General features: G+C 53.4%; 9 protein-coding genes and 2 long non-coding RNA genes across 25 annotated transcripts; 5 read left to right on the forward strand and 6 right to left on the reverse strand.

Moving 5' to 3' along the window:
• Nucleotides 1-6,146: 6,146 nt before the first annotated feature.
• SKAP1 (src kinase associated phosphoprotein 1) lies at nt 6,147-162,202 on the forward strand. 2 transcript variants are annotated; one of them, XM_074892335.1, is made up of 13 exons: nt 6,147-6,236; nt 12,443-12,548; nt 23,830-23,855; nt 37,667-37,783; nt 133,180-133,260; nt 134,155-134,238; nt 135,708-135,832; nt 136,588-136,651; nt 137,436-137,600; nt 142,894-142,956; nt 148,719-148,831; nt 161,299-161,417; nt 161,995-162,202. In XM_074892335.1, the coding sequence occupies exons 1-12, from the start codon at nt 6,203-6,205 to the stop codon at nt 161,395-161,397; spliced, it is 1,077 nt and encodes a 358-aa protein (XP_074748436.1). In that variant the 5' UTR covers nt 6,147-6,202; the 3' UTR covers nt 161,398-161,417; nt 161,995-162,202. The 2 variants fall into 2 exon arrangements, with proteins under 2 accessions (XP_074748436.1, XP_074748437.1); XM_074892336.1 differs by having other exon boundaries at nt 6,149-6,236; nt 23,830-23,880.
• On the reverse strand, nt 152,502-157,184 carry LOC141953635 (uncharacterized). 2 transcript variants are annotated; one of them, XR_012631937.1, is made up of 3 exons: nt 157,099-157,184; nt 153,447-153,877; nt 152,502-152,788 (listed from the first exon to the last, which is right to left on the reverse strand). It is a non-coding gene; the product is annotated as an uncharacterized LOC141953635 (long non-coding RNA). The 2 variants fall into 2 exon arrangements; XR_012631936.1 differs by lacking the exon at nt 152,502-152,788 and having other exon boundaries at nt 153,409-153,877.
• A 2,372-nt stretch (nt 162,203-164,574) lies between the features above and the next one.
• On the reverse strand, nt 164,575-172,740 carry SNX11 (sorting nexin 11). Of its 3 annotated transcripts, XR_012631914.1 has the most exons (8): nt 172,653-172,740; nt 168,645-168,693; nt 168,247-168,333; nt 167,768-167,868; nt 167,456-167,554; nt 167,066-167,278; nt 165,916-166,020; nt 165,560-165,683 (listed from the first exon to the last, which is right to left on the reverse strand). XR_012631914.1 is itself a non-coding variant. In XM_074891941.1 (7 exons), exons 2-7 carry the CDS (start codon nt 168,663-168,665, stop codon nt 165,542-165,544), a joined length of 663 nt encoding a protein of 220 aa, XP_074748042.1. In that variant the 5' UTR covers nt 168,666-168,693; nt 172,653-172,740; the 3' UTR covers nt 164,575-165,541. The 3 variants fall into 3 exon arrangements, 2 of the variants coding, with proteins under 2 accessions (XP_074748042.1, XP_074748043.1); XM_074891941.1 differs by lacking the exon at nt 165,916-166,020 and having other exon boundaries at nt 164,575-165,683; XM_074891942.1 differs by lacking the exons at nt 165,916-166,020; nt 172,653-172,740 and having other exon boundaries at nt 164,575-165,683; nt 168,645-171,829.
• A 312-nt stretch (nt 172,741-173,052) lies between these two features.
• On the forward strand, nt 173,053-184,695 carry CBX1 (chromobox 1). Of its 2 annotated transcripts, none has more exons than XM_074892239.1 (5): nt 173,053-173,207; nt 181,341-181,516; nt 182,038-182,215; nt 182,965-183,059; nt 183,748-184,695. In XM_074892239.1, the coding sequence occupies exons 2-5, from the start codon at nt 181,377-181,379 to the stop codon at nt 183,890-183,892; spliced, it is 558 nt and encodes a 185-aa protein (XP_074748340.1). In that variant the 5' UTR covers nt 173,053-173,207; nt 181,341-181,376; the 3' UTR covers nt 183,893-184,695. The 2 variants fall into 2 exon arrangements, with proteins under 2 accessions (XP_074748340.1, XP_074748341.1); XM_074892240.1 differs by having other exon boundaries at nt 173,069-173,207; nt 181,344-181,516.
• A 5,354-nt stretch (nt 184,696-190,049) lies between these two features.
• NFE2L1 (NFE2 like bZIP transcription factor 1) lies at nt 190,050-200,528 on the reverse strand. Of its 4 annotated transcripts, none has more exons than XM_074891867.1 (7): nt 200,469-200,528; nt 199,500-199,704; nt 198,546-199,057; nt 193,675-193,890; nt 192,991-193,080; nt 192,431-192,592; nt 190,050-192,078 (listed from the first exon to the last, which is right to left on the reverse strand). In XM_074891867.1, exons 3-7 carry the CDS (start codon nt 199,053-199,055, stop codon nt 190,753-190,755), a joined length of 2,304 nt encoding a protein of 767 aa, XP_074747968.1. In that variant the 5' UTR covers nt 199,056-199,057; nt 199,500-199,704; nt 200,469-200,528; the 3' UTR covers nt 190,050-190,752. The 4 variants fall into 4 exon arrangements, with proteins under 4 accessions (XP_074747968.1, XP_074747970.1, XP_074747969.1 ...); XM_074891869.1 differs by having other exon boundaries at nt 199,500-199,701; nt 200,469-200,487; XM_074891868.1 differs by lacking the exon at nt 200,469-200,528 and adding an exon at nt 199,899-200,117.
• A 3,684-nt stretch (nt 200,529-204,212) lies between these two features.
• On the forward strand, nt 204,213-207,224 carry COPZ2 (COPI coat complex subunit zeta 2). Of its 2 annotated transcripts, XM_074891831.1 has the most exons (10): nt 204,213-204,243; nt 204,813-204,881; nt 205,088-205,169; nt 205,298-205,389; nt 205,461-205,516; nt 205,750-205,827; nt 206,131-206,182; nt 206,273-206,373; nt 206,582-206,620; nt 206,866-207,224. In XM_074891831.1, the coding sequence occupies exons 1-8, from the start codon at nt 204,226-204,228 to the stop codon at nt 206,357-206,359; spliced, it is 534 nt and encodes a 177-aa protein (XP_074747932.1). In that variant the 5' UTR covers nt 204,213-204,225; the 3' UTR covers nt 206,360-206,373; nt 206,582-206,620; nt 206,866-207,224. The 2 variants fall into 2 exon arrangements, with proteins under 2 accessions (XP_074747932.1, XP_074747933.1); XM_074891832.1 differs by lacking the exon at nt 205,750-205,827.
• A 6,154-nt stretch (nt 207,225-213,378) lies between these two features.
• CDK5RAP3 (CDK5 regulatory subunit associated protein 3) lies at nt 213,379-217,858 on the reverse strand. 4 transcript variants are annotated; one of them, XM_074892268.1, is made up of 14 exons: nt 217,823-217,858; nt 217,559-217,604; nt 217,086-217,217; nt 216,754-216,854; nt 216,619-216,667; nt 216,201-216,379; nt 215,762-215,898; nt 215,440-215,584; nt 215,193-215,309; nt 215,003-215,078; nt 214,674-214,762; nt 214,380-214,585; nt 213,718-213,889; nt 213,379-213,616 (listed from the first exon to the last, which is right to left on the reverse strand). In XM_074892268.1, exons 1-14 carry the CDS (start codon nt 217,826-217,828, stop codon nt 213,551-213,553), a joined length of 1,521 nt encoding a protein of 506 aa, XP_074748369.1. In that variant the 5' UTR covers nt 217,829-217,858; the 3' UTR covers nt 213,379-213,550. The 4 variants fall into 4 exon arrangements, with proteins under 4 accessions (XP_074748369.1, XP_074748368.1, XP_074748367.1 ...); XM_074892267.1 differs by having other exon boundaries at nt 215,003-215,075; nt 217,559-217,616; nt 217,823-217,856; XM_074892266.1 differs by having other exon boundaries at nt 217,559-217,616; nt 217,823-217,856.
• Nucleotides 217,859-218,997: 1,139 nt separating this feature from the next.
• On the forward strand, nt 218,998-221,161 carry PRR15L (proline rich 15 like). Its single transcript, XM_074892271.1, has 2 exons — nt 218,998-219,134; nt 220,099-221,161. The coding sequence occupies exon 2, from the start codon at nt 220,111-220,113 to the stop codon at nt 220,408-220,410; it is 300 nt and encodes a 99-aa protein (XP_074748372.1). The 5' UTR covers nt 218,998-219,134; nt 220,099-220,110; the 3' UTR covers nt 220,411-221,161.
• A 1,496-nt stretch (nt 221,162-222,657) lies between these two features.
• Nucleotides 222,658-225,459, reverse strand: PNPO (pyridoxamine 5'-phosphate oxidase). The gene is made up of 7 exons (XM_074892270.1): nt 225,370-225,459; nt 224,511-224,635; nt 224,324-224,423; nt 224,007-224,060; nt 223,263-223,391; nt 223,092-223,162; nt 222,658-223,014 (listed from the first exon to the last, which is right to left on the reverse strand). Exons 1-7 carry the CDS (start codon nt 225,412-225,414, stop codon nt 222,849-222,851), a joined length of 690 nt encoding a protein of 229 aa, XP_074748371.1. The 5' UTR covers nt 225,415-225,459; the 3' UTR covers nt 222,658-222,848.
• Nucleotides 225,460-227,505: 2,046 nt separating this feature from the next.
• LOC141953295 (uncharacterized) lies at nt 227,506-227,679 on the forward strand. Its single transcript, XR_012631900.1, has 2 exons — nt 227,506-227,597; nt 227,638-227,679. It is a non-coding gene; the product is annotated as an uncharacterized LOC141953295 (long non-coding RNA).
• A 1,269-nt stretch (nt 227,680-228,948) lies between these two features.
• On the reverse strand, nt 228,949-241,985 carry SP2 (Sp2 transcription factor). 3 transcript variants are annotated; one of them, XM_074891763.1, is made up of 8 exons: nt 241,892-241,976; nt 239,759-239,924; nt 236,018-236,093; nt 234,462-235,415; nt 233,568-233,889; nt 231,370-231,544; nt 231,095-231,288; nt 228,949-229,958 (listed from the first exon to the last, which is right to left on the reverse strand). In XM_074891763.1, the coding sequence occupies exons 3-8, from the start codon at nt 236,078-236,080 to the stop codon at nt 229,858-229,860; spliced, it is 1,809 nt and encodes a 602-aa protein (XP_074747864.1). In that variant the 5' UTR covers nt 236,081-236,093; nt 239,759-239,924; nt 241,892-241,976; the 3' UTR covers nt 228,949-229,857. The 3 variants fall into 3 exon arrangements, with proteins under 3 accessions (XP_074747864.1, XP_074747861.1, XP_074747865.1); XM_074891760.1 differs by lacking the exon at nt 239,759-239,924 and having other exon boundaries at nt 241,892-241,985; XM_074891764.1 differs by lacking the exons at nt 239,759-239,924; nt 241,892-241,976 and adding an exon at nt 238,867-239,738.
• Between the last annotated feature and the right edge of the window lie 2,139 nt (nt 241,986-244,124).

Below are 244,124 nucleotides of genomic sequence, written 5' to 3' on the forward strand. Positions count from 1 at the left end.
ATCCTGGCCAGCTTTTGCCAGAGGCTGTAGAAATGCTGTCTCAGAGCTGTGTCCTGTTTAGGATTCCAGTGGTGTTATCCATGCCCTGCATCGACCTTCAGGACCACAAGTGTCTGAGAACAGGCTGTTGGGAGATGCCTCCTCCACGTTGTCACCTTACAGACCACCTCCACCCCGCGGATCACTGGGGGTACTCCCAGAGACAGACCTCCTTGCCACAGACCGCCTCCTCACGGGAGATGTAGGAGTGGAAGGACCAGTGGAGTCCATTCACTCTGAAGGGGAGAGGATGTTTTTGCCATATGAAAAATAAATGGGTGCCTGGTCTTCACTGGCTCATGTCCATAGGATTTCCACCCATGTGACGAGGGTATGTGAATCTGGACTCTGGACTGAGGCCTGTACTTGAACTTGAGCTTGACATACTGTCAAGTGTTACACAGGAAGAATGAAGCAGGGGAGGAAACCTGGGCCTCTCCACTCCCGGGTTAAGACTCCGAGCTTCCTTCCTCCCTCTCAGCGAAGAACTGCTGACTCTGCCTTTCTGTTTCTGGGGTGCTGTGCACAAAGCGCTACTGTTGACAACGGCAGCGTGGACCTGGATAACCTGAACACTGGCCCAGGCACCAACATTCCTCTTCGTTTTCCCAGGGTCTTCTTTTGAGATGTTGTGTTTCTCTTCTATACTTCATCTTGCCCGGTCATTCTATAAACTCTTGCAGGGGTTTATGTGTGCTAGTGGAACGTTTCAGTGGGCTCCTACTGTAACTAATGTGTTGGTGTGATGAAAAACAGTTACTATACATTCACAGATCCTCTAATAAATACATCTCAACACACCTGCTTGCTTCCGAGAAGCCTTCACAGCAGAGAAAATGCAGCATGTCGGGAAGGTAAATGAATCCAGAGCCTGGCAGTCTAAGCCAGGAGCAAGGTCCAGTCATTTAGTTTGGCTTTGGGACCAGATCTGTTTACCATAACTCAGAGCTGCTGACATATTTTTGTTTCTCTTTGGCTCCAGAAACCGATGAACAGTAACGTGCAAGCTCTTGTGAAGCAGAGGTGCAGAATCAAATTATGAAGACAACCAAAGACCACTTAGCTTTAAAAAATGAAAGAGGCTTTATGAGGATTGTAACCACCCTTTAACTGAATGACTTAGTCACACGAAAAGATACATGAGCTGTTGGACAATGAAAATGACATAAGCATGTAAACTCTGGGATTACAGCAGAGCATTAGCATGGCGTAGCTGATTAGTAAACCAGGAGACATCATTCAAGCAGTCAGGTGCATTACCAGATTGGAAAGTTGCCTTTTTTCTGAGTTGTTGGTCACTGTGAGAGGCAGCAAATGATACCCAGTGGCCCAACAATTTGCCCTGGAATGGCAGGAGCTGTGATACAGAAATGGATGGACTAGCATCTGCTCTGAAAAAGCAAGAATTAGAGTCTGCTCTGAATTGGCAGGAGCTACAGTACCGGGAAGAGAGGACAAAAGGGCAAGTCAGTGCACTATCCAGGGATATTGAGCAAGATGAATAAAGGGGCTGGAAATGTACTTTCAGTGCTGCAGCACCAGACTACGGGAACAAATAACCTGATCCAGTTTAATGAAGCCTGTGATCCTCCACCTCCTTTGTGGAATGGGTGTCCCAGGGTCAGCGTGTGCCCGCACAAGCATGCACACATCCTTATCTTATCTAATTACTCGAAGTTTCAGATTAATTTCAGTGCAGCTGCTTGAAAGGGCTGTTATCAGCCAGGGCTTTGTGGTTTAACCTTGTTACCCTTTTGTTGTTAACCTTTCCGAATGGCAGCGAGGGGAAGGCTGAGATCCTGATGTGCTGGAGGAGCAGGGAGGGGGCAGACGGGAACTGGTGAGTCTGCACCCCCCCGTTTTTTTGTGCGTTCAGCTCCACTTCAGGCTGGGTGACAGGATAGCTGGCTGCTTACCTCCACTGACAGGCGCTGGTACCCAGCCACACAGAACAGCCCATAACAGGGACACGTCTCCTGCCAACCTCTCCAGATCCTTTGATATTTCCGACAGCGCAGTAAAGGACTCTGACTCTCACATTTTACCTTGCATCCCTCAGCTCCTCTAAGGCTGCCCTGCTTTGTTTCCATAGCTACACCCAATCGCATCTGGCTTCCTGTGAAATTGGATTTCAGAGCAAGACAAGCCTTCAAAGGAATTTGTCCATTTAACAGAATATCATTAGGAGAGAGTCTGTCTGCTGAACTTGGGACCTAAAATGATTAAGGTGGGGCTTTTATCATGTAGGGAGGCAGCTTTACATCTACAGCCCGTAAAGCTTGATGCTACATAACAATGATGCAGTGGAAGTTGCCAGTCACTGCCAGAATCCCCCATCTCCTTCCACCTGACCACGAAACTAAATTTGTAACCTATTCACACACTCAAAAATGAAAGTGGCAAAAAAAAAAAAAAAAAAAGAAAAGGAAAAAAAAGGTCATTTGCCTGAAAATCAGTCTGCCTGGCTTTATCTGCAGCTGCATAAGGTTGAGTGGAAGGCTTGGCTTTGGGTAATAGCACCTATGTCTCCATGGCAGCTGAGGCTCTATGCCTCAGTATTCCTCAGTAAAATGGATTTAATAATAACAACAGCTGCTGCACGGTCAGCCTGGTCTTAAAATCTTCCTGTAGGGCCTGAGGGAAACATTCTAGGTGCTGGGTCCTGTTTCCAGCTGCCAGGACCATGGGATGGATGTGTGGTCCAAGAGCATCCAGGGTGCATCAGCCTCCACACATGAAAGCAGTTTCAGTGCTGTATGATAACCTTAAGATCTGCAGCAAAAGACCAAAAATCACATCTGCAGTACATCTCAGAAGTTGAGCAGAAAAGATCTGGAGCTTTACTGACGCTGTAAACACTGCAAGAGCAGGAAATTTGTTGGGTGAAATCCCCATATGCTCTTAAGCAGTGATCACACCCAAGGCAGAAAAGGAAGGCAAACCCACAAAACACACCTGCAAAACAAGTCACTGCTATCTTGACATGAGGAAAAATTTCCTCCAGACCCTAAATGTGGTAAATCAGTTTAACTCTTGAGCAAGACTTATTGACCAGGTATCTTCTAGTTCACTCTTTACAATACTATGCTTTCGGGTTATTGTATGAGCTACAGAAATGTAGAGAACACGTGAGATGACCCTTTTCTTTGCAGTTGCATGAACATTTCTTCCTCTGAGATTTGCATTGATCAGGTTTTATTGATCTTTCTGGCATATCTGAAGGCAGTTTCTTCTGTCTAAGTGACTTAGTTCATTCCTTTATAAACTCATTTTTAAAGTTAGTCAGTCTCAGCAAGCAGCGGCTTTTATTTGTAGTCTGTAATGAACTGACTAGGATTTCTACACAGACGTGTTTAAATATTTATCCCTAAACACCTCTAGGTGAGAACACATATACAGATCCATCTACCATACACATCCACCTACACGCGCTACCAATTCTTGCGTGCAATCAGAACCACTCAAATGTGTCAGGAGCCTCAGGCAGCTAACAGAGATCCATGTTTTGCTCCCATAGGAGACTCTCAATTTTCTAAATCCTGGCTCATGAAACCCTACCTGACTAGGAGATGTAATAGGGAAGACTACTGCGATGTATATGCTTTCTAGCAAGGCAACCTCCCCTCTGACCTGCAGTGACATTTTCTGTGCTTTAAGGCCTCTGTGTCTGCTGAAGAGCAATTTCTTGTACATGTCGTCCTAAAATCAAGAACTCGCTGCGGTGGTGTTGTCAGTGTGGGCGAGCCCACGCAGAGGAGCACGAGGTAAAGAGGCAAAGACAGAAACTCAGAGTAGAAAACCTGTAAGGACGTGGTCTGTCTCCAGGTTGTTCTGAAATTACGTGTGCGTGCAGAGCAGAGCCAAGTGACAAATCAGAAGTGGTGGTGTGTTTCTTTTCCCAGATCTGGAAAGCAATTGAGCCTCCCTAAGCAAGAGAGAAAACACACTGTCTTCTCTTCTTTGTGACTAAACCCCAAACGGCAGCTGCCACTTCAGCGTTGCCACGCGGAGAGACTCTACACAGAAGACAGTGCAACGTCACTTCTCTGGTAAAGCAGCTGTACACACTAAACATGGTCGTGGTCATTGTATCTTCACTTCTCCTTTAAAGCCATCCCTTTTGACAACGGTTATTTATATGTGAGTTATTGAGGTGTTGTCCCCATGCATAAAAATACATATTTCAACCAAAACGTCGCAAAAGAACTTTGCAGCGTTTCCCCTTTCACTCCACTGTCTACAATGGAGACAACGCACTAGAATTACAGGCACACACCCCAAACCAAAAAACACAAAGCACGGTGCTTCATTTTATACCTGTTCTTTATCTGTTTCGTACCGATAACTAAAAGCATAACAGTCTTTCCCCTTGTTTCACCCACTTGTCTCAGAAAGGGGGTCACAAAGCATGTTAGCAGCAGAGAGCATATGGAGGAGAATCTCTCTCATGTATTTCCATCTCTTCCATATCAGCCTTTGCCCGTATAGCTCTTATATCACATGCGTGAGATGAGCCTGAAACACACAGATTGCCTTGACTAAACCGAGCAAGAAGCTTGAGGCAAATCTGGAATGTGCTCCAGTTTCCTTCATCCAAGGCCTGCCGCCCAACAACTTTATTCCATCCAGGTGATGCATCCAGAGAGCTGTAAGAATCTGATTCTGCAATTATTTGGAAATATGCTCAGCCTCATGACATGGCGTTGTCCCTCTGGCTTCAGTGGGGCTGTAATGAAGTGTTTGTGTATCTCGGTCTTTGCAGGCTGGGAGCCCAAGGCACACTTTTTTTTTCCTTTTTCCCTCCAGATTGTGCTTTGCCAGCTTGTGATAATTACTGTGGCAGGCTGGCTTGCCCAGAGTGGGAGGACAGCAAAGCAGCAAGAGAAGCAGTTTTAGGGGGCCTCCTTGGAGAGTTCAGAGTGGCCCTGCTTCATCACATTATGATACACTTTAGTCCACAGGCCTGGCTCTCCACTGTCAGGAGCTGTGCTGTGCCGCTGCTGACAGCAGCAAGCACTAATTCTTGTGAAGCTCTGTGGTTTTCTATCTGTGGCCAACACAGCTGGATTGCATCCTTGCATGCTATCTCCAACATTTGCTATGTTGGGAAAATATAATTAAAGATTACATGTCAGGCATAAAACACCAGAAAAGTAAAAGTGGCAAGCATGTTCAGAATAATCTTTTCTGTGGGCTATAATAATAAATATTTGTTTGATACTGGGATATTGCAAAGAAAGGACTGGATCCTGTACACTTAACCTATGGGAAATCTTAAACTGGTCCTTGGAATCATTGATGAGCTTCAGATAAAGATGACTGTCTTTAAGTTTGTCAATATTGAGCCTAAAATTTGGGAAAGCAAGAATGAAAAATAATAGCTGTATCCTCACAGTCAGCTTGTGCTAATTCATTTATATAGAAGAGGAGCAGATGCAGGGCTGTGGGTTAATCTAATGCGATGCCATTTTTGTTTTGTAGAGTGCAGTTTGCATTTATTGCCTGTCATAAAGCAAGTTAAAGTGCGCAACCCTGTTATTTCTCTGGGCAAGACATAGAAATATGAATGGCTATTACAATCTAGCCCCCTTCCTATGCAGGATGCAGGAAGAGGGGAAGTTTTATTGCAGAACAGCCAAGCACCATTCCCTTCCCCTGCACATTAGAGAAGGGAGCCTGCCTTTGCCTGGAACAAATCCAATCCCCAACTCCCCTTGTGCTAGGAACAGGCACAGGAGGTGAAATCAATGGCCAGGCAGAGCTCAGGGGTCTGCTCTGGCAGCAGGTGCCCTGAGTTGGGTGATAATGAAGAAGGCTCATGCCTAAGTGCCACCTGATTAAAATGCTGATGCAGGAGCCCAGGTTCAGCTGGGCTGTTTCTGGGGTGGGGTCAGATATTTTATAGCTTGTTGGCTAGAGCTTGGGCTCTCAGGAGTGTGGAGGTGCTCAGTGTCCAGAGGAGCTGGGCATCTTGGTTGCCTACAAGGCGATAGATTGAGCTGGCTGGAGCTGGAGGAGGAGGAGGTATCTGAGCAGAGCTCAGTGGTTCCTCCTACCTCTTTTGGGGTGTCTCCGCCCTCCTTGCTTTCTTCCTCCCTGCCCCCGAGGGACAGGAGCAGTAGCAGCAGGTTTGACTCTTGTGGAAAGGAAGGTGGCAGGTATCATGATCCCAGAGGAGATTCAGAGGCTCCTGGAAGGTAATCACAAATTCCTCCTTGCTCATCTTCTGCTTCGTGGGAGAAATCTGTTGTGGTTGCAGGGGATGAAGTTGAAAAGCTTTTTGCACCTCACTGTGCTGAGCCAGAGAGATGAGTGGAAGGATGGTGGGAGCTACTTCTCTAAGGCTGATGGTTTTGAGCTTTATGTAAGCCTTCCCTGTCTCTAAACCCAGTGAGAGTGCAGGGGATGTGGCTGCCTGCCCTGGTGTTTTGGGGGCTGTTCTCCTGTTGTTCCGGAGTTGGCAGGTGGGTCCATGCCTGCATTAGGGGTGGGGAAGCTCTTTGGTGGTTCCAGAGCCTGTGTAAGGGAAAGAGAGTGTATGTAAGATTGAGGGATTTCTTCTGGGGTGGTCAGAAGATGTCCCCACTGAGTGCTTTCTGTTAAGTATTGAGGCTCCACTGGTGAGCATCACTAGGGTGAGACAAGGGAGAGGATACAAGAAGCTTGTGTGTTACAGTGAGCCCTCTCACAAGGCTTTTGTTGTGGCTGTGATAGTTGGTGTCTCCTGGCTTTAGAGGTTACGCAGGTGTTGTATGTCGTGCTGGAGATGTGGTGAGCAAGCTTGTTTGGTTGGGGCTGCATCCTCAGGAAAGCTTCAACCCCCCTGAAAATGGGGGTACAGCTGAGAGAGCAGTGCTGGCTTCGAGCCCCATCCTGCTTGGTACTTTGAATGTGACCTCCTGAGGTCTCTGCTTTGGAGTGAATGAGCTGTGTTGAGAGCTGATAGCATTTACTTCTGTGTGTGAGATGGCGGGTGTGAGGCTTCTGAAGCTCTTTTTCATGGATTTCTTCACAAACGTGAGCTGTAACATCTCCACTCATTGAAGTGGTGGGTCAGGCAAGTAGAAACCATGCTAAACTCTTCTATTGAAATATGCTTCATAAGAAAGTTCTGTACGGACCTTTGCAGCCGTTGCTGACCCCGTGGTGTGGTAAGCAAAGGCTTGGCGAGAGAAGTGCCACGTAGAGGTAACCACACTACAACCTGCCCCTAAATAAAGCTGCAGCAGCACCGCGGGCTGGAGCAGTGCTGTCAGCCCCGTGATGAACAACACGTGCATGTGGTACTGGCACATCCTGCTACTGCAGGTGTGGGTTGGGTGGTGGGGAAGGCGTTGTCGGCATCTTGCTGCTCCCCACTCGGAGCAGTTGTGTTTGGGGCTGGCCCTGGCTGCTGCAAGGCTTTGTGACCTTTTGTTTCCTGTTGCGATGGCTCCTGGCAGCCCAGAGCACTCGCCCCTTCCCCGCTGAGACGCGGGATAACTTCCAGCCCTGGGATCTGTCAGTCAGAGAGAGCGACCGTGTGCAGCCTCCAAGCCCGTCAAAGCTTTCTTCCAAATGCTTTGTGTCTTCCTCCAGATGTAGGTGTAAATTTTCTCCTCTGTTTTTTAATCATGGGGGCTTCAGTGGAGTTCACCCTTTCACGTTTTTGATATGCAGCACTTTATTGTTCAGTGCTGACACTTTTGTAAACAACTCATTTCTGCACCTGCCACCTTCCTTTAACTTAGATTATTTTCTTGTTAGCTGACTGTTTTTAATTGAAGGCTTCAGATCTCCTTCTAAAGCACAGCCTTTATTTGCTGACAGGTATAGCAGGCTATGAATGGAGATTAATTGCATGTCACATACCTCTGTATCAAACTTGCTGTGTCTTAACAATCTATAAGGTCTCGAGGCCTTCCAGTGGCTGCGGAGGTTTCTAGCTACACAGGCTGGAAATGAAGGAGCTTAAGCTTTTACAGTGTTGGCAAACTGTGTTACTGTAAGAATTCTTGTATTTAAAATAAAAATCACAAGTAGAGGAGGAAACGTACTGATGTACAGGCAATATCATCTGCTTCCTTATATTAAAGTTTGGTCTGTAGTGCAGGACTGCTTACATAACGCACAAAAGCAGGTAGTCAATGGCTTGCTAGTCACAGTTATCACGTGTTCTTATCACGTAAGACATCTCTGAGGTTGCCGTGGTTGAAAGCCAGCACAATATGGCTATTCTCTCTACATTGCAATCCTGCAGCACTAATGAGTACTTATTATTTTCTGTTTATGAGTGGCTGTGGTTGCAACAATTAAGTTCCACCTTGCAAATCAGCAACCCAAGTTTCATTAACGCTTTGTTGCCAGTTAATTGCACAGGGTTTCACTTCTGGCTCAGGTCCCTTTTACAGCTATTTTTGCTTAAGGGTATTTCATGTTTATTTTTCACAAATTCGTTCTGAAGGCTGAAACAGTGGTTTTAAAAAATGTGATACATCTCTGACAAACCCAGGGGTTCTGTTTTTGTTTGTAGAAGCAAAGGCAGGCTGGCAGCCTGATTATCTTCCCTTCACCTGCCTTGCTTGATCCTCTTCGTTTCAGATGGTAGGTCTGGAAAGCCATTTTGTTGCTGGAGTTTGGGCAAGAGGAAGGACAGAGCAGGTGCTGCACTGGGAGACTGTGACTGCACCTGCACAGCATAACAAAGCTGGTAGCTGCTAATTGCAAAGCAAGCAGCCTCAATGCTGTTTTAAAAATAAACAATAAAATGCTCTGTCTTGTGAGGGCTCCTAAGCCACAGTCAACATTGATGTAGCATCATGAGTAGCTCTGGAATCTAAATATCAGGAAATTTGGGGTGGAGACTTAGAAGCTGAAAATTTGGGAAACTGTTCTCAGTTCCCCCATTGTCCATTGCCTAGGGGAGAACATCCCGCTCAGCCCATTGCAGGAGGATGGATGAAGATTGCTTCAATTCTCAAGGCTTTCTCTGACTCAGCCCTGCAGAAGCAGGAAGGGACATCTGAAAAATATTTCACAATTAAACCATCCTTTCCTTGAGCCCGCAGAAAAGTTGAGGAGCACTGGGTGTGATAGTTCATGGCTTTTATTTTGACAGGTGGGACAGGGGATGATACAACTAACCTTCCAAATCCCTGGCTGTCTTGGGATGTATCCTGGAAATATATTACTATAGTCTCAGGGAAGCTCAAGGTACCTGCACTCTCTGTGTTGATAGGTGTCCTAAACTTTTAAAATTAATTTTCCCAGCCAGCTGGGGTGATAAACTGCAGGACAGATTGTGTGAAGCATCAAATAAGTGTTCGAGCAGACTGGTTGGCTCAGTGTTATCTTGCATAACTAAAATGTTGTGATTCTGTGGGATTAATTCCTCTGTATGTGGAGTGTAGGATTTCTGCTGGCCGCCTTCTGATGGCAGAGGAGTAGAAAAGAGAAAAAAAGTGAGCGTGTATGTGCATGGAGAGAATACACATGGCATCTTAATACCTTTCAGCTCTGCTCATTGAGCGCTGATTAACTCCTAGAATTTAGTGCTGCCATTAAAAGGTTATTTACTACCCGGACTTCAGTGGTTGTGACACAATTCTTATGATGCTGCGCATCTCCTGCAGGATTAAAGTGGATAACTGCAATTGCCTCTAGAAACTCCCCTGAAACACTTGATGAAATCTCAACTATTTTTTTTCCCCTCTTACCTTTTTAGCTGCAGGAAATGAAAAGGAGAGTCCTGTAAACTCTCAGAGTGGATCGCAGAGAGCAATCTATAAACATCAAGAATATAATGTTACTGACAAGCAGTAAAACTAACATTAGGGTGATTTACTCTAGAGCTGCTTACATATTGCTCTTCCTGATCCACTTTGAGAGTTTATGGTTAGGCTTTCTTTTTCATTTCCTGGTGCTATAAACACAGTGACTGGCTCTGAAAGGGGCTCTGCCTGGTTTGCAGAAGTGACCCTAGTTCTACTATAACTTATCCAGCAGCTGATCTGTGCTGACATCCCAGTAAGTAAATACCATATTAGAGCTAATCACATACTCATGGAGCTAATCTGTGCTTAAAAATGACAGAGATGCAACTGATATTTGCACAAGTTCTGGGAGCAGTTTGTTTTTCTTGTTCTTTCACTGTGGAAATACAGCCTCTACGTGGTTTCTCTTGCTGACCCATTTCTACTGTGCTGTTTTTATGCTGGTTTGTATATAATAAATTGTCCCCTTAGCCTCATCTGTTCTTAAGCAGTAAGCTCCTCAGAGCAAGATATATCCTTTGGGCTTAGATATATGTACTTGGGTAATTTCTGTGTAATTTGTAAGTGATGTAAGCCTCAGCATCATTAGGGCTGTCATAAGCTGGTACTGTATCTTGGATGTACAATTAAAATTGCATGGAGATGTACAGAAAATGAAACTTAGTTTAAGGATTAGAAGATCGGCCTGGGATTTAAAAAGCTTCACTCAGCTGCTCCAGCAAAGCCTTTGTCTTATCCCAGGCAGGCCACCTAGGGCTAAATTACTAGCAGTGAACTTGATATCAATAGGCCTTTTGGCCTGACACCTCTGTGCTCCTGGAGCTCCCAGAACCACTGCTGGAGGTAGGTGGGGGTTTGAGAGCGATGCTGTGGATTGGCATTACTGCCCGTCTGCTGAGATGTGGCAACTGTGCATCTCCACATCAGAGGGGTTGTGCTAGGATGTTTCGATACCTCGGAGCTGTGTTCTGGCTTTAAGCTCCGTTTCTCAGCTGTGAAGCGGTGGCTGCGGTGTGGGGCTGCAGGTTGTGTGGCACAGCTGGCTCAGACCCGGTTCCTCTTTGGGTCAGGAGCCCTCCTGGCAGGAGGAAAGGCAGGGAGACAGAGGAAGGGGCTAGAGAGGACCTGGAGGAGTCTGCATTTGGATGAAATGTGCTTATTAGTAGGTGCTCCCATGGGAACTGATGCTTTCAGCTGGATAAATCCAGAAAGGAGAACTGGACTGTTATGGAGACAGGTGTTATGATCTGCAGCCACTTCTCCTTCCCAGGCTGCTGTGGTGAGAGTTGCATCTCCCTGGTTCTGTCACTCTGAAGAGGAGGTGGGAAGAGGGCCCTGGGGGATGCCCAAGCATCAGCCTTGTTCCCCTCCATATCTTTCCTTATGCTCTTTGCTTTGAGCTCCTTTTTGTGTGTGTTTTTTTTTCCTCCACACACTCCCCCCCCCCCCCCCGCCCCAAGCTCTAAGCCTGTCTTGAGTGTCTCATGAGCAGGCAACAAAAAGAAATGAGGGCTCATGACTTTAACAGAAAAAGGTATTAATTTCTCTTGTGGCATTTTGATCTTGAGATGTGCTTGCAGGTGGAGGAGCTGTTTTTAAGGAGCTGTGCAGATTCCTGGGGTGTGCTAAACAGTGCTGGCTGTTGTACTGGCAGCTGAAGCATAAGGAGCTGAAAGTCTTGCAAGCAGGATATTAAACTGACACTAGTGTCACAGTATGGGGTGTGAGTTAAAGGTTGGAGAGGCCTGTGGATGTACAACACCATAGGTTTGAAGCCAATCTTTTCTCTGCTAGGGGAAACTAGCAGTAATGCTGAAGTGCAAGGGTGATATTCTCCTATACAGAGCAGGTGTGATTAGAACTGTTTTGTTTTCTGTGATATTTTTAAGGTTTCTGTAAAGAACATAAATATTTATGCAAATACAAGACACTTAATCCTTTTCCAGTTCAAGTTAAATTTCTGCATATAGATGTGGTTTCCAGGTGAGAGAATACCGTATTTACTTCTTTCTAGCTGCCTCTGTTGAGCAAGCACAGGGTGTAGTATTTCAGCGACCACCTTGCAGGAGAACTCATGTTGTGATACAAGTACACGTAGGCTAGTGCACAACCAACCTGTTTTTCAGTTCTTGTCCTTTATGAAGATCATTCTTGTGAAAACCACAGTTAGGGTTTCCTTGAAGTGTCAGTGAGTATCTTGCACTGGCACTTTAGAACTGCTTTGGCTCCTGCTCTGAATGGGATGACCACTTCTGTGTCCTTAATGCCAAAAGCCTTTCACAGCAGCAGATCTTTAGGGTTTGAGGCAGCAAAGAGGCAGGTGGAATTGCACTTGGTCCAACAGACTTATCCACATTTTACTCCACCTTCCCCTTCCTTCTGCTTGGTGGTTTCCTCGCAGTTGCTTGTCTTACACCATTGCAATTAGAGAGAAGCTCTGTAATCTCACGCAATATTTAGATCCTCTTCTATCCGCAATCACTTCAATGTCTTAACTTCTCCAAATTAAGTCTTCAAGCTGACTTGTGTCCTAGATCAAACTGCTTGGTACGCTGCCTCGAGGATGTCCCAGTGCACAGCCAGGTCCAGGTTTCTTAGCCAAGGATGGGTATCTCTGCCTGTGAGTTTTAACCTGTAATTCTCTTTCCCAGATGCTGAAGGCTACCTGGCGGACGGACTGCAGAATGAGAACTTGAGTGCTAAAGCAAGGGAGCAGAGGGATGCAATTCTCTTTGGCTTCCAGCAAGTCAAAGCCAGGTTTGTGTTGTCTGCATTACTCTAATGAAAATGCTTCAGACTAGTGTCACGCCTTGGGGTACCACATGCTGTATTTAGCTGGACATTGACCCGGACTTTAGAAGTTAGTGGCCATTCAGAGCTTGGTATAATGTGAGAGTGCTCTGCACGCTGGTTTATACACTCACCTATTTAACCAGTTTTATTCTTGTCTGCCAAATCGTCATTTGTTTGGAATTTGTTTTGCATTGCAAACTAAAAAACTATGCTCTGGGCTGCATCCGTACAGCTCTTTACATGTGGATCTCTGATCCTGTCCTGTTCTTCCTTGTGCTAGAGAGCATTTTGTGGAAAAAATTCATCACTTGATACTTAAGCTTGTGGATAAATCAATACAGTGAGCAAAGATTCATGCTGCTGGCTTCATGCTGAAGGTATCTATTTCACAAGTGGCTCCTGAACTCAGATATGTATTGCCTGGACCTTGATACAGTAAAAAGGAATGAAGAGGACTTCTTGAATTAAAGCTCAAGTCTGACCCAGGTTCAGAAATCTCATGTCCTCAGGACTGTTCAAATCCTGCATGAGAACATGAGCTGCATCATTTGGATAAGTGAGTGAAGCAAACAAAGGTTGCTCTGCTGTGCCAGGGGAAAATCGAGGAACGTAAATAGAAAACAGGTTGCTGGAGGCTTACATAAAACTTTCAGCCTCGGCTGCATTATATTTTTGGCTAGAAACGTGATCCAGAGCTTGCTGTTAATGCTCTAGTTATAAGATATGAGTTGTGTCACTTGACGTTAAGACCTGACAATAAAACTCAGGGTGGCTGACTGATCTAAGCATCCAGTTTAAATAAAACTGCTGTCGAGTCCCTGAGAAGTGGAGAATTTTATCCTTCGGAAGGGCACAGCCAGACTCTATTCCCCGCAGTCCCACTGAAGAACTTTGCAAGATGCCCTGCTGTATCTTAATCGATCTTTCCTGCTGGCTAATTAAGCATCAGTTTTACTCAGCAATTCGGGACTGTGTAATTATCAGCCTGGGTTGCCCTGAATAATTGAAACAAGCTGAATGCAGAAGATGGAAGCCTTTGGAAAATGGGGCTGCAGCATATCTAATGGAAGAATGGTGTGTGTGTGGCAGTGTCCTGTAATATTGTAGAAGAAAGGGCTTGATTCGATGTTTGTAACAGATTAGCATGGTTTCTCTGAAAAATTCCCACTCATTGGCAGGTGTTGATCTTGGATGGAGAGAGTTAAGTAAGCACAATTCTGAACCTGAAGTATTCAGTCATCAACTCAAGCGTTTTTAAAACTGTCCTGAGAACATGCAACTTTAAAAGCGACAACTCTTTATCTTCATATAATCCAACTCTAGGTCTGATTTAATGAGTTAAAAATCGCCTGGAACTTGATAAATGTGTGAGGCACTTGGCAAACTTGGAAATACTGATCTTGCTTCTGGAAGTAAGTGGTCTGTCTGCGTGCTGTTGTGGACAGTGCTTGAGCAGCAGGAAAAAAGTGCTGCTGTGACCATTGTCCTGTGGACCTCTGGCTTCCCAGAGGTTCTGTGTGGTTTTGGTGACTTGCTCAAGAAAGAGCTGCCTTTAGGGTCCTGGGGTAAACACTGATGCTGTGATGCAGAACTCAACCTTGGTCCTTAGCTCTTTCTCAGCCAAAGAATACAATTTAGGATAAACCTTTTAGAACAAAGTCTCTCAAAGTAGGAGATTTGATGAAGCAGCCTTTGTGTCAGGAGGAGAGGTGATCTGCAAATTCCTCCTGCATGCTCCGGTTAAGACATGGGCCTCCATCCTGTTGTTTATTGAAATAAATTGCAGGGATTTCTGGAGGGGAAAGTGAGACCTTTGAGCAAAGACTACAGGGCACTGGTGACTTCCTATTTGTGCTTTATTGCCTGGTGGCATTTGGAAAGGGTGAGAAGAACAGTATACAAATGTCCGTGCTCTGACCTGAGCCATTAATGCAATGATTTGTGGTGGGAGATTACTGTAACGATGACTGTATCTTTTTATTTGAAAGGATCTAAGCAGGTCTTGCTCTTGGGGATGAGGCGCGGGTTTGTCTCTTTGGGGAGCTTCCTGTGGCTTTTGTGGCGGGTGTTCAGGAAATCATCCGCCGTCGTCGTCAGGAAGCGCCTGCCTCCCCCGAGCAGCCCTGCTCTCCGTGTTTCACCTCTGCGGGGTGAAACACAACACGGCGTGTAGGGTTTCGTTATTTGGGTTCATAATGGACATAAGTAAACTGCTCAACTACTGGGGAGAGACACATGCGTCTCTGAAAGGGAAGAGCTTCATCTAGTATGATTATCCTGAGCCAGTCTCAATAACTGTTCCTGTAACTTGGCCGTCAGGTCTTTATATCGCTGCTCTCCCCGTGGCCTCATAACATTCCCCCACCAGGAGGTTTGCTGATGACTATAATGTGAACAAGTGGTTGGGTTTTATGTCTACATGTGCTACCTGTGAGGATATATTGTTCCCGTCTCGCCGCAAGAAGTGCGGTAGGTAGGGAGTGGATTGTGTTTGCAGGTTATAATTTTTTCCAAGGCAGTCTGGGGTATTTTTGCTCGAGGAGCCGTGTCAGAGGCGTTGCAGGCGGTGGCTGTGGGGAGGCTGTCACCATACGGCTGAGTTATGAGTCCCTGTACCGTTTTACTTTCAGAATTCATTTGGTTATTTAAAGTGCACTGTTGTGTTGAAACAGTTCTCTTTTCTTTCTCTCTTTTTTTTTTCCTCTCCTTACTAACTCAGATCCTATCCCACTTTCTAATACCTTATAAGTAAATCCTGGCCTGGCATTTTTTTTCCTAATAATCTCTTTGGCTTTGTTGATAGCATCTTTTTTTTTTAATTGCTTTCCCTGATTGCTTTGCATGGCATCCAGGAAAACAAGCCACAGAACACAACCGGAGCCTCAGTCCCCAGGAATTATCTGTGTGAGGGATGAGGATCTCACAGCACAGTAGCATGTACAGTTACCTGTGTCCTGACTGTAGGCTGGAGACTCTGCTCCACTCCTGAACAGAAAAACAAAGTGTTTGTATTGGGTAAAACTTGCTTAAAAAGCAGCTTTGGTTTGGGGGAGGGTAGGGGGAGGATGTGGTGCCGAGACAGTTTTGCTTGTCTCCCAGAAACCCCGAAGGTTGTCAGTTGCTTCTGTTTTAGTTCCGTTGGTGCTGAGGGTTTGTTTCAAGTTGTTTCTTGGGAACATCACTGCTGTTTCTTGTGTCCTAACAAAGCCGGCTGCAGAGCTAGCAGCAGATGTCCGACACCTGGGATGAATCGGATACATGACTCCGCTCAGGAACACAAGCCCATTCTTGTCCTTTGGCAAGATCAGTAACCAAAAAAAAAGTCTTCTTGCTGTTAAATGACCTCACCTCAGCATTTCGACATTTCTAGAGCAGTTACAATGGCAGGGGGTGAGATGGGGAGAATGGGATTTATTTAAAAATATGGAGATAAATAGTTCCTTCATCTCCTTGGAGTCAGCTAGTCATTTAAACTCCCTGTTGGAAGGCAAGTTTGCATTGATGGAAACAAATTCTTAGTATTTTTTTTTTCCCCCTGAGGTGAAATGTAATAGTGCTAAAAGGAGAGCGAGGCAGATCTGCTGTATATCAAAGCAGAAATGAAGAGAAAGGGGTTTAATTAATGTTGAGTTTCTCACATACACCCACTAGGAAATCCAAAATAGACACAGAAACTACCTTTAATTTGCTCCGCTGTGACGAAACCAATGGCGTAACCAGAGGCCCAGTCCTGCTACTCAGAACTAATACACAGGCCTGTTTTCTGACATTCCTACCAGCAGCAGGAGCTCCAGCGTAGACCAGGCTCTTCACCCCTGGATAACGAGCGCCAAACCTCATCTTACTGCCTCGTCTAACGCTCCTTAAAGTTTATGGCAATATTCCCAACGCTAATACTGTGCTATCAGTGAGGAAAACTGCATGTGGTCTTTCAACTCTGCAGTGAAACTTCTCACATATTGGACATCTCCAGGTGATGTCCTGGCCTGCTAAGGAGAGCCTGCAGAAGTCAAGGTCTTTCTCAGACCTCCACAATTTCCGTGTTTCACGCTGATATCTGTGTGCAGCGTCACAGATGCAAGAGTGCTGTGGCTGGCAGCGTGTTTGGACTCCCAGCCTGGACAGCAGATGTGTGGTCCTTGCCTGGTCAAGTGATTTAGGTCTCTAAGTCCGGGGTGAGGTTTAAATGTCTAATTCTGTAGTGAAACACCATGGCTGTCCTGCCTCTTCAACCAGAGCCTGGGCTCTGCCACCCCGAGCCTTGTTCATAACACTGAAGTTCAGAAAAATTAAATACAGCCTCTGAGCTTAGAAATTGCTCACCCTTAGTGCAAAATACAGAGGGGGTCAGAGATGCTCCCAGTGCCGGGGTGTGTGTTTCCATACTCTGTTTCAATCAGAGTTGCAGAAATACTTATTTTTGGGGAGCAAACTTGGGTAACACCATCACCCAGTTCCTGCTGGGTGCTTTGCCACTTCTGGCCCCAACAGTGTTAATGTCAATAAGAAATCCTGCACTTGCTACTTGAGCTGAAACAGGATGGTTTGACCCCAAATGGAAGTGTAAGGGTAAAGACAACACAGCATGACTGCCTCTGGTTTGGGCATCCTTGAGGTTGTGCTACAAATCTCAGCGAGCTGTTGTAGCGTGTGGTTCATGCAGGCTGTCACAAACCAATAAGCTACTGGTTTTTATTGGTTTACAGGTGTAGAGGCTTCAACACCAGGGGAACTTCAGCCTCATTATTGGGTTGAACTCAATCCTTTCTGTGGCAAGGTATTACAGTAGGATTGTAAAAGATTCATTAATGAAAATACATCCAAAATTTTGTCTAAAGCAGTGTGTTTGGCCTGTTTTAATAACCTCCTAACTGTATTAACTACATTTATTACTTCAATTTTCAACCTTATTTTAAAGTTTTAAGATTGAAATTAAAGAAAATGCAATTTCAGGGTAATTTTGCTTCATTAGTGTAAATGCACTGCCTGTAATTCCTACTGATATTAAACTCATTATGCTGAATAACATGTGATACAGAGATAAAAAGGAATTTAAGAGTGTGACCTGATGGGCAGATAATTGAGCTCAGCACATTAATGCCAGGGCTGGACTATAGCCCCACCACATTGTCCTTAATTAGGCGAAGTGCTGTTCTCCTCCTTCATGTTCTTCAGAGAGCTGAAATTTATTTGCTCAGCAAGGAAACGATCTTGCTGAGCAGGATTTCATTCACACTTACTTTGGCCATTAAATACAGATTTGTTCTGCAAAAAATAAAAGCGAGTCCCTGTCACTTCAGAACTACTTAGCGGTTTTGGGATTTGCATTTTCTATCCTAAAAATGAGCTCCTCAAGTTGTGTTTTTTTTTTTTTTCCTTCGTACAGAGGGGATGGGGTCCTGCCCAGGGTGGGGACACAAGTGTGTGCTGGACCAGCTGGTGTTAATGGAGATCTGAAGCCTCTCACCACCCTGCACCAGTACATCTGCGCCTGGGTGTGTGTGAGCACAGGCATTCCTTTAGTTTTCAACAGTCAAGTTTAATACTGACTGTGGTGATTATTTCTTTTTAAAGTCTGGTAAAGTTTCTGTTAGGATGTTCCCAATTTATTTTGTAATCTTGGTAGGGGATTTTTTTTTCTCCGCTCCCCCCTTCTTTTGGGGAGTGCTGAGGAAGGAATTCTCCTGTGTTAATACATGGCATGGCAGGGGCACAAATTCAATTCAGCTGTTATCATATTCTACCTGCTTTTATACCTGGGGAGAATGTGGCCATTCACTCTGCCAGTAATGCAGTTTGGTGCCTTCTGGGTTCGTCTCCTTTCAGTAATTTGCATCATTTTCCATTCCAGCTGATAAAATTACCCCTGTTTCCCCATCCATTTCCTTGTGAATGCATTGTTAAACTGAAACCTGAGGACTGTAAATGATTGAAATTGTGTAACCAGAGTCTTTGCATAGCTGCTGCTGCTGCTTCTGTAACATTTAACCGAGAAATGCATTTGAAGTGGTTTGTAACCGACTTTGCTAATGGTGAGCTCCCCAATCCCATTTTCATCCTTTTTTCTGCTTGAAATCTTGTACAGCATTGATTTAAATTTTTTTTTTTGCCAGCATTAAAAACCAATGAATGCTGTGCACCGAACAAATTAGACTGTCTTGAAATATCTAATTTAATAACATCTGTGGTGATATTAGTGTTCTTAATTGGACAGGAAAATACAGGAAATTTGATTGAAACCTGACTTTATTTTATGGTTCCTGCTGAAATTGAGTCTGAGAGGAAAGTGGGGTTTAGACTTTTACAGACTTTAGAGCTGCAAAGAGACCATTATAACCATCAAGGTTGACCCCCTGCATAACACAGACCATAAGATTTCAGACAACAATTTTTGCTTCTAGCCCCAAATGGATCTGGTTAGACTCCTTCAGCTCTGGGATTTGCTGTGAGCAGTGGATGCTGCTCAGAAACTCAAATTGTGGATGGGAGGAGGGGGTGTGTTAATCACGTATTTTCCTGGATTTCTGTGCGCTGATGGAATTTGTGACTCACCCCCCCCCATGAAACAGAGAACTAGAGGCCTGGGGTAGATCTGATGCTTGAGTTTTGTGTAAAGGTTGGAAATGTAGGAATAAAACCAAATTATCTTGGTGCTCCAAGAAAACACAACTCCTGCGCTCATACCAAAGGGCAAATCAAAGCCCAACTGTGTGCTGGGCTGCATCCAGAGCAGTGTCGGCAGCAGGGTGAGGGGGGGATTATCCCCCTCTGCTCTCAGGAGACCCCCTTGCAGTGCTGGGTCCAGCTCTGGGGGCACCCAGACACAGACCCACGTGTCCCCATGGACACGGACCTGCTCGAGCGGGGCCAGAGGAGGCCACGAAGATGCTCGGGGGGCTGGAGCACCCCCCTGTGAGGACAGGCTGAGAGAGTTGGGGGGGTTCAGCTGGAGAAGAGAAGGCTCCGGGGAGACCTTAGAGCGGCCTCCCAGGACTGAAAGGGGCTACAGGAAAGGGGGGAGGGACTCTTGATCAGGGGGTGTAGGGATAGGATGAGGTGTAACAGGTTTAAACTGAAAGAGGGGAGATTTAGATTAGATCTAAGGAAGAAATTCTTCTCTGTGAGGGTGGGGAGGCCCCGGCACAGGTTGCCCAGAGGAGCTGTGGCTGCCCCCTCCCTGGGAGGGTTCAAGGCCAGGTTGGACGGGGCTTTAGGCAACCTGGGCTAGTGGAAGGTGTCCCTGCCTGTGGCAGGGGGGTGGGACTGGATGATCTTTAAGGTCCCTTCCCACCCAAACCATTCTATGACTCTGATCTAGTGCAGCAGGAATAATACTGACCCGGGGGGAATTTCATCCTTGCGTATTTCAGGGCTTATTCTGTCCTTCCTTTTGGAACAAGAGGGGATATTTCTGGGTTTTCCTGGCTTAAACACTGCTGCTGAGGTGATAAGAGTGCTGAAGTAACTTCTTTACTGGCAGTCCTGCTTGGTCAGACCTGGAAGCATCACTGTCCTCAGGTGACTGCATTTGAGTAAGAGAGCTATGGAAACCAAACTCTCCTCTCTTGAAGGTGAATCCATCATAGCACAGCTGGGAAGGGTAGGATTTGCAGAACTTATTTTCAAGCCTCACAAGTGCCTAACTGATAGTCTTGGGTTGCTTCCAATCTTGCTTCTGCTATAAATCAGTACAAGCATAAGATCTGTGATCAAGGTCCTGGTGTGTCCTGGAAGCATCTTTCACTTCTGAAGACCAAGTCCTGGCTCTGTGGGAGCCAGCAGAAGGCTCTGGTCCTTACAGACTGTTAGTTCTGGCTCAAGACTGTAGGGACAGTGGGTTCCCATTGGGAACAAGGCTTTCTGACAAACCCGCCTGCTCTGTGACTCAGTTTCCCCTTTCAGTGTGACAACAGCATTTTCTTCTACTCTTTCTCATGGTAATTCACCCTTTGAGGTCTGCTAACACAGTTGAGTTGCAGATTTGATTTGGTCCGGCTGGAAACATTGCTATTAGGAGGCTGATGAATTAGAACTGGGATCTGTATGTTTTTCAGGAGCAAAGAACATAAACATTTCCAGAAAAGCGAGCCCCTCTGATGTTTGCTTGTTGAGTGCTTAACTTCAAAGGCTATACGATCATGAGAAACAGTTTGTGTGTTGAACAGAACAAATCTGTGGCTTCTTCCTGTCTGGCCTGAAAAATGCACCGATGAGGTGAGAGAGGTGGGTGGTTCGTTGCAAACCCTGTGGAGGAAATGCTTATAGGATGTCTTTTGTTACACTATTGGCAGTGCAACACTCGTTCTCTGGCTTTGTAATGGAAATCAGATATTTTTGGGTTAGTTCCTCACTTTATTGCATCAAAAATCTCGATAGATTCCTTTGAGTTCGTTTTGCTGAAGCTTAGTTAATGATTTGACAAGAGTGTTCCTTGTCTCCCTCCACTTTCTTAAGGTCTGATGTAAATTGGACCTTCCTATTTGGTTGAAAACTTTTCTATGCTTTGCCTTAACTGCTTCTCTTCTTGGGGGATTCCACCCGCAGCTGGTGGATGGGAGCTTTTTAAATCAAGTGCTTAACAGGAACAGTTAAGATATAACCAAATATATCACCTATTCCCAAACTTTCCGGTTAAAGAAATGAATGAGAAGCTTTTACTCTCAGGGTTTGTGAGATCTAAGAATTGTTTATTAAGGGTGAAAATGTCAAACTGATCCCAAGGAAAATAACCTCCAAAATAAAGACGCAGGTTCTGGTTTCTGACTTATACTGTCTGGCTCAAGGGGGGATGTGTATGGAGCAATTACTTTTTCTTATAATTATTCGCCGTGAGAAATTATTGAACTATAACTTTCAGGGTAAACCTCCAGCAAAGCTAGAGAATGAAACGTTGTGTAACTGCCTGTTACCCACAGTGTTAAAAGCATAACGTGCTTGTCAGTACTGTCTTAATTGGGAACAAAAATCAGAATTGGCCTCAAGCTCTGTACGTTGGAGAATGGCCCAAGCTGACTAACCTGCTTCTGCCAGCTGAGTTCCTCCTCCTCTGCTTTCTTCTGAATCTGTAAGCACGCATGTGACTTAGGGCTATAGATACACTTGAACTAGCCCTATTTGCTACCTAGGTTATTGGGGTAAAAATGGGCATTTTGCCCAAATAATTGTGTTTCTTGGGTAATGCAGGAACAGAAAAAGAATATTCTGGCCGTCTCTGAAAATGGTGAAAACATAACTCGCTGATTAACTGAGGTTGAAGTTACCTGCAGGAAGCATTGGGGGAAACAGATGCTGAAAGTCATCCCTTCCCCCACCCTCTCAGACATGTACAAAACATCGGGGGGAAGAAAGAAATCCTATAACTGAACATACTGAAAATACCGTGGCATCGTATGTGGGTGCCTCTTAAACTCTCAAGATAAGTAATTTATTCAAGATTTTCATGCAGTCGGTGGCAGATGAAGGAATTAGATCATTACTCTTTCATCTTCCCTAAAGAACAAGACCATCTTCCCCCCACTCCCGATTAAATTTTAAACTTTCATTCTCTGCTTAAGCCTTTCCAGAGTGAAAATGATCAAAGCATGAGATTAAAGACACATCCTGATCTGATGAGATTAGAATTTTTGACTGTTTCCTTATGCTAAAAAAAAAAAGAAAAAGCAAAGCATCTTTTTGGTATTTCCCCCCCACCTTAAATTTGATCAGGGTGAAGCTAACATGGGCTTGCTGGTCCAGTAGGAAATGGAACTCAATTTTACATTTTTTTTAAACCATTTTACTGTATTAAAAATGACAGAGGTTAGAAACAAAGCTCTTATACTTTTATTGAACTGGAATTAGAAGTGACAGAAAATCATTTTGGTCCTGGTGCAGTAAATGTTATCACTAAAACATGTTCAGGGGAGATTAGGACAGTCTCTCAAGCACAAGAGACAAAAGTTCACAAAACAAGAAGTGATTTTGCTGTCCTTGTCTCGCAGGCGTTGTCTGTTCAGGAGACAAAAGTATTTCAACTCTGAGGGATGCTGGACTTGGGGGGTCGGGAGAACACAGGTCCCTCTCGCAGAGCAGAGGCTGAGCCCAGGGAAGAGACGTTTCTCACATCGAATGTTGAATAATATTGAATAATGTTTGGATTCTCAAAGCAAATGTGGAGGAACAGTTAATGCTGACTGGAGACAAAAGGATGGGGGTGCTGTTACGGTTCTGCTGACCTTGGGCAGGTGGTGTCACTTCTCTGGGCTTGAGAGATAAGATGTAGCTGCTGCAGGATGGATAGGAAAGAGCTCGTTGTAAAAATGGGGGACCACTGCCAAGAGCGACCAAAGGCCCAGAGAAATTTGCAGCCCTTTCTTGCTACAAAGCACAGTGGTGTGGCTCTTTCCAATATAATACAACTGTTATTTATCACTGAGCCCATTCTCCCAGGAAAGTTTCTTCTGTCTGTGCACATTTTTTATTTTTTTTGTCCAAAGCAAACAAATAAATATTATGGCCCTAATCAGAATTCTGTTGTTGTTTGCTAATTAATCTGTGTCAGTAGCTTGAATGTTTGTGTTAAATCATTTTCTTCATGAAAGCTTTTAATGAGGAAACAAATTGATTGGATTTTTACACACTGGATTCTTGCCACTAATGCCTATAGACCAACCCTTTGTTACCTGTGAATGGGTCACTTTGTGGTTTATCCCCAATCCTTGATCTGTTTCCAGTGCTGTTCCCTTATTAAAATGACTCGGATATCAACCCAAGATGCACTCAAGGTGTAAGAGATGAAGAAATCGTGGAGGATTTCTTTTTTGCCACAGCCAGAAGTGGGCAGTGTGCATATTGCCCTCTGCAATGCTGCTGTTGGAAGGGAAAGTGTGAGATGAGGTTAAGAGTCCTAGAACAGAATTGTAGAATAGTTTGGGGTGGAAGGGACCTTTAAAGGCCTTTAATTAAGGCTGCAAAGCAAAAGTCGTGTAAACTTTTGCGTTTGGAGAGAGACGTGTTCTAATGGAAGGAAGTTGGGAGCCTTTGGAACTTTTCAAGAGGAGGAGATGTGAAGGAGGTTTGTCTGTAGGACTCGCAATTCCTCCTGAAGCTTCTTGCACAAAACGTGCGTTGACCATTCGCTGGGTTCCTGGCAGCACTCTGGCATAATTTTCCCATCTGTCACTTACTCATCAGGCTGGAACAAATCATTAAGAAAATAATATATGCTTATGTCTGTTTTTTTTCTTTTTTTTTTATTGTCTTTTAGGTACCACTTGGAATTTCTGCCCCGGGGTGAGTACAAGCCGGGGAAGGAGGGGTGAGTTCTTGCTGCTATGAGCTTTGGGAATAGGGAAGGGCTGGATGTGTGTGGCGTTTTCTATGCAAAGTCAACAAAGAGAAGAGCTTAAACTGAATATATAGCTCTGTGTGGCAGTTCTTAGGGGTGGAGAGGGGCAAAGCTGTGGTGAGGGCTATAGGAGGAGTTGGGGTTAGTATTCTTAGCAGCAGAAGTCCATTTCTCCTTACCCTTGAGAGCAAATAACACAAAACTGTATGGTGCTGACGTAAGCGTATTGTCTTGGACAAGCCCAGGAAATTTTTCTGCAAAACTTCTGTCTCCAGAAAGGCTTGAAGTTCAGAAAGGCAGTATATTCCCATGGGCCATTGACGCGGGAGCAAAGACTGTTGGGTAACCTTCAGCAAGTTTCCTCCAGTCTCATTGCTTCACGTTAACCCGAACTTGAAACTGAACCAACCTTCAGGTGTAGAAAACGGTCAGGCTGTAAATTTTTCAGGACCGTGACCATCTCTTGTTATGTCTGTTAACAAGCTGGGAGATTCTGATTGTGACATGGATCTTCATTTGTGCAATAATGGGAGGGATGATTTAAACTTTCCAGGGTGCCGGCAGGTCACAAGCCGTGTCAGTGGATACTTCTGCGTATTTGGAGCAATTGATGGATATGTATTTGCTCGGAGCTGACCTGGAGCTCCTCTGACTCCGTATCGGATCGGTGGAGCTCGGCTCTGATTCCTCATTTGGAGCACTGGGTGCAACCGGGCTGCAGCCAAGGCACATGGTTCGGTGGGTTCGTCCTTCTCCCTTAAACGATGGTTGTGATACGTGAGCACGGACAGAAGGATCTGCCACTGTTCAAACAAGATGGGAGCTGGGGCCATAATAAAAATCCTTGTGAGTGTTCCAACTCAGCTAATCCTTCATTTACTCCAGGAATAAATTCCAGTATGTTACCTCCTCGATCAGGGCCCACTTCCAGCACATCCTGTCTGTCTGGCAGCACAGAAATGTCAGAAATGCAGCAGCATTGCAATTCCCACTAGAACAGTGTTATCACATTTTAATATGAGCCTCGGTGCAGCCTCGGTGCTTCTAATTGCTTTCAAACCATTGTTTTCATGCGTTTGGTTGATGAACCCAGCATCTGGCATCATTTGAGAAAGTACAACAGACAGCTGTGTTCAAAATTAAAAAAAAAAGAGCGAGAGAGGATTAGAACACATAAAAGGGCTCAAAATTAGATTTTTTTTTTTTAAATTTTGAAAGTTCATACAATTTAAAGGGCGGAGGAGGGATGCTTTTGTTCTTTTGAAATAATCTTTATTCTTTTATAGAGTTGGAAGCCTAAGTAATATTAAGAAGATTGGTTTGTAGAACTGTGTAGAGATTTGTAAATGAATTGCTGAGCTTGCTTAAATGTCTGCTAGGAATTACTGTGCAAGTGTTTGGGTCCTCAGGTATGTAGGTATCTCTAAATGTGTCCTTATGTGGGAACTAATGCTACTTGGGGGAAAAAAAGTGCTAAGGAAGCAGGACAACTTGGGAGTGAAAACATGGGCTTGAGAGCCTCAACTCCAGCTTATGACACCTTGCTGGGGGAAGGAGAGGTGGTGATGAGAACCTGGTGCGTGTTGAATGGAAAAGAACCAGAGAACTAGGATGTGGGTCTTGGTTTTAAAGAAAAAAAAAAAATCTCATGTGCCTGGACGTATTGATAAGAGGACTGAAAAAAACAGGTACAAATTAGCCGCTTAGTGGCACTGCCAATGCTTTTAAATAACAAGTGGCAAAGGAAAAGGTGGCTTCTAAGAAGGGTTGGGGTTTTCCCTGTAATTCCTAGAAAACAGCTTTTCTAGAGGGGGTAAGCACAACTTGTGACCACATCTTGAACTCGGAGCCATGCTGAAATCCCTCTGAAGCCCAAAACCTCAGTGATTCCAGCTATTCCAACCTGTTGGTTTCCAGTATTGGCTGAAGCTAATAGAATTGGTCTTGATATTTCCCAGCAAGCAGAAATTTGTATGAAACAGGAGCGCAGGTCTTGAGGACAAGTTGGGTAGATGAGTGTAGCTTCAGAAAGATGTAAGTGAAGAGAGCGTAAGATTTGCAGGATGAGTTGCTGTGCCCAATTCGTACGCACCAAGCAATGTTGTTGACTGTAGCGTGTAGTTGCAAATTATTTTTGCCTTTTTCTTCAGGTGCTCTTTGAACAGAGCCCCAGGGTGACTCATTTCCTCTTGGAAGAGGGCTGACTTGCCTATGTGAAGCATTTTATACACTTAATATATTTTACGCATGCATGCCCTTTCTGTCTTGCAGCAACCTCCCCTTTGCGGAAAGAGAGTTAAGGAAAGTTGGCAAAGAAAATCTAGAGAAGACCTGGGTCAGTTGTAGCCCTCCCCCAAGTTCCTTTCTGCTGTTTCTGTCTCTTCTCACAATTCAGCACAGGGAAAATGGTCTGCAACAGCTTTGGTTTAGAAGAAACGAATGGTCTGAGGGAGCGGCGACAGGCCATTCTGGGGTACTGCAAGGAAATCCAGCATTAAATAGGAGGAGAGGGAAACGGGAGGAAAGAGATGAACATTTGGGAAGAGAATGGAAGGACAGGAAGGAATGCGAGAGGAGGGATTAAAGAAGAAAAAGGTGCATGTGTGGCTAAATAAGAGCTGTGGGTCAGGGCTGGATGTTTGGCTTTGCTGGAATGGGACTTTGCACTAAATTATTGTCACTGGTGTGTTCTGGCTTCTCCGTTCCCAAACGGCATGCAAAGATGGGCAAGTGTAAAAAGGCATATGGCCACTGGTAGCAGCGAGTTAGATGAAGTTATTGATGGCTATACAGTACTTTGAGATACTCAGGAGCACAAGTTGCTCTGTAACACTCTGTTTGACGACACGGACCTTTGCAGATGGAGAAAATGGGGCTCTGCCCCAGAACTGGCCCTCCAAATGCTCCTGGGGGGTTCCTGGGCCTTCCCATTGGGTGGGTGTCTCCTTAGCATGGCATTGCACGGAGAACTCTTAACTTCCACGTACTCGTTCACACTAAAAAACCTCAGAGTGGATGCAGTTGTAGGCATGAACTTTTTACTTTATTTTGAAGGAAACAACCCCAACTAGGTGAATAAAACCAGATTTATTTTAATTGAGCTTATGATAACACTTTTGTTTTTCCATCAAAAATTCATCCCAAATGATTTTCTCTGAAGTGCTGCATGCATATTTGCTGAATAGTAGAGTTCCTTAAAATATTCATGAGTAGTCAAAACATATGACAGAGAGGATAGCTGATCCCATTTATGGAATCTGGGAAAACTGAGGCTCAAGAAATGAACTTAACTTTCCAGAGCATCGACAGATACATCCAGGGGTCCAGATCTACTGCTGCTCCCAGCTGCGTGCCAGAGAATGTCGCCTCCCTAAAGTTGGGAGCAATAAATATAAATGTGTGGCAGGGAGGTGGGGTAAGGGACAAGCTGGGATAAAATGTGACTTAAATTTGGAGCCTTCATATTCTGTAAAAGGATTAAGCAGGTAACAGCGTGGAAAGTCTTAGTAGGCCACTTCTCTCATAGTATATACTATTTAGATGAAGTGCATATCGTTTTACCTCTATCGTCCCTGCTCACTTTGGCTCGGATGCCAAGTGCTTCATGGGTCGCCAGTTATTCTTGGGGTTGGATGTGGTAGCAGTGCATGAGGTATGTATATACCCGAGGCACGTGTGTAGTTTTCTTTCATTAACTGGCATTATACAAAGGCCTCAAGTGTTAGATTTATGAAGTAGTTTTTCTATATAAAACCTCAAATCTATTGAATTGAACTGAAGCAGAGCTGGATGGGAGACGGAACTGTGCATTTCCCTAAACCGCTGCTCCCTCGTATTGCATATTTGGTTCATGTAGTTATGACAAGTACAAGTAGCAAATCATTAAAGCAGCAAAAACACCATCTTTACTGTAAAGATCCGCTTTGAAGCTGAGGCAGAGTGTTCCTGAATTAATGGAGTGCACAGTGATTTTACTAAGTTTTATTTATAAAAACCCCTCTTTGCGTTCATGCCAAGAGTCTCCAGCTCAGTGGTAAGCAGGGTTCATAGACAGAAACCTAGTCGAGATTTATGATGTGTTTGAAAACGCAAGGGAAAAAATATCGAATTGACAATATTTGTAACATATTGTTAAAATATCTATTCTATCGCCATGCTTGGAATTCCCCTGCTTTATAAACATGAGTGCCAGCTACAACCCTTGAAATGTCATAACATGTAGAGACAAAAAGAAAACAAAAAAACTTTTGTTAGAATGCCTTCTAAAGTCCAAGATGTGTTTGGGTGGTGTGTGGGACAGAGTTAATTAATGAAAAATAAAATATACACAAAGGCATATGTTCTTTAACTTAAAAAAGAAAAGTTCTAATATCAACAATTCTGACAGCTCCCTTTATCAGCGCTGAAGCTTTGCTTCCTGCAACTCCGAGCGTGCAGTTCTTTGCCTCTGTGTATGTATTATTTTAGGCAAACTAATCTGTGTAGAGACAGTATTTTTTGCATTGAAATCCCTCCTGTTTCATAGTTTCGCAAACTCTGAGCAGCTGCACAGCTTTGCTTTTACACGGACTTATAAATTATTCTGCTACCTAAGGTATTGTGCACAAATTTTGGAGGCGAGTAACGATTATAGGAGAAAACAGAATGCTCTGCTTGGAAAAATGTCATAGGGAGGAGGCGTCTGTGCTCTGGGAAGGGCTGTGTGGCGGTGTATTTGCATTTTTATTTACATATATACATAGAAAAATCAAGAGGTATATGTAACTTTGAAACTGTTGCTATTGCATTTTGAGTGTTCAGACCAGAAATCAAGTCCCACTTCCCCCTCCCTGCTTATCATGAAGCTTTAAAATCTTTTAAAAACCTGGGAGTCCAGGCCAAGGGCTGCGACAGACCCTTCAGCTGGAGAGAGAACTTGGCGGAGCACTGGGGTGTGCTGACATCCAGCCTCAGCCCAGGATGGGGCTGGGGTGGAATCTCGACCCAGACTGCCCCCGTGAGCACCCCTGAGTGCGGTTCCGTAGCGGTGAGAAATGGGTTTAGCTGGTTGTAAGCGCAGAGTAATTAAGGGGGAGATGTTTATCCCTGATTGAAATTCATATTGCTGTAGCACAAGGAAATGCAAAAGATGTTTTCAGCATTTCTTGAAAACGTTAGACGCTTCTTTTTGGGTGTGTTCATTGCATGAAACGAGGGGAGGAGAAGGGAAAAGCCTCCAAGAATAAACGTGTCAATTGATTTTAAAAAAAATCAGGTTTGCTGTTATCAATCTTTACTTGGAGCCAGCAAATGAAGAGCTTGCAGAATTTCTAATAGGATTGAAAGCAGGTAACAGCTACTAGCAGTTTGGCTCAGTTATTCTGCAGTTAATGTCAAAACTTCCATGACCTTTATTGAGAAGAATCAGGTTAATGAGGAGGGCTTTTTGAACTCTTTTTAAACCAGCCCATTGATTTAAAACTTCTTACAAACTTGAGGAAGGTTTCCTGGTTTGGATTACTAGATGCTTCTTGGAGATCTCTACTTCATTAATCAAAGTGTTCAAGTTACTGAGTCACCCATAGCCCTTTGAAACCCATCCGAATTGTAACACCGTGGGGCAGAGCTTGCCCTCTTTGTTCACATTTAGCAGTGTCCCTGCTTCCCTCCCCGGGGAAGTTCAGAGCACGCCAGACTCCTACGAATAAAGCAATGTACCATAAAGAAGAAGGTATAAAAATGTCAGTAAAGATGCTAAATATACAGCAGTTTGGGGAGCCCCAGTAAGTTAAATATTAACAAGTTCTATTGCTCTCACTTTGGTCAGTTAATAAAATACTCTAATTATTAGATTGTCTAAATTGCCTGATGTGCAGCTTTGGAGATAGAGAGCCTTCTCAAATGAACCCTCAGTGTTTTCTGAACTTGTTTGAGTAATAGGAATGTGCTGCAGCTTTCTTTTTTTTATAAAGAAATCTCAGGGGTTACTGTAATGTGCTTAGATGGACGCGCAGCCCCAGCGCTGCCCTGTGTTCATGCAGAACAGAAGAAGGTTCAAGAAATTGTCCCACTGAGGATAGAGCATGAGAGTGTTCATGTATACGTCACCTGAGCTTTCTCACAGTGGGAAATAGACCCTCCTGCTCCACAAAAATGGGGAAAAACAATGTAAATTCTCTGTTCTGGCCATTAAGATGGTTTGGAGCCCTTAGGAAAAGGAGTGTCCTGTTGTGTGTCTTTGAGCCCTTGCCCGGCAGGGCTGGGAGTGCAGCGCCGGGTCCCGACCCCTGGGTCTGCCAGGCCTTCAGCTGGTTCAGCTCTGGAGCTCTGAGCCTGTCTCCCCCCTCTCCCCACAACGACTTCTGCATTGCTTTGGTTTGTAGAGCAGTAACCCCATGCAAATCATCTGCGAAATAGTGATTCTGCCCTTTAGTCGACTCCATCCTGAAAACACAACTGTAAAATCATCTTTTGCATCATCATAAATGCTTAATGGGCATCTCCTGCAGTCCCCAGAGCCTATCGCTCTGCTGTATGCTCCTGTCTTTGCATTCACTGTCTGCACTTATTTTAACAGTGAAAATTGCTACAGATACGGGCAAGACAGCCTCCTTGTGTCTTGTCATTGGAATATGCTCGCTAAACCCCAGCTCCCTTGTGGGTTGGTTCTGTCTATTCCTCGCTCACTTGGAAGGGTTTCAGCTAAGAAAATACGCTGAACCTACTGATGCTGCAACGGACATTACTCAAAACTATTTGGCCTGTAGCTTCCTTTTTGGTACCAATGACATTGACATTTTTTTTTTTTTAGATCCCAGACTGTGTTTGCAGAACTGCTTGTTAATTATTGCACTGCACAAGCGTGGAGTCTGGCTTTACAGACACTTTTTGCTGCGTTCTTAGCAGAGCTGGTACCTCAGAAGATGAACCAAAGTACAGACTTGTACTTTCCCTCAGTACCCCCAATCCTTTAAACGAAGACCTTCTCTCTTCAGAAGAGGCTCACAAGGAATAATTTATTAGCGGACAGAAATACAAACTGTTGGTAGCTTTAGGCTGGTTTTGCTCACATTAGATGGGCTTTGTATTTCACTGGTGTGTTACTGGGTCATGAAAGAAAGAATAAATCTTGTTTACTTGTTTACATCCCGTGGGAATCTTCTGCTGCGCTGGGTTTCAGGCTTGTTCCTAGCAAGACTGAACTGTGCTGGGCTTCCCCTGTCAGGCAGCTGGTCTGTGTAGCTGCTGCCCACTTGAGAGGCAGAATATGTGGAGCCTTTACTGAAAGGGTGCCAAGGATTGCAGGAGAGGAGCTGGAGGGAGGAAGTTAGAGGGGGAGGGAGAGAGCAAACACACAGCGAGAAAAGGAAGAGAAAAGTGGAGAGGAGAGCTCAGCTGGGGAATGGCACAAGGGGCTGGCAGGGGATTAGAAAATAGAGTGATGGGAGAGAGGCGCTGTGAGCTCAGCAGCTTGTTTTCATGAGTTTGGGGGGATATCAAAGCCCCCCCCCATCAGCTATTTGGCTTCGTGAGAATGAGCTTTGCTGTCTTACAGAGCAGCCCTGGCAAAGTTGTCTTTTGGGCAGCGCTTACAAGTCGCAAACTTCTTGAATGTCATTTGTGGGGTGGCCTTTTTGGTGTGTGAATAGGACTTGGTTTTTATATTATTGGCTCTTCTTCCTTTTTAGAAATAAACCCATCATCGGCCGTGGGAAGGCTTTGGTTTGAATATCTGCATGTCAGATTAAAAGATTGACAAATTAATATCTTCCAGGTTATTTTTTGTTTTGTGAAATCATTAAGTTTCTTTGACATATGATAGAGAAAATAATTTAACCCCAGCCTGCTGTGACCTTTTCAGCCTCCTTTGGGGTTATTCTCTTGATGCTGAGAGTTGCAAAACTCGAATTGCTTTTGGCGTAAGAAAACACTTGGACCCGTTGTAGCGTTTTGATTTTTTTTTTTTTTTTTTTTTTGGTGTCCCCCGACGACAGGAGTAGGCTTTGCACTCCAGAAAGCTTTAGCAAATCTACCCGCTGGCCGTCCCCGAGGGTGGGAGGGCTGTGGCCCCGCTCCCCCGCGCAGCGGTGCGGAGGTTCCGCGCGTCTGGCGGCGGCCGCGCAGCCCCGGCTGAAGCTGCGCGCTGCAGCCCGACCTGCTGGGCACCCGGCAGCATTGCAGCCGCTCGGCCTTTCGCAGGCGGCGCTGTGAGTGGCCCATTAATTTGCTTTACTACGTATAATTAGCAAAAACTGGAGCCTGAGTGGGCAAAATTAGGCTTGGACTGGATTCACTTGTCAGCCAGCCAAGACCTGTTTGGGTCGACGTTTCTAAACCCGTGATAAATCGGCTCCCGCTTCGTGCGAGGAAGCCCCTCGCTTTGCTCTTGACCCCGTTGCCGTGAGGTGGGACCCGTCCCACTGATAAAACACGGCGGAGGCAGAGAGGGGTCCTGCTCCCACCACGGCCTTGTTTGCCTCGTGAGCCAGGGACGAAGTTATTTTCCTTCAGTGCATGATCTCCGCATCCAAGAAAATACTTATGAAGTGGGATAAACACTTTGAGATCTCTGGATAAAGACATTTCTCTTGTAGTTTCTGAATAAAACCACTGTTCCTAGTACAGCCCAGGAGGGGAGGACGGACATGTGTGCGTATCACAGTGACGTGCAATAGAAAACATGGGATTTTCAGGCAAATATCACGTTCCCCAGGCACTGGCGCTATAAGGAAGTTGCTAAGTCTGTATGAAGAAGGTGCAGAAAATCTACATCCACCAAAACCTCAGTTATTCACGTATTAATCACGGGGGGCTAACCACACAGATCCAAATGGGCGCTTAGGAGCTGATGAAGCCTTTAAGGCATGCAAAAAAAGAAACATCGTACATTTTCTAGCCCATAAATGTGTTTAAAAAGGTACGTAATTTATAATAGCAATGTTGACAGAGCTTTAACTACATTACAAAAGCTAAACTATAATATATTTACATGTGAGCAGTACTTACTGTGTGGGTGCGTCTCTGTTGATGTGTTTCCATCTGATTCTCCATAATTTCTGCGAGTGATTGTAGTAGGGGATATTAAACCATAGTATTGATAATACTTTTACAGCTCTGCTTTGGGAAATGCATTACTGCTAAATTAGTCCCTGAAAATCTAGAGATATTAACACTGTCGAGCATGAAGGCAGATGGGATTTGGATCAGAGACCTTTATTTGTAGTATGATACTAAGGACTCATTACTTTAAAGCAGGAACTTTGTTTCCTTGAATATTAACTCGAGTTGGGGATTTTACTTCCGCTTTGGCATGAACAAGCTTATCATAAAAGCGTAAATGGAACTTGCTTGGTATTGATTTTTCTTATGCTCTAAAAAGATGCTTAATGAAACTCTAGGTACCTAGATAAAGACCTTCACTGAATGCAAAGTAAGCTTAATTGCAGTTCCCTTAACAAGCTACTGGAGATGAGGGTTTTTTTCTACTACAAAGCCCTTTCACCTATTCAGATTGTTTCTCTTCCTGTGTGTGCCAGGATGCATTAATACAGCTTTTATATTCCACACCCCCCTCCATGAGAGGCAAAGTGCAGCTTAAAGAAAGGAAAACTTCTTTGCCAGTTCACGTGTGAAAAAAAATTTGGTCTTGGGGAGCTTGATTTTTGAGGCCTCAATAAGAGGTTTTAGTCTTAAAAGAGAGTAACTGTCCCTCTCTCACCTCTGCAGAGGGGGAGACGGGCATGGAGGCGTGTGCTGACACCGTGCAACAGAATTTGTAGCAAAACCAGAACGTGAACTGAGGTTTTTCTAGCGTTTGTCGTAAGACCTGTCATCTGCCAGGTCCTGCAACGATGCCAGAGCAGAGGTCGGGCTTTTATTTTTACCTCCAGCATTGCAAGCCCCAAAGCAAATAGGATGGGTAGGTTCAGGTTATTCCCTTCCTTGCAGAGAGCAGCGTTTGTGCTCTTGAGGTTGCAGAGAAGGAAGCAACAGTGTGTTCCCTCAGCGTGGTGACTCCTCCTGCAGGTCCTGCTCATGCTTCTTGCTCAGAGCCCTGTTAAGGCTTCATTTGGTTCTTTCCATTCTCATCTTGGTAATTTTTTTTCTCCTTTGATGCAGGGGCTTCGCCAGAGGCTGCGTCTCTGCCTGATGCCAGCTCTGTGCGATGTCCATGGGTCCTGCAGGGACCTGCTGTGACTGATGCGACCTGATGCTGCTGTTCAAAGTCGCTGCGCTTGGAGCTGCCGCCCCCTCTTCTGCTGGGGACACCCCTGTCACCAGACACACAATCTGTCCCCTCTGTAATTTGCTGAGTCGATACGTATAAAGCACAGTATCTGTGTTAATGACACAGAATGCTTTCAAGCCCCTCTTTCTGCTGCTGTACGAGAAACTCTTTCTGCAGAAAATCACAGACTGCTCAAAAATGGCGTAATTTTTTTTTTTTTCTCATGCCACAACTATCATGAAGCAAGCAAGCTGGGTATTTAGCACACTTGAGGGTAGCCAAACAGTGCCAGGGGAGCCCCTGGATGAGGTCTAAGCCCGAGAAACCTCTTGCTCTTTCCCTTAGAGTCAGTCTTGCTTTTGTTCATGCTCCAAAGAGCGATAAGTTGGGGAATTTTGCTGAGAATTTGAGTAGGAAGATAGAGCAGCTTTGCGTCAGGTGCAGAGTAATTATTTGCTGGGGTTCTGTGCTATTTGGTTTTTATTCCCTGTGTTTTCATTAAAAGCTAATGAGTTTTTTCTTCATTCAGAACAATAGCTTGGCCCCTGACAAGTTGTTGGTTATTTTTTCTGCTTGGACTCAACTAGCTGTTGCTGCTCCATAAACTTTATGGAGAAGTGGATTAAAGCACTAGAAGTTCTCGTAATGCAAATCCAAATGGAAAGGCAATAGGATTTGTTTTAAGTAGCTACATCTGCAGAGTTTTTGTTGGGGTTTTTTTTTGGTTACTGAAACTACAGGTGGTGTTTGAAAATATTCCTAATACTAAACCAAACAAAATGCCTTTGTTTGTATTGATTTGTGTTGCAGCAGCTCATGCAATTCCAAGTCCCACTGTGCTTGGCATGATACATGTATGTATGTGTGGCAGCGGGGTATATTTGAGGGGGTTGTGGTAGCCTGCATGAACACGGGAAGCCCCGGTTTCCACTCCTGCGTGGGGACAGCAAGAAAGAGCACATTTGTGGTGACACCCCCCCCCCCACGATATTTCATACTTGGGAATTATTCTGCCAAAACAGGGACCTGTGGCTCGATTCTACCCCGTGGTTGATGTGTGTAACAGCTTCTCCTGCTGTTAAAGCCAGTGACTTATTCTTGCAAGTAACTTTCTTGATTGGGCCCTTGTTCTTGTTCCAAATGGTTTACTGCAGCCATGCAGCGACGCGTGAGCCGTGCCTCCCCGGCGCGGCGGCTGCACCGCGCCACGCTGCCTCCTGCTCGTCAGAAACCAGAAGCAGTTTGCTCGTTATCGCAATAATCCTGCACCTGTATCTCGTTATAGGGGACCACCTGTTACCTTGGTGTTTGTTTGAAAAGCTGGGTTTAATATGGTGCAGTTTGGTTGAAAGAAAATGTTCTTTTTAAGGGGCTGAACGGGCTTATGGAAAGTGTCTTATAATGCTGGCATCTTCACATCGCTGCAGATAGTCGAGCCCGCAACGCTGCAGCACGGCACGGAGGAAGGCTCCTCATTAGAATGAACACCGTGTTTTCCTACAACGCTGTTTGGTAGCAGCTTTTTATACAGGCTTTTTAGAGCTTTGTTTATTTGAGGATCTCAAAGTGCTACAGTAAAACAGGGAAGAACCATCCCCTTGTCACACACAACTGAGCAAAGCACTGAAATGACTTCTCCAAGGTCAGGCGGTCGGTGGGGCGCTCACGGATGCGCTCTGCTTCCCAGAGTCTGGCCAGCGGAGCGGGGGATTTCAGTCTTTGCTTTTTAACCCCTAATTGTTTTTTTTTTTTTTCTTCATGGAGGTGCATGCATGAATTTCAGTTTGTTGTAGCATAGAGGAACGTGCTTTGCTTACTCTTCACGGCTGCGAAGTAGTCCGTGGATGAAAGACTGCTGCAGTACCACCTCTGCCGATGCCTGATCTCGCAGGAGGGATCAGAGCCTGCCCTTTTGGGCCAGGGACCTGCAGTTTGTTTCTTGGCATGAGAGATTAACAGTGCAGATGCCGAATGATGCACCTCTCAAAAGGAGAAAAGTTATTTTCTGAATTTCCTTTTTCTCCGGAATCTGATGTTCCGCACACTGCGTGCTGGGATGGCGGCTGGAAGCAAGTGAGCATAGGATTGGGAAAAGATTTGATTACTTCTTGGGCTCTTCCCCTGTTAGGAAAGTTGTAATGGCTTAAAAGGTGGACTGCCAGGGACCCCTCTGTTCTGTCACTGACCCCCGCAGGCCTTTGGTAAATCTTAAAGTCAAATCTTCAATCAATTTTCCAAGACCTTTTAGTTTACAATATCAGCAAGACTATCATGGTGTCTGGCACCCAGTGTGATTCGTTTTTTAGATTTGTTTTTTAAGGATTACCCTATGGGAGGACAATCTTGTGTGCGTTAGGCTCTTCACAGCCAGATTGTTCCTTTTGGTGAAGAATTGAAGTTTTCTCGAAAATGGGCCCTTGAACGCAGGAGCCTGGCGTCTCTGAGAGCTTCACGCTCAGAGCAAGCAAGGGAAGGTTGCAACCTGGGATGCTGAAAATAAAACACATCCAAAATATTGTGTCACGTCTTTGTGCAGCTGGAGACTTAATGGCGTCTCCACTGTGTTTCTTGGTGGGAGGAAGAGCGTTGTAACCCTCCGTTCCAGGCCTTGGTACCCTTTCATCAGCGCTTGATTTAAACCACGGGGCACCGTTCCTCTGTTTGCTGAGATAAAACTTGGTTTTAGTGTTTGAACACAATTAACATCAGCTGAAAACTCACCTTTCTTGCTGTTTGTTGTGTGTTGAATGAGTAAGCAGCTGTCTTTGCCTCTGTTATCAGCAGTCTGGGCTGTGTGTATTCAGGAAATGTAAGGCAAAAGCTTGAAAGACCACTTTTTGGCTTTGTATAGGGTGAGTAGTATTTTCTTCTACAGGTAGGCTAGCTGCACTCCATTTATATTAAAATTTGATATTAACATCTGTCACTGTAGTATCTCAGGTACCTTCTGCTTGAGATCCAATATCAGTAGCAAATTCCCTAGCGAAATGTCTGCTTACAGAAAAATTCAATGCAACATCAAGTATGGGGAGGTAGTAGCTCACACAGACATGTTGCTTTCTTAATTTGTATGTGCCTGCCTGTCACAGGGAGTCAATCTTTTTTCCCCTACCACTCTTCAATTAAGGATCTCAAAGCTTTTTCCTACAATATAGGAAGATTCTTCACTCTAGTGAAGCAGGTAGCGTGGTCCTCCATTTTACAGATGGATGATTTACGCAGAGGTCGTGTGCTGAGAGCAAGAACAAGGAATTGGACATAGCTCTAGTAGTTTGGCCCCAAGGCTGGTGTTTTCAGCCTCCTCCTCGTGTGCCTTCCAGGTGTGAAGTCTGTACATATCCAGCATGAGTGTTCTTGCAGCAGGAATATGCTGCCTTGGCTCTAAACGATGAATCTGGCCTTAAACCCACAGAAGTAGTTCTGGGTTTTGTAGAGGACTTCAGTGGAAGGTGGGAACCAAAAGAAAACGTGTCTCATGGTGTAGGCAATACTATTTAGGTTTAGAAATGTGTCCTCTTCACTAAAATCAGGCTCTCCCTCTCTTTCTAGGAGAGGATCAGCATGATGCTGGCTTTGGACAGGACAGTTCTGATGAAAATCAGAGCTGGAGTTTGGCCCCTTCCATGACATCTGATGCTTCACTTCCATCAGACTTCCAGGATGATGGTAAGTCACTGATGCTTTTTGAAGTTCTTAAGAAGATCGAAAGGTAAGCGTAATCTAGCATGGCTGCCTTGTCTTTCATCCATGTCATAATGCAGGAGGTGTGCTCTGGTTTTTTTGGTTGACTGGTACCTGTTTTGTCAATGACCATAAAATGCTATGGTGAGCCTGAATTTAATTTAGTATTGCTGGTTAAAGGTATGTATTGATCATCTTGGTGCAAACTGGAGTTGGTTGTTCTATTTTGGATTGACAACGGTGTTGGAAAAGAGCAGAATTTGACCCGGTGACTAGCGTTTCCCAAAGTTAACGTGTGACTTTTGGGTGTGTTTCTTCTTGGGTGCTCAGTCTCGCACTTCAGAGGGGCTGTGTCTTCTCAAACCTTGTCTCCCCCCACCCTTGGAAAACGAGACCTCTTAAAAGTGCTTTGCTTTGGAGAGCCCTTTTTTTGGACCTTCTAGTGCTTGGGAATTTGGGGCCGCTTCTTCCTGCGAGCGTGGAAGCGCTCCCAGCCGAGCGGTGGATGGGAGCTGGCATCCGAGGCCAAGGGCACTTTCCAAAGCAATCGGTGTCCAACGGGGGGTTTTCTGGGCAAAGAGTTGCTGCGATGCTCACGTCTGCTTGTGGTGGCAGTTTAGGAGTGATGGATTTGCGATGCGCTATTAAAATTGAAGCCTACGGAGGTGAGATTGTTCTGATCTTCTCAGGGGTTATCTCTGGGCCCTAGTGAAAGCTTGACTGCTTTGGTCTCAGATTCTCAATCTCCCACTTCCCACAGATCTTGTTTCCTCCTCCCCTTTTCCTTCCCTTGCACTTTCCCCCCATGCTTTCTTATCCCCCCCCGCCTTTGTCCTTCCTCTTGCATTTTCTCTGCTTCCATCCCTCCTCTTCTCCACCTTTCTCTACTCAATGTACTCTTTCATGTCTACTCCCACTCTTGTTAGTGAATCGGTAGTCATTAGTCAAGGATACAAAGAAATGAGGATTTATTTCGGATGAGGCCATAAGATCTGATGGGCACCAAAGTTAGCTGCTTCGCGCAGCGCAAAACACCCGGCGTATCTGCTGTGTGTGTTGATTCAGGCTATAAAATGAACGGCTTTGTTTAGACTGATTAGAGACAAGGTTAGTCTGATAGTTAGCTAGTAACTGCAGCATGAAAGGAGGTGTGGAGGCCGGGATTGGTTGTTTTAAATAATCTGTGTGCTCAGATATGATGCACTTACGCAGAGTGCGGGTGGAGAACGTGTGACAAGGATAATGGATGTTGGCCTAAATGGGACATGAAAGCGTGCTGAAGACCTCAAGCTTGGCCTCGTCAGGCGAGCAATGTCTTTATGAAGTCTAGGGTTTCTCCTGGCGTGTTTATTAAGCTTGTCTAAGGAGGTATTTGCTTTGCTGACTTTGAGTGGTGGTTTTTGGCAGCTCTAAGGGGCAGAGTTTGACATAACACTTGCAAGGTATGCAAACACTTGGCACCACTGGAAGTTTTCAGACACAGATGAAATGCCAGGCTCGATGGAAGGTTGCCCAAATGGGTGAATGGCGAGGAGATTGATAACACAGAAAAATTACATACTACAAAAAGGAGGGGAAAAAGCTGGCATCGAGAGCAGTTACATTAAAATGAGGTGTTAGTTCTTGGAAACTGGTAGGAGTGCTGAATAACAGCAAATCATGGGCTTGACTTTGTGTGTGTTCGCTCTGGATGAAAGTTGAGCAATTCTGGCTGACTAGATGCAGGCTGTTAGTAGTCTGAAACAGTAATATTAAAGGGAAAAAAGGCTGAACACAGGATTTTTGGAACTTTTTCTTTGGCCTGCCATGATCTGTAGAGGCATCATCAGAATGAATTTTTCTAGATATCTGCCAGTGGGATGGATATGGATCAGGGTTGTGATTTCCTCCGGGTTTTTGAATTTCGATGATGACTTACTATCAGATTTTTTTGTTTACTTAGGGAATTTTTTGTGTTTGCTTGTTTTCTTTGCTTACTTTTTTCCCTATAGAGGGTGAAGGCACAATGATTTTTTTTTTATAGACAGCATCATGATTTTTTTGCTTTTTTTTGTAGAAGGCACCATGACGTGTTTTTTTTTGTAGAAGGCACCATGACGTGTTGGTTTTTTTTTTGTAGAAGGCACCATGACGTGTTGGTTTTTTTTTTGTAGAAGGCACCATGACGTGTTGGTTTTTTTTTTGTAGAAGGCACCATGACGTGTTTTTGGTGAATATGAAGTCAGTCACCTGAGAGAGTTTAAATCAGTAGTTCTGAGAAGTGGATTAAGCTAAAGGGTGTGTCAAACAGCCTCGGTTTCTGAATTAGAGCATCCTTGTGGGAGAAGTAGGAAGTTTTAAGATTGCATGAACTGATTTTCATGTTTTCAGTTTGCCTTGTCTTCTCCAGGTGGGCACACTGCACTTTTGCTGTGCCCCTTTTCGCTTCCACGCTCTCCTGTCTGTTCAGCCAGCGAGGTCCCTGGAGCAGGCACCCTGCTCCCATGTGCTGCTATGGAGCCTGGGCCACCACGGCCCCTCGGGGTGCTGCTGTCACCCAGATGAGTGACCGAGAGCTGCTCCTGTCAGGCAGCACAGGTGGCTGATGCGTGGGGGTAATCCATCTAGCTACGGCCAGAAGAATAAATTGGCCAGTTGTAGGAACACACTTATCATTCCTGTGGCTTTTTTCCGTCCCTCCTTAGCCCTGTTTTGAAACAAGAGGTTGTGTCCTCGGGTGCAAGCCCACAGCGCTGTTAAAGGCTGCTATCTCCCGCCTTCCTGAATTTCCCAACTTTATTAATTCCAGGTTTTAATGGAAGCAGGTCTCTGACTGGGATGATGCTCGCTTCTGTCTCTTGCTACAAAAAACGGGGCAGTTTGGAGGCAGGGGAACGCCACCACTGTTTGTTTTGAACAGACTTTGCCTTGCTTGCTCTGCACTTCTCGTGGGAATCGGAGAACCTTCCAAGTTGTCTCTGGAGGGAGCGAGAGGGACTGAGCGAGTTGGGGATGACTTTACTCAATGAGGCATGGCCCAGCTCTATAGGATCGTCCCTAATGAGTGATTAAGAAGCTAATGTTTGTACAGTGCTGGGAGGCTGGGAAGCGCTGTGGAAGTACTAAGCACTGTTATAATGATAAGTATTTCTTAGGAGACACTTCCCACGTAATGTACCCGGCTCAGACCACTTGAAGACTTTTCAAAACTGTTTTGCCTTTTAAACTGGTAGATCACTTAATTTGCCAGTGTTCCTGCATTTAGTTTTACTGAAGCATGAGGTCGGTACCACGGCATCCTGAGGGGTAGGAGGTGCACATCTTTGATATCTAACACCTCTAGATATTGCTTTATCGGTTGGGGTTTCCCTGGGGCTCCATCACGGCGCTTCTGCGATCATTGCCAAGTGATCTCCTGCCGGAGGGGTGCTGAGCCGGGATCCAAATGATTCACTGGGCGTCACGGCGAGATCACGCAGAGCTGAGGGGCTGAGGGCCACTGCGGCTTGTGCCCCCCACGCGTGGCTATCGGCTGTGCTGCCGTGTCACAACAACATAAGCGACAATATATTTTCTTTTATATTACACAGGTATCGGTTAGCAGGTGGAAGGGAGCATAACTCACAGTGACAGGAATGTACTTTACGGGTTCTGTTAGGCATGGTAAGAAATCTTGCCTCTGACTTCCAAGATTTTTCCATCATGTCAGCAGAGAACTTTGGCCAAATATACAGCTCATTCAGTTCTGTGTTTTTTGGTTTTTTGTTGGTTTTTTTTTAAATACATAAGTTCTGAGTATCTTCAAATCAAATCCTTTAGCAAAAATTCCCTTTGCTTTATAAAAATGTGCTAAAAATGGCTTTTATCTTTAAAGCTGTGGAGGGTGGTAGATGAGATGGTACTTCACAGTTGCCCCAGTGGCTTGGGGATGGGAGGGGGCAGATACAAATGCAACGTGATGCTAAAACTTTTTTTGGGGGATTAGAGACTGTAAAGAGGTGGCACGTCTTAAATCCATCTCCAGGTACTTCTTGAACTCGTTTGGTCCTGGAGAAGGCCCCATTTGCTCATGTTTGACCTTCTAGTCCATAGAAATGGGTAGGGAGACGATAAAATGCCAAAATGAGTTTTGTATGTAACTCTTCAGAAGGAAGATGTTGCCGAGCCAACTTGCAAATCCAGGGGAGATGGGCTGTGAATTTCTTTTAGAAGTTTCTTGCCTGGGCCGTGGCAGCCTCTCCATGTGTTTCCTGCCTTTCAAGGTGTCCTGTGTTCTCTCTCGGTTGTGATTTCCTCCGGGTTTTTGAATTTCGATGATGACTTACTCTCAGATTTTTTTTGTTTACTTGGGGGATTTTTTTTGTGTTTGCTTGTTTTCTTTGCTTACTTTTTTCCCTATAGAGGGTGAAGGCACCTGGTGGTTTGGAGCCCCAGATCCTTTCTCCCTGAAGTGTGTCATCTTCTGAACGACACGTGCTTCCCTGCAAAATTTTAGGTAGTCCTGGCACCTCCAACTACAGCTTCTGCTTTTATTTCCCCTGCGCTTCTTACACGCTTCTGAACTCTCAGGAATGGCTTCCTAAAAGTGGAATTAATTGCTTTAAAAATCCAGCCTGCAGGAATGTTTTCAGTGGCACCTGGAGGAGCTGGGGGTGCGGGGGGGGGCATGCAGGGTGCAGCGTGTTGGGTGTGCGGAGTGCGAGGGGGGTGGGCAGGGTGCGTGGGGTGCTGTGCAGGTGGGTGCTCGGGACGGGTGGCCAGGGTGTGTGAGGTGTGCGTGGGTGCACCTTGGAGGTGCCAGCAGGGTGCTAAGGGATGGGTGTCTGTGGGGTCTTTGGGGGGGCGTGTCCGTTGGGTGCTGGCAGTGTTCGTGGGGTGCTGGAGGGGTGTCAGTGGTGTGTCCGTGGGGTGCTGGCAGTGTCCATGGGTGTTCATAGGGTGCTGGGGGTGTGTGTGTCAGTGGGGTGCTGGGGAGGGTGTCCATGGGGTGCTGGAGGGGTGTCAGTGGTGTGTCTGTGGGGCTCTGGCGGTGTCCATGGGTGTTTGTGGGGTGCTGGGGGGGGTGGGCGTGTCCCTGGGGTGCTGGCGGTGTCCATGGGTGTTCATAGGGTGCTGGGGGGGGTGGGGTGGGTGTCATTGGTGTGCTGGGGAGGGTGTTTGTGAGGTATTGGGGGTGTCTGTGGGTGTTCATGGGGTGCTGGAGGGGTGTCAGTGGTGGGTCCGTGGAGTGCTGGTGGGGGGGTGTCCGTGGGGTGCTGGCAGTGTCCATGGGTGTTTGTAGGGTGCTGGGTGTGTGTGTGTGTCTGTCAGTGGAGTGCTAGAGGGGTGTCAGTGTCGTGTCCGTGGGGTTTTGGCGGTGTTCGTGGGGTGCTGGGGGGGGGCATGGGGGTGTCCGTGGGTGTTCATAGGTTGCTGGGGAGGAGTGTGTGTCAGTGGGGTGCTGGGGAGGGTGTCCGTGGGGTTCTGGTGCTGTCCGTGGGTGTTTGTGGGGTGCTGGAGGGGTGTCAGTGGCGTGTCCTTGGGATGATGGGGGTGGTGGTGTCCGTGGGGTGCTGGAGGGATGTCAGTGGGGTGCTGGGGAGGGGGTGGGGGTGTCCGGGGGGTGCTGGGGGTGCCGGAGGGGGGGGGGGGGGGGCGCGGCGGCAGCGGAGTTCTGCAGCGCCCCCGTGTGGCGCAGGGCGGCGCCGCTCCCGCGGGGCTGCGTGGGCGCCTTGTGCTTTCTGGGTCCTTTTAGTTAAAAAACGCCGCCAACAAACAAAACAAAAATCCCGACCCCCCCTCCAAACCCCAACCTCCAAAGCAGGCGTTTCTGCAATTTTCTTCTCCCGGCTGCGGGAGCTCTGACAGCTCGGCGGGGGCTTGAATTAAGCCCTTGTGCCGATGGAGTAATAGCGGATCTCTGCTTTTCCAAACCAAAAGTGGAAATTGTGGTTTTCTTCCCCAATGACAGCCTGATGCCTGCCGCACTGGGATGAACAGCGGTGGTGAGGGGCTGGGTGACCGATGCAGGCGTGGCCTGGGGCTCTCAGCCTGCGCCGTGGCCCGAAGGAGCCGCTGGCCCAAATGCTGCTGAATTTTAGGTGTAATAACAAAGTGTGTGAAATAAAACGCAGACTAAGAACCTGTTTCAGAAATGCTGAGCATCTGCAAGTTCGGCAGTCTGTATAGATCCTGCAGATGAGTGGAAATGCCTCTTATGCTGGAGCTGAAAGCTTTAACATTTTTCTTTTCAAATACCATTAGAAGCAATTATCTCTGCCTCCCTGATGTCCCGAAATGTCTGTTGTTGCTTTTGACCAGGTGATTACAGACTTGCTGTTGATGTGCTTTTAAGCCTTATGAAACAGCGTAAGAGAACGTTTGGGGAACAGGTTTGTGACAAGTGCGATTGTCACTGAAGGTTTCTCCCGGCTTCTTTCTTTTCTGATCTCAGGCATCGTCCAAACGAGCTCAGGGAGTGAGAGGTTAAAACACAGAGCAGTTATTTCTCCTGATTCCTTACCAGGGCTTCGAGCAGGTTTGACCAGTTCAATGTGAGTTTTGCCAAGGGGAGGAGAACAGGCACGAATCCATGCATAAGCAAACAACATGTTTTCTAAAAAATATCTACTTATACTGCATGACATTTTGTAAAGAAATCAGACTCCCTTAAAGCTACAGAGCTCACGTTCTTTGATTTATCGTTTTCTGAATGGAAATGCACCATAACATTAGTGCTTTCAAGCCCAGTGTGATAATCTCTCTGGCATTGTGCAAATAAGTTCCTGGAACGGTACTCTAGCTGGTCAAAAGGTTTGGCTATATTTTATACAGAGCAACTTGGTTCACCTCTATATTAAGGATTATTTGTTTGGCGTGGAGAGGAGGAGGGTGGGTTGCTTGCAGGCTGCCAGCAATAGATGCATAAATTACATTGGAGAACTCAGACCTTTGTAGGGAACAAGCGGTGGTGAGGGTAATGCTACCAAGATTTCCAGCTTTCCTTTAAAACAAACAAGCAAACAAACCCCCAACCCAAAGTGGCTTCATGTTCTCATTTGGGATTTTACAGCTGCGGCAAATTGTAGCACAAGTAATTGCCGCAGAAATCTTGTCTGACTTGTGGCTGCAGCTCCCGTCAGCCGGGCAGGTCAGGCTGCAGATGCTGGTCTTGAGCCCACAGTTTTGTGGGTGCCCGTTTTGAGCTCAAAGTCATTTTTCCTCAAGCTGAAGACATTTGGAAGCTGGTCTGAGAGGCTGTTTTTGTGCTGAGGGTGTCTGTGGAAGAGCGGGCGGTTGCAAGCACCTTCTGTCTTGTTTAATCTCCCCCCTTATCTTCCCCTGCACCCCGTAAAAGCAGTTCTTCATAAAGTGTTGAAACGTAACACATCGGCACTGGCTGACGGGAGGACCGAGGGGCGAGTCGCTGCTGATGCTCAGCCCTGTGCGGAGTGGGCAGCGGGGCTCTCTTGGGGGCGGCCGGGGCTCTCTTAGGATGGGCCTGTCTGGTGGTTCCTTAGCACTTTTTTGGGACATAATCCTGACACAAACCAGACCGGGCCTCGAAATGTTTTGGTCCAGCCTATCCCTTAAGCTCCCACATCTAAAGCAGATGCAATTTCATGGTGGTTATTTGCAGTTGAGGACTGTCAACCTCAGGATTCAAGCGCTGGCGTTAAAAGCATGGGTTGCTTTTACACAAAATAATGTGTTTGTGATTTGGTCTTTGGGTGCTGCATGCCTTGGTTTGTGGTTTGGAAGGGGGTTTCTGCCCAACCATTGGGATGTTTGTTTGTTTTTTAAGCTGAGATTCTCAAGTAATTCCTTGATGGCAAGAGCTTTTAAGAAAAACAAAAATATTATGAAACATGTGGTGTAAAATCTCAGCAGCTTGGTGGGTCTGTGGGGCCCCAGACAGGAGTTATAATTCAAGTTGCTTAGAAGTCAGTGAAATGCCGATAACTTATTAATGCAGCTTTTCTAAAGCAAAAATCCTGCCGCCTTTGCTGCTTGCCGACAGGGAGAAAGCATAATTAAAGTTTCTTTGTATGGCTTTATAAGTGCAGGATCAGATTAATAGATTTATTTTCCGTACCTAGAGGACAGTCTTTAATGACAAGGTGTTATTTGGATTTTTTTTAGTAAGCGGCTTAACAGTAAGCTTGCGTGAAAACGGGGAGCGTTGGCTTATGATCGCAGCTTAAAATTAATTGCAGCGGAGGATGCCCTCAGCCCGTAGATTATTTCAGCGGGAGCAGGGGCTCGGAGCGTGGGCGCCTTTGAGCCGATGCTGTCGGGTGCGTGGTCCCGGGTGGTGTGGCAGCTGTCAGGAGTCGGGATGGAGCTTCCTCTGGTGGCAAATTGCATGTTCCTCATGTCAAACACACGTGAATTATCAATGCGCAAGTTACTGTTGCGTGGGGGGCTGGGATAACTTACACACCCGCCTCCTAAAGGCCTTTTTATTCATGAGTATGTAAATCCAAGGCATAAACGCTTTGTGTCTCTGTATTCTCCCCAGCAGAGGGATCAATATGCAGGAAATGTAAGTTAACAAAGTGTTGGGGTGGAACTTCATTACAGCTTCTCTTCTGCCCTTTTCCAAAAGGCAGTGGTTCTAGTTTCCTAAACTGGAGTTTCTCATCACTGACCTACACAGGGTTTCTCTGCAGGAGGGATGCTCGGAGGGGGGGATGCTGAGGGGCGGTGGTCAGGCAGTGTGGCAGAGGAGGTGCCAGTTTTGGATCAGCTGCTCGGTGTCCCGTGGCCGTGTGGAAGCAGCCTCGGGGATGCCCAGAGCCCCCGGCTGACCCCAAGGACCTCGCTTGGGCTTGGGAAATGGGGTTTTGCCCTTGCAGAAGCGCCAGGGGTTGAGCGTGCTTGGGACTGGTAGGGATGGGGTTACAGCAAGTCTGGACTTGACATTCTTTCACCAAATATAGTGAAGATATATAGTAAGATAAAATATTTGGTGGATTCTATGTGCATACTTCAACAGGAACATGGGTAAGAGATGCTCTAGATTATGCACTTGAAATGAATTGAGGTTATAGCAAAGATATGGACTTTGATTTTTTTTTTTTATTAGAATTTTGAGCATAACGAGGTCGTTAGTGGGGGAAGTGAAGGAGACTCTTCCTCTGCTCGAATGACAAGAGGACTTGTCTGCAACCAGGGTAAACTTCCCTTTGTTCACCTGTGGGACACATGCAGGACGGTTCAAGGACAAAAAGGCAAACAAACACGTGCCTTCCCCATGTTCCTGGTACATGTGCACACAGAGCCTTGGGGCCCTTCTCCCTGGGGGGGGAAAGCAAGATATGTTCTGAGTAGGGATGACCTCATCCCACAAACATGTTCAGAGAATTGTCTGCTCACCTGGGTGGAACTGCCTGTGGGAATAATGATGCTGGTACCCGTATCTTGCAGGATCAATCTCGAAACACTAACAAGTCCTGAAATACAAAATTCCCAGCTGAGAGAAATGGTCTGGACAGCAATAAAAACCCCTGCTATATATAAGTTAACACATGCTAAACTACTACTGACTTCATTCCGACTTAAGCATGTGCTTAAATGTGTGGTTCAATGTGAGCCACAGGGAATACATTAAATTATTACTCAGGTTATGTAGTGCTGAAAATCACTATGTGCAAAAATAAAGCCACTGTCCTGAAGAATTTAATTTAAAGACTGGTTATAATAAATTCTGAAGTGAAATGCATTAAAGGACAACTGGAGGGAAGAAAAGGCCTTTTTTTTGTTTGTTTTTTTTTTTTTCCTCTTTTCTTTCATTTCTCCTTCCAATGTAAGGAGTTGAGTATAACTTTATTCAGCATGCTTCTCCCTAGAGCTGTTGTACCTGTCGGTGAGTTTACTCAAGCAAAGAGGCTCCGCTGGATGTTCTGTCACTGTCATTTTCCATGAAGGCGTTTTGTGTGTGTGTGCACATGTGTATTTTAAGGAGTAGCTTTGTTTAAGACCTACGGTGATGAACTACTTCTTAAAACAAGTTAAACTTTTATTGTTTAACCCTCAGAGAGATGTGGCAGTTGAAAGAGATTGGGTGTCCAGATTGATTTTTGGTCTGTGTTGAAGGGTGGCTGGGAGCGTGCGGACGCGTACCTGTGTGCGGCGGGGGCAGAGCCGGTGGGGCATTGAGCAGACGCTGGGATGACTTCTTCTAATCCAGTGTCACGGGAAGAGCAGCCGAAACAATCGGCATCATCCTTCACCCTGATAATGCTTTCTAGCCAACTAATAGCTCCTTGTTCATCAAGGAAACGAATGTGTGTGGAGGTGACACGCTCTTCACCCACTGCTCTTTGTTCTAGGGTCCTCCAGACTGATTGTATCAGCTCCAGCACTGACAAATAGCCCCCCAAACTTTAACACTATGTAAAATTGAGTTATGGGGTTTTAAGGTTAGACTCCTCTGGCTGAAGGTTGATTGTCTCCGAGAGATAAAGGAATCAGTACTCAACAATAACAAAATCTTTGCCATAGGATAATGCCTGTTATTGAGCTCACAGCTCTCTTTATTTGGTTACAAAGCTTCACCCCTATTTTTTTTCCTGCACTCATAGGTTAAAGTGGGAGCTGCTGTTTGAAATTGGTGAATTGCTGCTGTTCCTCTATCCACCCTCACCCTGTGCTTGAACAAATGCTCTGGCAGATCAATTCCTTGAAACATGCTATCACCCAGGGCTGTGTCTCTGAAGCTGCAGTTTTTAACCAAGTTGCCCTCACAATGGCACCTTCCCAGCAGCGAAGAAGTGCAAAGGTGCTGCTGACACTTGGGTAGCCTTTGGAGAAAGAAGCCTTGCCCGAACTATCCCAAAGAGCTTACTAGACAAATCAAAGACTAACAGGAGGAGAGCATTAGCTTGGTTCTACAGTAAGATTCATCCATTGGAGCGGAGGAAATAATTCTCATTTTACTGGGGTTGACGTGAAGTGCAAGTGGCTTGACCCAGGTCCGATGAAGAGCCAGTGGTGTAGGTGGCAATTGCATCTTAAAGCCTTGGAGCCCCAAAACACCTTGCTCAGATTCTCTGGCCAAAGACCTATTTTGCATTTAGTAATGAGACTTGGCCATCTGCTGTAAATGGAAATGGTCTGGCATCGCTCTGCAGAGGATCAAAGCATTAACAAAAATGATGGAATTCGGGGGCAGAAATGGGAAGTTTATTTTAACCTTAAACTGATGGTATCTGGGGCAAAGGCACTCAGTCCTGAGACAGTCTTGTGTTGGGGGCAGTGGGAGCTTGCCAAAAGAGATGCCTAGGAGGGGCTGTGCTAGCAGTGGGCAAAGAAGTCACAAAACCCAAGGGAGGACAAAATTTAGTGGAGTGAAGCTCCCTGTACTCTCTGAACTCCTTCCAAATCCTAGAAGCACTCTCCCTTTCCTGATAAACACCTGATGCATGAGGTGTGTGGAGAGGACATGCATGATAGGACATGCAATCTTCCCTTGAAGAGTTGGAGCAGGCAGGCAGTTGGTGTCAATCTTTGGACATATATATAGGGTGGTGCTCTCCACCCCCCATAACTTGTATCTTTGTTTTAGCCACTTTTAGTTACCTTAAAAGACAGAACTCTGCTGTCCCCCAAAGGCCGTGAGCATCTGCAGGAGAGGTCTTTGGCTCGGTGGAGCTTTCAAGTCTACTCTGATTTCTGCTTCCTTAAACTTCATTCCCATCCTTATGCTTCAAAGCAAACCTGATTATTCCAGGGAGCTGTGGACTACAGGATGAGTTCCGAGATCCCCTGCCTCGGACTGTGGAGGGAAACGGTTTCCATCCTGTTCCCCTGTGCACCCTTCATGTGGTCAGTGTATTAGGCACAAGTTCCCAAGACTTCAGGCCAGATCCAGTGTTGGGGTTTAGCCTGTGTTGATGGTGCATCATTGCTGGAAGAAGCCTATGATTACCCTGACCGCCCTCCTCTCTCCGTGGCAGAGGTCCCTCACCTCAGTGCACCGTGCCACGTTCACCAGGTAACACTCACCTGCACAGACCAGGCGATCTGAGGGAGCAGCTTGTATCTCAGCGACCCACCTTACAGTGCTGCTTTTTCAGTGGCCCTGCCCATTTTATTTTTGAGATCCTCAATGACATTGCAAATTCTTATTTTCTCTCTTTTTACTCTGTAACATTCCCTGGTGCTGGATGTGCTCTGGATTACTTGTTTTGGTACCCTGGTTTATTCCTTAGTAGGATGAATCTCATTTTATTATTCTATCCATATTCCTAACCTCTCTGTGTCCCTTACTATTATTTCCTCTGCTTTCACTTGGTATTTGCATTACCACCTAATTTAGTATCTTCCTGCTCATTGAATTAATGGACTGTTTACTTGCCTTAGATAAAACGGGGACTAATACCCTGCAGTACCCCAACACAGACGCTTCTCCCCCACGTGACAGAAAGCCATTTATCACCAGCTTTTGTCTGTGGCCCTTGGGCCAATTTTCAGTCTGTGACGATTGCTTCTATCCAAGCTGAGGTAAATTAATTTTTTCAGCGAGATTTGCTGTGGCACCACATCAAACGCTCAGTAAAGTCTCTAGATATATTGCATCTTCCACATTACCCTTCGTCTGCTAATTTTGTAGCTTGATCAGAAAGGCTGACCGTATGTGCCTAAGGTCATTCGCTCTTTACAAACCCAAAGGTTGCTTGTTGCTAAGAAGGCAATTACAGCCTAGGTGCTCATAAAGTAATTTAGTCCCTTTTTGATTTTTTTTTTTTTAAATCTGTTCCATTATTTTGTGAGTGTGACATTAGATTTGCCAGAGTATTTTTCAGCTTCACCTTGGTATTGTATTTTTAAACTTTGGTGATACCTTTGATTATTTCCTTCTCAGTATTTCTTAGTCCTCTGCTGTGGTTAGAAGGAAAGGCCATTGGCTTGGTGAGTTTGGGAACTTTATTGTCATTCTGGTAAGACTGCATGCAAATGGAGATTGGTGGGAAGGAAAGCAAAACCTTAGAAGTACAAAACAATAAATGGGTACATTTGTCTACCCTTTTCCATGCTCATACCCCTGTCCTAGTTCTAGTCTAGGAAGCCCATGGCTGCCGGAGTAATCTCTGTGGCCATCAGGGAGCAGAACGTGACTTTGGCTCCCCCGAGTTGTGATGACATCTCCCAAGTAGGTGAGAAATCTTCGCTGCCAACTCTTAGCTATGTTTGTCATCTGGCAGATGTCGGGGTGGTGACACAGCTCTGAAGATGGGTTTCCAGTTTGCTTTCTGCCAAGGCTGATTTGAAGTTGCTCTATTTTCATCAGTAGGTGGAAATGCCACGTCTGCTTTGAGTGCCTCCCTGGATCGGCCAGCTCTGCTGGACCAGATCCATCAGCTTCAGTTATTTTGTTGGGGGAAAAAATGCAACTTATTTTGAGTCAAGTCTGTATCCCTCCTCCCTCCCAGCGTAGGAGAAATCTAGTTGGAAAAAAAACCCCCAAGCATAACCTTTTCTTTTCAAATGTTATTGGAATAAGCTGATCAGAAATGCTTCAATTTTATATTTAAGGTCTTGCAAAGATACTGTTAAATTGTTGTTTTTTTTAAAAAAAACCTCCCAACCAACAGAAAAGCAAAGCAAGAAGACTGAAAAATACACAAACTTTTATGATGGAGAATGAACCAGCCCCACCAAGGGAAAGTAAGGCCAGACAATATTGGTATTTGAATATTCTCTTTTCCTTCTTTTCTTTGATATGCAAACTTGCTGCTGATCAAAGAACTCTGGGAGGAGGAGGACAATAGTGCGGATCATGGTGACTTTGGGTTTTGGTTCCTCGGTTTGATCCCATGATGGCTGGGGTGGGCTTGGGGACGAGCATCACTTTCCTCCCCTCCCCCTTGGTCTTCCCGTTCAACCCCTGAATTCACGGATCAGCGGGGGAGCTGAGCTGTCTGAGCCAGGGGCACAGGCACAAGCCCTGAGGTTGCAGAAACTGCCATAAAATGGCTATAGCTCCGCTGTCTACAAAGCCTCCATCCCTCTTGGGTACCCCAGTATGCTAAATCTGTGGGTTCAGGCTTGGGGCAGGTGGTAGGATTTGCTCCTTTAATCTTCAGTGTCTATTTATTACAGTGGAGCTCCAGGGCATCTGAGCATGGCCTTTCTCGCCAAGAGACCATAACAAATGGATGCACTACCTCTTTGACACACAACCGAGCTTTGCGCACCACCTATCTGTGCAATTCGGTGCTGGCTCTTTCTGTCTCTGCTTCTTCTTTTGTTGTGGTGCCTATAAAACTAAAAGGGAGCAGGAAGGGGTTTGAATGCAAAGAGCAGCTTGGGTTGACCGTCCACACCTGCCCTCCCCTTCGCTTCCTGGCCAGTCCTTGGCTAATTTGTCATGGGGGGTGGGGGGGAGGATGCTCACCTTGTGGATGAGGAAATGCTTTGCCCCAGGCCATGGGACCATGACTTAAAGTAACCCTTTTCCCTTTGTTTACTCTTAGGTATTGAACCCTTTCGCAATTGCTAATTATTTTTCAATTGCCCAAGACAAATGAGAAGGTTAGGGAGGTGCCATTTCTCAGTGACCCTGCCTGTCAATTGTTGTGACTCTTTATTAATGTTGGAGCTGGTTTTGTTAGATTTTTCTTGTTGGTTTTAAAGAATAATAGGGAAATATCTTGAATTACAGAGGTAATTTAAGCCTTTCACTGTCTCAGTGCCATCAGAAATTAGCAGGCTAATGACACTGGTGGGAAGTTCCATCCTCTCATTGCAACTTCATTTTATTTTTGAGGGAAAAACTGTCCTCCAAGAAGGTGGGGATCCACAGGAGGCCTCAACATTGTACGAGAAGATGCAACAGTCTTGTCCTAGTCTTCTGGAAGATAATTTAATTCTTATTGCAGTGATATTTTGTGGTACCACCCCAGTATCAAAGCTGTTTTGCACCAAGTTACAGCTCTGAAGAGCTTGCAGTTTGAACAGGCAAGCAGACACGGTAAAGGATGACAAGGTGATGTTAGAGGAGTGAGAAGTGATTTGACTCCCAACACACCAGCTGTTAGGGGTCATGTTGGACTAGGATCAGTGCAGCACCCTCAAACTTTCCATTGTAGTTTGAGAGGGTGAATTAGGGGATGAAAAAAACAGCAGTGTGATGTGCATGTGAGTCCTGGGTTTGCCATACTGACACTATTGAAGCTGAAAAATACCATTTAGCTGGAAATGTTGATTCTTGGCAGTTGAGTGACCTTGGCTTGCAGGCGAGGTGCTCTTTGCTTGGATTTGGAGGGAGAGGGAGGGGACTGCAGGGCCACCCAGACCCCAATTCTTTGTGCTTCTATTCTCAATGCAATCACCTTGTTCTGGAGTTACAGGAAACATTGGCTTCAATTCCCAGGTCAGAATTCCTGTTCTGTGGTAGTTGTAAAGCTTTTAATCCATGTATGCAAACAGCCCAGGCTTCCCTGGAGGGGGACTGTGATGTGGGGTGTCACTGTGTGGGGCTCCAAGGCTGCTCCCCCAACCCACATCCTCATGGTGGGTGATGGGTGCGCGCTGTGTGCGCTTCTGGAGATGTTTCCTGGCAGCCTTTTGTGGAGCTGAATCTCCTGGTTCCCTATTGAATGGGGGAGCTTGAAAAAACCCCTGCGCTTTTCAACACGAGATGTATTTTGCAGCCTGTCTCCAGGCAGCTCGCAACCCAAAGGGCATCACTGAATGCGCCAGCAACCAAATAGCAACTGGGGGGGGGAGGGAATAGAAGGACAGAGGAAGATGGAAAACCTCCTATACAATAATTAGAATAAAATTGGGGTATCAGGAATACAGGGGTCAGCTTCTGTTCACACCAATATGGCTTTCACCTTGTAGAGAAAGGCCTGCACCAGGTAATTAGGTCAAGTCAATGATTATATATCTTTAAGTGAAGTGGAAGGGACTGTAATTGTGATGAAATTTGTTTGAAGAGGGAAAGCATGGGGAATTTTGTTTAAAGGTAACGAGTTCAAAGGGTAAATGAAGTTCAAGGTTCAGTTCCTGTTCACTCTTGACAAAAAAAAAAAAAAACCCACAACAACACCCACGCACACCAAGCAGCCAATATTTCTATCAGACGAGTTGCTTTATCTTTTGGGGAAGGGAATGGGATCATATCCCTGTAGGAAAACTGGAATTAAAACAGTGACAGCTCTTTAATGGGGCTTTCTTTCTTTAGGAGCCAACAGAAGGGTAAACCTTGTGTAATGGGTTTTTTTCCTAGTTGGTTTATTCTTCCCTTCGGAGTGCGCTGCCACATGCAGCCACCTTGCATGCTAATCTGTGACATCCCGAGAAGGGCCTTGCCTGTGATATGCAAATACCCACTTTGTTTATGGGAACTTTTCAAGAGAGGGGGAGGCAGCTGGGCTGTGAACAGTGAGGAAAACTGCCCATCTTAGGGGATTTAATGGGATTTCAACTTCCCATAAATGTTTTTGGTGGAACAAAAGTGTGTTCCTATTCATGTTTCTGAAATGGTCTGTTTTCCTCTTAGTAAATACGTGACTTCTGTCGATGATTGTGGACGTTTTGGTTTGATGGAGGACAGGAGCAGATTTCTCTGTAACCTGGCTGGGAAGCACTTGGGTGCTCTTGGACCTGGGAGAAAAGGGCATAAGAAAAAATGGTCATGGCTGCCCCTGCAAGTGGTTGTTTTTAAATTGCACGTGTAGGTATAGAAAGGTGGGCTAATAGTTATGATACAAGTCAGGGTCTCTGGCTTCTTCCTCCCAGCATCATTATGTGACCTTGGAAACAGTTTCAACTGTGGCACCAAATCTGATCTGTAAGCCAGTGGTGCATCGCTTCTGGGGGGCTGGAGCCCCGCTCCCTGCTTGGGCAGTGTCGGGCTCCTGTGGTGCCGTGGCCGCAGCTGGGCTCTGAATGTGCAGCGCCAACGTTTGGGCGCAAAGAGTTTGCAGCAGATGCTTGGAGGTGGCTCTGCAGGAGGGTTTGGCTGTGCTCGTTGTCCCCTTTTCTCTGTGGAAACAAGGAGGGGTTCATGGTCGTGGTGATTGTGCTGATTTTCTCGCATGGGTGTTGAGCCTCGCTGCTTTTTTTCCTAATGACTTAATCATAAGACAGGGGGCTCATTCTGAGCACAAAATAACGTTGTTTGACCTCATCTTGAAAGTAAACTGCAGAACAGCGCTCCCCTCACTTGAAGGGGAAAAGTACCAAAGCAGCTCCCCAGGAAACCTCTAAATTGGATAGAGACAAGGGGCAGCCCCCAGACATCTGGGTGCGGTCAGTAAAGCTCGCTGTGAACTTGGTCTGTGATCCTGCTGGCCTTGGTGCTCGCACGGCTGGCGCCTGGCTTTGGGGACAAACCATGGAGGACACGGTGACACGGGTGTCGTGGGTCCTGACCCATCCCTGCGAGCAGCACCGATGGCCAGAGCCAGGATTGGGAAGGGGTGGCTGGTGGGGCGAGGAGGGCAGAGCCTCACCTCTGCTGAACCCGAGCTGCAAATATTTCCACCCGGACAAAATTTAGTAGAAGTTCAAGGAACAACGTTGCAACAATATTAATGACCTCAAAGGGCATGCAAAGTTCAGAGTTCACCTTCTGTTTACACCACTGATCCTTTTCTCCCTTTTCCTATTGCATCAGTCCTATCTTCCGTATAAATCTGATGTCATCAGTTGCTGTTAAGATCTGTTTTGTGACATTTCAATCTGGTTTAGGGTTGTGGTTTTTTTTTTTTCCCGGAAAAATATACAGCGGTTTTGTGTGGATAATAGAGGGTGAAGGGTGGGTGTCAGGGTGGAGGGTCCGTGGGGGAGCAGGGTGCTCTTGTGATCCGTTCAAGGTTCACTCTTTGTTCACATGTAATAAAAAGTCTTCAGTTATCAGGTATTTAAACCCAAATCAGCAGTTCCATATCCGTAACCTGAGCTAAGTGTTCCTCCATCTAATGGCCGTGCGGCTGTCGTTTGCAGCGAGTTGGGTGACACTCGATTTGTACTCGGTGACGGGAACAGATGGGTCTTCATTGTGAAAGCCCGCCTGTATGCAAATGTGAACGGAGTTTCACCCGCGCCCGCGCCTGACCTGACCACGCACAGGCATTTACCCAGCGCGCTCAGCCGGGGGGGCGGCCAAGGGCGATAAAAAATGGCACTCGGATAGTACCAGCGGCAGGTCAAGTTTACCATCCGTCTTTCAGCGGGACCGAGATGGCAACACAGTTATTTAGTTTCAGTGGTGATGTTGGTTGCAATAAACTCCATCATTTCACCTGTTTATGAACCCAACCTCGTACCGGTTTCTCTGCAAAAAAGCAAACGAGCGCGGGCGATCGGCTCCTTGTTTCTGTCGGGATGAGGAAGGGTCCTGCTCGCTGATGGGGTTTCTTTCTCTTTTATTTGATTCCCGCAGTCTGCGTCTTTACATTTTCCTTCCCCCTCCCGCTTTGTATTTTGAGGTTTTGTTTATTTCTTCAGAAGAAACAGAAACCCGTCTGTGCTGAAATGGGCTTTTTTATTATTTAAAAATTGAGAAAAATGATAATTGATGCCAGAATAAACAAGCAGCATTTTAGGCGTCGGTTAACAGTTTTGCATGTACATAGGCGGTATACAATATATAATAAATCTTACCATTTAAATGTGCAACCCTTCATTAGAGTGAAAATATGAACAGCTGTAATCGCACATTTACGCTGGTGACAGAGAAAAATCTGGTTACAGTTGTAATTTTTCATGCTGATGAAGAACTGGGAGCAGGTTCGAACACTGATTCTGTAACTGGGTGGAATTTTATTCCTCCATTCCCTCTTTCCCCCCCCACCTCCTTCTCCCCCCCCGCCGCCTCTCCCCAGCCACATCCAGTAGTGTAGCAAATTAGCGTCTTTTGCTCACAGCAATGCTCCGTTTTTATATTATTCTCCGGCTCATCAGAAAAGTAGATTTCTCATGCCAATTGTAGAGCCCTCTTGGCTGTCGGCTCCTACGGGACTGACCCCCCAAACTGTGGTTAGGATGAATGGTTACACGTCCCCAGGACATCTGTTCTTCAAGGGATGCTGTGAGCTGGAGTCTGGAACTGATATAAAAGAAACACTCACTACAAATATAGTAAAAGCTTCTTGCTGCAGTAAATCTTATTTCTTGCAACTTGGCTTCCAGCAAGCGACCGGCACATCTTGGGAGAGGAGGGGGGCTGAGAGGGCAAATGCTTTTTATTTTATTTTTTTTTTTTTTTAATGGTGGAAATGTCCATTTTGTACAACCGGAGCCTGAAATGTGGTAGCTGTAACCATTGCAAAGCATCTTGAAATCTTCCTGTCTTGTTTTTATAGTTTATTGTTCCTTCCGTGGAGGAAAAAAAAAAAAGGGAACTCATATATATTTTTAGGCAGTTGAGCCTCTGCTCAAATCATCATGAATAGAAATGAATGGCCAGAATTTGAGCTGGTATTTGTCCAGTCGGCACTTGTCATAACTGACAGGGATGATGAAAATAAGGCACTTTGTACATATCGAGAAATTGAGGGCTTCTGAAATGGTTTTATTCCCTCGTTTTTAGTCATTGGAAAGTGGGTAGATCATTAATTTCCTGTCCTGGAATAAGGAACTGCTTTGAACATGTGGAAGGTTTCGTACGTACATTTGTAACACAAACACACACTCGTGCTCTCGGACGGATGATTGCCATTTGACCCAATATTCTTACCTTAATACGCCAAGGTCTTTATTAAACCATTACTTAGGCATTACTCGTATGGACTGCAGGTCATGGGCAAAACTCTCAGTGAAGTCAGAATAATTACTAAATAAAACTGAATAAAGACTTCAGGATTTGGCCCATTCTTTGTGACCTTGAAATTGCTCTCCAAGGAAATTCTGGCAGGTAAAGAGAATTGGATTTATATTCTGATGTATGAAATTCTGGTTGTCTTACTTCAACAGAAAACTGACTGTAGGTTTGTTCAAATTTATGAGACTAACTAAAGAATTTGTAAATGATTTTTTTCATTATTTTCTGGAGGAAGAAAAGCTAAGGGTGGCTATTAGAAAATTATTGGTCACCTGAAAGCATAATTTTTACCACTGAAAGCAGCTTAAAAGAGGCTGGTTTAAACGCAAAAAGAAAAGAAAAAAAACTTTTTTTCAAGCATGTTGATTTTATTAATTGCTGCCTTGCCAAAATACGCTTAACAGCTTGCTGGTTATTTGCCAAGCTGAAGGAGCTTTTTATAAGTCAGACTATTTTATTTAAAAAAATATAAAATCTTGGGAAGCTGGAAGATGCTGCTAGATGCAAGAGTCCATATGTACTTATTACAGACGAGTGCCCGTTGGAAAATAACTGCAGCGTTCGTCCGAAGTGCAGCAGCTTCTCATTACTGTCGACGACTCAAGCACCCCTTAAAGTGTGACTGTTTCTCATTAAATGAGTTATAGAAACAATCTGGCTAATTTTCCCTAAAAGGCTGCAGTGTGTTTCCAGAACACTCAAATTTTATTATTTCAGCCTCATCCTGCTGGTCCTGGCTTGGGCGAAGCTCCAGCACCTCCCTGGAGAGGCTTGGTGGGACCCAGCCCTGCGGGTGCCTGGGCAGGCACCAACTTTTAATATCTGCCCATCCGGAGGGTCTAATCCAGCCCCCCCAAGGAAAAGGGGCACCCACTGGCATCCTCTGGCACTCTCCCTTTTTTTTTTTTTTCCCCCATCTCTCCTCTTTTTCCTGCCTGCCAGCCTCCCCGCAAAAAACCCCACCCAGGTGAGCTAATAATCAGGGAAAAACAAATTATTTGACTTTTTTTCTGCTGTGCAGCCATGGGAAATGTTTTTCTCTGGGATTTTGGGTGCTCTGTTGTTTTTAAATTTTTAAACAATATTCCATCTTTTTCTTTTTTTCCTCCTATTATTTCTTAAAAGCAGCCAAAGGCAGTTATGGGGGAGTTTTGTGCATAGATTTAGGTAGCGCTTGTGCTCAGACCTGTCTGGTGCCATCCCCCGGCTCATCGCAGCGCCGGCCCCTTTGGGGTCCTGGTGCATTTCTGGACCCTGTGCAGACCCCGGCGGTGGCCGGAGAAGGGGTCCAGGAGCCATCTCGTGGCCACGGTGCCGAGCCGCAGCCACCCCGCTTCGCTCCGAAGGTGGGACCTCAAGGAGACGCGAGAAAGGGGGGAACCGCGTTGAAATATAAATCAAACCCATCAGTCACCGGGAATCCGGAGAAAGTGGCACAGGATATAAATAGAGGCTATAACTGCAGTGACAAGCAGGGCTGCAGTTGTAAATACTCATTATCTTTCTTAATATGACACCGTGTGGATTGGGAGAGCTCGGGAAATTACAAAGGGGGGAAAAAAATTAAAACCGGGAGAAGAGAATCCAGCGTTTTTAAACCTAAAATCTCTGTTCCTGCTTTTCTGTAAAACAATAAAAGGACCCCCTCCTAAACATTTATATATATTATTAATATATATTAACTTAGCACCCTGTCTCCTCCCCAAAGCTGAGTGAAAGCCCCAAAGACATCTGTTTGCATACATTGTGTGTCAGGCAACATCAGATCTGAATAGAATTTATCTAAATTTTATATGCATGGCTTGATGTAAATTGAAATAAATTGTACAGCATACTCTGCGTGGACATATTGGTTTTTCCTTCGCTGCTTGAACTTTTAACCTCGGGGTTTGAGCCGGTCACACGCTGACCCGTCTGAACTCTGCTGGTAGAGCCAAGTCTGGAAGGATGACCTTGCAGCCATGGCAACCCCCAAAGATAGTCCAGGCCTCCTCCATCCTCCCCTTCCCCCAGCCTTTAAAAACCGCCAACAAATTGGTTATATTTCGGGCGGTTCATCCTGGGCACCTTCGCACAAAGATGCAGAAAGTTGGTTTTGTTCCCCTTCCTCTCAGCCCGCTGCCGAAAAGCTTTTCTGTGTCAGCAGCTTGTGTGAGGACCCCGAGAAAGAGGATGGGTGCTGGGTGCTGTGGTGCGGGTGGGCAGGATGGGTCCCCGGTCTTGTCTGTGCCCCTGGCCTTGGTGGGGACTGCTACAAAGTCACTTCCCTCCTCTCCATGGTGCCTCAGTTTCCCCATGAGTTGCATAGCAATAATCTTTTAAGGCATCTTTATTATTTTTTAAAAGCTTTGAGCTTCCCAGGTGGTGGATGTTCAGTAGTTATTTGTTATGCTTCTGCATGTGGAGTGGTGGTTATTGCTGCTGCACCTGGCCCATGTGAAAGTACAAATTCCTTAAAAGTTTGATGGGGCCACAGCTGAGCCCTGATTTCTGGGCTCCAGGCTGACCCCTGCTGCTGCCGGTATTGGGGCTGAAGGGGGCTGATAAGCGGCAGGTTTGATGGCTGGTGGCTCAGGATCGTGGTGGATTGAGACCGGTATTCAATCGCCGTTGAGGAAGGGATGCGCTTCCCTTCCCGAGCTTTCGTACAAAAAGCTGAAGGAATGCCACGCTGTGGTGGTGTTTGCTGTTCCTGATGGCGGCTGCTTCTGCTTTCAGCCCAGCAGAGCACAAGCACAAAGTCCCTTTGAAAGGTTCAACTGCAGCAGCTCATGCAACCGCTCAGTAGAGTGTTTGTGTGTGCGCACGCGTGTTCTGTGTGCAGGAATAATTTCCACCCCAATCATAGACTCGAGTTGGAGTTGTGCGCTTGCGCCCTACGCAGTTTATTATTGTAGATGTATTTATTATATTACGTGTGCACGTAACGGTCACTATTTTATTTTGTGGCTCATCCTCCCTGGATGACCATTTGGTCAATTCACTTCTCTGCCATGTCTGTTCCTTGCACTCTGTAGGAAAGGAGAAAACTTCCTGTAATTCTGAGTGATGCTCAGCACTAACAAGGCCAAATTTGGGTGAAGAACATCTGCATCAGTAAATCTCCCCCCAGACTGTGAAGAAGTCTTGTGCAGGTAGGGATGGTTTGGGAAGGTCAGTTCACTGGAGTCTGGCAGCAAGAATGGGCTTTCTGTCATTCCTGCTCCATAGCTGGGCCTGGTACTGGTTTTGGTATGAAAATCCAAGGAATGTGGCTGGGTTTGTGTTGCTGACAAAATGGATGTTATCTGGAAGGAGAGTATCTCCACGTTCAAGTGTTTTCCCTTACCTTTCTGGTGAACTCCAAGTCTCTGTGTGTCCCAGAAGGCGTCTTGATCCAGCTTTGTTGAACTTGAGAAATGCCGGTATTTGCTGTTGAAGTTATTTTGAAAATAATTACGCGGTCTCTTCCTCTCTAAGCTCCAGAACAGAAAATGATATGTCATCAGTACCACACGTAAGCATATGCTTAATTGCTTTCCTGACTTTAGGTGTCTAAAGGGCCTGACTGCAACTTCCAAAGACCTCAGAACAGCTGTGAAAATACTTACTTGCTCTGAACAATGCAAATACAAATAGTGACGGCATTATCTACTCGGCCAAAGGCCTTGGGGGTAGCGCTGATCCTCATCCCAGCAGCACAGTCGCCTCAGGAGAACTGGGCTCACGAGAGCTGTTCCTTTGTGGTTGCGGTGATGCCCTTGAAGACGTGGACCAGTCCTCCACCCTGCTGCAACCCCAGGGAGATGTCAGGGAATGGGACCTGTGTCCCTGCACATCTCTTGTGGTGGAGGAAACAGGAGCAAGAGGTTCTGGAGGTACTAAAGCAGGAATTAAGGAGTAGGATGTCTGGTTTTACCTTTTGCAATATCGTGCTTGACCTAAAAGAGAATCTCCTTGCACCTCCCATCTGCATCACATTTGTTCATCTGTGGACACAGTGCCATCAAATTTTAAAGGTTCACAGTGTCTGAAATGCTCTGGGAACCTTGGGTGGAAAGTGCCATAGTGGTGCGGGGCTTTATTTACTTCTGTTCCCACCTGGGCCATATTGTGAAGTTCCAGTGATGTGTGGTGTCTTGCAGACAACAGAACTTACCAATAATTTATTTAATAGATGCGGTATTAAAAAAAAAATTCCTGCTTCTAGCTAACTGAGGGTAAGTCGTATTTCATCATTACAAAGCAATAAGCAGGCTATAGATCCCTGTTTATGGCCTATTTTATCAGTATGACTTCATTGTCTTATTTTTAAAAATTGTTGTTATAACCCTATTATTATAAGTTAATAGATATAGGGCTGTAACCATAATGTAAAACAACTTTTGCAAATCAGCTGCAATCTGTGTGACTGAGACCTTTTTTATGCACAGTAAGGGACTGCTGGTCCTTTGCTGATGTCTGTCGCCTCATGGGGCTGGTAAAGTCAGTGCTTGTATCTCTGTGAAAGTGGAATATATAAGAAATTTTGAATAAGATGAACTGAAAACCCTAACAGCTCCACAATATTCTTTCCTCTTATATCTGCTCTAAACAAAATCTTTCCCATTGGCATGCAGGAAAGCACGAACAAGCTCAGTAGGGCACAGGCTGTATTTGAAGGATTTCAAGGTTCCTGTAAGAAAAGCGGGATGCAAGAAAAACAGTAGCATCATTTTCTGTGTGCGTGGTGCGCTCAGCTGCGTGAGCTTGTCACCAGGAGGAAGCCAGACCCCTGCATGTTTGTTTTGTCCTCTACATTTACGACTGGAGATGTGCTGGAGATAGCTGAGAGGAAAGCAGCAGACGTGTAACCAGCCCAGCAATTCATGTTATAGCTCCACATTGGTAAAATTTGGTTTTTAAAGTTATTTGCTTTGCCCAATGTATTTTTAATGCACTGGAATGTCAATAAGGGCATAACTATGCCAGGAAGCTCTTGTAAAGCAGACTGGGATGCGGATTGTAAAGTGCCAGGACTGTGCTTTGCAAAAACTCCCTTTGTAGATACTTCACACCAAGAAAAGCCTTTTCTGCTCTCATCTCGGCTGGGTCCATGTCTGAAATGTGCTTTCAGCAAGGAGTGGTGGAGCTGCTGGGCATGGGCAAGACCTTAGGTGATGCTCTTCTGACAAGTATTGGACAACTTTATGCTCTTTCTCCTGCGTGGAAGTGTAGTATCTCTGCCTCTGGTTTATTAAAAGAGAAACTGAGAGGGAAAAATAAGTTGCCTAAGATGCAAGAGGTTTAACACTAAAATATAGAGGAACACCTGGAGTCCTGACTCCATCTCTCTGGGGTTCATTCTCTGTAGTTTCCTCTATTCCCCCAGCTATCACTCATTTCGTTAAAGCCCTATGAAAACCCGATGTGATTTTTCCATCCTTTTGGTCATCTTTCAGTTCTTTAGCGGCTGTTTTTCTACATCTTAACCTTATTCTGAGTGGGAGGGTTAATTGTTCGGACAATGGTGGAGCCTGAGGCTTTTCTGAAGCTGCTCTGGATACAGGCAAACAGGTGGCACAAAATCTCCAACTTTCAGACTTTTGTCAAGGTTTATGGCAATGTAACAACGCTGGGGCAGGCTCCATGCCCAACCAGAGCGAGCATTGCCTCCTGAGCCAGGCGGGCATTCACGTTGCTGACCTCTCCGCTTGACAGCTGGTGCAATGGGGAATTGCACGTTTTTGCTCATGTACACTAATTTTTGGAATTACGGATCTGTGCCCAAGATGGCTGGGGGTTTTTGGCGCTGACCATGCGGGAGCCAATGCGATGTATGCCAAACACGTCTGCTTTCACTCTTGTGGTGTTGCTGGTGGACTAGGCAGGAATTATCTCTGTTCTGCAGTGTGTGGAGGTGGAGGATGAGGAATTGAATCAGAGAAACTGAAGTTATTGTTATATTAAATCCTTCAACACCTTGTAGTCCATAACACATTGCGTGCCCAGGCCAGTGGGCACCTGCCCTTGATTTTTTGTGTGTATTTGTCCTGTGTGCACCAGATAGACCTAATTAGAACACAGTCCTGTGTATAATTTCTTGCATACTTGGTTTTCTGGCTTTTTGCTTTTCAGCATTTGCTGAAAACATACACTTGTGCCATGAATATTTTCTTCCGTCCCTTTGCCCTGTACAGACGTTTGAGCAAGTCAAGAGCCAAGTAGCTTATGGCTAATGGTTTCTACTCTTGTAAAATAGAGCATGAAGTTGCAGATGGCCACTAGGAATGTCAAAATCTGGGTAAGAGAGAAGTCTCGCCCTGTGTCCTTATTTCAATATGCTCCTTTGCTACATTGGCTAAGGAGCCCTTCTTTTATGGTTGCTCCTAACGTCTGATTTTTACCTAATTATTTTCCATAATTTTCCTCAGTAGTAGCCCAGATGAAATGCTGACACGGGCCTCTTTTCTTTAGTTGGCCTTTAGCCACCGGCACGTTTCTGCGTATTAGTACCAACACGCAACCAAGCTGGTTTTGTGGGTTACAGCTGGGCATCCTCCCTGGTCCTGCTTTCTCATGGGACTTATCTCTAGGAAGGAAGAGTATTTGCTCAGAATACCCACCTCAGCATCATTTCCTCTATCAAATTCCTGACATTACTACTTCTCTTTGGGCCAAACCCTTCCCTTCCCCCTTTCCTTTCAGATACAATTAAAACTCTGAATTGTTCATAAAACTTGCCAATTCCCAATTTGTGGGATTCAAAGCTGTGGTCACTTATATATTCTTAGGTGGGATGGAGGGTCAGAAGGAAGAGAGAAATGAGGATAGAAAGAAGGGACTATGATCTTTCTGACCTATTGAGATCCAGGTTCAAACATGTTCTGGGATTTTTAATCGAATACTGCGGGTTTGCCTCTGATGGGGAGTTAGTCCTGTTAAAAACCCAGCCAAGTGGATCTGGGTTGGAAGGGTCTGGTTTAAGAGGAACCTCGAGGTGACTTGAGGAAAACCCAGTGAATCTTCTCGATGCCTTTAGAAGAGCGTGGTCCTTGTGAGCTGAAGAGTGTGGTCCTCGTGAATTGAGCGTGAGGCTCATTTTGGGGCAACTGGGGTGGGCTTGGGAGGGGGAGGCTGAAGGTGGGCTCCATCTCTAGAGTATGACAATCTTTTATTAAGACTAATAGGATCTCTCATGACTCCCTGGGCATTTCTTTCAATACCTTGCCTATTTTCAGCTAGATATTAGATTGTCAAAGGACTGGAGGTTTGGTGTTTGCTCAGCGAGCTGAAACATAGCAGTTTCACTCCAGAGTACACCCCCAACAGTCAGCTTCCCAGCAGGGTCTGAGTAAAACCCCTCAGTCTCTAACTGGATAGTTCAGAGGCCACAGAGTGAGAAATTCGGGTAGTGGGGCTTTTGAGTCTTGAAAATGAACGTTTGCATGGCAGTGGGTTGTGTGGCGAGTCTCGGTCAAAACACGCTCCTTCTGGCATGGTGCGGGTAGGACGTGAATTAGGTTTCTGTCCTTATTGTTAGTGTGGGAATGGGGGGAGCCGGGTGGGGGTAGGGAATAGGAGCTCTGCATCATTTTCTATGCTGTTTGCAAACCCCTCTGAATAGTGAAAAACAATGCGATTAATTTTCTCTAGCGCAATCATGCATAGATTTAATAAGCATCCAAAGGTAGGATCCATCTGTAAAGTACGCGCTGCATGCTAAATTACTTCTCTTCTGCAATTTTTTTTCTTTCCAAACCTTAATTAATTGAAGAAAAAAAAAATTGTTTATTAAAGTGGGAACAGGCTAGGCTCTGTCTCTGCATCTCTGGTTCAAAAGTTCATACAATTCCCTGAAGGCTCATCTGTGTGTGTGTGTGTGTGTGTTTGCAATTGGGTGTGTGTGCGCACATCTCTCTCTCACTCCCAGACTTGCTCGCTCTCTGTTAAGAGACAGATGCCCAGAAAGGTGCTGTACTTTAAACAAAGGTTACTTTCCCCCCCCCCCCCCTCCCCGGAAGAATCCTAACTTGGTAGCGCCCTTCCTCCTCTCCCACCCCTGCTTGTCCTTTATCCCTTTTGGCTCAGAAAGGTAAAGGCACTTCCAGCACATAGCTTAAAACAGTGTAAACAAATAAACAGGGGCAAGGGATGGAGGACGGGAAGTTGATTCCACAGGTGGATCCACGCTAGGAAGCGTTTGTGTGTGCGTGAGAGCAAGAAGCAAACAAAGAAGGTCCAGTGGAAGGAGAGGGGTTTGGGCGTGCAAGGCACACATGGGAAAAATATCGATTAGTGAGTAGAGCTGTGCCAAGTAACGGCAGCGGGGAGAGTAACGTGTGTATTGCCAAAACCGTAATCCCCTCCTGTCTTCTTTCAATGTTGCCCTCTCCTTGAATCCCTCCCTGTCTCCATCAGGCTCCTTATGTTCAGCTTTCAGCCCTGTCACGCCGCGTCCTCCATAGACGCCGTCTCTGGTTGCATCTGGGGTTCTGCTGGCTCAGCTCCCCTTGCCCTTCCCCTCCTGAGCTGGCCGTGTCCCTTCATCCTGCAGCCACCATTCTGCAAGGTCACCCTGTGCCGGCCAACATGGTCGACCTGCTGCCCTATCGCTTCTCCCCCACTTCAGTTTGCCATCTTTCCCCCACTGTCTTTTTCATCTTGTCCCCTTGCAGTGGTGTAGCATCACGGAAACTTGGTCTGAGCTGGTTCACGCTCACCTGCTAAAAGCAGGAGGGTGTTGGGCTGCTCCAGGTGAAGTGTAAAGTCCCATCGTGAGATGCAGCTCACTTGAGTACACCCATCCAAACACCCGCGGGGTGGGCTCTGGGCAGTTGGGAGGAGGAGGGGGGTACTTCCATGGTAGCACTGATCCCCTTTCTCTCAGGACAAGGAGTATCTGTCCCTCTCCACTGAGCACATGCAGAGCTTGGTGAGGTTACCAGGCTTGAGATGGGTAGAGCTGGGCAGGTGAGTCTCAGCTCTGGAGGAGGCAGTTGCTGCAGAGACCTTGGAGAACATGAAGGCTGGAAGGGAAAAAACCAAAAGATTACACAGGGGGTCAACAGCTGGCCTCAGAAAGGGGAGCTGGGCCCTTGGCACCTCTGTGTTGCAATGGTGGGACCCATCACCTTTCTGTGTCAGCACCCTTCAGCTCCTGCGAGCAGAGGAGGAGACCGGGTGGTCGTGGACCTTCTCCCAGCATGGCAACGGCTGCCTCCGCTTCTCCATCTACAACAGGGCAGTACGTGTCCTTCCCAGAAGAGTGGAGGCTCGATCAGCTTACTGTAAAGACCTATGATGGTTTCAGATGAAGGCACTAAAGTACACTGTATATTTAGATTGTAAACAGAAAGCAAATACACTTTTTTTAAAAAAAATTTAAAATAGCTATGCCCAGTGAAGTGGCACAAACACTTTATCCAATGCAGTTAAATTTATGCTCAGTCAGATGAGATTTTTCAGGTTTTGATTTCCACATCTGATCTGTTTAAAGTTCTATTTATTGTGGGGGTCCTTTAATTTGAAATAATGGCATGATTTTTGTTTTATTATTTTCGTGTTGACAGTTGGCCAAGGACTCAGAACCACATGCCACAGATGGCAAGTATAGTGTTGTCTTGGATTATATAAGTACTCCAAAATAAAAATTACAGCTGGATTTTATAAGCCACCTGGATGAGTGATTTGAGAGTGGAGGAATGGACTATTTAACTTTTCTAATAAATTCAGAAGAATTTGTAAAATGATTACCACTTGGGTAGCAGAATTCAGCTGTACATATGTCTGTGCTCAGTAGCATCTTTCTAACTGTTCACTTGAAATCCCATTGCAACTGGTGCTGAGTTTCTCTGAAAATCATGCACTGACTGCAATCCCAAGCATTCAGAAAACCGTGAGATTTTTTTTTTTTTTTCAATGGTCTTTCCTCCCTTGGATTCAAGTTTCCTGCTCTTTCCCACAAACAAGGGGACGAGGAATTTGGGAGGAGTGTGAACTGAAAGTTGAGAATCTCCTGCGATTGTATTACTCCAGTTGTTGGGATTCCTGGAATATTCCAAATACAACATCTTCAAAAAATTAGCAAGAGCTGCTTGTCCTGTCTGCAAAGGTCACACATCCAGCAGCGGAAGAAGTGCAGTGGTTTTCCCTCGGAAACCTCTAGCAAAATCTTTAAGGGTCTGAAGCATGAGAGGTTGAGGAGAGGACTGGCATGGGGAAGAAAAGTAAATTTGGTGGTTTTTTTAAATTAGAGGTAGGAATGATGACACCAGATGGTTGAATATGGTGGGCACCAGCCACGGGGACACCCAGTGCACATCCAGAACGTACTCAGGACCTGACACTGCCTCACCAGCCACACGCCTGCTCTTGGCCCATCTGCTGCTCTCACCCCAAAGAACTTCTTTAAAGAAATCCCCGTTTCACGTCTGCTGTCCCGTGCACCTGGGAGGGACATGTCCAGAGCCCCCCACCCCCCACCCACCCCACTTACAGCCCTCCCTCCCCCCCGCCAGCTTGCGGGGACCAACCTCCCTCCGCTGCCGCACAGTTTTAGAGCCGAGCTGGTGGTGCTGGCAATTGCTGGTGAGGAAAGGGGGTGGTGGGAGAAGAGGAGGGGGGGAAAAATGTTGAGGCTGGTGGCTGTAATCATCCTAGTTGCTGTCTATTTCCTCAGACTAATAGCAGAGCGATCAGAGTCGGGGAGTTCAACCAGAGGTTATCTTTCCCAGGTACCATCTCGCCCAACGAGAATTTGATTTTTTTCTATAGGACTTTACTCCATTAGATTAATGAAATTTCAATGAGAGCCTGGCGCCCCCTGAAGCTTTGTTAACAAAACAAATGGGGATTCTGTAGGTGTGACAGCTTGCGAGGAGAGTTACGAGAAGGTGAATACATCCTCGCAATCCACTCAGCCTGCAACACATTGATCTCTATTTAAAGCACCAATCGGATTTTTGTTAATTATAAATGATTGATCTGCAGTTTTCCCCACTCCCATCGCCACCCGCCCTTCTCGTCTTACATGTGCTTTCCCCCTCCCCAAGCCCCCAACACACTTGTAACTTCTTTGCATGCTGCATGTGGAGCTTTTTTGTTTCAAAGACAGCCCTGGAAGGCAAATTGCAGCAGCACCCAATGGCAGTGCTCTGTCTTTACTGTTGCTGTCAGCACTTTCATTGCAAACCCCATGTTTTTCATGGTTTATCAGCTGAACGTTAAAATTAACTCCGCACCGGGCGTATTTTACAGGTTTAACAAAAAAGAAAAATAAAAAAATGAAAGCCCTTTGAAACAAACTAAGGTGCAGTAATTAAAACAGGGAAAATACATTTGGCTTCTACTAGGTTCTGAGTTTAAATCTGCAAGAGCTGGGAAATTGAACTGCCATTCTTAAATCACCATTTTAAACCTGGGGTTTTACAGGGGTCACAGTGGTGTATGATCCCACACACAGTGTGAGTGTGATCCAAAGCCTGGTTAGAGATGAGGGTCCGGCCGCCTCTGATTTTGGCCGTGGAGCTGATGGGTGAAGTCTTCCTTTGGCTCTGGTTTTATTCTGGTAAAGTTACTTCGGATTTGAGCAAAGCCCAGGAGAGCAGACCAAACTCTGACCACTTCTAAAATATATTTATCTGACTGCTAAAGCTTTTGAAAAGCTGGGGGGTTCTTGGTTTGCATCAGGGCTGCCCAGTCTGATGCTCACAAGTGCTGGAAGTGGTCACCAGTGGCCCAAGAGGACCAGGTTCTACAGAGCTGCTCTGGTACCTCCCTGTAGACCATAACAAACTTCTGCAGCTTCGTAAATCCAACTTATCTCTTAGGGAGGTGGTTCCACTTCCAGGGCACTATAGGTGTAGGCTATTTTTCATCTTCAAGTCATTCCTGTTTATTATTTTTATTTTTGCTGTGGTTTTTTGAAGCTGGCTTGGTTTGACTGTCGGGAGGAGAAGGATGGTTGTGGTTCATGTTCTCTCTGATAGTTTCTTCTAAGCATGGGGCTAGTAGTGCACAAGAGCCCTTAGAGGCTACCACCGTGTAAGTCAGGACCTACTCTGTGCCCAAGTCCTTGTGTTCCTGACTCCTCTGAGGGTCAATTCGGTGAGTTGTGGGGTTTGTTTGACTCTTCTCAACTGCTTTAAAAAAGACAAAGACAAAACCGGGGAGGTGGTACTGCTGTGGCCTTTATTCTGGAGAATCCATCCAAAATTCTGTTGTCTGTCTTCATACCCTCCCAAAACGTCGTGATGCTCAGTGTGTGCGGAGCTCGACCAACCCCAAACAGCGAGTTGCACAGCCCTGCTTTACAGAAGACGAACGAAAAATGAGTAACTTGAATTAATGCAGCAACATTTACCATAATAGTGATATGGATGGTGGAAGGTGTTATTAAAGATGTCCCCCATGAGATACTTAGTGGGGGAGAGTCTAAATTAAATGTGCTGGGTTTATTACTTAATGCTCAGCTAACAACTTGAAGCAAGTATACTTAATTTTGCTTCCTCCCCCTTTTTTCTCTCTGCCCTGTGCAGACCCTGGTTGGGTTTCCACCACAGGGGTCGTCTCCAGAAGGAGCACGTGTGGGGCCTTGGGGGTTGAGCTCCACCATCTCAGACTTCCATGGCTGGATGACATGTTCCAGCTTTAAGGAAAGACACACAAAGCGTTTGACATTTATTTCTGTAATTAGGAACTAAATTCTGCCTCTATTGATGATGATAAAAAGGTGTTTAATAGTCTGCTCTCCTTCGGAAGGCAGCAGAGGAGCTTTTCAAAGCTCTCCAAAAATTGGAGGAAAAAAAAAGGTATATTCTGCAAAAATGTTATGTAGCTGTCTCAGATGTTTTGGTTTTGAGCTCTAATCAGCACTGATATGGGAAAACAGAGGATTGTGCTGAATTATCAAATATCTTGGATTTCAAATTTTAAAAAAGAGTTGATTTTAAAAGAGATTTAATTCTTTTGCTGTTGTCTTTTTGAATAGCCTAACTAATGATTTTCATTAGTGGGGCTGTAATTTATGTGGTCCCAGTGGGCTCTACCAAGGTTAAATAATTTAAAGAAATAAACCCCTTATCTGATGTAATATAGCTAATGAAGTATATTAGATACTTTGCACCAGTGCCGTGTGAAATAGATCTCTGAAGCAAAACAGCAGCCTTGTGTGAGGACACAAATCTCAACATAAATATCCAAATGCAGCAAGATGCTGCAAATTTTTAAAGATATGCCATAAAATGAGATTAACGCAGGGATGCAGCCCCCATTCCCCTGAATTACAAAGGGATATCATGGGATTGCAAGCGACATTCACATAAATAAAAAATCAATTCTTAATGATGAGGCAGGCTTGTTTTAGCGCATTACCCAGGTTAAATGGGAGCACACAGAAACAGCAAGTCCTATAAGACTAGTGGAATCATTGTATATTAATATGATTTAGAGAGCTGCATACCTCGATGGAATAATTGTTATTATATCTATACAGCCAGATGGCACTTGGTGTAAACAGCCATCGAGCACCTCCGACACAAGTGCTGTCAGTGGATCTTTCAGGTGTTCTCTCTGCATCCCCTTCACTCCTCTCATCGCTGCAATCTGCATTTGGGTTTGCAAAAAAAGCTTCAAGTCTGCTAAGTAGATGCGTTTTTCAGACTTGCCCTCAACTTAGTCACTCTCTTATTTTTTTTTTCTTTTGTTTTTAATTGAAACAATTTTTTTAATTTAAAAAAAAAAAAAATCTCTGCTACAAATGCTGCCTAGAAAAACTTACGGAGCATGAATTTTGCCTCTGCCGGGTAGCACAGTGAGTAAAGCCAGAGAATTCGCTGCTGCCTGGTTTTGTTTTACACATTTACGATGACAGATGTTTTAAAAGTCCTTTCAGCTGAAGAGCTTTGGACTTTTTTCCTTCCTTCCTTCCTTTACAAAAATACAAGAGGTGAACATTCAAAAACTTAGATTAGCTTAAAAAAATGAATGCGAAGAAATCAAGACTCTAAGCAGTCAGGCTCTTGTTAATATTAGTAATGCTGAATTTAAGCTAGCCAGGTTAGATTTTGCATCTCATGGCTTTTATTTTAATATATTTTAACATTGCTGGTTCATTTTTCTGGGCTTTTCAAACACGCAGTGCTTTACAGACAGGGCTCGTGAAGGAGTTAATTTATTTCTCTTTATCCTTTGCCTCTTATCACTGTCTTTTTGGCTTTTTCTGTGCCCCAAAAGATTTTGTTCTGGTGTCTGAAAACACCGGCTCAAATCTCCTGCTCTTTTCCATCTTGGATGGGTGAAATATTGCCCATCCATTACTCTCCAAGTATTTCATACCTTGTGCGTAGTCTACTACAGGCATAATTCATTTAAATTCAATTGCTGAGTTGTTCTGCTCTGAGTTGATCTGAATACGTAACTCTCTGCTATCCCTTGTACAGCTGAAATACTTATATTTATTACAACTGTCCCTGGGACACCTGTGGCAGGGAATGGGGTCTCCCATGTGGAAAGGACATATGTGCTCCATACACGGAGGCAGTGTATTTTATTTTTATAGAGGGTGGGTTGTAAGGAAGGAGCCACTTCCCTGATAGTTTATCTACGGATCAATATAGGATCTCGCCTGCAACACAGCCAACTCGCACTGCCCAGACTGTCTCCGGATGAAAGGGTTTACATCTGCGCTCTTTGTTCGGATCCCTTTTTGCCTGGATTTTGTAGATATTCTGTGAAATAGTCAGGGCTTGGAGAGAGGGCTCTGTGGAGAGAATCGCAGGAAGAGAATCGGAGATAGAGACTGATGTTTTCTGTCGATACGGTGGCGTTGGGAAAGCGCCGGCGTGGTTGTGACCCTGGTCAGCCGTGCAGGGCTATTGTTCCAGTGATGGAAGGGACTGTCAGGAGTGAAATATGGGCAGCGTGGCTGGCTTTCCTGTTTGAGGGAAACAGGAAAAAAAACAACCCACAGCCCAGAAGAAAAGTGAAGCTCCTTTTTTAATGCTATTTACATCTTTGCTTGCTTGTAGATAATTTTTTCCCTGCATGTCTGAGAAGCTTTTATTGAATCCCATCCTTCAGCTGAAGGGGAGAAGAAAAATCCCATTGCTCGGGAAAGGACATTGTTGTTCTTTCTCCTCTCTTAGGTTCTTAGGGATCTCTTAAAGACGTTTGTGTGTGCTCTGCAATGAGCTCTTAAAACTAATTCATTCCCTCCTCCCAGTATTTCTCTTCATTAGATGAACAGATCCTCAGCTGTTGTAAATTGTCATAACTTCATTATGGGGTTTGGGCAATTTACACCAGCTGAAAATCTGCCTGGGAGAGTTTTGCCCGGAGGGAGAAGGCACAATTCTGTGCATGGCACTTTGACCCTGGCATTACAAATGTCCTGGATGCCTGTGATATGTTACCCTGTTTGCCTCATATATTACTGAACTTCAGCGGGAGGACATGACGAAAGGCTTTTGGTCTTCATTTTGAATTTCCAAGTATTTTCCCTTTTGTTTCATTATCACTAGAGGACATTTTGTCTCTTATCCTTCTGTTTAAAGAAGAGGAGTTTGCAGTAAAGTGATTTTTAGGATGGTGGTTAGAGGAAGACAACGCGGTTGTGATTCCCACCGCCTTGGGGTGGGAGTAAACTGAGGCACGGAGCAGTCAACCCCCAGCCGGGCCGAGGACGTAGAGTCCAAGCGAGCTGCTCCCTCATTGAGTTGCTCTTCAAGTTCTAGTATTTCACCCTCAGTAACTTTCCCCTTCTTAAGAGGATCGCCTGGGTTAGTTTTTTTAATTGCACATTGTAAGGGTTTAGTAAGGCATTGCTCCTCCAGCACGGAGCCTGGTCCACGCAGCTCTTCACGTGCCGTCCTCATGAACACGGCTGGTCCCCCTCCGCAGAGCGACTCCAAGCTCCGTGGCCTCAACTGCAGCAAAATATTTAAGCATATGCTTAAAACAGCCTTTACTTAACAAATTAAGTCAGCGGGGCTTAACCATGTGTGTAAGTACTTTTTGAATGGGGATTGTCTTTTTAAAGAGTCAGAGCCTCCGTCTATTAAAGGCATGTCTGCACGCTCCCGGACTGTTTTAACGATGCGTTAAGACATACGACCCATCCACATGGAGGCACTGGTACCAGAATACTTCCAGAGGAAGTAAACAAGTTGTAGCAACATAAACCAGATCCGTTCTGGTCTAACTACACTCACTTTAGAAGTATGTACTAATATAATTATTGTAATCCAGTTCAGATAAATCACAGCAGGGGTTACAGCATGCAAAAATCCATTTCTGGACCAAAGTTTTTTCCGGGATGGGGTTCACTGATAGATGAGATGCGTGTGAAATCCCGTGTCTGTTAGGAATAATGCAAAGACACTGCTATCTCCTTACTGAAGGGAAACCCGAGCAGCTCCATCAGCAGCAAGCAGCCCTACTGTCAGATTTGGGCTCGACGGAGGAAAATGTAGTTAAAGAAGAAGCAGGGTTTCTGTTTTAAAGCTTCCAAAGGCGAGATAGAGCAATCATTTAAACAGCTCTTTTTTTTTTTTTTTTTTTTTTAAACCCATCAAGTCCAAAATCCTGCCATAGTTTTGTTTGGTTTTAAGTCTCTCCAAAGCATTTGTGTGATTCAGCCACTCCAACTGCATGACTCTTTCCTCACGTCTCCCCCCTTTTCGCTCTGATTATACCTCTCCGTGTGCTCAAGGGGAGGAAACTACTGTTAATTTCAATGAAATTAACTTACATTGTTGTTTTGTTGCTCAGTAATAATTTTTACGGGGTGCCCCAGGGGCACCTCTGTTCCCAGTTATAAGATGTCACAATCTCTGGGATACAGTATTGCTGTTCAGCTTGACTTCTCATTTCTGTTGCCTGGAGCTGTACTGCTCTCAGGAAACCGTATCGTATAAATCGAGGCATCTCTGGGCATTGTATACACATATATAATTTATCTATTTTTTTTTAAATATTTTATGTATACTTTTAAAAGCTGCGTGTTGCTATTGTGTTTTTCTCACCTCCAATTATTTTTGGAGGTGCCCGAGGGCCAAATTTAGCCTGGCTTTCCACCGCAGCCAGGCTGAAGTGAGCAGGGTAGCGCCAGTACCGCCGAGCAGAGAATTTGCCCCAGAATAGCAGTTTAGCTACGTAACAGCATGGGTTATTTTCTGGAGGAACTTGGCAACATCACACAACAGTGTTGAGCGAGGGAGGAAAAGGATGCTTCGGTGGCTGTGGCAGTGGACAGGACCTATAAGAGGATCTGAGCGCGGCGTCTGGCTTAGCAACGGATTCTGCATGTGCAAATTATCTTTATGTCTCTGTCCCCACCTGCAAAATGAGGTTCATTATCTTCTGTTTAAAATATAATCTCCTCTGAATATAGACAGCCTTTTTCAACGTGTACATAAAACACCCTGCGTGATAGGGCCCTGATCTCTGCAGGGACCTCTACTTCCATACTGATATTATTTATATATGGGAGTTTTTATAAGACATTTGAAGGACTCTAGAGATTAACCATCCTTTTGTGCGATACCCAATATTGCATTTTCTGTCATGCAGCACGTTGACAGTCCCTTAGCTCTCGGCAGGCAAGGGCCATGTCAGCAGCAAGGCAAACCTACCAAGGTCTACTCTTCGGCTCCGAAGGGGACAGTCCTATAAGGGGAAATGGAATAAATTCTCTGAGTTTTAACCAAGAGGGTGCGAGTGAAAGACTGCGTTGCACCGCTGATCCCCTGAACTAGCCCTTTGCTAATGGAGCGAGCACCCAGCCACAGAGCCAGAGTGTTTGAATCCAAATCCTAAATGCCTTCGTCTCAGTGGGTGCAGGCCCCCTTGTATGGGTGCTTTGGAGAGACTTAAAACCAAACAAACCCCTTGTATGGGTGCTCCTGAATCGGTGTGAAACGCTGGCTTGTACAGGTGCTCTTAACTGATGTGCTTGTGTAGGCAAAAGGCACAGAAAACCAAAACGACATGAGGGGAGACTTGGTTGGTTTTAAGCCGGTTTGGTATCAGATGGCAGAATTTCCACACGCGGTTAATTGTCCCTGTTAACTACATCTGATACTGAGCCTGGTTGGAGTCTGCGCTGCCTCATGTCCGTGCTCACAGTTAATAATCTGGATTGGAAAGCTTTGTTGTATTTGTACTGCACTTTATTGTCCCTCTCAGAAATCTTCTAGTCAGGAAAAAAAAAAAAGACAACTTAGATGAATCTTTGGCAATGTTTTTGAAAGAGCAGTCGTTGCCTTTCCTTCATCGATAAAATGAGGGTGGGGGGAGGATAATTACTGTGTTTTTAACATGGTTTCTCTAGGTGACTGGCTTCTAGCGAGGTCTGGGCAGCTAATGCTTGTTCAGCTCGCTCTATAAAAGGTCATGCAGCTCACTCTGTATAAACATATTGCAAATATTTAGTTAAAGTGGGAATGCTTGTAAAGAAGCAACTGGATGTTTTTCGTTTTTCTTACCCCACAGTGTGTGTGCATGTATCTGTTCTCTACATATGAGGCTGTAAAAATTTGACAGGCTTGTCTTCTTGTAGGGAAATAGTTGATGTAATGGCTAAGAGTCAGTCACCTATCCCAACCAGGCTCAGAAATTGTTAATTCAGGAGCCAGACAGATGTGTCTGGTCCAGGGAGATGTGTTTATCAAGCATATGTTTAGCTTCATGAGCTTATTCTGCAAAGGATGCTGAAATACTTTTTTTTTTTTCTTCCCCGCTTCTAGTTAGAAATAAGCTACAGACCGCAGCTTCGCACTGAAGTATTTTGTGTTTTGGCCTCGGTGCAACATTGCTGATTGTGGTAACTTGGTGCTTGCCCCATCTTTGAGGATGGGTACTGTGGTAACGCTTGTGAGACCTCGATTTGCAAAATCCACAAAAAAATCCCAATTCCCCAAGCTAGTGCAATCCCAACACAGGAAACATGTGCTCGGATGTCTTAAAACCTGCCGTACTGAAGCGGTGGCCAGACCTTGCCTCGCACGAGGGCAGGTACAGGCGCTTGTTAAGAGCAAGGGCAGCTCTTTCCTTAAACTGGGGCCCGGTCTTTCCCTGTTTTTTGCCAAAAATGTTTTGTGAGACCGCGCCAGCTCTGCACAATTAAAGGGATTTAACTGACAGGGGATCAGAGTGATAGGTGAGTCGGTCAGAGACCTTTTCCCCATCAGCCCCCCATGCAACAGCCAGGGTGGCCGTTCTGCCCACTCTCCACTTTTTCCCAATACAGTACAGTTATAGGGACCTATAAGCCCCTCTCTTTCTGATTTTAATATCTTTCTTTTCATACAGCCATACCCCACATGATGGCCGGGGAGCAGAGGCACGTTGGAGGCTCAGTGATGTGCCCAGGGCTGTTGGGGATGCGGTGGCAGAGCAGATGTTTGAGCCCAGTCCCCCCAGTTCCAGTCTGGTGCTGGCCCCAGCAGACCGTGCTTCCTATCCATCAGGTTTGAGCTGCTCATGCGAGGCCACGCTGAATTCCAGCTCCTGATGAATCACTTTCTTCCCAGCAACACAAAACGCACACTTAGGCAGAGCACGGGTGACTGGCTCTGTGGAAACTTTCTAGAGCTGGAGTAACTCTAAAGCAAGCTGTAAATATTTTCTGTATAATGTTTAAAGATGCCTGGGTGGCACTGTTAAATATTAATCCAGCTGCGTTTCTTTGTTTCAGCAGTTTCTACCAACTGCAAGCCACAGGTGTGCTGTGCTGAGGCAGGTGAAAAATGAGGCACTGAGCTGTGGTGACATTCCTGTCCCCGTCCGGGGGTGACTCCATGGCCCCCGACCTAGATTTCCTTGTGCTCGTTGCCCTGCAGGTATTTATACCTGGGGAGATCAAACCAGGAGGAATGTTTGCTGCACCCTTTGCTTCCTGCCAGAAGTTTGCAGCTTTAATTTTTTGCTTTTATCCGGGTTTCCTAAGGGAGGTGAAGTTTCTTGCTCGCCCCACCTGCCTGGGTATCCCCGCTTTGACTCTTACTTTTTTAACCTGTTGACCAATTTCAACCAAATTGAGCAGAAGTTGTTTTAAATTCTTTAATCTCTTAGAATTTCTATGAAATTCCATGTCTGACAGAGAAGAGGGAAGGAGTGAGTCTCTTGGCTTGGCACAGGGACTGTGGCCATCAGGCTTGGGTCTTGTAGGACCTCAGGGGGCCCCAGGGTGGCCAGACACCGTGAGCCCCAGCCCTGGGGCCAGCTCTGGGCCACGGTCCCATCCGTGGGCATCCAGGGCTGCTCAACCAACCTGCTTTTCCTTGCAGGCACTTGGGGCTTGCGCATTGTGTGTGCTCAAGCTGCTGGGAAGGTCTCTGCAGTAATCACCTCTTGCCATAAAAATAGTCTCTCTAGCAAAAATGTTCAGGTTTTGTTTTCAAATGGAAAATGAACAAGTTTTGGTTGGGGAATTGTAGGACGGAAAGAGATTTTCTCAGCTTGTAGTCCTTGACCCAGACTTGTTTGTTGTATGAGTTTTGGGTTGTTTTTTTCCAAAACTTCAGAACTTTTTAATTAAAATAAAACTTTACAAACATGAAAAGCTGCCACTTCCCTTTGCAATAAAACTCACTGCCACTTTTTTAAAAAAGAAGATGGATCTTTCTGGCAAATAGTTCATAGCATGGATTAATCTTTGTATTAAAAGCAGGAGAGGTAAATGGCCAGATGTTTCATTTCCAAACAGGTCACAGTGCAAGAGCAGTAAACTTCTTCATGTGAAATGTCCTGCGGTTTGCGAGCGTGCGGCCTCGCTGCCAGCCTGCGACAGCTGCATCGATCCAATTCGGAGCTGTTACTGTCTGCTGGATCAATGATCAGCAAAGTAAAAAGTCACTTAGTGCCCATGACACAGGCTGTATCGTTAGGACCTATCGTGTCAAGGAGCCTGGTTTTATTAACTCTGTAATTACCTGTTAAGCCAAATTGGCCAATTTTATTGCACATTTTCTCCTACCTGGGCGGGGACCTTTGCCTCCCTATTAGAGCCCTGGGCATCCCCTCATTTTTCTCCGCTTCCTCTGGGGTCCTGTCCGTTATTCACCATTGCTCAGGCTGGGAGCTTGATGAGTTGAGCGTTTACCTACTGCCCAAGAGCTGAGCTCCCCGCCGTGCCCGGCTCAGCTCCACAGCCCCTTCTGGAAGCCCAGTGAGCCTGGGATGCAGCCCAGCATGTTGGACATCTTTCCCTCAGACCAAAGCCTGAGGACGGGGTTCAAGCAAAGTTGGGTGATGAGAGAAGAGGGACTTTTGTAGGAGGCTGCTGACTGGGTCTTCTCCGTGCTCTTCACCTTGAGAGCCCAGAGAATGGGATGGGAACCTCTTCTGTGGAACAGTATTGGCACTTTCTGGTGTGTCCTTGGCTTCCAAGTCTGGTTATAATGATTTACTTACTTACACGTTCCTTTTAACATCTTCTTTTCTTCCACTCCTGAGGAAGAGGAGGCTGGGGAGGGAGTCTGAGGGCAGTGGGCTGCTCTGCCCCACAGGCAGGTCTCTCCCTTGGATTTTTTTGCAGGTTCTTGGGAAATTGAGCCACAGCACGGCTGTGCGTAGGATGGGGATAACGGCCCTCGCACTCTGGGGGACGTTAATGACTGCAAAGTGCTCAGACGGCTCCGGCAGCGCTCTGGGCAGTAATGGAGACCAGGGAAATACGCGGGAGAGAGTCATGATATTGGTTAGCTCACTAATCCTTGCTATTAACTGTCCCGGTGGAGCTGTACCTCGGGGTCTAGGGGGGATGGATGGGGGGGGGTGTCCACTGGTGTAGCCTTGGAAACTACAGTTCTTGGGGAGGGCAGGTTGTTGAGTAAAAGGGACTGTTTAAGAAATCCATCCAGGGGAATTCACTAGCTTATTATCAAGTATAGCATCTAGAAAATCAGATATTTTTATCGCTAATCTGTGCTTTGGGCATTTGAGAGGACAGAGGAGCTGCAGGCCTGCTGTCATTTATGGATGAGCTAATTCTTGCTGTGCTGAAATTAGATGTTAAAGTAGTCCCGGCTTATACCCAGCATGCATGCAGGATTCCTGTTACGGAGCCAGCTGTGCAGATAGAAAATCTGGGAGCCCAGAATTAAATTTCTCGGTCAGACCCAAGAGATTGGAGCAAGATCCTGTAAACAGCCTTCTCCATGAAGGGCAGCCTGCATGCCACTATTAAGCATTTGATCTTTCCCTGGGTGCTCTGGCCTGGCAAAAAAAAAAAAAAAAAAAAAAAAAAAAAAAGACAGATCTGGCGATGCTGAGAAAACCTTGTTAGGGAGCTGGGAGTTCAGTCCAGTTGCTGAGCCAGGAGCTTCATGGTCTAGGACTGTGCTAGTGCAAGGGGGAGGAGGAGGACAGAGACCAGGAAGGTGCTTCAGGACATGGTAAACTGAAGTTCTTGGAGCTGTGTGGACTCCTGTGCCCACACAGCCCTGGTCATTGTGGGAGTGGAGAAGGCTGGACGTGCCCCTCTGCTCCTCGATGTCCTCTTCTGATAGCATTGACAGATGCCTTTTTTCTTGTGCTGCCCGTATCCTCTTGTGATAGCTCTTCCTTTGGCAGGGGGAGGTTGGATAATGCTTGTGGAAATACTGGAGACCGCTTGATTTAAGAGTATCCGTGACATTAAGTGGAAGTATTTATAGAATCATAGAATCATTTGGGTTGGAAGGGACCCTTAAAGCTCATCTAGTCCAACCCCCCACAATGAGCAGGGACATCTTCAACTAGATCAGGCTGCTCAGAGCTTCGTCCAACCTGATCTTGAATGTTTCCAGGGATGGGGCATCTACCACCTCTCTGGGCAACCTGGTCTAGTGTTTCACCACAGTCACTCTAAACAATTTCTTCCTTATATCTACTCTTGATCCCAGCTTTGTCACGAGTGTCACTGACTGATGGTGCAGGAACCAGGGGCTTCAGCAGAGATCGCTCTTAACTTGCAATGTGTGATCCATTTGCCTTGGTGTAAAGCTGGGGTGTAAAAACAAGCAGGTGAGAAATCGTGGGGGCAAAGTTGTGCCTTGGAGAGCTGGAGAAGAAAGGCACGTGTAAACCTCCGCTGCTGGGGAGGTGGATTCTCATCAGCAATGCCAAGTGCATCAAGTAGAGCTCGTTGCTCTTAAAGCTCCCAAAAATTCCCAGGGGACTCCCCTCGCTGACCGTGGCCTGACAGAAGTGCCGGGGGGACACGGTCTCTGGGGCTGACTGGGACTGGCCCTGTGCACCCACAGACCCTTCCTGAGCGAGGGGGAGGCCGCGGCCAGCGCTGAGCAAACTTGTTGTAGAATAACCCCCTCGCTGCCCACCCTTGAGTGTTTACTCTGTGCATGTTTTAGTGCTGCTGGGGTCATTGCCACTGACCCAGGGACTAGTCTATCTAGCACTAATGTCAAGAGACTGACATCCATAAAAAAATAACAAACTCCCGTTTACCTACAGACTATTCCTTGTCTCAGAGACAGGAGGGGAAGAAGACAAGAGCGCAACAGAGGCAAAATGCCAGAATGATGTCCAGGGCTGAAACCAGGGCGTGCACTTCCTAGGAAAGATGAAAACTTTCAAAGATTGTTTGCAGAGTTCTTGCCTTAATGACTGGATGGGATTTTTTTTTTTCTTTTTTTTTTTAATCAAACATGTCTGTGCTTTGCTGGAGAGCAATCTGGAAATTAGGGAGAAATGCAATAAAGACCAGAGCAAGGGCACCTTTGTGCAGTGAAGGCCCAAGCTTCTGTCTGCACAAGCAGACGGGCTCCGTCCTGCCGGGTGCCACACAGGCGTTTGCAGGATCTGGCCCTGCTGCTGCTTTCCCTGGGACTTAGTTCCTGCCTCCAAGAGTTCAGCCAGGAGTTTCACCTCAGGGACAGCCCAGGCTCACTCATCTCCGTTGCCTGATTTTGGCCTTTGTCTCATCCCCTCTCTCCACCTTGCCCAGCGCTGCTGAAGGTCGCTGCCATTTGCACGCAGGCTCTTCTTCAGGATTTATAACCCCATAACCTCATCCAGGAGCTAAGGCACCCCCCTTCCCAGCCCTCAGAGGTGCACCCCACGTAACGTGTCTCCCCCATAACAGCCAACCTCCACCCGCAGCCCCTTGGGCTGGGACCCCGGCCGCTGCCAAGCACAGCAGCATCTTCTGTGGGAGTAAGAACAAGCCCTTCATTTCCAGCCTTCTGCTACGGTCTGCGGTGACCATTACCCTGTGCCGAGCTCCCACGCTGTGTGTTCCCAGCCCTCCCTCCCCTTCCCTGCTTCCCCTGGTTTTAATGGGTCTCCTCCTGTACGCTGAAGGCTGGGGGGGGGCGGGGGGGAAGGTTTCAGCAGGGCTGGGTTTGTAGAGTGCTCTCAATGGTCTGTAACGTGCAAGCAAATCTCAGCTATAATGTAAAGCGTAATAAGCAGTTTGCAGGCTATGAATCTGCAATTAAAACAGTTATAGTTAATTTAAATAGTAGAAAATGAGGTTGATTTAATGCTTATTGATTTGGTAATGGGCACCGGCTGCATGTGACCAACTGACTCTGGGTCATAGAGGCTCTCATAAAACCACGGCGCTCTTCTTTACAGTTTATTTACCCCCACACCCGCCTCGCCGGCCCCTTCTCACCCGCGTATCGCCCCTCCCCGAAATGAAATACATCCAGTCATTAGGTGCTGTGACCCTAACGCCGTTTAGAGACAGCTGATAGCCATAGGAGGGTTCCCCCGGCCCCCAGGGCTTTACATCCAGCCCCCCCATTAATAACGAGGGTTATTCCTGGTGGAAAGTCTTTCCTTGCATATCAATGGTGGCCAGACTGCACAGATCGTCTAGCCAACAGCAATGCTAAAAATGACCATGTTCAACATTAAAGCGGTGTGTTTTTAATTAAAATTGATTTTGGACTAAGTCCCTAACTAGTGTTTCTAATGGCTGCCATTTTTTTTCCTGATTGCAAAAACTTGAAGTTTAGAAATAAAGAACGAGGAGGGAGCGATGGGCTGTTGGGAAAGGGGGGAAGGAGTGAGGTCGAGCTAAGCAGAGCAGCTGCCTTGGATTTCAAGTGTCAGAGCCTAATCGGGATAGAAAAGCTCTGCTTTTGTAACTCAGCCACACTGACTGCCCTTCCTAAAGTTTTTACATCACTTAAGTGCCAGGTTTTCAGCGAGCGGAAGAGATTTGTTTAACTGTGCAAGCTGGAGTATCAAACCCACAGATCTAATGTTACAGTGTTATTTCTCTTTTTATTAATTAATTTTTGGCAGAGTCTTTATCAGGATTCTTTTAATTATCAGCCCTTGGTACAGCGTGAATACATTGAAGTTAATTCTGGGGTTATTATGTGTTTTAGCCTGCGGGAACTAAAGCTCTGTTGTAATTTGTTAATGAAAGTTGGGATTTCTCTAAGGTGCCTGTGGGTGTTGGATCCTCACTCCCAGGTAATTTGGAGTTGGATTCTGCTCCTTCGTTGTAAAGTGCAGTTCTAGTCCTGATAAAATAAATAAATGGGAGGTTTTCTGACCCTCTCAGGTGTGCTCAGCCTGTGGAGGAGTGAACGCCACCACCCTGCCTTGCAAGGACAGCTTTGTGGGTACCGGCGATCGGTGCCGGCGTTTGTTTTTAAATGTTACTCATCTAAATGAAGCAGAAACGCAGGAATTTCGGATACGTTTGGCCACACTCGTGAATGTCAATCCTTGTTCCTTGGGCTATGCAGGGTTTCCTGGGGAGGCAGGAGGGAAAACCCCAAACTATAGGACGGGGTGGTAAAGAGCTGTTGAAGCACCGTGGCTTCATTTTGCCATTTGCCTCCTTTATTTTAAGCCAGTTTTAAATGGCGAGCCCGGTCGTTGAACGCCACCGTTTTGTGCCCATCAGCTCTCAACTTGAGGTTGAGGATTTCTCTGCAGTTCACTGCTGCTGCAAATATTTGGCTAATTGTTATAAACCCACACAGAGGCTGATGCTGAAAACCTGCACGGTCCTGGGCTTGAGCATCCCTCTGGTTGTGCTCCGGAGGTCTTCAGCCCCTAATTCACTATTAAGAAGATTCCCCAATGAATCAAGGCACGCTGTTGTTTTCATTGAAGTGGAAATGCACTCTTCCACAGTACAGCCCCCACCCAGCTGATCATTTGCCTAAAATCCCTCACGGCTGTAGTTTACCAGTAATCGCTGCAATCGGGCAACTCTCCATTCTTAGCTTGTCCCTTAAGCAATACCAGCAGCATCTTATTGTCCCCACAGCAGTGTCGGCTCTGCCAACTGCTGAACAGGGACTGGGGACAAGATGAGACAGATAAACCCTCCTGGGGGAAGGGAGGGAATAAAGGGCTGGTTTATTTTCTTAACCACTACAAAGTAAATTCAGAGTATAATTTAGTTGAAGTCGCTGCAGATTTGTGTGGGTTCAAGTCAGTCTAAACTTGCTCCTAATTCATTTTGCTTAAACTAAATCCTCTGCCTGGGCAGAAAGAGTTAATTTTTGAGCTTGTACAGAGGGAGAAGGGGGAAATATGCCATACTGCAAAGTTGGATAAAGCAGAAAAGATGCAGATGGGTCGGTCTTGCAGGAGGCATTCTGGAGACAGGCCAGCTGCATTTTCCACATGCCGTAGGAGTTAGTCTTCGGACAGATGGGACTCCGGGGTCACCCAAGAAAACTCCAGTGAAAAGGTTACCTTGTAGGAGCATTAGACACACTTCTCGCCGGAGTGCAGGGGTCAGGCACACTCTACTGTACAGCCACCGTGCTAGAGAAAACAAACAGCCAGCAGTCTGCAAAATGTCAGGGACTGTGGGAAGCAACTTTAAAAAAATAATTAAAGGCCCCTGTAAGGTTTTCCTGGACATAGAGCAGGCTGGAGACATCCGAAGTTTCTCTCTGCCTTCTGTTAAGAGGAGTTATAACACTCCCTGTGTTGCTGGTGCGGTGGGGAAGGTTGTGTGGGGAAATGGGGCTCAGCTTGCCCTTTGCAAAATTTGATTTCCCTCCTAGCACGGGGAAAATTGGCTGAGCGCTTGCGTTTCGGATGCAACCTCCTTTCTGAGCTTAGATCTCGAGTAACGGGAAAGTCCGGAGCCTTTGCCACTGGTGCTGCCGCCTCTGCCCCGGCTGGGCTGTTTTCAGCAGGAGAAGCTGGGTTTTGTGAAAGTGGCATTCGGCATTCAGGCTTCGGCACCCAGTGCCAGCTTTCGGAAAGTCAAACAGATGTTTCCTCATTTAGCTCAGCATAGCTTGTCAGTCATCCCAAGAGGGAAATTAAAATGGGCTCGGGACAGGCAAGGCTCTGTCTGCTGCAGCCACTGAAAAGGGAGATGAAAAGCTTTATTTTTTTTTTTTCCCCCCGTGTTGTGGGCTTGGCATCTGTATTTATTTACTCATTTTATTTTTAGATGGAATGAATCATCTCTTTGGGGCAGGGGGCAGAAAATCCCTCTCCACACTGCCCCTTCCACCTCAAAGCATACTTTGTTGGTTTGCATTAATTTTGCCAGCAGAATCCAGCGTCTTTTTAAGCTACTGGTTTAGGCAGAGTAAACAACAGTAACAACAGTGTATTTGTAGCAATTTGTGGTTTTTATTCTCTTCCATCTGGTGGTCTTGGAGCACTTTAGTAGATATTCTTTGTGTTAAACTTGATGAAGGAGGATTAGTTCTTAAATCCTTAGTTATCGGTTGGGGAAACTGAGGCAGCTGTGCTCATTAGCAGTTTGTTCTTTGTCTTGCATTAAGGTGATAGAAAAACAAAGATATTGCTAAAATTCTGGTTCTGTTGAGGGAAAATGCCGCTGGTTATCTACAGACCCTTGAGTGCACCTAAATCTCCTGGTCTAAATCTCATTAAAGTCAGTAGAAAAAACTCCTGTCATCTGTAGGCTTTAAGCTCAGGCCTCGGTTATGAGGTTAAAAAACAGCAAGACTCTCGTTTCCCTAACCTTTGTGCTGCTTAATTTTGCTCTGGATTAATAGGTTGTTCTGGTCTATTAGCAGCAGGGCTCGTTCGCTCTTGCCTCATTTTGCTTGGAATAATAAGACCAAAAAATTATGCCTCGGCAGAAGAGAGGGGGGCAAATCAAAGGAATCGGGATTTCACGTCCTCTGATAAAAGAGTGTGGAGCAGCACGGCTGTTCCCAAACGGTACCGTGAGGGATGTTTAGCGTTTATTTGGGTTAGGAAAAAAAAAAAAACCCAGCATCAGGAAACACAAAGAGAAGAGAGATTTGCCTCTTCCCTTTTGTTGCGGGGTGTGGGGATGGGAATGTGGAACTCTGTACCCTCCTTTCCCGGGGCTGCCGTGGCGTGTCATGGTTTTCTCAGGCTTGGGGAGAATGCTTGGGGTTTCGGGGGCTCTTTGTGAAAGGCGAGCTGTCGCCTTCCTTCCCCGAATGAATTCCCCCTCGCCTTAGGGCCCATAACCCAGCGGGCAGGGTCATGGCTGGTTTAGATGGTGCTCGCTCTCTCTCTCTGCGAACCAGCGGAGTGATGTCTGCGTTTTGGGAAAAGAATGTGTGTTAAAAGGACTAATGGTCCGACTGTCCATCAGGCCGGGCAGCCCTCGAGGTCATCTGGCGGTCAAAACCAAATCATTCCAGCCTGTTCCCGATGCTGATGGCTGGCTGCATGGAGTTCACTGCCTCGCATCGCTTTGGTACCCTGCAACAGCGAGCGGGGTTGGTTTTAATTAGTATTTTTAGGAGGACATGGGGAGAGCAATGTTTTCTCCTTAGCAACTGTATTTGCATAGAGCCTTGCCGTTGAGGCTGCAAGGGTCTGAAGCACACGCAGTGTTCATCTTGGCTTTAGAAAGAAAGAAAGAAAATTAAATCTCCCCGGACTCCGCACTGATGAATAGACAGTGGGACGGATTCTGACCTCAGGGCCAGCGCGAGCACAGGGGGACTTTGGGAAGGCTTGTGATGGGAGCGTTTGCTGTAAGGAAAGTATTTATATGGGAAGAGAGACTTTGCTCTGCTCTGCCTTGTGTAAACACCAGCAAAAATGCTCTGTTGTCAGATGGGGAAGAAATCTGATCCTAGATTTGGGAAAGGAGATGGATTTGGGGGCTGCTCGGCTTGTAATTGGGATGGAAAAAATTCTGCTTTCTGTCTTCTGGGTGGTGCTGGCGTGGGGTTTTCTGCGTGGCCTTCATTGCCCTCTGCTGACAGCGGCGGAGGGGCCGGCTGGGTCGCTGAGCCTCTGACGGATGCAGGTGGTGGAGCTGGAGCCGAGTCCACAGCCAGGATGCAGGGCTCATCCTGGGGGGTGGAGATGCTTGAAATCATCCCAGTGTCTGCGTCCAAATTTTGCAAATGGCAGCAATTTCTGCAGCAGTCCAAACTCCTGCAGCCAGACTGTTTAGTACATTTAAAATCCTGGCTCTGGTTAAAAATGTTTATATTTTAAAATCATCCCTAATAAAGTCTAGTTTAAATTAACAAAACTGCAGAGAGAGACATCTCATCTTCTCCCGACTTCAATTTCAAGTTCTCAGGCTAAATTATTTTCCCCTGGACAGGGAAGAGAGTCGGACCTGAGGGGCTCGTTATGCTTCTTTTGCTACTTCATCAAAACCAGACAAAGCACATCACTGCCCAGACCCTGCCGATACCTCCCGCCACGGGCCTGCCTGGACAGTCCCAGTACTTTAAACTGGATGATAGAAAGGACCATTCTCACCAGTATGTGCAGGATCGGGTCCATCCTGGCTCTGACCAGTGGAAAAGGTGTTAACTGGAGGGACGGGAAGTTGCCCAAAATGATGCCCAAAACTAAAGGGAAGATGCCCAAAGCTAAAGATAACGCTCAAGTTCTAACAGTGTCTCTTCCAAGCACCTCACAGGGTTTTCGTCTTAGGGGTCAAAATGTCCCTTTCCTGCTCAGTTCAAAATCAGATAATTCTTTTTCTCTATTCTTAAATATTTCCTTAGAAAGCCCCTCCTGCCCCTCTACCTTATCTTTATGGCATTGCTGCTTTATTCCTTACATTGTTTCCCAGATAAGACCGCGTGCCAGCGGTTGGGAACATTTTCCATCCTTTAGCCAGATCTTTTTAAGTCTGTTAATTGCACAGGGACACCCTTTGGCAGCGAAGGCATCGGGTAAACTGTGAGTTCATCGCTGTATTCAAGTGATCCTTTAAAATTTATGCTTAATTACAAAATGGATTAGAATATAGCACGACCTCTTCTTGTAAAAGGCGTTGCATTAGTTATGATTAAAATTGAATGACTGACTACACTGGAATTACAGAAGAAAGTCCCAGAGTGGTAATAGTAATGCTTGGTCTCCTCTAGTGCCTTATGTGTATTCCCATGGTACCTTATGGACTCTTAAAACATCCTTCCAAAGCACTATGGAACTAGAAATCGTCCATAAAATTCTGTGAATTTGGTAATTCCATGTCACATGCAGAGTCCAAAGCCAGAGGGAGGTGCCCAGATCTGCCCCGGGTTATGAAGAGCTTGAGCCTCAGACTCACATCCATCGGGGTGGCCACGGTTACCTGCTCCTCTCCTAGTTGTGAAATTTTAACCATAAGAATTCCCTGATTCCTGTTCCGCTTTGTAAGTGAGCTGTAGCGGTTGTGCTCCGCCTTGTGCTTTTCACATCAGCCCTCTCTCATCTCACGGCACCACAAGACAGGCCACTGGAAATGCACATGGACTGAAAAGGGCAGGCTCAGGCTTTTTGTCCTCTGTGGAACTGAGAAATGTTGGTTTCCAATTTTCTTTTCAGCCTTGACTGCCGGACCATTGCTTAAATGACAGCCAAGATCCTCGGACACTCTTGTAACTTCAGGAGTCGGGACAGAGCCAAACATGCGGAGCTGGCGATACCACTCATCCTCTCCAGGTGCCTGGGGAACTTCTCGGGGATGGTGTGAGACACTGATCCAAAGAGCTTCTCTGAAGCTGTCCCTGCTGTGAAGGACAGGGAGGATCAGGCCAGTCCCAGGACTTGCTCTCAGCCAGGCGGAAGAATTGCCATGTTTTGTGGGCAAGACTCTTCACCAGCACCTGAGGTTGAGATCTGGTGGTTAGGATGGAGCTTTCTTCAGCAGTGCAGCCTTTTGGCTGACCCTGACAGGTCACAGAGAGTGAGGCGGTGGCAGGAAGATGGGGTGCCACCATTTTAGCTTGATGCAGTGCTAGTCAGGGAGACCTTTCCTGTGGTATTTGGATTTAAGGATGCTTTGCAGTCTTGATTTCAGCCTCCATTCTGCCATCTGTCAACGCCAGAACGTCCTGTTATCCCATCAGCAGTTTTCTGATCTTCTAGTCCTGATATTTAAAATTATGTTGACTGTCAAGTAGGCTTGCCATTGCTGTCCATTCAAGGTTGCACTTTGTCTTCAAGAGTCTCTAACATTTTATCGGGACCAGGCTATTTTGGGAAGGGCACGGGACTGCTGGGCAACTAAAAGATGCTTAATCAGCTGTTCACCAGAACACTGTTGAAAACATTAGTTTGAACACTGCTGTTAATGGCACAGTGAAAGATATGAAGCGTATGGGCTCCATCACAGCGAGCTGTGTAGTACTGCAAGCAGATATATTTTCTTGCGGCTTAAAATGAGATTCATAGTTAAGATTGCTGGTTTCTCTTTGAGCTCTGCTGGTGAGTTTGAGACAAGAGTGGAAGATTTTGCCTTGGTTTGCTCATTGATTAAACTGGTTGACAACGTTCAACGTTCCTCTTCCTACTCTCCCTTTTCCCAGGAGTAACTTGTTAACATTTCTACTGTGTTTCGATGTGCTCTGGCAGGAGCTGCTAAATGTAAGGAAAAATTCCCAACTCAAAGAGCTTCTGCTGTGGAAAACCAGCTTGTCTGTGAAGACTCACCCAACTTTTTCTGGCCCCTCTTCTAAAAAGACAAGTATATTTGTTGTATTTCTGCACTGCTGCAATAATATAATAGGATACTAGTTCCTAGTTTTCCTTCATCTCGTCGATCCCTATACCGCTGTCGCTCTATTACTTTTTCCAAGGCCTAGTACAGTGATTTTGGGATCACTGGATCAGACTTGTGAAAAGACCCAACTTGGAGTTCTCCCACAAACACCTCGTCTCCCCTCCTCGCTCGTCAGTCCGCTCCTCACCGAACTTCATCTGCTTTGCTGCTCCTCTCTGCTCATCCCTTCGGTTCAGGCTCAGGAGCAGTCGGCAGAGCAATTGGTTCTTGGTCTCAACTGAGTAATTTTGAGCAAATGACTTTGCCTCGCTTTCTCTATCTGTGAAACGGGATTAATGCCATTAAACCTTCTCATATAAAGAACCTTGAAACCTATGCATAAAAGCCCCATACAAGAGCAAACACTGTGTAATCCCTGGGTTGCTGCTTTGGCTGCTCTAACAGATTTGCAGTGGGAATCCATTTTTCTCAAAAACATCAACCTGTCATTCTTTGCCCATTTGGCAAATCCTGGAAGTTGTCCTGCTTCAGAGAAACACAACTGGGTTTGCTTAAAAACATTGCCTCTTGCCACCCATTTCAGGATGAGAATATGTAATGAGCTTCCAGCGAGCCTTCAATCTTGCCCTCCCTTGTCAGCTGCAGGTTCCACTAATTAAAAAAATGAGTGAAGTTGCTTTCCAGATAGTGGAGGTGGCTCTGTTATTCTTCCTTTAACACTTGTTCTTCTCATCACATGGTGGTTATTATACGTGTGGTATATCTTTCCCCTCTGTCAGTCCATTTACCTGTCTCTTCTTGTCTTTGGTGACAGATATATGTTGTCAAGTATGTCCTCATGCTCCCTCCAGTTTCGAGTCTGACGTCCACTAGTCTATTCAATTAGGCTGAATTGGGAGTATAATTTACTGACCCCTCTCTCTCCTTAGCAGGTAAACTAGAAAATCATATACATGCATCTCCCGCACTTGCTGACCTTGGAAGGCAAATTTAAGAGGATTTATTGTTGTCAGCTGCAGGCAAATATTGAAAACGTTACATTTTGTCTGAAGGGGGATGCCATGATGTTTGCGCGCGTGCATTGTTTAATAACATTTCACTTAACACACTATGATTAATTCAATTGATATTAATTACATCGCAATATAGGAGCAGAGACCGTAATACTTTTTCATATGGGTTTCCACCAATGAATCATTTTACATGTGGCATTTGCTAATGGGCCCTTTTTAAAAACATTAACCAATAGTTATAACAGGAGGAAATCTGATCTGCGGCGGAGCCACGTCCCGGCTCTCCGTGCCTCAGCAGCCTGCTGGCACGCGCAGGCTCCACTTTTAATTTTTTAGGCAACGATTGTCCAAATCTTCAGATCCATCACTTTATTCGAATGGTATAAAAACCCGGCAGATCTAATTTCCTTTCTTTGACTCTCTTTATTAGGGTATTGGTTATATCTCGTGTCCCTGCAGACTGATATTTTATTAGCTGTTAACAATGATCTGATAGAGGGAAAGAAGTTAACGTTTCGAGATGTTATTTATTTTTGTGTGTTTGTTCCTGGGTGAGGGTTATTCTCCCCCCTCTTCTCCCCGCTTTGGACATTTCCAGCTGAGAAGCCTCGTCGGGAAATGTCGCCACTGCCACCTGCTTGCAGAACCGGGACTGACACGCACCCGCCGGGGTGATGCGGGATGTAGGATGCGGGATGCGGGATGCGGGATGTAGGATGCGGGATGTAGGATGCGGGATACAGGAGCACCCGCAGGACCAGGGTGGGCGCTCGGCAGAACCCCGCACCCAGGCTCTTAGCTGGGGGAGTCGATATTTTTTATTTTTGACGGACATTTAAAAACCCCTCCAGGATGCAGATTTATAAAAACCTGCCCAATTATGATGGTAATTTTATTCCTCACTTCCCCAAGCCCACCTACTATTCCCTTACTATCACAGCAGACTGTAATTTTTTATTATTAGTTAGATACTCAACATCGGGCCGTGGTTTGATATATACATCCACATCCATATATCATCTCGCTCCCAGATAGCTCCTTTCTTGTTCATATTGACGTCAATGGGAATTTTGCCATTGACTTAAATGGGAGCAGGATCAAGCCCGAAATGATTCAGTGACGGGATGACAAAACAGTGAGGTGTGGGGAAGGAGAGACCGTAAACACAGCCGTGAGATGACACGGTTACTTGGCAATGGCCCATGCACAGCGCGCTTGAACTTTTTTAAAATTTATGATACCATTGTATAAAATAAATGACTCATCATATAAAAGAAAATAGTCTCGAGGGATTCGCTTCTTGTGGGCATCGCAGCAAAAGTAGGTTTTAAGAATAATGATGAATGAGCAGGTTTAACTCTTAAAAAAAAAAAAAAAAAAAAAGAGGAAGAAATGTGCAAATACACATTTTTGCAGGGCTGGAGAAGGAAGCCCTCCCTAGAAATGCCTCTCACTTCTGTTATTTATAATGCGACAGTTTTCCCAGTTAACAGTTTAAATGAAGGGGCCGTTTCTTAAATGCTTTATTCATATTATACAGCGATTACCAGCTATAGCCATATTCCTTAATAACCTGTTATAAAGCATGTTATAAAATCCATTAGTGATGATGCTAGGAAAAGCTGTTAGAAAGCATAATGCACGGTAATCAGGGCTGTGCAAAAGTGACAAAAATGTTTGTCGTTTCATGCCGGGGTTTATATAAGAGCTAAATAATTTATTTTGTGATCAAGGCATTTTGGGTTGATTTTTTTTGTTTCGTGGAATGTTTTCAAAATGTCCCTTTTTAACATGAAAAATAAACCCATTTCAGCTGCTTAAATATTCTGGGTTTGATTAAAATAAACACTTTTTTTTTCCTCTCTCTCTCCCACATACGATCATTAGAGACTAAATACATAAATAAAAGGAACTTTTTTCCCCACTCTAAAATTTTTGCATAAGGGAATTCTTGAGTAAGATCTTCCTGTGCGAAATTGAGTTGTTTTTCACAGAGCTGAGATGTACCTGTGCTTCAGGTTCTCCGTGCACTTGCAGGTATTAGCAGCAGACGGGTTTAAACGGTCCGCTTATATATTTAATACCTGCCTTCGCGGCATGGACACCCCATTTGCTTTTTCATTTAAATGCCTCCATAATGGGTCCCCAGCAGCATTTACTGGTTTATTGGTGACACCGGTGGAGGTGACACAACGGAGCAGCACCCACTCCTCTGCGCTAACGAAATCCTCCTGCTCCGGCTTCGTTATTTGTTAGGAATTAAGTGCTCAAAATGATACCAGGAAAGCACCTGGAGCAAGGGGAGTCTGGGGGGGCTGAACCCCGTTTCTGTGTCCCGGTGGGATTGAGGGGTGACCCCGCCACGGTGAAAAGGGGGTCGGATCCTGAGACACGGCTGGGAGCGGGCTCAGGCTTGGGGCTGAGGGTGTTTGGGGGAATTTGAGAAAAGTCTAAATCCCCTGTTGGCAGGATTTCTTTGTGGTTATGTGGGGCGTGTACTGTGCCAAATTAGGGCTGGGGAAATATTCTGAAATTAAGCAAATATTATGAGAGAGAGAGAGAATTAACAATCTAGGGGTTGGTGTACAGAAAACAGAGGAACCAGACGCAGGATTAAAAAGAGCACTTGCAGAGAAGTCCATCTAAAGCAGCACATTTCAGGGCTGTTTTAACATCCCTTCTCTTACATTTTCTTCTCTCCCGTTCAGCCTGATTGCCGCTGCCGAAGCAGCTCTTTCAGCCTGGTTCGGCCTCTGGTTTTGGGGATGCTTGTGGGAAGAAGCAGACGGGTATTATCTGCCAAAAACGGGCTCCAGGTTTCCTCCCTGAAAAATGGTGCGCGTACGTACGGGGGATTGTATGAAGCGAACGCCCCGGCGTCCCCACACCATTTCACAGCCTGCAGATGCAGACTAGATTTTATTGTGTGTGCAAATTTGAGGGTCACTCGGAAGCATCGTTTAAAATAATATCCATGGCAAATTAGTGCATTAGTAGGGTTTGTGAGGGCAAGCGAGAGTTTGGAGCTAGGACCAGGGAGCACAGGAGCTTCAGGCACGCCGTGTATATGTGTGTGTGTGTGTGGTTTTGTGTGTGTTTGTGTGTGTCTTGTCACATTCTCATCTTGCCCGTTTGTTTTTAAATCTCTTTTGCGTGGTTTGGACTCAGCTCTGCTGTTGCTGTTACACAAGCGTAGACCTGAGGCAACGCCAGTGAAGTAAATAGCAATACTCTGGATCTGGTCCTGCTTTTAAATGAAAGAAAAAAAGGGCTTCAACCCTCTAAACAACAGTTCTAAAAATTTTTAAGTATTTGCATGAAATAGTGGCTGGAAGAAAACAGCACTTTTGGACAGGGCTACGATGCTGCATGGGAGGTCTGGGAGCGTTGGGTACCAGGTACTGTGGGGCTAATGATGTGCTTAAGGTTGAGGGCGGCTGTAAGGTCCTTTTACATGAAAGCATAAAAGTGCTTTATTATACTTCAAAATCAAGTCCAGTATTTTAAGGAGCTTTTTGTGGAGATCTGAACAGCTAAGCTAATTACTTTGAAGTAATGTCATGCAAAGAAAGTAGCAGCGGCTTTAATTTTCTTCCTCCCATCCCAACAAACCTAAATCCTGCGTAGTTCTTCCTCCTGTTATCAAATGCCTGAAATGAAAAGCTGTTCAGTCTTCCCTTCAGCGGGGTTTGTAACATCCCACCATAAAATAAGCCCTGTCCTCCCCCCTGGACTTTCGGGAGCGAAGGTGCGGGGAGTTTTGTGTTTTAACTTTTTGTCTTGCATACGGCAAGTGAGAAGTTTGCTTCCTACAGTACCAATAAACCACAGTAAATGTCTGTTGGCTCTAGGGAACGCGCTCTCTTTTGGTGCCCAGTGTTACAGTAAAATGCTCTGTCTTCAGGTTTTCCCGACGCAGCATATGGTTGGGGGGTGTTGGAAATTAAGCTGCGCATTCTGCTTCACTGGCTTACAGCTGTGGTCGGGCGCGCCGTGCCTTCGTCTCTCGCAGTAGCGAAAGGACCCGCCGCAGAGGACGGCTCTGCTGGGCCATGGGAACAAGGACAGAACTAAATCTCAGCCTAAATTTTTCCAGGTTGAGCTGGTGTTGCCTTGGGGCGGGGGGAGCGCTCCCCTCTGTTATCCCACCCTCCCCTCCCAGCCCTTGTCCCACGGCGGCTGTGTCGCTCGTCCCCACGCGCCCACCCCCATCCCAACGCGTCCTCCTCGGTTTGGGAGCTCTTGCCCATCCCAGAGATGCAGAAGTGGTTCCAGCATCTCGGCTTGTCTGCTGCCGGAGAAACAAAGAAACTGCAGCTAGCACAGTTATTTAAAAGGAGCTGTAATACGTTACTGTTATGGGTCATTGCGGGGTTTTTTTTATACTGATATTACCATTATTATCCTCTCCAGCCGTAAAAATTGATTGGTGAGATGAGCAGTCTGCGATACTCTCTGATTCTGGCTGTGGGACTAAATCTCTCCATCCAGGTGGAGCGGAGGAGGGATGGAGACACAGCCTGTCCCTGCTGCCCCCATCCCTCCGTGCGGAGCCCCTCCACACACAGATAGGTTTTCCACATCCATAGGATACCGCCGGCTTGGCTGCCTCGTGCAGGCCCTGACGCCGAGGTGTCACCTGGGTGAAGCTCTTGCGAAGGGCGCTGGGAATTCGATCTGGGTCCCGGGAAGATGCTTTTTGGGAATTCAAGTCAGGAGTGGCATTATCTGGTGCATACCCCTGGTTTTGGTGGGTCAGGACAGTATGAGCGTGTGTGCAAGAAACTGAGGCTGAAAGTGGATTTGGGGAGGTAAAAGGGAGGGTGCCTGTGAGCAGAGCTGGCCACACGTCAATGTCTTAATATAAGGAATAAATAGGGATACGCAACAATGCTCAGAGAGTTAGGCCTTTTTTTTTTTTTTTAACCACACAATTCCAGCTGCTTTTTCAAGATGACAGTACTGTTATTTTACTGTAAAAAAAAAAAAAGGGGAGACTGAAGTTAAAGAGGAGTGAACTGAATTAAGCAAGCTCAGAAGACCCACATGGAGCTGACAAAAGCGTGCAGGCGTCCTGGCTCGTAATCCGTTGGACCAGAGCTGATCCCAAAGCGGTGATAAAACCCCGGACTCCTGCCTGCAGCCCTCGTGCGCTGCCTGCTCAACCCCAGTGGCATCGTACCATGTCTGGAAACAGTATTCTGGCCTGTTCTCCAATTACTTTGGTGGAGTTAAGCCAGTTTACGCCAGCTGATGAGCTGCCCTCCTGTGTGTATAATTATTCATAGAATGAGATCCAGGAAAGTTTAGATTAAGGCCATGGGTACATGAATGGGTCAACATGAGGCATTTCAGCCTGTCCTCCTTTTCAAAAGCTGTATCCACATAATGCAACCCCTTGAAAGCAATTTAACCCCAATAGTGACAAATATAAACCCTTGAAGAATTAGGGCTAAATTTGTCACGTTTTTCCAGCACTTGCTTTTCAATGCACAGCCTGCTCATTTCTCACGCTGCCGAGCGCTCAGCCTGCTGCCGGGCGCACAGCTGCCACGCCGCAATTTTCCTCCAGGTTTATGCCTTGAGTTTCACGTGGCTGTAGCTGGAGTAATAGGGACGATGGACATGGGCTGGTCCTTGAGTGTGGAGGAGAGACCTCGTAGTGAGTGATAGCGTGGTTTGGATGTTCCCTTTTCTGGATGTTCCCCTTCTAGGGGTGGAGGAGAAAAGCAAATCAGCTCTGCTGCCCCTCCAGCCTGGAGGATGCTCCTGCCCAGACCTTCTCCCTTGGGGAGACCAAGCAGTGGTAGAGCAGCCCAGGGTCTTACACCACCAAAGCTCAGTGTAGGCCTGGTCTAAATGACCTCAACCTGGCTGGGATTTTGTTTGCTTCTCTGCAAAGTAAAGGAGAAAACACATTCCTCCTTCTGTCTTGTGCTTTAACCAACAGCTTGTTCCTGTAGCAGCCCTGGGCTGCAGGCAGCTCCCAGGTCAGCAAAGATACAGTGAAGTCTTCTTGACTTCAATGTGCTGATGAACATGTGTTAAATGAAGGTCTCGTTTCCCGCCATGGTAGATTAAATCTGGGTTTTAGTGATTCTCCAACTCAAGTGCTCTGCTGGTGTCTGGTCCCAGGGCTTGGCTGGTTTAAATCCCTGTTGGTGGTGTTGATCTGTACAGATTTTTTTTAACGTGTCTTTGCCATGCTCAGTTTCCTTCTTCCTTAAGCTAATTTTTTTGCAGTGCGTACAACTGAGAGTGTGGCCCATGCAAAAATCATTTCTGATCTTGATTGCAGTGACCAGAACTCAATACCAGGCTTAAAAATAAAAGGCAATTTTACTCATCCAAACCTGGGCTTGAATCTTACAAGGGAATTTCAAATTCCACAGACCTCTAAAGGTGTTGAGGGCAACAAATTAATTATTTTCAGGACTGGCTTTTAATTTTTTTAACCTGTCATATTAGTCAAAATGGTATCAGAATATATAACAATCATGCCTCAAACAGGAGGCACGTGTCACGGTGAAACACGCAAAACGTGCTTATTATGTAATGAGGTTTGCATTGATTTGAAAAAAATATGCTGTGCGAAAACCTTCACACATTCCCCCTACTTTATAAAAATAAATAAAATAAACGGGGAAAACCTCAGGGAAAAATTTCTGACGGTCCCTGAGTGCTGCAGGGAGACGCCAGCTAGTTAGGAAATATTGCGGTGTCAGTCTGATTTCATTTATACAATTTATTTTATTGAGAAATATTGGCTAAAATAAATTTCCAAAACAAATGTTATGACTTTCCATCCTCGGCGAGCGAGGTGTCTGGATTTCTCATCAGCTGAGCGTGTAGATCCCACCGAAAGTGAAATGTATTTGCAGGCAGCGCAGCGGCCGCGCAGCGAACAGGGAGCAAGGAGAAAGGGATTTGAGAGCGTTAAAATAACATTGGGTCAGTTCTTTAAGGATCGTGTGGTGTCTGATCACAGCATTATTATTAATATTACCACCAAGGGCCATAATGTCGAGTGCTGAGATGGAAAGTGCCGCCGCGCTGACGCAGGGGGATGCCGGAGATAAATTTCCATTTAGAGGAATCGCTTTGTTTTTATATCCCTCTTTCAGCCCGGGTCTGTGTGCAGGGCCAGCGCAGAGCACGGCCACGAGCCGCTGGTGTCACCCCGGGACGAGGGGACATGGTGGCTCGAGCTGCCCCGACTCGTGGCCACCAGCTCCTGGGCTTCTCACCTTCCCCTGGGCTTTTGCAGGAGCCTTTGGGCTTTCCAGGCTGCGGCACGGGGCGGCCAAGCCTTTTGGGCTGTATTCTGCTGGAAACTGCTCATCACCTGGCTCTGCGGGGTCTTTTCTCATCCTGGGAAGTACTCAGCTCCTTCAGTAATTAGGACATTCAAGGGATCCCACTATGAGGGGTTTGAGCATACACTCATTTTTTTAAATTCAAACTCGTTGCTTGTTTTTTATCACACAAAAAAATTCTGGTCTGGGAAGCTGCTTATTTTAATTTTTTTTTTCCTGTCTTTCTAAAATTCTCTGCGCCCTTGCTTTGTTTTGCTTAGTTGCTATGTTGGAAATCAGGTTTATTCCAAATCAGAAACACAAATATTTTCATCCCGTTGTAGATATCGAGGTCTTTGGCAAAAGGCAGCGGCCACGTCCCCTCATGGTCACCTGTGATCCAGGAGGGAGGTATGATAATCCGTATTAAGACTTGGCCTTTAAAGCTTGTTTCATGTTTTAGCCTTAAAAAACCCCACAACAAATCATTATCACAGCATTCCCTTTTACAGGCAGAACTGCACAGGCTCTAAAGGAAATACTTAACTACGTGCTTAACTCTGTGAATGAAATTAGATGGGAATTTGCCAGTACTTTAAATTTCTCAGTGCATCAGGGCTTAAAAGTAGGTGCAGGCAGTTGTGCCTCTTGTTCAAAGTGTTGCTTTACTGCTCCAAACACCCAGAAACTGGTGGATATCGGTGTGGTGTGGCAGTCCCGGGGGACAGCGGGTGCCTGGGGTCAAGGGGTGCTGGTGTAGGTCAGAATGTGGCCCAAATAATTCAGAGCAACGTTTAGGGCAGGTCTATGTGTGACGGTTTCACGGGGTCTGATCCATGGTGGTGAATTTACCCCGTGCAAAACGAGCAGTAGCAGGATAAAACCCCGTTCTTCCCCGGAGTAAATCACAGGCTGGTGGAGAGCGAAGCCCCTGTTGCATAAGTCAAACCTAGAGAAATGTGAAGACGTAAAATAATTAAAAAAAAAAAAAAAAAAAAAAAAAGATTTAAAGTATGCAAACCATACTGAAAACTTGATTAATTAATTACAACCAGTGGACTAAATTCTGCTCTCAATTAACACGTGCAGCCCCATTGAAATTAATGGGGTTGCACATGTGCGCGGGCAGAAATTGGTGCGATAGGTTTATTACCAGTAAATGGCAATTAATAATGGTTCTCCTTTTATATTTTCTATTATAGCCTATTAATATTTCCAGTTCTTGGAATCGCACCGCTACCATGACAGCAGTTATGAATTAGGAGCTGGGGGAACCCCCTTATTTTTTTTTTCCCTGAAAGAAGTTTCTGTTACCAAAAGTTTGCCTAGTGTTATTTTTATAGCCGAGTGAGAGAGAATTTACAGGGAGCTGAAATCATTGAAGCTAATTAGCTGAATGGCCCTATTATTTATCCAGGGACACGTAGTACAATAATTGCTATTGCAGGTTTGAAGCATCTCAGGGATATTAATTCCAGAGCTTTCATGTCATCTCAGTACAGTAAAACTTCCTAATGGCACCCTGAAGGTGCATAATCTCATTTTAAAACTACTTTTTCTTCTTTTTTTCTGAGGGAACTGGCAGAATCTCCTTCCATAAAAGCTGAAAAAGGGGAAGAACTCATAATATTTTCCTCATAAGAAAGCAGTTATATTTTCTTATTATTTTTTCCACTCTCTGACCTTTCTTGCTTCCTGATGATGGGCCTGCCAGAGCACTTCATCAAAAGTTTCTCTGAACTTTGATCTTCTGCCGCTTGCGGCAGAGTGGTGACGGCCGTTTCTGCAGCACCCTGGGGACCAGGGTGCTGGGGGGCTCGTGTCCCTCCTGGGGCTCCTTCTCAAAGCAGAGAAGGGATGAACAGAGGCCTGATGTCCTCATGGAAAGGACCTGCCAGGGTCCAGGTTAGTCCTGTGGTATGGAAAATGTTGGCCTTTACCTTCTCCCGTGGGGCAGCCCAGGAGCTTTTGGGGGTCACCCAGCCCAAGGATGGTGCGAGGAGCTCGGGGCAGAGCCTCTGCCACCTCCTCCTGGCCCTGCACACCATTAACAGCGGGTGTTCGCTGACAACACTGAAGGACAAAGTTTTCGGGAGCTGGGAGCAGCACGAGCTCTGTCCCACTTGGTGTTTTGTGTGGTTGAAGGTGTTTTATGCTGCCCATGGTTCGTGGCACGTCCCCTTTGCTGCAGGTCCTGCCTGCGTGAGCTGTGTTACAGCCGGTGCCTCAGTGCAGGCACATGTTCAAGGCAGCCCCGGCCCAGAAACGCTCCCAGGCCGGGCACGTAAGGCCAGTGCAGATGGGAGAGAGCAGTGAAGTCCCCGCAGTGCCACCACCAGTTGTGTGCCATGCACAAAGCCGCGTCTCCAAGGCTCCTGGCCCAAGCTGCGTCCTCCCAACTAAGCTCCATCCCAGCTGAGTTTGCGCCGTTGTATCTAGCAAGCACTTCTCACCCCATGGGACTAAAATAAAGCATAGACCAGAGGGGAAAGTCGGGATGAAGGCCAAGCTTCTCCATTTCTGTAGTTGATACTCAGATTCATCCCCCCTCACTTGAGGTCGTCAGGCAGGAGCCTGGGTGAAGACCCTGAGACCTTGGGGCAGAGCGAGGCATCCCCGGGGAGAGGTCTGCATCTGGCAAGAGGAGGAGGCGTTTTTACTAATAGAGACATCTCACGTGGGTATCAAAAGTTAAATGAGGTGAGTCCAGGCTTTAGACAGCACAGGGCTGGCCCTCCACAGCAGCTGCGTGATGAGCAGTGAGGACAGGTCCTGCACCAAAGTCCTTCCTGGAGTCTGATCAGACTCTTCGGAAGATGCTTATCCGCAAAGAATCAGTTGTGGTACCCGTTTCGGAGTGAGGTACCTTACAGCATCTTCACAGCCCTTGCAAGGGTGGGGTGCAGATACCCAGGAGATGCTGGGGTCACTGCCTGCAGCCTGGGGCTGGACACCGGTGTGAAAATAAGTGTTTTTAACCAGCCAGAGTTTGCGATAGAAACGTTGATGGGCCTTTAATTAGAACCATGTGAATGGTGCTGCTTTCACTTTAATTTAGCTTGATTTAAATGACACTCGTGGGCCAGATGAACCAAAGTCACTGGAGCTACACCAATTTACACCAGCTGAGGATTTGGCAGTAAAAGGGGGGGATGAAGGTGATTCCCTGTACTTTGTTTTAACCCAACAATCTTTACAGCCATCCATTAAGGCGCTCCACCAGGCATTTCTCCTTCTGCAGAAGAGGTTTCAGCGGAAGAAATAAAGCTGTGAAGATTCAGTTTTCACTTTGTTTCTCGTAAAGACAGTCAGACTCCAACATAAACAACAATTTACACCCAGCATTTATTCTGGAAATTACAGTATCGTGCAGCTAACGCACACAGATAAATAATGTTTTATGGGATTCTGTGGAGTCCTTTCAGGGTAGCGGATGTTTAGTAGAATTAGAAGACTTAGAAAACAGAGAGCTCCAGCTCTGGCTGTTAATCCTGGAAAACACAAACGCAGAGCAGGCTTCCACAATTAAAAAGATAAAAATAAATTCCTCTGTGTTTACACTCTTTTCTTTAAAAAACATCTTTATTAAACATTCAAGGGGACAAGCCCTCAAAGCTTCCAAGGTGGAGAGAGCTTTGCATTTGTCGTGTTTCCAGCCCGTGGTGGGAAAGACTGGTCAGAGCAACTTGGAAAAGGTAGTTATTTAATGATCCCCATCTTGTGTGAGCTGTCCTGGTGCAGGCTGACCCCACACATGATGGGTCACCTTTCCAGGCACCACTGCGGCAGAAGCATACCCAAGCTTTATTGCTTTGCATAAAATATTGGGAAAAAATAGCTAGATGTAAAAAATCCATCATTTTTGTGGTGGACTCGATGCCGAAGGGAGTCAGTATGGGAAACTTCAGCATAAAGCTCGTTGATGTGTCAATGGACCGAGGGAGAAGCGTTGGGCTCTCCGGCAGGAGCTCCTGGAGCAGCTCCTGCAACTCCCCGAGCAGAGCTGAGACGCATCTGATGCCAGATACAAGGGGTCTTAAAATGCCAGTTATCCTCTTGTGAGACACGGCTGGTCCTTAGGTCCTTAAAACTCATTTTATCCTTGCAAAAGTGGTGGATGTGCCTTAGTTTGCAGCTTTTCTCTTGCCAGGATCCGTGGAGGCTTGGCTTCCCCATGGCCGTGCAGCCATTCGGGCAGGCGCCGAGATGCAGGGCTGAGCTGGAGCATCCTGTGTTAGGGCTTCAGCGGAGGAGTGTTGTCAGCTCGTTTCCTCCTACAAAACTTTCACCCTTTTAGCCAGGATACCTCCAAAACACACTGTTCATAAAATCAAAGGTCGAGGTCCAGTGTAATAAAACAGTCCAGAGCATCCATTCCCCGGGCAGGACGAAGCAACATTTAGTAAACTGTTTGAACAAGAGTCCACTTGTCCTAATTAATGTCAGCCTGTCACTATTATTATTAGTTAGGGGGTTTTAACTGCTTCGCCCTGAATTTGTTCTTTGAAGCACGGTGTCTCCCATCCGATTGCAGCTTTGTTGCAGAGGATCACCTCCTTGCTACAAATATCGCAGGGGTCAAAAGCGCCGTCATCTTGTCAGGCTTCTCCTGCTCGTGGGATGGTGGAGGCTGAACGTATCCGTATGCTGCTCAGGCTTCCTTTCCTGTTTAGTTTGGTGCTGACTGCGGAAATGCGGTGTTTAGGGTAGGGGTTGCTGGCCTCTGGTCCCGACTCAGCTGCAGTTTGATGTATGGCCCCAGACAAGTCTCTGCCTGCTCTGACCTGGTTACTCCAGGAGCGCGTGGAGGGGCGGCTGTATGGGGTTTTGGTTTTGTGGCGTGTCTGTCATAAGAAGGTGGCTATGGCAGCAGGCTAGGATGGAAAATTAATGCTCGGCATTTAAAAAGTAGAGAATTAGGCTGTGGAATTCAGACTCAAGGTTTTGTGGCCCGAGTTTTTAATGAGTGGGAAAGCACCAGCCCCAGGAATGCCTGTGTGTGCAGCCAAGGATGGGCGAGCTCCAGCGGTTTCTGAATGCCCTGTTCCTCCGGCAGAAACGCTCATGTCCCTTCTGGTCCAGAGTTGAACGTTGCGAGCCGGAAGGTAGCTGGTGTGATCCAAGCTGCCCGCCCAAATCTTCAAACAAATAGAAAAACTAGGTCAAAAAGGTGACAGTTTTCCCCATTCTGCTCAAGAGGACATTAATTACAGAGTCTAAATGTGGCTTTTCCAGTATAAAGCTGAGGAGTATCAGGTCCTCAAAACAGAGGCGGCTCTTTGTGCCCGATAACACCGCAAACCCAGATCTTACGTGAGGTCCTCACATGTGATTGAGATATAAAACAAAGCCTGTGGAAGTGTGGGATGCAATATAAAATGAAGACCGTGGAAATGCGGGATGTGCCAGCTCACACCAGACTCGTAGCCCACCCCGTCCAGTAGTCGATGCCTACAAGTGACCAGCACCAGCTGCTTTGGAGAGTCACAAGAAAACCCCGTAATGGACAGTGATGGAATAACTTGCCTATATTTAGAAATTCCCTTCTGACCCTTACTGCTTTACGACTTGAAGCATAAAGGTTTATAGTCCTTAACTTTTATCTTGCCTAATGAAGCTGCAGATGTTCGTGCTATTCGTGTAAATATCTAACCCGTATCGGTGCAGGTAAACAAGAGGGTACATTAATCCTTGCCACGTCGCCTGTGATCTAGATATGCTAATGGAGGGGTGCCCGGATCTGTGAGTGGGTTTGATTTTGGCCTCATCAGAACTGCTGGCGGATCCTCCTGGTCCTGCTTCCATCTCACGGGAAACTTCATAGACCCATGTATGAGGCAGGCGTGGGTTTCTTTCCTTTCTGCTTGCAGATCCCATTTTCATTTCACCCTTCCCCTCTCCCTTCCCCTCTGTTTGTTGGTTAAAATGAACCTCAAGAGGAAGGGAACTGGCCTGGCGCATCCCAGCTGCGAGAGACGGAGTGAGAGGCATTTACAACCTGACAGCAAGATAAAGATAAAGATGAATCTGAAGCCTCGGTGGCTGTTAGCGAGGGGAGGAGGAAACGTTTATGGCCCCATCTGCCGGCGTTTCAATAGGATGGGACCGGCTTTATGGCAGGAGCCTCCAGTGTCACTTCCTTCCATTTGGGGACAAGGATCTGATTTCAAGCTGTTCCCAGCGGTCCTGCTGGTTGCCCCTCTGTTTGCCCTGGGGCCAGGGCAGGAAGGAAGGAAGGAAGGAAGGGGACAGCGATGCCTCAGGGACCCGGTGGGGTCCGTGGGCACAGGTCGCACCCACGGCCTCAAATTCAGGATGCAGCGGTCGAGATTACGGAGCCAGCCCGGAAAAGTGGGTTCTGGGGGTATTTGTGTGGGAGCCGGGAGCAACGAGGCCGCCTGCCCAGCAAGCCCCACCACTCTCTCTTTCCCAATCACCTGGTTTGATCAATGATCAGTGATATCCCCTACGCACACAGCATTGCACCTTGCACAGACCTGGAGGGGTTGAAGCTGTTCCCGCTCCTGGGGCAGCGCGTGCAAGAGAGTCTAAATCAGGCTGGGTGAAGATCAGCCCCGTTTCTCTAATAATAGGGAAAAATTACAGTCGTTTTCCTGTAAGGACAGAGCGCCTTACATTGAAGATTATCAAGCACTTTACAGTAGAGGTTAACTGGTGTTATCCCTGTTTTGCAGCTGGAGAAAATTGATAGTTAGAGAGGTAAAATGGTGTTTTCAGGGTCAGTGAAGAGCCGGGAGCAGCGTCCTGGTGGGTTTGCTGCTCTTTGCTGGGAGCCAGCACCAGGCACCCAGCCCTCATGCAGGGACATTTACCACTTGGGTGCTGAATTGGGTCTGATTTTAAATGGCACCCCAAATATTTGGGGTTTGGCTGCATTTTCTGCAAAATCTTGCCAAGAAGGTGTCGTACGAGTTTCTCCGAGCAGGTGGTCTCTCCCCTCTCCTCCACGCTGGCTCTGTGCTCGGCTCCAGGACTCTACAACAGCTTCCACAAATATTTGCTCCATAATATGACAAGGTGCCAAAAGAGACCCAGAGCAGCAAGAAAATCTCCGGGAAAAACAATTATAACACACCTGCGATTTTTTTTTTCCCTCCAGTAACCATAGCAATAATCTTTTGGTATCTTGGGGTTACTAGGCGGCTTTCAAAAGCCTTGGAAATTGCAAGCGGCCGAATCCTGCCAGATGCTGAGCAGGTCCTGGGAGGGGAAGGCAGTTGAGCATCTCGCAGGAGCAGAGCCCTGAGTGGTTTTAAACCACGTAACCTCCCACCTCGCGGCCTCGGCAAACTCTTTATGCGTGTGAGCGTGCGTGCAAGCGCAGCCCTCCCTTGAAGTGGTTAACTCAGCTGTGAAGCCTTCTATCAGCCGTAATAGCTTCAAGGTGGGGAATAAAAAATGGAGAGTGTTTAAATTGTTAATGGGTTTCATGTTCTTGTCACTGTTGAGGGTTTGTTCCCTTTTATAAACTCATAGTTTTTGGTTGACATTGCTTTTATGTGAGCCATCAGCCAGTTGGTGATGGTGTTCCTGTGTTAGACCATTACTGCCGGATTGTATTTGCAGTAAAGAAAGAGAATGGAGGCCGTAAATCTACAGCCAGAGATTTAGGGCTCTGTTTCTCTGCAGTTTAGGTCCATGTGCTCGGGAAGTCCATTCTCCTCCGGCAGAATTACACCCCTCCGAACGCTCCTGCTCCGGCGCTGATGGACGGTGCTCATTGCCGTGCTGCCGCCGATCCGGCTGAGCCTGGAGGGCGGCCGGGGCTGGGGAAGGCGGGTGCCGGGCAGGGGAGAGGTTTTATTCTGCTCCACCTCAGCCTCTAACTTTTGGAAGAGATGGGGAAAGTGGAGAATAATTGCTCGGGGCAGGGCAGATGCTGCTCTTGCTCAGGATGGGGCCCGGTGTGCGTTAACCCCTTTGGCTCTGCGCGGGGCTGCACAAGCACTTTGGGCTCGTCGGCACCCAGCGGAGGGGCAGAGTTATTCACCGCACGTAAGGATGGCCCGAGCGCAGTGCCCTGGGGTGTCCCTGCCGCCTCACAGCAGGTAAATCACATCCCCCATGGCCCTCGTGTCCTTTTCCTCACTGGGTCTCCAGTGATGGGCATTTTACACTAGGAACTGTCTTGATGGTAAATTGTGCCTTTGTTGAGACTTCCCAGAAAACCTGGAAAAGGGACCCCGGCGCTTCCGAGTTCTGGTCTTGGCTTTGCCCGCTGATTTATTGTAAGCTGCATAAAGTACAAAGTGAAGGTGATGGATAGGTGGTGGGTTGTTAGAAGAACGAATTGCCTGCGCGGGGCCAAATTCTCATGGCCACTGGCACATTAGCCCAGGGTTTACCCCAGCAGAAACAAAGTCTGAGCCAGCTGAGAGCTGGGCACTGGGCGCTTGCAGGCGTGGGGGGGTGCAGGAGGCGACAGCATGGGTGTGTGCGATGCCTTTGCCCCCCGTTCCTGCAGGACAGAGGGGGTGGTTGGATGCAGAGTGGTCCCTAAAACCCCCTCCAGCACATCTGGGCCTGCCCCCCCCCCCAGCCCCGTGTCAGCCACAACACCAGCGTGCGTGATTTAATTGCACACAGCCGCTGAACCCGTGTTCGCCCATTAAGGGCGTCAGATGATCTCTTCATGAGCTGTCAGTCCAAATTGAGCCTAAAGTCTGGTGTTTAAAAGATCTAATTTTCATAATTATCCAGGACCACTCCTGCCTGCCTCCGTCCCTTTCCCCCCCTCTTGTCACCCACCCGCACGCGAGAGCCGCGCCGAAGGGCACGCTCCCGGGGGACTCATCGCTGCCTCTGCTCCGAGAGGCTGCGGAGTTCATCCCTGGGTCAGGCACGGATCCTGCGCAGGGAGCCCTGGGTGCTCCTCGGCCTCTCGGGCCAGTGCAGGTGTGTTTTGGGGTGGGGGGGGAACAGGGCCAGCAGCATCACTTAGTTCTCCTTTTGGAGAGAGGAGGCGTGGGAACACACAGGGTGGGGCTGTTCCTTCCCCGCGCCGGGACCCTAATGCAAAACTCAGCTCTAAGCATTGCAAAAGCCCAAGCCAGCCTTTCCTGCTCTTCCCCTTCCTCTTCCTCCTCCTCTTCCTCCCCCAAAATGAAAAATCATGACTGTTTGGCTTTCAGAGCACATGCTGCCTGGGAGATGGATTCAGGCAGCTGGAGTGATGCGTGCACCCCTGGCTCACCCCTCACCGCCCTCCGGGTCGAGACAGTGCTGCCCGTAATTCTGAAGTGTCGTAAACGTGGGGTCTGGCTTTGTTGTCTGCCTTTTCCCTTGCGTTTTAAAGCTTTTCTTTCCTCTACAAGGAAAATGAAGCTGCGTGTTGTGTATTCACGAGACTCCAGGAGCACAGGGCTTTAAAGGAAACATTTGCAGTACTCGTGATGAAATCGCACAACTGGCAAGTGGGTGTTCATGCAGCAGGGATCTGTGAACTCCCCCCCAGCCTGCTGCCTTCTAGCTGCCGCTAAGGCTGCTCAAAGGGGGAGTTTTTGGAGTCTGACCCTCTCCCCAGCGGGAGATTTTACCTTCTGAGACGGGGGTCTGGGGGTGCTGCACCCCTCACGGGTCCACCAGGCTCACACAGCCTGAAACATTTGACTCCAGCGCAAATACTGCCCATCTCCGTGGGTCCAGCTCTGCCCCAGAGAGCCCCCAGATGAATATCACACCACTTCGGGCTGCGCCACGTCTGGAACTGGTCCCTCCCTGCCCAAGTTACTGGTTTCGATACCTTGTACCAGCCCAGGACAAGGCGTTTCTCACTCCAGCTGCCAGTTCTGCTCTGGGTGGGTGCAGGCAGCGGGGGTCCTGCGGGCAGAGCAGGGTGATAATTTCCTGCACTTGCTGTCCTATATGTGTATATAGGTGTGTATGCGCATATATCTACACATCTGCATATATGCATATATATTTTATCATAAGTGAAGGTTGAGCACATTACTCAAACCTCAGCTTTTCCCTGAAGTCCGTTGTTTACAGAGACAATGCCTGTCCCTAGGGCTCACTCCCATAAAACCTTATTATCATATATTCCAGGGCATAAACTTCAGACGTCAGCCCCGGCACGCTGCTGCCGAGCGAAGGCAGCCTTGTTTTGTCTTCCATTTTCCTCCGCTTTTATTCTTGCTGCTGCAGTTTTAATTTTTGTTAGGATATTTGGTCTGCACGCTGGCACACTTCTTATTCTTCTAATAAGATGGGAAATCCTGGGAGATCGTTAATGGACCCTGAATACCTTTATCTGGAGCCCGTTGAAGGTTTTAACACCGCACAGGCAACGCAATCACCAAACCTGCCTTCCTGCTCCGGACACTTTGCTCCCGGCCGTGCCAATGCGAATCGGGGACGATGCCGGGACCTCGGCGGAGCCTCTCGGGGCTGTGCTGCCGTATAACACCGCTGATTGCCAGAAATCGGGAACGCTGCCCCGTTCCCCAACCTCCATGTTAATGTTATTGATGTCGGTTATTTAGTGATGCCGTTTCCAGCGGGGCCGGCTCGCTGCTGCTTTATTGTTGCTGATGACCAGATTTCATTGATGCCCCTGTGTTTTCTGAGGATTTTTTTTTTTTTTTTTTGCATTACTTGACTCCCTCTCCCCCTCTGTAGTGATACCTCAAGCCATGCAGAAATCTCTCTGCGTGGCCTGCCAGCCTCTTGCCTTTCCCTAGAAGGCTAATCCAGCATTATAATATAGTAACAGCAAAAAGGCACCTCCTTTTACTCCCCCCACCCTGTTTCATTCTTTTTTTTTTCCCTTTTTCTTTTCTTAATTCACTGTCTAGTGAGTTTCTGATTGACTCAAAGACCAATTAAAGTAAAATTTAATGGGAGAATAGATTAACTCCCTGAGGTTCCCCTGCCATCCATCACATTTTTATAGCAGGAGCTGTGAAGAAGCTCATAACTTCATGCTGTGAATGTGATAATAAAGAGGGCACGGAGAGGATTCCGATTTACTGCCGGGCTGATGTGCACCGGGATGGGATTTACTGCCCCAATCCCATCCTCCTTTTATTCAGAGGGAGGTCACCGGATCTGCACCCAGCACCGGCTCACGGAGAGGGAAGATGGGATGGCAGGTTGGATCCTGCACCTCCACGGCTGAGGAACCATCTCGGCGGCTGCGTGCTCAGTCTCGGTCCTGGTTGCTATTAACACCAGTGAGGCTGGAAACGGGACTGGGGTGTCGGGGGGAATGACAGCTCCCTGCCTGCACTGCTGCTCCGTGGGTCACAGGGAGCCCTGGAGACGTGTGTGCGGGGCTGTCCCTTGCCACCGAGAGGCAGGGGAGGAGGTGGCCGGCAGAAGGGACATGCCCAAGGCCAGGCAGGACATCGGTAGCGCTCCTGACACGGGAACCTGGTGGGACTCTGCTCCTCATCTGCGGCGTCAGGGCCTTGCGAGGGGATGTGTTATTCTTAGCTGAGGGTCAGAAGAAATGTGAGGGTTACAAAGAAGTGTGTTTCCTCTGGGATGGATTATAAAGGGGTTGTGGGGGGAGAAGGAGGAGGGAGAGACAGGAAAAGATACATCTCCCCTGGTGGGTCTCTGAAAAGGTTTGTGTGTGCAACAGCAATGAACTGAAGAAGAGAGAGAATTTATCTGGAAATAATAGAAACTATTTGTTGGATTTTCTAGGCTGAAGATCTGGAGTTAATCATTATTCCGCAAAACCCTGAATGATGTTTCTTGCAGCTTTCCTACATAGATAGTGTTCCGGTGGGAGTGCTCCTAACGGTATTTTGTCAGGCACTATCAGCAGTATTGAGCCAACCTGAGCACCCGATTATTAATCCTTTTCTCCCAGTGACATGACGGCAATCGATGTCTGAACAAGCTATTGAAACTGCAGCAATCAACTGGACTCCAGTTAATCCAATGGGATCCTGACTTGGGGCCTGGCAGAAAGGGGGTATTTTAGGAAACCTGAGCCTGCTCCGAGCCGCGCTGGCTTGGCCCCGACGCTGACCCTTCCTATAGGCACGGATGTATATAAGAGCAGGACCCACGTCCTGCCAGGTGGCAGGAGGTTTTAAGGTGTTCTAGCACCATGTATTTCACCTGCACTAATGTTATTAATTAATTACAGGCACTAGCACATCTTGTTGTCCCAGATGAGGAAAAATAAGGGATTTTTGCATGATTTTTACAAGGAAAGGATCCCACTACATGCACACACGTGAAAACATGTGGGTGTGCACACAATGCTGGGGGCTGTTCCTGGTGTGAGATTTATACACTGGAAGATTTTTTTTCCCCCTCCTGCAGCCGAGGTGCTGCGGGCGGTGGGGACACGGGTGGCCCTGGGGGGGGGGGGGGGGGGGGGGGGGGCAGTGCCATCTGCTGGTAAATGCGTTGTGTTTTCACACGGGGATTTCCAGCGCGGTGAGTGGAGCTGGTGTTTTTCTGTGGGTTGGTGTGTGGCGTGGGGGTCTGCTCCTGTCCCCGAGGCATCCCCCAGCATTCCAGCTGGAGTCTTGGAGGGTTTGCTGACCTTGTGGGTAGCACTCGAGGGGTAGAAGCTCCTCAGAAAAATAGAAATAGAGGAAGAAATGAAGCAAAAGCTTTTACCATCCCTTCCACTCTTGCTGGCTGCCAAGGGAGGGGAACACGTCCCGGCTGGGCCATGCCCATCAGTCCCCAGGGTTGTCAGGTCCCCACATTCAGGTCACCTCCATGGCCCTGGGGGCCTCTGTGCCAACTCGGCCCTACAGAATCACCGCAATGTTAAAAACTGGCTCTGCCCTGTTCTGTGACATCAGGGTGGGAGAGCAGGGCTGGGAGAGCAGCCAGGTCTTGCCCCACGTTGCTGATAGATATTCGGCGTGCAGAGAGATGGGGGATGCCTCAGAGATCCATGGCCCTTTCCTCCAGAGCTGCTGCAGCACAGTCCTGCCACCGCTGACGGGGGTTTTACAGATACACCCGAGGCTCTCGGCCACGCTGGAGCCAGCCCTGATGATCCGTGACCGCTCATGGTTCCCCACCGGTGCCCACCCTCGCGTGGGGCTGAGCCCACCCAGCCTGGCCAGGGCGCAGCCCATCGCCAGCAGCCTCTCCTGCCAGGTGGGACAGCCCTTTCTGGGGAGGGCGAGGGTGGCTGCCGTGGGCTGTCAGCCCCAGCGAATGCTTACTAATAAGGGTGGCCATTAAGGTGGGTCAGTGATGGATGGGCTGTGTTGCCGTGCCCCAGCCCGGCGTGTGCTGAGACACTCCCTGACCAGCAGCTGCTGTACTGGCTGCCTTGTTAAGGGTCTCTCTCGGTGACATCAGCTATACATCAACCTGGCTGATGCCTTTGATTATTTGGACAGCTCTTGGCATGATGAATCGTTGGGATTGATCTGTCTTTTCTTCACATTCACTCCTTGCCCTGTCTCTCCCAACTCTCTCTGCTCTTCAACCACAAATCCTTTAAAGGTTAGCACCTTCCAGGGTGTCCCGCTTAAACAACTCCGGCGTCTAAAATGCGGCGCTGAGAAATCTGTATGCTGTGATATGATTTCTCGGAGAGAAAGAGAGACCGAGGTGGGATGGCAGGGAAGCGCAGGTAACGCTGAGCCTGCCCTGGGGAGGGGTGACAGCCGGAGGGGTGGCTCCGTCACGGCACTGGTGATCCACGTTGTGCAACTGCTTCAAAAAGGGGCAAGAAACGAGCGTGTCTCAACTAACCCTGGTGCTTATTGCAGTCTGGGGAGACTCAAGCACAAAATGCTTTCTGGGAACCTTTCCTCTCCTCCCTGCTTAGCAGTAATTATCCCTTGCAGCTTTCGGTAATGGCTCGATGTCTGTTCATGGCTTGTCGGGATGCTGCATGGTGGGCCTGACGGTGCTGTGCGTGTGGTCACCGTCCTGCATCTCCCCATGACATCCTCTCGTGGTCTGTGGTCCAGGTCCCGGTGAGGAGCTGTGCCACCAGCATCCCCTGGCAGCATGCGAGCCCTCCCTCCCAGGGACTCGCCAGGATTTGCCTCCTAATGCAGTTCGCCGTGTTGTCACGAAGACACTGCCCCTGTGACCCTGTCAGCGGTGTAAATAGAGCCTGGCAGAGTCTCTTAAATGTCCCTCTGATGGATGAGTCCCACAGCGCATTTGGACCGTCCTCTGAAAGAGGCACTGCCTGTACCGGAGGAGTCAGAGATGCTGATGGGCATTTTCAACTCCATTCTACAAGCTTTTGGCCTTGTTTTTTGTTGAACTCTGTTATAGATCCATGGGCTTTGTTCCAGCTTTGTTCTCCAGGGCCATCCTGTAGCAGACAGCTTCCAATGCCTATTTTGCTCGTTCACTGAGTTTTTCCCTGGTGCAAATGCTCTGACAAGCTCTCTTACCCCGTCTAAGCTGCTAAAGCCTGACCAAAACGCTGCGGGTGGTGCCCAAATGCATCACACAGTCTTCAGGAACCGAGGCTGGAGGAATCTATGTCCCTCCATCACGGACCCCCAGTAGACAGTGTTGCTCCTGGGGTCACATCCCCACTGTTCTGGCAGTCCTGTGACCAACCTTACATGTTTTATAAGCTGCAGTACCCCTTAGCTGCGAGCATCTTCGGCTGCAGGCTCCGTTTGGGGGGTGCTGGGTACCACCATCCTCCACAGGACGCATGGTGGGGCTCGGAGCTGTCATGGGGGTCTCTTCCCTGGTACCTCTCCTCTACCCGTTGCTCCAGGGCTGCACTGGGCAGCGCTGGAGCCTGGGGATGCACAGAGGATGGCTGTTTCCCTGCTTTGCTTGCTCAGTGCTGGGAACTGGCTCCCTGGGCTCGCCGTGGCCTGAGCACCAGCCAGCACGAGCTGTCTCTTTGCATCGCTTTGAACTCTTATCTGTGGCGTCTCCTGATTTTTGCTGGAGCAGACGGTTGAGCCCCATGCGGGTCCTGATAACCTTTCTCTCGTTCATTAAGGGCCCACTTAGGGCTCTGTGGGACTGAAGCGAGACAGTCTGGAAGAGAGAAGCAGCCCAGGGCTTTTAGTCTGGGTAATGCAAAACTTCATCAATAATCTTCCAAACGCAAACCCAGAACTTAAATACAACCCTAGTGCTCCCCAAACTACCCCCAAAGCAAGAAAAACCTGCAAGGTTAAGACAGAGCGTCACCTTGTGAGCTGTTGTGCTTGGGGAGAATGAGTTTGCCCAGCTGCATCCTTAGCAGCATCGCGTGTGTATATGATTAACCCTTTGAGGCAAGGACTATGTGCTTGGTGATGGATGAGATGGTCTTTCCTCGCTCCCAACTGCTGCTGCTGTTTTGGGTGTGCTGGTGGCAGCGACACGCTACCGAAAGCCAGCGGAGAGCTGCCTGGGATGGCAGCTGGGGCAGGCTGCAGGGCCTGCACGAGGTGAAGCAAGTGCCAAATTATTTGGTTCAGCATTTCAGCAGCAGGACACGGATCTGCCTCGCCTGGCTGGAGCGTGTGTGCTTGGACCTGGGCTCCCTCTGCCCTCTTGGTGTCTTGGTTGAGATCTATGGGGCTCCCAACGTACCCACCCGGGGGCTGGGGGGAGCCAGGACCTACGTATCCCCCTCTCGAGTGGCTTGTTCTGATTTTCAGCCCAAAGGGAGTTGAGCCAGAGGCGGAGGGGAGGGAAACACCCCTTAAAAATTGTTGAGGTAATGGAAACAACCTTAAACTATCATATTTCAAGCATAACACCATAATAAAAGTAACAGGATAATGATTTTTTTCAGTCCAGATATTAGAGGCCCAGATATTGATTGGTTGTTTCCCTTGTCGTTCTCGCCTCTGATGGAACTGCATTTTTTGACAGAGAGTGCAATAAAATGTACAGTTTCCAATTTGAGAGCCCTATAAATGTCATCTCTACATGCACGGTTACAAATTCTTCATGATGTTCCTCTCCCTCCCCTCCACACCAAGAGGGTCCTTGGGGACGGAGGAACACACACCGTCTCCCTTCGTGGAGGAGAAACTTTGCAGTGAACCCGTCCCAGCTCAGTTACGTGCCATAAAGATGAAAAGATGCTTCATTCCCGCGGGAGAGCTCTCTTGGGGTTAGGAGGACTGAGGTTACAGAGTTAATATATCTTGTAGTTTTCAGATTTATAGATTCTGGGGCAAATTAGCAAGCTTGCCGTGGCCCATGGTTGTTTGGAGTTGAGCTGTCAGGAGCTTCCAGTTTGACTCTGCTGGTTGGAATTTTATTTTAAATGTTTTTCCTGTGACAACTTGGTACCTTTTGTGCAAAGTTCTAAAGAAAAGCTGAAAATTTACAGGAGCGTCAAGGGAGAAACGCAGGGTGGTGGTGTCTGAAGTTACATGAATAACCTGGACATGTGAAGTTATGTGAGTCCTTTTTTGCTCTGTGCTTATATTTTTGGGGGTTCAGTTTGTTTAATGCCTCATCATCTGCCCTGTCTGGGTTTCCTCCTTGGTTTAGAAAGACGGGATTTTCAAAGGAGGCTGAAAGGAGTGCTTACATCATAAGAGATAAGGTATCTCTTTTGGAGATAAGCCCTTTGCATCTTACCTCGATTAGGTTTCGGGAGGATACAGCCAAAGTCCTCTTGCATTTTAGGGTCAGCAGAAACGCCTACGCTAAAGGCTCCGCACGCCCCGGAGATGGAGGCAAGAGGGAGCGATGCTGCACAGACGGGGTAAGGGGCAGTTGGAGGCAGGTCCTGGTGGAAAAGGACTGACCAGCACCACTGCATTCCCCCCTAGAAGCTGTTATTTGCCTTTTTTAGTTTTATTTTTAAATCCCTGAACAAATTCAGGGCTGGAAAAGGGGGTTGGTTGCAGGTGCCTCAAGTGAAGTAACCGAAAGGGAGGGAAGGCGGGGCGGCCTGATGAATGTGCTGTTCCTCTACTACAAAAATAACAATAATCAGTTTTATATAAATCTCTTTTCCACAAAGAGACTTGAAACCACCAGCACCATCCCCAAGGTGCAGGGGGGTACCCTGGTATGGGTAATGAGGGCAGTCACCTTCCATGAGATACGCTCGCGCTGTGACCTTCCGTTAGGTTTAATGCAACCTTTTTATTTATTTCCAATAACTCCCCAATCAGTCAGCACTCTGCCAGGTTTCCTCTAACCTCAGATCACAGTCTCATAACCGGTTTTGGGGCTTTTATTGGTCTCCGAGGTAGCCAGAGCCATTAAGCTCAGTGTTTTGATTTGATGAGAGACATTTCAAGGGTCTCAGTGTCTCTCCCACCTTTGCCTAAACATTTCAGGCCTGTCTCTATGCTGGGATTTGGGATTGCAGAGCCCAGCCCTGCTATTCCTCAGCTCCCCCTCTGCCAGGCAGGAATTTTGAGGCTTGGTATTAAAGGGGTGCAGAACTGGCACTGAAATTTGCCTTTTTCTCCCCATTTTCATAGAGCAGGCTACATGTGGTCCATGCCAAATCCCTGATCGAAGCCTTTACCCCGTGGGGTGCTGGAGGTTGGGTTAAGGTCCGAATGTCACCCCTGGGTCCTGAGCCCCCGAGCCAGCCTGGATTTGTAGCCAAGGACACATCTGATTAACCACGTTTGGTGCTTTTTATAATAAACTCCTGATCTATAACGGCCTGGATTTATCACTTAGTGGGTATCTGAGATGTAATAAGAAGCAGCTTCTTTTTTGGACCTGGCATTCTTTATACAGCCCTGTCACATTCTTATATTTCCAGAGGTGGGATACAGCCAACACGATCAATACTTTATTTTACTTCCTTTTACCAATAATTTTTTTAATCATAGTGTGTTTCTCTCATCCCCCAGCTTTGGATAAATAATTACAGTGAAGCAATGCCGCATTCAGCACTTTTTAGAAAAGTCTGCAAAGGAAAAGCGATGAAGTCAGGAGAGGGGAAGGGCAGGAGCGCGCTGGGCCATCCGCTCGCCTTGGCATCCCCATCGCCAGCAGAATCCAGGGCATGAAGATAGAGCTGCTCTGAAAACTGTGGCAAAATGTGCCGTTACCGACGTGCTGGGGGTTATGGAGCCCCCGGAGCCCCGGCGGGATGGGGCTGGGGACGTCCCGCGTCCCCCAAGCTGGGCTGAGGGTGCTTGGAGGGACGTGGGACCCGGGGAGACTGGGAGAGGTTGGGCTTGGCCAGTCTAACCTGTAGGACACCAGACTGGGAGCTGGGAGAGACCCAGTTTTACCCCCAGGTCTTGTTTTAGTACCTCTTTGACTCTGCCCAAATACATTTCCTCACCAGTCCCCTCCTCTCCAGGCTTTTTTAGGATGAAAAGCTCCAGGGTTGGAACTAAGGTCTCTAAAAAATTATTTCTCGGGATGATGTAACAGCCCCCCATCTTCCAGCCTGTTTTGTGCTCCAAGGGGGGACCCCAGAGGCAGGGTGCTGGGGTGCCCTCTTAGAGCAGGGGGGGATCAGCACAGCCCCTCTTTGAGAAGGGCAAACTGGGCAGGAGGGGGGTCCCACTTGCCCCCAGGGAGGTCCCACTTGCCCCCAGCGGGGTCCGGCCCTGCTGCCGCTGCTGTCGCCGGGCCGGGCCGGGGCTGGACCAAGATAAACTCGGCTCCTGGCTTCAATCCTGGGCTTCTGCTGCTTCCTTGTGGCGAAGCCCCGAAACGACACGGTCCTTCCCCGCCTCCCACCGCCCGCAGCCCCTTCCTGCCCGGGCACGGCGGCCCCAGCCTCCGGGAGACCCCCCCCCGCAGCATCCCCTGGGTACCAGGTCCAGGGAGGGGGTGGGCTGCAGCCCCCGCCTCCAGGCTGGGCTCCCCCCACCCTGCAGTGACAGGAGAGGAGGGTTTCACCCCTGTCCATCCCTGCACTGACCTTTGCTGGGTCCTTTATAAGTCAAAGTGGGATTTCTGTCTGGGAGCCCTTCCCGGAGACCGTAAATATGCCAGAGAAGCTGATGGAAGCACTTGATTTTAGTCGTATGTGTTTTTAAAGACCTGAAATGTAACCCTGATGTCAAGACGGGAATTCACGGGATATTTATGGTGTAAAGCTTTTTTTCTCCCTTCCTTTTCTCCCTAATTTTAGTGCCGTTGTTGCTCAGGATTAAATGTGGGCTTCCCTCTCTGTCTGACACCCGCAGCAATAACACCACCCCCCCCCACTCCCCAAAATCAGGGCTATTGCCCCGGGCTGCTCTGCTCCTGCAGCAGCTCTCTCCCTGCAGAGAGACCGTTGCGGTGCCCAGCGGGGACAAGGAGAAAGGTTCCCCGGGCAGGAGGAGCCCCGCTGGGGTCCGGGGTCGGGGGTCCTGGCCAGAGCCGAGCAGAGGGGAAGGATTTCTTCCCATGTCTCAGCAATGCTAATCCTGTTTATACATCACCGGGTGATGCTTCAGCCCCGCTCCGGTGTGACACCGTTGATTCATGTTCGGCTCCTGAACCTCGCTAACCCTCAGATCCGTTCCTCCGCTCGTGTCTGGGCGGGGGAAGAGGATGGGGCCGGTGAAGGCTGCAGCCGGCCGGGTGTGCCGGTGGGGCTCAGCATCCCCGGGGCGGACGATCTTGTGGGGACTCCAGGCTGGGTCTCCCAGGTACCCCCGTATCTCTTTTCCCCATGGAGATCAGGGAGCACAGCGCAGACGGGAGGGATGGGGAGCGGGTGGCCCCCCGCCGCCCTCCTCCGCTTGCTCGCTCCGGGGCTGCAGGGTGAAAGCTGAAAGTTGAAGAGTACAAAACCATCAACCCCTGGCTCTCAGCTTGTGATGGGAAATGAAAATATTTGGATAAGCCGCGATATGGAGCTGCTGCTATTTACAAACCTTGATCCTGTGGCCTGCACATCAAAAGGCCTTCTTTTATAAAGCGCGCTCTGCTCTCCCGGCTCCGTTTTCAGGCTGTCAAGGGCATTATTTGATGTTCCTCTTTTGTTTGTTTACATTAATTAAGATGGGCAAATCCATCACTGTGACTTTCTCCCTCCGCAGCGGCGGGACGAGTGGCCGGGGCACACGCCTGCTGCAGGTGTTCGGCGGGTTTTGTTGGACGGATGATAAAACACACATTTGTTCTCCAGGTCGTGTGGACAGACTGACACTTTCCCGATAAAAACCCACCCCCACCCCCCCCCCCCGGCCCCGACACCCACCCCGCCCCATGGTGACAAATGATTTTCTTATCTGGAACAAGGAGAAGCAGTGGCCAAGTTTCATCTCCGCTTCCCGCCCGGATGCTGGGGGCAGCGGGGTGATGCCGCCGCTCTCGGCTCTGCCCGACGTGCCGGGGTGGCTGGAGATTTAAGGGAGGCACGTAACCGGCTCGGCGCAGAGCCCTCGGCCTGTCCCCTGGCTCTGTGCACCATCACCGATGTAAAATGCAAGAAATGCGAAATTTCCTCCCTGTTTTGCCCCACCGCAGGGAATTGCCCCCCGTTTGTTGCCTCCAGAATCCCCCTCGCCCGGCGGCGTGGCCGGCAGCCCTGCTTTGCTGAGCAGGGCTCAGCACATCCCTGCTGCGGGGGTCGAGCCTCGGGGCACTGCTTGGAATCGCAAGTGCCCAAAATGGGAAAATAAGTGAAGTTCAAGGCCAGTCCCGGCTCCTGCTCTTGGCACGGTCTTGTCAGGGGAAGGCTGTACAGCGCTGACGTTGCCGCTGCTCCCCGTGTGCCCTCAGCCCTCGTGCCTCTGCCCGGGTGCTGTTTCGAGGGGTTCCTCGGGTCCCCCGGCTGTGTGGGGCCGGCAGGACTGGGGCTGCCCCCAGTGCGGGCTGGAGGGGCACAGGGCTGGTGGAGGGGGTGGAGGATGGAGCAGGGCTCAATGTGGCGGCAGAACCTCGCACGCCACCGCTGAGCTGGGCCCATACGAGCAAAGCGGCGTATAAATTTCAGTCCTATGAGTTGACAGATGATAGACGGCGTGGTCTAATGAATTTTGCATGGGACAACCGTCTCTTTCCAGTGGGGTTTCCCTCGTGTCCTGCAGAAAGTTGTCTAAACTGGGTGGAGGTTGTGCAGGGCTGCTGCATCCCCCGTCCCGGCAAGGCGATGCCCCGTTCCCGTGGCAGCAAACCCCCCGGCCCTTCCCGTGTGCAGTGTGTTACCATCACGACTCAGTGCTCCCTAAAAATTTGTCCCATCTTTATCATTTCCCAGCTAATACACACCCTTAATTTTTTAATTTCCCTGTTAATACACACCCTTAATTTTTTAATGAAATACGCCGGTTTTCTAGAAATGGGTTCACAAGGATGGACCATGCTGAGACTTGAATTTTAGGCAGGGGGCTCAAGAGCCCAGAGCCCTTCCAAGAGGAAGCAGCTTGCTCTTTTTTGCTGGTTTTTTTTTTTTTTTCTTTTTCTGAAGGAGGTAACTGGCACTTCATTTATCTGTGGGTTTGTTATGACTCTGGGCTAACAGATACCACACTTAGCAAACTCTCACTCTTCACTAATGGAAGATACTTTAATCTAATTGCCCCGTATCACCCAACACCGGAGCCTCGAGCATCCTCCTCCCACGGCACAGGCAGAGCACTCTTCCTCCGCCGAGCGGGGACGCTTCCCCATTTCCCAATTCCCGGATGGCTCCGAGCCCAGCCAAGCCGGGACTGTGGGAGGTGGGACCCTGGGAGGACTCACAGACACCAGATTTACTCATGTCAGCCTCACCTCGGGGTGCCAGACCCCGGAAAGAGTTGGGGAATGGGAAAGGCAAAGGGGCAGTTAAAACACTGCGATCGGGAGGTGGAAGTTGCTGGAATAATGGTGCTGGGTTGGGAAAAACGAGGTGTGAAATCCCGGGTTTCGCTGGCTGCAGTGAGCCCCGGCTCTTCGTTGGTGCGACACTTGCAGCTCGGGGAGGGCGAAGGAAGGCGATGCTTCGTCTTTGCCCCCCGTCGTGGGGTTTGGGGGGTCTCTGGCGGTGTTGGGGGTTGGCTCCGGCACGAGCGGTGCCAGGGCCCGGGGCTGCAGGATGCTCCCCCCGGAGCCAGTCCTGCCAAACCACACCAAGCCTCGGCGGGCGCTGTGGGGGTTTGTTGCAAGGTCATCGAGGAGTGAGTTCAGATGGATGTATTTTAAAAATCCAAAGATGCTTTCTTTAAAAAAGAAGCTTTAAAAGAATGTTAAGACTCAAAAATAAAAAATACAAAACCCTGAAACTTGTTGCTTGCCAAAGTCTTAAGCAAGACACCGGGGAGTTCCATTAGTCCCAGGATTTCTGAAGGGTCCTAAACCAGACTTAACAACCCAGAGGCTCAGGGAGAATATTGTCTTTAATTTGATATACTGCAGCAGCTTAGTTCACATTCTCATGCAGAGCCAAAATCTGGAAGGCTGAGAAAGGCAACCTCTGGTTTTGTTCAAAATTGAGAAGAGGAGACAAGATCTGGGAGGATGAGATCTGCCAACTGGAAGGATGTGATAACCAGGAACCTTAAACTCTATCCCATCACTACTGATAATACTTCATTTGTTAAATAAATCAGCTTTAAATTTAACAGGGTTTAAATTTTTTTCCCCTCATATATCCATCAAGTTAAAAGTAAATTTATTTTACCAATAAAACCCAGAACATTGCTTTTGTATATTTTTATTTGAATTTCAGTCTCAGACCATATAGTGTTTAACATTAGCTGTGAATAAAAGTTAATAATCACTTCCTAAAAACTGCATCTTTCACCATTTTGTAACATAATACAAAATTTAAGTACCCAAATAAATGTTTGTTAAGCTGCATAATGACCGAAATATTTTTGCATAGAAATAGTGTGCTCTGCTGGTTAGCTAAGAGAAATGTTAAATTTACCATAAAAGCGAACTTTATCAACATGTTTTAATGGTTACCAGCTTTCCTTAAGAAAGTGAATAAAAAGTACAAATGCAAAACAACATTAAAATGGATGATTTCAATCAAGATGTCTTGCTCGATGATTTAAATCATCACAAAAATTGACGATTTAAATCACTTTGAGTTAAATCAACCCACCCAGGGCTCCGGTTCCTGCATCTCTACTGGGACCGCCACCACCCAGAAAGCTTTTCATCACTTGGGCTCCTGCCCGCGGGAGCCCGAGGCTTTAAAAGGAAACATCTTTGTCCCAGACCAGCGCAAAGCAGGATCCTCTAATGAGCTCCAGACGCTCCCCATGCCCTTGCTTCATCTCCTCGCGGAGTTTCACCGGGAGCAATGAAGTTGAGTTCAGTCTTGGGAATGGCAAGGGGGACTTGGGGGCAGGAATTATTCCCATCACCTGCCCCCGGCTACGCACCCCAGGCACTCTTTGTACTCAGTGGGGAGAAAGTGCCTGTTTCTCTCCCCCGATTGCAGAAGAGAGCTGAGGGAATTCGCCGAGAGGTCTGCAGATGGATCCCAGGCTGGGCTGCTAACAGAGGTGGCTGGCTTAGTGGTGGGAATACAGCCCAGCTCCCAAAGCCCCGCTCTCTGACGGAGACAAGGAGGCGCTCGGAAATTTCTCAAGCTCTTTCAGATTTGCAGAGTTTGCATCTTATAAAAAAAAAAAAAAAAAAAAAACAAAACAACAACTCAGACAAAAAGCCAGAGCATCTGGTCAAAAGCTCTTTCTCAGGGAGAGGTTTCTCAGCCCTGGCGGTCCCAGCCCCGGGTCCTGGGATGCTGCGGAGGGAATGTGGTGGGACCGGGCTCCCGCTCCACCTCTCCCGTGTCCTGCATCAGGCCCCTGTACGCCTTTAATTGTGGCTGTGGACAGACAAGGTACTAAAAACCAGTGTAAGGCACGTAGGACCCAACAAAAGCACGTGGTACAAAGCCTTCTGTCAGTACAGATTGCCTTGGCTGAGTCAAATTTGTGCAGAAATAATCCTGAGGTTAAGTATGGTCTGAAATTCATTTGCCAGCTCTGGAGATCATTTCTCCCGTCTGGTGGGGGGTCCCGAAGGCATCTCTGTGCCCATCTCCTCTCAGTTGCACTCCCGTCGTGCAAAGGACTCGGTGCCTTCTTGCAGGGGGGGTCCTGACCTGCTCAGAATGGGGGTGATGCATCAGAAAAGGGGTTTTTTTCCCCAAAACCTTCTGCCGATCCCCACTGGATCTACATGGAAGGGAGCCAGAGCGGGACAGCACCGTGTCCCGAGGGGCTGGGAGGTGTTGGGTCCAGGAGAAGGAGCCGTCAAATCCCGGTTTGCATTTCACTGAGGGTTTGCCAGTGGTTTTGTTTTTTTTCTAAACAATATATCTGTATCCAGATTGGCAGTTGCTCTAGCACATTCATTTTGTGGAAAGGCATCCCTAAATGGGAAGAGAATAATTTATACTGACATAAAGCACCTTTATTTGGATATAACTATCTACATTAAGGAGGTTGGATTGCTCTCACCGTATCAGTATGGTGTAGTTGAAGCTCTATTACTCGTATATAAGCTATTCCTGGCTCTGCTCCTGATTTATTTGACTAGCAGAGCTAGGCTGGGTGTGTCTAGATTCATGTTGTGTTGATATCAGAAAATCAACGTTTCTTTCGTAATCCAAGGTATGTGATGTAAATCAAGAGGGCTCCAGGGAAGGCAGGGGCATTTTATCAGTGTAAAACGAGAGGAGAAGTGAGCCCAAGGGGAGGATTTACCAGAGAACGTGCTTTTATCATTTTACGACCTGTTGATTTTACTTTTCTAACAATTACTCAGAAGTAGGAAGCAAGGAAAAAATAGACCTGAGCCTAGATGAAAGGGAAGTGGGAGAACCAGGCTACTCGTTTGAAATGTAAGAGTTTAATAAATACGGGAAGGGCGGCTTCCTCCCACTCGCTGCCTGGAGCCCTGGCAAGGACCTTTCTTATCATTCCAGGAGTCGCACCGATGAGACAGCAATTTCCAGCGTCAAACTTGGACCTTTAAACCATGCCAGGCAGCTCGGGGATTGGGTTTGCCTTTGGTTTAATTGGATGCAGTCCCAACCCACAGCCATCGCACCCATTAGCGAACGGTGTTTGCGGGAGGGGGCGGGGGGCTGTGCCCATGGAGCCACCGTGGTGGAACCGACCACCAAGGTACCTCCGCTGGCTTTTGAGATGAGACAAACCAGTGGCTAAATTGCAAATAGCAGTTAGGACTAATTACCTGCAAAATTTGTTTTTAAAGAGTGATGCTGGGTTTGAATGATGGAATAATGATCCCACTTAGCGCTTCGGTGGGGTTTTAGGCTTAGGAAACACTGCGAAAATAATGATGCTCTCGGCATCAGCAGCCAGGTAAAGGTGGGCTGCCTGCTTTCTAGAGAAATACTGCCAAGAGCTTGGTTAAATATGCCTAAAATAAGCTGATTTGATTCCCCAAGACTTCTTGTTAGCCTCTTAGCTTGTTGTGGACATGAAAGCCAGACTAAGACCAGCCAACATGGCTCAGCTCACCAAGGTACCCCTCTTTGGCATAGGCGGCTGCCCCCAGGCCCCCAGCCCATCCTAGCTGGGCAGAATCAGGCAGGAACACCTGTAGCAGGTAGGCTCAGGAGGGGGTTTAAGCTGTTCTGCTGCCCAGTCTGGGTGTGAAGACCCAAACCTGTTTTCCAGCATGGTGACTCAGAACTTGATTGCCATCAGTCATCTCCCAGTCCTCACCGGTTGCCTGTTCCTGCCTGCAGAGCCTGTTGCCTGCCCTGCGCTTACCCCAGGCCTCTCTTAAAATCTCTCTCTGCCATGTCCAGTGCATGGGACCGAGTCTTTGGCTGTGGAAGGGACTTCTTACAGGGATGGTACCAGACTGGCTGGTACCTGGAAGAAATAAATCCATTTGTAGTTAGGGAATAACTCCCACTGGTTGTCTTGGGATGACCACATCGGGTGCTGAATACTCTGAATTCAGGAGGAGGCAGCAGAATGGCTCTGCCTGACCTGGGATTCAGTGAGTAGGGAGAACGTGGCAGCATGTTAGTGTCAGGGTTAGAGATACAGAAAAATAGCCGTAGGGGAAGGTCCAGGGTGGAGCAGCTCACTTGTGCACTCACCATGCCCACGTCTCGGCTGTGCTTCTCTACGGTCTGCAGACGCCTCCCCAGCATCGGGGGTGGCTTCAGCTTCCAGTCCCCTCCGTGAGGTCTGTGACCCCTCTTTATCCCGCGAGCTGGGCGTCTTCCCGAGGCGGTAACAGGCTGAGGTACGCCAAAAATGCTTGGCTGGTTTTATTCTTTCTCTGGGATTTGCTCACTCACGTTGTCTCCAACGACAGGATGGCTCCTGTCTGTTTTACCCCTTACACAAGCAGCCTTGCTGACGTCTTCTTTCTATCTCTTTACTGGACTTGCACCGGGTTTGGTTTGCACAAGGCCAGGAAGGATGAGCACAGCAAGTTTGGGCTGCAGATCTAGTCATGCCCCTCCTGCTCCCCTCCCTGGCTGCCAGCATCCCTCTTCCCCACCCCCTCCCGTTCATTTTATACACAAATTGAGGTCTCAAGGGAAAGTTGTTCTTCATGTGAAACACAGCTCTACAGTTACAGGAGAGAAACCAAGTAACAATGAAAACCCTCAGGGAAATCATTTAATATTTCCAGCCTTCTCACACGGGTTCTTGGCACTCGGGTCTGCGGAGGGGAAAAACTGATTTATGCCGTCAGTCGTTAGACAATGTGGAGGTGAGGTCAGGCGCGGGCATTCCTCATCTCTTCCCCGGCGCTCAGAGATCCCTTGGGCAAGGTGGAATCAAAGCATTTCAAATGGTAGAGGTCATGAGAGTGACACTGTAAGAGGTAAAAGAGCACAGCCTCCTGCCTCCTACAGAATGGCTGACACCTATATATCTTCATATTGCCATTGTTTCCGCTTGAAAAATTGCATGTCGTTTATTTTACTTTTTCCTAACCCTCCTCTCTCCTTAAATCCTCTCGATTTTCCACAGTGATCTATAGGAATCGTTTGTGTCAAGGCTGCCGATTATGTGGTACAGAATTTTTATAGGAATAAAAGGCCTGAGCTGTAAGATGGGCTTTAGCCAACAGGTGTCTGGTATTTTCACAGCCTTGCTGAGACCCTGTAAATTAAAATCACATCTGCCCTTTGGGACTTTTCCTGCACTGATTTGTGGCTGCCACGAGGGGCTCGGGTCGAGCAGCTCTCGGGCACGGTGTCACCATGCTGGGGAGGTACGGTGGGATGCCGAAACGTGATGCAGTTTGGCCCCTCAAAGCCAATATCCCCCTTGGAGCCCGAGCAGACGTCCCAGCAGCCTGAGATGCTGCCATGGGCACTGAGAGTTTGCGTTTGCTGCTCGGGGCCTTTCCTCCTGGTGTTCCCATCTCTGGCTGTTTCTCTGGTTCCCTTTGTCCTCATCATTTGTTCCTGGCAGGAAAGTTCATGGATGAAAGATGTGGAGGGACCCTGGTCTTAGAGGACACAGGAGGGCCCAGACGTGCTGTACTTCATGTTTTCTGGGGGTGTCACAACTCTGTGACACCTCTGCAGAGCGGCTGAGCCCTTCCAGGTGCCCATCTGGGGAGAAAGGCCAAGAGGAATTTCTGGGGTTGGACTCAAACCATCGTGCTCACATCTGGACTGACGTCCTACCACAGTACGGTGTGGGCATGGCGACGGGCCAAGACTCCAGAGAAAATTCAAGATAGTGAAATATTTCCAGTGGGAAACTCCTTGCTAGGAAATTCTCTTCTGTTGGGAATTGGGAGAAATCGATGTTGCAAATCCCTTGGATCTCTGTATTCGGTCCTGTTAGCTCCACAAGTGGGTGCTTAATGAAGCCGGAGAACAGCTGAGCAACCTTTCTTCTGGCAGAAGGAGCAAACGTTGCTCGGCTGCACCCTGCATCGATAACCAGCGGTGCCTTCGCTCGGGGAGCGGCGGGGAGGAGACGGGTTCCAGCCTGAGCACACAGCAACAGGGCTGTGTCTCCGAGGTCCCCCCAACGCTGCATCCCATCCCTGCTTTTCCACTGCTTTGCTTTTAGCTCACCCCAGAGAGAGGAGAAGCATCTCTAAAGCCCCCCTGAACGTGTAACGAGGGGACATGTGTGGCACCGGTCATTGTAGGGACCGTCTCTTTGCTTGTCGAGCTGTGGTGGGGTCCTGGCTTGAGGCTCGAGCTCCCGGGTGCTGCCCCACTGCAGTTACCGGGACGCGGGGGAGCGGGTCTCATTTGTGCGCTGTGGGAAAAGCACGTTTTCGTTCAAGTCCTCCTTGGCAGCCCTGCAATAACGACCCCATCAGCACAGTTAATGGGTCAGATCTGCTGCTCCTGTTGGAGCCAGTGGTATTTTTATGCAAACATCTCAGGTTTGAGGCAGTAGTTAATAACTGGATGGCGGTGCCTGTTATTGCATCCCCACGGCTCCCATTCCCGAAAACCTCCCGGGACCCCTCCTGAAACCCGCTGCAGAGCAAAGGGGCACGAGGAGAGACGGTCCCACGCAGGGACTAGCCAGCCTTGCTGTCCTCCCCCACCCTGGGGGGGATTTCGATAAGGCTTCAGATGTCAGGCTTAGGTTTCCAAAGTGGTAGTGTAACATCAGTGAGAAGCAAATATTTGGCCAAGTGCACCCTGAGGTAAGCTGGTGTCCGGTGTAACCGCACAGCGTGCCCATATGTTATTACTTATCCATCAGGCTCTTTGAGTAACGATGTACAGGGCCAGGGCGAGGGTTGGCTTTTGTTAAAGCATATATTTCAGCAGCGTTTAAATAAACTCATCGAGCTGCATGTCTCGTGAACTTTCCTATTCCATCTGTCTGCGCCGAGCCACCCGTGGAAGGAAATGGATGAGGCCTTCAAACCTTCGCCAGTCCCCGGAAAATGAGCCAGTCCAGTTAACAATAAATGGTGGCCGGTTGGAGCACACATGAGCGGTCTAGTGAAGAAGAAAAGAAAGTTGAGCTTAATGAAGTCCCTGCGCCTGTGTCCCTGCGCGTGGACAGGAAAGGACGGGTGGTTTATAACTGTTTATTGGAGTTAATGGTAATAAATTCCTCACTTGTGATGCATTAACTTTAATGTTTTCATTACGTGATGATTTAGGTTTTCCCTTTTCACATTGTAAATCATGTTGTCCCGGTAGCACAGCAGGTCGAATGTCTGACATAATGTTATGTTTGGGGGAGAGAAATAACAGGGGAATGAGTTACACAGATTATATATTTATATATTTCATACTTTACGCTTTTTTTTTTTTTTAGAGGACTTTAAAAAATTGCGTCCTGGGGAAGCCTGGACGGGTGGACGGGTGGAGAGACAGACTCATCTGAGCAGGGATTTGTGCGGCTGCGAAGGACCTGTTTCCATAGCAACTCCCCAAATCCACTTGGTGCTGAAGGGTTTTTTTTTTCCCTCCCTCTTTGCTGAGTGTAAGCCCTTGGCTAATGAGCTGTGCAAATAGATATTGAGATTTAGTGTTTTTTATTTTGCAATTATAGACTTAGTGAATTGGAAGGAAACTTTTGGGCCACAGCTCTGCCTCCTCTTTGAATTTTCTTTTCTTGTCTTTTTTTTTTTTTCCTTTGGCAAAGTTGGTTTAACTTCAAACTTGCTGTTAAATTTTCCAGACAGAATAAAAAAAAAACACCAATAAAAGTTGGAGGCTTTTTTCCATCCTCTTGGGCTAAACCCCAGGCCAATCTACAGTCAACTCTTTGCCATTGACTGTCTCTTCTCTTATTTGCTTATCAATCATAAAAACCACAGTCATGGACTCCTCTGAAAAAACAACAATGAATCCAACACTAACTCGGTGCCTAACAAAGGTCCATCTGTATGTCCCCTATTTGTTTGTGCTCGGTCATTAATTGTGGTCCAACAAGGACGTTAGGGGCAACACAGTTAATTAGGCACCGTTCAACTCCAGGTGAGAATTGCCGTTTTCGTGAGCGACTTCCATGGATTTTGTGTTTGCTTCTGACTGTCAGCACTTGTCAAAAGCCTCGGCCATTGCCTGGGACCAGTTAATCTTGGTTCCTGCCTTCAATACTGGTCTGTACTGGCTGCTACAAGAGACCATTTAGCAATTCCCTGCCTGTCCCAGAGGAAGCTCAGGGTTTAGCTGCAGTTTTTGGATGGGCTCTTTGGGTTGGGAAGCCTTGTAGCATCCGAGGGCTCCTGAGCCTGAGGACAACTGATCCCGAAGCTGAACACAGGGATATTTCAGTTGATAATTTCCTCTCGATGATTTGTTGCCATTGATTTTTAACTGCCTCCTGCTTGCTGACTAGCTTTCAATCTAGGTAGTTATCATGGGGTGGATGCCTGCACCCTGAATTTTGCTTACTAGCCTCTTTTGAAAAGTCAAGCTGAAGCCTGAATAAATCTCCTCTGTCGTGCCTTGCCTTTTCTTCATCTGCTTTCTTATTTTCCTGCTCAAAAAAATGCAATAAAATTAGTCTGGCACAAGATCTATTTATCTATTTCATGTGATCCATGTTGACAATTGTTTAGTTCCCCATTTTCTTTGAAATAGTTGCTCATTTCGTTCCCGTCGTTATAAATGATCCCCAGCCGTTTCCGAGGCGCTGAGAGGCTCGTTGACATTCCCAAGGCTCCGAGACAAGCGTGTCTGAGTGGCACTGAGGGCCTGGGAGCCACCCAGGAGATGGGCTGTGATCTGGAGCAGGGGGACGAGGAGGCCAGGACCAGGGGGACTACACTGATGGATGGTGGCTCGGTGATGGCCTTTCTCCTCCTGCTCCATTTGGTCGGGACATCAGGCCGTGCCCGTTGCTGGCTTCTTCTCTGGGCTGCAGCATCTGTGTGGCACTGAAAAGGTCCTGCCCTGCTGTGCCCGATGTCTCCAGCCTCCATAAGCCGGAGTCTGGAGCCAAGGGGCCAAACTTACTCCTGTCTTCCCACGGGGGACTGGACCATGGGGTAGATCTGGCTGGTAACTTTGATTAAGGGCACCTGGGTTTGGAGGGGGACCTGTACCCACATGGGTCATGATGTGAGAAAGCGGAGATGCTTTCAAGATCCTCTTGATCCTGGAAAAAGGTAACTGGTTTTTTTTATCTCCCATCAGACACAAAAGGAGCGTGGCTTACAAACTGTCCCTTGTTTTTGCATGTATGAAACTTGTGTTTGAATAGACCCACAAATGCCTCTCGACAGTGGCCGTTAGTGCCAGCAGCCCAGCAACCACGTCCTGGGCCCGCTTGCCATGGCAGACCTTGGTGGTGGGTGGGATTTCCAAAAGCTTTCAGCGTTTCCCGAGTCCGTCTCGCTTTGAAGGCAGCGGGAGGGGTTGTTTGTCTCTTTCTGATTGTTTTTTTTCTCATTAGCTTCAATGGAAAAAGAGCGCAGCCACCACAGAGGGCTTTGGGAAATCACAGCCGATTGTGCTCTGGTTTGAAATGTATTTGGGTGTTCCCTGCGAAGTCCCCAGGAGCAGAATCTGCTCTTGGCACATTTGAGCCTGGTGAATAAGCTGGAGGATGGGGAATTAGCTGTAACCGTTGTGCCTCCATGCTCCATCCCTTTGAACAGTCGGTTGATGTGGCAGCGTGGGCACCGACGCGGCCCCCGGGCGTGTTTGGCTGCAGCTACTGTGACATTTTGTGCAGCTGGTGTGCATGACTCAGAGACCAAAGAGGCGAGAGCTGAAAGCCAGAGGTCCTTGAGGACATGGCGAGGATGGGGCGGAATGGTCACCACGCTCGGCAGCCAAACTCCTAGAAACTTTGCCCAAAAGATGCCGTTTGGTCAGCAAAGCCAGAGGCTTGGTTGGTGGGTTCAGCCTGATGCAGAAGCGAAGCCTTTGAGGCTGAGAGCATCCTACGGCAGCACCTGGGGGGTGAAATCCCAGTAAAGGTTGAGGAGCGATAAAGAGGGGAGAGGAAAGAGCGGGTGTCTGCTCCTGCATCCCTGGGTGTGGGTCTCTGGCTCCAGTTTTCTCCCACTCCTGAAATGCTACAGCTGCAGAGAAGTGGTTTGCAGGATTACGGCACAGAGCTGTTCCCAGTGCCAGCAATGTGCAGCCCTTCTGCAGGAGGCTCCAGACGTGGATGGTGGATTGGGAAATTCATCTGTGGGAAAATCCCTGGGGATGAGCAGCTCCCTCGGGAGCCAGGCTTGAGAGGCTGCAGCGGATGGAGGAGAGGCCACGAGCGGTTTGTGGTGCTGGTGGCACTGGGAGGTGTCTGGGGAAGGTGGGGGAGCTCATCGGGCTCAGCCCCCGGAGCACACAGCACGGGGAGGGTGGGCAGCGCTGTCGGCACCAGCCGTCTGCTGGGCAACGGGTGGGCTGGGGGAGACGTCAGGGTGAAGGGACCGCTGAGACCATCCAAACACAGGCGCAGCCCTGCCGCGCCGTGCCGGGAGCGACCGGAGAGCGGCCGCGTGTCTGGGGGAGCACAGATGTGTCTCTCAGCTGAATCTAAGGCCTTTTCCTCCTCTGTGTTTATAAATGGTGAATGGCCATTAGTGGTTGGAACAAATGACCAGGCGACGGGCTGGCTTTTCCATCACTTGGGAGTCCTAGAAGATGGGGTGAGCTGTGGTTTACCTGCCAGCTGTGTGGTCCTGGGGCAGAGGCATCTGGCAGAGGCTGCCTGGGCAAATAAACCCTCTGCCCTTAGAAATCAGAGGGCTTTCTGGGGCTGGGCCTCTCTGGATCTTCTGGGTGTCCATTAGGCTGGTTTAAAGAAATAAAAAACCCCAGGGACTGCCTTTGCAGGTTAATTTAGCTATTTGCTGCTGGCAAAAGCCATCTGGATTGTTGTTAGGGGCAGGTTAGGGACATGGCGGGGGGGGGGGGGACGGGGACACCCCACATAGCCCCAGCCCCATCTGCAGCCAGGCAGAGCCCCGAGCGCCGCAGCCCCTGCACTCACCCACCTCGCACAGATTTAATCTTCTCAGCTCTGCATTAGAGAGGCTGCGTGCAACTCACAGGTTACAGCTGTCATCTTCGTGTCACAGTCTGTAAAACTTAAAATTTCCAGAGCCCGTGCAATCGAATCAGCCCTCGCAACCCCTCCTTAATTGTATTAGTTTGTCTGAGCAGCCATCGAGTATTTAAGAAGAAGGGAGTCTCCTTTCATTCTGATTTTCCTGCTGGGAAACTGAGGCACGGCGTCTCTTGCAGAGTGAGAGAGATTTGGGCTCCTGACAGTGTTTCAGAGGCGATGCCACAGAGATGCCCTGGCCCCGGGGAGCTGCCAGCCCAGCAGATCCTGGGACTCAGGGCCACAAATAACCTGAAACATGGGATCTGTTTGCTGGAAAATTGATCTCAAATAGGGCAAAGCACAACTGAGAAGGCAGGAGCTATGCCAGGGGTCCTGCCTGCTTACAGGCAAGCGCCGAGAAATGGGTGAAGAGAGAAGATGTGGGGCTGGAAGAGGTTGTTGCTGACTCCCATCGTGCTGCTTCCCCACTTTGGTTGTTCTTTGTGGTGTCTGAAAGGTCCTTGCGCTCCCCCAAATCTCTCTTGGCAACCGAGGAAAGGGCAGAAAGCACATCCCAAGGAAGACCGGGGTGGCCAGACGCATCCCTGCCTTGGCTCAAGCAGCAGCAGCATCCTGCACACTGGCAATTTCCGCAGCCGGTTTTCTTGGGGGAACGGGGGGCAGAGGGAAGCCCCATGCTGATAATGTACTGAAAGTAAATGAAATTAAATAAGCAAAGCAGCACTCGCAGCTCCTGCCTTCCCCCCTGGGTAATTCAATTCGAGCGCTCGCACTGATGGGATCTCGCCGGGGCTGCCTCCGTCACCCCGCTGGGGCCTGGATTCTTAACGTCTAAATAAAAGTTTCACTCAAGCATTTCTTATGCTCCTGCCAGCGGGATCAGCGAGCTGGTGTTGGGTACATTAATGTAATATTCATACTCGCAGGGTCTCCCTGTGCATGCGGCAGCACGGTCCCATTTTCATAATTATAAATATCCCATAAAATGACATTTAGATTTGCATTAGCAAAAGGGGTTGGGGCTTGGGTTTGAGAAGACAATGTGCCTTTTCACAAGTCAGATGCTCAGCGTCACTAGAGAAAAGCCTGAGCGTGTTTGTGCCAGGCAGGTGCCTTCACCTGTGCACAGAGGAGGGATGCCAGGTTGGTGCCCTGGGAGGTGGCAGCGCTGAGGACACTGTGGCCTCTGCTCACAGCTACTCTGCCAACCCATCTGGGGCTGATGGGCTGCCTGCTGCAGAGCCCCTTCCCCAAATTCAAGATGGTAACAAGTGCCATTAGAGCCGGAGGCAGCGCAGGGTCCCATCTCTGAGGGTGCAGGAGCTGCTCGGGACATTATTCTGCGCACCCACTGCATTGGGAAAAATCTTCTGATAGTGACCAGTCGGAACCCTGCAGGAGAATTTAGGTCCTTTTCAGCATCCTTGTTTGTTTTCATTATAAGAAAAATAATAAACCCGATGTTCAGCGCTATTTGTAGGAAGGTCTCGATTTCCCCTCAGCTCCCCGACGGCTTGTGCAGTGAGTTGCACATACTAAAGGTGAAACCCTGATCCTTTCCATCCTCGCTGAAGCTGCCACGCTGCATTTCTCCGGAGCAGACTCAGAAGTGAGCTCAACCCAACTTATACTGGAGAGAAATAACATTTCCCCATGCGGGAAAGGGCTGTCTGTGTCCTCCAGGCATTGCAGAGGGGCAAGCCCACAGCATCTGGAGCTTCCTCTAATCTGAATTGCTTCGGACAGCTTTGCACAAGCCGAGGATTTGGTCTTTGAAGGATCCGGTTTCCAGCCAACAGAGGAGACAGACGTAGGGGAGCCTTCCCACCAACCCAAACTTTGCGTGTCTTTGTGTCCGCCGTTCACCCCGAGACCCGTTTGTGGAGGATTTATAGCGAGCCCAGAGTTTGCAAACTATAAAACACAAAAATGAAAATAGCCTCTGAAGGAGGGAGGTGGCAGGGGGGATGGATTGGGCCGGGAGCTGGATGTTGGGGAGACACACTAAGAAAACAAGGGAAGCTCTTGTGACCTGGGATTCTGGGAAGTTGTTCCTATGGAAAAGGCTGCCAAGGCTGGGCACTGGGGAGGTGATTAGTGGCATTTAATTAGTCATTTTTAGTGTTTTAGTACACGAGTCAGTTTTAGTGTTTTAATACAAGTTATAATGATGATGAGCAGGAGAGGAGGGGGAGACCTGCTCAGCAGCAAGCCATGGCTTGGGGACATCTGGCTTTGGGGGTAGGATGTGGCCATCCCCTCGTGCAGTGAGCGCCAGAGCTCCTCCGTGGCCACAGGGTCCATCCGCCAGCCTGGGCGAGGCGCCGTGGTCTGGGTTAGACCAGACATCGGACAAAGGGATTGTGTTTTCCAAGCCCATAAACCTGCCCAGATCCTGCCTCCCAGGAACCCAGCGAGCCTTGGCTGGGGGGTAAAGGGCTGAGCATCAGCTTGCCGAGGACGGGTCTGTGTAGCTGTGTGAATTGTGGTCCTGATTTCCTTGAGGGCTTCTGGGATCCTGCAACCAGGATTGGGAATAGCTGGTGAGATTGTGATAGACCGTGATTTTCGCCTCCAGCCGCTGATCTGCCTTCCCAAGCCTCTTCTGCAGAGAAAGGGGCTGAAAATGTTGGGCTGAGGGGTTGTGCAAATGGGAAATCCCAAGGCTTTGCTTTGCTCTGCTCTCTCTAGGGTTGGAGGAGTTCGCACTGAAGCCTGTTCAAGACACAGGGAACATTTTGAAGCAAGGATATCTGGAGAAGAGGTCTCGAGGTAAGGCCTGACAAGTACATTATAAGATAAGGTTTGGGCATGTCACCCCAGAATTACCAAGAATGCAAGTTTTCAGATGAAGAACAAACAGAAAAATACATCTTTTCTGCAGATTTATCTCTAGGTGCACGCAGAATCTTTCAGGCTTTTCTTAGACATCATACACACAGGGAGGGCACAGCCTTTATTTATTCTCTTTTGCAGATCATCAAACTGCACAAAGATTAAAACCCAGAAATTGAATTAAGCAGCAGCCCAGTCCTCTAAGGCAAGATGTGCCCTTCTAACGAGCACTACCTAATGAGGATAAAATCCCAGTGAAGACAAGGTAGTTCGTAGCATCACACACATTAGCAAGTCGAGATAAGGACTGTGAGTCAGCCTCAGGTTTATCTTGATTGTACTGACTCTTGTGAAAGCTACAAATTATTTCCTCATCACTCAGATTTTATCTTGATTTATTTACTGTATGACAGGTGGTATGAAGCAAGAACAACCCTTTTTTCCTCATGGCTGTCAGCTGATCTGTGTAACTGGCCCTGTGCATGTTTTAGCTTGCTCCAATTACAGAGTAAAAGACATTTGCTTGAACCTCAATTAGGGAGGTTTAACCCAAAGCTGTGTTCTTTCCCAGTTAGCAGGACTAAGGGTCACAGCAGCTCAGCTCAGCTCTTCCTGGAGAGCTGGGACGGTTTGCAGGGGCTCCAGCCTGGTCAACTGGCTCTCCTTGGTTGAGGTTTTATATCTAAATTTGCTTTGCCTGAATTTTGTGCGAGAAATCTGCAGGATTTTGTTGGGAAAAAATTATTCTTTCCCCTAAATGTTCATCTGAAGCATACAATGAAAGAACAGAAATGAGTATTTTTTACTCTTTTGCTGTCCTTTTCTTTCTAGAGCACAGCTTTTTCAGCTCAGAGTGGCAGAAGCGGTGGTGTGTCCTCAACAGAAAGACCTTTTACTACTATGCCAACGAGAAAAGTAAGTGGTGAGGTATCTGCCCCTGGTCCCCAAACTTTGGGTGGTGGCTGAGAGCACAGACAGGGCTGGAAAAGAGAACTGGAGAGCCCTTGCTGCAGGACAGACTAAGAGCTGACAAGAGAAAAGCGTATACCATGGGAAGGTTGTAATTCCCTATCAAGGCATAACAAGCAGGTTCTAGAAAGGTAGAGCTCAGCTTGCTTCCCCCGCCCCGAAACACCTTGATGGTATGGGACAAAAGAAGAGAGACCCAGGAACAGAGCTGTGCGTAAATAAAATGATGTACCAAGTTTTCCATTAGCCATCAGCTGGGCTTCAACCCCCTAAGTGACTGTATATAATCCGTGTGTCAGTGTATATAAATATTTTGCAGTCATGCTCCATCAGGTACATATAAACAGACAGCTAATATCTCCAACAGAGTTTGGCATGATTAGATAGATGGCCTTCCTCTGTTCCACCCATCCAGAAAGACAGCATGCTAACAGCTTACAAAATACACACGTACATCCTTGGTTTACAGTGACCAGTCTGCAGCTAGGACAGGATTAAACTCCAGTGGGTCACAGGGATGAAGCTGGGTCTTTGTCCTTCTTCCACATCCTTTGTCTGAGGATCTTGAGCACTTTTAGTTTCCAGACGAGCTTCCCAACACCTCTCACCCTGGCAGGGGATGTGCAGGGGTACGAGCTACTAGCAGAGGTCGGTGTTGAAGCCAAGGGTTGATATTTGGTTGGTTTTGTGAGGGACGAGAGGTTGTCAGCTTCCAAATGCTCTCCAGAAGACAACAGGGTAAAGCAAACCTGTTAGCGATGGGCTGAAATCCTTGTATAGGGCTTGACCTCACCCCTGGAAGTTTCTTAAGGATCTGCAAATCAAAAAAAGGTAAAGAGCAACTGCCTGAATCGTGCTCCCACGCTTCCTCAAGAAGATTCATAAGGAAATAATGAGCTGGGGTGAATAAAGACGCCTCAGATGACAGCAACGAAGTTCCCTCTCTCCACCCTGGCTGACACCAGCCGCGCACGCGCATCGACAAGATCCGTAGGCCAATTCTCAAAGGCTCCACTAAGTATTTCTTCCTGTACGCCAGCCCGTTAATGCCTTACCAGCAGAATAATCATTGGTATCATATTTCCCCAAGCACACAGTGGTCTCTGCTTCATTACAGCCAGCTCATCTCATGCAACCTTCTGACCCTGGCAACCTTTTGCTGGCTGTTCGCAATCTCTTGAGGCTTAAAAGGGCATCCTCTTTACTGTGTCTTTATGAAGATTTTATAATATTCCCTTTGGATTCCCTGGGGGTGGACATGCTGAGACTGAAGGGGTTTTTCTGGCCATTTCCCATTGACACGTGGTGTACCTCGGGTTCCCTACGTGGGCAACAGACATCTGCACCACCCAGCAGTACTGCAAGCTTGATAAAAAGATGCAAACTCCAGATTTAACACGTTTCTCTTCTTCCAGGCAAGCAACCGAAAGGCAACTTCTCCATTGAGCACTATAGTGCCCGACTGGCTTTTCATCTCCGCAAAGACTCTCGGAAAAGATGCTGTTTCGAGTTAATCTGCCCCGGCAAACGCACCTACGAGGTAGGACCTGGGGGAAGAAATGGACCTTTTGTGCTGGTGTGAGCACTAGGCACAAAAGTGCACGGTCCCAGGTCTGGGGTCAGAGGTGCAGGCTGGACCTGCGGCGTCAGGGAGGCTGCGAATCTCCAACCCCCCGGTAAAACAAACCAAAAAGCCCTGCAGAAGGTGACGATGCTTCTCCTTCTTGGCAGGTCATCTCAGCATGGACTTTCCCTTGGCACGAGAGTGATCCTGGGCTCTCTTTGCACTTGTGGGGCACAAGGGTTAAGTGAGAACATGGGGTAGAAGCAGTAGAGGATTGGGTTTGGAAAGCCCATTTTCAAATAAGCAGTTCAGAACCAGGTTAAAATTAAACCTTCAGTTAGTTGAGCATCCAGGGGGGAGCCTAAAAACTGGTGTAATGAAAAACCTGGCCCAATCCACAAAGTGTGCATGAGAGCCTTCCTGAGCTTCAGGCAGGTTTTGGATGCAGAGTCTTGGTTCAGAGTCAGTATAGTCTATTCAGTGGGGATTGTGGTTTTCATCTGAATTATTTTAATGAATTAGGCTTGACAGCCTTCCTCTGGGATAGTCTAGCCTTGTTCCGCTTCTGTTTCCCTGTTTGGAATAGGCAGATAAAGCAGTGAAATGGCTTTCCCAAAGTCACAGGGTCGAGAATGGCAGATCCAGGTACTCCATCTCCTGTTCTAGCTGCAAATCTTTTTTCTCTTCTTACGCACAAGAAGCAGCACAATAACAAGTGAACCTCTCTTCAGTTCACAGCCCCAAGCCCAGCAGAGGCTGAAGACTGGGTGGATCAGATCCAGTTCCTCCTGAAAGGTGAGTCTGGCAGCTTGGCCCAAGCCAGTGCGCCCTGTTTGTTTGGGCAGATCCTGGCAGCACCTTCCCACCCAGCCTGGGCTGCTCCTTCCATCAACTCATGGGCTTGTGCTGGTTGCCAGGACCTTGCTGGGGTCCCAGCATCCCCTCTTAGCAAAAGAGACGTTCTGGGGCTTTGCTGTCTCGAGCAGGTGCTTAAAAAGAGGTGGTTGGTTGGAGCCCAACAGGCGTTTGGTTTCAATTCCCCAGTGCTTTTGGCTGTTTTTAGAGAATAGAGCCCTGTGATCTCTCTAAGGCTGCAAGTGTCACCAAGTGGGGACAAGAAAAGGGTGGGAATCGCTCCTCACTGCCAGGGTCACAGATCTGCTGTTCTGTGCTTGGCTGATGAAGGACAGGCTGTTGCTTTGGCTCCACTGGAGTTGCTCCAGTTTGAGACCAGAAAAACTGAGGCAAGGCTCCAGCCTTGACTATGGAAACCCTCTGGAAACCATAGGCAGCTCCCCAGGAATGGGGTCAGGCTCAGTTCCTTGAGGCACGTGTTGAATTTGGCTTTGGTCTCTGGCATTTGCCATCCTCTCTTGGGCTTTTCCTTTGTTTTAGCCTGTTCTCAGCTTCCATCCCATTTTCTTTACGCCAGGTGATCGTGGGCCGAGCAAGGTCCATGGTGGGCACAAAATACAGCAGCACAGGCTTTGTTACTTGATTTCAACTCACTGAAAGTATCAGCACCCAGCTAGTACTTTGATTTGCTCTTTCTCACCATGCTTTTGCTCTCTCCTGCCAGACCTGAGCTCCCTCACTATCCCATATGATGAGGAGGATGACGAGGAGCTCTACAATGACGTGGACAGTTCTGACTCTGTGAACACAACATCCCACAATACTACCCTGAATCAGGATGAGCCAAATGTTGAGAGGGAAGAGGATGACATCTACGAGGTGTTGCCAGGTGAGCAACCAAAACCCGAGCCATCCCCTAGCCTCAGCCCTGCAAACGTGACAGGAGATCTTGGCCACTCAACGTGTTGATGGGAATGAACGTCTAGGACTCTGCTGAGTTTAAGGGACCCATAACTCAAAGGTTTGACCCCATTTCTTTGTTCAGACTGGTTGATGGACCGCAAGACCAAACCCTTTCTGTTCTGGTGAGGCGGAGGGTTTGTAAATTCAGGTGAGGCAGCTTTTAGAGGTTGTGCTCCGTTCAGCTCGAGTAATATTAAGTTTGGTGAGAGTGGAATCTCTGGGCTGTGTTACCTGGAAAATCAGACTTTAGATGATGAAAATGCTCCCTTCTGGGCATGCAGTCATGGCTGTAACACAATTACTGGCCTTCCAAGAGATGATAAAATAACCGCATTAAAGACAAGTGCTTGTTCACTAACAGTGCATGAGGTCTGGAGGTAGCAGGGCAGCGGCTACTGGTTAAAGGAGCCAGGAGCGATCTTCCTGGCACAGAACCAAACAGCCTGTGAGGGTGACATGGTCTGCAACATTTCTTACCGTTATAGCAGAAATCACGGTGTGACATGCCCCAGGGCTTGGTCAACGGGTCACCTGAGCCTCATTCAAACCCACGTGCTGTTCTGCCTCTGCGCTGAGGTTGGGATCCCCCAGCCCTCTGCACCCCATCCCCGAGAGCAGGGTCCCTTGGTGTCTCCGTTCAGAGATGCAAAATAGGTCCTTGTTTCTTCTTATTTATTTCAGAACTTTATATTTGTAGTGATTTAAACCAAAAAAAAAAAAAAAATTAAACGCACCAGGAAGTTTTATGGTGCCCGAGATCTTTGTCTTGTTATTGCTGCCGAAGGAAATCTCTGCTCAGCGGATTGCAAGTGGCATCCAGGCAGCTGCCGGGAGCGGAGCTGGGGCTCCAGGGCTGCCTGCACAACCCTGAGCAAACCCTCAGCCTCTGCCCATCTCTCTCGTCTTTCCTTTCTGACCTTCCTTTCCTCTGTTTACACCCTCAGCTCTTTGGGGAGCAGCTTTCTCCTTCTCTGGGAGGACCCTCGGCATGGTGGTCCCTGGGCTGGTGTGCGTGTGAGCTGCTGACGGTCCGTCAGGCCAAGGGCTTTCAGCATCCCTGGCAGCCTCGAGGCTGCCAACGCTGACTGCAGAGCAGGGATTAGCCGTGAGGATTTTGTTCCACACCCACGTGGCTAATGGTGATGCGTATCCTGGGGGCTGTACTGCTTCTCCCTACGCTGCCTCCCTGTGCAGAGCATCACAGCCTCGGCCACACCACCTTCCAGAAAATGCCTTTACTGGGGCAGCACGTCCCCGTGGGCAGCCCTGGGCACCCACATCCGGGCTCCAGAGCCCCACAGCAGCCCCTAGGAGCTTGAACAGGGTGGGTTTAAGGACAGACCCCACTGCTGCCCCTGCTCTGGGATGCAGAGTGTCTCGAAAGAGCTGGAGCCAACCCTGCCAGCCAGCTCTGCCCTTGGGCCCCACCGACTTTGCTCTCCTGCTCCCACGTGCGGATCGGTGGTGGAGGAGGGAACATCCCAGCCAAACCCTTCCTTTCATTATGGGCTTTTATTGGGCTCTCTGTCCTGCCCATCCCAGCTCGGACACGGTGCAGGTGTCTGCTGGCTGGGCAAGTTTTTACCCCCCGCAGACCCCCTTTCCCTGCCAGCTTAACGTAGGTGGTGGTGGCACGTTGCTGTAGAGGCAGATGCCTGGTGTGTGAGTGGTGAGAAACCAGTCGCAGGGCTTGGGGGCAGGTAGGAGAGGTCTGGTCTGCCCTGAGCTCATCCCCGCCCTGGCCCTTCACACCCCTGGGACACCCCAGCAAGCGCAGGGCAAGTCCCCATCCAAGCCGGGGTCTCCTCTGGATCCAGCTGCCTCCCACGTGTCCCGAGTGAAAATAGAGAAAGAGGGAGAGGGAAAAAGAGAAAGGGGGGGGGAAGATGAAGAGATAATTTCCTCAGCAAGTCATCGTCGTTAATGAAGTTTTACAAAAACAGATACAACCAAGGAAAAATAAAATTTCACAGGTGATAAATTTTTCCAATTTCCCTGGCAGAATTCGATAGGATTGTTAAATTAAGAGTGAAGGTGTCTGTTAGGAAGCAACGAGCAGTGATGGGTAATTTTATAGAGTGGAAAATTGAATCAAATTGCTACATTAAAACACAGCTCCTCTGAGAATCTACCCAACGCCCAGGCTGCTCCGGCGCAGCGGTGGGGTGCGCAGCCCCTGGTTCCCCGGCCATGCCTGGGGCTGGGGGCTGCTGTGGGGCTCTGGAGCCCGGGTGTGGGTGCCCAGGGCTGCCCACGGGGACGTGCTGCCCCAGTAAAGGCATTTTCTGGAAGGTGGTGTGGCCGAGGCTGTGATGCTCTGCACAGGGAGGCAGCGTAGGGGGAAGCAGTACAGCCCCCAGGATATTCATTTTTTCAGCATTTCCCTCTGATTCATCACTATAAAATCCAGATATTGGCTGAGATCAAACACCCAGGCCCTGGGAAGGCAGAGCGTCGCTTCCAAACTTGACTCAGAAAAGCACCTGGTGGCAACAGGCTGCGGGGCTGCGGTGTGGAGGGGACCTTGTCGCATCCCCACGGGCCCCGTTCACGAACTGCACAGCTCAAAATCTGCCAGGACTGTGCCTGGGGGCCAGCGTGGCGCAGCACAAGCCACGGGGCAAGCAGGGCTCAGCAGCACGCCAGGATTGGTGCCTCCACCACGGCCATCCCAGGGTCTTGCACCCGTGCTGCGGGCAGGGAGAGGCCATGGCTGGCCCCGCTGCAGCGTTGCAGGAGAAGATGGGGTGCGGGAGGGCGAGTGGGGCTGGCTGCTGTCAGCCGAGGGGAAGCTGTGCCAGCCAGCTGCCTCCCCACCACGTTTTCCTGAGAAAAATCCCATGTGAGTTCCCCTCCCTTCCTTCCGCAAAGGCTCCGTCCATCAGGAGCCAGCTCTGAGCGGGGACCAGGCGTCACCTGGGGTTCTCCTCCGAGCACCTTTTGCAAAAGGCACAGAGTGAGCGGTTGTCAGGGCAGAGGCTCTGAAAAGAAAGGGAAACTGAGGCACAGAGGACTGAAACACAGGAGAGCACCTTGTCCAAGCCGTGGGGCAGTCAACTGCCCAGCTAATGTCTCAGGTGGGCGATGGGAACAGGGATGGGGCCCCTGGCTTTGATTTCTGGTTAGAACGTGCCCCATTCCATCAAATATAGAAAAAAATGGCCCTAGAGGGAGAGGGGGCTGCTCTGGAAAGGCTCCCCAGCCCCTGCCTGACAACCTCGCCTGGCTCCTGGGGAGTGAGGATGTGGGGGATGGCAGCTCTATGTGGGGCGAGGGGCTGAGGCACCCACAGAGCTGCCTGAGCTCGTTAGGGGCTGTAAATGTGACTCCCCATTAGCCATGCTAACGAGGGGGACCAGCTCTGCAATCTGGGAGGGGGGTTCCCAGGAAAGTGGGGAGGAAGCAGGACAGATACATCTCCCCAGGATCATCAGGGCACCCACAGCTGCTCAGCACCACGTCCAGGCAGGGAGCTGGCAGCACTAACCCCCCTCCCTGTGCAGGATTCACGCGCCTCTGCTCATCTTAGAAACCCAGCGGCGGCGTTTCCTCCGTGGCACGTTTTTTCCTGAACCGGCTGTCGCTTCCCAAGGAACTTGTGTGCATGCCGGGAGGTGTGAGAAGGGCTCTGGGAAGAGGTTTCCTGAGGACAGGCCGGCTCCGGGATGGAAGCGGTGCCTGCAGGATGCAGGCGCAGATGCGAGCCCCAGGGGGTGGCCGTGGGGGGACCCTGGGTGCAGGTGTCACCCACCGCGGTGGGGGAATGGCGCTGCCCCGCGTTGGAGGGTGGCTCTGGGGTTTTTGTGGTGTGTGGGAGCCGGTTTGACCACCCTCCATCTCATGCCAAAACAGGATTCAGTGCTATTGGTTAAAGTATAAAGGAATCCAGATGCGGGGGTTCGGGGCGCGTGCATGGGAATGATGGGGGGAGAGCGCTGTCACAGATACGTTTACTTTCTCTTTTACAAATGCAAAGAGCAGGCAAAAGCCACTTTCAATAATTTATTTTAAAATCAATGCTAATGAGATTCTGTCTCGTCAGTAGCCGAGTTTTACAATAAAGTCTGATTTATTTAGAAAAGATTTTTGGTGCCGCTTCCCGTCTAATGGGGGAGCAGTTGCACTGACCCTCCAACTTGGGATGCAATTTGTAATTGGCAGCGGAGGTCTGACCTGGTTTGCATCGATCAGCAACGGGGTGGGGGGAGACGGTTGGGGCTGGGGCTGCATCCTCGGAAGGTGCCGAGCAGCAGCAGCACGTCCCTGCCCTGCGAGCAGGTGCCGTGGGAGCAGCAGAAGTGCCAGGTTTGGCTTCTCCTGGCTCTGCCTAAAGGTGACAGCAAAGCCACGTCCCCCAAGGTGCAACTGGGACACCTCAGCCGTGCCGGGGCTGCCCCACGCTCCCCCAACAGCCCTTTGCCAGCAGCAGTGCAGGAGGTGCAGATGAGCAATTTGCCTGAGCGTTGGCTTTCTGAAACGTTTCAGAATTGGGTTTTATTCATGTTATTTTATTAAGTTGCTTCTAGTCTTTGTGGTTGCAGAAGGAAGGCGGCGCTGGGGCGGCAGCTAATGTGGGTGCTGTGCACCCAACTTGTCCCCACGCCCAGAGCAGCTCAGGCTGGATGGGTTGGACCTGGCTTGGTGTTAAATAATCTTATTTAAACTTATTTATGTGTAGACCCTTGCTCCCACCAGTCTCTAGCCATTTTCGCAGGGCTTCCTCATGACTTCCAGCCCCTCTGTCCTTAACCTTTTCCATGGTATTTCTTATTATTTTCTTGCATCCTCTTTCCCCATCCTCCATACCCTGCCCTCCTCTGCCTGGGTTCCTCTTTCTCCTCCTTAATTTCTGTTTCTGTCTCCCATCCTTCCTCTCCTCTCTGTCCTGGCATTTCTCCTCGGTGTCTCGTTTTCTCTGGGCTGTGAGTCCTGCACAGGAAGCATCTCTTCCTATAGGGCACTCGGCAAAGTGCTGCTTAAATTTATGAGGCTATAATAAGTGATTTGTTTTTACCAGTGTTAACAACAATTCATATTTTTATGCAACTCGTTTTAAAATATTATCTGTGACTTCCTCCCTTCCACTCTTCACAATTAAGCCAGGAATTTATTATTCTGACAGTCGGATGCTCTCGCAGCCCTCTGCCTGCCTGGGGGTTTGGTGCAGCATAACTCTCACAGCCCTTCCCCTGACTTCTCTGCCCTGTTTCCCCCCCCAGATGAGGAGCTGGAACCCCCCTTCCCAGAGGACCAGGAGGATGCTGGGATCAGACAGAGAAGCGGTAAGAGCCCACCCTTCTTTGGCAACCTCCAGGTCATGGTTGGGGGGTCTGAGTCCAGCCATCTTCAAGCATCCTGGGGTGTGGGTGGTGATGGAGGGTGTGTGGAGAGTGGGAGAGGTCCCAGGAGCAGACTAATGGGTGACAGAAGGCTCTGCAGCTGGTGAAGTGCAGACGACTCGGGCTCAGGGAGCTCACCCCATCTTCTCCATGCTGTGGGAATGGGGGATGCCTCTCCTTTTTGGACTGACACCCCATGGGGAGTTGCCTTAGTGAGCTCTCCACGGACGAGCCCCAACATCCATCCCCTCTCCTGCCCGCTGAGATCTGTGTGCTGCTGAATCTCCCATGGAGGCTCACCCATCCCTGCCCCTCATCCCACCTGGACCGCGGAGAGGGAGCCAGCCCTCCCGACACATCCCAAAGGGCTGGGGAGAGGCACTGGGGCAGAAACAGCCTGGAAAGAGGGCAGGAAGCAAGTCGAGGCCCAGAGGAAGCCGCCACAGGGAGGGATCTCTGCGCGGGAAGCCGGAAGGACGAGCACCACCACCCCAGGAACCAGCGCTGGCAGCCCAAGAGCCTGCCATGGTCACCAGGGCCCCACCCCTGCTTTTTCCTTAAGGACCTGCACCGTGGGACAGGAGCGGAAAATCTGTTTCCTCCCTGATCCCACCTGCTTCACTTTCCATCGCCGCTTCCGCCCCGGTGCAGGAAAACAGCACTTGTGTCCGAGCAGCCGGGGCTGATCTGGCTGGGGACTTCCTGCCACCCCGCTCGGGGAAACACATCCTCCTGGCAAAGCCTGGCTCGGGAGAGATTCCCAAGACATCCTCCCTCTCCAGAGCTTGGAGGGGATGGTCTCACCTTGGTGATGCTCAGTTCGTGGGGTGCCTGCCCGGCTGGGGACCCACAGCAAGCATCCTGTTAGTTGGGTGATGGAGACCCGAGGGGTTTGGTGTTGGATGCTGTGGATGGTGGGTGGCTAAACCGGCTTGTGCTTGTGCTCTCTTGAATGCTGGAGCACCCCAAGCTGGTTTACCCCTCCCAGCAGTCTGAGAGCCCCCATGCCCAACCTCACGGTGTTTCTGAAAAGCCTGATCCAACAGTTTCAACATCAAACCCCTTGGATGTTTCCTGGGCAGTTGTCCCCAGCCCAGGAGGGCTGTTTCTGCTGAAATCTTGGTAGCACAGACAGGGTTGAGTCCCAGCTGCTTGCAGAGAACGGAGCAAGTCAGCGTTTCTCCACTCCTTGTGGTTTTGCAGAGCTTGTTTCCCACCCCCCCAGCACGATGACTTATTTGGCCACTGGAGCATGTGGCAGCTGCAGCCGGTACCAGCACCCAGAGCTCGGAAAAAACGACATCCCGCTCTTTATAAACTGTACCGTGGTCACAGAGCGGGACTGCACGCTTTTCCTGGAGCCTCCTCAGCATGGCGTAAGGAAAGCAGAAGGTGATGGGACGTGCACACGCACACACGCGCATTTTTCTTTGCCTTTCACAACCGCCCCAGCATTTAAACATCCAAAGGACGGGGCGGCAGAAAAGCAGCTCCCCCGTGGGTTTTCCAGCTCAAGGTGGGGATCAGCGGGGAGCAGAGCACGGCTCCGTGATGGGCTGGTGCCAGAGGTGACGATGAACCTGCACCCCAAGGCCACCCCGAGGATTTTGGCTCTCGCCTGTCACAGCCCTGCCAGCCATTTAAACACCCTGCTCGTACTCATTAGCATCTGCCTGGCGGTTGTAATTGTTGTTAATCGTTATAACTGGTTTAGTTATTAGCATTGTCATGATTGCTTTAAGTCCTGTGTCTGGTTTTACGCTAAATAATATATTAGACTCTTGCTTCTGAAATGCTGGGCTGCGTTTCAAGAGGGAAAGGTTATCGCAGCGCCAGGAACCCCAGCCCCCGTGCCTTTTGCCTTGGTCATTTTTGCTTCTGTCCAACTGGACCAAGGGCGAGAAAGAGATGACGGGAGTCCTTGAGCAGAGGGCCGGGCTGCAGGGAGGGAGGGAAGGGGCTATTTCTTAATTATATCACACGGCCAAAGTGCCAGATGAGCATTTGGCTAATGGGAAACTATTGTTTCTAATTTCTAAGAACCACGAGGATGCCACAATGCTGGAGCAGCCCAGCAAATCCAGCTGAGAGCTTCAGGCTACTCCTGCCAAGACACCCATTTGCTCCGCTCAAGGCTGCTTAATCCCTGCCTTGTGCGCTGGACAGGCTTCGGGGCTGCTGCTGCAGCACGAGCTTACCAGTTGAATACAAACAGAGCAAAATTCCTCTACTTAGAAAATAAAAAAGCCTCGCAGCCCGCCTCCTGTCACAGTCCCCTGCGCTGAGCGTGGCAGGAGGTTTCACCTAGCATGAGCACAGCAGTGAAAGCCCCTGAGCTGCAGACGGTTGTCATTAGGTTTCAGCATCAACAGACTTTTGAAGCAACACGCCCGAAGCAAAGGGGTTGGGGCAGATTGTGCCTCTCCCACAGCCTCTTCTTGGGGCTGCTCAGGCTGCAGAAGAAAATGATGCGGTTGTCACATTTGGCTGGTTTTCTTAATGACCCCAGGGCCTATAAACATGGGAACAGGCTCTCGTCCCACTTACATCAGTGTAAATCAGTCGCACTGAAATCACAGCTCTGCCCTGAACACAGATTTAAACGTCTGGACGGGGCATTGGGGCTTTTTAAACATAAACCCTTTTCTGTAAAAGTGAGCAGAATTCACGCAGGAGTCCTGGGATGGCTTGTCTGGATCCGACCCACATCCCACCCAGCCTGGAGCTGGCAGGTCGGGAGGATCGTGGGCATCCACCATCCCCTGTGGAGGCTGCGGAGTGAAATTCTCCCTTCCTTGGCCTTATTAGGTGCTAAAATATGAGCCAGGATCCCTTTTTTCCAAACGGTCTTCATTTTAACAAGATCTTCTGGGTAGCTGGCACAAACATCTTCGTTGCTTTTGAAGCTGCGGCTGGGCATGGAGCGCAGAGCCCGACCACGCGTCCGTCGTGAGGCACCTTCCTCATCTGATGCAATTAATTCTGACCTTTTGAAGGCGGGGTTGGAGGGCGGGGTGAGACCTTCCATCCGACCAGCTGACATAGCTGGAAAAAATACACAAAATTTTGGGAGCAAGAACCTTCAATAGCAAAACCTTCCCCCTTTGTACTCGCAGGGTGTCATGCCCAGGCGCACGTGCACGGCTTCTGCAAAGCCTGTTTTACCCACGGCTTCTCCTTTCTCCGCTCCTTGGCAGGTGGCAAGATGTCTCCAAGGTCCTCTTGTTGCTTGGAGAAGCAGGAAAGAGCAGATGGGGGATAAGGAGGCACCTCCCGGGTGCTCCCAGGAAACGAGGCTGACTCCAGCTTCCCGGCAGCAGCCTCCGCGCGGGCGAGCAGACGCCCGGTCCCTGTCCTGGGGGAGCTCCGGGTGGGGAATGGGCATTTTTCCCTCTGGAAATGTCTCACAGGAAGATGTATTTTCTATCTCAACCCAAACGCCCTTCCCCTCGCAATACATTAGTGACCCAGAGCAGTGCTCTGAAGAGGAGCTGAGGCTGATTGAGGGGATCACTCCTCAGTGTTAATGATGATCCTCCATAAAATTTCTGGGTTTTGAGCTACCACCGCAGCAGCTCTTTCCCAACCTTGTCTCACAGGGGACACCAGCAGGTCAGTGCCAAGCGCCGTCCCCCCGTACCAGGTTATTCTCCACACCGCCGTGTTGTCCTCACACCCTCCCACAACAACCTTTTGTGTTAATTACACAATTTGCTGGCTCCCACCAAAGCTGCTGCTCGCCTCATCCTCCTGCTCAGCGCCTGCCCGCCCTGATATTTCCTCTGCCTCCAGTTCATAACCTCTGGTTCCTGCACTTAGCACAAGCTTAAATAACTCAGTAGCTCCTACTCCTTCTATTCCCTTCACAATCTTTTCCTCACCACTGTGTGCTCCCCCTTTAATACTTTCCAAAGGATGCAGACCTACTTTTTTTTTTTCCCAGCCTTTCTATTTAAGTTCCCCAAGTCCCTGAGTCATTCCAGTTGCTCCCTGCTGTGCCATTATCCATCTCTGTAATGTCCTTTTTCATATTTAGGTGATCAAATCTGGGCACAGTACTCCAGATGCACCCTTATCACTCGGTCCCTTATACCATATTAGAAACATTTCCTCCAACATGTGCTCGATATTTTCTATTTATGCTTTTTGGGCTTGGTTCAGCCGCGTGGCAGAGCAGCACAGACCGCTGGTACAGCCCCAGTGCTCAAATCCCCCCTGTAAAATGTGGTTTACTGGCTTTAATTATCCATGGGGGTCACATCACGGAGGTGTCCGTGTCGTGACATCTGGATTCACCCCCACTTTGGTGCTGTGCCATCAGAGCAGACTCCTGCCTGAAGCCTTTGGTCCAGGAGCCTGTTTTAACCATCATCTTGTGAGCTTGAAAACTGGGAATCTGGGGGTTTTGGGGTGGTTTTTTGATGCTGCGAAGGATCTGTTGGATGTTGGGACAAGTTGCTTCCCCACTCCGCAAATCGGGCAGAGCAGCATCTCCTCTGGTCGTTGTCTCCACGAGAGCTTGGCATCAGGCACGTCTGGGCCCATCGCAAGGTGGGACGCTTCTGCCCCCGCAGCGGGGACCCATCTTTTGTGGTGGCTCTGGTCTCTGGAGCAGTTTCTGGGGTGGGAAATGCCATTCTGAGATGACAAAGATGGAAATGTTTTGTTCTGGAAACGCCGCTGTGACGTTTTCCAGAAAACCCACGTGTACATTTAGCCCAGGGCAGTCCCCAGCCTTGGCACCGTTTGCCAACAGTCTCATCAGCCCAAACCCACCGGCTTTCAGCAAACAGATCATTTGCCTCTCTGAAAAAAAAGGGGAGAAAAGAGTTTGCTGGTTCGTGTTCCCTTCTCTTTCCACAGCAGACTGTGAGCACAGGCATCGAGCAGAGGCTCTGCCTTTCCAAACTCACAGCTCGATGGGAAGGTCCAGACTTGAGCTATCAGGTTGTATCGTGCCGTGGAAGGTTTGGGACCTTCTCTGACCTCCCGGGATTGGGGGGGGAAGGCAGATCTTTGCTCCCTGCTCTCCTCCCATCCCTGCTCCTCCTCCCGGTCGAGCAGTCGGTGCTGTTTCCTTGCTGACTGGGCCCTGCTCCACCGACTGCAATCCCCTGCCTGGCTTCTTTAATTAATAAATAAACTTGGATATCACCTTCCCCACCAGCTTCCTCCCAGCAGCCCCGTGCAAATACCGATGTTAATTAACAATATTCCTCTTACATGGCCTCTAGCATGGCCAATAACTAGCCATCACCATGGCGGGGACGCTGCCCAGCAGAGCTGGTGCTGGTGCCACGTGTCCCCTCCTTGACCAGGTCACGGATGTCACCTCGGGGACAGCTTGGTTTGAGCCTGAGAAGGAGATGAGGGTCTTGGGAGAGAGCGAAGGCATCTTTGATTCCCTTTGTGGTTTGTAGCAAACAGCTTTAATTCAGGGTTTTCTGAAACAGAAACATTTACCAGCGTGTTTTCATGTATTTACTGATAGTTATTGCATTTATTTATTGTGCAGCCCCTTTCTCTTGCAGTACCTCTTTGGCCTCTGCCTTTTAATTGAAATGCAAAATGAATAGCACCAGCATTTCCTTCCTTTTCCCAACAAATACCAACCTCTCTCCCCCAACACCCCACCCCACCACCCCAGTTTATCCCCATATAATTCCCCATCACCCTGACCTCTCTTTTTTTTTTTTTCCCCCCAGGAGGTTCCCGGCACGATTACACTAACTACTACCAAGGCATGTGGGACTGCAGCAGCGAGCATCCCGACGAGCTCTCCTTCCACCGCGGAGACCTCATCTACATCCTAAGCAAGGTAAGAGCATCGGTGGCAGCCCCGTGTTCACCGTCATGGGGCTGGGGCTCAAGCGCAAGGTCAAAAGCTGACGAAATCGGTATAAAAATCAAGGTCTAGAGTTAAATGAGTAATTTAGTGGAGGGGACCCTGGCATCCCACTCCCCCCTCTGTGACTGCCCCATCAATGCCACTCCTGCCCGTACCCCCTGCCGTCACACGTGGCATTTCAAATGCCCCAAAGCAAGATTATTTCTTTTTTTTTTTTCCATGGTAATGGAGTCTGTACGTGCTGTTGCTCAGGTATTACAGGGGTAATTGAGTTGCTCAGCCGGGTGTGACCAGGGCTCCCTTCAGCAGGCACACGCAGGTGAATAAATTAAGTGTTTGCATTAACAGGTCTGCGGGGGCAAGAGCAGAGCCACCGGTGCCTGTGACCCTCTTCTGCCCTGCTTGTCCCTGCAGGGCTCTGTCCTGCCTCCCAGCCGGTCCCCGCCGGACCACGGTGGCCCCAGCTGGGGTGGTTGTGTTTTATGGGTGATGTTTTGCAACGAGCTTTGCACCTCGATCTGGCACAGGAACAGCGATGAACTTGGGGGGGGAGGGGGGTGAGCCTTGTTTTGCAATGCGCTTTGCACCCCAAGAATGGTGAGGAACCTGGGGGGGTGTCACATGGTGCAGACGGCGTTTCACAACGCGCTTTGCACCCCAATCTGGCACGGGAACAGCGATGAACTTGGTGGTTGTGCCTCACCTGCCCTTGGCAAGCACCCACCTGGGGAAGGTCAAGTGTACCCGATGCGGGGAAGGGCAGCGGTGGCTCAGCTGTGGTGGGTACGGACCTTTGGAGATGAACAGCACCTCCAAGTCTCCAAGACCACATTTTCCAGCTGGGGTAAAAAGAACCAGATTTAGTTGGGCATCCTGGTGTAGCCCCGAGGTGGCCCTGGGCCATCGGCTGCCGCGGTGATGGGCTGGAGAGCGGCGGCAGCAGCGTCAGGCCTCTCCTGGAGGTTTTGCCCATCCATGAGAGCCCTTGAGGCCGGACCCACGGCCCAACGGCTGCCCTTCCACCTCCCCGATGGTTTGCAGCCGCCGTGGCACGGATATTTTTAGCTGGCGTGTTTGAGGCAGCTCCTGCGTGTCCCCGCCGAGGCAGCTGCATCCCTGGCAGCAGCAGAGAGCAGCTTTGAGCCTGGGCTTCACCGTCCCTTTCTGGAAGGCTGAGAATTCCCCATCTGTGGATCTCCAAGCATTTTATGGCAGCATTTAGCAACTTGCTGCCCCCCGGGACGGGGCTGACGTGCTCCAGGCACTGAACCCGCAGCCCTGGCTCATCACCTCGTTTATCCAGGAGGGTGACACCGGGACCAACCCACGGATGTCCCTGGGGGTGATACCCGCAGCCCCCGGTGCCTCGGTCCATCCCGCCGGCGGCTGAGCGGGTCGGGTTCCACCCCCCGTGCCAGCTCAGGGACACAGCTTGGAGTCACGGCAGGGTTTTTGCTCTCTTCAGTGGCTCCAGATTGCAACTCTTGTGCTGGCTTCCTCACACGTAACCGATCGGTCCTGAGAGCTTTTCCCCCGTAAATTACTTTGTGCGACGGATGCTCGCGGCCGCCGCAGAACGGAGGCAGCGGCGGGGCCGGGGAGAGGGGGAAGGAGGGAGGTGGTGAAGGGAGGGGGGGGAAAGGTGTTTGAAAAGCCTGTTCACTCAGCTGCATTTTAATTTCCTTTTCAATCTTGTCCCAATTAATTTCGCAGAATTAATCTCACAGAAGCAAACTCGGCAGCATCGAGGCTGCCGTTTTAGCGGTGCGGTCGCTCTGTCTGAACATGAAATAGTAGCTAATATAAAAATCCATCTGGTGTGTTTGAAACACACGCCGGCTGCTGCTCGGGTCCTGTCTGACATTTCGAGCATCAACAGCGGGGAAAAGTGATTTGGGGGTTAGTGGACATCAGTAGCTGGGAGGGGGGGGGACACGATTCGACAGCCCCGGGGCTGCGGGATGCTGCGACGGAGGGGACACACGGCCCTGCTCGGGGCCAGGGCAGCATTGTCACCCACCGCATCCCTCCTGGGAGTGGTCCCTTCGGTGCCGTGTCCCCACAGCCCCGACTCCTCGCCTGGGCGCCTGTGCCAGCGCCGGGAGGCTTTGACTGGGGGTCCCAGGAATGCCACTGTCACTGTCAAGGGTTTTTCTCACTGTCCCCCCCAGACCCAGGCAGGAGGCTTCTTGTTGCACCCCAGTGCCACCAGCGCTTTGCTGGGCCCGGGCTGGGGGGGTCACAGCTGGAGCTGGCCGAGCTGCAGAGCCCATACCCCACCTCATCACCCTGCTCTGCAGGGACCCCCAAAACACCGCTGCCCCGCTCGGTGCAGCCCAGCCGGGCTAATACATGGGGAAATTAATTTGGGGAGGGAGAAGTCGTAATCCCAGCAAAACCCTGGCATCGCGTCCCTCTCCCCAGCACCCGTCCCTTGTCCCCCGGCTGAGTGATTTGTACGTTATGATAATTATTTGAATGCAGCGAGACTTCCTATTTTAAGTGGGCTTAGTTGGATGTGACAAGCAGGCCATAAAACCGGATAAGTTAATTCTCTCAATTGCTTTCAATGAAAGCAGGGGGGGAAAGAGGGGAGGGGGGGGGCATATTCCCATACCCCGGACCCCGAGCGAAAGGCGTGTGGTGACATCTAGTGGCATTTTGCCTGGATTTGGGGCCATCTCGCTCGTGGGGAGAGGCCACAGGGGTGGTCACGGCCCCCCCTACCCCCCCCGCCAGGCACTGAACCTCGTGGGTGATGGAGCCAACGTGTGATGAGCCCAGTCGGGGCTCAGCGCGCAGCTGCATCCCGGGGTGGTGGGCTCAGCCCCTCGGGGTCTGCGGAGATGGGCCCCCGGGGCTTGGCGGCGTTCGGCTCCCATTAATAACCCCGCTGGGAGGCTCCCGAGTTGGGAGGGACGGGGATGGGACGGCGGGGTCAGCTGGAAGGCAACGGTCACCCACCGGTCAAATTCAAGCGAGGGCCATCCTTCCCCCGCCGGCCTCATCGCCCCCCCGGCGGGAACCAATCGTCCAGAACAAGCCCCTGGCAGCCTCATTCCTCCCAGGTAATTTTTATAAATGAGGGGACACCCATCGCAGGCGAGGACAAAAGGGTGGCCGAGCGCCTGGGAGGCAGCGCCGATGCTGTGTCCCAGATTTTGCCCCGTCCGTGGGGGCTCACCTGCACGTCCCCGTTGCTACATCCCAAATCTTGCCCTAACCCGGCTGCTTTCACCCCACACCGACCACCCTGCCAGCTCCAAGCGTGCCATCCTGCCCTCCGCGCTGGGTCACCCCGGTCCCCACGGGGCAGCGGTGACCGTGGTGGGGACTTGTGGTGGCCCCTTCCCCCTGGTCGTGGTACCCCAATGCCAGCCCCGGCCATCTCGGGGGGCTGCTGAGACATCGCCCCCCCCCCCCCCCGACCTGTGAACTTCTGGGCTGGCACGTGGTTCTGCTGGAGGGCTTTAAGGTTTAAGGCGTACTCTGACCATTTATTTTGCACTGAAATTTATAATAAATGCTGTTAAAGACTTCGGCTTTGACAGAGGTAATAATAAATTCACTGTTAAAGACAGTAGTTTAATTCCTTATACCCTCCAATACTGCGCAGAATAAACTATATTCATCACCGAGTAATTTTTTACCACATAAATCTTTAAAACTAACCGTCGTAGGCTGTTGAGGCTGAAATATCGTGAATTTATTAGATATGCCCATGTAGTATTGGATTCAGAGGTTTCCATTCGAATATATTACAGGGGAAATTTGTGTCTTTAAGTGTGACAATCCTTCCATTTTCCAAAGCCAGCGTTATAACCAGCAGCTCCTCCAGAGTCAACTCTGCGTTTATTAGACAGAGATTTAGTAACGAGCCCCTCGCTAATCTGCCGGGGAGGTGGGGGTGACATTTGCTGCGATGCCCTGTTTCAAATGGGTGGCAAAAAAAAAAAAAAAAAAAAAAAAAAAAAAGCAACAGCTTTTTATTTCCAGCGTAACAAATGCCCGACGTTTTCCCGGCTTATTTCGTAAATGAAAGTGGAAATTTCACTTGGGGTCGCGATGACGGGAAATATTAAAGCGGAGCCTCATCGTTAAACCCATCCCTCCCCGGCCATAACTTTCCCAGGCTGCCGCCGTTTTATGGATCTACATATTCTATACATATATATGTGCGCGTGCGGGTAGATGGATGCGAGTGGTTTTTATTTGGGAGGTGGTTAATTGGCGATAGAGGGAGCGAGAGGAGGCCTGAGGACGAAACCCCAACTGCACGTAGGCAAAATAGACGAGGAAGGGTGTAAATCCGGCATCGATTTGCCGAGAGGTGACAGGCAACACCTCTGCCACCCTCAGAACTTGTGGTTTTTATTTGCCTGAGCCTGTTGAGCACCCGTGTTTCGAGCAGGCATCCTTGTTTCCTTTGCTAATGCAAAATACCAGCAGACAGTAGAAATCTTTGTTCATTAGAGAGAGACGGAGATAATTATAAAACCATCTCCCGGTTCATGAGGCGCGGGTAACATTTAAACCAATTGATGTGCTAACATTTAAAGCAGTTATATTGCAAAATGTCACGTACGGTCTAGTTTCATTAGAGACGAGTTAATAGATGGATGGAATTGAAACTCCCAGGCCTGGGCATAAAATAAAAAGTTTCCCTTCGCCATCACTCAGCCTCTCCAGCCGCCACCGTGCCCTTCCCACGGGCTGAATCCCCAAAGGTCTAAAACTTCCAGCGCTTCGTCCTCTCTGCAGCAGTCACAAATCAAGAGTTAAAAATGACACTCAGGGACAACACAGAAACCCCGTGGCCGGGGGAAGGGGCGTTTGGAGGAGCCCGGTTCGGAGGATAACGGTAACGCACACAATTAATATTCAGCATCCCCCATTTGTGCTCTTCTCCACCCGAAGATGCTCACAAGCCACCGGTGTTTCGCGTTCGCTTCTGCACCGTCTCTCCTTCTCTCCTTTTTTTTTTTTTTTTTTTTTCCCTTTTCCAAGCTGCTCCATCTGTAAATGAACAAACATCTTGATTTTATAGCCTTTTGCTTTGTAACACGGAGGGGTGGAGGGGAAGGGGGGGAAGTAGTGGAATGCCTAAGTAAGACTTTAATTCCAAATTCATTTACGCTATAGCGATGAAGTTGTCACAAACCATAATGCAGTATTTAATTAAAATAACAGAAGTGTATCTAGATATGTCCTGGGGTAGCTATCACCAAATTATAGCCTGCGCTACCCGGATTGTATTTATGAAACGGCGGTGTCTAAGGTACAGCTGAGCGGATGCAATAGAGGAAACGTTTAAAGCATCGTTCTCACAAAGGCTGCGTCTCTCTCCCTCCTCTCCTGCCCTGCCCCTGCTGTGGTTCCCCACTGATTTGGGACTCTTGGTGCGATTTCAGCTACGTCGGGGCCCTGGGGGTCCCGGCTCTGGCTCCTGGTGCTGACCTGGGGTGTCTGGGGGCTGCTGGTTGTTAGGGAAAGGGGCTGGAGCTGGCTGGGGCTGGGACGGGGATCTGGGGCAGAGGGGGCACCCGCTCCTGGTGACTTGGGTCCCTCTCCCATCCCGGCAGCAGCGGGCACACCCCTCCCAGGGTCCCTCGCCCCCTTGCCGCGGCCCTCCCAGCAATCCCTGGGGGAAGGATGGGTGATTTAGGGTCATCTATTAATTAGGAGCATAAATCTTAACGGAGGAACGAAACCGCGACGTTCAGGCTGGCTGGGGTCGGGATTTGCGGAGCGGGTGCGAAGAAAATGGGCGGTTTTGCAAGTTCCCAGCAAAGTCGCGGAGCCGTTGCCTTCGCCGTGTCCCCTCCACCGGTCCCCATCCCTCCTCCCGGCGCAGTGGCCACAGCCAACCCCTCGGCTGTCCCCCTCGTCCCCCTCTGCCGCCCTCCCCGGGCCCATAAGCCCAGCCGGAGAGTTATGAATGAAGGGGAAATAATTGCGGTGACCTTTGCAGGGAAGCGGCCCTGGGGGTTACTGTATAAAGATATTTTGATAATACCCATCACGTAATGGGCACTGGCTGCTCCCACCCACAGCCCCCCGCTCCCCTCTCGCAGCTCGGGGAGCCGGGGATGGATGGCTCCTCGCACACGCGCGTGCACACACACATGTACGCAATTATTCCGAGCCCTCTTCACAGGTCACAGGCAGAGTTTAACTCAGATGGCTGCTAATTTTCATCAGGCGTGAGCGTTCGGGACTTTAAAGGCGAAAATAATTGGCTGCAGAACAAATTTAGGAAATGGAGTGTGCGATAAAGCAAATAAAAATCTCTCCCGGTTTTTTTTCCCTCCTTCCCGGTGGCGGGGAGGAGGGGGAGAGGGCAGGGATAGGTGGGAAGAGAACAGGCCTGATCTTATTTTACCTCCCTTGCAACTTTGCCATTAAAGTTGCACCTACAGCTAGGAAGTTTGTCCGTGAAAAATGGTCATTTTGTTTCCCCTGCTCAAAGCACGTTATTAAAATGCTAATTTAAAAGAAAAAGGAGTTAAATATCTAGCAATGGTGCAGTCTAATTGCAGCCATAATGAGCTCTCTAAATGTGAGTGCCCCTGACACACAGAGAGCATAAACAGCCAGCCAACACATCATTAGTGCTCCCGTTCATTTATCCTGCCGCCCTGCCCGTGACCCCGCGGCGGGCCGGGGGGAGCAGGTGGATCCGGCCCCCGGGGATGCGGGAGCGGGGCCGGCAGCGGCTGCCATGGCAACGCCGAGGGATGCGGCACCGGCCCGCCCGCCCCCCGCCGCCCCTCTGCACCCCCGGGCTCCGCGCAGCCCCCCCCCGGACCCCCTGATCCCGCATAGCTCCCCCAGATCCCGCACAGCCCCCCCCGGACCCCCTGTACCCCCGGATCCCGCACAACCCCCCCTGGACCCCCTGTACCCCCGGATCCCGCACAGCTCCCCCAGATCCCGCAGAACCCCGCCTGGACCCCTCGGCGCCTCACTCACAACCCCCGGATTCTGCACAGCCCCCCCTGTAATCCGCACAGCCCCTGGAGCCCGCAGCCGCCCCGGATTCCACACATCCCCCCTGCACGCCCGGGCCCCGCACAAACCCCCCTGGATCCCCCACATCCCCCCTGCACCCCTGGACCCCACACACCCCCACACCTCCCCTGCACCCTGCACACCCCCAGACCCCATGCGGCCCTGCACCCTGCACACCCCCCCTGGACCCCATACACCCCCAGAACTCACACCCCCCCTGGACCCCACGCACCGCTGGACCCTGCACACCCCCAGACCCCGCACATCCCCCCCTGGACCCCATACACAGCTGTGGGGTGATTTGGGGGTGTTGGCACCCAGCAGCCCGGGGAGGAAGCAGGGAGAGAATCACAGTTTGGATGGGAAGGGACCCTTAAAGGTCACCTGGTCCAACCCCCCCCTGCCATGGGGACACCTTCAACCAGATCAGGTTGCCCACAGCCCCGTCCAGCCTGACCTTGAACCCTCCCAGGGAGGGAGCAGCCACAGCTTCTCTGGGCAGCCTGTGCCAGGGCCTCACCACCCCAAATTGTAAAAAAATATCCTTATATCCAGTCTCTTTCAGTTTAAAACCATCACCCCTTGTCCCACCGCAACGAGCTGGACTAAAGACTGTCCCCATCTTTCTTAGAAGCCCCTTTTTACGTATTGAAAAGCCGCGTGCGGGGGATCGGCCGTCGTGCGATGGGGAAACTGAGGCAGGGAGCAGGGATGCACCTGAGCTGCGGCATCTTGGCTCTAGGTCAGTTGTGCCGGGGCGGGGGGGGGACGCAGGAGTGCTGGGCCCAGCCACCCCCACCCCGGGCTGCCGCTGGTTTGGGGGCTCCCCCCTCACCCGAGCATCCGCGCCCGGTCGCATGTGAAGCTCAGAGCAGGATGGGGCCTCCAGAGGGAGGAGTAGCGGCAGCCGCACGCGGAAGCAAGCGGCCGAGGAAGGAGATTAATAAAAGCGATTCTTTGGAAATGATTTTTGCTCCATTCCAGCCTGTTTGCTTCTAAACAGCCTCGCTAATCGCCTCCCAGCAACAGCACAATAACTTCCCTCTGATTTCCACACACAACCCCCCCCCCTTTTTTTTTTTTTCCTCCTCTCTCTCGCTTGTCCGAGGGGCACAGGAACACCATCCCTGGGAAATATTTTAAAATAAAAAATATCCCAGCCGATACCCCAGTCCCTCTCCCTCCCCTCCCTGCACCCCCCCTTCTCCCGTGCACTCTCGATGAACCTGTGATATTGTAGCAATGGCCCTTGAAGTGCAGTGGGGAGGTGATTTAGGAGAATATTAAAGGCAATGTGGAGATTCGAAGGCGCCTCTCTCAGGGAGATCTGGAGAAATACGCAGCACAGATGGGCTGAGCAGATTAAACATTTCCGTCACATTGTTTTCAAATTGTGTTTGCGGTGCCTGAGGGTTGGTACTGCGGTCAGAGCGCGGCGGAGCCGCGCAAAGCTGGGAGCCGCGCGCTTTGTGGAATAAATATTAATACGGCAGTTTCACATGGGCTCCCAATCCCATCAGCGCCGCGGAGCGGAGGCTGCCGCCGCTATTGTCTCCCGGCCGGCCCCGACGGGGCTCCAGCTGCACCTTCTGCCCGCTCCCGCGCCGCACGGGGGGCCTGGCCGTCGTCGTCTGTCTGTCCCGGCCGTGTGTCCCCCGCGCCGTCCCCCTGCTGGCTGCGGGGTGCCCGAGGGGACGTGGGTCCCTCCCGCCCCAGAGTTCAGGCACCCCCAGGCTGGTGGTGCCACCGGCGCGGGTGTGCTGGGGGTCGGCAGGGTCCGTGGTGCCGCCTTGCTGGGCCCGTCGGTTGTTTTTAATGGGAAATTTTAACGGGCTAAATCCTGAGCTGGTCTCCCCACGGACAGCCTGACAACTCCTCTCAAGGAGGAGCCGTGCTGTTGTCCCTGCCAAAACGTCCCACGTGCCTCCCGGGGCCCAGGGTGGTCATTTCTGCATGGGCTTCCCCAGCTGGGGACCATCATCTTCCTCTCCCTCTCCCCTGGTACCGCTTGCTCTGAGCCCCTTCTGTCCAGTAGCCTCTCACCCCTGCGCTGGGACATAGAGAGCCCCATCGGAGGGGACACACGGACACCAGTGGGATGAGACACACGGACACCAGTGGGACGTGACACTGCGGCCACCCCGGAGCAGGTGCTGTAGATGGGACCAGGGGCAGAAGCAATGCCCCAGCCCCAGCTGTGTGTCCTCAGCTCCCCGCAGCAGCTGGGAATTGGATCATTGGAAGCAAGTGGGACTAATTTATTTTTATAGGGATTCACCTTACAAAAGATCAGCGTGGTGGTCTGAGGCAAAGGGTGAGCATCACCCAAATTAACTCCTCCGTGCTTCAGCCTGGATGATGTGCCGAGGAAACAGTGTTCCCAGCCATGTCCCTCAGCTGCTGCCGGCTCCAAATCCCCCAAGGACAGGTAAGCCCTTGATTTCAGAGCTTGCCACAGCTCCGAGCTGGTTTTCAAGGTAAATAGATGTATAGCTGACCTGGTATAAAACTCCCCGGTGTCAGCCGACCCCTCACACGCCCGCCATACCTCATCTATGAATTAGATTCCTCCATTTTCCTAACAATAATGTATGACACACAAGCACTAATAATGGGGCTGAGCAATCATAAACCGATAAGTCCCTGACTGATTGGCTTTTCCTTTGGCATCCATCAAAGCGTCATTGATCTTCTGTGCGAAGGGGGGTGATTAATGGCCTCCCCGAAGCCCGGCGGGGTTGTTTACGAGGGTTGGCGAAGGAGCGCGGTGGCAAGGAGGGCTTGGGAGCACCAGTGGGGAGTAAATATCATCTGCTCAGCGGAGGAAGAGAGCCTGTGCTTCTCGGTGAGGGGTGGGAGGGATGTTGGATGGGACAATTTGAGCTTGGTGGAGCAGGGGAGGTGCTGCTGGAAAGATGTGGCTGCACATTTAGGGTCTCGCAGGGCGGTTGCCTCCATCTGAGGCCATGCAGAGGACGGTTGGCCACGTTCCTGTCGCCACCTTTGTGACTGTGGGCTTGGGCTGTGGGATGTCCCCCGTGATGGGGACAGGGGGAATCTGTAGCTGGGTCATTCGGGGACTCCACTTTCCTGCTCCTTGGAAGAGCATCGTCTCTCCTGGGTGATGCTGGAGGAGCCATGGTGCAAGGCAGGGAGGGAAACCGGGTTGTGGTTGTCGTCTTGTTGTTTCTTTTTCCCTCCTTTTCCTTCTCCCCTGTCGATAGAGATTAGCAGCATAAAGCTTTTTACGGCCCCGTGCACCAACCCGCCATAAAAGCCCTGATTGCGGGCGATTATCTGAACGAGCGTCTGCTTTGGGTTCGCTTGGCACCGGGGATCTTGGGAATGAAACGTGGAGAAGTGCTCTGAGGGGTTTTCTTCCTTCTGGGAGACAATCACAGCATTTCGGGAGCAGAGTGAGGCCATCACGGCTGTGTGAAGAATGGCTGAGCCTGGAGGATGGCTGCCAGGGTGACCCCTAAATCCAGTTCCCCGTTACATACCAGACTGGGAAGGGCACTGCGTTCCCAGTTTGCTGCGTTTCTGCGAGCGGTGGCTTTGCTCTGCCTCCTGGCTGATGCCTGGTGCTGCCCGCCCCCCCCAGCAACCCAGGGGCTCCTGGCGTGGCATCAGCACCCATGGGTGCTGCCTGCAGAACCCTGTCAAGCTCCCACCACGCAGCACCTGCTGGAGGTTGAGGGGGCAGAGCATCCCGCTCCCCTCTCCCGATGCCACCGCTCCGGGCCCACCAACCTCTCTGGAACAATTATCTTCCCGATCAGTGCGTTTTCAGTCCCTTCTGTAAAATCTCAACTAAATTACATTTCCCCCCCTACCCCCCGCCACAACCCAGTCCAGGCAGGTACTGAGCACAGAGGCCCCATTAGCGTGTAATTAGGTAGATTCCAGCAAAACCATCCTCGAGCTCCCTCCTTCTCCTCGCCCCCCTCCAAAAGCCGGTCTCAGGCATCAGCACGTTCGCGAGATGTAAATTAGCACCTCCAGACGAGAGCAGAGTTCACCCTGCACTGGGCTCTGCCTTGCTGTGCCAGTGCACTCCTCGTTTTAATAGTTTAATAAAAATTAGCATAATTAACGAACATCTGTATGATCCAGAGTGGTGCAATTTGGCACTTGGAAACGAGGACTTAAACATTATTGCTGGGAGTTTAATGTTGTTTTAATTCTTTTTGGCACTGCGCAGTGAAATAAACGCTCGGTGCCGCAAGTTCTCGGCTGGCTCTCATTTGCATTTTCCTCCCTTTGATTATGAGCAATCGCGGACTACCCGGCAATTCATCAAAGCAGAAATTATTTTAAAATACCTCATAGTGTTCAGGCTATGGCAGAGCTTGGGGGGGGGGGGGGGGGTGAGCGGAGGCTGGGGGCTCCCCGTCACGCCTGGGGGGTGCATCTCGGCCCCTCTGCCCACAGGTCTCCAGGCTACAGCAAATAAACTGGAATTTTTTCCTCCTGGTTTTGCAGCAGGATTTGTCTTCCCTGGCTGGTGAGGGCAACGGGATGGAGCCCCCCGCTCCTTCCTTCCCAACAGCATCACAGGGAGGGGGTTTGACTCAGTGCTGTTTGCTGGGGTGGGGGTCCCTTGGGGAGCATCAGGATCCCAATCTGGGGAGTGTCGGGACTCCTGAGCCCCATTCCTGGCTCTGGCAGCACCATCTGCAGAGCTGGAAGCGTCGGGAGCAGCGTCTGTCTCTGGTGACTCAGCCCCTGTCCCCAGCAAAGCCCTTTCCCTGTCGGGAATCAGGGATGAGCTCAGGGATGCGTTAAATGCCCCGACCAGGCTGACGGGGGGGCGGTGAGGCGGTCAGAGCTCGCGTGGGACACGGGACGGAACATGCTGCTGTGCACATCACTTGTAACGTCCCCTTTTTAAAAAAAAAAAAATAATCTCCTGTTTTGATGGCAAACTTCTTAAGCTTGTGTGTGCTAACTCCTCCTCTCACACGCATGGTGGGGTGGAGGTTTTCTCTGTTATTATTTGCCTCCAAGATCTGCTCTCAGGGGAAAATCTCACGTAAATCTGGGGAGGGGACATGTTACCCCGGCATGATCCACCTGGAGGGGCTTCACAGAGCTCCAGGCCGGGGCCTGGGACATCCCAAGGGCTGACATCTGAAACTAAAATACCCCAAAATATCAGGGTGTGAATTAAACGCTGAGTTTCCGAGCCAGCCCCAAGCCGTGCCCTGCAGGACCCAGAGCAAAGGGGGAGAGAGGGGCAGGATGAAGGGGGGGGGGGTAGGAAGGACAGTGAAGGATTTACCAGAGGGAGAGGTGGGACTGGGGTATTTTCTGGTGGGGGTCTGGGGGCTGCTTTCTGTAGATGCAGGTGCTGAAGGAGGGGGCCTGATCTGTGTCCCCTGCCCCAGCACTAAACCCTTGTCCCTCTGGTTGTGTCTTCCCAGGAGTACAACGTGTACGGCTGGTGGGTCGGAGAGCTCAACAACGTGGTCGGGATCGTCCCGAAGGATTATCTGGTGGCTGCCTACGACCTGGAGGAGTGATGAGGACCGTGGCACCCCAGGTGAAAGGTGGCACCCTGGGGTGCACCCACTAGGGATGGGGGGTGGAAGTGGGTGCTGGGGTGGTGGCTCCATTCCTGGGGTGCCCCGGCATCTCCGGGGTGCTGAGCCTTGAGGGTTGTCTTTGGCTCCATCTCCTGGTCTCTGTTTTACGTGAGAGCAGGCAAGGCTGGGAACCACGGTTGTAGTTCAGGGACGATGCCGCCCTGCCCAGCGTCCCTCCCTGGATTTCAAGTTCTCCATGGCAGAAATGTGGCAGCAGCCACCTCCATTAGAGCCCGAGAGCTGGGTGTCACCAGCGGTAACACCAAGCGCTGCATACGCAGTGGTTTTCTCCCAAACAAAACCCTGCATTTGGCGGATGGGGAAACTGAGGCACAGGTCAGGGCTGTGAAAGCAGCGGGGGTCTGCAGCCAAGCTAGAGGCAGAGTCCTGACACCTGCGAGAGCTCCGTGTTCACCCAGAGATCTCCCACCCTCATCACGAGTCACCAACGTGTGAGGCTGTGTCCGTCCCATCCTGCGTCTTGGTGTCCCCTTCCCCACCGTCACCCGTGTCTCTCCCCCTCCCCAAATCCAGGTGCTGCTTCTCTCTCCTTGGCCACGCTGAGAAACCACCGACACCGTTCGCCTGCTACGGGCACCGGTTCCATGAAGAGACCCACATCCCACTGCCCAGCCCATGCACGGTGCCCCGGAGCCCCACTCTGCCCCGTGGTACCCACTGCGATGCCATCGGGGCATGGCAAGGGGCTGGCAGCCCATAATAAAGCCCCTTTTTCTCTCCACATTTGGCTGCTCCAGACTTTGTCACAGGTCTGGAGCCGGAGCTGGGTGCAAGCAGTGACCTCTCGCCTCCAGCCCCAGCTCTGAGCATCCCCAGAGCTCTCGAGTCCAGGCCCAGCCCAGCTCATGACTGAGGATTAACCCATCCTCCTCCTCCTCCTCCTCCTCCTCCTCCTCCTCCCGCACTTGGCTGAAGGGCCACTAGATGGTGGTAAGTACCTGCTGCCTGCAGCCTTCCCGGGGAGGGTGCCCAAACCCCCTGGGCTGCTCCTGAGCAGCCCCCCAGCACCCACCAGCCCTTCACTGGTGCCAACACAGGAGCATCGCCCATGGGGTGAGCCCAGACATCGGCCCAACGGCCACTCCAGACACATCTGTGCAGATGTTTGGAAGCCAGGCACAACTGGGGGGACCCCAAAAGCATTCAGGGGCTGCAGGGATGCAGCCAAACCCATCCCAGCATCTGCTGCCTCGCCGGGGTCCCGCATGTGGCCTCGCTTGCACCGGTGAAGGCACCTCGCTGCTGGGCATGTCTTTGGTGTGCAGGATGGGTTTGGGATGCCCAGAGCTTAGCTCAGCAGGGCGCAAGCTTGGCTCAAATCCTGCCGGTGTTCCCGACCTGCTCCTCCAGCCCTGGGTCTCTGCAGCCGTGGGAGCCCGTGCTGGGGATCTGTGTGCTGGGAGAGGGAGAAAGGCTCCCTCGGCCCTCCCGCCTCCATTGCCCCATCCCTGAGCATCCTGCAAGGCGCAGCTCAGCTGGGGGGCAGCTGCAGGCCCAGTGTCCACCTCTCCAGCATCGTTCCTGGGAGCTCTTTGGGATCCCAGCAGGAAGGGACTGATGCTCTTGCCCAGGCGGATGCTCTGGTGCAAAAAAGACCAGGCCTTGGGTTAGGCCAGCACCCTGTTATCACTCCTAAAGCTCAAGCATCAGGAGGCCTCATCCTGCCCCAGATCCTGAGCTGAGATTCACGTTGTGCTTGAGGAGGGGCGGGGAAAATAGGAGAAGGAGATGGGAGCAGGATGCTTTGACCAAGCACAGGGCTACTCCAGCCCCAGGTCGGAGCAGGAGCCCCCCCTGCGTGTTGGGGCAAGGTTGGGAAGGGGGTGAAAAAGCACCACGGTTTGTTTGCAAAGACTTGTGAGCCAGCCTTCCTGGGCCGGGGGGGGGGGCTGAGGATGCGCTGTCTGGAGAGCCTGGCCTGCTTCCAAGCGCGGCTGTTTTTCTGCCAGGCGGTGGGGAGGAGAGAGACATGCCAGGCTGCGAGGGCACGGGGAGGGGGTCTGAGCCGGGTGGGGAAGCGCCGCGTGGGGAAGGTTACGCTGAGCAGCTCCATGTGTGGCAGAGGGGACTGTCACCCACCCCACCCTCTCCAGGGCCACTGTCCCCAGCAAAGCAGCCCTGCACGGTGCCACCCAGGTGTCCCCCCCACACACACTCTCAGGGGCTCTCTGCAGCCCTGGGAGGGGGGGGCACCGCTGCTCAGTCCCCTCTGAGCAGGGTTGCTTCCCCCCCCCCCCCCCCCCCCCCCCCGTCCGCCTCTGAGTCACTGTTTTCCCGACAGCTTTGCAAAGCTGATCAACACCACTAAAAATAATTTCTGCCTGGCTCCAAACTGCAGCAGCCCCGAGGGGGAAGGAAGGGCAGGAGAGGGGATGGAGCCCTCCTCGCCCCAGCAGCCTTTTCCAAATCCCCCTTCGGCGCAAAGCTGGCTCCTAGCAAGGCGTCAAGCGAAGGATGTGGCACTGCCAGGCCCAGCTCCCGGCGCTGAACGATGCTGGGGGAGCACAGGGAGCAGGATACGGCCCTGCCCAGGGGCCTGCGTGAGGGAAAGGCCCCGCGTGGGTGAGGGCACGCGTGGGCACAGGAGCAGGTCCGTGGGCACAGCTGGCCTCACAGCTGCGCCATTTGGAGCCGCACATTCATGAATATCCATGAATATGCATGAGGGGGGGCAGCCAATGGCAGCGGCGCTCCAGCGCGCCAGCAGCTGCCAGCCTTCGCAATGAACTTCTCCTGACATTTCGGATGCGCCTCAACGGGTTTCTAACCCTCCCTCCCCTCCCCTCCCCGGTGTGTTCTGGCCCCCGTGTGGGGCTGAACCCCCCCCCCCACCCACTGCCAGGGCCCAGCCCCACAAAACTCACTTTGGGGGTCAAAGTGGGACCCCTCAGCCCTGCCTGTCCCCTGCCACCACCCAGGGACCTCTCTGGTGCCCAGGGCAGGGTCAGCCCTGATGGTTTCAGCAGCTCCAGCCCCGTGGTGAGGTGCAATAACCCCCCCCTTTTCCCTAAAGCCATCTATCTGCAATTAGCTCAGCCTCAGCTCCGCTCCCTCTGCCCACGCAGCGAGGACAGACATTGCCAGCAACCAGTAAGTTCTTCTACTTCATTTTTATTTCAAGTCAGAGCACGTCGGCTCTGCCTCCACCAGTGCAGAGGGTGGGAGGAAAAGGTACAGGAGAGCACAGGGAGAGGCATCAAGAGCAGCCAGAGCCCAGGCACTGCCGGACACTGACTCTGAGGCAGCTACATGCTCCTTCTTTCCAAGCAAACTCAATCCTCGCTGTGAGGCCCCCCCATTCCCCTCTGTGCACAGCAATCGGTGTGCGAGGAAGGAGCATCCCCCCTCCGAAGGGCAGGGGAGACAAACTGCCCCCTCTTTTACCTCCCCACCACCTCATTCCCCTGCCCCATGCTCCCAGGGGGAAGCTCAGCTCCAGCTGCGGGCAACCTGCAGGGTGAGTGTGGATACGGTATCAGCACCCCGCGTGCAGGCTCCAGCCACACGCAGCTGAGACCACCCTGAGACCACCCTCCCCAGGAGCCGCGGAGCGTGGAAACGCAGCTCCCCTGCCTGCGGCACAGGGGACTAAACTGGAGACCTACTGGGCAGTGGCCAGCCCCTGCTCCTGGCCCGTGGCCCCACCAAGGAAAGCTTTCCTCCATCGTGCTGGGCGTGAGGTGGTGTATCCCACCCCACCCCAGGCCAGGGACACTCCAGGGACATAAAGCCTGGCTGGCACTGCCACCTAACTAAGCCCTGCTACTGCTCCAGTCAGAGAGCAAAGGCCTTGGGAACAACACACACAGGTTTCACTAACCACTAGATCTCTTCTCCAAAGAGAAGAGCGATACGAACACACTGCCTGGGACAGCAAGGACAGTCGAGAGTCAGCAGGGAGAAAGCACATGAGCCCCATGCGTCACAGAGCCCAGGCCAAGGGCGTGCTCCCAGTGCAGGCCCAGTCCCCCCAGCCTGGCCATCCCTCCGGCTCAGCCGCGGTCCCTCTCCCAGCGAGGGTGCAGGCCCTGGGGAAGGCAGGTGCTGTTGCTAGAGTCGTTTACTGCATCTCACGCCGACCGCCCAGGGGCTCCGCTGGCTCATCCGGACTGTCCGAGTGGGTGTCGTCCATGCCAAAGTCACTCCAGTACGGGAAGGACTCCAGGCAGCTCGGACCCTGCGGGCTTCCCAGGCCGGCACAGCTGGAAAAAAAGAGACGGGGTCAGAGCGGAGAAGGGATGGGGGGAAGGTACAGACATCCACGTGTCTCTGCGTCAAACCGCTTCTGCGCTTCCCCTCAGCACAGCCCCACCGCTCCCAGCCAGCTCGGCCCCGCACGCAAGCCCAGAGCAGAAAAGGGGACAGGGGGGACACTGCCACCAGCGAGAGGCAGACGGTGCTGGCAGCCGGGAGCCACACTGCCTGGGTACCTACCCGTGAGCCTGGGCTGCTGCGCTCCCGCAAAGCCCTTCCTTAAACCAGAAGGGCTCTATTTAAAAACAGGTTTCTCGCTGGAGTCCAGACACCTCTTTCTTCCTGCTATTTGAAAACCAAGATGAAGAAACATGGGCGCTGTGTGGGTGCAGGAGGCCAGACACAGCCTCTTAGCAGGTAAAGAGCTTGTATTTGAGGGGCAAGGGGGCCCAGAGCACTTCTGCCAGGCTGCCAGGAGCACAGGCAGGGACCCCGCGCCTGCCGTGGGACTCAAACACGCAGGTGATGTCTGTGCTTGGTCAGCTTCTTGCAGGGAGCTGCAGCAGGGGCAGACTGAGGATGGCCTCCTCCCCCTCTCCCACCTGGTCAGCTGCCTCCCCAGGTGCAAAACAACCCTGGCCTGGTTGCAGGGGCAGAGGGAAGCCACCCCCTGGGGAGATGCCCGATTCATTCCCCAGCATGCAGCAAGCACTCTGAAGCTCTGACGGGCATGAGGAATTGCAGAACGCACTCAGGCTGCAAGGACAAAGGCAAGAGGCACAGAAAGCCTGAGCTTTGAAAGCCTCCAAAGGCTCCTCACTCCCCAGAGGTTAAGGGAGGAAAGCAGCCGAAGACCATTGTAAATCTCAACTTAAGTTCTTCTGAGAGACTCAAGCTCTTTTCTGCTAAGCCTCGGCCACAGCCAGGCCAGGTCAGGCCAGGTCACCCTCCCGGGCAGCACAGGAGAGCGCTGGTGACACCCCAGGATATCCAGCTCCGATCACTTGACCCCCAGGAATCCTGCCCTTTGGCTGTGCGGGGCTGGGGAACACGTGCTCCGCTTCATTCCCTCAAACTGCAGCAAGGGTGGCACAGGGAAATCCAAAACCATTCAGGGATCTCTAGAAAGCCTGGCAGCTCCTCTTATTTCACAGCAGAGGCTGTTTGCTACTGGTGAAAGTCCCTCGCCCAGGCACCAACTGTTTCAAATCAGGCTGTAGCCAGACCCACAGCTGCAAGCACTGGCAAGGGGAAGTGCAGACAGCGAGCCAGTGGCTGCCTCAGAGCACTGCTGGTAGCCAAGGCCTGCTCCAGCCAGCCCGCAGCAGCTCCAGGCACAGTGAGGGAGCGGGGCAGTACCCCCAGGCCGGTCCTTCCCTGCCTGTGTTACCTGCCGTGCAGGTCCCCTCCCGGCAGCAGCGCGGGGCGGCTCTCTTCCTCCTGCACCCAGCCGCAGTTGGACATGGCGTAGTGCAGGATGGCTTCTGTCACCGTCTGCGATCCCTGGCCTTGCACACACGCCTCTATCTCGGGGACCGAGAGCTGGCTCTGCAGGAAAAGGTGCAGGCGGCTGTCGGAGAGGAGGACCACGTTCTGCACGACCCTGCGCATAGAGAGAGGAGGGTGAGCGAGGCAGGAGCACGCTGAGCCCTGCCCCGCCAACAGCTTGCGTGTCCCACGTCACCGGGGTGAGCATCGGCAGCTCTAATGCCACCTCAGAGCCAGCATCTTCTAAGCAAGACCGGAGCAGTGCATCCTCTCCCTCCATCCCTTTACTCACTTCTCCAGGAACTGCTGCAGCCCCTGTCTCCGTTTCTCGATGAACTCATCCGTGCTGCCCACGAAGAAGGTGGATTTCCCGGGCAGCTCCGGGACAGGCCTGCAGGCACAGAGCAGGTTTAGGGTCAGATCACCCCAGCACCAGAACAAGGAGACACAGGGGCAGAGCTGGAGCCCAGGAGCTCAGGTATCCTGTGTTCGTGTCTGGGGTTTCTATCCACGTCTGTTCTGAGCTCACATGGGTCTCTCAGGGCAATGGGAAACAGCGTCTGGTCGCAGGAGGGGGAAAGGAGGGAGAACAAGGCACGCTTACACCAAGCCAGCATTCTTCTGGAGCTGCCTCCTCAGCCACACGAATTCACGGTACCGGCGCCGCACGCATGAGGTCTTGGCGGTAAAGGCTTTGCTGTTGGTCTGCAAAAATAAAAACCCACCATGGAAATAATCCACATGCTTGAGGGGCAGCAAGGCAGAGGAGGGCAGGATCTCGCCTGCATGGACCCCTGAGCTCAGTGACTAAGGGATCCCCTCAAAGCACTGGGCTTTGGGGAGCGCTGGGGGAGATAAAAGAGCCTAGAAAAGCGCCTGGAAAACCTGAGCAGGCTCCAGGGGATAAGCTGGGTCTCAGACCCACACGGAGACAGCGCAGCAGGAGGGATGGGCTGCTGAGGGTTCCCCCTTCGAGGCTCCTTCCATCCCCACCAGCACAGCCAGACACGGCTGGACAACTCTGCTCCTGAGCCTCGCGTACGGCCCGACCCAGCTCACCCCTCTCCCTCAGCCACGACTCACATGGAGGAAGATTTTATAATCCACATAGGAGTTCCAGGAGCCTTCGTTCTGCACCCGGGGGTCCTGAACACGCACCGTCGTCAGCTCCTACGGCACAAATGCTGCCTGAGCACAGGGAGGCAGCGCTCACCGCCCTGCGCCAGCATCACCCCCTTCACAGGGCTCAGAGGGACCTCCTGGCGACCCATGACCACCCTGGCCTGGTCATCCTGCCCCAGGGGCAACGCAGACACCTCCAGGTTTTCCCCTCCCCGTCACCCGCTGCCCCTCAGCTCTGTCCCACGGACCCTGCCCGGTGTTCAGCACCTCCCACCCCCTCGACACAGCGCTCAGCCGAGCTCCAGCGCTGCCAAACTCCAGCCAGGAACAGACAAAACCCACGTCAGAAAAGGTCTTACTTCCTCTCGGTTCTCCAACATCCTAGAGCCAGAGCCCAGCGGGAAACATCTGTACAGAGAAAAAAGGGATTTAGTAAGACAAGATCAATACACCGGGGTCTTGCATGTAGTCTGCATCCCCCCAGGCACCTCACACCTCTGTCCCATCCTGCAGGCACCTCTCTAGCCCCCACCCTGATCCTCTCCCCTCAGTCACCACAAAATAAAGAGGGTGCCGTCCAATCCAGCAGCACCCAGGGAAAGAGCATCCTGCATTAATCTCCCGTGTGCTCCTGAGGCAACGTGGCCCGTTGGGATCTCGCTGGGGCGTGCTGGAGTGCACCGTGACCAGAGTCAGAGCCTGCAGCGCCTCCTTCCTCCACGGCTCGTCTTCAGGTCATCCCTGCCCACAGATTGGCACTGGAATCCTGCAGCCTCCTTGAACAGCACTCAGAAATCCCCAGACCGCAGACAGAGGTGAGCAGGGCTCCCAGCTCAGACAGGTTGTAACCACCCAAGGACAGGATGGGGCAACCGGCTGCTCCTGCTGAGCTGCCTTCTCTCCTCTCCCACAGCACGTCCCCGCTCCCGGGCAGATAACGGGGTTTCTGGGAGAGCCAGACACAGCTCCGGGAGAGCCTTTCCCCCAGTGTAACTCCCGTTAGCCAGGAACGGCCTCCTTGTTGCACAGCACCGAGACCCTAGGTCCCCAGTTTGCTCCTGCAGAGCCAGAACTGGCAATGCAGGAGGGAGACAGGGTGGAAGAGACCAGCTCACTCCCTGCACAGGCAGGTTTGCACTGAAATGCCAGGGGAGCTGGTTCAGCTGGGGAGGAGAAAACCCTGTTTTTATCAGTTTCCTTCTCCTACAGTTCTCCCTCTCCCCTCGCTGCCTGCCCAGCACGAGCTTGGCTCGGCCGTCCGAGCAGGGGAAGCAGCCAGCCCACACCAGGATCCCGCTGCTCCTCGCCAGAGGAAACCTGCTTTTCTCTGCGTAGATCAGACCCGTTCCCCAGTGCCCCCTCAGTAAGGCTCCCATCAGCACCAGACACAGAGAGGCTGTTTCTCTCCAGCTCGTTCACAAGTCACCTGAATAAGCAACAAACTCGGTACCAGATTTCCCCACCCGGATAGGTTTTGTGTCTGCAAGGCGACTGCTCTCCCTTGCGCCCCTCCCTAAACCCTCCTTCCCCTTCTCCCAGTGGGAGCTGGGGTGCTGACAAGCTCCTGGGGAGCCGCAGAGGTGCCTGGTGCCCCCCCGTGCTGCCCAGCTTTCCCGGCTCAGCTGCGCCCTGAGCTGGGAACGCTCCCGTCACACCAGCCGCTTCCTCAGCCACATCCCTCCGGCACTCCCAGGTCCTGCTGGACCGTGTCAGCTAATTTGCTCCACCATTACGTTGCTCCTGCAGTAATTCCAGTTCTGCAGCAACACCATGAACACAGTGCCAGGACTTGGGGTGAAGGGGACAGCGAGACAAACGCCCCCCCCAACCAATAAACGCAGAGTCCAGCCAGTGAAACCTCTCTGAGAGAGAGTCCCCCCTCCCAGACACGCTGTGCGCACACAGACCAGGAATACTCGTCAGGGGGAGCTGGAAGACCAAGCGTGTCCCGTGTCCCGGTTTCACCTCCTCTGCGGGATTGTTTGCAAGAGGTTTTGGAGCCCCTGGGATGAACCGGCAGCGCAGGACTTTGCCTGTCACAGCCCAGGCTCCTGAGGGACGTGGCTGCCTGATCGCAGAGGCGAAGCCACCCTTCACCTGTTCCCCATTCCTGGAGTCTTGCCTTTTAGGCCATGAGAGCTGCCAAGTGTCAGGCAGCGCTGCAAAGCCAGCCTTTATTTATAGGCTCAGATGTGAAGCAAAGCTCTTCTGAAGACGGAGCTAATTTTAGCTGGGACAAGGGGAGGGGTTGAGCCACAAACCACACTTTAAAAATCTGGCTCCACCAGTTTGCAGGTACTTTCTGCAAGACTTCAGCCATCCGATTCCAGCCAGAGAGCACAGAAAGTGTTAGTACCAGCGGAGGAGAGCTTTGGGATAGACAGCAAGAGACCCAGGCCCACTCTGAGATGCCTCCGAGTAACTGAACTCTCACTGGAGTTGGGTCAGACTGCTGCTGTTTCCAATTTGAGCTGTAAGGGGCAGGGCGAGGGGAACCTACCAAAAAAAAAAAAAAAAACCAACCCAACCCCACGCTTCAGCACACATGATTCTTCCCCTGGGGAAGGAGAGCAGCGAAGGAGCCAAATGTGACATAAGTCACTTTGCTCAGCGCAGTAATGGGGGAGCTCCGATCCTCCCCCGTGCTGGGGGCTCCCAGCCAGAACCAGTTCAGCAGCAGAACTTGACCATTATGTTCCCCGGCCTCCCCAGGGGACACTGCCGCCGTCCTGTTGCTTTTAAAGCTTCTTGCTCTGCATAACAGCCCTGCCTAGATTAAAAATGCAGGAGGGAGAAGAGAGAGACTCAGAAATTGCCTAATGGAACAGCGGAGGGTTGCCAGGAAGAGGAATTTAATTTCCCAGCTACTGAAAGGGTGCTCCAAAGAGCAGAGAGACCCCAGGGGGGAGATGGCTTTCTGCAGTCAGCGAGGAGGCGGACAGGCTGCGGGCAAAACTGAGATCAGAGAGTCCAAGCGCTCACGTCTTTTAACTCCACTTTCATCCAGAGTTGTACCAAGAAACACGTAATCTTATTTATGCTACATTTGGAGTTAATTGATCTTAACTTGATAAATCAACTTAGACCCAATGGAGAAGACAGCTCTGAGTTCGCTTTAAACAGTTACACCAAATCCTCTTTCGGGGCTTTTGCTTAAAGCCTCAGTTTAAGGGGCCCTGGGATATGTGGTTTGGGTTTGGTTTAATCTTCCTCCAGCTTGCATTTCAGCGTTTCCAGGGCTCACACAATGTCTTCTAGCTAGAAGGACGTGAGCAGTGGAAGCCACACAGAAACACCCCACAGCCACACTCCTGGAGCCTCACGACTTCCACCTGCCCAGGATACGGCAGTTTGGGTGTTTAATGAGCCACAGACACGGTCCAGCTCCAGGTGGATTGCCCTCCCCAGCCCTGTGCTCACGCTGCTGACAGAGAAAGTGTTAGTTTTTATCTCTTGCTGGCAATCTCTTATCTTTGCTGACTGTGACACATCCCTAACAGCAGCCTCTACCCCTCTCTAACAGCCGGGCCTACAGCAAATACTCTTTCCTAACCAGCACACACCAGTGATAGTTTAATCCTGCTCCGAGCTCCCTCCCCCAGCTCCGTTCCCTGCCCAGCTCCAGCCCGGCCGAGGCTTCACGTCCATCCGCACAAACACAGCACCGCTCCAGGCGCCTTCCAGCCACACAAATCTCCGAGTTTTGAGGAAAGCCTCGCAGAGGAGCAGGAAAAAAGGGAACGAGCCCCGTTTGTTTCTGCTTTTGCTTGTCACGCCTGGGCAGAGCCGCCCACAGCCGCTACCGGAGAGGATCTGCTGAGGCTGATTTCCCATTTGGGAAGGAAAGGGCTCCTCATCCAGGGAGGTGCCCCAGAGCGGGACCGCCGTAGTCCACCGCTGCCCGCTGGAAGGGGACGTCCCCAGCCAGCCCAGCGCCACCGCACAGCGACACAAGGGCCGGACACTGACCGCGCTAACGGCAACTCGCTCCGGCGGCAGCGGCCCGGCCGAGCCGCCCCCGAGCCCAGCGGCACCGTGAGCACGGCCTGGGGCTGGGCCCCGGCGCCGCTCTACCCGCTCCGCCGCTCCGCTCCGGCCGGCACCGCTCCGGGGTTCGATGCCGCGGGAAGGCGGCTGGTCTGGCCACCGCGGCCCCGGCCCGACCCCACCGGGAGAGGCCGCGGCAGGGGGTGAGGCCCAGCCCCACCACCCCAGGCCCTGCCCCACCGCTCCGCGCAGGCCAAGGCTCCCCCGTCAGGGGCTGGGCGCTGCCTGCCGCGGGGCCCAGCGGACCCCCAGCCCTACCGCCGGCGGGGCCTCGCACCGAGCGGCCCTAATGGGTCCTCCCCCCCTCGAGGCCCCCTCACCTCCTCACGCAGGCCGTGGCCCCTTTAAGCGGCGCGGCGGCGCGGCGCCCTTATAGCCAGGGCGGTGCTTCCCCTTCCGGCGCGGGGCATGCTGGGAGTTGTAGTCCGCCCCGCCTCAGGTGGCGGGGCGCGGCCCAGGCCCTTCAGCTGCGGTCGGGCTCCCCGAGGGGCCCGGCCACGCCACGCCGCGACGGCCACCGGCGCGACATGCCTGGGCCTAAACCGGAAAAACCGCGCCGGGGCGGGCGGGCGGCGGCAGCGGAGCGGGGGGACTACACCTCCCAGGGTGCCCCGCGGCGACGGGACTACGGCTCCCAGGGTGCCCCGCGGCGACGGGACTACGGCTCCCAGGGTGCCCCGCGGCGGGCGGGCGGGCGCGGGTCGCGGCGCAGGCGCAGTGCGTGCGGCGGGTACTGGGGCTGGCCGGGCTCTTTTGTTCGAGGGAGGCGGACGGAGAGCGGCCAGGCCCGCGGCGCCACCCGACCCGCCCCGCCCGCCCGCCCCCGCGCCCCGCAGGCCCCTTCCCCTCGGGAACCGTTGGCGGGGCTGTGCAAGGTGAGTGAGGGCCGCGGGTGGGCCGGGGGGGGGGAGTGGGGTGGGGGTGTGGAGGGCTGAGGGAGGTGGGGGGCGTTGGGGGTTGGGGGAGCGGGGGGAGGGATGCTGGGGAGAAACTGGGCGTTACTGGGTGGGGTGAGGGGGGTTGTTGCGGGAGATGGTGTTTAGGGCGGTGAGACGGCGGTTAAGGGGGGGGCGGTGGGATGCTGGGGGGTCGAGGGGGTGGGGGTTAGTGGAGGGGTAATTGGGGTGCTGGGGTAGGGCGCGTTAGTGGAGGGGAGTGTTTAGGGTGCTGGGAGAGGAGGGTTAGTGGGGGGAGGTGTTGAGGTGCTAGGAGAGGCGGGTTAGTAGAAAGGGGGGGGTTGGGGTGCTGGGAGAAGCGTTAGGGGGGAGTTTGGGGGTGCTGGGAGAGGGGGATGTGTTGGCGGGGTCGTGCGACTCCAAAGGGCTGCGTGCTGGGAGAAAGGCGAGTCTCGGAGCGAGGAGGGGCTGGGTCGGCGACAAAGCTGGGCCCGGATGGTCCTTTGGGGAGCGGAGGAGCTGAGGGAGGGCCTGAGGGCTGGAGAGGAGGGTGAGGGGAGAGGTGCGAGTGTGCCTTTGGGTGGAGGAGAAAGATGGGGGCTGGTGCATGAGGAGAGAACAAGGGGCTGCTGCAGAGGGTCTGGGGAAATGGGGATGTGTGGGCTGGGGTGGGGGCTGCAGGGTGGAATTGCACTTTGGGAGGGGAGAGGCTGGAGCAGGGACCCTGCTCTGGGGGGAAAGGTGGCATTTGGATGGGACAGTGCTTAAAAAAACCACTGGTGGATCCCCTGGGGTGAGGAGAAGGGGAGGGAGGTGTTCTCTGGGGGAGAGCTTTGGGGAAAGGGGGAGGCTGAGGAAGGAGCGGGATTCAGGCTCCGAGAGCGGGGAGGGGACGAGTGTCAACTTTTGGCGGGGAGAATGAGCGGGAAGCTGCTCAACAGGCTGTGGGAGGGCAGGGAGCGGGATGGCAGCCGATCCCGGGGGGCCGGGGGAAGGAGAGCTGCTGGGGAGCAAACCGGGGGATGTGGGGCCTTGGGGCGGGGGGAGAGCTCCCCTGCGGAGAGCTCTGCGTGGGGCTGGCAGGAGGTGGAAAAGGGAAGTTGTGGCTGGCAGGAGGTGGAAGCAGGGATGTGCTGGAGAAGGGGAGGGGGAGACGGAGAAAGAGCTGTGTTTGGGTCGAGTCCCTGCTCACCCGCAGCGTGGGGTGGGTGTCGGGGCAGCTCCTGGCCAGGGCTGGCTTCCTCCGGCTCCTTTGCCGGGGCAGGAGGTTTGGGAGCTGGGGGGGGTCAAGCTGCAGTTGGAATGGGAGTTGTAAAGCATTTGGGGGAAGAGTAGAACTTCTGGAAAGGGAAGATGATGGAGCCAAAATGGGATTTGTATCTCCGGACGAGGAGGTGGCGAGGTTTTGCCAAGGAAATGCCAGATGTGGAGCTGCCCTGGGAGCGCAGGGGCTGGCCAGGAGGGCGGCAGCGGGCTTTGGCTCAGGGTTGTGCTGTGAAGCTGACCCGCGCCGGTGTGGCGTGGAGGAGATGACAGGGTCTGGAAAGTGGCCTGAGTCTGGGTGGGGAGCATCAGGGACTGGGGGGGGGGGCTGAGTGTGAGGATCCCAGAGATGGGCAGTGCTCTTGGCGTTGGGGTTGATCAGTTTGGAAGAAGCAAGCATGTCCTTGTAAAACTGAGAGATCGAAGTATAAGAAGGCTTTCTGGCTGAATAATTGTAGGCTCTAAATGAAAGATGTTATTAATTTAAAAAAAAAAAATCTCTTGTGCGTTTGAGAGAGGATTTTGCGATGGATATGTTTGGAGCCCCCATTGGGTTTGCAACCCAGACATGGTTTCCTATTAGTGCTTGAGATCCTGGTAGTGAAAACGATGAGAAACAGATGTGGCTGCTCTAACCCCGCTGCCCAATGCCAGTGAAATGCACAAATAACCAGGTGAAGGGCCTGTGAGCGCCAGCAGGCAGCTCCTGGGCACGGGGCTGCTGGGGGAAGTGCCCCCCGATGCGGTCCCTCCGTCACTGGGGATGAAGGGTGGCAGGGGAAGGTGCCGTGGCGGCCAGGGTGGCTCTTGGAGAGGGAGGTGGTGCAGTGTCGGGGGCACTGGAAAGCTGCAGCACTTGAGGCAAAGTTTTCTCATCTTTATACAAAAGGGAGAAGAAGAACGCGAATCCCCGCTCTGATTCCGTGAGCGTTTATCTGATCTAGAGGAGTTCAGAAGTTGTGTCTGCTGCCGCATAACAAAATTCCTGTCTGCATGACAGGATTTCTTACCTCACGTTCTCTCTTTCAGCGCGGAGGTAACGTTCCTACTGCTGCATGTGTGTTTCTCTTAAATCCAGAGGTGCATTCTCTCATGGATCATGAATTTAACTGGAAATGATGTGGCTGAGCTTGAAGGTTGTGGCTTTTCTTTAGTTTGGTCTCCGCTCAAAGGCTTGAGCTTTCACTCAAACTTTCCAGAAATGTTTTCTGCTGTTTTCAGGTTCTGGAGAGTGGAAGACTTAACATGCTTGTTCCCACTTCAAAAGAAAGATGCCTGCTGCCTTTCCCTGGCGCGTGTGGAATAAACTTGGCGTGCTCATAAGTCTTTAAAGAGATGAGTGATCCCAGCCAAGTTTGAGAAAGGCAGGAGGAGGAAATGTTTTAAGTTTAAAACTCATTAAAGCTGAGCTGAACTGTTAATCCTTTAAGGTGCAGCTAATGGAACTAGTCTGGACTCAAATTAAACCTCTGGGTCTCCACATTTTTCTTCTTAGGCTGGTCTTCCTTTCCTTTGTTAAACTTTCTACTGAAAAGATTAGCGCCAGGCATCACCGAAGGGTATGAGGTAGAGCTTCACGATCTTCCAAAGAGGGTGTCCCAGCCAGCGGGGCGGAGTGTATTTATACTTGTCTGGTAGCGGTTTCCTACCTGGGTGCTGTTCTCCAGGAGATCTCACGATACCGGCGTGTGCTTCGCGCCGATCCACTGCGATGTCGTGCTGTCAGGGCTAGCTCGTGCTCCTCCGTCTGCTCCTCCTGCCCCAGTAACGCAGGCTTTCGTACGCACCTTTGTGCTGAGCCTCGTTCTTCGTGGCCTTTTACCAGAGTTTGAATTCTTTTCAAGTGGCTTAGGTGTGCCCTGGATCCTTTTCCTCTTAGCTGCAGACCAAGAAGTTATTCTTTTGGTCTCTCTCTGTTCTGCTTTCCTCTTCACAAAGGATTTCAGCTTTGCGTTGAGTGTTAGGTAAGAAGCAGCAAACGAAAATGGAAAATTTGGCATAAGCCCATCCTGAATTTGTCTTGAAATCATATTTTTCGCTATAAGCTAACTTTTTTCATGCATTAAGTATAGAAAGTTGAACCTGAATTTTAGGAAACATACTACTGATGAGATCTCTCTCAGGCGGGAGCCATCTAGCCCCAAATTCTATAGACATGAGAATGTAAACTCACGAGTTTACATGAGAGCTCATGTAAACGTAACAGGAGTTGTCTGCCTTCCCCGGAAAGGCTCAGGCAAAATGAAATGGCTTCGCTCTGCACCTCTGCGCGCAGGAACTCGGTGAGAATGAAATGTGGTTGTTTGAAAGCTCTGGAGATGTGGGGGGCAGAGCATGGGGTAAGTCTGCGCTGCCTTTCCAAGTAGACAGGGATTGTTCAACCTCTCCCCCTTCCTCCAGAGACTAGAAACCAGCCAGTGCTTTGGGTGGCTGTGGTTTGTTTTTAATAACAAAAATTGGAGGGTTTGGATGTTCCTGGTCACAGAAGGCTGAAATCCTTGTCAGGCACTCTGTTCCACAGAGGCATTTGTGATGCAGAGGAAGAGGGTGTGGGGAGCAGCTCAGATGCTTCGCAGATAAAGCTGAGTTCATACCCCCCCCCGGGGGGGGCTGAAGTCCCTTTCTCACACTCGAGCTGCATTTTTGACTGCAGTGCAGCGAGAGGCCTGTGCAGCAGCTTGTCTCTGTGCTGCTGGCTCGAATGCTAAAATCTGTACTGGGTTTAGCAGCAGATGCTGTGAACTACAGCTTGGCCTTCCCCGCCCGGAGCACCTTTCTGGCTTGGGGGCTCTGGAGACAAAACCAGCGGTGGGGATGAGTGCCGAGGGGCCGAGCAGGCCCCAGGGCCTGCCTGGAGCAGACATCTTGAGAACCCACAGAGGCAGAGCAGGTCCCTGCAAGGGGGTGACACTGGTGCTCTGTGGTGTAAGTGCCTCTGTCAGAAACGGGGAAACCTCTGCTGAAAGGAAGAGGCCCCGAGTGCCTGGGGACTTTGGAGACGTTGCTGCCTGCCATATGCTTAAAGTATGGTCGCTGCAGCCCTTTGCACTGGTATGTTTGTCCCTCCTTTTGGGAAGCTCTTTCTCAAAGTGCTCCTGGCCTTGGACTTGCATCTTCTCTGCCCAGCTCTTACCACAATGGAATGATGGATCCTCAGCGTCGCATCGCTCTAGTGCCTCTCTCCATTTCCCTTTCCACACCTACCCGGCCTACACGCCACCTCTAGTTTTAGCAACTCCCCTCTGGGCTCAGCTTGGCCAGACTCTACCGTTAGACTCTTTGATCTTCTTATGAAGCAGCTCAAGCGGCCCAACGATCCAGCTGAGCATCCTTAGGTGCCTTAAAACCAAGTCTATCTCCAAGCAATAACCAGAGCACCTTCGACTAAAGTCCTTTTGGCTGCAGCTGACCAGAAGTCCCTGCTGAGAGAGGGGAAGCCCGAGATCTCACCCCTGCAGGCTGTCTCGGAGAGTATTTGCTGGTTGTAGTCGGAGCTGTGAGAGCACCTTGGGAATCCCCTCTGCCGTGGCGTGCTCAGCTCCTTCTCCAGCGGCCATGCGGTGCCAGAGGAGGAGGATGGAGAGGAGGAAGGCTGTCCTGCGCAGGAGGAAGGAACTGCCTGAAGAATTCCAGAGTGAAACACGATCTCTCAGCTTCCTGCTGCAGCGCTGGCTCCTGCTCGGGGATTAGATGCTGGCGGTGGGTCGGAGGCTTTACATTGTTGTACTGCACACCAGCTGAGGCGGTGCCAGGCAGCCGGGCCTCCTCCTCGGCCAGTCCACAGGCGACCAGGAGCCTCACTGCTTCAGCTTTGCTTCTGTCTGGCGGCTGATTGAAGATGCTGTCGGTGTATTCCAGCCCAGAGTTGAGGAGGGAAAAGCCCCTCTGATGCACGTTCTTGTATGGTTCTGCAGTGGGCTGTTTCCAGGTGGTCAGGTTTTTTTCATTGAATAGGGCAGTAAAACTTCATCCATGGGGGGGTGGGTGTCCTCTGGCATTGAATAAAGGATCCATGGGGGAGGCACTGCCTGTCTTTGGGAATATCTGTACCACCACCTCAGCTGCTGGTCTGTACAGGGCAGTGAACTTCTCACTTCATTTAACACTTGGAGGGGGGTTAGTTTTCACCCTTGGTGCACGCTGGAGCTCTGCAAACACAGCAAGTGCAGCAGCAGAACAGGCTCTTCCCTCGTCCGTGTCTGCTCTGCAACCTGTTCAGGTGCTGACCCTTCTGAGACCACCAGTTAAAGGCAGGGGAGATGTCTAGTGCTAAACATGAGCAGAAGGAGGAAGAGGCTTGCGATGCAGAGCCCGGGCTCTGGGACCTCTGGACTTGCTCAGTGACCACCAAGCACCCCAAGATGCTAGCAGCCACTTTGGCCCAGCCTGTATACCAGTCTTCTGCCTGGTTCGTGAGCAACCCCCAACTCTGGGGGCTGTGGCAGGGGGAAGATGTTCCTTTCCTCCTTCTACCCCGACGTTGCCATCGAGCAAGGCAGCTTCGGTCGCCTCACGGCTGGTGCGTGCAGAGATGGGGTGTAGAGGGAAGATGTCTGTCTGGCAGCAAGCGCGGCCCGAGGCCGGTTGCCCTGCGGAGCGAGTGCCCAGGTGCTGGCACAGCTCGTACACCAAGGTCAGGTTGAAAGCAGCAGTGCAGTAGCAGGATCCAAAGCATAAACACGTTGGTCTAGCACCTGCCAAGCAGAGAAGTGCTGCTTTCTCCCTCTGTGCTCTTCCACGCTCCTCGGCTGCCCTCAAGCCCTGTCTGTGAGATAACGGCAGAGACGGGGTGGGCTGGAGCAGGCTGGTTTGGCTGTGCTCCCTCTCATCCTCTCTGCTGTGGCTTCTGCTGGTCTGAACTGGCGGCACGTCTTTTGAGCTTTGTGGGGCCTGGTTGTAAGCCTTCTCCTTTGAAGGATGCTCTTAACAGCAGCTGCTCAGCTCAGCACCATCTTGTGCGCTAGGGCGCTCATCCAGCTGTACCCCGAGAGCTGAGACTGTTGCTGAACTCTGATATCTCCTTCAAGCCAGTGTAAATCTGCAGGATTTTTGTTTTGCCATATAAACCAGCCCCAGTTTGCATAGATTTTGCCAGCTGAAATTTATTCTAGAAGATTCATGATAACCTGAAGCGGCAAAACAAAAGTTTCCAGGCAGGTAATGTTTGACCTGCTCACCAGTCATTTTGCTTGGCAGAAGATATGTATTTTACTGGAATAAAAAAGCAGTCCTGTTCCTCAGTGCTTAGGCTGTGAGAGCTTCCCGGGCAGCTGTTCAGCAGGGTGGGGTTTTTGGGAGGCTGAGGTACAGACTTGGTTTCAGGCAGTCTGGGCCCCGTTGCCAGCTTTGCCAGTGGCTCTCCGGGATGGCGTAGCTGCGCATCGGAGATAACAGATGGGGAGACTGGGAACCTCCTGACCCTTTGGTCGATCTAAATCAGTGCAACTTGTTCAGCACGCTCAGCTGGCTGCCTAGACTTCTTTGAAGCAGAGGCTGACGATGAGGTCAGGGTATTAGAGGGCTCAATATTTTTCTTAAACCTAAAGAAAAAAACTTTCCCGTGTGAGGAGATGCCGCTCGCGGGGCCCTGTGGTGGCTCAGGGTCTTGGCTGTGGGGCTGGGACCTGTTGGTGTAACTGGTGCCAGCAGAGAAGTGGCTGGAGAGCGTTTGCAAGGACCGGGGGTGTTTTTAGCAGGGCCAGAGGGCAGGGACGGGGTGGGTGGCCATCCCCAGCAGCAGCAGCGGGGCCACACTCTGACCCTGGCTCTGCCTGGCTGCGGTGCTCGTACTGGTCCGAGCTGGGTTTCAGGAGGGAAGCGGGGCCTCTCTGTGGTTTTTGGCTCTCCGAGGTGTTTCGTTTCAGCCTAGGGGAAGCGCCGGGCGTGTTGGCAGGGCTGCTCCTCCTCTGCAGTCGTCCCCCCCCACCCCCCCGGCGTGAGTGGAAAGCAGAGCTGTGCCCAGGCCCTACCTGTGTGCTGCGGCAGCCAGGGCAGGTAGCCGTGGGCTGTGTCGGGCCGGAGAGCTCTGCATCGCTTCTGCCGCTTCCCAGCAAGTGCTGGATATATATGCAGGAATTTTTGACTGTCTAAACAGCTCTGGATGATAAGGAGGAAAAAAAAAAAGCTATATTCTGGGTTGGTGAGTTAAATAAATATCCCAGAGTGCACATGCATGAACCAGCAAAGAAATGAACACGGGGAGCTCAGTATTAAGGACTGTGACTTGTATTTAACTTGGATTAACTATTTATTAACTTTCAGTTAATATCAGCGGTGCGCTGTCTCCCTCCCGCTGCTGCACAGCTCTGCAGATGCTTTCTGCAGCTCAAGGCAGGGTTGAACTCAGCTGAAGGGCAGGTCAGCGAGGTGAGGAAAGGGGAGAAAACAGGCTGGGGTGGGGGAGACGTGGGACTCGGCAGAGGAAGAAGGTGTGGAGCAGCTGAGGTAGGACGCTGCTTCGTTTCTGGAGGGCGGTGGGCAACACATGGGAACAGCGAGGTCAAGACATGGTGTGCTGAAAACAGAGACAAAGTATGAGTGGAATCAGGCAGAGGCTTGATGGAACTGGTGAAATAAGGTGCTGGTGAGACAAAAAGGCCAAAGCTGTGTGTCAGAAAGGCACTGTGGAAATGCAGCAGCAGCTGCTGGAGATTCCTGTTTGCCTTTTCAGTTGGCAGGACCATCCTGGCCTGTCTCTTCCTGTGTTACCTACTTTGTATGTGCCTGTTTTCTTTCTCCAAAGCAGCATTCCTGTGCTGTGCTTTGCCTCTGCGTATCCAGTGTGTTTGCTGCCTGGCAAAGGCAAACCTGACCTTGACACACAACGTGTGGTTCTTTCTCCTCTTTTAGCAGCGTCGCCCGTAAGCTGAAAAACTGGCCAGCACAATGGGAAAAAAACAGAACAAGAAGAAAGTGGAAGAGGTCTTAGAGGAAGAGGAGGAGGAGTATGTGGTGGAGAAGGTCCTGGATCGGCGAGTGGTGAAGGGCAAAGTGGAATACCTGCTGAAGTGGAAAGGCTTCTCGGAGTAAGTGCCTCCCTGCCCACTGCTGCGGGGCGGGTGCTGGGCTGCCCCGGTGCTGAAGCCTCCGGGCAGGTGGCTCAGTCTTCCAGCACCTCTCCTTGTCTGTAAAATGGAGCTAACAGGCCAAGGGCAGCTGTAACGATAGAAATGGTGCTTCTAAATGCCTCGAGCTCTAATCAGGGCGACGAGAGCACAGCCTCGGTGAGAAAGTCCCGTTTCTGCCTTGCAAACAGGCTGTGCAGTGCCCTGGTGGGGCTTTCCCCCCCCTGCCCTAAACCTAGTCTGAAACAAGCAGCCAGATAAAACGAATTGCTTCTCTCCTGAGAAGCGAAATAACTGCCCTGCCCCCTGGCATCCCTGCCCAGATCAGGGCAGGGTCCTGTTTCACGGGGTGAGGACACCCACATCCATTCTGTTGCTTCTCTCGCCATCTCCTCGTGACCTGGTGTCCAGGGCTTTTCTTGGCAGGGAAAGCTGCAGCAAGCTGCCCCGACGTAAAACTAAGCTGTTGTCTTTGATTGCAGTGAAGATAACACATGGGAGCCAGAGGAGAACCTCGACTGCCCAGACCTCATTGCAGAGTTCCTTCAGTCCCAGAAAACTGCACATGAGAGCGAGAAGTCTGAGGGAAGCAAGCGCAAAGCGGAGTCTGACACGGAGGATAAAGGGGAGGAGAGCAAACCAAAGAAGAAGAAGGAGGAGGTGAGGCAGGGTGGGGTTTCTGTGCTCACCTCCCTACCCCTGCGCTTGGCACGGTGTCCGGGAGCTAGAGCAGCCACGCTCCAAAACCTCAGGCAAACTGTTCTCCTGCACGGAAGGGAAACTATTGCACTTCAGTGAGACACAGCCTGAAGTGCTTTTGAAAAGCTGTAGCTTTCGGAAGGAGGCGTGAGCTGTTGCCTAAGCCAGGCCTCTTAGTGAATCCAGAGCCAGTCCTAGCACTAAATTGAAAGGCCAGTTCTTGAACCAAAAGGATACGGAGCCCCAGCTTCTCCTGAAGAACCGCACGCGGGGTGAAACAGGAGGCAGGAGTTGCCCCTTGAAGAGGGAGAACAAGGTGGAGCAGAGAGCATCTTGCTCAGGGGACTCATAGCTGCTTGGGAAAAGGGACAGTAAAAGACTCTGCAGTCTGGGTTTCATCCCTGGAGCTGCTGAATCTTGGCCAGCGCAAGAGTTTGACCAGCAGAACCTTGGAAATGAGATCCTCTGCTCGTGGCATCAGCAGGGCGCTCCGCCGTGCTGCCCGGGGCCCGGCAGGAGATCGCCTTTATGTGGTGGGTTCACACCTGAGCGGCCTCCTCAGCTCCCCGCTGGCCTTAGTCGTTCTAGTCCGAGCATCTGATAGGCAGAAGCTTTCTGAACAGCCATCGGGGTGTCCCGGTGACCAGAAACAGGGCTGTGGCTGTCCCCTCCCCGGGTGATGCTACAAACAGAAACTCGTCTCTTTTCAGTCAGAGAAACCGCGAGGCTTCGCCCGAGGATTTGAGCCAGAGCGAATCATTGGTGCCACGGATTCCAGCGGGGAGCTCATGTTCCTGATGAAGTGGTGAGTGTGTCTTTGTGTCTGTCACTTCTTCACTTATTCTGTGCCAGAGAGGGAAGGACCTGCGCCTGGGGAGTCCCTGCTACCTGGCATGAAATCTCTTGCGATGGCGCTGCCGCCTGAGGTGACCCTCTGCGCTGAGGCTAACGTGGATGTGAAACGAGCAGGTAGGGCCCTCGGGATTGTGTGGCTCTTAAGGTGTCCCCCCGCAGCAGGCGCGAGCTTGGGGGAGAAAGAGGGGCTTGGTGTCATGGCGCGGGCTGCAGCTTCGGAAGGCTGCACCCAGAGGAGAGCCGTGACGATGACCGCGTCCCCTTCGGCTGTAGTGACCCAGGGCTTGTCGCTGGCACAGGTGGGAGCTAAACCACTCAGGCGTAGGTGTGGGAGCCGTTTGCTTTTGCGCCGTCTCAGAAGTACGGAGTGGCTGGGGGCAGGGCCGCAGCTTCGATTCGGCTTCTCCCCTCGTCCCCGACAACACGGAGCTGAACTCAACGCCTGAATTTTTCCTGGGCTCACGTGCTGCTTCTCCCTGCTCCAGAGCCACTCACGAAGGGGTCTCTTGGATCCCCCCCGAGCGCCGCAGGGACTCCGTTTCTTGATTTTTTTTTTTTTTTTTTTTTTTCCTCCGGTCTCCACTTCTTCCGCCTCCTCTCCGCAACCCCCTAACTTGCACCTCTGCTCTGGCCTGTAGGAAGAACTCCGACGAGGCCGACCTGGTCCCTGCCAAGGAAGCCAACATCAAGTGCCCGCAGGTGGTCATCTCGTTCTACGAGGAGAGGTTGACATGGCATTCCTACCCCTCAGAGGACGATGACAAGAAAGAGGACAAGAACTAACCCCTGGCGCCCGCTCTGGCCAGCCTTTGTATAAAGATCTGAACTGTGGGTTTGAGCAAGAGGGAGAGAACGCAGCTCTGCTCGGTTGGGAGCGTAGAGATGGCTGGAGAAGATGCCCTTTGAAGAGACCAGTATGGTTTCTGTGCCCTGCAGCTGCTCAACTGCTTTATGCAGCTTCATGCTGTGTACAGATTCAAACCAGCCCGGCTCAATTTGGGGAGGGGGAAGGAAACACAGGGGGGATATTTGGGGGGGGGTTAGGGGGGAAATTGGGGTGTTTGTTTCAAGGCTGTCTATTTTGCAGCTTGTGGGAGAGGAAGCAAAGCCCCTTCCATGAAGGACTATCACTGGTGATGGGTGGGCTGGGGAAAGGGAGTGCAGATGGATACTGCTTATTCTTCAAAGACCATCTCAGCAACCCACAGCCTTCTTCCCAATAGTGTTAACTCTGCATTTTTACGGCGTAGCATGTGTGTAGGTTTTTGGTTTTTTGTTTTTTGTTTTTCTTTTGCTATTTACTGGTGTATTGGTTTTGGGGGGCTGGGGGGGAGGGATGTGGGGAAATTGTTCTCTTGTTTAATTGGGGAGATGAGGTCTGGTGACAATGTTCCAGATCATTTCCAGATCTTTTTTAGAACCTGAATTCAGAAAAGGAAAAAAAAAAAAAAAAAAAAAAAGCAGAGGGGGAGGGAAAGAGCCCAGTATTGATGACAGAACTAGGGAGACAGGGACACTGACATGAGACTGAAACTGTGAACGTCCAAATCTCTGGAGCCAAGATCCTCAAAACCCTGCGAGCAATTTTTTTTGGGGGGGGGGGGGGGGAATGGGGGGGGATAGGGGGGGTGAGGGGAGACTTGTGAAAATGCAAACTTGTGATTCGTATTGTCCTGAAGCAGAACTGCCAGTTACTGACACATGCATTGTATGTGGGAGGGTGGGGTGCGGGGCGGGAATGGATTTTAACCCTTTAAAAGCCTTTCTACCCTTCTTTCCGTTCTAAGGTGCTATTTCTCAAAATTGGGGGGAAGAGAGACTTCTGACTACTTGTTCCTTTTCTCACCTTAATTTGATTGTCCAGCCAGCAGCATTGGGAACCCTTTAGTTGTGGGAGGGAGAGGAAACCAACAGCAGCACAAGAAAAAAATCAATTCCATATTCTCCCATAACAAGTGATTGTTTGTAGGAAGCCAGACGTTGGTGCTGGAGCCGGATGTGTTACCCTGAATCTTCTGAGTTGTTTGTTTTTGAATCAGATTTATTACAAATACTGAACTATTTAATGTCTGGAGTCATGAGCCCCACCAGACTCCTGGCACCTCCTTGTAGGGTGGTATGTATCTAGACTTGCATTGTACAAACCTTTTTTTAAAAGCATGTGTTTAGGTTTCTGTGAAAACGTTGTTTAAATGTAAAGTACGTGTTTGGATTTTAACTTCATACCAAGCTCTGTCAGTTTTTTGTCTCAATAAAATTTTAGATTTATAATGCTGATTTTTTTCTTCTCTACCTTGCTCCTTCCTCCAGCTCTTTGTGCGTGAGATGAGGGACGAGGTGTAGAGCAGGTCACGGAGGGAAGGGAGCCTGCGCTCGCGGTTCTCGGAGCGAGGTTCGCTCTGATGCAGCCCAGGGTAGCCGGTGGCTCCGATCTGGGTGTCGACAGCAGCAGGAGCTTTGGAGCAGCTGACAGCAGGTTCTGGTTTATGTTGACTTCTGTCTGGAGAAGAGAAGTGTCGTAGAAGTTAGTGTGTAGAGGCCCGAGTCGAGTCTCGCCCCTGGAGACAAGAGGACTAGCTGTGATGCGGGACCTCATTTGATGTAGCAAGATGCTGCTTGAGTCAGGAGCGTGTGTTTCCTCGCCAGGACCCGGCACCAGAGACGGGGTAAGTGACCTTTACCTCAATTCTCATCGGAACGTTGAGCAGACTTTGTCACTTTGTGTTTACGGACGGGTTATTAAAGCTCTGGTGATGGTTCTCGTGACTGGGTGGCTGAAGATGAAGATGGCCTCGATTTAGTCTTGGTGTGGCCCCGCTGAAGGCCACGAGCTCCTGCGTGTGGAGAAGAGTAGACCCGTCCTCTCTGCTCCACGCAGCAGCGTGGACGGCGGGGTGGGCCGAAGCGTTCCTGGGAGGAGGATTGTGGCTCCTGGCTCGGGGGTTTCTAGTGTTTGCAGCGAGGTTTTGGGGGGTGTTCAGGGCTGAACAGGGGCTCTGCCAGCCCCTCGCTGGTACTCGGGGCTGCAAAACTGCGCAGCCGGTTGAAATCCAGGTTATTCACAACAGCACAAGCCTATACCCGGCGGGATGGCGAAATGTCTGCCCTGCCCCAGCAGCCAGCAGAAGCAGCAATTAAACCTGTATTAATCACTAGAGATGGAAGGGGTAACGTCCACTTAATTGAACGTAAGAAAGCTGCAGTTCCCTGGGGAGGCTCTGGGGCGATCGATCGCAGCAGGTAGATGGAAGATGCCGGTTGTTCCATCCCGGGGGTGGGACTGTGGAGTACGTGGGGGCTCCCGTGCGAGCTGCAGGCAGGCACCAGATCTCTGGGTCCCGCTTGTCTCTGGCTGTGGCGCTGTGTAAGCGGGACTGAGTCACCTCTGGAGACACCGAGGCACGGGAGAAAACGGCACGACCCTCGTAACGTGCTCAGAGAGCTGTGGGCGATGGCGACGTGGTCTTCCCCAGGCTCTCTGCTGCCCTGGGCTGCCCGAAGCGGGGCAGGGCAGGGGCAGCTCCTCCGTGCCGCAGCGAAGCCTGGCAGAAAACCAGGGCCTGGCCCGGGCAGCGAGCACGCCGCGCTGAGGGCTCGGGCGGCAGCCGGACGCCGGTTCAAAGGGCCGCTGAGCCGCGTCTCTCGCCGAGATCAGAGGCACGAGGCCCCGCTGGTGGCTAAGTGCTTCCTGCTTTGGCAAATGAAAGGTCTGCGCTTCACCTGATTACGGGCTGGCAGGCAGCCTGCGCCTCTGACAGGCGACTGACAGCAGCGGGGGTAAGGAGCTGCTTGAGCTCCCAAATCGCTGCCCCTCGGTGCCGGAGGGGGATGGATTTTGTCAGCCTCGCTGCTTTGAAGCCGTACCAGAGGCTGGGGAACAGCGTTTTGCTCACCTGTAACCTCCCGAGAGGCAGGTGGGGGCTTTGCTGGTACGTCTGTGCGTGAGCAAGGACGTGTGTGAGCGCAGACGTGACGTAAAAGGTCCCGTTCTGCGGGGAAGAGTCGGCAAAGGGAGACTAGAACCGGGGTAGAGCCGTGTGTCCGTCCCTCCTGCACCCGCGCTTCTGGGCTCTGCTTCCCTTCTCCGGTCAGGGAGGGGGCAGGGACCCCGCCGGGAGGGCTGTAACCTTCTCACAGCATCACCGGGGCGGGGAAACCCTTGCGGGTTCTTTTTGCAAGCCGGTATTACATTCTAAAACAGCCCCTGAAGGAATATCTGGAATAAATACCCTAGAGCCTGGGAAGAGAGACGGGAAGCACCTCAGAGTGTGCATTTTAATGCTTCGCATTCCCCTTGGCTGAGCTGTTGCTGTGCGTAGAGCTGGCCTGGGCTCAACTCCGGCAGCAGGAGCAGATGAACTCTTCCAGTCCTGTAAGGAGAGGTTTAATCCCCAGGAAAATGACATTTGCCCCACGGGAAGCCCAGTGGAAGACCGCTGGGGAGCAGAGCGGGGCCGGCAGCGCGCTGTCGGCTTGTGTGTGGCCAAGGCTGGTGGCCACGAGGCTTTGGTGCCCCCGCCGCGGCGTCTCACCCAGGCGTCCTGGCTTTGACTGAATATTCAACATCAGGGCGCAGGAATTGCTGCATAATAACGCCGCCAGATGAGAAAACGCAACGTGCCAATAAAGCGATGGGTATTAAAGCCTTAGAGAAAGGCGTCTAGAACGAAAAAAATATATAGAAATGATTGATAGGGCGCTGAGCCACAGGCATCCCAAAATGCTACTTTTTAAGTGCAGCGATTCAGCACCAGCCCAGTCTCTTGCTGGTGCATCAGCAATTCCCAGGAGCAGTTTTCCAGCCCCACTTTGTTCATCCGAGCTGCGCGTGGCATCTTCTGCAGGGCCTGGGTCCCTGCCTGGCTTAAGCCAGAGGTTTTTGGTGACAGCCCAGCTTAAGAGCTGCCTGTCCCCGTCCCTGTGCTGCTCCCCTGCGCCCCAGCAAAGTCAGGGCCTGTCCTTGAGCTCGGATGGGTGGGAACCGAGTTCTGCTGAGCCCTGCCTGGGCAACGAGGCTGCAAACCAGGGGCTAGAGCCAGCGCTGGCCTGGCAGCTGCCCACGGGCTCGCAGCCAGACCTTCCCCCGGCCACTAGCCCAAACAGGCAGCGAGGGGGGGGGCTCAGCAGTGCCTCCACTGCTCCAAACAAACGCTTGGCCCTCCCCGCTCGGTCTCCTCGGGCCTGCCTGGGCCTCGTCCCACAGGGAGGGAGCCGGGATACTCAGGCTTGACTAAACTTTGGCTCCGTCACCAACGCTACAGCTGAAACCTGCCGGGAAGGTGGGGCCTGTGCGGCAGCACTGGGGAGGGTTCGAGCTGCACCGATGCTATTTGCTCGCCCAGAGCAGGACGCGAGGCTCCGGCCCCAGGAGTCAAAGCGCCGAGGAGGGGGACGGGGCTGGGCTGAGGCCAGGACTTGCTCCACCTTTAACTAGGAACACGCTTCTCCTGGGCTTGCTTTAAGAGTGTGTTGTGTTTCCCACAAGCGAGGAGCTTTTCATTTTCCTCCCCTCCGGGGCTGTTACCTGCAGGCTGGGATGGCAGCGACTCCCTCAGAGACCCTGGCTGGAGGCAAACCCAACCTGCTCCCAGCTCAGCCCAGCCCAACAGAGCCAGGAGCGACTGTGGGGGAGAAGGACCCACAAGCAGAGGCTGTTTTGTTGCCCAGACATGCTTAATCTTTAAAAAAAAAAAAAACCAATCAATCCATGAAACATGCTTGTACAGTGAATAAGCCGTTTTATTTTTGTCCTGTGCTCACACAATCTCTCTTCTTTCCCTGACAGGTCACAGATCATTAAAATAAAGTTTCTAAGAGGAAAATAATTTAAAACATACACGCAGGGCTCCCTTCCAACCTCCCCACACCCACATCTCCACCACTTGTGCTTCGTCTCACGCGTAAGTAAAGCCGTTGAATCTCAGGAGTCCGGGACGGAGAGTCCGCCGGGGCCTCGGCGAGTCCATCCCGCAGCGAACGCACCGAACCCCCCGCAACGCGCCCCGAGATCCAACTACTTTCCCCGTAGCCTGGAAAACCGCACCCGGGGCCAGACCTCCTCCCTCGGGGCAGCGCCGCGGGCTGCTCCAGGCCTCCCTCCTGCATTACCAGGTTTCCTTCCCTTGAGTTACCACCCCGAGTCTTCCCTCCGACGCGCCGCCCTCACCCCGTATCACATGCACAGGACTGGCTAGGAAAAGCCATTTTTAAGCTTTTTCAGTTGCTGGTAAAGTCAGTACACTCCCAGCTGTGCTATATTGTAAATACAGCTTCTAGGATCGTCTCCGTGGCGGAGACGGACAGTGATCAAGGCACTACCCCCACCCCCCTCCTGAAAACAAAGGAAGTCAGACCAACACCTAGGGACAGAAGAGAATCCTATAATGTGATCACACGGTTACACTGAATCTTTATGGCAAAGAGAACATTTAGCAGCTTTGAACGTTTGGGCTTCTCCCTTTTACTCAACACAAGCACTCTAGACCCTATAGGGAAAAACAGGGCTGAAGCCCTAAAAATCAAAGCGCGGTTAAGAAACAGGAATCCTAACAGCTGTCTAATTTCTATAAGTGACAAGCCCACGGCCTGGGGCGGGGACCCTCCGCTGCCCTTGTGCTGTACGCTGCCCCCGGGGGGGGGGGGGGCCCAGCGACCCTCCCCACCTTCCTCCTCAAGCAGTTCCCCAGCCCATCAGTGGGAGAAGACAGCGTTTGCATGCAGGCTGCTGCGTGTGCCGGCCCAGCGGCCCAGCACGGCGCTGGCTCGGCGGCAGTGACATGCTCCGAGTGTGGTAGGGGACGCAGATCGAGTGTGGTAGGGGACACAGATCGCACTGGTTCTGTTAACCCTCTCCAGTTCCACACACCTCCCTCCCGCCCCATCCCTAAAATCCTAAAGCTCTACATGCCCCCCCGCCCCCCCCCCCCCCCCCCCCCCGCCATCCCATCCCCGGCCCCGAGGCATCACAGCTCCTCCACACGTACAGTAACGGTTGTGAGCCCCCTCTGAGCTTCCTCGGACTGGAAAGGGTTAATGGAAGTCACACCACTTGTGTTTCCATGTGTGCACTGGTCTGATCTAGGAAGGGATGTTGGTTAATCTGGAGTTAAGTCAGATTGAATCACACACACCGATGTCAAAACTGGTTCAGGAAAAGGAAAAAAGAAAAAAAAAACAAAAAACAAAAAAAAAAAAACCAAAAACCCAACTACCTGAAATCACAGAACTTTGGAAGTTCAGAAAAATGTCTCTCCTATAACTTGTTTTAAGTTCATTTGCTTAAATCTCTTTTCTTATTTAAAGCCAGTTCCTAACAGTAGTTTTTTTCCACCTCTGCCAATCTCACCACCAGTGATGCCAGCTCGTGTCCTGCGCTCAAAGGATTCCAGGTTGTGGAAGGCGCCGGGCTCGCCAGTGCAGGGTGCGCTCGTCCCCGTCCCTCCCCGCAGGGAGCCCTCACCATCAGCCTGCAGCTCCCGCAGTCTCTCCCGTACACTGACCGGCAGCAGTCACGTTTGTTTTTTTTTTTTTGAGAAGATATATCGGATAAGAAGGCATGAAAGTTCCTCTAAGTACTTCCAGGCTCAGCCCTTCTCCAGTTCTCACTTGAGCGAGTGTCCCACTCCTCCCGCGTCGCCGGCCCTTCACTTCCTCCGGTCCTTCTGTTTCCGCTCCTGCCGCCGCGCCTGCTGGTCGGCCACGGCGCGAGGTATCAAAATGACGCTGCCGTCGCTGGCGTACTGCAGGGCGTACTGGCTGGGGGAGTAGGGCTGCCCGTTCTCGTCCCGCAGGCGGCCGAACACTTCCTGGTAGAGGTTCTGCACCTTTTGCTTCATCTGGCGGATGGATTTGAGGAATTCCACCTTCTCCCTGAGCAGTTTGGACTTGTCCCGTTGCAAGTCCTCGACGTCCCGTTCCAAGTTGAGGATGGTGTCCAGTTTCCTCTTGCGGCAGTTCTGGGCAGCCATCTTGTTCTTGCCTCGCCTCCGGATGTCGCGGATCAGGCTCAGCTGCGCCTCGCTGAGCTGGTACTTGGAGAGGAGCTCGTTGAACTCCTCCACGGGCAGGTTGATGATCTTGTCGTTGGTGAAAGGGATCTTCATGGCTCTGGCTCGATGCTCGTCCCTGCTCATCTGTTTATCCAGGAACTCGGACGGCTTCTCCTTGCTGCTCTTCTTCCCCGCGCTGGGCAGTTTGGGCTCCTCGGGGTCCAGCGCCCCCGGCGCCATGTTGTAGGTGTGGTTGTGGCCAACGTGCTCCAGGTAAGGCAAGTAATGGAGCTGCGACGGGTCCTGGTAGCTCATGCGGCAGAACTTGCTGTACTCTGGCTGGTATCCAACCGCCCCTTCCGCTTCTTCAAAGTCCACGTTTTCAGAGTCTGAGCTGTAGCCGACAGCTCCTTCCTCAGAAAACGAGGAGGAGGAAGAGGATGAGGAGGAAGAAGAGGAGGAGGAGGAGGCTTCTGAGCTGCTCAGAGAAGCAGGACTGTGGCCAGAATCCAGAGAAAGACCTGAGTCGGAATCAAACTCCTCTTCCAGCTGCGAGGCCTGCACCGGGTTGAAACCTTCTTCAATGGCCAAGTCCATCAAGCTGATCTCGTCGAGCATGGCTTCGTCTAGGAGACCCCCCAGCGGGTCGGGCAGCTCGGGGCCAGCCGTCTCGTTGACCGTGCTGTTCAACTGCGGAGGGAAGAAGATGCCGCTCAAGTTGGTGGAGCCAAAGGTGCTGTTGAGGCCGGTGGAGTTGTCCGGCGCCAGCTGGAGCAGGGCCGAGCTGCCAGCCATGGAGGGGCTTTCGATTTCCGAGCTGAAGAGGGAGAAATCCTGTGAGCAGCTACCCAGAGAGGCCTGATGCAGGCTGACATTCTGATTGATGGGAGTGTTCGGAGCCAGGCTGTAGTTAGAAGTCAGCAGGTCTCCGCTCGTGCTGTTGTACAGGGTTTCAGCAGTTGTGTTGTTCACTTCCATAGCCTGGAAGAGATGCGGAACAGCTCGGTGAAACGAGCCGCGCTCCAGCCCTGCCTTCGCTCCCGGTGCGTGCCAAAAAAGAGACCGGAGAGCGCTGCTGGATCCCGCGGCACGAGCTCTCCCCGACAGCATCCGCCAGCCGCAGGAGGGTTAAAACAGCAGCAGCAAGCGCCGCACGGGCAGCACAGCGTCACCGCGCCGGCGGGGACAACGCCAAAGCAGCTGCGACCAACCCCAAACCACGACTGTCCGGGAATCGGGCACTTGGGGACGAGCCATCGGACCTAAATTTGACAGAGCAACGACGCGCGGCTGGAGGGACAAACGCCTTCCCGGGATTCCGCCTCAAGCTCACCTGCATTTCCATGATAGACATGAGGTCCTGCCACTGCTGCTCCAGATCGAAGGGCGACTCGGTCTCGGCGAGGAGAGGAGACAGCAGGCTGGTCTGGATGCCCGCAGACCTGCTCTCACCGGACACGGCTTCGCTCAGGGTGGAGACATCCGCAGCTGGAAACTAACCACGTGAGGCAGAGTCAGTCCCCGGCTGCTCGGCCGCGGCCAGGCAGCCAGCAATCCCCAATGCCCTTCCACCTCCGCGCGGGCAATCGCTTCTCCTTTGTTCAAAGCAAACCGGTTGCGGCTATTCCTCCACAGTTCGCTATGAACTAATGAGAAGCAAAGCAAGTCTTTTAATTAATTGTGACCACCCGCCTCCCCCCCCCCTCCACCACCGCTAGTTTCGCAGGCACGATGCCTGGAGCCTCCTTAAGCAGCCTAACCCAATTTACTCCCGGTTCTGCGGTCTGGGTTTAGGGGTACAAGAGGCAGTGAAACCCCGGTGAGCAAGCGAGGCAGAGCCGCCGCTGCCTCCAGATCTGCTGAGGGGCAGAAAATGTCGCCCCATCCGCTCACCTCTGAATTCTCCCCGAAAGGGAAGGTGGCCTCCAGCAGCCTAAGGCACTCCTCCAGGGACAGGGCTGTCTGATCCTCCGCACCGGGCACCTGATGTAAAAACACAAGCAATCGTAGCCGCGGGATTAGAGAGGTGGTGATGAGAAAAGAGCTCCTTACAGCAGGGTTTTATTACAGCGCATCCAAAAAAGAGCCAGAGGCCCCACCCAGTGCTTCGCAGGCTCCATCCTCCTGCTCAGAACGGCCCCCCCCCTCCCCGAGCGCAGCGGGGAAAGGAAACGTGCTGCCTGTGCTCCCGGCGAGCCTCACCTCCTGCCAGCACAAGGACTCGGCTACGGGCTGGAGGGGACTCTGCGCCTGCCCGCGCCACCGCCGCCTCTGCCAGACACCCGAAAGACACAGCAAGAACCAGCCGCCCTCGTCCTAGCGTCCTGCCGACGGCGACACGGCCGTTCCCCTGCCCGCCTTCGCTGCGGCTCCCCGGCCCAGCAGGCAGCCTGCGCTTTCCCAGCATCAAATCCTCTCGTCCACCCGGGGAAAACCCTTATCCTACGGCTCAGCAGATCCCCGGGTGAAAGTCACACGCGATGCCGCTGCGCTCCGCCTCGGCGGGACCGCGGAGCCCCGGGACGCTGCATCACGGCGGGCGCAGACCCCAGCCCGGCCGGCCCGGGGGGTGTTTACCTGCGCAGGGAAACTCTCCCCGGTCTCTCCATCAACTAGTAGGTTTCTATCCAAGCCCTCATTCCCTCCGCTCCTCCAGCTGTCCCCGCGCTCCCTCCCATCGCTCAGCTCTTTGTCCACTTCGCTCTCTTTCTGACGGTGGCTGTAGTCAAAAATCTCTCGCCCAGCGCCGAGATCAATATCCTGTCTCCACAGGATGTCAATCAAATCGATGTCCTGAAAGACAGACCAGATTTTCCTTCAGCCCTGGGCAGGGTCCCCACCCACCGGCCCCTCCCAAGGGACCCCCCCCCACCCCCACCATCCCCCCCAAAGCCTGACCCGCAGCCCACCCGCCGGGCACCCTGCTTTCCCTCGGTGACCCGGGGCCTTTCTGCTTCCCGGGATCCCCGAGAGCGGCTCTGCGGGCTCTGCATGGCGGGCGAGGCCGGCCCTTCCCTCCCCACCGCCCATGGCCGCCCGCCCGCCACCGGGAGAGGCGGCTGGGGCCGCCCGGGCCCACGTCGCGGCGGTGGCTGCGCCGTGGCCGCCTTGCATCAGCCCGTGGTGCCATCCCGGCCATTTGCATAAGGGGTGGGGTGCGCCGGCAGGAAAATCCCCGCATTTCCACCCACCTGATGCAACTTGAGCCGCCACCGCCGGCCCCGGGCTGCCCGCAACCCCCCACCCCCCCCCCCTCACCCCCTCCCCGGGGCACCCCCGCCGCCCACGGAGCCTGCCCTGCGCCCAAACCGCCGGTCCCCGCCCCGCAGCCCCCGCCTCCCGGCAGCCTGCGCCGCCGCGCCGCGCCTCCCCCGGGTCATCCGCCCCCCCCCCCCCGCTCTGCTACCCGCCCCGCTCCCTCCCTCGCCACCACCGGCCCGGCAGCATCCCCGCAGCACCGGGGAACGGCCGCCCTCCCTCCACCGGAGCGGCCCCGGTACCTTTCTCATGTCCCCAGCTGCCGCCCGGGCCGCGGCACACGCCGATCATGGTCCCCGGGGGAACGGGGCGGGGGGGAGGCGGCGGCGGGGCGGGCTGGCCGGGGCGCGGTGCCGCGCACGCATCGCCAGCCGGGGCGGCCGGGGAGCCGCGCTCCGCTCCGCCCCACCGGCCACAGGTGCCCGCGGCCCCGCTGCTGCGGCGGCAGGAGCCGCCCCCGCCCCCCCCGGGAGCGGTTAGCTGCTGCGGCGGCGGCGGCGCCCCCCGCTCGGCTGGGCCGGGCTCGGCTGGGCCGGGCTCAGGCTGGGCTCGGCTCCCGCCGCCCTGCCCGGGCCGGGCTGCGGCGCGCCCCGCCCGCCCCTCCCCCGCCGTTACCTTGGCTGCGGCGGCCGCCAAGCCCCGCCCCCCGCCCCGCCCCGCCGGGCTGCGGCGGCGCCGGGCCACGCCCCCGCCCCCCGCCGCTAATGGCACCCGCCAAGCCCCGCCCCACGCCGGGCGGCGGCCTCGACCAATCCGCACCGCCGAGGGCCACCGCCCCGACCAATCAACGACGACGACGGCCGCCGCCTCAACCAATGAACGACCGCGCGGCGCCCACCGGGCCGCTCCCCCGCCCTGGCGCAGCGGGGCCGCCCCCCCCCCCCCCCAACCCCGGCCTCGCCCTGCGCCGGCGGCGGAGGAAGGGGGGGGGGGGCTCATCCCAGAGCCCGGCTGCGCCCCGCCGCGGAGAGAGGGAGGGAGGGAGAGGAGGGAGGGGAGGGGAGGGGAGGGAGGAAAGACCGGGGTGACCTTGGCTCCCGCCCCCCCGGGAGACCCCGGCCCGGAGAGAGCGACACCCGCCCCCCCCCCCACCCCCCCGCCGCGCCCCGGTCAGTCAATTGGGCGGGGCGGGGGGGGGGGGGTGTTAAAGCACAACCCCCCGCCTGCTCCTCACCCCCCACCCAGACCCCCACCTCGGGCACAGCCCACCCCGAGAGCCAGCGGGAATCGCGGCAAGGCCAAGTGTAAGGAGATTCTGCCCCCCCCGCAATCAATCTTGGGATTGGAGGGGGGGGGGGGGCTTTGTCACCCCGGGCCAAGGCTGAGCACCAGCAGCTCATCACATGTCATGACGGCCGCGTATTTTTATCCTCCTGTTGTGGAAACGGCACCGGGCAGCGGTGCCTCCCGCCTTCCCCACCCCCAATGCTGCAGAGGGTTTAAACCGAGCTTTGTCTTTAGGCTAAGGAGGAGTGGGCACCCCTGGGTTAAAAAAAAAAAATTAAAAAATAATAAATAGAATTCCCCATTTTGGATGATTCCCCAAGGCTGCCGCTGCAGCCCACCCCCCGGAGCCCTGCACCGCGCCCAAGGGCGAGCTCCAGCTCCTAAAATTATTAATAATTCCCCCAGCAAGGTCGCGCCTGGCCCACGCGACCCGCGGGGAGTCGCAATATTTTAAGCGCTGGGAAAAGTCATGGAAAAATTTAAACCCCGGCCCTAAAGCCATCTGCATATCGTCATCGTCCACCTAACGAACGGGTTGGGGAGGGAGGGGGGGGGGGGGAAGGATTGAGCCCTGCAGGTGCTTTCCAGAGGCAGCAGCTGCCGGGAGCCGCATCGCTCGCACAATATTCCCGTCGGAAAGGCTGGGCGGCTGCTCAGCGCTTACCGGGGAGTCAAGATTCCAGACAAAGACACCAAAAAAAAAAAAAAAAAAAACCCAAACCCCCAAAAAAATAGAAAACCAACCCACTAGGGGAACGCTTTGAAATAAGACTTGGTGCTTTGAAGTGTCACAGCAGCAGCGAGTTCGGTCTTGCTGGCCCTGGGGTGGGGAGAAGAGAGGGTGATGTGACGGGTGACGGTGTGACGATGTGACGTGGGTGTGCGAGGCCGGCTCGGCAGCCGGGATTTCCTGGCGCTGGGTGCCCGGGCGCTGTGCCCCCGGCAGCACAACGCACCTTGCAGGTGCTGTAACACCCTCCCCTCCTGCCCAAACCAAGCGTTTGGGGGGGAAAAAAAAAAAAATAAAGACAGAAAAATTGCTCTACTCTCCTGTCCAAACCAAGTGTTCAGGGAAAAACAAAAAGGAGACAGAAGAATCACCTTCCTCTCCTGCCCAAACCAAGCGTTTGGGAAAAAAAAAAAAAAAAAAAAAGGCAGAAGAATCACCCTCCCCTCCTGCCCAAACGAAGCATTTGGGGGGGGTGAAAAGAAAAAAAAAAAAAAAAAAGAAAAAACACCCTCCCCTCCTGCCCAAAGCAAGTGTTCAGGGGGGAAAAAAAAATACAGAGACAGAAAAATCACCGTCCCCCTCCTGCCCAAACCAAGCGTTTAGGAAAAAAAAATTAATAGAGACCTGAAGAAGAACAGGGAGGCCTGAACACCCGCGATAAAGGAAGGTGCAGAGCAGGATCTCCCCACGCGTCCCCGAGCGGAGCGAGGCCGCAGCGCGGAGGAGCGGGTTTCCCACCCGCCATCGCTCGGCCTGGCCGGGGGTTTCGCTCCCGGCGCGTCCAGCCTGAGCCGGCCGGGTCTGCAGCTGCACCCCGCGCGCGGGTGTGACGGGATCTAACGCAGGGCTGTATTTTAAGGCAAAAATAAACAGGCCTCTGGAAAACAGTTACGGGCCTCTCGGCGCTCAAATCTGCAGAGTTTCTGGCTAAAATCTGCGCCCGGTTTCTCTGTTCTGCGCTCGAAAGGCTCCCCAGGCCCGACGCCCTCAGCCTGGGGAAGGGCGGCGAAGTCTTGCACGGGCTGTGCCTGACTTTGTAACAAGGCGTTTCATCAAATTCTCCCCCGTTCCCAAGACAGGGAACTGCCCCTCTCGATTTATCAGGGAAAAAGCTGAACGTGTGAACATTCGCCTTTCTGTTCCGCGACCCAAGATCCTCTCGTTGACGCCTCCAAGGTCGCCGGTTGTAAACCCAGAGCGGGGTTTTCACTCTCACGAGTGAAACCTCGCGAAGGCCTCCGGAGCCAGGAGATCCCCGCAGGGAGGGGGAAGCTCCAGCCGAGGCACCATCCGCGCTTCCCGCGGCAGCATCCCGCCGCTCATCCGTCAATAACTGAACGTGAAACAATCGTCACCTTTGTCTCTCCGGCCCGCACGCGTTCACACCACTTTCCTCACTCCCTTCCCTGCCTGCTGCTGCGCCGAAGCCACATGACAAAAGCCCGAGGCATCCGCGACAGCTGCCCGCCACGCTGCCCACCCCTCGCGGCAGGGGACAAGGGTGGCAGCAGTTGAATTTGGCTCCCCCCCTCCCATGCCCAGCAGCTCGTCCGAGAGACAATTTATGAGACGCAAGAACGACGCTGGAAGGACCCGACGCTGCAAAGCAGCACTGAACATCCCCCACACCACGGCCAGGGAGACGCCGAACATGCCGTGACAAAGAGAGCGGTGCCAAAAAGGAAAAAGAGCAGCAGCTCCCGGGGACCAACATTGCATCACGGCCTCCGAAAGGTTGTGCTCAGACAGAAAAAATAAACCACTTTCCAGTTCACCTCTCCCCACCCGTGTGTGATGAAAACCAAGCAATAAACATCTCCACTGGATGAACTCCAGAGCCAAGTAACCCAACCGCCCGCTCGACACCTGGGATGAGGCTGTTACCCAATGCCCCTGTTTATTTCCCTGCCTGGTTTTATCGGTTTCACAACACAAAGCTATGCGCACAGGTTGAAATGCTGACCCCAACCCTTTCTCCCTCCTTTCACTGTTACTTGCAGACCAAGAATAAACCAAACAAAATGGAAAAAACCACCCCACACATACCTCTGGAGCCTTCTAACTGAACCATAATTTAGTATTACGCCATTCCCAGGCAGGGACCCACTTTTCCCAAGTGCTAAACATACACGACGTACCAAGTGCTGCTCCCTCGGATGGATCCCAGAGGGCAAGAGCCCCCCCAAGGGCTCCCTTCCCCCTCCCACGCCAGGCAAAAGAAGATCCTGCCTACCTCTTTGGTCAGGTCTCCGTTCACCGGGGCAGCCACCGCTCCCAAATCTTCCAGTTCTTCCCCAAAGCCCTGCTCAGCTCCGCTCTCCCTCACCCCGTTGTCAGGACTGCTCCCATCCTGCAGGCCGCTGCCGTTCTCTAGGGTGATGCCGGCGCTGGGCTGGCTACCGGACACGGAACCTTCGGGGTCTCTGTGCACCAACCAGGCGTTGACTTCGGTGGTGGGCACCTGAAACCTGTCCAGGGCCCTCACCTGGTTGAGCAGCCTGCGAGCGGTGAAGTAATAGTCCAGGTCTACGCTTTTTGGGTGGATGCCATATCCATCCAAGGTGTTACGCAGGTTATGAAACTGGGTCTGGGTGTAAGCGGAGCTCTGGCCAAGAATGATCTCCCGGAGAGGGGGGAGCTGCGAGTTCAGGTAGGTGTCCACGTCCACACGAACGCCGATCAAGCTGAGCAGAATGGTGAACTGGATGAGGCCTTCGGTGAAATATTTCTTCAAAGAAAGCATTTCTGGTGGAGGAGAAAAGAAAACGGGTGGAGGGTTTGGGAATTCGGAAAAAAAAAAAAAAAAAAAAACAAACCAACCACCAACAAACCAAACCACCAGCGTCAGATGAATTCTCCACACAACAGGTTGGTTGGGTTTGTCTTTCCTCTGCCCCACTTTCAAACAAACAAAATAAAACAACAACTTCGGCGTTCAGGTTATCGCTAAACAACAGGATAAAAGTTTAAAGAACGTTCAAGACTTTGGGTTCAGGACGACTTTGTTTTCCTGTTGAAATTCTGGAACTCAGTGGTCGGCCAGCAGAGTGTAATTAAAGATTTAAATCTCACGAAGCAACAAACTCTCCCCAGAAGACAGCCTCCACCCTCTCTTGCCCTTTTCTTTCCTCCAGAACCGCTTTATAACACAGACCATACAGCTCCATACAAAATCCACGTGACTTACTGTCCAAAAACTCCACATACAGCGACGTCCTCTCGCCCCCCCAATTCCCCACGCTCCAGGACCGGGTCTGCTCCCTCCCACAACCGGCTGCTCTTCCCCTCTTCTGGTCAGCGAAGCTTCTTGAATGAACCTTTTACAAGTCAAAGGTCCCGATCATGGGAAGGTCCAAAGACTCCTCCGCTCCTGGCCGCGATTTCATCAGCTGCTGAAATATAAACCAGAGAGCAAACGCGATAAGGGCGCCGACGAGGCACCACCCTAAACATTGCACATGGACCTACTACACCGGGAAACGGCGGGTTCCCCGCGCGCGGGGCGCTGAGGAACGGAGCGAATTTCACTCGAGAGGTGGATTTTCCTGACACAACACGGGCACAGCCACTCACGCCGCGGAGTTACCTCTGGCGACAATATTGTCCGTACTTCCCCTCCCTGAGCTATTCTTAGGCTGGTGCGTCAACTTCCCCCCTCTCTGAAGGAATCCAGCTCCGACTCCCTTTCACTCCTTCGCCCCGTTTCCAGCAGCTCTACAAAAACCCGTCACGGGCTCGCCACGGGCGGCAGAACAGACCGAGGACTCCCGGGTTCGCCCCTCCCGCCGCGGCCCCGGCCCGACCTTCCCGGGCCGCCCGCCCCCAGCCCGGCGGGGCGGCTCCCGGGAGGAGCCGCCAGGCACCGGAGCTGCCCGCTCTCTCCTCCCGGTGCCGGGGGGGTCCCAGCGCTACCGAGCAAGGGGGCGGCGGCGGGACCATGTGCCGCTCCGAACGCGCCCCCCGCCCCGCCCCGGGCCCTTTAAGACCCCCCCCCACGCCTCGTGACCCGCCCCCCCCCCCGCCGCGCGGCCTCGCCGTCCCCTCAGCACCGCCCGCCCCGCCCCGCCCCGCCCCGCAGGCCCGGCCCGCACCCCCCGCACCGCCGCCGCGGCCTCGGCCCCTCCGCCCGCCCCTCCGCGCCGCCGCCCGCCGCTACCCGCTCGCCGCCGCCGCTCGCTCCCGGCCCCGCCGCCGCCGCCGGCCCCGCTCCCGCTCCCCGCCCTGGCCAACCACCTCCCCCTCCCGCCTCGCGCGGCGCCGCCGCCAATCAGCGACCGGGAAGGGGAGGCGGGACGGAGCGACGGTCCAATGGAAGGTGGCGGTGAGGTGTTGCTCCCGCCCCCGCCGCCGCCTGGATGGGCAGGCTGAGCGGCCAATCGGCGCGCGGATAGCGCCGCTGGCCCCCGTGCTTGGCCCGGCGGCCGCGCGCTGGACCAATCGGAGAGGAGAAGCGAGCCAACACGACCCGCCCCCCGCGGCGATTGAGTGACAAGGCGCCCGCCCAATGGAACGAGAGGCCCTCGCCGAGCGACGGCGACAGCCGCCAATGAGACGACGCGCAGAAGCCTACCGCCCGTCTGGGCGCTCGACTGGCAGCGGCGCGCACCAATCCCTGCGACGCAGAGACACCGCCCCTTCGCCCCGCAGCCGTTGCCATGGCACCGAGCGCCCCAGGCCCCCAGAGCAGGGCGAGGCCTGGGGCCGCCATGGCGGAGCCTCCACCGCCCCGCAGGCCCCGCCACCGCCCCGGGGGTCCGCCATGTCCCCAGGGCCCCCGATCCCGACATCTCCTGGGCGTAGAGGGGGCTTCGGGCCTCCTCAGGGGGGCTTGTGGTGGGGGCACGGCTCCTCGGCCTCGCCCGCGCCCCCGGAGCGGCCCGCGGGCCTCCCCTGCGCTCCCGCAGGCCCTGGGGCCGGTACCGCTGCCGAGACACGACCCTGCCCCACGCTCGCCCACGGCCCTCGCAGGTCTCCGGCCCCGCGCAGGCGCGAGGCAGCCACCGGAGCCTCTTGCAGGCGGCGGGACTGAGTCAAAGCCGAACGCGGAGCTTCGCCTCGGGCCCTGCAGTGAGTCAGTGGCGGGGCTGGGAGCGCAGCCAGGGCATCGCCTGCTAACCCCGTGCTTTACTTTCTTCATTGCTCCAGCCTTTCGCTAATTAAAAGTCTTTCATTTCATGCTCCGGCAGCTGCCCAGTTGGCATACCCCTGCTCATTACGCCCAGGCCTGTTTTTGGGTTGAGAAAAGCGAGCTCTCCTGGTCGGCTGCTCCTCGCCCGTGGCGGTGGGAGCTGCTGGAGGTGCAAATGGTTGTGTCAGAGAGATGTAACGCCGTGGGGAGGGGGAGAGCCCGGAGCGGGGGACTCCGTGCCCCTGGGTGCTGATGCTTGGAGTAGGACGGGGCTCCCCGCCTCACAGACAGAGCTGTTGCCTTTGAGCTGCTCAAAACCACCTGCCAGGGACTGTCCGTGTGTCTGGCTGTCACTTGTCTGCCTAAAACAAGTCGCTCTGTCTGTGGGTCTCCCCACAAGCACCGCTGCTAATCATGGGGGAACCCGCTGCCCAGTTTGAGTTTGACTGAACAACCGAGGTCTCGACTTTCGATGCCTTTTGAGACAGTAACTACCCAGCAAAGGTGAGGGAAAGGCTGCAACTCATCCCAACCACCTCACCTGGTGCCTGAGGACCTGCGCTGCGCAGCCGGTGGCTCTGAAACCACTCGACAAAAAGCGCCAGGATCTCCTGTCAGAGCTGCAGGAGCAGAGGCAGAAAGGTGCTGCGAACGGCCGCAGGAACGGGGCCAGCGTCAGGCCCCCGTCCCGTCCTCACCTCTCCGGAATGATCAACCACCAGATCACCAAGAACTCCATAAACTATTTAAATAAATAAGCACGGAGTGAAGTCGGTGTTAAAACCGTCACCTCTGAGCAGGTTATTTATACCTTCCCCATCGATGGATCGACGCGGGCTTCCTGCCCAAATCAATGCCAGCACCCACGGGGCGAGGGGCAGCCCCTGCCAGACCTGGCAGCGAAGGTGGGCAGGTAGGAGGTAAGGGGAGGCGGGCAGCACCACCCCTGCCTGCTATTCCTGCAACACTGCAGCTGCCCGGAGCGGCCGCAGCTGCCAAAACCAGACACCCTCTTCCCTGCCCCAGAAACTCGCCGGGACAAACAGGATGCCAGAGACAATAGTTCATCTGAAAAAACGTGGAAAATGAGCGTGGGCTCCGACGCCTCGCAGCGGGGTGAGGTTTCCCAGCCGTGGGTGTCTTCCCAGGGCAGCGGCGTGAGCAGAAACCCCTTCTTTTTGCCAAGAAATGTTGGATTAGATGATCCTTGAGATCCCTTCCAGCCTAGTTTTCTGATTCTTTATGGCAAGGACCAAGCTTGCAGGCACAGCTGAGAGACAGGGGACAGGCTGAGCATCCCCGCAAACCCGGATAGCCCCAACGCTGCGAGCAGGGAAACTCCAGAGCATCCAGGGAGACAGGCACGACAGGGAAAAGGAACTGGAGTGGCCAGGGGAAGGTGGTGAGGAGCCTGGAAGCACCCAGATCCGAGCGATTTTGGGTCATGGGCTTGCCCTGCCCCGGTTGCTCCGTCTCACTAATCTCCTCCTGGAAAACAAGCCACAAAACACCCACAAAAGCCGGGGTGCGGCCCCGGCCCATGTCGTGCCACAACTGGCAATTTGCTGAGGCAACGGCGGCGGCCCCGGCACGGCCCCACTGCCAGAGTGGTTCCCTCTCAATCCCGAGAGCCGCCGCTCAGCACATTTCACACCGGGTGAGAAATTTGGGGGCGCTGCCATCCCCGAGGGGTTTGCAGTAGAGCTGCCTCCCTTGAGAGCTTTATTCGAGCACCGTCTCCCTGTCCCCCCTCTGCTGCACCCCACGGGGATAAACCGGCTGTATGGGAGCGTCCTAAAAACCTCCCCAGGGCTGTGGTCAGCCTCCTGCCAGCAACCCGAGCCGGGCTGCCCCTCGCAGGGTTATTTTTAGTGTGTGCCCCCCCCGGGACTATTTGGAGGGCTGGCAGGAGTCCCTGTGCCCGGCTCCTCGGGCAGGCAAAAGCCTTTTGGTGCCTTGTGCTGACGAGGGGGGGCATGGCACCCCTTCCCCACTGCTCCCCCAGGAATACTGCCCCCCCTCCACTTTCTTTTCAGCTGGTGGGGACACTTGGGGACAGCCTGGGGCAAGCAGCATCCCACTGCCCCCCCCCCTACCCCCCCTCCTTCGAGGCCCTGGCCCAGGCTCCCCTGTGGGCTCAGCCCCTGGGCATGGGTGGGTCGGGGGGGGGGGGGGGGCTGTGCCCCAAGGCTGGGATCACCTGTGATGACACCTAGTGGGGTACCGACCCCCACCAGCAGAGGCCAAATCCTGCATCAGGGATGTGCTTGGACCCACCGGTGGGACCCCACATTCCTAGGACCCCCCACCCGCCTCCCCCTGCTCACTCCAGGGGGGGCGGGGTGACCCCAAGTTAAATACAGTAGAGGTTAGGGGCGGGGTGACCCCCCTGTCCCACTGCTGAGCCGTCTTCCCCCTCTGGGACTTCCCTGAACCCCTTAATTCGAGGTGTGTGGGGGTCCCAGTCCCCGTCCCACCCCACTGCCCCCCGCCCCATCAGTCCTTTCCCAAAGGAGGTGCCTGTGTGTGGGAGGGGGGCACTGGGGGAACAGCCCCCCATGGCCGCACATGTGCCCCCCCCTGTTCCCCCACTGCCTCCATGCAGCACGCTGGGGTGCGGGACCCCCCCCGCCCAGGGGACACCGCCCCCCTTTCCCCCCGTGCTGCGGGAGGGGCCCTGAGCCCGGGGTGCAGGGGGACAAGGCTGTGGGTGCGGGGAGGAGTCGGGGTGCGGGGCTGGGGGGGCCGGGGCGGAGCGGGCCGGGGGGGGCGGGGTGGCGGAGTCATGGAGCCCGCGGGACCGGTACGGGACCGGGACCGGGGCTCCGCAGCCCCCCCGGGAACTTCGTGCGGCTGCGGCAGGACCGGGGGAGCGGGGAGAAATGGGGGAAAAATGGGGGGGACGAGACGGGAGGAAAAACAAGGGGGTAAAGAACATGGGGGGGGAAACGGGGGGAAAATCCACGGGATAAACAGGGGGGAAAAACGGGAGGGTGGGAAAACCGGGGGGGGATGGGGATAAATGGGGGTGAGTGGGGGGAAATGGGAGGGGAAGGGGCTGGTGGTGGGAGGAGGGGGGCAGAGAGGGGGGACCATGGTGAAATGGGGGGAGATGGGGGACAGGGAGTGGGGGAGTGGGGGGAGAGGGGAGAAATGGGAAAAATGGGAAGAAGAGGGGAAATGGGGAAACGGATCTGGGGGGGAATGGGGAGAAACGGGGTGGGGGCAGGACAGGGAGCAGGGGCACGGGACAGGGGAGCAAAGAGGGTCCCCAGTATCCAGACCTTGGGGGGGGGGGGAATCCAGGGTGGGCTGGGGGTGGACGGACCCACACGGGGCTGAGCCCCTTGGGCCACGGCCCCCCTCCCCCAGGAGCCCTCCCTGTACACCGTGAAGGCGCTGCTCATCCTGGACAGCCTCGGGCAGCGTCTCCTGGCCAAGGTGAAGCCCCCCCCCGCGCCCCCCCCCCGGCCTCAGCTTCCCCAGGGGATGCTGCCCAGATCCCCCAGCCCCCCAACCTCAGGCATCTCCCCGCTGCCAGGCTGAGGGGTCTTGGGGGGGGGCGGGGCCTGGCGGTGACCTTCGGGGGGGGCCCGGTGTGGGTTTGGGGGTCCTGGCACACACCTGCCCCCGCCCGACCCCCCCAGTACTACGACAGCACCTTCCCCACGGCCAAGGAGCAGGCGGCCTTCGAGAGGAGCATCTTCCTCAAGACCCACCGGGCAGGTGGTGAGTTGGGGGGGGTCCCTCTCAGGAGCTTTTGCAATCACGGGGGGGGGACACAGTTGCAAAAAATTTAATGCTGGAGTCCGGGGGGGGCTCTAACACTGTCCCATGTCCCCATGTCACCCGTGTAGGTGAGGTGGCCTGTCTGGAAGGACTCACCGTCGTCTACCGGAGCAGCGTCGACCTTTTCTTCTACGTGGTGGGGGGCTGCCAGGAGAATGAGGTACGGGGGCGGGGGGGGGGGCAGCCCCGGGGACCCCCGCGGCCTCGCTGACACCCCCAGTTCTCCTGCAGCTGATGCTGTCGGCCGTGCTCGCCTGCCTCCTCGACACCCTCGGCCACCTCCTGCGGTGAGTCCCCGGCCCCAAACCCCTGTGCCTTGAGCGGGGAAACTGAGGCAGGGCAGCAGTTTGTGTGAGCCTGGATGAAATCCCTGTCCCCTAAAACCCCGGCTGGGAGGGGTGTCAGTGCTCCTTTGGGGTAGTGGGGGGGGGGGTGGGGTCCGGGTCCCAGCACCTCCCATGGGACCCCAGGCCGTGACCAGGAGCGGGTGCAGCGACGTCTCCCACCCGCTCGCCCGCAGGAGGGAGGTGGAGAAGCGCTGGCTGCTGGACAACATGGAGGGGACCTTCCTGGTGGTGGATGAGATCGTGGATGGGGGGTGAGCTCCTGCTGGGGTGGGGGGACAAGCAGCCTGTAGGACTGGGGGTAGCAGGGACAGGGGGTGGCGTCGTCCCCCTGGGTGCTGGGAGGGGGCTGACCCCATCTCTGGCCCTGTCTCAGGGTGCCAAGGGGGAGCTGGGCACCCCGGGTTGCTGCCGTAGCTGCAGCTCTTCCTCAGGGCTTTGCACAGAGGGAGGGAAACTGAGGCACGGGGCGGTGGTGCCCGGGGGGGGGAACAGGAGGGAGCCATGGCGGCGGGGGCATCCCGGGGGGACCGGCACAGCCCCTCGCTGCTCCGCAGGGTGATCCTGGAGAGCGACCCTCAGCAAGTGATCCAGCGGCTGAGCCTGCGGGTGAGTGTGGCCATTCCACTCCGTGGCCTTCCTCCACCCTCCTCTGCCTCTCCCCACCCTCCTCATCCTCTCCTTATCCCCCTCTCCCAGGCCCCGGAGCCGGCAGCGTACGGCTTCGTCCTCTTCGACTACCTGGCAGGTGGCTCGGAGCGGAGGGACACTGGTGGCCATGAATAGGCAGCACCGAGGAGGTGTGACCCCTTCCCTGTGCCCGGGGGGGTCCGGCCGGGGTGGGCAGGGCTTGGGGTCGGGGTCCAGCCGCTGCCGGAAAGTTCCCAACCGTGGCAGCCTCATGGGCACCGCTCAGGATGGGTGCTGAGGGGCTGCTCCCTGTGTCGGGGCACCCACTGGGTCCCCTTCACCCCAGCGCCCCACTCCTGGTCCCCTTCCCTCCCCCAGGTTGATGCCAACCCTCTGTCCCAGCAGAGCGTGTCCCAGGTAAGCGCTTCGTTAGCCTCACTAATGAGGGGGTGGGTTGCCCAGTTTTACCCAGCAGGAAGGAGATGGGGGCACAGCCTGAGTCCCACTCCCGTTGTCACCCCAGCACAGGGTCCCACGCACCCCTAATTGCTCAGCACGAGGGGTACCCCCCCTTCCCCAGCCAAAGGAACCCAGGTGTCCAGCTGGGAAGGGCCCCCCAAGGTCAGCCTGGCCCCCGCCCCATCCCTGGGGTCTCATACCAGGTGCTGCAGCCCACCAAGGAGCACATCAAGCCGTCCCCGCTGACGTGACAGCCCTGGGGTGTCCCCTCGGAGGAGCTGCTTGGAAAGGTGGGACCCCAGAATCAGGGGGACACCGGGCAGCTGGACACACGGACCTTCCCCGGCATCCCCCTGCTCCAAACCCCCCACCCCAGCCTGGATCCCTGGGCCGGCTCCTCCTCGACTGCACCCACCACCTCCAGAGGCCCCTTCCCAGGTCTCGTATCCACCCCCAGAATTAATAATATCAAGGGAAAAATTAAGCCCTAATGAAGGAGAATTGATTCGCCGTTCCCGCTCGCTCCCAGCCGAAGCTGGCCATAAATAAAGTTTTCCTCCCCAATTTGGTGTCTCTCTCCTTCAGCTGTGTCGGGGTAGTGGGTCCCTGTGGGTACGTCACCCATCAAGGCCGGGCTTTGGGGGCTCTTTCGCTTTTTGCTGTGTTTTCTGTGGAGGAAAAGGCGACATTTATGGGGTTTTCTGTTAAATTGAACTCTCACCGGGTCATAATTTTAACCCACCACAGATCAACAGGGTCCCCACAGGGTGGCCTGGGGCTGGCAGGAGGCTGCGGGACCCCATCGTTGCGCTGTGGGTCTGGGCAAAGAGCAGAGGACACCCCCCCCGCCAGCCCTGCCCAGGGCGGGGATGGGTGCACGCAGCCGGGCACCCAAATGCTGCCCACCCATGGGTGCCCATGCGTGGGGCAGCTGCTGGGGTTGCACCCACGGGAGGGCACAATCTGCCCTGCCATGGTCATGCTGCACCAGCCTAGGGACCCTCCCACCTTGGCATCACCCCCTTTCTGGGATCCCCCAGCCTACAGACCCCCCATCCTGGGGCACCCAGCCTAGGGACCCCCCATCCCACCATGGCCCCTCCACCGCCTCTTGCGCGACGCTCCCTAACGCCGGGGCCGCAGCTCAGCTCTTGTCCGCCGCTCCCTGACGCGGCCACGCCTGTATTTGCATATCCCCACCCCCCGCGCCAGACGCACGCCCTTATATGGTGTGTGGCCACGCCCCCTACCCGCCGTAGCCCCGCCCCACCCCGCATGCCCCGCCCCGCCCCGGACTGCGCATTCGCGATCCTGCAGCGCCACCTGCCGGCGGTCACTGGGGGGGGGGGGGGCGCGACGCGGGACCCCCCGGAGCGGAGCCTCCGCCCTGAGACACCCCCCCGGCCCCGAACCGCCCCTCCGGAACCCCCCTGGACCCTCCTCCCTAAACCCTCCCCACCATAGCCCCCCCCGCCCCGCTTTGGGATCTCCCAAATCCTCGGGATCGCCCCACTTGGGCACCCCCAAGTTCTAGCGACTCCCCCCCCCCCCCCAATCCTAGGGACCCCCCCGCTGTGGGACACCCCACTCAGGTTTCCCCACCACTGTGGGTCCCTCCGGGACACCCCCCCCCAATGCACCCCACTCCCGGCCCCCCCCCCGGCTCTGCCCCCCCCAACCTCCCTTCCCACCTGCTCCAGCCCCTCACCCCGCTCCCACGTGGACCCCCAAGATGCGCGTGTGTGTGTGTGTGTGTGTGTGTGTGTGTGTCCTCCAAAACACCAGTGACCCCCCCAAAGTCTTCTCCGCCCCGCGACCCCTCCCTACCCGGCCCAGCTGCGGGGGCTCCCCCGATCCCGGGGGGCTGCGGGGGGCAGTAGAGGCGGGGGGGGGCTGCGGGGGGGGGCTGCGGGGGGGGGGCGGTGCCCCGGGCAGACGTTGATGGATGGTCTCCGGGCAGGGAGAGCAGCTGGCAGAGCCACCCGCATCCCCCGGGGGGGGGGGGCCCAGATGTCCCCACAGCCGGGACCCCCAACCCCCAGCACCTCTTTGTGCCCCCCGCCGCGGCCGCCTGCCCGGCCCTGGGTCCCCAAAGCCCCTTCGCCCCCCACGTCCCCCTCGTGTCCCCGAGGAGGGGACGGTCCCAGCCCAAACCGCCCCCCCCCGGGTCCCTCCCAGGAGCTCGCAGCCCCCCAGCACCGCCCCAGCCTTGCCCCCCCACAATGGCAACAAAGGGCAGTGTCTGGCGGGACCCCCCCCTTCTGCCCAACACTGGGGGCGGTGGGGGGCCACGGGGGCCAGGCAGGTGGTTGGTTTCTCACCCTGGGGACCCCCAGTCCCAGGGACCCCCCCCAACCCAGGGGCGCCCCAAAATCCACCCTGAGTCCCCGTCTGTTCCGGGCTGGGGGGGGGGGCTGCCCCATCATGGGGGGGCTGTTTGCCCCCCAGCTGTCCCTTGGGGAGGGGACCCCGGGTCCCCCCCCCCCTTCCCATCCCGGGCAGCGCGGGAACAGAGAACAAAGAGGAGGAGGAGGAGGAGCGCGAAGGCTCCGCGGTCCCCGGCCATGACAGCTGGTGCCCCCCAAGTGACACGGGGACAAAGGCGTCGCCGCAGGCCATGGGCCCTGGGACAAAGGGGCTTCACCCCCCGGGGACTGCGGGGCTGGGGGGGCCCCGAGCCATCACTCGTGGGGGACTGGGCACACGGGGACCGACCGGACCAGTGGGGCTTCCCCGGGAGAGCCAGGGCTGGGGGCCACCAGCCCCACGTCCCCGCTAGCTGGACCCAGCCCCATGCCACCCCCAAACCCACCCTGACCCCACGGCCATGAGACCCCGAAACCCCGGCAGCTTGTCCCTGTGCCACCCTGCACCCCGAATCCCGGCCAGTCTGGGTCCACGCCACCCCCGAACCATGTCACCCCCAAACCCACGTCACCCCCAAACCATGTCACCCCCAAACCCACGTCACCCCCAAACCACGTCCCCCCCGTCCCCCTTGATCCATCCCCACCCCAGCTGGCACCCCGAGTGCGTGGGGGAGATGATGGCGATGTCTGGGGGGTGCAGGGTACCGGGGACGGGGGGGGGGGGGGGGGGACACAGCCACGCTGGGGGTGCGGGGGGTGCTGGGGTGCCGCGGCGGCGGGAAGGGGATTCATTAGCCGGGGGGGGCGGGGGGGAGAGGTGGTTCCAGCGGCCGCCTTGATTGATGGCCTGGCCTCCATCTTGTCAGCCGGGTTTTGTCTCCCGGCCGGGGGAGGAAGGGAAGAGAAAGGGAAAGAGGAGGGAAAAAAAGACCCCGGGGCGGGGGGGGGCAGCAGGGGTTGGGGTGCTGAGGGAGGGGGCCCCTCCTCGCCTGTCCCCGGGCTGTCGCGGTGATGGATGGCCCGGCCGGGGGTGGCCACCTCACTGCAGCATCCTCGCTGGGGGGGGGTGTGTGGGTTGTGCACGGGGCTGGTGACCCCCCCCTCTCCTGTGGGGTTGGGGGCCCTGGAAGCCCCCAGAGACCAGCTTGGGGCTGGGGGGCAGTCCCCCCCCTCCCTGGCCACGTTGTGGGGCTGGGCTGCACACAATGAGCCCCCACTCCCCCCAAAACCCCCTGGCTGAGCCCCCCCAGGCTCATCCCACCCATGGGTGCTGCTGGACAGGGGGGTGACTGCCCGCAGAGCCCCCCCCCCACCCCATCCAGCCCCGATCACTCCCCCAAAAATACACCACGAGGATTTTTCCCCTCTCTGGTACCTCAACTCTCCCCCTCTCTCTATCTTCACCCCCTGCCAAGGCTCTGGAGGACCCCCCCAGCACCCGGGACCCCCGAAGCGGCTCTGGCGGGGGGTCCAGCCCTTGCCCCCTCCCCCCCCCCCCGCACGAAGCTGTCGCCCCCAGCCCCCGGGTGATCCATTCGTCCCCGGGTGCGCTGGGGCATCTGTCGCCCCGTTCCGTATTGTTTTAACGAGGAAATTTAGAGCCCATTAAGCAGCTGCAGTGTCTGCCCGTAGGAAAGCGCAGGCAGAATCGAGGGGGGGGGGGGGTCGGGGGAGTGAGGGGCAGGAGGTGTCAGCACCCCCCCACCCCCTGGAGACCTTCTTCTCCCTAAAAATAGGCTGAAAAGGGATGGAGGGGGCGAGGAGGGGGACAGAGGGATGCAGGGAAGGATGCAGGGATGGAGGGATTGGGGGGGGGGGGGGATGCAGGGGACAAGCAAAGGCACCGGATGGCGCAGGGACAGTCATGGGGACAGTTGGGGACATCGTGAGGGGCAGAGGGAATGGGGGGGGGGGGGGGGCCTGGGTTGGCCCCCCAGATGGTGCCCCCGCGCCGGCTCTCTGCTGCGCTTCGCAGCTAATTGAGTGAAATGGCTGTCAGCGATGTAATTAAAGGGGAGCGCGGGGCTCGGGCAGGCCTCAAACAGATGGAAGGGCCCTTAATTGGTAATTAAATTCCTCCCTGGCAGGTGAGATGGAGCAGCAGCCGGGGCCCCACAAGGCCGCTGGCAGCCGGGGCCCCCCCCCAGAGCCGCTGAGGGGGAGGCAGAGCCGGTCCCTGGCCCCATCGGAGCTGGGGGGGGGGGACACAGCCAGAGGGGGGGGGGGCTGGGACCCCCCAAACCAGCCTCATCCCTTTGTCTGTTGATTTCTGGAGCAAACCCCCAACCCAGGGCTGCAGTGTCCCCCCCCCTCCTGCGGCCCATCAGCCAGTGACAGTCACCCCGTGTGGGGGACAGGGACCCGCAGGGGACCCCCCCCCCCAGCATTTTGGGGGGGGGTGTCCTTGCCTGGGATTGGGTCCCCTCTGTCCCTTCACCCATCCCCGAGGGACACGGGGTGCGTGTGTGTGTGTGTGTGGGGGGGGGTTGGAAACCCACGCAAGCGCCTGCTGCCCCCCCCCCCCAGCAGCCAGGAGTGTGGGGGGGGGAATTTTATTTTTCTGTCATTAATGTCGGAGATAATGGGAACAGCAATCGGCGGCGCCGGCCAATATTTCATGCGCGATGGGATGGCGGGGACGGGGCCCCCAGACAGCGATATTAATAACGGCCCCGCGCCGCCGCCCTAACGAAGCGGAGGGGTGCGGGGGGGGGCACCGCGGGGTCCCCCCACCCTGCTGCCGACTCATTTAATTCCTCATTAAAGCCCCCGCGGTGCCACTGCCCCCCCCTCGCCAGCCCTGACCTGGGGGGGGGGGGGGGGGGGCAATGGCCACTGTGACCCGCAGGGCTGGTCAGGGAAGGGGGGGGGGGGCCCGCTGGGGTCAGGGGTTGGGGGGCAGCCCCGCGGCGGGGGGGTGTTAGTTCCAGTGGATAAAGGGGGTTTTATGGCCAGGAACCCCCCCGCCCCGCCCCGCGGCAGATGCCTTCCCCACCGCTCGCTATGGAGACGATGGTGACCCCGCGGGTGCACCCGCTTTCCCCCCCCCCGAGTCCCGGCGCTGAGCTCCCTCTGCCCTGGCAGGATGGGGCCCCCCCCAGCCCCCCCCCCCCGGTTCCCTGCTCCATCCCCAGGCAGCTCGGATTTAGAGACGCCGTTTAATTTGCCCGTTAATCACCGTTAGCGGGGTAATGAGGGGCGCCCCGAAGCCTGGGTGGCTCTCTGTGACCTTCACCCACGTGTTGTCCCCCCCCCCCGCGGTGGTGGCCGCCCCCACGATGGGGTGGGGGCTGCACCCCAGGATCTGCCCCCCACGGGGAGCCACAGGAGGGGGGTCCAGGGCCCCACAGCCAGTGGGGACAGGGACGGGGACAGGGCCCCCCCAGCCCAACGTCTCGCTCGGGTGCTGACTGCTAAAATCCCCTGTGGTCCCCCCCGGGAGCCCCCCCCAGCCCCACAAGTGGGTCCCATGGGCGCTCCCCCCCCCCCCCCCCAAGCCCACCCCCGCTGGGCTCAGACTCCCCCCCCCCCCCCCCCCACGGCAGCACCCCAGAGGCAATGGGACCCCCCTGGACCCACTGGGGGACCCCTCCTGCCCCACAGAGCACCCAGCCCTTCGGGGGGGGGGGGGGGGGGGGGGGGCGCTGACCCACAGCAGAGACCAATGAGCAGCTGGAAGGTGTCAGGGGGGTGGGACAAAAGCAGCACAGCGACCAATGGGCTGATGGGGGGGGGGGGCAATGCGTGACGTGTAGGGGTGTGTCAGGCCCCTCCCAGAGATGCTGAGTGAGGGTTGGGGGGGCTCCAGCCACGCCCAGCCCAGTATGTCCCAGTAGAGCCCAGTATGGCCAGGGGGGCCGGGCTCTGCCCTCCCACCGGCTGATGGGAAGGGATGGGGGTGGCGGTGCCTGGGGGTGGTGTGTGTGTGGGGGGGTGTTGATTAATGGGGGCCATCGCTCACTGTCCGGCCCCCCCCCCCCTCAGCGCGGCGATAACGAGCGGCAGGAATAATGAGCGGTGTCACTCCACTTTTCATCGTGATGGAAAGTCATTACAGGCGTCACCGGCGGCGACAACCAGCCATGAATCAACTGCTCTGCTATGAAATTAAAATCGAATCGCCCACCCCCCTCCTCCGCCACCCCACCGTGGCCCCCACTCCCCCCCCCCCCCCACCCCCCCCCAGGAAGGAGAGAGCCCCCCCCCGCCCTGCCAAGGGCCACCCCAAGGACAGGGCACAGGGGTCCCACGTCACTGGGGTCACCCCAGGGCCCACCCCCCAGGGACTGATGCACAGCAGGGGATTTAGGGGCTCCCCCCCCCCACCCCAAAGTCCAGATCGATGGGTGGGAGAAGCGCTTTGGCTTTATTCAGCAACATCCACCCCGCCCCCCCCAGTGAGGCCACGGCCACGTTACCAGCACCCCAGAGCTGGAAATGAGGGGGGGGTGTGGGGAGCAGGACCCCCACCCTGCCCCTCTCTCTGTGGGTGCCTGTCCCGGGGGGTGCAGGGGGGGGCTCACAGTGAGACACCCATCAAGTTCACCGGCCGCCCGCTGTAGCGCTTGGAGACGTCGGCCTCGATCTGCAAGACAGAGCCAGGGAGTGGGGGGGTGTATTAGGGAGTGTGGGGGGCAAAAAGAGGCGGGGGGGGGGCCCTGCAGGGTTCACACGCCCCCCCCTCACCAATTTCTGGAGCTCCTTGGTCTTTTCCAGCAGCCGGTCGAGTTTGGGCTCCAAGGTGCCCTGTTCTGCCAGGGCCTCCTGCCGCTTCTGCCTCATGGTCTCCTTCTTGACCAGCAGCAGCTCCGCCTGCTTCAGCTTCTGCCGCAGCAGCTCGCTCACGCGGTCCACGTACCTGTGCGGGGACAGCCGGGGCCCCCATCACCCCCATCGCCCCCCCACCCCACCCCAGGACACCTCAATCTCCCGCTCCAGATCCACCCTGCAGAGCCTCATGGTCCCCCCTCAAGCTCTTGACCCCCTGGTTGGTGTTTTTTTATTTTCCACACCCCCAAAGCGAGAGGACGGGAGAGCCAGGCCCCCCCATCACCCCCGTAGGTGCCCATCCCCACCCAAGACACCTCAATCTCCCACTCCAGATCCACCCTGCAGAGCCCCATGGTCCCCCCCTCCAGCCCTTGACCCCCTGGTTGGTTTGTTTGGGCGAGAGGATGGGAGAGCCAGGCCCCCCATCACCCCCACAAGTGCCCACCCCCACCCCAGGACACCTGAATCTCCCGCTCCAGATCCACCCCGCAGAGCCCCATGGTCCCCCCTCAAGCCCTTGACCCCCTGGTTGTTGGTTTTTGTTTTGGGGTTTTTTTTCCACCCCCCCGAAAGAGGACCTGGGGGAGGCGAGGATCATGAAGAGGTGCTGCATGCTGCGGGTGCAGAGCTGGCCCAACAGAGCCCGGGTGATGGCCAGGAGGGAGCCCACGCGGGCGCTGGTCTGGCCCTGCAGCACGGTGGGCGCCAGCTGGAACTGGCTCACGGCCACGATATCGGCCTCCTCCTCCATCTCCACCAGCCGCTGGGACAGGAACAGCTCCAGCTGCGGGGACAGAGCCCAGGGACACTCATCCCTGCGGTGGGACGGCGGCAGGGCGGCCCCTGCCCCGGGGTTGCCGCGTTGTCCTCACCTCCATGAGCTCGTCGATGAACTGGCTGCGGGTCTCGGTGTTTTCCAGGAGCGTCAGGGCGTCGGAGCCGCAGGCCACCCCCTCGGGCACTGGGGGATGAGCCAGGGGTGAATGGGGCAGGGAAGGGATCTCCACCTTCCCCCCACCCCAACTCATCCCGTACAGGGTGCTCAGCATCACCCCACAGCACCGTTTAGTGGAGACCCCCCCCCCTCGTGCACAGGCAGGGTGCCCAGGGTCACTGCAGGCAGGGAAGGGTGAGGAAAGGCAGGGTGGGTGCTGCCTGCTGCCCGCTGGGACCCCCCGTGTCCCTTTTCAGCCGTGCTCACCCTCGGTGCCAGCCTCCAGCACCGTGATCTGCACCTCCTCGCTTTCCCCATCTCCCCAGTCAATACCATCATCCTGCTGCAAAAGAACAGGCACCCTGTGAGATGGGAGGGCCCGGGACACCCCCAAGATCCCCAGCCTGGCCCTGGAGCAGGGCCAGACCCCAGAACCACACAACCAGGGGTCCCACACCTGGGGAGTGGGTTCCAGCGTGATCCCCCAGTCGATCTCCTCGCCCTGGGCCGCCCCGTCAGCAGCGGCACTGTCACCCGCCCTGCTCGGCTCCAGCGTGAAGTCTCCCCAGTCGATCTGCGGGGAGAAGGACAAGAGAACCCCTGAAACACTGGGGGACAAAGAGCCTAACCCTAACCGACACAGGGCAGAGCCGGCTGGGGCTCTCCCCAGCGCCGCAGCTCGGCCCCGGCTGGCCGGGACGTACCGTGTCCTCCTTCGGCGGCTCCGGCACCTCCTCCACCTCCGGCCGCTCCACGCGCAGCGGCTGCAGCCCCGTCCTCCACTCGTACACAGTCGTGTTCCCTCTCTTCCCCACGTACCGCAGCAAGGGAACCACCAGCTCCGTGGAGCTGGCAGCCAGCGCAGGGACATCAGTGCCCAGGCACAAAGTGGGGGGACCCTGCCAGGACCCACCCGCCCGCCCCAGAATCCCTCTGGGAGAGCCCCAGAGCCTGGGAGCAGCCGCCAGCCCAACCCGCTGTCCCCACAGATGGGGAAAGGGGATGTGGGGGTCCCCTCCTGCCCACCTCTCGCACACGAACTCCACGCAGGCCTGGTACAGCTCGATGGCCTCGGAGAGCGCGCTGGCTCCTGCCCCGATCTCGGACAGCAGCGATGGCAGGTCCTTCACCAAGGCCAGCAGCTCCTGGCGCACGTTGTCACCCTGGGGACAGAGCAGGGATGTGTCAGGGCACGGAGACAGGCAGCCAAAGCACCCCCGGGATGGCTTCACCCTCTACTTGAGGAGCTACACACGGACAGGAAGGGGATGGAGGACTGAGGGGTCACCTACACACACCCCCAGCTCCTCCCATAGGTAAGGTGGCACCATGGGGACATCATATGTGACACGTGGACGCAGCTTGAGCCGCGCTGAGGCCAAACGCAGGCGTCTGGGGGCTGCTTTGGGGAGGGAGGTGGCACAGCGGGAAGCCCTCCGCCACGGGGCCGGGTGCAGGGACTCACGGTGATGCCGTACTGCTTGCAGGAGGCGAAGAAGCGCTCCCGCAACTCGGCCGCCCCCAGCTGACACTCGTCCTCGCGACGGGCAAAGTCCTGCTGGGCCTGCTGGCACCGGCTGATTTGCTTCCGCAGCGAGGGGATCTCGTAGCTGATGCTGCGCACCAGGAGGCTGGCGAGCTCGGCTGCAGGGAGGGGGGTAAAGGGGGTGCTGAGAGGCCGTGCCAGTCACCCATGAGGCCCTTGGGGTGCTCTAGCCACCTCGGCTGCTGTCCCAGCCGCACAGCAGAGCCACCTCATCCCCGTGGGACTTGGCTGCTTAATCATGTCCTGCCCCTTTCCCTGCCCACCCCATCCTCATCCCAGTTTGGAGACTGAAAACCACCCACCAACACCCCCCAGGGTCTCTCCGGAGCCGCCTTACCCAGGTAAGTGTTCTCCTTCTCATAGAGGTACACGATCTCCTGCCAGTCCTGTGGAAGGACGAGGAAGCAGAGGGTGGGGGAGGCTGCGAACACGCTGGCTGCCACCAGCCACACGTCCCCAGGCCCGTGCTCACCTTCATGCGCTGGGATGAGTAGCGTCCAAAAAGGTTCTTGGTGGAGGCTTCAGTGCCCTTGAGGATCTCCACGATCCTCAGGCAGTGGAAATAGTGCAGGTCTGTGTCAGAGGGAGGGACACAGTCACTGGGACGTCTGCCAGGTGCCACCCTCTCCCACCTCAGCCCGGGGACCGTGGGTCTCAGAAGGGGCTGTGCCACCGACTCCTCATCTCCTCCTCAGCTGGGGGGAGGTTGCCATAACCAAACCCTCAGGAACAGGCTTCTGGTGCGACACTGGCCCCAGTTGCCCGTGTCCCAGCTCTCCTGGGACACCCCCAGGCTCCACTCACAGGCCCCCGCGAGCAGCTGCTTTATCTCCTCGTTCTCGGGCATGTCTTGGATGGCCGCGTTGATCTTCTCGCGCACGGCCAGCACCTGGCTCTGCCATTTCAGGTTGCAGTGTCTCCTGTCCACCAGCCAGTCTGCGAGGCAGGGAAACAGGGGGTCAGCGGGGAGAGGGACCCTGGAGGGGGGGACCATCAGGTCTGGGAAGGGCTGGAGAGGAAAGGGGGTGTGTGTGGGGGGTGGTGTCACCCCGCTGCTGTCTGGACTGGGACAACCCAACGTGGCACCGAGGTGGGCAGCGCTGCGGTCACGAGCTGCCACACGACGGGGTGACAAACCCTCCCGGGGACGAAGGACACGAGTGAGCGGTGTCAGCCCGCCCCCACCCACCGGGGAGTCGCGGCACAGTCACCCCCCCCCCCCCCAGCCCACCCTGGGGTGCTCCCACGCGGGGGAGGTCGGGCCGGGGGTGCCGTACCCAGGAGCTTGCCGGTCTGGATGTCGATGGGCACGTTCTGGTAGTCCTGGGGAGAGACCTGAGGGGAGGCGAGGGGCGGCGGGACGCGGCAGGGCCTGGCGGAGCCCAGATGGGACCTGGGCCGCGGCCTGTCCCCGCCTTACTCCAGCGCCCGGGCCCGGCCTGTCCCCGCTCCCCCGGGCCCTGGCACCTCCCCAGCTCCCCCCGCCCGGGCCCAGCCTGTCCCCGCTCCCCCCCGGCCCGGGCCCGGGCCGCCACCCCCACCTGCATGCCGCCCGCCGCCGCTCCGCTTCCGCTTTCCCCCGCCCAATCCCCGCGCCCCGCCCCGCCCCAGCCAATCCCCGGGCACGGCCTCCGCAGACAAACCAATCAGAACGCGCTGCGTCCAACGGGTCCCGCCCTGCTACCAATCAGAAGGGAGCGACTCCGCGACCGGGCAGCGTACCGGCATTCCGATTGGCTGAGGGGCGGCGGGGGAGGGGGCACAGCCGACCAATCGGAACGGGCTGACCGGGCATGGGGGGGGGGGGGGCGCCGCGCACGCATGCGCAGTGCCGTAGATCCCCAGGGCGGGTCTCTCGGGGGTCCCCAGGGCCGGTCCCGGGTGCCCCAGGGCGAGATCCAGCCCCAGGGGATCCCGGATCCTTCGGGGATCCCCAGCTTCCCCCCGAGCAGATCCCGGGTCCGTCGGGGATCGCGGGGTGCCCCAGCACGGAGCCAGTGTCCCCCTGGGATCCCCCAGCTGCCTCCGAGGGTCCCTTGGGGATCCCCGGGAGGGGCCCAGAGCAGATCCCAGGTCCCTTGGGGACCACTGGGTGCCCCAGCACGGAGCCAGGATCCCTCGGGGACCCGCCTGCTGGGACCTGTCGCCCCGGGATGCCCACGGGATGTGGGGGAGCAGCTGCCTCCAGCACCCCGGGGACATCATCGCTCCAGGGCGGGGGGGGACACCCATGGGTGCCATCCCCAAGCCAGCGTGTCCCCACGAGCCGTGTCCTCGCGCAGGGCCGAGATGGCAGCTCTCCTCCTCCATCCCCCGTGGCATCGCCCTGTCCCCCGCGGTGGCCGAGCGGGGCGGTGGCAGCGTTGGGGACAGCTCGGCGCAGGCCAGCGGGGAGAAGCTGGAGGCAAGAACCGGTCTGGCAGCCCCTGGTTTCGGCTAATCCCGCCGAAAGTCACCATAGCCACGCTCCCGCCGGCTGCCCTTAACTCCTGGCTGCCCGAAACACGTGCCACGTGCCACCCCGGCACCCACCGGTGACCTGCCCTCGAGGCCAGCGGGGCGGTGAGCCTGGCCCGGTGCCACGGTCGATGCCAGCACCCGAAGCCGGTGCGGGCTGGCAGCCGCTGTCGGGGCTCAGCCCCGGGTTCCCCCATCATGAATATTCAGCCGTGCCCTGGCCCGGCCCCGCTGTTTGCTCAGGCAGGAGGGGTTTGGTCGCGGGTTCACCTTGACGGGAGCAAACGGGGCAGCGGCAGGTAGACGGCACCTGCCCGTGCACCGCAGCCGGAGCTGTCCCGGCACCCCCGGGACCCCCCGGGCTGGGTGGTCGCAGCGGAGGCGTGGGAGGTGCAGGTACACACACGGGGTGCCCGCGGTGGGGAGTGGGACATGGAAACCCCCGCTGCCAGCACAAGGTGACGGCACGGCCACCGTTCGGCGACGGGTCCCGCCCGGCTCTGGCATGAGGAGGAAGCAGGCGGGGGCACGGCGCTGCGGGGGGACACAGCAAACTGGCCCAGGGGGCTACCAGCCATCTTCCCTGGGGTGGTGGCCCCACTCTCAGTGTCCTTGTCCCCCTGTCCCAGCACCCGGCGTGATGCCGGAGGCACCACCCAGGAGGAGCTGGGCAGGGGTCGGTCTGTGGGGTTGGTCATGGCTGAGCGGTGCAGGGGCACGGAGCCACGCTGGCCCCCGGGATGGGGACCCGGGGCTGGGAATCCCCTCCCTGCCCGCTGCTGGGGCAGAGTTTGGCTCCTCCGCCCCGAGCCACCCTCCCCGGCCCTGCCCCGGAGCCACGTTCGGCACCGGAGCCTTCCGGGATTGCCGGGGCCCCACCGGTGCTGCTGCCTGTCCCTGCAGGCAGGGCTGGGCAAGAAGAAAACCCCGACCCTGGGGTGCAGCAGGTTGTGACCCCTCTGGCAGGGATCCCGGCACCTCCCCGGCTCCCACCTGCTTCCCAGTTCCTGTTCCTGTTTGCTTACTGGGCTCCCTCCCTGCCCCGATACCTGCAGCTGATCCGGCAGCTCCCGGCGGTGCCACCAGCCTTTCCCCCAGGCTCGGTGATGCCCAAATCATCCCCTCCCGGTACCTGGGGGGTCCTCCTACCCCAGCCCCCCCAACCCCATGCAGCCCCCCTGGCATCTGCCACGAGCATCCCAGCAGAGACAGAGACCACCAAAGCCGCCTTCGGCAAACGTGGCACCGGCCTCTCCCGTCAGCGTTGCCAGCCCGTGTCCCTTTGTCCATCCCAGGGACGGCAGGGCTGGGGGGCTGAGGGACCCCCCCAGAGGGAGTACAACCCCCACTTCCATTTCAGGGGCCGGCAGCGATGGCCGACAGCCACGGCTGGTGGAAGCTGACCTTCCTGCGGAAGCGCCGGTCGGTGCCCACGGTGCTGTACGAGAGCCCTGACAGCCACGCTGCGGCCGCCGGCGAGAGCCAGGAGGGGCCGGGCGAGGAGGGGCCACCCGGCTTCGCCGCCCGCCTGGAGAAAATCGTGGACAAGAGCAGCAAGGGCAAACACGTCAAGGTCTCCAACTCGGGACGCTTTAAGGAGAAGAAGAAAGTGCGGGCGACGCTCGCTGAGAACCCCAACCTCTGCGCCGCTGGTGAGCGGGAGGAGAAATGACCCCGCTGGTTGTCACCCTCCGGCCACCACCACCGGCTGCCCAGGCCGGCTCGGCTCCGTCCCTCCCGCAGGGCTTCACAAGGAGAAAGGACTCGGACTGGAGTTTATTTAAGGGAGATGCAAGGACCCTGTTTAATTGCAGCCTGAAGGCTTGTGGCACCCCAGGGACAGATGGGGAGCCCCCCGAAGCTGACCGGTTCATACTGGGATGAGGATGCTCACCCCAGCTCGGCCGCTTGCCGCGGACCACCAGAGCCCATCGTTCACCCAGCTCTGCCCCAAGCACGATGGCCCCGATCCCGATCCCCTCCTGCCCGTCACTCCTGTGGGGACAAAACCAGGGGACCCCCTGCTCCTCTCCCAAGCCCAAGGGGCCGCGTGGCCACAGGCAGAGCCACTCACGCCACGTCCTTGCCAGCAGTCACCCCCAAACCAGGGGACGTGACGCTTCCCTGCCCCAAGGGAACAACGCCATGGGCAAAGTCCCTGCTGAGCTGCCTCCACGGGGAGCTTGGAGGCCTCTGGGCTTCCCAGGAGGAGCCGTATTCCCGCTCGCATCCAGGAATCGCTCCCTGCTCCCGGAAAGGGAGACCCGACCATGGACCACGGTGCCAGAGCCGACACCGTGGGCAGCCGCCGCAGCCGATCTGGCAACCCCGGTATTTGTTCGGGTTGGTGGAAGCTGAGCCTTTAGTCGGCTCTTGCGACTGCTGATAATTAACTGCTGTTAATAAACCAGGTCTGGAAGCAACGGCAGCTCAGGGGCGCGGGCAGGGCGGGGAGAGCTCAGCGGACCCCCCGGCCCCCCGCCTGGCAGGGTCGCAGGGCTGTGGGTCCCTTCTGCCACCCCGGTGGGGAGCAGCGCCGGCCGCCACCAACGCAGGGACTCCCCGACCCCGCGGAGGTGGGGGGACACGCGGGGGTGGCCGCCACCGGCGCTGCCAGCCCGGGGTGCCCTCCCCGCAGAGCAGGGTGCGGCCGTGCCTGAAGTCAACAGCAGCCACCACTTCCCAGCTATTACAAAAGCCGGATGGTGCCAAGCGCCAGAGTCCAACCCCCCCACCCCATTCTGCGGCACAAACCCTGTGCCAGGGCGGCCTGGGCCCCCGCCGGCCCCCGCCCTCCGTTCTGTTTGCTCACAGGCTGCTCTTTGTCCCGGGCTGGCAGCGCCGGAGGGATCCTGCCCGAGAGGGAAGGGAGGGAGCGGGGAGGAGGAGAGCTGTCAGCACCCAGCTGGTGCCAATCGGCTCATTTACGCCCATCGTGGTGGTATCTGGCCTCCCCGCCACGCTCCTACTGCCAGGATGGGTGGGAGACCTGCCAGCCCCAGCCCCTTCCTGGGACATCAAGCTGCCACCTCACGCTGTCCCCTTGAGGTGACACCGGAACCCACCCGTCCCACCACGGCAGCTCGTCCCTTAGAGATGAGCACAGCCACGAGGGACCAAGGCCACCGAGCGGGTCACAAGGTGTGTGACGACCCCCACAGCCACCCAACCTGGCTCCCTCCATCTCAGCACCAACTGAGCCACCAGCACCTCCCGCTGCCACCCCACCGCAGGGTTTTGCCCAGCACGGGACAGCCGGGAACCCACCGGGGGAACCCACGGCAAAGCCTCGGGGCACCATCCTTCCCCGAGAGCCAGCGACTGGGAGAGCAAACACGGAGCTGGGGGGGGTGAAGGTTATCGGGGCTGGGTTTCACTGGGATGTGGCCCAGCGGAGTGAGAGCTGCCAGCACCTTCTGCCGGCTCCGTGGGCCAAGCTCTGTCTGCTGGAGAGCGTCGTGTGGGTAAATATTAACCCAAACGCACGGCTCCGCGCCGATCGGGATTTATTTTTTCCAAGCTCTGACAGGCAGCTGCGGGGGGAACAGGGAGTGGCGCCCGTCTGTGCCCCCCCGAACACACAGGCTGAGGGTTGGGGTCCCACAGTGCGCCGGTGGCAACGCACAGGGCCAGCCCCGAACACTGGTGACACGGTGGTGACATTAAAGCTGCAATTCAATAAGTTACTGCACAGACTGGTGACATTAAAGCCGCGATTCAATAAGTTATGGCACAGACGGGGCACGCTGCACGGTTCTAGCTGAAACACGAGGCACCGGCAGCGGCAGGACACGGGCAGGGGGTTTGCTGGGGTCTTTCTTGGTCCCTCCACAATCATTCACGTGATTAATTAACCACCAGCGGTCGCTCCCCACGTGCTGGCGAGGGGGAGCAGCTGGTCTCTGGGACCCACCTGCGGCTCTCGCCCGCCCCACGGGGAAGCGAAGGGAGACGAGGGTCTCTGGGGCTGGACCGGAGCCCCCCACCAGCACGTGTCTCCCAGGGAAGGGCAGAGCGAGACCAGCCCCGTTTCCCGGGGCACAACAGGGGACAGGTTTGGCACAGGTGACACTCCCGATCGGGCGAACGCAGCCGGAGACACCAGCAGCCTCACGGGGCGAAGCGTTCGAAGACCCACTCGCCCTCTCCCCGGTGCGTCATGTCTCCCAGGGGGGCCGAGCCATCCCGCAGGCGGCGGAAGACAATGCGGTCGTGCAGGCGGTTGGTTTGGCCCTGCCAGAACTCCACAACGTCTGGCTGCAGGATGTAGCCCCCCCTGGCAGAGAAACAAGGGGATTTAAGGGGGGGGCCCCGCCGGTGGGCAGCACCCTGCCCGCAGCCCCCACAACTCACCAGTATGCCGGCTTGGGCACCGCCGTCTCCCTGTACCGCTCCTCCAGCTCCATGTTCTTCTTCCTTAAATACTGCGGGGAAGGGGAAGGTGGTGAGCACGAGGGCGGCGGGGGCAGCACTGCCTTCCCGGCCCCTCCGAGCGCTGCCATGGGGAAAGGGACGGCCGCTCACCTCCCTGTCCGGAATGACGGTGCTCTGCCGGCTGACGACGGCCCCGATCTGGCTGCTTTTGGGGCGGGAGTGGAAGTACCGCTCCGATTCCTCCTCCGGCAGCCGCTTCACCGAGCCCTCGATCCGGACCTGTGCCGGGCACCAGGTGTTGAACGGGCTGCGTGGGCTCCCGAGCGAGGAGGAATCGCTCTGTCCCCCAACTCTCACCCCCAAAAACATGGGCACTCCCTGTCCCGTCTCATCCCCAGGGGCTGGGACCCATCCCAGTGTCACCCCCACCCAAATATACCTGAAAGGAGGGTGCAGAGAGGGGGGATGAGTCTCTTGAGCCAAGGAACCAGCGGCAGGACAAGAGGGAATGGCCTCAAGCTGCGCCAGGGCAGGGTCAGACTGGCTCTTAGGAAGGATTTCTTTGCAGAAGGGGCTGTTGGGCGTTGGAATGGGCTGCCCAGGGCAGGGGGGCAGTCCCCATCCCTGGAGGGGTTGAAGAGTCGGGTTGAGCCAGCGCTGAGGGATCTGGTGGAGTTGGGAACGGTCAGGGTGAGGTTCATGGTTGGACTGGAGGAGCTTCAAGGTCCCTTCCAACCGAGATGATTCTGTGATTCTGTGAAATGTGTGAGCCCCAACACCCCACGCTGAGGCGGGGAGCACCCACTGCCTGACACCGTGCTCAGGGCCCAACCGTGTTCCCTCTGCTCCCCTCGGCCCCCCCCCCGCCCACATCCCCAGGGAACCACGACTCACCTGCCGGTTGAGGGGTTCCCAGTAAAAGACGAGCGAAGCGAAGGGATTGGCGTCCTGGGGCGCAGAGGGGGGGGGAGAGACGAGAGAGCTGTCAGCAAACCAGCTTCAAAAATCAGAGAAACCCCCGTGTTTTGCCGCGGCAGGACCTGCCCGCACGCGGCACCGGGCAGAGCCTCGATCAAAGCTGCGGCTGCTTCACTTCTCCAAGAGCCTCAGCCCCAGGGCAAAGGGGCTGGAAAGCTGTTGCCCACCCCCCAGCCATGCCCAGGGACCCCCCCAGAGCCTCCCCCCAGCCCCAGCGCGGCTGTGGCCCTCACCAGCTCCTTCCCCTTGCGGCTCTCGTGGTTGGTGAAGAAGCGGAAGCCGTCCTGCCCGAAGCCCTTCAGCAGCACCATGCGGGCCGAGGGCTTCCCATCCCTGCGGCGGGAGAGGGGAGGCGATGACAGGTCCCCCCCCACCGCTACGAGGTGGCCAGGGGATCCCCCCCCCTCTCCCCGGCCTCACCTGGTGCAGGTGGCCAAGCACATGGCGTTTGCCTCGCCGATGGCCGGACAACCCACGGCCTCCTCGAACCAGACCCTGAACTGCTGGATGGGGTCGCGGGAAGCCAAGTGCTGCTCCTCGAAGGCCTGGGGACACAGGGGACGCTGTCGGGGGGGGGCACCCTGGCTTTTGGGGACACAGGCAGTACTGGGGGGGGCTGTCACAGAATCATTCATTCAGGTTGGAAAAGTCACACCAGAATCAAGGGCAGGGTCAGCACAGAGGATGGGGTGACCCCGGCCCTGGGGGTGCAGCATGTGCAAGGGAGGGCGGGGGGGGGGGGTCCCAGGCTTTGGGGATACAGCCAGCATGAAAGGGGGGGTCACCCCAAGTCTTGGGGACAGCTTGGAGGGGGGTGTCACCCCAGTTCCAGGGGCACAACCAACACGGGATGGGGGTTATCCTGGTTCCGGGGTCGCCACCAGCACGGGAGGGGGGGGGGGGGGTGTCCCTCGGGCCCTGGGGACAGCCTGGGGGGGTCACCCCAATTCCAGTGGCACAATTAGCATGGGGGGGGGGTGGGGTCACGTCAGGCCTTAGGGACAGGGGCTACTCTCGTTTTAGGGTCACTACCAGCACGGGGGGGGGGGTCACCCCGGGCCCTGGGGACAGCCTGGCGAAGCGGGGGTACCCTAATTCCAGAGGGGGGGGTCACCCCAGTGCCAGGGTCACTACCAGCACGGGGGGAAGGGGGGGGGGGGGGTCACCCCGCGCCTCGGGGACAGCCCGAGGGGGGTCACCCCGGCCCCAGAACAGACGGGCCGGGGGGCACCGCGCCCCTGCTCGCCTCCCCCCTCTCCCCGGGCCCCCCCGGCCCCACCTCCGCGTCCCCCCGGTAGCTCTTCCGCAGCGGCCCCAGGTCCATCCCGGCGGCGGCCGACGGGAGCCGAGCGGAGCCAAACCCCGCAGCGCCCCCCCCCCCGCGGCGTGGCACGGCACGGCCACACCCCCCGGAACAGCCAATGGGAAGCGGGAGGCGGGGCCAAGGCGGGGCGGGGCCAAGGAGCTCTGGCAGCCAATTGGAGGGGACGGGGGGCGGGAGTGGACCCGGAAGTGGTGTCGGGGCTGTAAACAGGGACATGGGGGGGCCCGTGAAGGTACAACGTCCCCGGGGGGCGGGGACAGGGGACACAGCGAGGGGATGGGGGGACAGCGGCTGGGGGGACACTGGGGGGGATATTTGGGCCTGGGAGGATGGTGACAAGGGGCTGGGAGATGGGGGGGGGACAGAGATTTGGGGACAGGGAAGGGGGGCAAGACATGGGGCTGGGAGACACTATGGACAGGGGAGGGGAGGGCCGGGACTGAGGGGACAGGGGCCTGTGGGGCAGGGAGGTGGGGACAGGCGGGTGGCGGGCAGGGGACTTGCCAGGGGGGACACTGGGGACAGGCAGGGCCCTGGGGGTGGGGGGAATGGGGACAGAGAGGGGACACGGCAGGGACGAGGGGAGGTGGGTACGGGGTGGGCAGGGAGCACAGGATGAGGCAGGGGGGTGCTGGGGGGCCACCCCGTGTCCCCCCGCCAGGTCCCCTCTGAGCAGGAGGGGGGTCCCGCGGCCCCGGCGAGGCGCCCGGGGGCTGGTGCGCCCTGACGCTGGCACCGATGGCCGATGGTGGGGCCGAGCCCTGGGACGAGGACGAGCACTGGGGGGGCCAGGACCCCGCAGCCCCGCAGCCCCCCACACCCAGCCCGGGCCACGGCAGGTACGGGTTGGGGGCAGTGGCACGTCCCTGTGCCAGCACCGGTGGCACCGCCGTGTCCCCAAACTGAGGAGGTGGCTGTGACCCCCAAGGGTCCAACGCTGACCTCGTCCCCCCCTCCGTGTCCCCAGGGCCCTCCTGCTCGCTGAGGACATCACAGCCAGGAAGAGACCCCGGCTGTGCTCAGGGTCCCAGGCCAGCCCCAGCCACCCGCGGGGACTGGAGAGCCCCTGGGAGCTGGGGGGTGCCGAGGGGGGCTGGGGGCCGCGGGCGGGCAGGGTGACGGGGCTGTACGCCCGACTGCTGCGGGAGCTGGAGGTGGAGGTGGCGGAGCTGCAGCGGGCGCTGGCAGCCCGGGACGAGGCCGTCCTGCACCGTGACCGCCGTATCCGGCAGCTGGAGCTGGAGAACCGGCAGCTCCGGAGCCACGTCCGCAGCCTGGAGGAGGAGAACGACCTGCTCTCCTCCAGGGGTGGCTGCGGGGGACCCTTGGCCACCGCTGCCACCACTGCCACTGCCACCAGGACGCTGCTGGCGGCGGGCACCGGCTGCATTGGTAACGGCAGCGGGCGGGCGGGGTGTCCCGGCTGTGTGGGCTGCGAAGGGGATGCAGTTTGTTGGGTGGCGCTGGGACAGATGAGGGTGAGTGGGGATGGAAGGGGACAGGGACAGGCTGCTCGGGCTGTGGGGGACAGAGGGGAGCTGCCCGGTCCCCCCCCCTTGCCCAGGGACAGGGTCTGTCCCACGACTGAGCCCCCACCGTGTCCCTGCAGGTGTCAGCGACAGCAACATCCAGTTCCTCAAGGGGCTCGTGGGGCTGCTGGAGAGTGATGCCACCGCGCAGGTGGGTCTTGGTCCCCACAGGGTGGGGGTCTGGGGACAGCTCTGCCCCTGTGTCCCCAACCCACGCAACTCCTCACCCCACAGAGGCTGGGCACCAGCCTGGCCCCGGCCCCCAGCAGCGCTGGGCTGAGCGGGACACCCATGCCCAGCCAACCCCGCTCTGTCCCTGCAGGTTGGGGGGCTCCAGCCCTTCCCCTCTCCCAGCCCTGGGGAGCAGGGCTGCGCCCCGGCCGATGTCCCACGGAGCCCCCTGGCCTGGCAGCTGCAGGCAGAGCTGCCCAGCGGCTTCCCCCCCTGCCTGGGCACAGAGGAGGGAGCTGGCAGCCCGGCCGTGCTCACCGACACAGCCTGTCTCTGGGAGGAGAGCGGGGGGGACACGCTGCCTGATGGCACCCCGCTCTGGGCCTCACCTGTCGAGGTGTGTTGGGGCCAGCTGGGGCTCATGGGGTCCCACCAAAGCTGCCAAGGTCCCACCAGAGACCTGGGGTCCCACCAAGGGTCCAGGTGTCTCACCAAAGCTCCTGGGGTCCCACCAAGGGTCCAGGTGTCCCACCAAAGCTCCTGGGGTCCCACCAGGGATCTGGGGTCCCACTAAAGCTCCTGAGGTCCCACCAGAGACCTGGGGTCCCACTGGGCACAGTGCAGTGGTTGGAGCAGAGGGGACAAGGGGGTTTCCCCAGCACACAGGAGAGGTGGCCCAGAGGGTCCTCAAGGGATGCAGGGGGTCAGGATACCCCAGGGGAGCCCCGGGAGGGAGCAGGGGGGTCCCCAGGCTCCATCCAGGACACAGACGAGAGCTCTCCTCCTCGCCACAGGAGAACGGGAGGCCCAAACTGGAGCTCGTCCCCAACTCGGGGGTCTACATCACCCACCCGCAGCTGGACGACCTCTCGCAGGTCTCCACCACCAAGCCCAAGCTCATGACCCGGCGGCTGCTCGATTACTTCTTCTCACGGGAGACGCTGGCCCGGTCCTCGGCCACGGGGCAACGCATCGCCCACAACAACACCACCATGGAGCGGCCCCTCCGCCTGCCCGTGGCCGTGGTCAACGCCATCAAAGGTAAAGGACGGGGTGGGACGGGGTCCCTCGTCCCTTCCCGGTGCTACGTCGGCCACGGTGGTGGGTCAGGAAAAGCCACGGTGCCACCCACGAAGGGGGTCGTGTCCCGCTCCACCCCGCAGAGTACGTCACCAAGATGTGCGGCCGCGGCTGCAACTTCAACGCCGTCATCAACAGCAAGTGCGGCACGTCCCGGCGGGCCGTCAAGAAGATGGTCGTGAAGATGGAGTGAGCTGAGACCCACGGGATGGCCACGGCCCTCCGGCCACACTGGGCTGGGGAGGGGGGACGAGCCCGGACCCCTCCGGTGCCGCAGACGGGGACAGGTAGGGACACTCCGGGGACGGCGGGATCGCGCCCTCGTGCTTGCGGAGGGGCTGCGGCTGGAGGATTCCCCCGGCTGGCTCAGCCCCGCGTCCCCACGGGGGAAAAGCCGCGGTCGCGGGTGCTGGGTGGGGTGAGGGACGCTCGGGGTGCCGGGGAGTCCCCGGGCGCAGGGGGCAGAGCCGGCGGCTGAGCTGCTCCGGCACGCAGCAGCGGCTCCACTCGACGGGCTCAGGGCCGTTTTCCTGTAAATAAGTTCGTATTTGGGATTCCTGTAAATAAACCCCACTGTCTTTCGGCTGGAGAAGGGCGGCCGCTCGCCCTCCCTGCAGCCGCCCCGAGCGTTTCGCCCTCAGCTCTTCACCACCGTCGTTGGCGCAGCCCCGGTCGCGCCGGTGCCCGGCCCAGCACCACGGCTCGCACCGTGCCGGCCCGGGAAGGAAAGGACCCTCGGCGGCACACGCTGCACTGGATTTGCCTCTGGTGACTAAATTTATTTAGCAAGGAAAGCTCCCGGCTGACTCCACACCGGCCAACCAGTTACAGTTAATAAAGTCTAACAGATCTGTCACGTAATCCAGAAAACAACCTCGGGCAGTTACAACTAAAAAATAAAGTGGATTTGTTTAATTTAAAAGCTCAAAAATAACAAGCCATATGTTCTTTAAACATGTAGTAAACACAAAAGCAATATAATCTATGATACAATGTACACTATACACAGTGGGGATGGCGGGCAGCACACGGGGGAGGAAAAAGGGGCTGAAGTCCCAAAATTCAAAAGGAAACGCCACGTTACTTGGAAACGGAAAAGTAGGGAGAGAGAAAAAAAAAAAACAAACCCAAAATGTCTTCAGTATTGGAAATGAAACGTTAGGAGAAAAGGGAGGCAAGAAGATGGGCAGCATCTTACAGAGAAATTAAATAAAAGATTTAAAAAAGCACTCACGATACACAGTGTTCGTAATCGGGAGCGGGGAGCGTAAGGCAACGATCTCCATAGAAAAAAGGGACCTTCCAAAGGGGGTTATATAGATATTTATAGCTATTTATAGACTTTAAATATAAAGTAGGAATGTGCTGTGGAGCCTCTCCCGGGCCCGCCCGCACCGGAGCGTCCCGTCCCCTCTCCGTGCTCGGCTCCTGCGTGGCCGGGAGATGTTTCACCGGGCTCCGGGCCACCAGCCCGTGGCACTGGGGGTCCGCGGGCCCCTCGCACCCTTCACAAAGGGTTTCTTCTGCGGGGGGGGGGCGCGGGGGGACAGAGGAAGGGCAGGAGGACGTCCCCGAGGGCTCCTCTCCTCGTGCGGCGTCGCAGGCGGGTGCCCTGGCGGGGTCTGTCGGCGGTCAGGGAGGGGTGGGGGGGCAGCGCCCGGCCCTACAAGTTCTTGGTGACGAGGTGGGTTTTGTAGTGCTTCGTCAGGTGGTCGCTCCGCATGAAGCGTTTCTGGCACTGTGCGCACTCGAATCGCTTGTCACCTGCGGGGGAGAGCGGCGGCCGTCAGGGGGGGCAGCTGGCGCGGCCCCGGCAGCCCCGTCACCAACCTTCATCACAGACTCATCTGGGTTGGAAAAGCCCTTGAAGCTCCTCCAGCCCCACCAGGAACCTCACCCTGACCGTTCCCAACTCCACCAGATCCCTCAGCGCTGGCTCAACCCGACTCTTCAACCCCTCCAGGGATGGGGACTCCCCCCCTGCCCTGGGCAGCCCATTCCAACGCCCAACAACCCCTTCTGCAAAGAAATCCTTCCTAAGAGCCAGTCTGACCCTGCCCTGGCGCAGCTTGAGGCCATTCCCTCTTGGCCTGGCGCTGGTCCCTTGGCTCAAGAGACTCCTCCCCCCTCTCTGCACCCTCCTTTCAGGGAGTTGCAGAGGGCCAGGAGGTCTCCCCTCAGCCTCCTCTTCTCCAGACTAAACCCCCCCAGTTCCCTCAGCCGCTCCCCATCAGACCTGTGCTCCAGACCCTGCACCAGCTCCGTTGCCCTTCTCTGGACACGCTCGAGTCATTCAATGGCCTTTTTGGAGTGAGGGGCCCAAAACCGAACCCACTCATCGAGGGGTGGCCTCACCAGTGCCGAGCACAGGGGTCAGATCCCTTCCCTGTCCCTCCTGGCCACGCTGGTGCTGATACAAGCCAGGATGCCATTGGCCTTCTTGGCCACCTGGGCACACTGCTGGCTCATTACCAATCCCCCCCAGGTCCCTCTCTGACTGGCAGCTCTCCAACCACTCCTCCCCAAGCCTGTAGCGCTGCTGGGGGTTGTTGTGGCCGATCCCTTATATCCCCTAAACCAGCGGGGACATCCCCGGATGACAGTGACCCCCCCCAGTATCAGATCCCCTCTGCAGCCACTCCACCCCAGCCCCTTCCCACATCATCTCTGCCACCACCATCACCTGGAGAGCCCAAAGGCAGCACAACGCCCCCCACCAGGTTCTCCAGTCCCTCCCAGTAACTCAGTTAAACCCCAAGGACAACTTGCACTGGCCCAAAATCACCCCAGTCCTGGGCTCAGCACATCCCCTTGGCTCTCTCACAAGGCTCAGGACCCCACACGGGATTTGGGGGCCACCCGGGGGAAAGAGGGAAGGAGCCACGCCGCGCCCCGCAGACCTGTGTGCGTGCGAGCGTGCCGCTGCAGCTCGTCGCTGCGTGTGAAGCGCTTCCCGCAGAAGACCCAGTTGCAGACGAAAGGGCGCTCGCCCGTGTGCAAGCGCACGTGAGCGCGCAGCAGCGAGGTCTTACGGAAGGTCCTGCCGCACTCGGGGATGTGACAGATGTGCTTCTTCTTCCCTGGGTCGCCCGGCCTGGCGAGGAAAACCGGGGTTTAGAGCCTTGGAGATGGGTGCCGGTGGCACAGGGCTGCCCCTCTCCGTCTCTGCGCTCACCTCTTCTCCCCGTCCTTGCAGTTGGGGCAGGTACAGGCCATCCGCCGCCTCTTCTCCCCGGGTTGAATCTCTCCGGACAGCGCTTGCTCCATCTGGAGTTGGATCTGAGTCGGGCTTAGGCCGCTGATGGTCAGGTTGTTGCCGGATACGTTCTGCACCGTCAGCTGCTGCTGCCCTGGGGAGGAAAAGCGGGGAGTCAGGATTTGCCCCTCCGCTCCCGGCGGGGCCGTGCCCGTGCGCCGCTGCCCAACGCGTCCGTCCATGCTCCTCGCGCGGGTCCTGCCAAAACCCCTCCAGACGTTTCCTGGAAGGAAAAACCCCCCCGCCCCAACCCCTCCCCACCCCGTGTGCGGGACGGGACACCCCAAATCTCGACAGCCCCAGCCCTGCATGCAGCACTGCCACAGCCCCCCTGCCCCGCCACGTGCTGGTCCCCAAGCGGGGCTGGTAAGTCCCTTTTTTCTGAATATACTGTGCGGTTTTTCAAAGTTTTTGGTTTGACCCTTCGGGGTGGGGAAATGACCAAAGAGGAAACAAAAAAGAAACTTTGAAAAAACGTGCAATATATTGACCAAAAAAATGGGACTTACCCCGGACCCTAAGGGCCGCTCCACGCTCGGGCGCTCACGGAGGCGGCAGCCTGGGCCTTGCACAGCACCCGGCAGCCGTGACAGGGGCTAGAAAGAAGAAGATGGGGTCAGCGTCAGCAAGCGGGGAAGGAGGAGGAGGAGGAGGAGGAGTGGGATCTGACAGCAGAACGAAGAAGGGGTGACTACAGAGAGGGAGGATGGGATCGGGGGCGCAGGCAGAGCAAAGGTGCCACCACATCCATGGGAAGGGGAAGTGTGAAGCCGAGGGTTGGGGCAGCCCTTTGGCAGCGCCGCGAGCCCCGTGGCCGCTCGGGCACATCCTAGTTGAGCCCAGGCTGAGACCCGACTCAATTTGTTTCATTCACAGGCAGCAGCCAGCAGGTCCTACCGGTCCCTTTCGCAGCCGGGGCTGTGGCGGGGCCCCCGCCAGCCTTGCGGCGCGTTGCGGGCAGCAGCGCAGACAGCATCCAAATCTGCCCGTGGCATCTCGCCGACGCTCGCGGCTGGCCCCGGATTTACACGTCAAGCAGCAATTAAAAACCCCCTTAAAAGCAACCCCAGCGAGGACGGCGGCCTGCTGCGGAGCACGAAACCACGCTGGCCCGGGTTTTATGCTGACATCGTTTAGTCAAGCAAGAAAGAACAGCTTCCGACTGCAAAACCGAGCCGGGCCTCCTGCCCGGTTCTTGCTGAGAGAGAAACCACCGCGCGGCAGCAGGTCTTTCTGGATCAGAAAGCAGATAAAACTTCCCTCAGACACAGCTTCCGCCCCTCGACTGCTCCAGGACTGGGCTGGGGAAGGTTTTCTGGGCAGGAGGGGAGGACAGAGCGGCCACCAGGAGCCGGTGACACGGGGGCAGGCGGACAGCAGGGCTGCCTGTGGCTCACAGGCCGCTCCACGGCCACCACTGGCTATTTTTGGCTTAAATACACTCGCCCCGTGGTGGTGAGGGGCTGGGCTCACTCTCAGGGAAAGGTGATCCCTCGCTACGGAGCAGCACAGAGCTTGTGTGTGTGCGAACACACCTCTCCCAGTTTGGCTACAGTGGATGTGAGATGTCCCAGTCCCGCGATCTGGCAGCGGGGTCTGCAGGAGGGAAAACCCCAGTGCACCGCGTCCCTCTGCCTGGCTGGGTCGCAGCTCTCCAGAAGAAAAGACACAAGGGCCTGGGCAGAGCTCAGCCTTACCCCGGCACAGAGCTTGGGAGCAGCCGGAGCTGGTCTGGGCTCTCGGGCAGGCTCAGCCCCTGCGCTCAGACACGTCCTGCAGCTTGGCACGACCGCACAGCTAGGCTGCCTCCGCTAACCACCCTCCCTGACACAGCTTACCCAGCCAGGCTTGGAAACACCCAGCAGAACCACCAAAGAGACACCCTACGGAACACTCGGGGCCTCCTGGAGCGACACGGGAGCTCCAGAAGCTGATAACATTTAACAGGCAGCAACATTCAGCCTCAGGGTACAAGGGATCTGTTTACAAAGCTGCAGTATCCCAGCTGCAAAAAGCGCTGCTGGCTGGTGGGGGGGTGGCTTTCTGTCCTGCGGATCGGGGAGCTGCCCACGTCCTGCTGTCCCTCCCGCCCCGTCGCAGAGCGGGACGCAGCCCACCTCCGGTGTTGGTGATGGTGACGGGCACGCCCTGGACTTGCACGCCGTTGATGTTGATGGTCTGCATGGCCTGCGCCGCAGCCGCCAGCTGAGCCGCGTTCAAGCTGATGATGCCTCCGGCGGGAGCGATCTTTGGCAGGGTGCGTTCCTTACGCGTGGCTGGTTTCTTGCTGCTGCTGCTGCTGGTGCTGCTGCCGCTCCCCGTGCCGGAGTTGCGGGACACGGGGCTGCTGCAAGAGGTCCCAGACGGAGCCACCGTCATGGCTGGGGCTTCCTGGACCAGCACTGTCTGCAGCTCACCCGACGGCGTTTTGAAGTAGACCTGGTGGGAGGAGAGAAGAGGAATGAGACCAGCCGCTGCCACCGGGCACAGCCATCTCCACCGCGATGGTCACCCTCCCCACGCAAGCCAGGAATCTGGGCCTGCGATGAGCCAAAGAGTAGAAGTTGCCCAAGCATCTGAAGTCCCTTTGTGGGCCTCCTGAAGAAAGGTCCTGGCCTTGCACGGCTGCAAAGAGCTGCCTTGCAGCCTGGTTGCCAAAGGAAACACTAAAGAGAGTTCTAAAGCCCCACTGTCCCACTTCTCTCTGTCTCCCCAAAGCTTCTGAGCAGGCTGGCTCAGCCCAGCCTGTGCTGGTGGCACAGCAGAGGTTTCAAGGCCACTGTAAAAGGAGGTGGCCAGCAAGAGAGACTTAATAAAGCCCTGCAGAGGGAACAGCTGAGCTCCCAACCCTCCTCAGACATCAGAGAATCCACACAAGCGATGCCTAAACTGGATGCCAAGTTGAGGATGTCTGGCAGCTCACAAAACCCTTCAGCTTTTTAAAGCCCGGGTGAGGGCTCAGAGGAGAAACAGGGCAGAGGGACCTCGGAGGAGGACGCAGGAGGCGGTACCTGGGTAGGAGCGGTTTCCGTCGTCTGGATCTGGAAGTTCTGGGAGGATTTTTGGGGGACGGTGGGGAGCGTGGCAGAGGCGGCCTGGACCACGCGCAGGGCCTGCTGCGGGATCTGCACCACCTGCGACTCCTGCTTGGGCTGCACCACCTGCACCTGCTGCACCACGGCCGGCTGCCCGGAGCCGGGGCTCTGCACGATGAGCAGGTTGTTGCCCGCCTGGATGATGTTCTCCGCCGTGGTCTCTATCAACACCGTCTCCACCTGCTCGGCCACGGCCACGGCGGCAGGCTGGGCGGGTGACATGGCTTTCTTTCGAGTCTTTTTGCTGGGCTTTGAGGGGCTCTCTGCGAGGATCTGAGCCTGCGTGGCCGGCTCAGCAGCGTTCACCAGGTTATTGACGGGCAGGGTGAGAGTCACGTTGCTGCCACCGGCTAACTTGACCACGTTGCTCGCGCCCTGCACCGGCGAAGCTCCACCCTTCTGCGCCGGAGCCGGTTTGATGGGCACAGGCTTGTGAGAGGAAGAGGAAGGGGTGATGATGGCTTGATTTGTGCCTGGAATAATCTGGATCTGGTTGGTGAGGTTGGGCTGGACCTGGATGGTCTGTCCCCCCGCGGCCTGGATCTGGGGCACCGTCTGGTACTGGATGTTGGTGGACGAGCGGGTCCCCTTGTTGATGACAGTTGGGTTCTGAATGGCAAAAACCAGTTGTCCCCCGGGGTAGGAGGTGCCGACCTGAGAGCCCTGGATCTGGAAGAGGTTCCCTTTCGACGACAGGATCCCAAAGCTGTTCTTACCGGAGCCCAGAGGGAGCGGAGCAGGTTTGATGGGGACGAGTTTGCGAGGCGTTGGCTGAGGAGGGGCAGGAGGAGTCACGGCGGCTTCCACGGCGGGGGGACCGATTTTGCTACATGTGGCTGCGAGAAGGGCCAGAGGAGACGGCTGCGAGTCCTGGGGAGCCGGGAAAGTTAGAGACAGGGGCTTGTGTCAAACATCTGGAGATCAGGTCAGCAAAGGAAAGGGTACACACTATCGAAAGTGAGCCAGTCCACGCCAACGAGACACCCCTTATTAAAGGAACTGCTTAATTACCCACACCACGTGTGCCTTTAGCTAACCCTCCTCACACTACTTTCAGCCATCAGGATGGCAACTGCCTTTTAATCGTGGTGCCTGTGTTCTTACAAGCTCTATAAAGCTGCAAATACCCTGCAAGTCTGCTGGTATTTACACCCATTACACACACCCTGGAGTGTCACAGGCAGCTTTAATTCCAAGACCACCCTGTGGTATCAGCTTCTAACGCGACCCAGAGGTCCTCAAGGAAAACACACCGCGGGGAGGAGAAACAACACTCCGGAAGAGTTGGTGTCGGGGCTGGGAACAAGTCCAGAGCGCAGCTCCCCAGCCTGTCCTGCTCCTCCTGACGCAGCAACGCCGGCTACAGCGCAGGCAGGAGGGGCTGAAGGACGCAGCGTTTGCTGTCCTGCACCCCAGAACTGTCCCTCCACCCCAGGGGGGAGCCAGGAGCCCGCCGATGCCCCCGTGCTCACCTGGGCAGTGGAGGCGGCCGGCTGCAGGTATTCACTGGGGCTGACGGCAGCAGTCGCAGCCATGCTGCCTCTCGATCTGCGAGGAGGAAGCAGAGAGATGAAGGAGTAAGACCAGCAGCCAGAGCTGAGACGGCAGCTCCTCGGAGCGCCCAGCCCGAGGCCCCGACGCCCAAGAGCCTCTCCCGGTGTCTCCCTGCATCGTCCCCAACGTCACACCTCACCCACACGCCTTCAGCGGAGCAGGGGGGTTACTGAGGGGCTAGAGAAATCTCACCACCTCATCACCTTCTCCCCGCACTTTCCTTTGAGCTTTGTTTGCCACCAAAGGGAGATGCCAATTACGGTGAGCAACCGGCTGCAGCCCTCACTCATCTGCCTGCACCCCAGCACAGCCCTGACCCGCAGCTACGGCCCCCCCCGGGCTGACAGAGACCGTCCCAGCCCTGCTGAGCCCCCCACTTCAACGCGGAGGCGAGAGCCTGGCGAGCGAACGGCTTCCCCGTTCCCAGCTCATGCCGTCTCCCTGAGATGTTTTTCTAACTTGTTTTTCTAACTTCGGGAATCAAAAAGGACAGAGTTTTGGTACAGAATGGTGTTTTTGAAGGCTGGAAAAACATTGTTTCAATTATTTTGGTATGTTGTCGGTGCCGAGTGTTTGTAAGTCGTTATGTAATTAAAAGGTCATTTCAGGGAATAAAAAAGCTGCTGGTGCTGGCTGGCAGCGGGACCTCGGGAGGCTGAGAAAAGCCATCGGCGAGCGCAGAGGAGAGCGCGGCAGCAGGCGGCACACGAAGGAGAGGAGGTGCCCACGGGAGCCAGGGCCAGCGAGCCTACGGCGGTTAAATAAACGGGATCTGTGCGCCGGGGAGAGGCGAGGGGCGAAGTTACGGCGGAGGAGCCGGTCGCTCGAGGGCCTCGGCAGGCGCAGGCGGGCAGGGAGGGCGCAGGGCGAGCGGCCGCGGCTCCTCCGATGGCACGGTGGGAGCGTGGGATGAGGCAGGGCCCCCCCCGAGGGGCAGCTGTGAGGATGGGGGCGATTCACCACCCCTGCGGCTTCGCTGCCTTCCTCTCTCAACACTCTCCTCGGGAGTTTGGCAACTCTGACACTCAGCACTTCTGCCCAGAATGCCGCAGAGCGATAACACCGAGGCTGAGGCTGCTCTTGCCACAGGGGCAGCTACAACAGTTTCTTTTTAAAGGTTTAAGACAGCAAAGCCAGGGAAAGAGACTCCTAAACCCTCACAATTTGCTAAATCTTTTGTTCTGGACTAGAAAGACATTTCATCCTCAACACTTCCTTTGGCAAATTCTCCAGTCTCCCCCATCCAGCAATCGCTGTATGGCTCAATAGCTTGATAATATTTGCCTAGATAAGGTGCCAGGGAGAACTTGTCTGAGCTCGAATGCTCTTTATTACCGCTGCTGACAACGTCCTGACTTCAAACGGGGAATTACGGCCGTCTGAGGAATACAGATGCTAGGGGTTTACTCAAGGCGTCTCTGAAAGGCAGCCCCAGCGCGGGCGAGCTGACGGGAAGCCAGCGCTGTGGCATTTAGAGATGCTCGGATGGCAGGAGCGATGGGAAATGTTGGCAGAGGACAAGTAGCAGGATGAAGATACAAAGTCCTGGATGGCTTATAGCAGATCGTACCAGCCAGAAGTTGACTGTTGTGTAAGCACAGCGAGTGGCTTTTTGCTGCTTACAGGGACCGGGCAAGAACCGTGTCCCAGGACTGCGGCAGAGCGCTGGGCTCCGCTCGGCGAAGTGAAGATCTGGCACAGGCAGAGTCACCGTTTAACAACCTCACACCCCTGCCCGGGGAGCTGCGGGAGATCCAGGAGAGGACGAGGGACTACACGGGTGGGGAAAACCAGGCGTGGGTTTTGTTTCAACGGCAGAAAATGCCGTGCTCCGCGGCCCAGCAAAGGCTCAGCAGCGTCGGAGGAAAGAGGCATCAGCACAGGCTGGCTGAGGGCGACGGGGCCAGCACCCAACCGCAGGGAGGGTGAACTTGACCTTGCTTGAAGCAGCATCCGCTGCCAGCACATGGCTGCAGAGCCCCAGGCAAAAGGCATGTCTGCAGTGGGAAAATAAGGGGGTTCTTTTGGTTTTGAAATGGTCGGCTAGCAGGGACGGCGCAGGAGGCGTATGCGTTGCTGCCCAATGCAAGGGCCGCTCGTCACATCTTACTACAGCTTAAGGCTGGGAGAAAAATCCTCCAGGTAATTGAGATGCAGGCAACACTCACATAAAACCAGAGGTGAAGGCCCTCAGCTCCCCCTGCACCCCTCGGCTGTCCCACGCAGCATGGACTCAGACAGACGTCTCCTCCCTGGGAGGGCGAAGCCTTTCGCCAAACAAAAACCCACTAAGAAATCGAGCGATCGGGCCCCGGGCCAAGTCACCAAGGAGCTGGCTTCCCAAAGGCAGGCAGCTCGCCCCTCGCCAGCACAGGCTCCACGGCTCCTCTCGAGGCACCACGGAGGCTCTTTCAGAGCCCTGCTGCGACCGAGCGCATAAATCCCCGGGAAGAGTCAGGTCAGAGTCCCAGGCGCCTGGAATGGCATCGCATGGAAATAACTCGCCCCGTTCCTTAGCGAAGGGCATCCATTCCCTTGAAGCCACTCGCTGTGGCAACCTCCCGGAGACGAAAGCATCAGACGCTCGCACCCAGCAAGCTGGCCTGTGATAAAAGGACGCTTTCTTCCCAGAAAGCCAGGAGCTTGTACGGCTGCCCGAGTTCAATGGCTGCACCCTCCCTTTCAGCAGAATTAGGGCACTGCTGAGGATTAACAGCCCTGACTACAAATAAGAGCAATGCTGAGCTGGCCAGAGAGAGAGACATACCAGGAGAGATCCCATTAGCCCGAACAAATAAATAAGGATAATGACTGGGGGAGAAGCTCTGGGTCGCTGCAGTTGCGGTGTAATCCCTCCACGAGTTTCTCACTTGTACAATTCACCTCCGAGTCCAGCAGCGACAGTTTCACATCCTGAGGGTGTAACATGGTATAAACCTACTCAGAGCACAGTGAAAACGAGCGGGTACCAGAGCACACGGCTTCACTCTCCACGTGTTTGCCCAGGACAGAACGGGGAGAGGGACAGTCAGTGCCAACGTTTCTGGATCCGCCTTGGGGGCTACAGACCCTCCTGAGAAGCAGGAGCTCCCCTGCAGCACCCTGGCACAGACACGCGCCCTGAAACCATCGCCCGCTCTGCATTACACACTTATTCACACCCCACAAAGAATTTGCTGAGTAGTTCAGGTCCAGTTTGTCCTTCTGTAAACCCCCAGCCAAGCCTCAAGTGGAAGAGGACTTTCCCTTAAGGCAACTAAAGGGCACTGATTCATAAAATTCATTTTTTTCTGGCCACCTCCTCTTCCTCAGCTTGTCACAAGTGCAGTTTTGTATGGAAACCATCTCCCTGCAGACTGGAAACAACAGCTTCCTCACCCTTTCCCCGCCTTCACTCCTGTAAAAGGAGAAAGGAACTGAAAACTCTGTGATTTGTGGCTCAAGAACCATTTCCTTTATTCAGTTCCTCAAACCAGGACTCATTCCTGCCCCGGGACACACGAACCAAGCGCCTCACGTCCTGACCAACTGTCCAGATACCCTGAGGTCTGCCTGACAGCGCTTCGAGGAGCTCTCAGAGCCCGTCGTGAGCTCACAGCACACGGAAAAAAAAAGTCCACAGGACTCGAGCGATGGAGCTGTAGGAAGAGAAAACTTACCAACCGCGCCAGCCCATGAGACCCCATGTCCAGCCGGAGGAAACGCCTGCTAGCAGCCAGCTGGACCGCTCACACCAGCACGATTGGTAGGTTTGCTCAGAGGCGGCTCCTTCGCTTCTCCCAAGAATTTATTTACTTTGGAAACTGTGCCATTATCTTCAATATTCTACAAGAGATATAAAGGGGAGAAATGGGGTTTTTTTCCTTCCTAACCAGGAACAAGCCCTTCTCCTCGGGGAGCTGCCAGGCAGTTCTCCACGGGATTTACGGCTCCCAGCTCAGTGGAGGAGCCCAGGACAGAGGCAAACGCTGACGAGAAGGTACTTGCCAGTCCTCAGAGCCACAACCAACGTCCCGTCCTGCAGCTCAAGCAGCGCAGGCACTTCTGCACAGCTACAAAATTCCCTTTTGGGGGGAGTCTGGAAAGGTTTTGTATATTTTGGAGCACGATTTCAAGCCCTATCACCACGATATCCTTGTTACCTTCTCATAGCTCCCCTCTGAGAGAGGAAATACCACAGCAATTTACAGACTGGGCACAAGCCAGCAGTCCAGGTATTCCAGTTGCAAAGGAGTCTCTGCTCCCCAAAATACCCCTCCCATCTCCCTGATGGATCTGCTTTTGGGGGCACAGGGAGGGGGAACATGATCCTAACTTTCAGCACTCGATTTAAGCCAATTAACACACCTGATCTAAGTTACCACGGTTTTATTAGCACCTTGAGCATGAAGGTGAACCAAGAGTCCCCCTAAAATCCATGAAAGACCTTGGCAACTGCAAAAAAACTGCTCAGGATTATGAAGCTAAGCACAGTCATGGGGGAAAAAAACACGCCGATGGTAGCAGCCCCGTATGTTTGTCATGGCCATCAGCAAGTATTCAAAGTCGGGCATAAAGGAGCTCAAACACCTGCGTATTTACATATTAAAAGCAGGAAATCAAACAATGTCTTAGAATAAACTGGCCAGGGATTTCTGTTGCTGTTGTTGTTGTTTTAACTCCTGGTCTGACTCCGCCACGTCTGTGACAGCGCAGGCCTTACAGTCACTTGCCAACACCAGAGTTTGTTTTCTCCTTCCTTGATGCTGGGGGGAAATTCCCTGGCACTTTGGCTGCGTTTAAGGAGTAAGAGGAGAAGCAGCTGAAATAAAGCGAGCCGAGGGCCGCGCTGCCGAGGATGCTCTGCGGAAGGGCCGGCCCCGGCGAGGAGGGAGCAGCTCCTCGCTCTGCACATACAAAGAAGGTTTTGAGGCGCGGGAGCAAGCGGATTGTGGGGCTCCCTCGAGCGGCAGCTCCCCCAGAGCAGTAACAGGCCCCGGTGGAAACTTCCAGCAGCATCAACGTGGCTCCCTGAGCGGCCGAGATCCTGTTGCACTGCACATCCCCAATGACCAGGGATAACCACCGCGGTCCTCACCTCCCTGCTGCACCTCCAGCCCCGGGGGGGCTCCCCCAGCTCTGCCCTGCAGCCCCCGGTACCGGGAACAACCCCGAATCGCTCTCCACGTCCCAGGGGCCAGAATGGGACGGGTTTGAAACGCCCTTCCCCACACAGACCCCCCAGACACACAGCAGCACCCCCCCAGCCTCACGCATCCCTCCCCTCAAAATTGGGGAGGGTTCTCACACAGCGCCCCCCCACGCGTGGGGGATCCCAGACCCGGGCACTCCCTGCGCCCCCTCCCCGCGACTCGGGCAGCCCAGCACGGGCACCCCCATTCCCAAGGACCCCCCGCAGCCGCCCGGGCACCCCCGGCAGGGTCGCCCCGCACCGACACACCTCCGCCCCCCAAGCCGGGCGGCCCCGGGGGACCCCCAGCACAGCCCGGGTCCCCCCCGCCACGTACAGGGGCACCCCCCGAACACGGCCCAGCCCCCCCCCAGCCGCGAGGCCGCCCCACCCAGCCCCTCCCGGCGGCGGCAGCGGTCCCCGGGGAGGCGGGCCGAGATGGCGAGCCCGCCTCCGACCGGGCCCCGGCCCCGGAAGCGCCGCCCGCCCGCCCGGCGCTCGGGGAGGGCGGGCCGGGGAAGGCCGCACGCCCCTTCCGGGCCCAGCGCCACTGGCGCTGCCGCCCCCCGCCCCGCCGCCCTCCGCTCCATCGCGCCCGCCCCCGCCGCGGGCCCGCACAGACCGGCCGGAGCGGTGGTGGCGGCGGCGGCTCCGACCCCCTCACGGCGCCATCTTCCTCCTCCGGGGCCGCCCGGGCACCGCCCTAGGTGACCCGCCCCCTCGGCGGCCTCTTGACCAATCCCCACCCGGCTTGCTGTTGCTCTGGCCAACAGACGGCGAGATGCTTTATCGTCGGCCAATCCACCGCGATTTACGGCTTGATGGGCATCACCGCCGAGCAATAGGACCCGTGATGGAGTGGCAGCTCCGCCAATGGGCGCGGACCTCTGAGGTGACGGACGGAAGCGGAGACCCAATGGGAGGGCAGATCTCTGATTGACAGCGCGGCTGGCTAATGGGAGCAAGCTCAGCCCGTCGCCCTCCAGTGATTGATTGACAAGCCTTCGAGGCGGAGGAGGTGGACTTCCTCGTAGGCGGGAGCTACCCAAAATCCGCCTCTCGGTTGGTCGCAGCCATTTTGATTGACATGCAGAGGAAGCAATGGGAGACGCGAGGCAGCCGAACTCCGCTTTTGATTGGCCGCGCGCCTGGGGTCTGAAACGTTGAAGCCTGATGACGGCAGCGGGGTCCCCGCGGGGGCGGGGAGTCCCGGGGATCCCCGGGGGGTCCCGGGCCCCGCAGACCCCGGCCCGTCCCCTCTTAGGAGCCCTCCCCCCCGGGGGCGGGACCCTCCCTCCTCCGCGGTGCCCCCGGGGGGTCCCTGGTGCTGCCGCCCCCCCCAAGCCGTGGTTGCGCCCAGGCGGAGCCGCCCCCCCCCCCCCCCAGCCCTACAAATGGGGAAACTGAGGCACCGGAGCGGGTGGGGCCCTGCCTGGCGCCCATCACCGTCCCCTCCGGGCTCCCCAAAGCAGGTGGCGGGAGGCAGATCCCCCCCCCCCACCACCACCACCCGGTGTGGGGGGCAGCGGGGGGGGGGAAAAAACCCGAGGGGGGGACACCCCAAACCTGGTGGCGCCCAGCCCCACTGCTCCTGGAGGACCCCACCTCCCCCAGCGGTGGGGGTACCCGGGGGGTTTGGGGTCCCCCGTCTCCCTGCAGGGGTTGGGGTGCCTGGAAGGTGCCCAGTGGGGTCAGGGTGCCCCATCTCCCTCCAGGGATCGGGGTGCTCAGAGGGGTCCGCAGTCACAGAGTTTGGGGTGTTGGGCGGGGGGTGTCAGGGTGCTTGGAGCGAGTTGGGGTGCAGAGTGGGCAGCTGCCACCCCCACATCACTCCCCACCCCAGACCCACGCAGCTGAGGGGCCACCGTGACTGGGAACCCCGCATGCTGCGGGGGGGTCCCCAGTGGTTCCTCTCCCCCACCCCCCCGACCCCGCCATGCCAGGCCTGCCAGGGCCCCGGGGGTGCCCAGCTGGCTCCAGCCCCCACGGGACCAGCACCTCCCACTGGAGCCAAATAATTGCTCGGTGCTTTGTTGTGCAGTGTCTATGGCCCCGGGGCCTTCATTTGTGGGAACTTGCTGTGGCGAGTGCCTCCCTTTTAATTACCTCCCCTCCTCATGCTCCTGCTTACTCACCGCCTGGCACCGGCGCCTCCGACCCCCACCTCAGCCCCCGGTCCCCCCCGCCCCGAACGCCTTGGTGTGGGGGTCCCGGTGGCCCATCTTGGGGCATCGGGACGGATGAAGCAGCCCCCGTGCGCTTGTATCCTCGTCCCGCCGCCGTGGGGTGAAGGCCGGCGGGGGCCCGGCTCCCAGCGCGGCAGGTGGAAGGGGAGGGTTGGGGCTGGGTGCCCGGCGGGGTCCCCTGGGTGGGGGCCGCCCACAGCCACCCCCGGGACCCAACTCCGGCCAAGCTCGTAAACGCTGCGGGAGGCACCGCAGCCACCGACGCTCCCAACGCCGCGCCGGCGTCGTCCTCCGCGTGCCGGGGGCACGGGGACGCGCACGTGGAGGACGCGGCTACGCCGTGGCGCTGCCTGGCCCATACCCCATTTCTGACCTCACACCCCGTGAATGGGACCCCACAGCCCAGCACTGTAGGGGGACACCGTGGGGTCCCCATCTGGCATCGCCACCCTCCCGGGAGGGGACCCCAGTGCAGGGGTCCCCATGGGTTCAACCCGGAGCAGGCTGCACCCCAACCGTGCTGGGGTGAGGGAGGGGAGTGGGGCCACCCCCGTGGGGGGACCCTGGGCAGCTGGTGGTTGGCGGGAGGCAGCCGGTGCCCAAGGGCCACCGCCTGGCCCGGTGCCCGTGTGGCCTCGGCTCTGCTCCCGGCGTTCCCGCCCCGGCTGC

This window comes from Strix uralensis, chromosome 22 (genome assembly GCF_047716275.1).
Source record: "Strix uralensis isolate ZFMK-TIS-50842 chromosome 22, bStrUra1, whole genome shotgun sequence".
Lineage (NCBI taxonomy): Eukaryota > Metazoa > Chordata > Aves > Strigiformes > Strigidae > Strix > Strix uralensis.

Excerpts from the sequence above, each read along its gene's own strand:
- CBX1 (XM_074892239.1), top strand. The coding sequence starts at position 181,377 with ATGGGAAAAAAACAGAACAAGAAGAAAGTGGAAGAGGTCTTAGAGGAA. Across the intron at positions 181,517-182,037 it reads AAGTGGAAAGGCTTCTCGGA|TGAAGATAACACATGGGAGC; the intron begins GTAAGTGCCTCC and ends CTTTGATTGCAG. Across the intron at positions 183,060-183,747 it reads CTCATGTTCCTGATGAAGTG|GAAGAACTCCGACGAGGCCG; the intron begins GTGAGTGTGTCT and ends TCTGGCCTGTAG.
- CDK5RAP3 (XM_074892266.1), bottom strand. Across the intron at positions 215,899-216,200 it reads GCAAGCAGTACGGCATCACC|GGTGACAACGTGCGCCAGGA; the intron begins GTGAGTCCCTGC and ends CTCTGTCCCCAG. Across the intron at positions 213,617-213,717 it reads CCAAGGAGCTCCAGAAATTG|ATCGAGGCCGACGTCTCCAA; the intron begins GTGAGGGGGGGG and ends TCTGTCTTGCAG.
- PRR15L (XM_074892271.1), top strand. The coding sequence starts at position 220,111 with ATGGCCGACAGCCACGGCTGGTGGAAGCTGACCTTCCTGCGGAAGCGC.
- PNPO (XM_074892270.1), bottom strand. The coding sequence starts at position 225,414 with ATGGACCTGGGGCCGCTGCGGAAGAGCTACCGGGGGGACGCGGAG. Across the intron at positions 223,392-224,006 it reads GGGAACCCCTCAACCGGCAG|GTCCGGATCGAGGGCTCGGT; the intron begins GTGAGTCGTGGT and ends TGCCCGGCACAG. Across the intron at positions 223,163-223,262 it reads CCGTCATTCCGGACAGGGAG|TATTTAAGGAAGAAGAACAT; the intron begins GTGAGCGGCCGT and ends CCTTCCCCGCAG.
- NFE2L1 (XM_074891867.1), bottom strand. The coding sequence starts at position 199,055 with ATGCTTTCTTTGAAGAAATATTTCACCGAAGGCCTCATCCAGTTCACC. Across the intron at positions 192,593-192,990 it reads CTTTCGGGGAGAATTCAGAG|TTTCCAGCTGCGGATGTCTC; the intron begins GTGAGCGGATGG and ends TCACGTGGTTAG. Across the intron at positions 192,079-192,430 it reads TGTCTATCATGGAAATGCAG|GCTATGGAAGTGAACAACAC; the intron begins GTGAGCTTGAGG and ends CATCTCTTCCAG.
- SNX11 (XM_074891941.1), bottom strand. The coding sequence starts at position 168,665 with ATGTTGGAGAACCGAGAGGAA. Across the intron at positions 168,334-168,644 it reads TGTTGGAGAACCGAGAGGAA|GAGCTGACGACGGTGCGTGT; the intron begins GTAAGACCTTTT and ends TTTGTGCCGTAG. Across the intron at positions 167,869-168,246 it reads ATTATAAAATCTTCCTCCAT|ACCAACAGCAAAGCCTTTAC; the intron begins GTGAGTCGTGGC and ends TTATTTTTGCAG.
- SKAP1 (XM_074892335.1), top strand. The coding sequence starts at position 6,203 with ATGATCCCAGAGGAGATTCAGAGGCTCCTGGAAG. Across the intron at positions 134,239-135,707 it reads CTACTATGCCAACGAGAAAA|GCAAGCAACCGAAAGGCAAC; the intron begins GTAAGTGGTGAG and ends CTCTTCTTCCAG. Across the intron at positions 142,957-148,718 it reads TGGGATCAGACAGAGAAGCG|GAGGTTCCCGGCACGATTAC; the intron begins GTAAGAGCCCAC and ends TTTTCCCCCCAG.
- COPZ2 (XM_074891831.1), top strand. Across the intron at positions 204,882-205,087 it reads GGCAGCGTCTCCTGGCCAAG|TACTACGACAGCACCTTCCC; the intron begins GTGAAGCCCCCC and ends CGACCCCCCCAG. Across the intron at positions 206,183-206,272 it reads TCCAGCGGCTGAGCCTGCGG|GCCCCGGAGCCGGCAGCGTA; the intron begins GTGAGTGTGGCC and ends CCCCTCTCCCAG.
- SP2 (XM_074891760.1), bottom strand. The coding sequence starts at position 236,080 with ATGGCTGCGACTGCTGCCGTCAGCCCCAGTGAATACCTGCAGCCGGCC. Across the intron at positions 231,289-231,369 it reads TGCAAGGACGGGGAGAAGAG|GCCGGGCGACCCAGGGAAGA; the intron begins GTGAGCGCAGAG and ends TTTCCTCGCCAG. Across the intron at positions 229,959-231,094 it reads GCACGCTCGCACGCACACAG|GTGACAAGCGATTCGAGTGC; the intron begins GTCTGCGGGGCG and ends TCTCCCCCGCAG.